Source organism: Pempheris klunzingeri, chromosome 10, assembly GCF_042242105.1.
Source record: "Pempheris klunzingeri isolate RE-2024b chromosome 10, fPemKlu1.hap1, whole genome shotgun sequence".
NCBI lineage: Eukaryota > Metazoa > Chordata > Actinopteri > Acropomatiformes > Pempheridae > Pempheris > Pempheris klunzingeri.
The window spans coordinates 25688355-25955854 of NC_092021.1; the positions used below are offsets into that span (position 1 = coordinate 25688355).

The 267500-nt window shown below is 43.7% G+C and overlaps 5 protein-coding genes across 5 annotated transcripts in view; 1 reads left to right on the top strand and 4 right to left on the bottom strand.

Moving 5' to 3' along the window:
• Positions 1-31032: 31032 nt before the first annotated feature.
• Positions 31033-41493, bottom strand: wdr3 (WD repeat domain 3). The gene is made up of 27 exons (XM_070837800.1): positions 41446-41493; positions 40211-40412; positions 39892-40101; positions 39583-39701; positions 39161-39239; positions 37969-38064; positions 37744-37845; positions 37487-37588; positions 36639-36739; positions 36437-36541; positions 36096-36326; positions 35909-36002; positions 35674-35775; positions 35499-35581; positions 35240-35378; positions 34773-34829; positions 34469-34569; positions 33987-34098; positions 33592-33726; positions 33460-33510; positions 33108-33173; positions 32787-32879; positions 32518-32568; positions 32364-32407; positions 32138-32266; positions 31916-32009; positions 31033-31323 (listed from the first exon to the last, which is right to left on the bottom strand). Exons 2-27 carry the CDS (start codon positions 40382-40384, stop codon positions 31168-31170), a joined length of 2826 nt encoding a protein of 941 aa, XP_070693901.1. The 5' UTR covers positions 40385-40412; positions 41446-41493; the 3' UTR covers positions 31033-31167.
• A 1418-nt stretch (positions 41494-42911) lies between these two features.
• On the top strand, positions 42912-70504 carry gdap2 (ganglioside induced differentiation associated protein 2). Its single transcript, XM_070837755.1, has 14 exons — positions 42912-43142; positions 45391-45604; positions 48625-48764; positions 49650-49803; positions 50240-50328; positions 51174-51250; positions 51806-51965; positions 54723-54873; positions 55383-55459; positions 57785-57861; positions 58391-58530; positions 65059-65113; positions 65860-66003; positions 70391-70504. Exons 2-14 carry the CDS (start codon positions 45423-45425, stop codon positions 70430-70432), a joined length of 1488 nt encoding a protein of 495 aa, XP_070693856.1. The 5' UTR covers positions 42912-43142; positions 45391-45422; the 3' UTR covers positions 70433-70504.
• Positions 70505-97354: 26850 nt separating this feature from the next.
• tent5c (terminal nucleotidyltransferase 5C) lies at positions 97355-99917 on the bottom strand. The gene is made up of 2 exons (XM_070837756.1): positions 99778-99917; positions 97355-98798 (listed from the first exon to the last, which is right to left on the bottom strand). The coding sequence occupies exon 2, from the start codon at positions 98774-98776 to the stop codon at positions 97625-97627; it is 1152 nt and encodes a 383-aa protein (XP_070693857.1). The 5' UTR covers positions 98777-98798; positions 99778-99917; the 3' UTR covers positions 97355-97624.
• A 17770-nt stretch (positions 99918-117687) lies between these two features.
• man1a2 (mannosidase, alpha, class 1A, member 2) lies at positions 117688-240442 on the bottom strand. The gene is made up of 13 exons (XM_070837910.1): positions 240092-240442; positions 216375-216636; positions 192980-193076; positions 172238-172356; positions 159618-159698; positions 141702-141796; positions 139335-139458; positions 139139-139232; positions 128688-128803; positions 127359-127578; positions 125822-125994; positions 120164-120279; positions 117688-117882 (listed from the first exon to the last, which is right to left on the bottom strand). The coding sequence occupies exons 1-13, from the start codon at positions 240403-240405 to the stop codon at positions 117747-117749; spliced, it is 1947 nt and encodes a 648-aa protein (XP_070694011.1). The 5' UTR covers positions 240406-240442; the 3' UTR covers positions 117688-117746.
• A 15879-nt stretch (positions 240443-256321) lies between these two features.
• Positions 256322-267500, bottom strand: part of trim45 (tripartite motif containing 45) — an 11481-nt gene continuing 302 nt past the window's right edge. Inside the window, exons 1-8 of the mRNA XM_070838420.1 lie at positions 267354-267500; positions 265253-265541; positions 264989-265134; positions 263289-263605; positions 259735-259864; positions 258925-259039; positions 258038-258164; positions 256322-257648 (exon numbers count right to left, since the gene is read on the bottom strand). The exon at positions 267354-267500 is cut by the window's right edge and continues 302 nt beyond it. Coding sequence (XP_070694521.1) covers positions 257494-257648; positions 258038-258164; positions 258925-259039; positions 259735-259864; positions 263289-263605; positions 264989-265134; positions 265253-265541; positions 267354-267500 — 1426 coding nt within the window. The 3' untranslated portion in view covers positions 256322-257493. The remainder of the gene's footprint in view (positions 257649-258037; positions 258165-258924; positions 259040-259734; positions 259865-263288; positions 263606-264988; positions 265135-265252; positions 265542-267353) is intronic.

A 267500-nucleotide genomic window follows, 5' to 3' on the forward strand; every position in this document is an offset into this window, starting at 1 on the left:
ATGTTAAAACCATCAGTGTGTGTGTGTGTGTGTGTACATACAGTAGATGGGCTTACGTGCTTGTTCGTATCAGATGCCTGCAGTGGTTGCAGTCCGCAGCTAAACCGTGGAGCTTCTCCATTCCATCATCTCCATCCACCCGTGTGTTAAAATCCCAGGCCAGTGTCACAGAAAGTGCAGGAGATGGAAATGAAATGAAAGATGTGATGAGCCTTTCTGCTCACTGTGGCCTGTCTTTTACAGGGATGTGACGTAAAGCCTGCTCTCTTCCATCCTCACAGACCTGCATATTGGCCACCAGCACCTTTAAATCAGTCTCAGATTTCTGATGCCACCCCAAAATCACCATCAGCACCATCCAGAAACAATGTCGCTGTTCCTCTGATCACTCTGATCCTTCAGTGTGGTCTCTTTGAGCTTTAAATCTGCTAGAATCAATATATTTATATTAACAGCGGTATATGAACTATATGCAGTGTGTGAAAGGTGTGTGAACAGCAGTGTGTACAGTCGAGAGACGTGGTTGTCTGATGGACTGATGCCACCTGTTATATTATAGAATAGAATAGAATAGAACTTTATTGTCATTGTAACAAGTACAATGAAATAAAAACATGCCATCCAGCCAGTGCATCATTCAGAAAAATAGCTAAAATAAATTAAAAAAAAACACTAAAAGGAATTAATTTCACATCTCACACACACAAGTGTACATATTTTGTTGAGAGTGGTTATTGCTGTTGGGTAAAAACTGTTTTTGAGTCTGTTTGTCCTGAAGCGTGTACCTGATGGCAAAGGTTCAAACAGGGACTGGCCGGGGTGAGGAGTGTCTTTTATGATGTTCTGTGCTTTTTGAAGACAGCAGACATGGTGTCTTAAAGCGGATGAGAAAACGTTTGATCCAGTGTTCTGGGAGCTTTGCCCATATTAGGGAGAGACTAAAAATATCAGTTTGATCTTTCTGTCTGTTGACTGGGATGACTGGAATACCTTTATAGTATTTAAATATACACTTATATATATATATAATATGTCATAAAAGCCCCCATATGTGCCACAGAGTAATAAGAACAAAATGTTTTCTACAAAACATCCTGGTCAAACAGATATTATCACTCATACACAAGCTAAAAAACACTGATCCCTCAGGCTCTGCACTCGTGCAGCAGGTCGGGTCTCTTTGTCCTTCAGAGCCGTTGACCCAAGGTCAAAGTCAGACACAGCGTCACGTCGTTCACCTTTGACCCCTCGGGCTCTGAGGTCAGACGGACCACACACTTCTTGCAGCAGGTGAGTATGAACTGTGGAATCTCATAACTTTTACAAGTCTGGAGGCAGGTGGTGCTAAAGAGCCTGACGGTCCATGATTTCCAGCATCTGTCTGCGACACCGTGAGATAATGATAATAATAATAAATACAGGTAGACATCGATATGACAATCAGGCAAAAGTCTCGCCAGCAACCCAACGGACGGAGCTTCTCTGGAACTTTCCGTCCGTTTGGAGGCCAAGTGGAAATGGATTTTAAGGAGCTATGGAGTTAACAGTGTTTCCATGAGAGCACGGTGGTTATGAAGGTGCTGTTTACACACACAGCAAGACGTCGCTGATAGTTGGACATTTATGCTCTTGAGCAAGGCTTCGGTGGACGGCGGGGGTGATTCATACCCGGTGCCCACTGCTCCCAAGGAACAAGCCCTAAATTATTTGAAGGGGAAAGGGGCTGCCAGACTGAAAATTAAGGAGGAAAAAACTTTTCAACGTGAATTATTCACTGGACACGACTCTGGGGCCTCAGACGTCCCTTTACGGCCTGGCTCCCGGCTCCCTCCCTCTTCTTTTTTTTTTTTTTTTTCCTCCTGCATTGCAGAGCGGTCTGCTAGCGCAATGCCGTTCGATCCAGTCGCCTTACTTATTTTATTATCACTCCTGAGATGTCAGCACAGAGCACTCTTTGTCACCTCCCCAAGCTCTCAATTCTCACCGTGGCTGTTTCTGTGGAGGCGTATACAAGCCCCGGATGGTGGAAATGACATTTGCTCCACGCACAAGTCTGGCGGGGACGGCGAGAGCTGCCATTTGGCAAAGCACTTTAGGAGCACTTTACGCGTCTGACCTTCAAGTGTCTACATGCAGTAAATATAACCCCCTGGCTTTTGTGGATGAGCCCTGAGCGCTCCACCTCCAGAGGGAGAACCGGGGAGAGGAGAGCGTGAGAGACAGGGATGGAAAGAGAGAAGTTTAGCTGGGAAACATTTTTGCGTAAAAAAAACAGAGTCCTCTTAGCATGAATCACACAGTGGGGCTGCAACGTCCCATTCATGTTGAGTGAAACTCATAATATTTTCCTGAATTGAATCCTGGTAATGGCTCTCATCACTTCTATGTTCACACATAATGTATGGCTTTCAGCTGACTGCTTGTTGTGCTTCTCTTTGCCCAGTTTTACAAGTTAAATGTGTTCCTGCACGTTGACAAAATGGTTTGTAGGTTCACATTGTTTATAGATCAAACATACTTTATACGGCTCTCATACATTTGGATTTAATCTGGCACTGAACGTCATGACAAGCTGCAATTTAAAGCGGCGGCTCAATTAACAAAAACATATTTTTTACTTGCCTTTAGCAGCATCCACCTGAGTCAGAACTTCTGGTTTCAGTAGCCCAGGCTTTCAGATAATCTACTGACCACAGACTATTTTCTCATGAAGATTTAGTCTGTACTGAAACTATAAACTGAGTTTTTTCCTCTCATCAAACTCAAGGACTGTGCTTTTTTATTTCTACATCATTGGCAGTTTATTGAGCTTATCTCATGTGCTGCAGGAGCGCCGTGTGGATTCAAAAGAAAACGCTTAACGTATATTCATTAAGCTTTAAAAAAAAGGCTGTTTTTGTTGCAGTAGAAATTCGATAATGCTGCAAATAAACAAAGCTAAATACAATGAAAAATGTATGCATGAGTGCGTGTTGCTCCATGAATTCCACATACGTGTGCGGGTCGAGCCAGGTCCCGGTCAGGGTCTGCGTCACTCCTCAGATGGAAGCTCCAGAGCTGAAACTTCCCCTCGGCAGCACATCTGGAGGCCAGCAGTGGAGCTCTTCTCCACAGCTCTCAGTCCGCTCACATCATCATCGTCTGACCTTCAGCTCGCTCAGCTCTGCCCCGGCTCGGTCACAGCGTATCTGTGCAGTGAAGCTGCAGGCGTCTCGGTGCTCTCTGCCTCTGCCTGTATCCTTTAAGGGCTCTTGGACACAGTAAGACTTGTGTTCAGGTGCATGGGTGAAGAGTGAAGGTGTTTGTTTTCAGGGGGAACTTAATTAACTAAAGAGGAACCCTTTAATCCCTTGAGAACGTCCTAAATTAGTAATTGTGTGAAGTCTTTTGAGTTAAGGGACAAAATAAGTAATCTGTGTCAAAGAAGCCATGAAGAAGTTAGAATAAAACTGACTAATGGTACTGTGAGGGATTATTTTTCCACAATAAAAGTACAGTAATGAAGCAGCAAACCAAACAAGATCTTTTCTTTTTCGTGACATCTGGTGTTTCTGTACTTTACCTCCCCAGGGCTGTCACCGCTAGTGCTAATTACACAGCTCTTCCTCTGTTTACGGCAGCTGTGCAAAACACATCACTTCCTATGCGGAGGAAGAGCAACAGGACGCGGTGTGCAGAGAAGCAAAGTGGAAAATGACGACGTCAGAGTTTTTATCTGTGTTGTTCTCCTGATTTATCCCTCTTCATACTTCTGGTGAAGTGGTCAAAGTTTGCATTCAGCTCTGTAGTTTACATCCCTTGTTTTCGTCCTCGTGTTTCTTGTGTGTGACTCGGAGAAAACGAGGCCCAGAGCTTCGGCCTCTAATGGGTTTCAAACTCTTTGACCTTTGCCCCAGGAAGCATGTCTCGCTGTCGCTGGACATTTAAACGCACAGACTGACAGAAAACAAACGTCAGTGTCAATGAAAATGTAAATCATTGAAACTTGGTGAAAGCTCTCGGAGCCCCTGGGAGCAGGAGGGGGGGGATACACCGCCTGCAATAACAGCAGAGAGAAAGCTGCCATTCATGACCATTTTCAACAAAACCCCTCAAACTGCTGATCAGTGATCACTCGTAATTAGACACAGTTCTCTTTAACACACACACACACGTATGATTACACCGACACAGATATCTAATCTAATATCATGTTCTGTCCTGATTATTTTCTGGGCTTGATTACATTTTCTCGTCTTGTATAATTAATCAGCTGCATTCCAGTTGTCGGCTTTATTATATTCATGTTTTGGAGGATTTTCTGACCTTGACGATTCATTTCTGACCTTTTAGGGAAACAACAGCTGTTATAACGTGCTGTGATTCTAACTGAAGCCTTTGTAAAGTGGCTCTGCGGCTGAAAAGTGACGCTTCAGTCTTGACTTGTATTCCTCACTTGTATTATAAGTTACTGTAAGTTTACGGATGCTTAAAAAAACATTACAAAATGCACAATGAGCCATGGATTTGTAATAATAATGTATAATAATAATAATATTAATGTTATTTAAAATGTAACCTGATTTATATTTGTATCTCTGTTATTTTCACTTTCAACATTTGTGGATCGTATGATTTCCTATTTATTTACTGCAAACCATATAAGATTTAGGTTTCAGTTACTTCAAATGTGTCCATCGTGTCAAATAGAGTCCAGTGGCCATTAAATCCTCCACAGGGAGTAAAGTGTATGTGTGTGTGTGTGTGTGTGTGTGTGTGTGTGTCTAGACTGAACAGATAGGGTTACACAGTGAATCTGTGACTGAAGAGCTGGTGGACGGATTGCTATAAATTGACTTGCCATGCTGACATGCTGCTCTCTTTGAGGTCTCCCTTTTACAGCATAAACGCTCCATCAGTCAGCACAGACAGTTCGCCGTAGATGGAGCAGATCCCAGTTTGATGTCTCCCCCGGCGCAGCGCTGCTTACATCACATCCTGCGTCTAAGAAAAAGGCCAAATAGTGAAGCTTGAGAGAGACGTTGTTCATGTGACCAACACTTCTCCGTCTGTACCTGCAGTCGCTGCAGGCCGAGGAAAGATTCTTCTTTTGTTCAAGCTCCCATGTGTGTGAATTAAAAATCATTTGTCTTTGGAGGCTCCTAGTGGTTGAATAAAAAAACAGACTGCTGTCACAGACACAGAAGCTTCGTGTACATTTTATCAAATCAGGAGAATTTTTCTTATTTTTCCTCAAACAAATGCATTTTTCAGAATAATTTGTTAATAAAATCATAAAATCAGACAGAAATTCTACACACTTCGGCTTTATTTAATTATTTTGCTCAGGTTTTGGTCATATTTAATAATCTAATGAGTGTCTTTGCCCGCGAAGAACTACTTTCAAGGACTTCTGAGAAATATTTATGCTGAGGGATATTTAGTGTTTAGTGTTCGTGAGGCTTCATATTCAGAGAACTAGTCCTCACCAGTCCTCTTACTTCTTTGGGTCAGTATCAGTTTAGCTTGGCTCTGTGAGTTTATCTCCTGCAATCTGTGAGAGGAGACACATCACACACTTTTCTTTGTTGGAGCTGCTGGTCTGAGATCAGCTGGAGAGAAAGAGCGGAGAGAGGCAGTGGATCAAACAAAGAGCAAAATAAAAACTGTCCAGTGACCCTCTCACCCCCACCCTTTGTCCCCCAGTGCATCTCCTCTGCACCCTGTGTGTCCCCCTAAATTTAGTTTGGGTATTTGGGGCAACCACTCCCACCCATTCTCCCCCCACAACCTCCCCTCCCTCCCCTCAGACCTCCCTCCGTACTGGCATTTCAGCTCAATTCATCTTTGTCAGGGACGGAGGGATGATCCGTGTGGGCGCAGACATCTCATGGTGAGATGTAAATGTTCTGATAAGCTGTGAACAATGTCGTTACACGTTAATGATCCTGCCTGGAAACATGACGTACAAACCCGGCATATATGCCTCCAACACACACACACACACACACACACACACACACACACACACCTGCACAGGACACGCTGACAGAGCCCCACACCTCATTGGTGGTCGGTCAACTATTAAACATATTCTACTAATATTTTGTATCACAAATAATTACACAAGCATGGAAGGAAGTTTTTGTTATGCTAAACATTAACTCTCTATATATTATATTATATTATATTATATTATATTATATTATATTATATTATATTATATTATATTATATTATATTATATTATATTATATTATATTATATTATATAATATTATGTTATATTATATTTTATTTTATTATATTTTATCATATCAAATCATATCATATCATATTATATTAGATGCATTTTGGACAGGTTTGTATTGGAGGTTGGATTAAAAAGAAGGACATTGATGATCAAATACATGATCATTATCAGAGGTGATAATGAGAAAACACTAAAAAAAAATGTTGTCATGCAAGAATCACTTTAAGATAAATAAAAGAATCAACATTTCTTATGGACTCTAATCAGCAGGAACATTTAAGGTCATTTCAGTACATTGTGATAATAATGCCTCACTTTCTACTATTCACCAAAAAGCTTACGAGGAACTGAACTTTCTGGAATTGATGTGAATTGATGGATGTGATTCAGAGCAGCCATCATTCATTAATCATATTCACACACAGGTTTTCATTTGAGGGTTGGCCTGAAGACGAGTCAGACCGCAGAGGACAAAGACAAACACGGACCGAGTTGAAAGAAGCCGGGAAGGGAAAGTGAATCTGGGAGAGTGTGTGTTTGTCCTGCAGGGAGACTGAGAGACGACGGCATGAGGGAGGGAGCTCAGATCAGTAGACAGACAGACAGACAGACAGACAGACAGACAGACAGACAGACAGGTAAAGGTAAAGGTAAAGGTCTGTGTGTATATTAAAACATGTTCCCTTATTAATTCACTGTTGTCGCTGTGGTCATGTGACAAACGTCTGGTACGCTGCTGTGATTAAACTTTTAGAACCCAAAGCTGAAACATGCACGGTGGTTGTTTTCCTTTCTGCGCCTGAAAAGTTGACATTTTGGAGATGCAGGAGTGATGAACGGCCATTTATCATCTGCTACCCTCCTGGAAACTCTTTCACACAGTGCGCGGTGTCCTAACACGGTGTTCGACTGGTGAGTTGTGTGCATGGCTATGTGCATGTACAGTATGTTCACACCCTTTGTGCACTTTCATGGGGGTACAATGTGTGTGTGTGTGTGTGTGTGTCTGGCCAGGCTGGGTTTGTTTGGCCAGCTGTTTGGAGGGAAAGCCTGATCCCATGTGACCTTGTGTTTCTCCAGCTGCTCTCGGATCAGAACAACCAGCTCTCTCTGCCAGAAGACCTGCAGGACGGCCCAAACCCTGTTTACCCTGCTTTTAGCAGCGGACTAGCACAGAGAATTAACGATTTCAGAGAAAATTCTGGGAATACAGAGGTTGACTTGATAAAGGTTTAATCCTCTGTACTGATTAAGTGCAGCCCGACAGCGACAGCGTAGAAATCCCACTGTTTCAGATCTGTTCCTGATTTATCAACTAACTAACTCTGGTAGAAGTAACATAACTGAGTTGGTCAGTCGGTGATGAGATGATGGAGTATTTTTGCTTTTAGCGTCAAAAATCATACAAGTTTGAGCTCGTCAGTCAGTAACACAAATGACAAAAGGTCAAAGGAGATTATTGAGACATTACGGTAAAATAGAAAGATTATTTCAGCAGTGGTGCTTTGAGCAGGTGGAACACTTTTAATTTATTATTCTTATTACTTACCAACTCTAAGTGATCCCGACAGGAGATGAGCACAAATTACTTCACCGTAAATGTAAAAAACATTTGTTTATTATTTATCTCTTTATATTATTTCACGGTCGAGCCTTTCAGACACATTAAGAGTTGACAGAAGTGCACCAGCAGACAGCAGATGTAGGTTCTCTAATTAAATTATCTTTAAATAAATAAAATAAAATATTGAACATAAAACTATAATTGTTTTTTGGTTTCAATTAAACTTTGGGTCAAAAACAAAGAATTTCACCATCAAAAATGAACCAAACTTTATGGAGCACGAGTTTTATTCTTAATAAAATCCTGAGAGTAGAATTCATGTGTGTGTGGACTGATGGATGAACTTGAAGTAAATGATGAAGGTTAAACTGAGGAGTGTTAGTAATGTAATTTCAGAGCAGCAGGTAAGACTCTCAGCGTGACTAAATGGTAAACAGCATCTTAAATGTTGTTTACCATCGTCCTCGAGGCGACAGAGTCACAGCAACTGAAGACCAGAGACTGGATTCTCCAAAGGAGAGGATCGAGGCGAGGCCGTGGATCAGCGAGGTGGTGAAACCTGACGGCTTCACACTCACACACACACACAGAGAAAGAACTTTACACACACACACACACACACACAGACAAAAAACATACACACCTCATAGAAACACACATATTCTTGTCCACACACAAAGCCTGTTATAATGAGAACATTATCATACATCAGCCAGCGCTCCTCACAGGAGGTATTTATAGTGTTGTTCACCACTACTTTGATCTGTGTGTGTGTGTGTGTGTGTGTGTGTGTGCGTGCACCAATTAAAATGGCATGAGACCCATGACTGTCGACAGCCAGGTGCTGGACGTGAGGTGGAATTTGACGCATGACTGTGACGCTCGTCTTACTAAAGGTAGGAGAGTATAACGAGCTGTTTGTTAAATATGTCTGGTTAAATAAGTTTATTCTCATTATTGTGAATTTATTCAGCATTTATTCAATCTTACATTCAGATTATAATCATGTGAACACTGCACACATTTGTATTTCGGCTGTAATCTGAACCTGTAATCTGCATCACTCGTAGATGTGGAAAAGTTAAAAATGAACTTTCATAGAAACAGAAAAGTTTTGATGTTGTTGTTTATTTGGTTCATGTTCATGAGAAGTTAATGTTTAGTCCCACATTTCTTTTGTTCATCTGTGATTTTACCAGATGGACTGAAAAACTAAACTAAACTAAACATCATCTGCTCTTTGACACAGTTTACTATATATATATTTCAGTTTGATAGATTATTAGTCTATTAATTATAATCAATTAGGAGCCTACAAACAGAATCTATATGTGTTGATATGTTAGTTATTTCACAGACTGTTATATTTTACATGTACTTTCTTATTTGTTAATCTCTTCTCTGATCTAATTCATATTTCATATTTCCACTGAAGTTAATAAACAGGTCATTTGTCAGACAGAGAGACAGATAGACAGATAGACAGATAGACAGGTAGACAGAGAGACAGAGAGACAGATAGACAGATAGACAGATAGACAGAGAGACAGAGAGACAGATAGACAGAGAGACAGAGAGACAGATAGACAGATAGAGAGACAGATAGACAGATAGACAGATAGACAGAGAGACAGAGAGACAGATAGACAGAGAGACAGAGAGACAGATAGACAGACAGAGAGACAGATAGACAGACAGAGAGACAGAGAGACAGATAGACAGATAGACAGCGAGTCCTCGACATTTCCAGTAATCCCTCGTCTGTACCGGCTCTTGTTTACAGATGTCTCTCTCTTTGCTGCTTTAAGTCGCTGATGTTTAAAAGTGTCCGGACGGCCTTTTCAGAGCTTTCAACTGCCGCTGGGGCTTCCAGCTCAGCTGGTCGCACATGTCTGTCAGCACTGCTATTACCATCCTGTGTGTGTGTGTGTGTGTGTGTGTGTGTGTGTGTGGCTGGGTGGGTGGGTGGGTGGGTGGGGGTACAAAAGCCTGTGACCTTGAAACTATCGCTGAACATTATACTCAACACCTTCCCACATGCACATATACACATGCACAGAAGTTAGCTAACTCGTATTCTCAGCCAGAGGCTATTGACCCTTTTACTGGTTTTACATTGCTAACACATGTGCAGGTCGCTCCATTCAGCGAGCACACAGGCCCTTCTTAAATTCATTAGAGTTACGCAAAACTCAAGTGGAGCCCAGTTCAGCTCTGCTTGCAGGTATTTTTTTTTTTTTTTTAGAAAAAGGTACATTTAGAGGATCTTGTTCGCATAAAGAAGTTCCTCCTGTTTTTAAAATGGACGATTAAAGAGGTTTTTCCATGTGCTCTTTTCTTATTTAAACTTATTCCAACTGCACATTGTTGCATATGGAGGAAAGTCATTGCTGCACTGGCCTCTGCTGATCCTGCTCTCTGACCTCTTGGCAGCTCAGGTGTGCTGGGTGGTTCACCTGTACTGGACTAGTTTGGTCCAGTCGGATGAAGCAGTAGAAGGAAAAGTACATTTTGGAGCAACAGGTGATGTAAAATAAAGTATATAAAGGGAAATATATTTAAATATTGTTCACTGAGAATCACTCACTGCTTGTTTTATTTTGAAAAAGACTAATAAAGGAAAGCCCCTATAAAACTAGTGAAATGAACGAGCTGGGAAAAAGACTACAAACTAAAAATGTACTACACTTCCCAGAGATGCCGAGCAAACAGTGCAGGTACAACTATCACCTTGTCGCCCCTGAATGTTCAGTTAATGTCTTTTCCATACGTGTTCTTAATATCCAGGTCATGACAGAGAGCAGGCCTTCGCTTACATGACAAAAATGTTAACTACACACACATTTGAGCAGTTTTCCTTCCCAGAACACATTAGTTTAGTCAGGAAAATATCACACCTTCATGTTTGGACGATGCCAAAGGTATTTTATTTGCAAATGTGCCCCCACCCCCTCTAGGGAAACATATTAGAGCTGAAGTGCCGTGGTGCTAAAGTGAAGAGGCTCAGTGGCCATGACAATGTGCTAATGCTACAATGGGTCTCTAACGAGTGAGAGCCAGCGCTAATTTCCCTGTTTGACAAAAGGACTCTGTGATCCTCGGCTGTTAGCAGTTGTGTGCACTAGCAGGTGTGTGTGTGTGTGTGTGTGTGTGTGTGTGTGTGTGTGTGTGTCCAAGAGAGAGCGAGAGGGAAAGACAGAGAGAAAGTAGTTTTAAATACTTTTAAAGAAACATTATGTGCTCGCTCGAAATTAGCAAAATAAGATTCTGAGACGTGTGTGTGTGTGTGTGTGTGTTCACATGTATTTAAGTAGTGATTGGTGAGGTGATAGGGTCGGCGGCGGCGGCCTGCTGGGGGTTATTGGCTGCAGGTCACAGAGCAGACAGGCTGAGCGACAGATCATTTACATCTCCCAGCATGCTCGGTGTGTTCTTGGCACAGGAAGTGCCACTGCTGCTGACTGCTCGCTGCGAGAGCCCCGATGAAGACGACCTGTCAGCATCGACCTGTCAGGCAGGACACACGCGGCAGAAAAACACCGTCCGGCAGCAGAGAGCTGACGTGAAGGCCGAACGTCCGGCTGCTGCTCCAGAAGAAAGAAATCCAAAATCAAAGTAAGATTCACTGATGTATGATGTGCTACAACATAACCGCACTCATTCAGTTTACCAAGACAAGGATGATGATGGTTTTTATAGCTTGTTATGATATGAGCACCATTTTCTGCAATAATTCAACTCTTTTGTCTTCAGTCTGCGTTTGATTCTTTCCAAGTAGCACTTTATTAATCACAGACTAGTTTTAAAAGCAGAAAAGTGACTAAATACATGGTGTTCTCCACCTCCACCAGCCATTAAAACTGTGAAGAGCACCCATATCGCTCCTGCTCAGTTAAATAAACACTTAGGGGACAGCAGACGACCTCTTGAAGGCCTCTTGTTCAGGGTTAAAGGATGTCCGTGTTCTCCGAGCTGTGAAAGCAGATGGAGACGTTCTGTGTCGTCATGTTGCCCCTTAAACTCTCCAGCAGTTAAACCCAGCGTATCACAGCGGTACACTTTATTACAAATGATAAATTCAGGACTCATCGCTGGAGCAGAGGGTTGGATGGACTCACTTACAGTAACAACAAACATCTCATGTTATTCATCTGTGATGCTTCCAAACTACCTCACATCTCTTCTATCATTTAAATCCAAGAACTACAGAACACAGATCAGTAACTACCGAACTGTAGATGCACGTTTCAGGTGTTATGCACCTTTTAAATCGAATGAACTGCGATCTGCACTCAATCAACAGTCCCTAGGAGATTTTAAAGGCTTATTATCTGATGTTTTCTTCATTTAATGTGTATTTGTGTTGTTTGGTTTTGTGTTTTTGTGAATGTCGCTTGTTCCCAATCTCAATAAGACTGTCTGATTGAATAAAGACTACATTTTAAAGAACAGGTGCTGCAGTAGATGATCAATACTACCAAAGAATGAAAGAAACTCTCACTTAAAAAATCAGATGTTCTAAATGATGTGTGGGTGAATTCATGCAGATTTGATTTTGAAAGAATATAATATTTCTTTTTTATGAACGCTCTATCAAATGACTGCAGCAGAAGCAGGAATAGAAGAGACGTGCTGAGGGTGTAACGACCGCGCTAATGCACATCTCAGCGGGGGAAAGTAGACTGAGATGCCGGCCTCCAATTTAGAGGATGTCTCGGAATTAGGAGGATGTTTGCGTCGCACTCATGTTCCCGACAGCCCATTTCCTCCGGAGGAAAACCACGCTGGAAATGTACGCAGCCATGATACTGCAAGGAACTCGGGATAAAAGTATCCACCAAATGCCACGTGTGAGAAGAAGAGACGTCGCTGCGAGAGGAGATGAAGAGGAGATGGAGGAGGCACTCGGATGTTGATGAAAGCGTGGACGAGTGGGAGGAGTGAGAAGGGGAGCGGAGAGAAGGGCAGGAGGACGGTGACAACTCTGACAGCTTCAGGCCTTCAGCTAGTGGGACAGATTTAAATCTGATGACTGGGCGTGCTGGTCTGGACCTGCCGCTGCTATACCCTGCATTTTTGTCTGTGTGTACATGTGACCATCCTGTCCTTTTTAGGGCGCAGGTTATATCCCTTCACACCAAAACAACTCCACAGGAAGAACCTGCCTTTACCTGAACACACCCCCAAAGAGAACTACACCTTCACACCTAGTTTCTAAACAAGGCTATTTGCTAAACTCCTGCCACACAAGGCAACAGCTCAGTGTCTCAGCAGAGACAGACTGCAGACAGAGGACACCCGTCCATACAGAAGAGAAGATGGCGGCCTCAAGAGAGCGAGAAGAAGAGCTCCTTCGCTGTATTTGGCTAAACAGGACAATGTAGAACAAAGAAAATGTTGTGTTTAACTGCTTAACAACAGTTGGACTTAGGATCTTTTTGTTTTATGTTCGAAGCTGCTTTGCTAAAATACGACAATTATAATATTTAACTCGTAGTGATGTTTGTTTGGACACAGCTGACTACATCTGGATATGACACTGTAGCACGTCCAAGCTGTCTTTTCCCCCCGTTAGTGTTTTAATTTCAACGTGAATTTGACCAAAAACGTGCAGGAAGCCACAGGAAGTGCCAGTCTGATGGACTCCTCCGTCAGACTCTGGATCAGCGGGGATCTTGACTCTGCTGTCCACATGTCAAAGCGCACATAAATCACATGTTGTGTACAGACACACAGACACCCCGGGGTGGCAGTCTGTCTGTCTTGTGCTCCCACTCACATGAACACAAATGCTAAGTGGGTGTTTGAGTGGCTTCATGATTCGGTGTCTCCTGAGGCTACTGGCTGAATCGCACACCTGCCCGTCACTCTTAAAGCTCATTCATGATGACAAAAACAGGGAGAGACTTCAACATTTGCTTAGCTGGTTCTTAACCATGTGTTAGACAGTCCTTAGCATGTGTCCAGTGCTAACGCCATCTGTTCTCGCACGTTATTTCCATCGCAGTCACCTAGTAAGCTTAGACCATGCTGAGATGGTAACAGATGAGATGAGAGAGGGTAAAGATTTAGCTTGGCGCGGGGCTGGACAAGCTGATGAAGCAGGACACTTCGGCTCTCGGGGGAGGGATCGGAGCTTCGTCTGCATCAAGTTCTGCTTCCTCTTGTTTCTCAAATTAGTGCCTTCAGTTGCTTTCAGGCCACACTGTAAATATCTCCTGTGCCGTACGTGACAAAGCAGTGGGCCTCTGCATGGTGTCTGTGAAACAAGCACATGAATGCAGCTTAAATTAGGTGAATAGAAATGTGAGTTTGGCCATAAGATGGTTTGAAAGCTGTAGGAAATAGCAGGTGCATGTAAATTATTACTCATTAATATGATGATTTTGACTCCATATCTAATTAGCAGGTCTTTACAGAGCTTCCAGCTGTATCTGACGGTCGGGTGGATCTGTGGATGCAGTTTTCTCCACGTCTATCTTCAAACAGTATGAGTGCTGAAAGAGTTATCGGTGGATGTAAAGAAGAAGACCTGTTACCTAAAGCAGTTTCAATGCAAGAAATGGAGGACAAAGCCCACAGTCCTTTGAGGTCTGTCACAGTTACAGTTGTTTTAGCGCTAAATTCACAGTCTGACTGCTTCCTTGTTGAGCTTTGTTGAACACAAAGAGGGAAGTTTGTCCTAAAAAAGTAAACTTGTTGATCTGTATACTTCAGGCCTCATAGTAGCTAATATTGGGGATTTTGTGATCCCTCACTTACATAGAAATGGTTGTAGGAAGAGAGTTTGAGCAGCAGCCAGTAACATTCATTATAGGAGTATTGTTTTCAGATAAACTTATCTTGTGATGGGAACAAAGATGCTGCTGTCAGGACCATGAAACGAAAGATAATCTGTTTCTGGTACCAGTAATATTCAGTTGGGAAAACATCCAGTACAACACAGAAGTTCTCTGCATGACGATGAAACGTATTTTTGATTTACACCGACGGAGAATAAAACCTGCTGTTAAGTTTGCAGTTGGTTGATTTCCATCTGCAGGTTCTTTCTATTGTTCAATCAAGCGTGGTGGATGTAATCAGGCACCGCAAACGCAAGCAAATCGATTTGTACGTATCTTAAAACAAATTGTCTCATTTTCACACTGCTATCAGATAACTGACTGTGATCTGCCAGCGCCGCGTAACGGCTGGTGTGGATTTGAAATAAGGCCACAGCTGTCCCGCAGAACCTTATCGTGCCTCCATATTCGTGTTTCTCGCTGAATGGGATAACCTTTCCGTCCCTTGGGAGGCCAAGACAGAACGGCTGGGACCATCTGACACCAGATCACCCGTGTGGAATTTGGGGAATGGCGCTGTCCCTCTGCCGTGCCCACCCCACCCTCCACCCCACGGGGGACGTGTCATCTCTGGATTGTGTTTATTTGTTGGCACCCTGTCGTGAAAACCTTCCCATCAACTGCATGTTAATCTTGTCAGTAAATGACCCAATGCTTTTTTTTTATGCTGTTGTCTTTTTCCAAACCACCACCTCAACCCTTTGACAAATCTACAACCTGCTCCGCTCCTCATCATCCTGAATCTCCTGGAATTTTCCTCTTCTTCTTCTTCTCACCTCCGTCTTCCTCGCTGCTGCCCTGCGCTCAGACCTCCGAGTCCCAAATACATGCACATAAACACGTGGCCCTGCATGGCTTTGGTGACATGTGCTGGTGGCAGTGGACGGCACTAAAAAGCCTCCACTGATGAAAATCTTCCCAGCCGTCCTGGGGAGCCATCTTCTGTTTCACACCAGGCAAAATGTATGGGCTCAGCACTCGGCTGTTCTGCTGAGATGTAGAGATGAGATGATGACGGGGTAGAGGCGTGGAGGAGCAGTAAGTGATGGAGAAGGGTGGAGAATGAGAGCGATAAGAGAAAATACATAAAGAAGAAAACGTAGGTGAGAGTCTGAGAGGCAAAAAAACTGATTGATCTGTAGGAAAAGAAGAGTAGGGTTCATCTGGGTCCGTTTATTTCCTGTAGTGTTCAGAAACAAAGTCAACAGCAGCATCAGATCGCATTGATCATTTGGGTCAATGGAAAGCTTGAGCACAGCTGCAAATTCATTAACTATCTCAATAAAGTTCTATAATATCCTGACAGGGCATGTCAGACAGGAAGCTAAAGTATAAAGTGAAATATGATATAATCAAAAATAAGGAAAAGTCAAATCACACTGATATTGTTTTATTGTTCAATACCAAAAAAACCTTTAGAATTCTTTCCTAAAACATGTTAAGTGTGTGCAATGATTCATAGATAATATCAGTAATCACAGAACAAAAGGAAAGAAAGAAGAAACCCTGCATTAGAAATCACAGCCTCGTTGTTTATTTGTAATGTCAGCGCCACATTTCTGCTGTTTTCCCTGAGACTGTCACCACTTAACATGGCTGCAGGTCTCTGAGGTCGTCTGATCAGAGTTTGCTGGCTGATGCTCGAGCCTTAAAACTAAAAGCGACCTCTCTTCCTGTGACATTTCTGCTCTCATAAGCTGCAATATAAATACAGTTCCTTACTTCCTTTCTTAAGATGACATGACTCTCACTTATGATCTCACTGCAGTTTGTGAGTTATAAGCCCAGTTCAGTGAGGAGCTCATCTTGCATTGACTCATTAAACTCATTGAACGTTGCTGATGCTGCTCATTCAAAGTAAAAGGTTTGGGACTGTGTGGAAGCTGTCTGAAGGTCGGTGAACAGAGTTACCCTCTACTACATCCCTGATTTCAGCCATCTAATGGAAACACCACTTGCCACATGAGCGTAAATCATCTGTTTTTCCTACATTTTCAAAAGGCTTTCAAAAGTCGTGTTCTGCCCAAGTCTGTCAGGCAGACGCCTCGTGATGCCTACAAAGACAGATGGATTCACACAAAGTAGAGGGTCCATGCAACAGAAAAAATGACCTCTGCCATCCATCACCTAGTTTATTTACTTGGTGATGAGATCAATATTTTGTAGGAGAGCCTCCTGGAAAGTTGGACGTCCCGACTGAATGTCGAGCCACACTGACAGCTCATGGAAAAAGTGTTGCTCAAGCGAGTGGCTGAAGCGCAGCCAGGGCGTGCGACTGACAGTATTTTGTGCCGGAGATGGATGAGAGGACTGAAAAAAGAGCTTCACAAGCAACACATGAGCATGTTATCAGTCAAATTAAAAACAACCTAACTCCCCGGTTCACTACGCCAAAGCGAAACCCGTTCCTGCCTGGGAGGGTTCAAGTGTCACGGGGTCACTCTTTTGCTAATTAAAATCCCAAATGTCAGCCAACAGCCGGGGTCACTACGGTTCCCCTCCATCTCCGCCCATCTCCTCTCCTCCTGCCACCTAAACTTCTAAGCCTGACACCAGAGTACGTAAAGGAAAACCCAAGACTATCGAGCTACAGAAATGCACAGTTTGGAGATGAGGTGGGAGGAGGGCGGCGGCGTAATGAGGAGGTCAGGGGGCAAAAATAACAAAGACGATGATCACGGCCGTAAATTGTGCCGCAGACACATCGAGCTGTCCACGCACTCCTTAGGTTGAGTGTCAGCTGGTTTGGGAATGAAAACACTTAACCCCAGCGTGGCTTAAAAGGTCATAACTCACAGCTCTCCGCCCTGACATGAGTTACTGCCTCTCGTTAGGGCTGGACATCCCCGTCTCTCACCTTCTGCCTTTCCCTTTCCTTCCCTCCCTCCTCTCTCCTGTCCCATTTGTGCAACAAGTAGATGTATCCATTGCCGGCATCTCTGGGGTACCGAACCAGATACTCTTACCCAATCCACCAAAAATGTGCCACAAGTGTGCAGTGAGAGGAAGTGAAAGCAGCGGTGGTGTCACACGCACTTTATTTTTACAATTCGGACACACGACGCTCTCATGCGATATGGGTGGTTAATCTCCCCGGGTGTAAATTTATATTCTATTCAAGCAGGGAATAAGGCAGCTTCAGTATGAGGCCTCCCGCCGGTCGATGGCACTTTGCCCGGGAGACCCCCACCACCTCTACCACCGGCGGATAGTGGTCCTTAACCCTCTCAACACCCCATGCCGCCAGAAGTCAGGAGCAGCCTCATCTCAAATCGCTTCATTTCCAAGGCTTTGATTTATCTGAGGCTACACGTTACCCTCAACACAGCAGCTATACTGTGTTCATTCTCAGCAAAGGCCAGCAGTGAAATACAGAGGGCTTGAATCAACATGGACTTTCACTGGACTTTAACAGTAGTGTGATGAATGAACGATTTATACAGCTTCGTAGATTTTTTTTGACATGGTAATTTGGGGGATATGAAATAAAACGTGCTGCCAAGGCGGTGTAATCGAACCGTGGGAGCACGGAGGAAGATTTATCGCCCGTGCAGCGGCATGTTAGCCAGATAAAATGTTACTTGAGAGGAGTTAAAACCCCTGCTGTAGGTATTTAAAAATGAACACAGGATTCAGACGGGGAGCGAGATAGCCAGGCTGAGAGATGTCGACGGATAAAGACAGACAATGAGGTAAAGAGAGAAAGTCCCCGGCCAACCTGTCACACATGCAGCTTATCTTATCTGTGCTGCAGCTGAAAAGCCGTCTCCTCTCTCCTCCCAGGGCTGATAAAATAAGTGTGAAAGGGAGAGGATTTTTCAAAGAGATTTCATCTGTCTTTCCGTCCCTCCCTGACACCCGATCGCAGCCACAGCGGCAGCCTCTGGAGACAAGGCCCGGCCGTGTTTATTCAGCGCTAAAAGAGGTTATCTGCAATTTATGAAGGTGCTAAGCAGAGATCTGTCACTGTGGAGGAGGACGGGGGGGGGGAGTGGCTGATGAGCGGCAGGAAGAGAGGCGTTATGAAGCGCTGTGGTGCAGAAAAAGCAGCAGAGAAGCAGTGAAGAAGATAAAGAGGGGTGGGTGGAGGACAGGAGTGGAGTTCAGCTACGGATTTCAACTTTAAAAAGTTTTGAGATTGAGATTTGAGAAAGTTTTCAGATTGGAAGTGTCGCTGTGACCTCTGAGCAGCAGCTTCAGGGGACCGATGTGCAAAATGATCTGCAAAAACAGGTTATTTCGTCTGATATGGAGCTGATAATCTCCCCTCATACACCACCATGTATCATCACATGACCAGACCAAACAAACTCCATCTGTCACAGAAGACCGTGAGAGATTTTACAAGGTCGAAATGAACTTTTACTCATCTGTGACCTTGATAGGCAACCACCTAAACCACTAAATGCCTTCCAGCATATTTGTCTGCTTATCACAGCAACGCACAAGACAAAGTAAAGCTTGTTATAAACTTCTCTCATTTCTCTCTTCGTTTAGTTTTATGTAGTTTAACGAAGCCTTCCTTCTTCCAGATATTAAACATGCTGTAGCTGTACATATACTGGCTTCACAGGGATGGGCTCAGTCTGTGTGGTGACTAACGTCCAATCACGTCCATGCAGGTGTGCAGCGCTGACACCATAACCCAGCACCCCTCTCCACCCTCCACCACCCCAGCATCCTCCTTGTGTTGTGTTTTACATTGTTGATTCGTCTGAGATCTCTTATTTGTTTATCATCCGTCATGTGCCAGTGAGAGAACAAAGCACAGACCTGCCCGGACAGCCAGTATGGCAACTGCCAGCGTCTGACTTACATTGCTTTGGGCGATGAACACATCAGGAGAGTAAAAAAACTCAGCGTTATCTTGAAATATGTTCATAACAACCCCATTGTGTCATTATATGCTTGATTTTCTCGTCAGCTGCTGGCCAGCTGAGGATGTCTACGGGCTGTAAAAGACTAGCCAGATATTCCACTGTATATTGTTCTGTGCATTACATTTTGGACAGTCAGCCTTTAAAATCTGATTTTCAGATTTTCTGGCTGCCTGCTTCTCCTTCAATATTCAGGAGAGATAAAAGAGTCCTACCTGCTTGTCTTGGCAGCAGAGCGGCTGAACTTTTGGCCGGAGGCTAAGACGTGAGCCTCTGAAAGCAAAGGTGGGACACCGTCGGAGAAGAGCCGGCCGATGGGAGATGGGAGAGAGCAGGTAGTATGAAAAGAAAACAAAAACAGAGGGCACCGAAGACAAAGCGAGAGGAAGGTTTGTGGACAGAGGGAGGCTTGTGTAATAGTTTTATTGAGTTAATCACATGAGCGAGACATCAGCCATGGCCAGAGGCGTCTGTCAGGGCCGCGGCGGTGATGCCACAATCTGCTTTTTATGGCCTGTGATCCCACGCCGCAGGAACGCCAGCTCAGAGCCATGAAAGAATAGACAACTTCAATTGAGTTATTGGACTGCAGAGCGAGAGAGGTTTTAACTTAATTAAACACTAATATGAAGCAGTCAGTGCCTCTCCCCTTTTTTCAAGGGGGGCTTTCATGTGTGTGAATTATGTGTGTCTGGCTGGAGGTGAAGTATTTGACAAAGAAGTTTGTGAGCTTGGACCCCCCCGGAGTCTCAGATACTGGCAAAGTCAGAGGTGTTATTAGATGAGGATAGAAAGATTAGTGTGTGTGTGAGGGTGTGTGTGTGTGTGTGTGTGTGTGTGTGTGTGTGTACTTGCGGCACTTTGGGAGAGTGTGTGTTTTGATAGCATTAGTCTGATAGGATTACTCAGAGGCCACAGGGTTTTGTGTGTGTGTGTGTGTGTGTGTGTGTGTGTGTGCAGCTGCGCCCTTAAGTTAAAAAAAATAGTTTTATGAGAAAAAAAAACATTTAAATGATATTTGACATTTTCACTTCATCACAAAACTGATTTCACTAAACAAGTCGATGCACTGAGACACTTTAGCATCAGAGGGGTTGATGTAAACACTCTCTCACATGAGGACAAACACAATCTGAGTGGTAGAAATCCTCCCATACGTGATATAATCCCAAAGCGAGGTCCTCTGGTGTCCACAGTTTTGACCTCAACCCCATCCTGCACGTTTCTGGGATGAGCAGGACCTCCAGCTGAGAGCCAGGTCCCGTCTCTCAGCATCTGTGTTGGACCTCACTAACGTTCTTGTGCCTGAATGGGATCAAATCCCCGCAGCCAGGTTTCAAAACCTGAAACCAGAGGCTGTTATAGCAGCAGATTAATGCCCCAAGACTCTGGAATGAGATGTTCACCGATCACACAGGCAGGAAACGTTCGTGTGTCGTACATCTCTAGCCAGAAACTCTTAAATACACTGTGAAGGCTGCATTTCAGTGTTACACAGGTCATCTGTTACACCCCACGCAGAGCCCTGTTAGCCCCGCTCTTCCTTTTCTTGTGTGTTTTCAGTATCAAATAGCAGAATTTCATCAGTCTTTCAACATGAATATACAGTTACATCATTCATAACCTCTATACATTCAGAGTTATACGGCCACAAGTAACTGCAAGCGTGATCCTCTGACGTCTCTTTAAAGTGCCACAGGTTGTTGTCTGGTTTCATCCCTTCAGCTACAAACCATGCAGACTGATAAATGCATGTTTTCTCACCTTCTGAGCAGCCACTGGTTTTACTTCATGTCAGTAAGCTGCAGTATGAAAATCAGCCTGTATAGACTTTGATATAGTGTAGATGGATGGGGTTTAGTTAATGTGGCACGGCCCTTTAAATTGGTTAATATTGGATGTGCATCTCTGATTCTACTGTATCTACATGTCCTCTATAATGCTTGTAATGTTTTATGTTGAAGCTCCTTGAAATGTGCTATATGAGAGTGTTTTCTCTGCAGCTCCTGTCACTCAGAGTTACCGTTTACATCTACACAAGAGCATTACTGCCTGTTAATGGATAGTGTTGCTCCGTTCCTTGTTGAATTCGCTTCATGTCGGTGCTCTCAGCATCTGCTGCCGCTTCGACAATAGCTCCTGTTGGGTTCAACATAACTCAATCACGAGCCGTCCTCTGTGTTTTTCAGTGTGTAATCGTATATCACTTTGTCTGTCATTACACCAAAGGAACGCCATTTACATCAACTTCTCTTAAACCTCCCCAGATTAGCCAGATGCCAGAAGGCTGCGCGGTGGTCCGGACTGAGGCGGGAGGTTATGTTTGGACTGATGTTAAAAGACTGGGTTGGTCAGTTGATTGGTTGGTCAGTGGTTGGTGTGTGTGTGTGTGTGTGTGTGTGTGTGTGTGTTACTGGCAGGAGGTCCAGTTATTGACAGAGGGATTACTGTGAGCTCAGAGTTCAAGCCTCTGCGCTGACAGACAACTTGCCCCTGAGAGTCAGCACACACTCTGGAGACACACTCCGCCTGTGCCCTCTCCTCACACTGATGTGTGTGTGTGTGTTGTTGTCACAGAGCACCTCATGGCTGTCTTTATCAACTTCATCAGCCTCCCTCTATTCTCAAAACGTCTCTGTAACTCAAAGACATCACTTGTGAATCTGCAGTGTGATGCAGGCCGTCACAGAGGGGGGGGGTTCAGAATGGATCCTGAAATCCAAAGTGTCCAACTGTAATATTTACACAAGAAAAGCTGCAGAAAAGCCGGTAAGATTCAAGCTGTCTGAACGAATTTGAGCTGATTTAGTTGCAAACTGCATTAGGTGTGCTGTTCCTCTGTGTGCACCAGCAATACGTCAGAGCCCCCAGTATGGGTGAAAGAGGAATATTGCCCTATATTCGAGGAAGAAACAAAATCCTGCAGTGTTTACCCTCTGAATGAAATGACTGACAGCTCACTATTCTGTCTGGGTGGTCTCCTGGTGGCGGTGGCGGTGCTAGCAGTGGGGGTAAGGGGGCTGACAGACCCTGTGTTACCCTCTCAGCTATTTTTCATCCCTCGTTTCTTCCCACAAAACACTTTAAAGGGAAAAAGCCACACTACCGTCATCGTGTGTCTGCTCCTCGGCCCCCCTCAGACGTGCTCGACACCAAACTCATCTTTACGGAAAGTTAAGAGTTCAGCTTGTCTCCCCGTTCGGTTGTGCTGGGGCAGATTTTAACACCTTCACAGATGATCCTGCATGGCTGTCAGTCCATTAGTGAAGGTTGTTTCAAATATTTAATGGCTGAAGGCTTTAACGTGGTTGAATATTACGTTTATTATCTGGCTTTGCAGCAGGTTTTTATGGGATGAATCTGTGTTCGACTTTCGCTCTCAGATTATTCGGGATTCAGGACTGTTGTGGTTTTTGTGAACACGTGGGTGAAGCCCCGAAGGAGTTCACAGTCTGACTTAGTCGTGACTCACAATATGGCAGCAGCAGTAGTGTTTTATTAGCGTAAACTCTATTTCAATATTGTCTTTTAATTTTCCCACAAGTCACCTCGATTGTGCAAAATCAGTCAGTGACAATTAGATTACATCACATGGTTTAGTAGGGATAAACTGAGACACCTAAATAATCTACTGATAGCTTCATTAGTTCCCTTTAGTGCACTATATTCACTTCTTAATTGTAAAATGTTTGCACTGATCCTACTGTGGACTAAATGTAGTGTCGACAGTGTGTGTAGATCACCCTGAAGGACCCTGGAGGCTAAACTGTTCAGTGTTCGTCCATTTTTTTTCTTTCACTGTTTTGAGAATTTGAACAAATACAACAAAAATGCCTCTAACATTAGTTGCATGCTCTGCCTTTAAGCTAAATTAGTAATCCTTGTACTAGTACTGCTTTGAACTGAGCTAAAAACAGAGCTGATAGTCCAGAATATTCAGCTTTTTCAGTGTTTCAGCCTCCGCCCACATCTACACCTGTTCCCACTCCCCTCATCAGCTCCCCAGCACATATATAACACCCCCCCACCAACATTGTCAAGTCCAGCTCTGCCTGCTTGTTTTGCACATCTGCCTTCTCCATTGTTGTTTGCTTGTTAGGACCGACCACCTGCTGATGAATTAAGGGGAAACTTTAGCATGACTGAAGTTGTTTTACGTGTCTGTGACTGTTGCAGGCTGCTGTGGGCTCCTGAAAACATGACTGCTTCAAGAAAAGATCTGATTGAAATGTAAAAAAAAGCTCATTCTTTGCTTGGGCTGGAAGTCTTTCTGGGCCCCAGTGGTCTCAGCGTCACCTCTGTGTTTTGCAGTGCACCCTTTGCCTCCATGTGTTTGTGTGTCTGAGCCTCAGCTGCTGACGGAGGACAAGCGCTGAGCTTTCATCTTCAGTGTTTTCAGCCTTCAGAGGTTTTAGTGGCAGCTGTCACAGTGCAGGCTAATAACCATCCTCTCGCTAAAGGCCTAAAACAGCCATTGACCTTCTCCCCTTTTGAGTGTCACACCTCATCCAGATGTAGGTCTTTGCCACCAACCTGACTTCACAGGCATTCCTCACATGGCTTCTCATTTTGTCTGATTACTCCTCGTTTCCTCTCACTGGGTCCACCGTAGTTTTGACACCTTGATCCAATGCTAGACCAAACACACGGCTGATGTCTGTCTTAATGCCCTGAAGGATGTTTGGGTCAGTAGAGTAAATAGACCCCCCCACCACCACCACCACCACCACCACCACCCAAAGCAGTAACAGGCGTGTGTTTGGGTTTCTGCTCAACTATCAAGGAAGTACAACAAAGAGGGAAGCAGTGTGGGGATCTGATTTTTGTAGACAGGTGGGTTTTCCAAAGCAGGTGTGTTAAATATTCAGACAGTTTCAGCTCAGTTCTTCAGTTCTGATGCGGATCATTTTCAACCATTTGCTATTTAACACAAAACTTCTTAACAAAGGCGGTCAGATGTTTCTCATTAAATTCGCAGCACCTCTTGATATTTTTTTTTTTTTTGAAAAATGAAATACTAATGATCCAAACTAGCGTGCTTCCATCTTGACGCATGCATTTAAACCACAAAAGAAGAATCAAACTGGTATGAAATTTTTAAAAATAACTTGCAGGAAGATTTATGAGCGTCGGTGTTTGGATGAAACATTTGACTTAGACGTTTTCTGGCCGCGTGTCTCGATGTGTGTGCAGAACGTTTACGATGTGTGCCTCCAGATTTGTGGAATTACATAAAGTAAGTAAACTTTGCCGGCCAATTGTGCTGTTGGTGTTTATGGATTTTCACAGGAAATACAGTAAAAGTAAATAGTCGGAGGTTTCATAGGAAAATATGAGCCGCAGCAGTGACAGTCTAACCGTCTCGTCTGGCGCTCTCTGTCAGCGGTTTGACGATTATTCATGAACAAATAGTTTCTGTCCGTGGCTTTCTTTGCTGTATGGATTAAGTTAGTGTTTTCTCACACAGGAAATTGCACGTCTGTCAGGAGGATTGTGGGTCAGCATCCTGCTCATAAATCACAGCTCTAACGGTGACCACGCAGTAACTTTTCTTACACAAAATGCTTCTGCGCCCTTCAGTCTGATGGTACACAAATTGTGAAATAAATATATATTTTTTTTTTAATCAGCAAATGATGCTACAGTTGCTCTAAAAAAGTCCCTGAACTAATTTCCAGCAGCGCTCACATTATCCAAGGCTGACTTCATTTTACCTCTGCGAGTTTACTCCCCTTTTCCTTCTTAATGATCTCCCGTGAACTCCATGTTTTTAGATTCTCATTGGGTTTTGTCTTTAATGCTCAATTTTTATTGCCCTTACTTCCCACTGTTCCAAAAAAAAACAAAAAAACTAATAATTGTAAAGTTGAAGACAAACTACAATTCATCCAAGACTTTCCAATTAAGCAGCAGGCAATCTGTGTTTTACCTCGCTAATTCACATTCATGCCACGGCGCATTAATACCATAATAACACAGATTACAGCCTCAGCAGATATTCAGCTCCATGTCATTTCATCGTTCAGCCAACACCATCCCCCCTCCCCCATAAATCCCCCAGCAGAGCGCCGTTGTTAAAGTGTTTTTGGAGCAAAGTTGGGGCAGAGCAAGTCGGCTCGATTTGGTATTTATTTTCTGTGTTTAATTGGACAAATGAATAGCATTCCAGCCTGGGAGCATAGTGGCATTATTGTTCTCTGAGAATAAACACAGAAGGGTCCTGCATGGACTATAAAACTCCAGAATAAACAGCTCTCTCAAAGCCCAGTATTGAATGTCTGTTTATGACTTGTAATATGAAGTGCAGAGCTCTAAAATCACTAATTACATCAGCTATGTGGATTTCTAGGGAGAACTCCTAAAAGGGGTATTGGTGGCTATAAGTGTGTGTGTGTGTGTGTGTGTGTGTGTGTGTGTATAAGCTAATATGTCTAATGTGTCGGTGCCCTCTTGCCTGTCTCAAGCCTAAGCGAATATTTTATGCTTTTCTTAAAGTATAGGTCCATTTGCTTGGTTTTAACTTTATGCCTGTGCTGCAGTATTATGAGTGTGTGTGTGTGTGTGTGTGTGTGTGTGTGTGTGTGTGTGTGTGTGGCTCCATAACAGCCCGCAGAGGGCTGACCTCAGTGCAGCGCAGGAGGGAAAAAATGGTTTCCTCTGCCCTGATCTCTGCAGACTCTGGTTATTAAAACATGTTTCCCTCTTCCGCTGAGATGAGAGGAGGTGAGCTGCCGACCCCCTCAACACGTGCAGCCCTCGGACCCGTTAAAACCCTGACATGGAAAGAAACAGTTATACAGGAATAGATAAAATGATTTTTAATAGATTTATTGTGGGGTTGACTGCACCTCTGGGGGTTGATTTTAGGGGAATTTTTCACTTCGAGCAGCCAAGACTTTAAGGTTGTAACACTTCATGAATTTTCAGAAAAAGACCTTTCACAGAATCTTTTTATATTTTTTTTTCCACAATGATTTTCAACTTACTAACATTTTTTTTTGTTCTTTGGTTGATTTTCCCCTGAGCAAAATGAGCAATTTAAGCAACTTTAAGTCCTCAAATTTCAAGATATTTCTGTGGATGATGACAATTTTAGTTTAATCTCCTGCCCACACCTTTTTCTGAAAATACCTGTGTATGAAGAAATCAGCTGCAAGAGAAGAGCGAACACATGAACAAACACGAAGGGACGGAGCGTGAAAAGTCTGAGGACAGCTGAGGGGTGGAAAAAAAGCAGAGAGAAGGCAGAGAAAGGAAACATTCATGGCCATATGTGTGCAGCTAAGCAGTTCAGTGAGTGGCCAGTCAGCTCTGTTGGCCGCCTCTGCATGCACCATCACCTCATCACTCACCGGCCTGCCTGGACGCCCAGCAGCCACCGCCCACCCCCACACCCTGCTGCTGCTGCTGAAGCAGCCACATTACGCCTGCGTCTCATCAGAATGACCCGCCACCTCATATCTCAGCGCAGGTATGGACTCATTCATGAGTGCTGGACACAGATTTAACACGAGGCCTGTTGGTGGGATGACTGGCGGCCTGATGGATGGCCTGCCTGTTCTGCTGTCTGACTTGAACACCAGTTTGACGGCGCTGAGGTCATCGCAAAATGTGCTGCTGGGAAATATTCCTGGACATTAGAAGCTGTTTGGATGAGTTGGCCGCTTGGATTAAAGATATTTTTGAGGCCTAGAAGAAGCGTGTCGTTGCTGTCAGACAGGAAGACGTATTACTTGAGAGAAAGTGAAAACAAAGACTAAATCACATCACATTTGGAGCTACGAGGTTCGACGCAGCTACAGCAGAGCGCCAGCTGATTTCAAGGCAGAGCTGGAAAATTAATTTGCATAAGTTACAAGGGTATAATTTCTGGAAATGTAACACTAGTATTTAGAAGCAGTCATCTTGTGCTTCTTTTATTCACTGTGGTTTTGACAGAGTTTCATAAGATCAGAGGTCAGAGTTTTCTTCACTGACCAAAAGTTCAAATATTTACTTGAAGCAACATCTGACGTTTGGTCCTTTTTTTTTAAAGATTATTTTTGGTCTGCATCTTTTCACCAAACTGCCACTGCTCAGAAAGCTGCGAACGCTTCTGGCGTCTTATGGAAGAATTTGTACTGGTTACTTTTGTTTTGTTATAATTGTCCAAAAGGTTCAAATAGTTGCTTTAAATCTTTAGCATGTAGAAAAGAGCAAAACCAACTCTAGTGAGAATAACAAGCTTCTTACACTTCACATGTTTAACAGGAGCTTGCATCAGTTCTGTTGTGTTTCCATATATTTTTTTCTGTAATGTTCATATTCCATATTCAGTTATACACCTACTCTGCTGCAGCCTCTCTCCCAGTTACCTTTTCTCCGCCTCACCTCTTTTCCAGCTCCTCTTCCTTCCTTCTTCCTGATGTTGGTCACATATCTATCAGTGTCAGGTTGGTCAGCCATCACCAGTCCGTCAGTCTGGATCTGGACGTCCTACAGGATCTTAGCTCGGTCTGTGGGAGGTGTCTTCCTCTCTACACTGTGTGAGCCACTTGGTTATGGCCTCCCATGTTCCTGCCTGCATCTTACACGCTGCTGTTATGTGCTGGATTGTTTCAGGAGCATCTTTGCACCGCCTGGATCCTGTCTGGAGTGCTGCCATCATTAGTACCTCTGTGCTGTCTTGTAACCCTTTTCCAGCCACTGGTAGGATGTCTGATATCAGCCACCTATCCATCGTTGGTGAATGCCGTGTGGGAGCTTGACCCTCCTGGAAGGTTCATCCTCCTCCTCTTATGCACTGTCAGGTTTCTGCTGCCTGAGGTATTCACCTCCCAGCTCATGTTCGGGGGCCATCTTCCTGGATCTTGGTTGTCTTGGTTGGTCCTGGACAGTAGCTCTGACTCCACCAGCCCTCGGCCTCCATGCATTGTGAGGAGCCTCGTGGGCTCGATCTCCTCCTTTGGCCTGCTTATTATACCAGCGGGGTATCTGATGACTGGGGGGGGGGGGGGCGTACGTACGTGTTAATGTCTCGGACCTTGTTCTTCCCATTCAGCCAACTTCTCAGGACCTGCCTCACTCCGAGGAGGTATTTGGTTGTGGCTGACTTCCTTGCAGGCTTCTCATGGTCTCCATTTGCCTGCAGGATCCCAAGGTATCTGCAGCTGTCCTGAACATCTGCAATGCTGCCTCCTGGCTGTTCACCCCCAGGTGGGAGGGAGGGAGAAAGAGGGAGACAGACAGACATAAAATTTGATGCCTATTCTACTTAATATGCTCCACATTAGAAGTATAAATAAATAAAGTTCCTCTCACTTGTAGGTTGTTATATCACTCCGCCCCAGTCAGGCTGCTAAAGAGTTGCTGTGCAAACTGTTCAGCAGAGGAATAATGCCGCTGTAACAGGACGCCTGTCATTGCCAACAACATCTATCTCAAGCATGGGTCACACACATTTATAGCTCGTATCACATTCGCTGGCTGCACACTGTGCCACATCAAGTCAGCAGCTATGAGTTGATCATATCCTGCAGTATATAATGTCATGCAGACCATATGATGACAGACTATAGCAGTGTAGACCACAGAAAGTAATACTATCTCCTGTCCATCAAAATGTAATGTAAATAACACTCACTGCCTGGTATTTGTTTGGAATAAACAGCTGAAGAATCAGATGAGTATCATGAGCAGCAGTGGCTGACACGGCTGAACATGGAGCAGAGAGCGCCGCCTACAAAAACACAAACTTCAGTGTCAGTGACAGAAAATCCAAGTAAAAAGACAGACTGTTTGTGGGACTGCTCCTTCGGCCAAGTGGGAAAATGTAGGTGTGATGCCCCGTGTGGGTATCAGGGCAGAGATGAGGCTCAGCATTACAGGCTGAGCGCTGCAGCAGGTGGCAGGAGACACGTCAGCTCTGAACATGGAGCAGGATGTGAGCCCACACACTGAAAGGGACAGTCTGGAGCCCGTCAGAGAGAAAGACAATACTGCCATCTAGTGAGTCAAAGACACACATGGTGATGCCTTCAAACAGACTATTGCTAAATATGCTAAAAAAATAACCTTTTAAATATCCTCAAACCTTTTAAGAGGAACAAAACAAGGAAAATGCTGCACATACATAACCAACCACTGCTTCATGTCCACAACGCGACCGATTCCTGCTCCCACTCATTCCAGTTCAGTGTCACTGGTGGCTAAAACTCATCTCAGCATGCCGAGACAAGACCTGAAGGCCTCATTTAATGTACACGTGTTCACAGGTAAAACTCTTAACAGTCAGCTGAAACCTGACACACACACACACTAACTTTGTGGCTAAAAGTTAGAGAGCTTGAGGCAAAGTGAAGTGAAGCTCGCTCACTGAAAAACAGGCTGTAAAAAAAAACTAAAAAGTGCACAGATGAGTGGACGAAGCACGACACAACCAGGAAACACTGCTGTGGGAGTTTGCATGAGCCAAACACTGAAGTTCAATGACATGCTACACAATTCTTTATATGTTTTGGCACAAATTACGACGCCGCACACTTGTAGATTCAATGATTTGTTAATTTTTTCCCCTTTCAAACACAGATTGTGATTAATCAGAGCCACTGTTGGTAGCTAATATGGTGAAAGTGCTGTTCGAGCACGTGAGAGTGCCGTCTGGGATTTTCCTGAAGAATTTTTAATTTTGGTAGGTGTGACATTTACAGCCTTGAGACCAAATCCAGCCCCATAAAGAGCTGCAGCCCCTCTTTTTTAACAACCCTGTAAATACAGAGTTAATTTGTTTTCTGTCCGCTGTGAGATTAAAACATGAGCAGAGAGCGAGAGGTGTTTTAAAGGGTTCATTTCATTATTTCACAGCACCACACGGTCAGGAAATAAACACACTTGTGGAAAATGAAGTGTGTGATGTGGGTGTGAAACCTTTCGGAGGGTCACAGGATTAGAGGCCTGGGCACTCCAGAACCTACGCTGCTCATATTTAAGTGAAACACAGAACTGAAAACCGAGAAGTAAGATTTCCTCCCCCACCACGAAAATACGTTCACATCTACCAGGCATCGGTGCTATAAATCCAGGCGAGGTTACAAGGGCTGTAAAGTCGAGCTACATCTCCCTGATTTCAGCAGTGGATGGCTGCGGCGAGGCCAACGGGGACAAGGGGAGGGGTTTTTGCAGGACAGTGTGGTCACACCCTGGTGGTCTGCAGCTCAGGTAGAAGACAGGTTTCAAACCCCTGCCATGTCCAAACCATCTCCAGCCTGCTTTGGCTCCAGGCCTGAATCGCTCCCTTTAGGCCTTTTAGCACAGAAAGAAGCTTAAATCAGAGCTGTCCTCCGTGTGGGGGGACCATGGAGGAGTACTTGTTCTGCTTTACACATGACATGTTTCTATTTCAGGCTTAGCTGTAAATGAAGGTGTTTTATAGAGACCTACAGCTGCAGAGGGAACTGCTGTGTATACACACTACATTTCTCTCTGCAGCTGAGGATTTATTTGTTTTGAAAGCCCCCAATAAAACCTGAAGTACTGTGAGAAAAAGTCCGACTCGGTTTATTTGGGAAATGAAGCGCGTCACAGAACAACATGGAACTACATCCTCTCAGGAGTTCATAACAGACAGACGCCGGGAGATGGGGAGGGGATGTTTACAAAAAAAAGTCCATTATGCTTCAAGCAATGGTGAGGATGGCTCGCTCCCTCTTCCTCCTCCTCTTCTTCTTCTCCTTCAGCTGGCCTGTGGCTTCAGCGAAGAACATCACGTCCTCTTTGCTCTCGATCTCCCGCTGGAGGAACTGGAGCGCCGCGCTGTTAAAGCCCATCACGTCCTGAGAGGAGAGGAGAGGAGAGGAGAGGAGGGAGAAGAGGAGAGAGAGGAGAGGAGAGGAGAGGAGAGGAGAGGAGAGGAGAGGAGAGGAGAGGAGGGAGTGAGAGAGAAGAGGAGAGGAGAGGAGAGGAGGGGAGAGGAGGGAGTGAGAGAGAAGAGGAGAGGAGGGAGTGAGAGAGAAGAGGAGAGGAGGGGAGAGGAGAGGAGAGGAGAGGAGAGGAGAGGAGAGGAGAGGAGAGGAGAGGAGAGGAGAGGAGAGAGAGGAGAGAGGAGATAGAGGAGAGGAGAGGAGGAGAGAGAGGAGAGGAGAGGAGAGGAGAGGAGAGAGAGGAGATAGAGGAGAGGAGAGGAGAGGAGAGGAGAGGTGGTGAGGGAGTGAAAGAGGAGAGGAGGAGAGGAGGGAGTGAGAGAGGAGAGGAGAGGAGAGGAGAGGTGGTGAGGGAGTGAAAGAGGAGAGGAGAGGAGAGGTGGTGAGGGAGTGAAAGAGGAGAGGAGAGGAGAGGAGGTGAGGGAGTGAACGAGGAGACAAATGTATGAGTCAGGACAAGCAGCTTCTCTGTGTGAAGGAATTCTCTTTTCCAGGCGTCACTTACTCTGATTTCGCACACTTTTGACAGCGTATTGGTTCGCAGCTCATCGATGACAGACAGCAGCATGTGGTTACTGGAGATCTGACCAAAGTGGATCCTAGAAAGAAAAATACATCATCAGCTCATTAAAGTATTTAATTTCTGCTTCACTTTGCATAAACAATCCAAACCCGACCCTCGACTCAACACTAAAACTGTCCTGTTTAATTCAGGCGCAGCACTCACTTGAGGAGGAAGAAGAGGCAGCGGCAGACCAGCTCCACCTCCAGGCCCTGCTGGATGTAGCTGTTGAACAGCGTCAGCAGCTCGGGGACGTAAGGGAACGGCAGCACCAGCAGAGACACCTCCAGCTCACTGGGGACCACAGCACCAACAACAAGACGCTTTAAGGACAAAGTCAGGGGGAAATGTCACGTGGGTGTGATGTGTTGAGCGTGGCCGCGCTGCTCACCTCGACTTCACCTTCTTTAAGACGTCTAAAACGTAGCGGGACGGCTGAGAGAGAGAAGACGGAGCATAGCAACACATTTAGGCTTGTTTCTTACTGATGTCAGTGTTCAGTCACTGGAGGAAATGTTGGCTACACATTTATTTGTTCTACTTACTGAAACATTTCCAAAGGCCACGAGGATAGGATTGGGCTTCGGAGGAGGAAGCTGCAAAACAACAGCAGCTGTTTATGTGATAAATGAGAATGCTGACAGCAAAGACCGTGAAGACACTGAGGTGAACGACACAGAGTGTTCAAATCTGAACTGTTCACGTGTTTGGGGAGGATTTCTCCTCATTCATTCATCTGTGAGGTTTTATCAGAGCAGTTTAAGCAGCTGAATGACGACAGAGGCTGTAAAAAGCTGTTGGATTAGATCTCTACCTCTTTGCCTGCGTTCTTGCAAGCGTACTTATGCTCCTCCATCTTCCTGGATTCCTCTCTGAAAAGTTCCAGAGCCTCCATGATTCGTTCGGCCTGCAAAGAAATCACACAACAGCAAGAATATCAGCAAAATTAATCTTCAACTAATCCCATTTTCACCTGCTCGTGCCCAGTGGGCTGTAAGGGAATGATAACAATGGATGCCACCAGATTTAATCAATGACAGAAGTATTTTAATGTCATTAAGCATAAAACTAAAAGCTACAACCTTAAAATGATGGAAATATCTGCATCACGCCACAGGAGGTAAAGTCAACTCACAGCTTTCACCGTCTCAACGGTCTTCTTCCCGGCTGGAGCTGCTTCTCCTTCGGTCTCTCCAGGTACCTGCAGATAAAACAAGTTAATGTGCATCCATTTACATCCATCAAACACAGCAGCAGAACAGAATCCACTGCCTGATTTTCTCTGATGAGAATGATGCTGACACACGAGCATAAAAAGGACTTGTTCTCAACATTTGTTGTGCTATTAGCTGGATTGGGGCTCATATTCCAGGGGCTCCCCACCACCACAATCTAAGCCAAGCTTCTCTTGAAAGTGGCCAGCGTGAAGCTATAACATTCAAACACAGGAAGCGTGATGCCTGGAAGTGGAGAAAGCGAGCGCTCACCACAGGTGCGTCTCCTTTGGCCATGCTCTCCTCAAACTCGGCTTCTCGCTCCTGTCCAAATGAAAACCAGGGTTATTTAAAGAAGCACAGAAAACACACGTGTTGTCAGACTGTCCGAGTCCTCCAGCTCACCATCTCCCGCTCCTCCTCCAGGATGATGGGCTCCCTGGTCCGCTCCCACAGACGCAGGGATTTGTCGTGGGACGAGGACACGATGTGGTCACCATTCGGGCTGATGGTGAGACACCAGACCTCCCGGTGATGGCCCTGCGAGGCAGAGAGGGAAGTCAGACGCTGAAGGTGTGTTCAGTCCTTGTTACAGGGGCAAAAAACAACCAGACTACGTTGTGTAATGTTCATTAATTCCCCACTTTTCCTCCTGAAACTACCACCTAGTAACAACCTTCAAACACAAGTGATCAGCCAGAGACTATTTGCTGCTTTGTCAGCACCACATCTAGGTTTGGACAGATCAGTTTCCCAGAGGAGCCCTGTGCTAAACCACTGATCCCACATATCAGCGTCACCTCTAGCGTCTGGATGTGCTCAAACTTGTCGGCGTCCCACTGCTTGATCTTCTTGTCCTTCCCCGCTGTGAAGAACAGATGAGTCTTGGGGACGAACTGGAGGAACATGACGCTGTGGAGTGAGCGAGGGAGGTAAAAGTGAAAATCTAGCCAAAGATAGAAAGAAAAAAGAAAGCCAGACGGAAACGTGAAGCTAAGAAGCAAAGAAAACAGGAAAACATAATCACAAGAAAAAACAAAAAGTGAGATGATCGGTGAGAAAACAGACGAGCGGCGAGATGAGAGAGCAGCTGGTGTGAAGTCACAGGGCAGTCAGAGTTAACAGGACGTGGATCACAGTCCCTGACCACAACACATGAAGTCACAGCTGGACACTCAGCGGCCTACAAAAGCATTTCATCACCTCACATTTGATAAAAAAACTGGTTCTGTTCCAGCGAACACACGACTGTTTGCTTTGGGTCAGCGTTGCCGGGCGTTACCTGTCGTCATGAGCAAACATGGAGCGGTGACAGTCGCCAAAGTCCAAACCCCAGATCTTCACGTTTCTGTCGGCCGAGCCGGTGGCGATGAGCGTGTTGTCCTGGTTAACGGAGACACGGAGTAGTGAGCGTCCGGGAGGCTCAACTGTGGGTCAACGGCTGCTAAAGCAACACTTACACAACGTTTACAATATATAGGATAGGTCCTGTTTGAAAAAGTGCATGAAGTCCTTAACTGTGACCACTGTGCACGTCAAAGCATGTGCTCATTACTGAGGCCTAGAAGCAGCTGGTAGATACTCACATAAGAGATGTCCAGACACAGAACAGGCAGCTTGTGTCCGTACAGAGACAAGAAGAACTGAGGGAGGGACACAAAGCATCAGTTCAGTCATACACTCATTATTTTATTCAATACAGGCAGTCCCATGGGTGGATGGATGGGTGGATGGATGGATGGATGGGTGGATGGGTGGGTGGGTGGATCTACCTTGCCTGCTTGCCCGGGGTAAAGTAAAATGCCACGTTAGAGAAGTAAAACTAGCAACTCACTTGCCAAAAAAGGCCTAAAAATACAATTTAACTCATTTACTTCTGGTTTTAATCATTTTTTCCTTCATTTCTTTGTCTTGTTATGTTATATGGTTATATGGTTAATTTTCAAAGAAAAAAAGTAAAAGGTGACTTTAGGCCGGTAGATTTCAGACCCACTATGAGTGGAAGTAGAAGAAAACAGCTGAACCCTGATGAATGGATGGACGTATGACGTACTTTCAGTGTGTCTGTGTAGAAGACCTTGACAGTGCAGTCTAACAGAGACACAGCCAGCAGTCTGTGATCGGGAGAAAACTTCACGCACAAAACGTCTTCTTCCAGCTGCAGAGTGCGAGTGTGTTTCACCGTCAGCCTCCTGAATCACACACACACACACACACACACACACACTAAATTAGTACTGAGCACTTCACTGAAGGAAGGCGAGCCGATGTGAGACCATCCGAAACGAACCACACTGATACCCGTGACTTACTTCTGGCCACTCTCTTGGTCTTTTATCAGCTCAAACTCCCAAAACTTCACGGTCTTATCTGCTCCTCCTGTGACAATCCCCCTCTGAAGGAACGACACACACAAACACATGAAAAACAAAGAACAGACAGACATTTCTGAATTCTGATGAGTCTACCAGCAGTACTCAGGGTTACCTGGTCTGGGGCCAGGCTCAGGGACCACAGGGCTCCGTTGTGGGCATCCACAGTCTCCAGGAGGGTTCCTGAGGCCAACTCAAAGATCTGCAGCTTCCCACTCTGTTCACAGAAAACATGAGCTGGACAGGATTTCTCTGAAGAGGTCTGAATACCAACTGACTGACACAGACTACCACAGCTGGGCTCCAGAGCCCTGACAGACTTCTACCATAAACCATACTGCTGAGCGTACCTTGGTTCCCAGAATGATCTGTCTGTCTCCGGGCACGAACAGGGAGCAGAGGGCGTATTCACAGGCCATGGTGCGAATCACCTGCAGAGTGGACCTGTTGAGGAGGCGGGACATCCTGTTACACCACTCGGCTCTTTCACACACGAGACAAAGCAAAAAAAACGAACTTCAGAGACGTTTGCAGGACCTGTTCCACACTTTGACCGTGTCCCCGGAGGCGGAGAGGACGGCCAGGTTGTCCGAGCTGAAGGCCAGCGTGCGGGCGTCGGTGCGGTGGCCACCGAGAGTGAGGCGGGCCGTCTTGTTGGCTGCGGGGGCCTTGTCTGAGGTCTTCAGGCTGTAGGTCTCTATGGTGTTGTTCTGCAGCAGGAGCGCCACCTTCAGCTCACCGCCCACACATGACAGGCAGTCCACCCATCTGGGAGGAGTTCAGTTGGGGGGTAAAAGATGCAGTTAGTGGCCTCTGGCCCGGTCCTGAGCTCTCCTCTCGTCCCTTTAAGCTGCTGCTGTGTTTGGCTCCAGTCTCACCTGATCTTGGCAGACGCCTTGACGTTGGCCAGTCTGATGATCTCGTCCTTCAGCGTCCGCTCCACCACCGGCTCTGCTGCCGCCTCACCCGCATCCTCCTGAGCTCTACAGCAGGGGGCAGCACAACGACAGGCTTCAGCATGCTGAGCCTACAGATAAAGTACCTCAGATACTACAGAGACATCAGTGTGTGTTCACTTACTTCACTGCCTTCTTCTTGGCTTTCTTCAGCTTCTTTGTCATTTTTCTTTGCACTTCACCCTCTGACAGCACAGTGAAGAGCTCCAGCACTGAATCATTGCCCTGGTGGAGGAGTAAATAGCATTAATTACCAACATGTAAAATATCAGACCTCCTGACTCACTGGGTTTCTTTCTTTCTAGCATCATTTGAAGTCACAGATTCTGGCAAACTGGGTGCAGCGAGCGCTTATAAAACTAAGAAAACAACAATATAAAAGTGTCTCTGTAATTCCAGCTTCAGAGGGACAACTTCATCTCCGGCAACAACCTCCGGCAGTGACCGACTGCTGCCTCACTTCACCTCATGTTAACACTCTACAGCTGACAGCCAGCTGAGCTGTGTGTGTGTGTGTGTGTGCACGAGAGGAAACAACCGCAGTCAGCGAGCTGTGTTCCTAATCCAGAAGACATTAAGGAAAGACAAACAAAGCAAACTAGGCAACAAACAACTGTCACACCACTGTGAATACCAAACAGTGATATCAAACAGTCACGAAAATAAAAGGACAAAATTCCCAGCTGGGTGTTTGGAGCTCCAGCATCTCCAGGTTTCTGATTACAGACAGAGAAAATGTAGAAAATGATCAAGCAACATCACTCATTCACTGGGCTGAACGTGTTAAATCAGCCACAGACCCCTTATGAGGGCCTGGAGGGGCCAGAGCCTGCCGAACAGACGTCATTTTAAAAAGAAAGGTCTGTACTTTCAGCTCCTACCTGTGAAACGATTGTAAAAAGGAGTGCAGAAAATAAAATGACAAATTGTTGGTGTTAACAGTTTGGGTCGATAAGGTGCTTCAACACTCACGTGGCAGGCGATGACTCGGGCCTTGGCGTCCGTCGTCAGCGAGACGACTCGGTCTCTGGCCTCTCTCAGGATGGAGCCGGCTTTCTTACAGCTCAAGATCCGCTGAGGGGAGGAGAGAGAGGACATTTAGTGGAGGTGATGAGGGCGCACACCTCAGTGGCCTCAAACGATCCAGATACTTTCATTCTAAGGGATTATTTAAGGATTAAATCCCTTCTGTTCTAAGGAATGTATTGTTGTTGAAACGACTCTCACACCTCCTCAAGGCTTTCGTCCACCCCTTCCTCTTCGCCATCGTCATCGTCATCATCCAGCAGAGATTTTCCCTTCTTCACCTTTGGTTCACCCTCAGCTTTCTCCTGAGCGGGCAGACAGACAGGCAGACAGACAGACAGACAGGCAGACAGACAGATCCTTTACTACAAATGAGGCCGAACCAGTGTTTCTTTATTACTGAGACACTTCCTGTGTCTCCCACTGACCTCCTGCAGGTAGCTGATGTCCCAGGCTCTGAGCTCACTGTCTGCTGAGCCTGTTAACAGCCTGTTCTCCTGGTTCAGCAGCGCCATGCCCCACACCTGAGAGAGAGAGAGACACACACACACACACACACAGAGGAACATAAACACTGTCATATAGATTCATCTCATTCATTTCATTCATCCAGGCAGAACTAAATCAAGTTACACACAATATTAACTTGACAACTTGTGTCACGGTATATCCTGGGAGATGAAAACATGAAAACTCATAAATCAGTGAATATGCATGGAAACTTAAACTGTGATGTAGACTGAACACATCTCAGTATTTACAGGCTTGCAGTCCAAGTCTCCTTTGCCTAATGTAAAACACTCAGATCACTTTTTCAGGTGAAACTACTTTGGCTCCTACAGCAGAACTGAAAAGCCACGACAGGAAAACCAGAGAAGTGAAGCCTGCGTGTGAGGACAGCTGAGCTCAGCTGCACAAAACACCTTAAGTTGTCCCCTGAAGTACGACACTTAACTTCTCCTTAGCTGAGATACTTAAGCGTGTTGCACAGACCCACTTAAGGGTTTCATTAGTTAAGGGAAAAAAATTAAGAGATTTACTGCATTGAAATTGTAGTTTCCATGGAGACAGTTGGTTTGCTGCACTGGTTGTGGTACCTGTTGTCTCCTCACAGAGCTCAGAGGAGGAAAAGAGCAGCACACATGCACCTGCAGTACAGGTACAGTACAGCTGCTGACAGTCAAGTGATCAGACTGGACGTGTGGACAGATCATTAACTGATCATCGTTAAGATGATCCATCAGGTTCTCTGGAAGCTTCATTTTCATCATTTATCTCCATAATCTTGGCCGTGTTCGACAGAGTCAGACGTAACTTAGGTTTTTTTCTTCCTTACTTTGGTTACTAAGGTCTTTTGTGCAACACTTTAAGGGATTCCTTAAGTACAACACAAAGATAACTTAAAAGATGTAAGTGAATATTTCAGGAGAACATTTAAGGGTGTTTTGTGCAACCACTTTTATTTTAAGGAGAATCTTAATTTAAGGTGTTATTGCCCCAAGACTTTCTCCTTTAAGTGTCTTAAATAATCCAAACTAATATGAAGTCGGCAGGATTATTTTAAATTCCTGTTAGTTCTCATTCAGTCCTTGTGCTGTGCTGTCGTTCTGTGTGTCTCACCTCGCTGCGGTGGCCCACCATGGTCTTGAAGCAGTGCTGAGTGTCCAGGTCCCACCACTTCACAAAACTGTCCTTGGAGCTGCAGCAGAGCGCACAGACACACCAGACAGGCTGAGTTAGAGACTCTGCAGCTCTTAGTTTGAACAGGTTTTTTTAATGTTATGGCCTTAAAAACATGAACGCAGCTCAAATATCACATTAAACATTATATTACATTTCAGATTCTACCATTGGAAATGTAAACGCACTGATCGTTAATGAGGGGAGATCTTAACAACAAAGAGTCCCTGCAGATCAACTCTGACCTACGAGGCTTCATCGTGAACTAAATCATTAAGGATTCTTATCATAAAAAAAACGAGTTGTTGGTTTTTTAGAATCTACATTTTATCAGTGACTGAGAAAAGGGAAAGGTGTGTTACCTTGTGACCAGGAGGTTCTTGTCCCTGAGGAACAAGGCCTGTGTGACGACGTCTTTGTGGCCCCTCAGCCTGTAGAGGCCGCACTCGTTGATGATGTCCCACACGATCACATCCGTGTCCTGAAGGAGGAGGACAAGGTCATGACACGTTTACCAAACAGGCACTTTGGAGAGCAGACAAAGTCCCTCGACTGCGTGAAGCCCACTTTGTATCCTGCTGATCTCAGTGCCTTTTCTTATACACTGTTGAGCTCAAAGGCTGCTGTCTCCCCAACCGTAACAAAAACCAGGAAAAGCAGGCCCGACTGACCTTTGACCCGGTGACGAGCCGAGCTCCGAGCCCGTCGTAGCGCATGACGCTCACACCAGACTTGTGGCCGTTGAAGGAGACGTTGCTCTCGCCGTTCAGCAGGCTAAAGATTCGCACGGCGCCGTCCTCGTAGCCCACAGCCATGTGGACGCCATCGGGCGAGGGGCAGAGGAAGGTCACCTCGTGTTTCTGGCCCTGCAGGATCAGCACCTGGACGAGGACAGACAGACGCTGGAGATCTGATCTGGAAGGACTTCCTACAAACGCAGACTTAGTCCTGTCCCCCACTGCAGTCAGACCCACGATTATTAAATCTCACCTTCTCTCCTTTGCGGACGTCCCAGATGAAAACCTGCTCACATGCAGCCACGGCGACGTAGCGCCCCTTCTCTCCCCCTCGGAGGGTCACATATGCGATGTTGGCCTTTTGGCTACCGATGACTCCAAACACAGCGCTGGCAGCGTAGCGCAGGTACTGCTTGGTCAGGCCCATGATGGGCAGCCTTCAGTGATGCTGAACCCTGTTTCACAAGAGCAGAGGAGAGTCTTTATTCTCTGATCAAACACTGTAGTATTCAAATTAAACCCCAGAGAGATCAAACATATTCTGAAGTATTTTGGGTCAGTCAGGTTCTGACTTTGTGCTCAGAGACTCAGTCAAGTGGAAACAGGAGAGGATTCTTCTCCAAAATGGGAAACTATTGCAAACGACTGTCTGAAATATCTGTGATACTTTTACTTATAATAAATGTATAATAAAGACAGATCGGATCAGACCAGAAGCACAGGCAGGGATCCACATACTATATAAACCTTTTAGACAATTACAGAAATAAAAGCATGATCTTTTTATTTGAGATTTCTTACACTTTATTAAATAAATGACAGTAACACTATTTTTCAGTGCAGTAATATTATTATTATTATTAATGTATCTATGATGTGTCACCTTAAATATCTGCACTGACATTTCAAATAATTATAATGTAGTCAAACAATAACATTATGTATTAAAACTCATCACAGCATGAGGCCCTCAGAGTTCAACTTAATGTAACGATGCTGCCTCAACATTTTAATAACAGCACACAACAACAGTGCTGTTTCTGTCTTCTGTGGTGTCACTTTAACATTATTACAGGTGAAAACATGTCTTACTGTAGCTAATAACAGTAAATCCTGCTTTTAAATAATCGATCTTTAACCCACAGGCTCACTTTTTTGCACATTTCTAGTTAGAAAGTAGCATGCTAGTCTACTTGAGCGGAGGGGCGAATGTTTTGGTGTTATGAATTTCCCGGGTGGACGGAGCTTAGAGCTTCTCACTCGTTAATTAGCTCAGTACGCGGTAAACCCCGCCCGTCTAGCAGCCTCTGTGAGACGAATCGAGCGCCACAATAGTCGTTCCTGAACCCACGTGGTGACTTTCCTGGCTAAAAGTAGCTCCATCGATCTGTTATTGAGTAGATCTACACCTGCAGGTGTTCTACCTGAAGTTAACAGTTCTTTCTGTAACGCAGCGCCTCTAATGACGGACTATTTTCTCCTTCTTACCTGAGAAGTGCGGCTGCTAGCTTATAGCTTGTGTTGTGCTCCCTCCGCTGCTCTCTCAGACATCACCAGTCGATCTCTGATGCGTAGAGTAAAAGAGAGAATGTGTTGTCACTATTTACCACCAGCCTATCCCTAAAGGTATTATAATAATAATAATAATAAAGTGACAAAAAAGGACTTAGTGGTAATGTTGGACCATAACCGAGTGTGTTTGGAGACAGCTTGTTTGTTTTTCGTCGCTCGATCAGTTTCTTTCTGTTGCTTTTGTCTGACACTCGCTAAAGGTTTTGGCTTGTTGAACTGCGTCTGTTCTTTATAATATAAACCCTGAAATAATCCTCATGTTTGATCGAAAATAACCGTCTTGTTTATTTTATCACCGGGCAGATATTTGGCTCTCGGCCACACTGACAGAAACAGCAACCAAAGCGGAAGTGTTTTTCGCTTATTAGTCAGCTGATTAGAATCTGACGAACACACGCGTCAAACAGGAACAGTACCGGAAGTTCACTTGTATGGCCTATACAAAATAAAAGCACGTTATTTTAACATTATGACAATAAAACATAAAGTTTTACAATGTCTCTCTCTCTCTCTCTCACACACACACAAACACATACACAATGAATAAACACGTAAAAATGAAATAATAACATCAGCGATCATCATTATCTTCATCATGCACATGAGCTACACCATTTACTTAACTACTGCATAACTTTATATGTCTGAGCTTCATCTGCTGAAAAGGGGACTATTTCTCTGTGCTCTCATGTCCATTATGATTTTGTGACATTGCAACTAGTTTGAAGGCCATTTGTAAAGTGAAAACCTGAAACCTCCAACACAAATACACTGAGAGAGACTTTTCACTGATGTTGGAGACGTCCTGTGTCCAGAAGTTTGTTTTTGTTTTTTAATACGCAATATCTGGTGTTATGTAATTAGTGTAGATTCTGGATGTAATTAATTGTCGCGATGTCGATATACTCTGAATATTTTGCATGTGTTTAATGGTTTTTGTTTTGTGGAAGAATATCAAACACACATTACTTTTCAAAGCAGATTTTTTTAATGTATTAAAACGTGCCTGGAGGGGATTTTTAATAACTTAATAACATTGTGAGTCGTTCATATCCATCAGCTTACATCTAGGCTGTGTTTCATGTCATTTAACAATAGATCACCTATTTTTTTATTTACCCCGGATCACATACTGAGACAAATTTGACTGTTTTCCTTTTAAATTGAGTTGCAGTTTATCATCTCTAATTGATGATCAAAATATGAAAATATTACACAATCTGTCACACTAACATAAACGGATGTCTACTGTATTTATATGTCTACTGTATATAAAAATAAAAATAAAATAAATTTGAGGCCTCAATTTAAATGATGCTAATACTGGTTTTATTTTGAAATCTGTAACCGGATATTGCTGTATTTCCTGTAGCTAGCTTAACACGGCTGCACCAAGCACCTAGCTTACAGGCTACATGTGGAAACCAGGACAATTTGCACTTTTAAACTTAATTTTCGTCTGATTTTGCGACTACTTGGCTCGCTAGAATGAGAACTAAGACGAACTTCAATATCCCTTGAGTCTACAAATCGTCGTGTAAAGATTTATTGATCATTTTGTAATCTTTTTGGCGTGGACATCACCTCTGCCTGGAGGAAATACAGCTGGCTAGGTGGGTAACTCCTGAAAATGTGCTTAAAAGGGGCCAAAATACAGTGATAGTTGGTTTATACGGACATTATTCCTCTCAGGAAGATAAAGGAGTTTAGTAATTAGGTGGAAATGCATCTTTTACCAGCAGCACGGCTGTTCCTGGGGTCAAAGGCTGCCTCCCAGTTTGTCAATACCATCCTGTTTTTGGGTGATTTAATGATCTGCCTGCAAACATACCTGGACATAATGCTGAAGACATAATGCTGTCAGTATAAGCCAACTCACATATGTGTCTGTGTGTATCTGCTCCCCATAAAGCCAAACTTAACTTATATCCTCTGGTGATATTGAATTCAGAAGCATCACATGTGAGGAACTGGGTGTTTCAACTGTTTGGCTTTTTAATCAGCTAATCAATCATCAATCAACCAACCAACCAACAGTCCAAAACCCCAAATCTGCTCAGCTTACTGTGAAATTATAAAAAAGCACAGCAGCACAGACTCTCTTTTCAGAAAGAAAAGAAAGAACTGGATGGACATTTGCTTAAAGGAAGTAAAATCACATGTTGGATGATATTAAAGAAATCAGATAACTTTATGAGCACTTATCAGTTTGATAACTTCCTGTTTGGATCATTTACTCAGGTTTATTGGCTCTGTTCTGAGCAGAGAGACCGCCGTCACGCTGGTGTCTAACAGCCTGGAGCTCTTCTCCTCCAATCTGCTGATAATGTCATTACACGCAGGGTTCTCAGTACGTTTTCCACTTCGTTAGTACAGTCAGACTGGTGAAAGGCCCGAGTGTAGTTTGATCGGTTTACTGACGAGTGGCAGCTCTGATGTTTGCAGGTTCATCCCACCGAAGCTGTTGCTGTTTAACCACTATTCTGTGCTGATGTGTGGTAAATCCAGTCGTGTCCAATTTCAAGCTAATAAATGTCTGATTTCTCTGCTTCTGAAGTGAAACAAGTCTCTGACAAAGCACTCGTACTGAAAACAGAACAATCAGAACAGAAACAGAAGATCTAGAGATTAAATCACTGACAGAAAGTTAATCTGCACATACTGTTATAATCATTAAAATATAACATGAAACATACACTTACTGGTTCCATCTTCTTTAGATTAGATTAGATTAGATTAGCCTTTATTCATCCCACGGCGAGGAAATTCACAGTGTCAGCAGCAGTAGTTCACACATACACACACACACTGGATAGAAGTATAAAGATATATAGAAATATAAAAGAATAAAAGATATAAAAAAAAGGAGAATATATATATATATATATATACAGTATATACAAACAACAGTGTAATTTGCATGATGAAAAGGGCTCTTGCACATGGTTTGGTTATAAAAATATTAAAAAATATAGGAAATATTGCACTTTTTGTAAAGTATTGATGCTTTTCGATACTTTCTCTATTTTATATGATTGGAGATTTAATATCTTTGGATTTTGGGGGCTGTTTGTCTGATAACAAGCTGTCTGAAGGCATCGTTTGGAGCTTGTGATTCTCTGGTGCTTTAAATAATAATAACGACTGATGATTATTGACAGTATTCACTTGATGCCACCCTTGAAAAATCCACGCTGATAAACACAAGGTGCTTTGCTATCAGAGAGTGTTTGGAGGGCAGCAGCTTTTTTCTAAGGTGTGTGTTTTGTGCTCCTGTGGACACCTGATCAATTAGGACAATCATATTCAGATATTTCCAGCGATCACAGTGGAGGTCGAAAGCACAACATGTTTCACAAATAGCAGACGCCAAGTTTGGGGGCTCCTGTCCAGAGCTGCTATTTTACACCAGCCTGTAACAATCCAGCCACAGAAGGAGAGAGAAGAACAACAGAAACTGCTCCTCAGCTGGGCCTGAAGCTTTCTCATCACTGGTTTTAACCTGAAGGACTAATAGATCCAACTATATAGAGGTTAAAACTATTAGCTGCTTATTGATTAGTCAGTCAACAGAAAACTAATCTAATCAGCTTTTCTTTGTCGTCTTGTGACAGTAAACTGAACTTCTTTGTTTCAGGCTCATGTGAAAGGATTAAACAGAAACACTTTCTAACATTTTCTAGATGAAATAATTAACTCGACTAACCGAGAAAACAAGAATCAGATAAAGTGATCGTGAAAGTAGGCGCAGCCCTCATCAAGCAGATTAAACTGATTAGTTCTCTGTCGTAGCAGAGGTGAACGGCAGGTTTTATAGATGAAGTTGAGTTGATATGTGATGTTGTAACCCTCTGCCTGCAGCGTGAGGTCGAGCCCGTAGCTCCTGAGGGGGGATGGATCCTCTGGGTGCTCGCTCCCAGTTCGTGGACATCCAGACTCTCTCCACGTGGCAGCAGCAGCTGGGGGAGGATGGCGAGGAGACGCCGCTGGACCAGAGCGACAGCCTGCTCGGCCAGCAGGCCTTTCCCTCGCCCTTCCCCTTCAGACCGGACATCAACCGCAAGATCATCCTCTTGTGAGTCACGTATGCATTTCTTCACAATGATGCACGCACAAAATATCAGACATATTTCCAGAAAAGTCAGTATTCCTGCTGAGCTGGTTACTTGTGGCCGTGCAAACTCACGTTAATGTGTTTTTTATCACGTGAAAATATGGAGAAGTGGAACAGCTGGAGCCGCTTGTGCCCCGTGTCTTGTTTGAACTGTACACTGTTTATAATGACGGCTCCCCAGAGGTGAAGCCCAAACATCTGGATCGCCCCCTGGTGGCAGGCCGAAGTGAAGCTCATGAGGCCATGTTGGGACGTGGCTTCAACAAAAACCAAAAAAATCCCAAAGATAGTATCTGTCGTTTCAGGTCGTTGTTTAAATTCTCATCTGTCTGATCTGTTTGGCTTTAACAAGTGAAACATCACTAGTGGAATATTAGTGTGCGTTAGCGTTGTTGCTGCTGCTGCTGGGTGAAAATCTCTTCTCTATAGATTGTCGGTCGTCTTCTTAGATCCCCACACTTCTGTCCTGCTGCACTTCCCACTCTTCAGATGGTCGGACAGTCGGCCTCTATGATGTACATGTAACGTGTGAGCCAACTAATCACACGTCTCCGTCGCTGTGAAATGTCTTTAGCACCCGTCCCACTGTTGCGAGGATCCTTCCAAACAAAGTCTCTGCTCGTGTTTACAGCGAGGTTGGTGTTTGTTTTCCTGGGATCAGACATCCCATCCAGCTGCTGCTGTGGGCCAGAAGAATGAATTGTTGTTTAGAAGCTTTGTTGAAGCCTGTTGAAGAACTTGTGGCGACTGTAGGTCGATGTTTCTGTGACGTGGAGCCATGAATCCTGTTTTGGTTTTCCACTGTGGCTGTGAGTAGTGTCAGTCGGCCCGTGTGCATAGCCTCAGTAGTTCTGAGTTAAAGGAAACCCGACTCTAGAAATCAAATCCATCAGGTTAGAAAAACCTTTTCTGCCCATTTAGAGTCCTGACTTCTGTCCATGACATGTTGGTTCATGGTTTCTTTGTTGAATAAATCATTGCTTTGTATTTTAGAATTTGAGTCATGTGCTCCCTCTGAATTTTGCCTGATTTTAAACATTAAGGTTTCCCTGATTCGACTGAATTTGTCCACCATTTTGTCATTTTTAGTTGTTTTATGGATAAATTCAGAGCAGGCGTTCAGCCTACACGCAGCTTTCATCGAAGCCTGAGGTAGAATCCAGCAGCTCTGCTCTTAAAAACACTGGTTTGGTGCTTCATAGCAGTTCGAACACTGCCTTTCTCTCCACGTGCTCGCCGGGAACAGTTCAGAGTCTGGATCACCTCATAAATCCTCTTTGTGGAGCAGCACATGACCGTCCGCAGGGAGACTTTGCGGCGGTTTCTCTGTAAGAGCCTTGTTGTTGTAGCGGCCTGCCCCTGCTCACAAACACATTCCTGCTGCACTGAGCGGAGAACTCCCCCCTCAAACAGGGCTACCTTTTTAGCTCAGGACCGCTTTGTCACTGCTGTGGGTCCCAGCTCTCCTCCCCCAGTGGAGGGAGTCTTGACCCCCCCCCAGGTTGGTCCGTTTACCCCCAGGAGGGCTGAGATCCCACAGTTTCCAGAAAAAATGGTCTGTGTTGGAAAAACCTCTAAGGAGACAGGTGATGATGATTGAAACAGAAAATAATGAATCAATCCTGGACAGACCACGACAGGAAGTCCTGCTTCTCTGTTACACAGACAGACACACACACACACACACACACACACACACACACACACACACAGTTAAAGAAATAAAGTGTTGATGTTTTACTGCTGCCTTCAGTCTGGTTTTCACTTTCCTTTAACAAAGTTTTTAATTTGTGCTGTTGCATATAAGATACAGGCCAGATACAGAGATCACCTACTGTTGGAGCTACATCATGTTGATATTGTGTTTATTAGTTTTATCCAAATGACTGATTGCATTATTAATGTGTAGTGTGTTATTCATTATTGGTTACTGGGCTGTGCCAGTGTTTGTCTCTATCAGAGCTCACATCAGCTGTTGAGCTCTCCGTGTGTGCAGCCACGTGTTTCTGTGTTAATTGATATGATGAAAACATCCCTGTGTTTCCTGTTTCGCTCCAACCACCTTGTTAAATCTTCTCACTGCATTTCACAACATTTCGCCATAGTTTGTTGAGCAGATGAACTCTAACAACCAACCTACCGGCTGATACTTTCACATTCAGAGAAGCTTGTTGCTGCTGCTGTCATGTTTTTGTCACATTAGGCGTAATGCCACTGTTATCAATAACTCTTGTGTATCCACACACCCGTAGTTGTGACTCACACGCAGACCTGTGATGAATAGAAGAGGCACCGCAGTGTCTTTGTTGACATTAACCAGCGTTTGTAAAACTGCTTATTTAATCACTGCCTTTTTTCTTCACAGAGAATATCTGTCACGTACCAATTTAGACCGATGAAGAGCGGCTGTGACCGCCGACAAGGGCTGTTTGTCAGCAGGAGCTAGTTTCTGGCAGCCTGGTTGATTTGGATACTGACTCATTTCATATTTAACCTTAAAAGAGAGAGAGATGCCTAAGAAACAGTTCCCTCTCTGTCCTGGAGGCAGAACTTGTCTTGTGACCAAATGCTTTCGACACATGCTGAAGTAGTTCCTCATTGTTCTTTCCAAAGAGAAACCGTGGAGTGAAGAAACGGCTTTACTGAAGCATTTTACTTTGGCCAAATGTCTAAACCTTCAAGGGTGTTTGGACAAATGTGTGCAGGCTAATGGGCACATGTGCGGCCACACCAATCACTGCTCCACTGTTATGCGGTAAAATGAAACTGAATGACTAAATATTTAGTTAGTGAGAAAGAGAAATGTTGAATAAAGCAATTTAAGAGTGCACACTAGCAGGAATGTTGACACTGCTACAACAAAAGCATCCCAACACAATGGTATCTAGTGTCAACAGTAAATTGTAGTCAGATGACCTACATATGTGTTGGTGCCTGTTTTTAAAAGAGCAGTTGTTTTATTTTCCTCCTTTCCACAACAGCACCGGGGACGTCGCCCTGCTGAACTGCACCTCCATCGTGAACACCAGCAACGAGTCACTGAACGACAAGAACCCGGTGTCTGACAGCATCCATCAGCTGGCCGGGCCCGAGCTGCGGGATGAGCTGCTCAAACTCAAAGGTAGATTTTTAGGGGAAAGATGGAGTTTGATCTGAGCGGAGATGCTTCAGTCTGGAGACGTAAATATGAACGTGGCTGCACACGGACGTAACCGGGCCGTCAGTGCTCCACAGCTGCTGTCATGAAGACATGCAAGGAATGAAATATCCGTTTAGTGTCAAATGCACGTTGTGTTTGGAACTCTTCCCAAAGCTTTCAGCCACAGTTCATGGCCTTCCTCAGTGGAGTGGCTCAGTTTTCAAAGGGATGGCATCCAAACACACAGTGGTTATTCTAGATCAGAGGTCAGCAACCCGCGGCTCTTCAGCACCTCTACATTGGCTCCCTTTAGCTTCTATCAAAGGGAACAGCTCTAATTTTGTAGATACTGTTATATTTTCACAAATAAGGCGAAGACTCAAATGGACCAGCATGGTTCTGTGTTTTATTTCAAAGTAGGGCTTTACATGCCAGTGTTTTCTTTCCTCCTCCTCAGAGTTTGGTGTTTTCCTTTGTTATAACAATAAAATGTCAACAGATTTCTTTTTGTAGTTCTATAACTTCATATATGCAACAAACTATAATTCTTTTATATTTAGTATAACTATATATAAAACTTAATACACGGTGTCATCTTCATTTTAAGATTTTAAGAGTCAAATAGGTTTTGCGGCTCCAGGTGAATGTTATTTGGTGGGAGAGGGGGCCAAAATGGCTCTTTTGATAGTAAAGGTTGCAGACCTTCTAGATAATCCATAGAGTCTAACTTTGACTGGAACTACTTTCTATCGATAAAATAGTCCCTGTAACATAACATTACATTACATAACATTTTTCATGGGGAGGTTTTTTTCCGTATCAACTTGCTACCAAAGGGTGAAGTTTTGTCTGCGTGTTCATGTGCAGGATGTCGGACGGGGGAGGCAAAACTGACCAAAGGCTTCAACCTGGCAGCGAGGTTCATCATCCACACCGTGGGACCAAAGTACAAAGCCAAGTACAGGACGGCGGCGGAGAGCTCGCTGTACAGCTGCTACAGGAACATCATGCAGCTGGCTGCGTAAGAACCGTCAGATCATCTCTCAGTGAGCCTGCCGGCGCTAAACCGGCCGGCGTTTGGGATGTGAAGTCTTGTGATGTGAAGTCCGGTCGTTTTCAGCTGTCTGGACTGAATTTGTCAGCTTCCAGCTTTTTCTTGTCTCCTCACAGATATGATTACGTGATATGAAACAATATTTGTGCCTGACGAGTGCAAATAAACAATTAGATTTTATGAAAAGCCTCTCAGAGCTTCACAAGGAATAAACATCTCAGAAACATCTGTCTGCTGAAAACCTAGATTTTATTTTATTAACTCTTTAAATATCTAACAATGTAAAATACAGGATTTGCACATTTAAAACATTCCAGCCTTGTTTTGAAAAGAGAAGCGACAGGGTTGTGTCGCTGCATCGTGCTGCAAACAGTGTGTGAGCTCGTTCTTCTCGCCGCCTCAGGGAGCAGTCGATGGCGTCGGTTGGCTTCTGCGTGGTGAGCACGACCAAAAGAGGTTACCCACTGGAGGATGCTACACACATCGCTTTCAGTAAGACACACACACACACACACACACACACAGCTTTTTATCAGTGAGGCTCTAGACATAAATAACATGTAGTAAAGTTCCCAGTGATCGCTCTTTATCGTGTCATATATCACTTTACTCTCTTGTCTCCAGGCACTTACCTCAGACACACACACACACACACACACACACAACTCCTGGATGTATACACTCTACAGATAATACAGACAGTCACACTAATGTCATTAAAAACACACTCACAAATAACAAGACACAGACAACCCTCTGCCTTTCTGGCTCGCTTCAGCACCCATGATGGCCTGATGATAAACCACTAAAACATCCACGTTTCAGATGCACCTAAACACATTACAGGTCCAGTGACCCACCAGGCTTCACAAACAATATGTTCAGTATACACACAGGAGCTACTCTGCCGAGAAAAGCATCTGTGTATTTGCACACAGACACAAATTGTCAGTGTAACGTAATATAATTTACGAGCACCACAATCTGCAAATGGCCATAAAGTTGATTCACCAGCTCTCCACAACTCTGTAAACTTCATGGAAGCAGCATTTACTGCAGGACTGTTGTGTTAGACTGCATCTAGCAAAAACAAATGCACAAGTCAGTACATATTTCTTTATTGTTTTGCCCGTGCTGCCTCGATCAGTCAACAACCTGATCCATCAGTTTATTGTAAATGTAAACATGCAGCGGCTCCGTTTTAGTTTCTGTGCTGATTTGCTGCTTTATGAGTTTAATCAATGAGTATTCCTTATTCCTTAGGTTGTTCAGTGTGTGTCAGGTCTTCATATGTAAGGTAACATGAAGTGTGTGTGTGTGTGTGTGTGTGTTCATAGGAACAGTGCGCAGGTTCCTGGAGAACCATGGGAACAGCATAGAGGCGGTGGTCTTCGCAGTGACGGACACAGAGGAGGTTTGTACGACTTCAGTCTGTGCCAATACGTTCCACCATAGATTAATCTTGTAGTGATTATGGAAGTTGGACTGTTATTTCTTTTTTTTTTATTTCTCACAAGTGTCCACTATGTTTACTGCTCATATTTACACTTAGTGTTGTTGTTTGGGAGCATCTTGAAGGAAAAAGCATGTAAAACTCTGTATTTCCGGCCGTTTCTTCACATGATTCAGCCTCTTAACTGTCATATGACATGTAATCTAGCCACGTGTACAGCTGCTCTGAACGCAATCAAGACTTGATATTCCCACACACATATATATATGTGACTATAGAGTAAAGTGTTTTATTCACTTCTGCTGATGAAACGTGACAAAAAAAAGGCCTTTTAATCTCCTGGATTAAACTCACATGGAAGCACACTGACACCTTTTTAATGTTTTTCTCGAGGCCAATTCAAAAAATGAGATGCTGTAAAGACCAAACCTACAGGTTCTTATTTAAGATCAGTCTCCCCACTGCCTCCCTGCTTTTTTTTTTTATACCTGTGTGTGTGTGTGTGTGTTCTCTCAGCCGGTGTACAAGAAGCTGCTGCCTTTGTACTACCCTCGCTCTGAGGAAGAGGAGAAGTCCTGCCTGCCTCTCATCCCGGCTGACATTGGCAACTCTGAGGGTGAACCGGTCGTCCCGGAGAGACAGATCCGCATCGCAGAGAAGCCAGGCACCCTGGAAGGTACACACACCTTTTTTAATATATATAAGGTGATTTTTCCAGCATAAGAAAGAACATGTAATATCAGCGGTCAGTTTCTAAGAGAGAGTTCAAGTGGTTCATATTTTATTTTGGAATCAGAGTCTCTGCTTGTGCCAATAAAAACAAATACTCCAAGATCAATTGATTTGCCTTTAGCCGATAATGTAGCTACTTCATCACCACTCATTATCTTTGTCCATCCTGTGCAATAAACACACACTTATATATATTTATATATATATATATATATATATACACACATTTCTTCTCATATTTTTATATTTGCATTTATTTTGTTTATATAACCAGAACATTAAATATAACCAGAACATTAGATATAACCAGAACATTAAATATAACCAGAACATTAGATATAACCAGAACATTAAATATAACCAGAACATTAGATATAACCAGAACATTGAAGGTCTGTAGGAGGATTACATTCTGATGAGCTCGGTGTGTTCGAGTGCAGCCAGAGAGCCACGCTAAGGACGTGGAAGAGCAGGGTAGAGAAATATTCTGTAACCGGGTAAGTGGAACATCTGGTTGCCTGCATCCTTTAGCCCACACTAGTACTAACACACACACACACACACACACACACACACACACACACACACACACTGGCTGAGCGAGCCGTGCCTTTCTGGAGGACTTCATGTTTGTCACGGATCGTCTTCTGCATATTACAAAGTGTTTCAGTTGGCGCCCGGCAGGCCTGACTAACACAGAGCAGGTGGTTTTGTGGCTGTTCTGAGCTCACAGGTTGTTTTAGGATGTGATGTTTTTATTTGTTTCCAAATTAAACTCCAGTTCTTCACCTCTTTTTTTTTTTTGTTAACAGTGGATTTGTGCTATTAGCTACATTGAGTACAGTGTTGGTGCTTCACAGGAGCTACAAACAAACAAAGAAACGGTTCAAAATCCATAAAAAACCCAAAAAATTTTGGGTGTTTTAGTCATAAGAAGAATCTCCATGTATGAGTCATACTTCCATCTACATAACTATACTTAACGCCAGGAATCAATAAAGGGGAGTTCTTCCTGCCACCTAGTATAATATCTGGTGCTGCTCATGTGGGGATTCTTTAATCCTTCATTTTGAATTCCTGAATCATTGGACCTCTTAATTAAAGAGTTTGGTCTGAGCTGCTCTTTATGGAAAGAGTCTTGAGATAACACTGTTATGAATAGACACTATATAGATAAAGATTGATTGATTGAATCAACAAAGAAATTGTAGAAGTAGGACTTCAGGAATGAATTGACTTGATGCTGATTTATTTCTCATGTCCGGCCGTCATGATGAGGTTTTAAGTATGCAGTTAACCTGCTTCCTGCTGCCTGAACACATTTGAATAGTCTTTACCCATGTACTGCTGTGAGGAGGCCAGGTGAGGTGTTACTGCAGCAGGTGAAGCTCACTGATCACCTGCACAAATGCATCTGCTCCTTTTTTTTTCCTTTTTAATCAGTAGTTTATCGGCACCACTGCTTTCCTTTCATTTAATTCTAATCTTCAACCCAGTTTGTCAAAGTGGCAGACATGGTCTGGCCATTAACAGAGTGTGTGTTTGAGTTTGTGTAATGACACAAAGGCTGCACATGCTCAACTTCATCAGCTCAGTCCACACAGAACAAAACCAGCCCACCGTGATTTATCCTGAACCTCCCAATTATCAGTCCGTCACCGTCTGCCACGGTGCTTTTCCTTCATTAGATGGTTTCCAGTAGAGATCTGACAGGAAACGAGGGGAGAGAGATGTGCAGGGATGAACTCATACTGGACACCAGTGAGCTCCTAGCTTATTATTTTATTATGTTTCTTCCGTGACAGAGCTGACACTTGTATAACCGTACAGTATTTGGCCTTATTGCATAGGAAAAACAAAAAGGCAGGCAAAGAAGAAGAAGAAGAAGAAGAAGAAGAAGGGAGAGGAGGACATTTTGACTGCTGGCAGCTTCAGTTCAAACTCCCTTTAAAGCCTCGAATCCTCATCTAAACTGCATTTTGTACTTCTGTAGTTTACCAACCTAAACTTTGGCTCGTGCTTTGTCTGAATGTTAGTTTTAAGTGAAGAGGATTGTGAAGGTTACACCCGTGCATGTGTTAGCAAGTGTTTGTGGTTTCTGCTTCGAGCCTGTTGCCTCCTTTGACCTCCAGTCCGACGTCTCTTGGCGTGACGCTTCAAAGAGGCGAGATGTGGCTTCGTGGTGTTGATCCAAAGCAAGCAGTCCGCCTGTGAGTGAAACCCAACAACAACAGGCTGAAGTACGCACACTGAAGGACATGCACCTCCATTTGGATGTAGATAAAATGCGCAGACACGCGTATGTCGGTGCACGTGGTCGTAGAAAACCAAGCAGAAAGACGGACTTGAACCTGAGCCTGAATTCTGTCTTTTGATTTTATGACCTCACCACCAGCTTTCTCACAAACACACACCAATAAAGTCACGCTTGCAGATAAATCAGAATCAGTGAAATACATTCAAGACAGGCAAGCAAACACAGCAAGCACACAGTCGATGCTTTTAGGGGAGAACGATGATATCAAAGAGAAAAATGAAGCCGCATCCAGGAATGTTTGCTGCTTCACTTACAGTTTCTGTGTGCTGCATGTGGGAACACAGATGTGTTTCACTGAATAAGACCCAAAGCTCTGTGCATCTGTCTTCACCTTCATTCATTTCAAATTAAAGGTGAATAATCAGTCGCCGTCTGTTTGTGTAGATGAGTCTGAAGAGGACAGTCTGGAGTCGGATCTGGGTCAGGTGGGGAATCACGCTTTCGCCCGGATGGAGGGCGATGTGGACAAACAGCGGAAACAGATCCTGCAGGGCCAGATGTCAGAGGCGGCCATGCAGAAACAACACCAGAGGAAGTAAGAGGAAGAGACCCAAATTCTAAAATATCTGGAACATACCGTGAAATTTGCTAAATGCTAAAGTTGTGCTCCGTGGACGTTTGCATCAGCAGCATTAGCACTGACATTTCTGCCTTTAGTGTTACTGTATAACATGAAAAATACAGACCTTTAAAAAAGAGTAGAAAGCAAGAAAAGCTTCACACAAAGTCACAGGTGTAGCACCACAGTTTGCAGAGTGGTTACAGTTGAAACCTGAAAAAGTTCTGATTTGTTTCATGATCATACTTTACAGAAGTATTTACAGCCATTAAACCAACACAGTGGCTTCACTGCATGAAGAACTGGGCCTCCCTACGAGTCACAGCACAGATTATCTACCACTAACCCACGAGGAGCCTTCCTGTCTTAAACTCTTACGTTGTTTCATACCCGTGACGTTTGGATCGCGTGTTGCAGCCGTGTCATTTATGAAGCATAAATTAAAACCATGTCTGTGTGTGTGTGTGTGCGTCTCTCTCCTGCAGTTACAATCGCTGGCTTTGTCGGGCGAGAGCAGAGGACCTGTCAGACATTGCTGCACTGAAAGCCTTATATCAAACTGGTATGTGTTGTTAGTGTGTGTGTGTGTGTGTGTGTGTGTGGGGGAGGCAGGGAGACGCCACGTATTCCATTCTGGCATTTTTCAGTGTGAACCTCAAACCTCTGGAGTGTTCAGGCATGAAACAGGCGTCAGTTTTCCTTTCTGTTTATTTATCTATTATTTTTTCATGGATTTAAAAAAGATAATTAGATAAATGACGTTCCTGAGCTGTTAAAAGGTGTAGTTGGGTGTCATCACCAGTAGGGGGCCTTGTTGTTACACAGTTCAGCTCCATTGTTCCATCTAATTTGTCTTTTGGGGTCACAGGCCAGTTTGCTCATGACCTCAGATATTTAATTGGAATTAAACCCACTGAATAGCATAAAGATAAAGAAGTATAACAATATTTATAATAATAATAATGATAATATACTACTGGTTTGGTGGCTTTGATGGGTTCTTTGAGGGGTTACTTGTCTCCTGATGATGACAACAGGTTTTATTTTGTTTCTACTTTTGTGTCCTCACTTGACAAATACAAATATATAGATATTTATTTCAGGATCCAGCATCACAGGGCAGAAGATTTCTCTCTTTGATGTCAGCAGATATGGGATGATTACCTGTTTTTCTTCAAAGTAGGCTCATTATTTCAAGTGTTCGGGTTTTGCAGGAAAGTTCACGGTCAAATTTCTCTCTGATTTGAGATGTAAGAAATGCAGCTGAAATGAAACGAATCCAATAATGTTTTTCTGTAGAGGCAGAGGATAAAAGAAAAGCAAAAACACAACATCTAAACTGCAGGAAGACCTGAGTGCAGGGAAAGAGACGAGCATGTTCGATTAAAGTGCACGCAGGAGAGGAAAAAGACGAGCACGCTGGTCGTACTGCTGGTTTTTACAAAATGTGTTTCATGGTTGTGCTGCAGGAATGAAAGGATCGTATTGTGTTCACGAAGAGGACAAATACAGGATAGAAAACAGTAACTCGGGTACATTGGACACAGAGAATGTGCACAGAAAAAAAAACTGGTTTAAACAAAACACAGCCCTCAGAAGAATTTCACATGCACCACAGAATACAAACACCAAATCAAGAACATCATCAGATACACATGCGATGGGGCTAAGCTGCGTTAATGCTAACCACCTCTCAGTCTCTTTCAAAGTAATGTTGTCACTTCCTTTGTGGGGGCAGGTTTTGATTTGCAAGGAGAGGCAGCTCACCAAGTGCTGGAGAGGCAGAATGAGCTTTAAGCTGCAGAGCTTTTACAGGCCGCTAATACTGTGGAATACACCAGAGAGATAACGGAGGTAACGAGGAGCTGTGTCCTTATGTCGCTGCAAATACATTAAGACTGCAATCACCAATTAATTTAATTACCTATTTCTTATGTCTGATTAGTTGTTTAATCGTTTAGTACGTCACAAGTCACAGAGCTTACTGTTATGTTTTAGAAATGACTTGTTTTGTCTGATCAAATAGTCCAAAAACTAAAGTTCCTCACTTCAGAATAAAAGCAGAAAATCCTGACACATGAGAAGATGGAACCAGAGAGCTGTACATGTATTTATTTATTTAGTTTCATATCTCCTCCTGTCTGCTGTGACTTTCCCCATCATGGGACTAATAAAGGAATATCTTATCTTAGAACGTCTTGCCTGAGAAATCAATTAAAGGACGATCAGCTGATAAACTAATCAACTACTTGTTGCAGCTCTGAATTATATATGCAGGCAACTTATATAACATCCAGCAGCCTAAATATTGTTTTTATTCATCAGCTAATTTGTCGATTATGTTTATCATCTATAACATCTCAGAACACAAAGACATAAAAACATGATAAACAGCAAATCCACACATTTTAGAAGCTGTAACCAAAGAATGTTTGGGGTTTTTCTTTTTAACCGGTTGTCATCTTCACGTCCAAGTTGTGTAAGAAGCAAACTTTCTTCTTTCTTTTAAAGGGGAATGGGAGATGACACTCACGTTACGCCCAGAACACTCCTATGATTAATTAGGACACTAAATACAAGCCCTTTGAGTCCTGAGCTTTACTTTTTGCCCAGATTGAGCACCGTTGAAGTGGCAACAGTGGAGTCGGACACACATTTAATGCCCTTTCTGTAGACCGTGCAGCACTGATGACTTAAATAGGGTCCTTGGTTTATAAAATAAGACAGAAAATTGTTACCATAAGCAGTGCTGAACAGAACAAGTAATGAGAGACCTCTGAAACACTGCAGTTATCAATCTGATCAGCAGTCATAGTTCATCTGTTTTAGTGTTTAGTGTTGTGTGTGTGTGTGTTTGACCTCTTTAGTGTCGTGTGTGTGTCCTCAGGTGTGGACATGTGTGGTCGGACCGTGATGGTTTTGGTTGGACGAAACATCCCAGTGACTCTTATCGACATTGAAAAGGTAACACAATGTTTTTTTTAAGATAATATGCTTTTGTTTATGTCGCAGTCGGTCAGAATTGACTCCATCTGTGAGCATCCTTCTGTGTGTGTGTGTGTGTGTGTGTGTGTTGTGTCCTTTCATGTGTCCATCTGTGTTTAAATGTGCTTATGGCTGTGTGCAAACTGTGCAAATGGATTTTGTTTGTGTGCACATATGTTTGTGTTTGTATTCCTTTTCCACACAAACACTGTCGTCCTTTCCAAAGCGTATGTTATCGTATCTTAAAAGTTATCTCCACCTACCACAATACTACAGCTGGGACCCAAAGACAATAAAACAACTTTTGTATTTAAAAAAACAAACAAACAGTATTCTGGGTTTGCAGTGATGTGGCTCTACTGGTGATCCATATCTTCTGTCTTTTAACAGCCAGAAACACCAAAAACCAGCTCATAAACCAAGTGATAACGTCCTGAAGCATTAGTATTAGTAACAGAATGCAGGACTGCAAAAGCGAGCGCACTGATTCACTGTGTTTGTGTTGCAGGCCCTGCTGTACTTCATCCATGTGATGGACCACATCACCGTGAAGGAATACGTGATGGTGTACTTCCACACGCTGACCGGCGAGCACAACCACCTGGACTCTGACTTCCTCAAGAACCTCTACGACATCGTCGACGCCAAGTCAGTCCGACATTTCACATTCCTCCTTAAACTGAGCCAGTAATTGCTGAGTAACATCCCGTGAGACGGGTGCATACGTTGGTCAGACGAACACGATCTGAACCAAACACATGCATATGCAGCATTCTGTTCTTTTCGTTTTCTAATTGCTGGACTCGTTTGACACACAAATGGAACTTTGATCTTAAACGAGATAGTCAAACAAAAGGCTAATTAGATTAGACGTTAGCTCAGTTGCCTTTGCTTTAGTCTCTTTCCTCTCAGCTTTGCCCTATTCTGCCACGCACAATGGTGGAATAACAAAACTGGAGCTGTTATTGCTTTAACCTAACCACCCACCCAAGGGCAACTTAAATGTTCTGTGCTGTGTGATCTGGATGTGCAGTCATTTGGCTAACTCCGCTGGCCGCCTACATGCTCAGTTTTTAATAGCCAGCGTATCAAACATGGAGTGTGAGGGTTTTTCTTTGAAGACTTCACACCAAACATCCAGAGGAATTCCTCCAGATGGAACAAAAGGACAGCTTTTGACAGCTCCCTGGCATTTTGTTGTTTTCACTTTTGGCTTTAGCTTAACCTTTTAGTTTTAATTTTGTCATAATTAGCTCTGAAGAGAACTGGGGATTGTTTCTACCGCTGATCCTAAACTTCTAAAAGGCAACATGTTTATCAGAAATGGGCAGGAAAATTGCCTACTCAACATCCAGGGAAAGGCTCTTCAAAGCTTTTAGAATCTCTTTAGATATCACAGAAGAAAGTGCACAACGATAACTACCATCAGTGCAAACCACCAGGATCTGTTGGGTCCAGGTATCAAACAGTCCAGTCCAATAACCCCTAGTAAAAATGCACCATCCAGAGATCCAGACTGGAGGAAAGATGTTATTCTTGGGAAGTAACCTTCATCCAGTTTCATGGACAAAACAGTAAAACTCAGACTGTAGATGCTGACACACAAGTAATGGACTGACTTGGCTGCCGTCTTGGATTCAACATCAAATCTAGCTGGCTGGAAAAACGTAATAAAGTGTAATAAAACTGTAAATTTCCCCAACGGAGGAAGGAATATCTTATCTTAAAGGTGCACTCTCTTGCCTCCTTGGTGTCACATCTCTAGCTGGATGTGATAAAACCCAAAACTAAAAGTGCATCATCTTCTATGAGGCTTTGCTGTCGTTTGACCCTGGTTTGGCCTTCGTTTGGCTCTCGTTCGTCCCTCCTCCTCTGGCCGCGCTGCCTTCTGCAGCTGCATTGAAGTTCAGATGCATTGTTCATGCTACAGAGTGACGCCGCCAAGGTTACAGTGTTTATATTTTTGGAGAAGCACAACGAGCTGTGAAACGCTTTTGTTTCTCTGTGGTTTTTTCGGAAATCTGGCGGCCATATTTGGAAGAGGAAACCCAAACTTGGAGCGTGTTCCCGGGTTGATGTATTGGCTGTGACTCAGCCTAATCAGAGGGTTTTCAAAGAGGGTAGTTGAGCTGAACTAGCTCTGGATAGGCCTTTCATAGGAATCACTTACTAAACTAATCGACAGACGTTATATTGTATTTGTACAATCTGAGAAGGTATCAACTAAAGACTCATTTTAAATGAAATATGGATCACGTACAGTCAAGTTATCTTATTCCCAATGAAAACTTGACAAAGACAAACTTGTAAAATATCCTACTTGTTGTAAGATCATGTGGACTATTGACAAACTTCATACCATCACCTTCCATTGCATCTCTTTTCATTAAGCTAAATCAGAGCCACAAATGAAAGACATTACACTTCCAACAAGCCGTCAGAGTCGACCCACAGTGTTGTATTACCTACTGGATTGTGATCATTTCAACCTGTGCAGAGTCTGTTTTATTGTTTCATGTGTTCTTGCAAACCAATAATTGTAGTCAAGGACCTGAAATGATGGAAGATACTAAATATATCAGGATACATTGCAGAAAAATGTGTCTAAAATTAGATCTTGTTTGATGAAAAGGTGTAGTCATGGAAAAGTGGTGTTTTAGGCTTCAGAGGAGCTCTGACAGGGAAAGAAACATGAGCAGGCAGGTGATCAGACAGGTTTAGGTTCTCTAAAATAAAGTAGTTTAGGCAAACTGGCTGAACTGCTGTCTGTGCCCTGTCTGAAAGTTGGCCAAAACCTCAGAAACTGGGGTAGAAACAGGAATTATGCTTTAGTTAATTATCCTTAAGAGTTTAATTCATTGCCATTTAACACAAAATAGAAAAAAAATGAGAACATAATGTAGTTTTTATAGAAGAAAACATTTAGTATTTTTCTAAACTGGAAACCACTAAAGGAACAACTGAAGAGAGAAACTCCAGGACTCAGTGACTTAGTTAAACCTTTCTAGTTCTTGTCTCTTTCTAGTTTGTAGTAACCACAACCAAGCGAGGGGAAACTCCATGCAGTCATTATGCACCTTTCACCTTGAGTGTTCCTCCGTTCATTACTTCCTGAGACTGGTCGTTCGGTTTCTTAACCTCTTTCTGACTGGGAAAGTTCAGTCGAGCCCTTAAGTCTTACACAACACTTGAATCTAGGAGTGTTTTACCTGCTTAGTTTACATGATACAATCACTCAAAGGCTGTCAAAGTCATGTGCTGGTTACGTGTTACATCTCCACCACACAGTTTCAGAGACAAAAGAAGTGCCAGATAAGATGCCAGTCGATGGTGAATATGATCGAAGATACCTTGGTTCAGCTTCCCCTTTTCACTAGAATGGGGAAACTCCATTCAGTCATAAACAATAACCACGACTGCTTAAGTGCAGCACTTTGCTGATTCATCACAGAGCTTTGCAGCTCAGGGTGAAATGCTAATCACCTTAAAATGTCAAGGTTATTTAAAGTTCCACAAACTCTCTGCAGGCCTTCAGCTTTGGCTCCTGAAACGTCATTATGAGGAGATGGACTGGTTAGACTCCAATTAGGAACAGCCAGTTTGAACGTTTTAAAGCGAAGCCGATGTCTTTGTTTATTTGTACAATCTTGACTCAGATATTTCACTTTGGCTGGCCGCACCTGAACCTCAGGGTTTATCAGGTTTGTACAGTGGTTGTTTCTGTGTGATGCGTGAGAGTGGGAAGCAAATGTTTAGGGCTGATATTTCATACACCTACAACTTTGATCTGTAAAAATGTTCCCACTTCTAATTCTGACGCAACTTTTCTTAGTTTCACTTCTCAAGCAGCTGCTGCTCTTTTGTCTTGGCGGAGGCAGCGTTGCTCTGCACATGCAGTGGAACCGCTAACGCCGGCCTGGCATGTCCAGCATGTTCAACCCGTCGAGCTGTTGTTTGCTTCAGATGCATTTTGGTTCCAGACGACCAAACCAGCAGACTAAAGCCAAACATGAGTTTTCCAAAACTCTCTGGTGGGGAGATGTTGGTTACTTTCTTCAGGAGACAGATGAGTTTTTGAGGTCGGCTATTATTTTTGTCTGTTTAGGGTTTGACAGGGACCACAGCAGAAATCCCCACATCATGATTTAATGCTCCAGATTCTCTTATGAGTTAGTTTGTCAACCAAAGGATCAAGTTCCTCCTCTCTTGGCTGACTGAGTTGTGTTACATGAGCAGATGCAGCTCACCCCAACCAGACCTTTACAGTGTGTGTGTGTGTGTTGTAAATGTGGCAGGTTATTGTCGGTGTACTGCCATGAAACTAACTGCCAAGTGTCCACTACCAGCGCTGAGTGGATTATAGATGACCCGTCAATAAAAGCTCGTCAGTCGCTGAAATTTGAAAGTAACTGCTGGCTTTCGTTTAGTGATCAGATTAGGTGTCGGAGATTTACCCCGAGGATGTCTGCCATGGTGTCACTGTCAGATGGAAATCGGCAACCGTGATTTGCCAGAACAGCCTGGTGGCTCCGATCTTTCAAACAACGAAGCTGAGAGTGTGCTTCCAATTATTAGGGAATCACCAGTTGAACTGGCTTCTTCTTGTTTGCTGACCTCAGGTTTGCATATCTGCTTTTTTGCCAAAGATGTGGTTTTCCTGCTTCACTGGTGTGTGACCTCCAACACGCAATGGGTTGGTTTGCAGCAGAGGGTGAAGTGAAGTGAAAATCAGCACCTCCAGCTTCGAGCTCATGGTACTTTGCCTGGAAATGGTGGATTTGCTCCTTGCTGGTTGGGTCTGAGTGTCCAAGTCCTAGTGTGACCTGGGGTCCTTTTCATGAGTGGTGGTGAGGTGTGTGAGATTCACATTTTCCTGCTCATTACTCGGCTTCATGCTAAAGAAATCAACAATTTCACCCAAAATACGGACTTAAAAACTGTCTAACAGACATAACAAACTGTAGAATCAGAATATTCAAAGACACCATGCAGTAAAGTGGTAATAAATGTTCACAGGAACATAATCAAGTGTGTGGACTATTATTTATTCTGTCCAGCACCTAGGATTGATTGTGCGTGGATGTGCAGGTGGATCGGAGCACCGTTTTTGTTTTGTTTTTGGGTGTCTGGTGGTAAAAAGAGCTTGGTCTGAAAGAGAAGTTCTCAGTTTACCAATCTATTCCAATCCTCACCTCAAGCCATGAGCTCAGGGTATGAGATCATGGAGACAAGTGTCTAAACTGAGTGTTTTTTTTTTTTGGCTGGTTGTTCAGGCTCACCCTCAGGTTTTAAGGTGAGTAGTTTGGTCCACAGTACTCCAGCTGTGGTAGCCGACACTGTGTGTCAGACAGAACAGTGATGACAACTAACAAAACTGGAAATCCAAATCTGAATTTTGAATTTTTAAAGTCGGCAGGATTTTCATGGATTTCCTCCATAACGGATGAGATTGCCGTCACTCCTGCCAAGATTTCATCCAGAGCCAAGTTGTTGGATGGATGTTGGCACTTGTGTCATCATGGTGGCACCAGAGGAAAAGTCGGGGGAACCCAAAACCTCAGTTAATTAGAATAAATCCACTGGAGACCTTGGGTGTCCGTACCAATTTTAATGATGATCCATCTTCTAGTTGGTGAGCTGTTTAACTTTGGATGAACCCCGCTGATGGACATCACCATCCTGAAGCCCTCTGCCAGTGTGGTTAGAAGCACCACATCCAACTGACAAAGTCATTAATCATCACTTGGTTGAAAAATAGCACTGAACTGATTGTTGGATACTCTGACATCATGTGTTACATTAAACCAACCAAAGTGCAGAGTTTGCCCGTGTGATGAATAAACATGCCCAGAAGGAAGGGTCTAATGTTACGTTTACACACTGCGAGCCTTAGCATCTCCTGCTTTTGTTTGGCGGCTCACTTTGTTTTCTAAATGTGAGCCGTCTCGCGGTCCAGAGCACACTGTCGTACAGAGGTAAACATGGAGGCCGCTGAAGTCAGCATGTACGCTGAAAGCCAGTGAATTTATAAGATGAGGAGGAGGAAGAGAGCCAAATCTTTAATTATTGCTTTTTATGGAGGAGTGGCTGCTACTTCTGTACAGAGGAGTGTGTGGATCACATTGTGATCTGAGTCATATTTGAGTAAAGGGAACAGATTTGGGCCACTTTTGTGATCTTTGAAAGGAAATCCTCTTTCCTGTTGATCAGGATTCAGTTGATCACGGCACCTGAATGCTCACCGGCATCAGACTTTTCTCATTAAGGGTGTCGCTCCTTACTTGGAACCTTAACACATGTTTCATTTCCGCTTATAAACTGACTTTATTCACAGGAATAAAGGCCAGTTTTGTTCTTCTCTCACTTAATGATGTGACACAGAAGTGATTCAGCTTTTGATCCATGGATCTTTAAAAAAACAGCTGGGAACTGTTTTTAGGAACTGTATTTGTTGGGGACTATTTTCAGCTGTGGATTAATGCGCATTTGTTGCTCTAGTGAGAGTTTAGTGCCGCAGAAGACAGAGTGCGTAACATAAACCACAGTGCCCATGTTTATGACGGTGAAGGAACAGCCAGTGTGGCTCACTCATGTGTTCTGAATAGTTTCTGGACAGTTATGGAGGTCTATGGTACTATATGAAGGTCTGGCTACAGCATTTGCAAAAGGATCAATTCAGTGCTGGTTTTGGTCTTTTCATCTGATTTGTTGCCAAGAAAAATATTAACTTTACTCCTTTTATCCTTAAAACATTTAATGTCTGGCAGCTCGACTCAAACTGGATAATTAGCATATTTAGCGACATCTTTGTTAATCGTAGATGCTGTGTTTGACTTTTAGTGTCTGTGTGTACTTTTTCCCGTCTCTCTGTCTGTGCAGACCGTCTCCGGGCTTATTAATAATAAACCGCTGTACAAAGATGATCATGTTAATTGACCTACATCGGCCTCAGGCAGCCACAGGTCGGGGTGCTGCGTGAGAAGCCGAAGGACATAAGATGTGCATGTTTGTGTGGTAAACGTTTCCATGCTGACGGATGGCCCGGAGCTCCTCTCTTCATCTTCGTCATCATTATCCTCACTTTCACACAACTCCAGTTTTTCTTCAGTTTCGTATTTAAGAGTTCTTGAGTCATTCCTCATTCCTGTAAAACACTTTCTGTTTTATCTGTTGCAGGTTTAAAAAGAATTTAAAGGCCTTCTACTTTGTACATCCATCATTTCGCTCTAAGGTAAGATGATGTCTTACTGTATGTTCAGACCTACAGGATCAAATCAGTGCATATATTTCCTTTACCAAACATTAGAAATGTAAAGAGCAGCAGTAGCTGTCATTCATCACTGTATGTTTATGCTCATGAAGGCAAACTAATTTCTTACAATCCTTTTTAATTTCTATGCTCCACCATTTAAAGTGATTTCTTTTTAATGTAATACTGTTTTTACTCGGTTTGCGCATTTTTTCCAAATTGTGTCCTTCTTCACGTAACCTGCTGTGATTCTTAAGTGCGTTGTGGAATTGCAACAAAATGTAATTTACCCAAACACACATCAGCCCTGCTACGGCAGCACGATTATTCCAAATGGCTCGGCGTTCATGTGTCTGCCTCGTTAGAAGGTTTGAACAAATCTATTCCCTCCGTTAAAAAGCCTTAACGTTCCCATGGTGAGGTATTTGTCCAAAATCAGCATGGTTGTCCTTCACACTTTGTATTTAGATGCAGATCCAGATGCAAAGTCAGAGCTTGTAAATATTTTTCTAATATCAAAATAACATATCTAGGGAACTGAACTGAGTGCCTCCCCTGGGGGATCATTAAAGGTTCATTAGACTCAATCTAGTTCTGATGTTTGCTTTAAAAACTTGTTTTGTCTTTGTTGGCCTCGGTAAAATTAATATCTTGGTAACATAGAATCAAGATCAGATCCCATCTAGAACCGATGATGTTGTTGTTTATTTTCTTTTATTTCTCACTAGGTCTCAACATGGTTCTTCACCACCTTCAGCGTGTCGGGGATAAAGGACAAGGTTCGCTACCTGGACAACCTGCAACAGCTCTTCACCTGCGTCAAACCTGAGCAGATCGACATCCCTCCGTTTGTCCTGGAGTATGACGCCCGGGTAAGCAAAACACACACAAATACACCGAGGGGATAGATCAATCCATAACGCTCACGGAGATGTGATTGGCACAGACAATACAGCAATCACACGCGTGTTTAGTCATGAAACTCCAGCGAGTAATTCCTGAAAGTTCATGCAAGTTCACACAAGCAACAACAATACATTGGTACCACATTACCTGGAAAAATGCCGTATAAATAGTGCAGTAATATCTTCAGTCATTCAGGGTGAACAGGCCTTAATGGTTCTCAGTGCAGTGTTAGCTCAGTAGCATAGCTGAGTCTGTCGCTGGGCAGCAGCTCTGGCTTGTTCTCCGGCTCGGTTTCGGTTCGCTTACTGAACAATTCATGGACTGAGACGCACAGAGAAGCTCGGATTACAACACACAGAGCGAGTGTGACGTCGTCCCCGGCTCAGGTCGCCATTACTCCACTTTATCTTTACATAGCAAATGGTTATAAAGTGCCATGTTGATGCTCTGAATGTCACACAGAGAACCTTTAACTCCTGACTTTGTGTCTGTAAATGGTGCTGGACGTTTGCATGTGGATGTGGAACAAGGCTCTTTTCAGACTACAACAGGTGGTTTAGCATAAAATGTAGCTTTGGATAATTTGGCTTGTATTCAAGACAAACTATATCTTGTCACTAGATGAAAAACATGTTGAATGTGAGACGGATGATTTGACGTTTTGGCTTGAAAATGAGCTCTGATGTCTGAAACCTATAGTCTTTGTGTCTGCAGATCCCTTTTGGTATTTCCAATCAGTTTTGCATTTTCAGGTGGCAAGACACCCCTGACCGCGTTTTCAGTTACATACATACCTCACATCTGCTCTCCGGCTTATTGTGTTTTAAAGGAAACCTAACCTCGTGCTGATTTCCCTGCGTCACATGCCAAACCTAAACACTGGAACGTGTTTACACCCATGTGTGTTTTATTCACTATTCATCAGCTGTTTTTTGAAGGAGGAACAGCAGAGCAGAGAGGGAATGAGGAAAGAAACACATCTGAAAAAAGTCTCTTCATTTATCCATTTGATGTTTCTCTTTCTGATGTGAACCAGAAAAAAGGGGGGAAGCTGAGTAACAATCAGCTAATGACTTGTTTATTGTGTGTTTGTCCATCTCGAGAAATGACACCTATTAATCAGTAAGCTTACAAACTCAGTTAAAATAAGATTGTCCAGAATGCTCCGTGTTGATTTCCCCTTTGAAATCGGATGTGAGGATAATTGAATGAAGTCATGGATGTCAGTAGCTTTGATGTAACGAGGCTCTGGTGCTGCGAAAAGCAGTAAATGTTCCGCTTACGGCAGCTTTGCTCTGGTGCGCCGACCGGTGAGAAAGTGCTGCAAGAGAAGAAACGTTCAGACCACAAGACGAAGGCCTGAGACTGCTCTGAATTCAAGGCAGCTGTTTAAAAGGAAATGTGTCAAACCAGGACATCAGTCAGGTTTTCATGTCCCGTTTGCAGGAGAAAAAAAAAGATCCAGCAGTCATGTTTGGATTCGTCATGATCCGTCGATTGGCGTGTATCCGACTACGTATTTTCACTTTGAGGTGATTTGTAGTTTGTGTTGGCCGATTAAAAAGCATAAATATGTTAATTTTTGGATCTTGGATTGTGGATGAGGAGTTCGGTCCATGTTGAATGCATGAAACGTGAGATCAGGGCAGGATTTAACATCGGGAGGGTCTCGATTTGTATATTGATGACAGAACCGCACGCACTCGGCTCGTCCAGTGTGATGCAAGTTATTCATATTGGAGGAAAAAGCTTCTCTCTTTGAAATGAATTAATTGTAGTTACTTGCACATTGGCAAATAGAAACAGGTTTTTTTTTACTAACGGATGTGCAGATCCACATCTTGGATCCATCTCACTGCTGGTGGCGTCTGCAGCCTTTTCTCTTTTGATTGGATTGTTGTTTAAACCTCCGTCCAGAGTGAAATAATATACTTGAGATTGGATTCTGAGTGGTACTTTAATGTATGAAAGCATGTTTGACGCGATTAGTCTTCGCTGCCGTATTATTATTATTGATATTTATAGTTCGAGCACTGGTGACATTTAATTTGGAGACCTGCAGTGTCTTTGGTTCTGCCTGCTTTAGGATATACTTTGAGTGTTAGACCCTTCGTCATCTTGGATACATTAGAGATTCAGCTCCTGTGAACTCTGTTTGTTCAGTGTGAGAATGTTAAGTTAGGTATTACATAAGTGGTTGAGATTAGAGCTGTGCAGTGTTTTCTGTGGCTTCGCTCACTCTTGTAAAGATTTGAATTGTCGGTATGTGAACACAATGGACTGGCCTCCTCTCCGGCCGGGCTGTAGCACCTGTGTTTTGTTGTTGTCACCCAGAAACAACCTGCTCTGCTGAATTACAGTGCTGGTAGAGTCCAGGGAATAATGATTCTTTGTGTTCTCCTGTTTGGAGAGACTCCTGTGAGCTCAGATCATCGGTTACCTGAGACACTGTAGGAGGAACTATATCTAATGTCCAAGTGTAATGTTAGAGGTTTTGCTCCTTAATGTGAACCTACAGAGGATTATCACCTAAATCTGCAGCTCCCTTCAGCTTTATAGTGAGTTTCAGCTCATTGTTTGTCTGTCAGGCTGCAGTGTTACTGTTCTGGTTCACTCCCACCTCTCAGTGTTGTTTTCAGAGAGAAACTCAAAAAGCACACTAGCTGCTCAGCAGACACACATTAGTGACTAGCTGGTGAACACAGTTGGACTTACGACCGTCACAGAAACACCACATTAATGATAATGTCGCTCCGTAACTGCTGGATGAGTAAATAAGCAACAGTTTGCTGTGTCAAGTTACAGCTTCTCTGTACGACATTCAGAATATTAATGTAGCAGCAAACATCTCTAGCGGAGGGAGAAGACCTGAGCAGACAGACGGCGTTTCAGTCCAAACTCTTCTGTCCTTTGTTTTGTTTTGGATGAACGAATACGTTGAGTCCATGAATCGTTCAGTAAGCAGACTCACAGCACAAAACTGAGCCAAAGAGTCCGAGCTGCTGCCCAGCAACAGACTCAGCTGAGCTAGTGGAGCTAACGTAGCAGCACTAAAGCCGAGATATGGTGTAGATAACCTTTAATCAATCAATCAATCTTTATTTAAATCGCACCAATTCATTACAAAAGTTTAAAAGAACTCTTTAATTAAGAGACCCAACGATTCGAGAACTCAAAATAGAAAAACTCCTATTTAACAGGAAAAAGGTCCCTTTAATGAGCTGAGGGGGGATACCAGCTAGCAACAACCATAAAATAACAATAATAAATACATAAATAATAGTAATGACTAATAATAAATAAACTGTGATCCACACACACCTGATTCGTCTCCTTTTAACCTTCATCTCTCAGCTGTGTTCAGAACTTTTCCTCCTTCTTCAAAAACTAAACTAAACTGAATGTGAAGGGCTCAAAGCTCAGACCAGTTCTCTCTTAAACCCACCCACCCTCAGTCCTAATGTGTTTCACCATGTTACAGTACATCACCTGTCTCACTGGTTAGCAGCAGGAGAAGGTAGCAGGTAGAACAGCCTGTCTGATTATTTACAGGCGTTCGTCAAACCTGTAGGAACTTTAAACACGGCTGAAGGCATTTGGCAGAGCTCAGCACTTGGTTTAATGGAGGGCCCGTTAGGGAGGAGTGTTTCTTCTGTGTAGAACGAGTCTGCCTGGTATTTATTATTCCTGCTTTCCGAGAATGATGCATTCTGGTCCTGCTGATTCAGGACGCTCACATCCCTCGCCTCCCCTCAGGGTCGACCGCCACAAATAAATCTTGAAGCTCGTTGGAGGCAAATTATGTCTCTGCTGTGACATTTTTGTTAGTGATGGGCTCCGAGGGGACGGTGTCCTTCCTAAAGGGACAGCAGGCCTGTACTCAGTGACACAGGCTGACAGAGAAACCCTTTGTTTTATGATGATATATATGATAAATATCCCTGTCATATATATATGGAAGCCTCCCTGAGTTTAGATTTCTGTTGATTCAAACTCTGAGTTTGAAGCTCTTTTTTTTTTTCCCCCCCAAGTAAAATTACAGTCGACAAATCTCCTCCTGCATCAACCTTTCATGTTAATGTCATGTCTGAGTGGCTGTTATCCCTCCCTCCCTCCCTGCCTCCCTCCCTCCTCCCTCCCTCCTCCCTCCTGGTAGGCTTTTAAAACATTAGACCGTAAACCATCTGCCTGAAATACTCAGTTGTATTGAATTACACTGTAATCTGAGTATGATACTGATCAGTGTTGTAGCTGTGAACTGTGTGTTTAGGATATTTTACTATAAAGTTATAATATATATAAACCCTCTGTGCTCTGTGCTCACCTGGACTGTTTATTCCCCCCCCCCCTCAGGTGAATGGACCGTACCATCGCCCCCAGTCATCCAGTCTGTGACAGGAGACGTCAGCCCGTCAAATGGAAGCTGTTTATGGACGTCATGTTTCCCAAGTGGTCTGAACTCCTTACCTCCTCTCCTAAGGCTCTGAACCACTGTGGGGGGGGGGGGGGGGGGCTCTCCTTTTCTTCTGTTCCTGCCAAAAGGACACAATCAACAGTTAGCAGCATGTGGTGGTTCCTGGTTCCTGCCTTACATCAAGACTTCTTACTCAGTGTCCTCAAACATCCCGAAATATGAAGAATCACAGTCACTGGAAGCCTTCTCCATCGTGTGGTCTCCAAGTACAGAGGGGGGGGGGGGGGTAACTGTGGACAGAAGTTCAGTCATAACGAAAGCAGCTCGATGGGTAACACAGAACTTTATCTCATCACAAAGTCACGTTTAGCAACTTTAAGGAAAAGTTTCACATTTTGGAAAAATACGTTCACTTTCTTGTCAACGAGTCAAATGAGATGATCAATAAAAGTCTCTTATTTATAGGCTAAACATGAAGCTGAAGCCAGGAAGCAGCTTTGGATTACAGAAAACAAGAAATAGCGTGTTAGTTTATGAGCTTTAGAGGTGCTGCTGGGTGTATTTTCTTACTTTGAGTCTTTACAGGAGTGTTAGCCCCAAAATGTGAACCTAGTCCTTTAAAAGTAGATGATTCTTCCTCTCCTGTCGCTGTTTGGTGTAAAACGAGCGCTGTGTTCCTCAGTCACTTTTTTTTTTTTATTATTTGCACAGTTTGGTCTGCTTTACTTTTCACAACGCACAAGAAGTTTGGTTTAAGTTGGACCATCAGACCAGAGGGTTCATCATCATCATCATCATCATCATCATCATCATCAGAGTAACAGCAAACCTGATGCACCGAGCCAAACTCTGAAAACATTCCTGTGACCTTCAGCTCATCATGTAGCAAACCACACGTCTGGCGCCCCCAGAGGTAACACTACCACAATAAATGTTCAGTCTAAAGGGAGACCGACATCCCTGTTTCACCTGCCTGCACATCTTCAGGTCATTTCATCCTCACAGCTCTTCACCAGAAACTCCTACATGTCAACACACAAGCATCAGAGAGCAGAAGCATGTGGGATAAGTCATGTGACGTAGATTCACATCAGTTCCTTTTAAGACATTTCACTGGTTGCTGGACTCTGTTTTAAATCTAACAAACAAACAATCACCTCGGAGAGAAAACGGTCATAATGAAGAAGTTTAAATCAGCCGTTTATCGTCTTCAAATCTTATTTTTCAGAAGAAGGAAAAGCGAGAGGATTCCAGGGAGTGAATTTTCCCACCTGAAGCTTTTAGAAAAGTAAAGATTTAAAGACTGAGTATGACAATGAGCTGCTAAAGGCCATTAATACGACTCTGGAGCGAATCTGGTGTCACCGTTTTCCCTCCAGTCGCCTCGATGGTGAAGAAACGACCAGAAAACTTCAGATCAGTGAAGTGATGAGCAGAAACTTTATTGTCAGAACTGTTATTTTGTCCGAATGTATATAAATAATGAGCCAAATTGTGACTTCCTGGAAATGTATATCTTCTTTTTTTTTATGCTTTCAAAGTGATGAATGGGGGTCGAATGTCACCGACTTCTGAGACTAACAGGAAGTGACTTCATTGGTGTTCGCACTTCCTGTTCTGTTAAGTTTCTTGATTATTTTTTTGTTTTTATACACTGATTAAAGTAATTTTCCTCTGGAAACGTGTTCTTCAGTTTGATATTTGAAGCCTCTGACTGGTTTATTTTTGGGTTTTATTTGTAAAGTTATTGACTAATTGGTCTAATTTAAATGTTAAAATCGCTTTATCTTTAAACAAAGTGGATCCTCAGTGACATTTGAAGCTGCAGCCTGTGAATTCTTAGCAGAGATAACGAGAATATAAAATCATGTTATGATGAATTAAGGTAAAGATCCATCGCTGGCAGCTGAAAGGTAATAAACTGATCCATCTGAAGACGTGTTCTTTAAAACAGAGTTTATGTTTGATGGATACTTTGAATTTCAAAGAACCTCCCTCAGTACAAGTATTTTAATATTTTATGGTGGGAGAAGATGTAAAAGTCTCCTCATCCTGATGACGGCGGCTCGATCTGATTCTAGGAAGAAGTAACGAGGGGGAGGACTGAAGAAGTGGTCATCAGTTTACTTTCTATTAACTTCACTGATCAAAATGGAGAAAAGCATAAAATCCCGACCTCACTAACATGAACTAAGACTAAAGTTAGACTGTCAGACTAATTAAGGGTTTTCTCTTCTTACCTTCCAGATTAATTCACTGACACACGAGTGTTTGATCACAGTGATGAGGGTCAACAGGGGCAGCGTGATGAGCTGGAAAGAGACAGAAAATACAGATTATTATATTATTATCATTATTATTATTATTATTATTATACAAAGATTATTATTTATATTATAATAAAGAGTATTAATTATAATTATACAAAGATTATTAGTCTAATGTGGCTGCTGATTTTTCCAGTGACAGAAGTGCTCAAATCATTTACTGAAGCATTTTGAGTAAAAGTCCAAAAGTTAAAACTAAGTCTTTTTTCTGGGTTTATAACATATTACATTACTTTGTGTTAATGACTGAGAATCATTTTAATGTAACTGGTGAAACTATTTTTATTCTTTTTTAGAAGTGAAACACTGAACTTCTTTAACTGGGCTACAGTTCATGTCCACTGATGATGATAATATTTTTTAAACTATTTTCTTCAAGTGTCATTTTTCTGAAAAGCATCTTATTAAGTCAAACATTTTATAACATATTTAATATTTTAACATTTTGTGTTTATCACTATAGTTGCTGTATGTCCTTCACTGGGATTAAGGCTCTTTGTTTAGTTGATGTGGGAAGGTAATATAATCTAGATTATACGTAGTGAAAAATTTAAAAAAGGTCCATAACTTTTAACGTCTCGTCAACATAAATGTCTCCTTGTCCTTTCTCCTTCGCTCCATCTTTCAGTAAATGTGAGTGAAAATGTGCTGATTAGATTTGACCCCCTTTGTGATGTCACAAGAGGATCTGTTGATCATGTGACCTCCTCCTGAATCCACCTCAGGAACAGCAGCTCACACAGAGAGCACAAAGACGTCGAAGGCAAAAACAAGTAGCAGATTGTCTCGGTTCTCTAAAACGAAGCATTCAGACACGTGTGTGAGAACAATAATGTGTTTTAAACCACGTTAACCTGGGACCTTTACATTAAATAGGGATATAAGGAGTTGGAGAATTTATTACAGCTGCCAGAAACGTCCTTATAGAAAGTGTTCAGCAGTCTCACCTGGACAGGTTGGACAGACGTCCCGTCCAGAGCCTGCTGGTGTGTTTCCCCTTTAAGAGCTCAGGAAAGAGATGGAGACACATGAGTGGATCAATACGAGGGATAAACAGCAGGTGTTGCACTCAGAGGTCCCTCCCTCCCTCCCCCCCCGTCTCACCTCATCATGTTCCAGGAAGTGAAGAAGTGGTCCTGCACTGATTAAAAACCTCCGACCTGCACACCGCCTCCTCCTCCTCCCGTCCTCAACACCTCCCGTCTCTTCACCTGCCCACATCCTGCCGACCAGCGTGACCCCCCCCCCCTCCATCGTGCCTCATCTTCAGCTTTTTAATCTCTCTGTTTGTTCTGGCTGGATTAAAGTGCAGAGCGGGGGGACGGAGGACGGAGGGATGCCGCCATCTGTTCTGTGCATGAGGAGCTGGTGGAGCAAATCCATCTTTTATGGCCCTCCCTCCGTGACAGGCAGGGATTAGCTGGGTCCGAAACAAAGAGGCAGAGTCCGCAGGTAAACACGGGGAATCATCAGTCGTTCAAATGACACTCTGAGGGGTAAAATGTGAGATTTGTATCTGCGCTGGAACACACAGACACAAAAACACCTTCATCACCAGTCCTACATGTCGGTGATGCTCACAGGTTCACTCACCTGCTGCGGTGCTGCAGAGACTCAAGGAGACCAGGGACGAACTTACAGGCCAAAGATGTTCCCCTCTTCTTTGGTTTCCTGATGCTGTACCAGCATCTGTGAGAGAGCTAAAAGTAGAAGAGGCTACAGACTTTTTAAACTCTGGAGCTGCTTCTAGTCGACTCTTCTCTTCACTTGATTTTGTCCTGAAAGTCTCGAGCAGGCCTCGCTGAAGAAAACTGGGCTGTGAAATAAAACTTCCAAGAAGCCATTTGGTTTTGGTTTTGTCTTTCTTTGATGCAGTGTGAGGATGTGTAATGTTCACGTACAATTTACTCCCATGTGGCTCAACTTAGCCCTCATCAGGGGAAATTTAACCCAAGGGACCACTTTTATTTTTATAAAAGTGATTAGTGATTATTTCTGGGGACGCTCCACATCCTGAACGACATGTACACACTTTAAAGGAAAGGAATGACAGTAATGTCTCCAACTAAAGAAGTAAAAACTGGCTCTAGTTGCCCCGCTCTCCCCTACACATCAACATATAGCAGCCTACCGTATGTGCACTGCTGATAATCCTGTGCTCGCTTGGCTCTGGAGCTCGGCCTGCTGTGCAGCTGCTTCACATGATGTTTCCCATAATCCAGTAAAACTTCACTCCGCCACACACACCTGGACAGAAAGAGAGAGAGAAACAGGTCAGGTGACTAAATCTGAGGGTTCCTTTTTTTGCCAAATTAGCTAAAGGGCAACATCAAATGAAACACAGGGTCCAATAGTGCAAAGAAGTTTAACAAAATAAACTTCCGACCACACAGTCAGCCCCCATGTGTGGATGCAGTCGGAGGTTTCGTGGCCTGCATGAGCTCATAGCGTCGGGCCTCAGCGTTTTCCTTTGATGATCAGATTTCTGTATGAGCCTCTGATCAGTGAGAGCAGGTCTGATCTCCAGATGATCGATGATTAAAAACTGTCCGTATTAGTAATTATTAGCAGCACACAGGAGGGGAGCGAGGCCATGTGGAAGCTGTGAGACCTGTTTGTCGGGTTTATAACATATTACATTACTTTGTGTTAATGACTGAGAATCATTTTAATGTAACTGGTGAAACTATTTTTATTCTTTTTTAGAAGTAAAACACTGAACTTCTTTAACTGGGCTACAGTTCATGTCCACTGATGATGATTATGTTCTTTAAACTATTTTGTTCAAGTGTCATTTTTCTGAAAAGCATCTTATTAAGTCAAACATTTTATAACATATTTAATATTTTAACACTGTGTTTATCACTATGGTTGCTGTATGTCCTTCACTGGGATTATGGCTCTTTGTTTAGTTGATGTGGGAAGGTAATATAATCTAGATTATACGTAGTGAAAAATGTAAAATGCACTTTTCAACGTCTTGTCAACATTAATGTGTCCTTGTCCTTTCTGTGTAACCTGTTTGTCGGGTTTATAACATACACTACTCACTAAAGTTAGGGATATTCCACTTTCAGGTGAAATATATGGAAAATGTAAAAAGTGAATGCTACAGTGATATTATATCATGAAAGTAGGACATTTAAGTAGAAGCATGCACTGGTGATTTCTTCATCTTAAACAATGTATTTAAAGAAAATCTACCAACAGTGGTAGGTATACCACAACAAAACATGTTCAGTGTCTCAATAAATTGGGACGTGGCCAAAGGACGTCCACTCCTCTCCTTTCTGTGACTCTTCCAGTCTCTGTATCACTGTTCCAACCTCCTGATGACACTCTGTGACCCTCTAAGCTCAGTGAACACCTCCGTCTGAGGACTTCCTGTTTGAAGCCTCCAGTGTTGAGGTGCTGCTGATCAACTGTTAGGTGTCGTCTTGGTCTCATGATGTCAGAATGTGAACAGCAGGATGAGGAGGACTGTTTAAATACCAATTCTAACTGAAGCAGGAAATGTATTGGTGGATTCATGGATCAAACCTGTTGTGAATGTTGCTGTTAAGCTTCTTGTTAGAGAACAGCAGCTGGTGCAGAAAGTACTGAGACACTGAACAGTTGGACATGTGCATTCAAAGGTTTAGAGAAGGTCACATTAAGTTCACCTGGAAAGGTTAGAATGCATTTTAGGTTCATCCTGAAACTTCACCTGAAAGCTGAATATCCCTAACTTTTAGTGAGGAGTGTATCTTAAATTACTTTGTGTTAATGACTGAGAATCATTTTAAAGTAAAGTTCACAGTCACTCCCATAAAGAGACCCCCCTGGGACGGCTGACTGGTCTCCACAGTCAGTACATCACTGCTCCTCAGTCATTCCCACTGGTGGAGCATCTTATTCCCCCGTCTCCTGTCCGGTGTGGTGGTTTGTCCCCTTTAACCACCCGTCACCACACTCTAAACGTCTGTGACCCAAAGTGAAGTCTGGTCTTTGCTATAATGTCAGCTTGAGTCAGTCAGTCTACGGAGGCAAATAGCACAAAACCAGAGGAAAATCTGATGCATCGAACTCTGAGGGGACCAAACAGTTGAAGAACAAAGAAGCCTGACAGACTGCAGCCAGGCTGTCGGCCCGCTGACATGCTCACAGTGATGTTCAGCAGCTATAATGTCCAACATTTGGACCAATAATGTGAAGTCACTTTCAAGGCGCCCACGAACAAAACAGCAAAACAAAATAATAAACAGGAAAATGAAAGAGAAGTAGATCAGACAGGATCCAGAGAGAAATGAGTCTGTAAATGAATCCAAGACAGTGAGAGCATTAGTGAAACCAGCTGGTTTAAGATTAGAAAACATTTTTAAGGCGTGAAACGATGACGGAGAACACATATTTACAGCTAAACTACTCCAACCGGGAGCCTGAAACATGAGAAGCTTTTTAAAGACACACAGAGGACAGTGAAGGGGATGTGATCGCAGCGTTTTACAGAATAATTTGACTTATGAGGAACAAAACATTGTTCTAGACAATGACGAGAGTTAAAGGTAATTGATGCCAGTGAGAAGTACGTCTTCCACCAGCAGAGAGCCACTTCAGTGTGTCTACGCTGCAATTAAGGAAGAACAATCTGGTATGAATCTGCAGTCTGTTAAATAAAACATTCAGAGGATGAAGGTCGGTTTTAGAGGCATTCTGGGAAATAATGTCAGCATCTAATGGTGGGAGAAGCTGTTAAGGAATTCACTCTAACATTTAATGTTACAAACTGACTTGACACAGCTTTGGTCTGCATCATTCCCATCAGGTTCCTTTGTACAACCCAAAAACACAAATCACATTTCGCTCCGGGGGGGGCGACCATTCAGATTTGGAAAAAACTCAAACAAAAAGGAAGAAATGACAGAAGAGACGCTCAGATGAGGCCAACAAAATCACACAATACACACATCATCAATAATGACTTCGACATGCAGGTTGAGGGAGAAACACATGGATCCAGGATCCACTGAGCCTCCGTCAGGCACGACAACATCTGCTGGTGGGCACCAAACATTTCACCCAGTAGTGGTTCAGATGGTTTTTACCTGGTGGTGGCGCTGTAGGAAAAGTCCGGATCGTCAGCTGATCCACGAGGAGGATGGAGAGACGCTGCAGGTGAAGATAAGGTATATTAAGACATTTCTGTTTTCTGAAGTTTGGTGCATTCATATGCAAATTAAATATCTAATTATCTAATTAAATATGCACACATTTGCATGTCCAGGACAGAAATCAGTTAGTTTTCTTTTGTTCACATATTAGAGCCAAAAGGTTTTCACCAAGAAAATGAAAATAAAAATGTGAATTTACAGAAATTTCCTGAACAGAAATCTGAACTTGGATGAAGCCAGGTTGAAAATAAAGACTTGATAAAGAAACTTTTTCTCTCTCCATGAATCTGAAAATGCTGTCAACAGCCATAAAAAACTATTTGTCACCATATTTTTAGGAATAAAATGTTCTTCATATCAGGCTCTGAATGGTAAATGAACAAACCTCTCTGTGAATAGAGAGGAATAAAACTAAAGATGGTGCTGATGTGAAGATTTATGGCTCAGAGTGAGAAAAAACTCTGAGGATATGAAATCTACACGTCTTATTTTGGACGTTTTCTTTCCACTGGTGTGAAAAACGACACGTTATGGAAGCAAAACAGCCAAAAAATGTCAAACTTGACCGGTGCATTAAAGACAGCACTATGTTTGGCCTGCAGTGCCCCTCCTGGCCTGCTGATGGTGCTACAGGAAACATCAACGGGTCTCCAAACTCATCAGGATTCATCCACTAGAAACCCTGAAGATCTGCAGCAAAAATCATGTGAGAGAACGGTCGAGATATAAAAGTCCAGAGACACCACAGTCAGCAGGATTCATCCTCTGGGCACCATGAACGTGTGCACATGTCTCGACGGCCCGTCCAAGAGTTGTGAAAACATCTAAGTGTGGATCAAAGTGGTGGGTGGATATAAAGTGCAGAGAGGTGATGCAGCCCAGACAGACGGCCACAGTCCACCTCAGCACTCCATAAAACACAGATGACAGATGGGCAGTGAGCAGGAACAGCTGCCTTTACGCTGCGGCTGGAGGCCATATTTTATTTTTATTTTCTTTATATTGACAATTGAGTGGAACACACGAGCTGTTAGCTCAACTGGTCCGGCCTGTTCTGCACCACGGCCAAGACAGAGTGTGTGGCTGGGTTTCAAACTGAGCATGTGCTCGCTTGATTGGAACTGAATTCCTGCTCTGGGCCTGCCCCTGATTCTGTGTAATGCTGAGGGGGCAGGACGGGGTCACCACCTCTGGCCGCTGTGGGGCCGGGCCGGGCTGCAGAGCGGGTCAGACAACACGTGGAAACACTTCAGCGTGTTCATTGTCACCTTTGTTTGGTTCTATTTGATCTAATTCTGCCTTTATTTCACTGTAATCTGCTGCTCATGAGGGGATTCTTGAATCCTTCATGTTGATTCCTGAATCTTTGGTCTCTCTCTTAATTAAAGAGTTTGGTCTGACCTGCTCTTCATGGAAAGAGTCTTGAGATAACGCTGTTGTGAATTGGTGCTACATAAATAAAGATTGATTGATTGATATTCTTGGGCTTCGGTGAGCTCGTTTCTGAAAACACAGTGTTGACACATTAGAAGACGAGTTGTATCAGTGTATGAATGAACACGTCCACATGTAAACAGGCGTTCAGTCAGGATACAGAGGCACGCTCTATCTGACTGCACACACACACACACACACACACACACACACACACACACACACACACACACACACACACACACACACACACACACACAGTATCAACAGAGCTGATAAGCTGTGTGTACCGACACTCCGGTTCATCTGTGCTGTGCTGATAGCAGCTGACACACCGAGGCATGTGCAGGGAAGACAGCAGCACTGGAGCGGGACGCCTCGGTTACATCTGGAGCACTTAAACATGTTAGATTTGTTTACAGGCAGCAGAAGACACACACACACACACACACACACACACACACACACACGGCCTGCTGCAGTCCATGAAGCCAAAGTGACGACAGTAAAAAGGTTATTTGGACGCCACGGTGGAGCTGAGTACATCTGAAGTTTTCCCATTCGATGATACTTCTAGTTCACCACATTTATTCTTTATTCGTCTCGTAAAAACACGTCAGACATTAGACACACGACACGTTTAATCATCATCATTTAATTTATCTAACGTAGTTTTTACAGAGCTGCTGTTACCTAATGTTGGTTTTATTACTTTGTATTATCTCTTTATTGTTTTCCACGAGTGCTTTTATTTGTATTTATTCTTTACTGTTGTAATATTTTGTTGTCTATAAGGTTTTAGAATGGAAAAAAATAACTTAGCACCTCTTTGTATCTATTTATTGTATTTTAACTGTGTGGTGCACTTTTTTAGTACTTATTTATCGTATTTTTAACTTAGTAAGTATGGAAGATAGCTGAGGTGATGTGTGATGTATGTCTGCGTGGAAAGCTGCCGTGTCACTATAATTTCCTGTAAAGGATTATTAAAGTATCTATCTATCTCTTTTTCCTCCTGCCTTCTCTCTGTTTTCTCTTATTGTTTAAATCATCTTAATCCCTGCTTTTGTTTGGTCCAACTATTCGTTTTTCGGCTGTTTTATTGCTCCGCGTTGGGCCTCTCCTGTCAGAGCACTTTGTAAACTGTGATTTTATCTGTGCCATACATAAAGATTAGCATTATTCTTATTGATGACTCATTAAAAAGGTCAAACTGAGTTCTGATGTCGTTGTTCAGGTCCCTTAATGAACCTTGGAGTTACTGTTAATGTGTTTTAGTTTACTGGCTGCTTCACTGATCATACTTGGCTCTATACATCACAGATCTAACTAGATATCACACTTTTTACTCCACTGTATTCATCACAAACTACTTTGCACCATCACAGATTGAGGTTCTTACCCTTTTTCGTCTGTTTGTCATCTTTCAGGCGATTATGTTCCCAAGTTTCCCCTCTGAACGTCTCACATGGTTTTATTTAAAGAACCACTTCAGGAGGTAAGTGTGTCCAATATTACAGACAAGTCCAACAATCAATTCAACTTTGTTTTTCATTCTTTCCTTCCCCATTAATCATCTCATGACCCCCCCGATTCATCCAGTGACCCTTCAGAAGGACTCGACCCGTAGTTTGGGAACCACTGGACTGAAACATGTAACTACAAATAAAGTATTAAAGCCAGCCAACACACTGATGATCAGTCTGAACGGGACAATAATGTGATTTATCAGTCAGAACTTCTCCTTGTGAAGCACATCTGTCTGATAATACTTTTACTGCAGTAATGTTTTGACTTGAAACGCAGTATTTAACATCCCAGTACTTCCTCCAGTACTGCATAAACACTCACATACAGAGTAGAAATAAAAGTACCAGCATCCACATAAAATAAGTTAAAGTAAAAGTTCTCATTATGCAGAACGGCCACTTCACAATCATATATATGATATTATTGGATTTATGTGTTCATGAGTTCACTTTAACTGTTCTGCATGTTTGTTAGATTATTTTAACCCATGAAAACACATCAGAGTTCATTTGTTTGTTTGTATTTTGTATTTTTTTTAGCACTAACTAGGAGCTGAGAGTGTTAGGAGGAGTTAGTGGAGTGAAAAGTTCAAGATTTCCCTCTGATTTGTTGTGTCAAAAGCATAAAGCAGCAGATAAAGGAAACAACAGTGAAGTACAGTAGGACAACATGAGTGAACAAACTTCTCCCACCTGCTTGCACATGTTCTCTCCTGTCACAGAGCTCCAGGCTCCGGGGTGAAGTCCTCCTCAGCGTGCCCCACGTTCAGCCGCCCTCCTCGGCCTCCTTTCTCCGCTCCCTCTTCTTCTCATTTATTTATTTGGGTTGTGAAGGATGGAGGTAAACGGCAGCTCCTGTCTGACTGAAGGAGGACGTTTCCTCTGGATGATCCACCAGCACCTGCTGCCAATTACACATGAGGGTGCGTTTGATTTGTGTCACTTGGCGACACAATAACATGTCAGCATGGTGATCAATTAAAGCTTCACTAAAAAAAACATATCAGAGTTGCTTGTAGCCCAAAGGTGGCAAAAAAAACTGAACTAACTACTTGTGGAAGCAGTTTAAGTGTAAACTTTACACACTTGAATGTTTCCAAGTTCCAAGTTTCTTGATGTACAACTTCTGTTTAATAATTACAGGCCTTATTTAATCATTATTCTGATCAGAAAGTCGCCTGTAGAGACTAAAAGACAAGCACGAGTTGATGCAGCTGTCCAGAAACTATTAAAAACAGAACGAACCCGAGCAGGGAGACTCTTCTCAGCACTCCAAAACTTTACTTGTGAATTATTCATCGCCTCAGACTCTGTTCCAGCTTGTTTCGGGTTTTGTTTTCTATTATGTAAATGTGTGAAGGTTTCAGGGCTCTGGGGGCCACTTGCCGTTCTGCTGAAGGTCTTTTGCAAAGCTGTGCTGCTCCCCATACACGAGCGAGCCTGCAGACTTTACCTTCAGCAGCTGGAAGACAGGGAGCCCCCCCCCCCCTGCGGTGAGCTCATCAGCTGACCGCCACAGTGAATGTCATTGTGCTGATTGTCAGGCCCTCCCCAGGCCTCGATGTGCAAACTGTGTGTGTAAAATATGATTGTTACAACTCACAGAGACACTCAAAGCCAGCAGCACAATAACTAGAACTAACAACAGCAGTTACAGCCACCAGCTCACTGACAGAAGACATGAAGCCACAAACACTCAGAATAAAGAGAAGTTTAAGTTAACAAATACAAACATTCACTGAAAATCTGTTAGGATGTTTGATATCAGTGACTTCATCCTGACCCCAGTGGGCCTGTTTTATAACCCACCCATGTCTTGGGTTTACTCACCGAGCGGAGTACGACTGACTCAGCTGGAGAAAACAGGTGAATTATGTCTGAAGAAATAACCCTGAGTGTCCACCAGGCAGGAGAGGGTTAAAGGATTATGTCAGATTATTGATGCTCCTCATTAAAAGACAAAGATTAAAACATTTTAACGTGAAAATGAGCAGAATACACACACACACCACTGTATCCTGTTCTCTGAGTCTCTCACACGTCGTCTTAGCTAAGAAATCAATCAAATCAATCATTTCTGAAACTGGCAAACTGGCCTTTGAATGTTCTGCTGCACCGGAGGATCAATGTGCAGGAGGCTGATCTCTTTTCTCTTCTGGTCTCTGGTGAACTCACTGGTTTCCTCCTTCTGCTGCTTCATCTTTCTCCTGTTTTTATCACTTGTACTAGAAGCAGGAGAACATGCTCTCAATGGCCGACCCCGTTTGAATAAAGCTTAAATTGGAAAAAAAAAAAAAAAATCCAGTGGCATTGTGGGAAATGTAGGATTGAAGGTTGGTGGAGCTTCACCAATATTAGGGACTAAAAGTCAGTTTGCTGTGTTGAATCTTTTTCTCTCAAGACTCCAAAACTTTATTGTACTGAACTTTTAGACATTTTATCTCCTGCAGAAACACAAACATGTTTCACCAGTGGAAACATGTACATTTCTATCTCAAACTGAGTTTTACACCCCAGTCAGGGACAACAGATGGTTGAATAAAGTGTTTTAATACTTAAAAGTGTGTATTTTAACACCCAGTTGTTAAAGATTTAGTTTGGGCTCACTTCAGAGACGGAGGCAGCTGAACAGTGACTGAAACCCAGCAAGCTCATATTTCCTGTCTGATCTTTATATTGAATGTGAACTGAGCAGATAATCATAACAAGAAGATGCAAATCATTTAGCCGTCCTGGCTGCCTGGAGAAAATATCTGCGTCCATTCACAGAAATGCACTTGTGTTAGGATTCAGCTGATTCATTTCTCATTTCAAACTGAACACTTCAGTAACTGTTTGAGTCTCTAAGAGGTCAAACTATCCAACATTTCAAAAAAAGAACAGGAGAGAAAAGAAGAAATGACAACAGATTTGTGCATTTTACTGCAGAAGAGTGCTGTTAATTCATGAACACCTCCATACTTTCACCTTAGTAGGACTTTAAATGCAGGACTTGCAGTATTTCTATTTGCATTCTGCAGGAAACATCCAGTTGAAGGTGACAGAAATGGTGAAACATCACCTCCTTGTCTGGTTCAGCAGTGATGAGTGTGATGCTTCATTATCTTATCTGACATCTGCTCCTCACACTGCAGTCCAGGCAGGCTGTGTGAAATGTGCTGCTGGACAGAGCGCACAGAAAAAGGCCTGGGAGCAGATCAACCCCCCCCCCCACCGACCGACCGGAGAGGAGAGATCTATAAGAACAGAATATAATGCCAGAGTGCTTAAGAAGCACAAACTCTCAGCCAACAAGCGGCCGCAGAGTTCAGAGGAGGCAGACTGATGCTGAGCACTTCTCTGCTGCAGACCTGCAGGCAGCAGGTCACACGGGCCTCATGTCACATGGGTCATACATACAAAAGAACTCAGCTGTATTTGACTTGATAAGGAAAAAGCAGCTCCCCAGTGTCACTGCAGTGTGTTTTAATGACTTTAATGCCTCTAAAACATGCTGAGCATTAGTCTGATCGTGTTCGTTTGTCTCATAGATTTTCACTTCTTTCTTGCCAATCTTTATTTTGTACTTAAAGAAGAGAGTTTCCTGTAAACATCCAAGAGTTTTATTAAAGCACGTGTCAGCTACAGTGGGCATTTTCAAGGAATAGACACTAACAGTAACAGTAAGACTCATAAATCCTCAGAGAGATATGCAGGCAGGCCCCTCCCATCATGCTTTGCGTGGAAACTGTGTGTGTGTGTGTGTGTGTGTGTGTGCTGAAGGAGTTTATAACTTAAGTCTTTCTGGGAAACAAACCAGCTGTGCGTGGAAAGGTACACGAGAACACACTGACTCTCTCTCTCTCTCTCTCTCTCTCTCTCTCTCTCTGTTTTGTTTCTTTCTCTGTTTCAGCCACAGGTCGCTCGCCCCTCGCTCGCCCTGCACACACCACCCATCACCTGTTTCTCAGGACCGTGGCGTCCTCCTATATATGGTGCTCCTCTGGGGCTCTGCGGGGGTGTTGGTGTTTGCACAGCTTGCCTGGTTCCTCACAGACTCGGACAGTTTACACGAGCTGCTCAACTTCTCACACTTTTCTTTCTTTATGCTCATTTGTTTCCCTCTGGGTCAGAGTCCAGGCTGTGGTGGATCCTTCTTCAGTGGTGTCGAACCTTTCTATACCTCCACAAGGTGTTTTCATACAGTTGTGCTGAAACCGTCCACACACTCCTCAGCTCCAGTTCAGAGACGTCTCAGTGGTAGAGATGTCTGTAGACGACAGAGTGCTTCCAGTGGAGGCCTTCATACATAAATATTATACTGTCCTGTTGAGAGAGTGCAGCTGTGGAGGGAACATCACATCTTATGTGAGACAAAGATGAGTTTTGTTTTATAAATCTAGTGGCAACAGACTGAAGGGTTAAAGGGCTAGTCTGTGGGTTTTATAAGTCTGCTTTGTATTCAGTGTACTTTACATATCTTAACACCACAACCTCACTCGAGCACACGCTCTGGGGATCTACAGTTTCAGTCTGTGGGGGTGTGACGCTCATCTCTTTGCAGCTTTACGTGTAACTTCAAAGAGATGAAACCACACACTGTGAAATATTTACTCTGATCAACCGCTCCTCATCTCCACCACATCTGTTTTCTAGAAATACACCAAATTACAATCTGTGGTTGTAGAGACGTTTGTCTCCAGGTGTGTGTGTGTGTGGGGGGGGTAAATATTCATATAGAAATGAAGCAGCAGCAGGTTTTGTGTCTCACAGTAAGAACGTCCAACAGACAACATGATCAATCACATATCACCATATTCAGTGTTTAAAACATCACAGCTCAGGAAGGTGTAAGAACCAAAATACAAACTGTAACCAAACGGAAAGGAAAACAGGAGCAGGGCGACTCGTCAGGGAGAGAAAGTTAAAGTTAAACCAGGTAACAGCAGACTGCAGGTGAACAACCAACAGATTTCGATCACCCCCATCAGGGCACTGACTCTCTGCATCTCAGGCCCTCTGAGACTCCATGTTTAAACATGCAAATGAGGAAACCATCCAATCAAATGTGTGCCAGTTTGCTCACACCTCCGGAACAGAAAGCTGCACAGCGGACAAAGCCAGGCCCGAAAACTCCAGAGCCAACAGAGAAAAACCTGCACATCTTCGTCCTCTGCATCAGAAAACAACCTTCTGGAAAGACTTAACTGCCTCAGAGCCACAGTGTCCATCACATCACATGTTTATCAGTAAAGTCAAATTCATAATAAGAATTCATAACATCAGTAGAAACAATAATAGAAACGAATGGGTGCTGGGACATAATGCAGAGTAAATACAGTTTGTAGTTAATGGGGCATCACTGCCATTAAAGGATTTCTGCTCGGGGGGGTGGAACAACATGTAAAAGGTGGCCAGGACACAGAGAACTGTTTTAATTAATATCAGACAACTAATCGACAATTAAATGTTTGTCAAGCTGACGCTCGCTGTCATATCACCGATTAAACCTTTAGCTCCGAGGTAAAAAGGATTCTGAATAACAAAATAAAGGAAACACCTGAATAAATAAGCAGAGAAACATAACAAAGTGGGGATCAGGAGGTCTGAATGGTCCCATTTGATTGAAAATGATTAAAATGAAACACTTCTCTGTCGTACTAAGAGGACACGACTCCCCAGTAAAGGTCTGCACACTGTGAGGATCTACGTTAAGGAGCGCCGTAGTTGTTCTGGAGGCCTGAAGCAGCTTCTAGTTTCTCTGCTCCTCACCTGTGGAACAAGCTGAACACCTGTCACTGTTTACTGCGGCTTAACAATTAAGGAGCTCCATAACTTCTTTTAATCTGAAACTATTTATCCACACGCTTTTAGTGTCTGTTAAATACAGTTTTAATGTTTCTGTGTCTTGTTTTTATTGTGTTTTATGTCCCTGTAAAGCACTTTGAACTGCCTTGTGTCTGAAAGCTGCCTTTCCTTTGACAGCCCAACACCAAACTTACATCTTTCTTGTAGTTTGTCACCTAAACCAGGATGCAGTGCACACGCAGGACATGGATCTGTTACAAGAACTGGATACCTTCAGCACTCTGCTCAGCTCTGCTTCCAATGTTTCCCAGTTCCCAAATCTCCTGCGGACCAAAAAGCTTTTTTCCCAGGTGTTCCCAGGCCCGGCTGGCCCAAAGGCATGATGGGATGTGTGCATATTCAATGGGCCACACACACCCGAGGAACCAAACATGGAGCTTTGTTAATGTTAAAACTCCATATCTGATCTGAAGTTACGACATGAATAAACCTGTTTCTGTAATCTTCTCCGCCATCTTGACAGCTTGTAATAAAAAAAAAGACTGAAACAGATAAAAAGATGAACAAATATCTCTGTGATCTCAGCAGTCAGTCGAAGCAGAGATCGTCTGGAGGAGATCTGCACTCCTCTAGTTTTTCTTTTTTTAACATATCATGATAAACATCCTATTGTGGACTTTTTATAATCACTGATATCGTTACCTGGTGGCTCAGTCGGTCAGAAGGACGTCCAGTGCTGCAGCAGTTCATCCTCTGCCAGCAGAGACCAGACACGAGTGGGCAGGTTCACCACCGTGCCCCCCAGTCTGTCACTAACCAACAGAGCACACACACAACACATAATCAGCAGAAACATCAACCCAGAAAACAGATGCTATCAGTTCCACAGCTCATTACTCTTGGATCGTTCGCATGGATGCTGATGAGGTTTCTCAGCGATTTACTGTACATCAGCCTTAATTGAGCCAAGTGCTAATTAATCTGCGGTGGCCCCGAGGACCCCGCGCCGTGGTCCTGAAAGCAGGAAGGAACAGAGGGGATATGAAAGCATTTTTCAACATTAATTACCACACAAATGAGTTCCATTAACATGGTGGCAGCCAACCCCTCAGCTGGGAGGCCGACGCGAATGAGCAGCAGCTGCAGAACATTTAGTGTCTGTTTGAGGGTCTGTGAACACAACACGCAGCTGAAATACTTCTCACAGATTTTAAGAGTACATTGGCTCACAGGCTGATGATTCCTGGAACACAATCAGCTCTGGCAAAGACTAATCACCTCCTCTGTAAATGTTGCTGGTGTACAAACGGACAGCTTTAGCTCAGCCATGGCGGGGAATGACTGTCTGCCTTCACCTGGCTGAGGTGTGTGTGTGTGTGTGTGTGTGTGTGTGTGTGTGTGTGTCCTGGTGTGGTGGTTGATGTGTTACCAGTTATCATTATTAAACCTCAGTGGGAGACAGAAACATCCAGTGAGCATCATAGAGAAGCAGTAAGATGAACTTTCACCAAAGTTTACCCTCACTGAAAAGGACAAAGACACTCGTACACTAGACCTGAAAATCATGTGCCAAACGTGTTTTAAAGGAAAGAAAAAGAAAAACTGCAGGACTTTGACATGTGTGTGTTTTAGTGTTGGTTAAAGTTGGTAAAAGACTAAATCAGAGCTGTGTTTGTGCCTTTAGTGGGTAAAAGTAGCTACAAAAGCATTAAATAAGTTAGAAGCTGATGTTGTATGAGCAGGTACTGAAGGGAATGTTGATTACAAACTGTTTCAAATAACTAATATATATAAAATATTTAAATATAAGTCTTTACAGAAACAACAAGTTTTCTACTTTCAATCAAATATAATGAAAGTCCCAAAATCTCATTCACCTCCATTATATCGGGGTGGTAACAGTAACAGAAACGTCCAAGCTTGGACAAATAAAAGCAGAAGGTTTATCTGAGTGAAGCGATCCTGCAGCAGAAGCTCTGATGTGACATCCCTCCTCGTCTCCAGCAGGATTCTCAACGTAAAATCAGACAGAAAATTCTCCTGATTAAAGATTTCTTTCCCCTAAACAACAACAACAACAACAACAACACGGTGCTCCATCAGAGATCAGCTGCAGTGTGAGAGCTGCTGCTCCCCATCGCTGCTGAACATGACCTGTGGACACTGAAACACATTCAACAGGTGAAAAGAGCAAAATGACAGCAGCCAAACCATAAAATAAGAAAAGCAGAATAAACTGAGCTGCCATCAGAGGCAGGTGTGTGGCTCAGAGAAAGATGGATGGTGACTCTCTCCGCCCCCCACGCGCTCTCTGCTCTCTACTAACCGCCCATTGTTTCTCTCCCCTGCATTTTTGTGTCAGTATTTTTCCAGAAATCATGCATTGTTTGACTCTAAACACTGCTGGAGGGGGTTTTTGTGTGTGTGTGTGTGTGTGTGTGCGTGGCACATGGAGTTGTGTTTGCATGAAGGCCTACAGGGGACGGGGGCTTTGTGTGGTTTTGTTGAAACCCTGAAACTCCCTCATGGAGACCAGTTGTCACTTCACTCTGTGTTTCCGCCTCTGAAACTCAGGAAATGAGACGCTGAACTGTGACTGAGCGAAGACGACGAGTCAATCAATGAGGAAAGGAAACCAGCTGTGAGCACATGTGTGTGTGACTGTTGGTTTTTGTATTTACGGGGATTAGAACATCATATAAAACTGTGAGAAGTTAAGAAATAACATAAAGGACTGGGTTTAAAGGACCAGTCCGTCACTCTGTGTGTTTGATCCTCTCAGTTGGACTTTCTAATGATGATCATCTCGATGAGGAGACGGCGGTCGGGGTATGAAGCCGTTGCTGCCCATGTGAACAGGCACAGATTAGCTGCCGGGCTTTGGACACTCAAAACAAAGGAGGGGAGCATGAGAGCGATGACGGGGCTGATAACACATCCGTGGTGATGACGCTGGCGTCCCAACACCCACAGCTCTGTACAGCTAAGACTGTGGAAAATGTGGTTGTACCAGCGTAGGGTGGGACTGATGTGATGCTCCTGTAACAATATGTTGTTGTTGTTTGTGATGTTGTTCCAACGCCATGATGTACTCGTGGCTTTGGACTGTGGCAACGCTGACCCTGTTTTTGGGGAACGCTGTTCCAGGTCGTCGGTTTCCAGGGCTGCTGGATGGTCCTGGATGATGAAGAACTGATCTGTTAACCAGGATAAAAAGATAAAAATCATCCCACTGGGACAGAATTTATAAGCAGCCTCTGGAAAATGATGTGGAAGAACTGATATAGAAGAAATGTCTCCTGTAGTGTAGTCGAGTATCCAGAGCTACTTTAACACTCAAACAGACAAGAGAGCTTCAATAAGGATTTCTAGACTCTTAGACTGATATGTGTTTGTGATGCAGCTTTAAATAAGGAGGACAGTGACGGGAAAGGAGTTACAGTTCGGCCACATTAGAGGAAAAACGTTCTTTCTTTAACCCGGTGATATTACATAACCTGGATGAATATGATAATACATGAGTAGAACCACTAGAGGTACATCGTTCTGTCAGTTTAGTGAGCCACAAGTTTAAAATCAGCTAAAGAAGTCATCACGTGTCTCAGTAAGTCTACGGATTCCTCAAACACAGATTTACATTCAGGCTAAAAGTGTTTTATATCTGAAACTCATGCTGGTTTTGTCTTAACTTCTGTATGAAGGTGTTCAAAGACGTGTAGTAGCTCCTGACCCCTCACCTGACGGCTCTCACTAAGTTTGCCATCCGTTATCACAGTCGAGACGGACTCGGTCCAGTCCAGTCAGTGAGCTAATTTAGTTTGCGGCAACTGATGGCGGCGTTTAGCAGAGCTGTGGGGAGGAACCTCGGAGAGCCTGCTGGAGTTCAGAGCTCCGGGGACGGGGACAGAGGCCGGCCGGCTGCCCGACCTGTGAGGAGCACAGGCCTGCTGCACCGGGTGACCTGCTCAGATCTGGAGCTCTGGGAAGAACAAAGAAACCTGAGCAGTTTCACATCTCTCTGGAGTTTGTGTTTTATATGCTAGTGGGATTTAACAGTGTTTAAACTTGTTGCTGAAGCTGAATATATCGTACAAAGCTCCTTTAAGTAAACGGCTCAATCAAGAACCAACTCATCCACTTGAGTTTGTGTTCAGCAACGACAGCAAAGACCTCTAAGGATCTTAATAAAGAATGTTTCACACAGTGAATAAACAGACTTTAGCACATTTGAGTCCATATTTCCTAATAACATTTAAAAAGTAGTTTGAGTAGTTATTGACAACCTTAGAGGAACATTTAGAGTTTAGGAGCTGAAAAAACAGCCTTAACCCTTAACTTTAAGTTAACCTCTTACCAGTGGCTCCATCTTTCCAAACTGATTTAAAGGAAGATATATAGTGGTATAGTATAATAGATTCAGAGGGACAACCCACAGTGGTAAAAAGATGCTGCTGAATCTCAAAAGATAAAGACTCTGTAAAAACACACACACACACACACACACACACACACACACACAGATGATGCTGCAGTTCATCGGACAGCTCATCAAAGGTGTTCAGGACGTGAATGTGATGAAAAAAGTTGCTCGCTGAGTTTCACAAAAAACATTCAGATGTCCGCCGCCTGCAGCTCCAGCAGACAGTCAGAGGCACCGAGGGACCAGGTGCTGCTTTGCAAGTTAAAGGAAACACAACTTGTGCTTTGGGATAAGAGCGTTTTCAGGTGACTGGTCCAGCTGCAGCGTTGTTAAAGAGACCGTGACGGCGGCTCAAGGATGCAGGCTTTAAACTGCATTTCACAATCTAAGGGGGAACTCTCTCTAGAAGATGGAAGATAAGAAGTTAACTGTTATTATTCACATGAAACCACAGCAGAGAGAGGAGGAGGAGGAGGAGGAGGAGGAGGAGGAGGAGGATGAAGTGAGGCTTGAGGAAAATTAAAGGTCTGTATAGTAGCATCAGCATGCGGATGGAGGGGAATGGAAAAAGAGGTTGGTGGAGGCTGCGTCACCTTCGCCTGCACGGTGAGTCATTCCCTGCTGATAAGTCAATATGTTTTATGAATGGAGGCCGGTGACTCAGGGCTGGAGGGAGGTGGAGGAGAGAGGAGGAGGAGGAGGACGGCTTCCTGTCTACACAGAACATGACATGGCAGACAACCAGCATCGGCGGCCTGCATCAGTGGATGGATGAGTATGAGCACACGAGCAAGAGGAGACATCAATAATTAACGAGACGTCCACTGGCAGCTGAAGCCTCTTCTTCTGGTTCGGTTCTACACAATGACTCAGTGTGCAGATATAAACGTATGGTGAAGCTGACGGGCTTAAATACTATGAAGAACTCCTAAACACACCATGTTCACAAAAGCGACGACCACACTTTTATTATCCAATAAAAACTCTGGCAGGGGGGGGGACTGTTTTCCACTGTGCTCAGATCAGCAGGAACAGGACTCTGAGCTGACTGACCTCCCCACTAACCGCTTCCCCAAGTGATGGAGACGGAAAACATTTCTGGTTAAAGCCACCGTCGGGATGCCCACAAGACTGAAGTGAAGAAGTGTGCAGGACACGCGTTAAAGGATCACTCCTGTGTTTTTAAACCTGGGATGTCTTTGTTTTGGGGTTTAAAAGTATTGGAACTGGTCCAGTAGATCGCCTCAGCTGGGCAGCAAATGAGCTGTAACATAATCCTTTGAGGCATCATGGAAAGGATCCCTACAGAAAGAGACCTGGAAGATCCTTTTGGTTTAGCCGTTCAATAACTTGGTTCAAAGCCGCCAGACTCCATTCACAAAAACAGTAATTTTACACAAGAGTTACTGCTCTTCCTCTGTCTCATTCAGTTAATTGTAATAGTAGTAGTAATTGTGTTGGTTACAAACTAAGCCTTTATAACACTAAAGTCACACAGCAACACAAACTAACAAACTGATCAAGGCAGCAGTAGACCAGCAACTCCCAGGCTCAGTGAGATAAAAATTTGGTTTTTTTCAATGGAGTCTGGTGTATTTGAATAGCACTCTCTCTTTTCGTGGCAGTGCTTTGACCTGGTGCAATGACCCTGAGGATTACACTACAGCCATAACAGCCTGTTTGCTGCCCATTCTTTAGAGTAGGTGGGGGCGCTCCACTGAAACGAGTCCAAAAACTGTGTTTCACTTTGAACTCAGGATACATTCACATGCACCACAGCACCTTTATAACCCTTCAGAACAGCTTAGTGAGTTGGTGTATTAATGGAAATCAACACCCCACCTCCTCTGGACTGTGCTATGGTCCCATCTCCACAGACTGGGGGGGCTCGCGTGGATACAGAACTTGTCGCACTCTGGTCCTGGAGGGGGGGGGGGGAAGTAAAATACAGTAAAGGAATAAATTTGCAATAAACATCAACTTTTCTAGAGTTTTGTTTAGCCGTTTTTTTTTTTTTTTTTAAATAATCACCAAGATTCACAAGATTTCAGTTCTTTCTACTGATGTGGCTTTTAACAAGATGGTGGACATGAAGTTAAGTTCTGAAAATGTTTACATTCAAACTGCCTGTTTTGGTTCGACAGGTCTGGTGTTGGGAGGCACGTTTGAATTTAAACAGGAAATAGCAGATTAACTCCCAGAAATAAACATTTCACAGATAAATCCCTTAAAAATGTCAGTTTGGGGTGAACCTGTGAGAGCCAGCGAGATCAGAAACAGGTGGAGAAAAACATTGCATTTAATACTCTTTATTCATTATTTCCTCTTCAAACACATTTTCCTGATGTACATGTACATTTCCATCCAAAGGAAAAACTCAAGTGAGGTAAAAGTGCTGAAAAATGAAATAGTATAATGGTTGTAACCATCAAACTCATCGTCACAATCACGAAGCTGACAGAAAAGCTCTTTTTGCATTAACTATTTCCAAAAAAATATATAGTGCGACAAATTTCATGTTTTTTCCCCACTTTTTAAACATCCTTTCATACACACATGCAAACAAGCACTCACACCTCCACGCATCAACGGGAACACAAATCTGCTGCTGCTGCAAAAAAAATAATAATAATAATTCACAACTCTTCATGTGGAAAGCGGAGGAGCTCCGACACATTCCTGTGGTGTAAGACTTGTTCTCCAAGACAAGCGTAACCACTAAATATCTAATCCACAGCTTCCTCTGCACCCTCTCCAGCAAAGAACACATCTACAGGTGTCAGAAATTAAAAAACACGCTGTACTAATACTCAAACGAGTCGGACGACCACAGGCAGGGCGAGTGAGAGGCGACGTGATCAATAACACTGACAAGTTTACAGCAGAGAAGAAAAGTGGGGCCAAAACACAACAAAGGCAAAATACACTTCATTCTTTTTTTTTTTTTTTTCTTTTTCTTTTTCCACATCGTTCTTCTTCACACGTCGACATCCAGACGTCGACCCTGACGAAAGCACGAGCCCTGCCGCCCCCCCCACCCTGATCTGGTGGTGGGGGGTGAAGCTTTCATTAACGGGCACACGTTTTCAGTCAGGAAAAAGGCCACAATAAGACACGTGAAGGAGGGGGCGACTCAAGCTGCGTTCAGGATCGACGGGCTAGAAAATGCTCATTGTGGCATCGTCAACAAGAAGCCCGAGACTCAAAGGGGGGGAGGGGAGGGGGGGCGAGTCCTCGACACACGGCTGCAGACTTCAGCCTGCGACTGAGCAGCAGCCGAACCGGACCGCTGGCTTCCACGCTTTGATGAACCCGTTTACCATCACTGAGAGGAGACGCACCGACAGGCTATCAGTGTTTCGTTCCCTGGCTTTCAAACCAGGCAAAGACCATCTCAGGGCCGGGAGTTTGCCGAAGAATCCGGCTGCTGGCACTAAAACTACGGGGGGGGGGGTGATGATAAGGGTTCAGAGCAAACGGATGCACAGATAAAAGCAGTCAGGCTGCAGCAGGCCGAAGTCTGCAGGCCACCTCCACCTTCAGGCACGATCTACTGACAGGTGCCCGTCGTCTGGGTGAGAAGAGGACAGTCAGTTACATTTAATATAGAGAGGAGCATCAGGAGGGGGGGTCTCAGTGTCGAGGACTGATTACACCAGTTTCCCCTCCCAAAACAAAACGAAAAAGGGGACAAAACAAAGCCCTCAAAAACACATGATGTCCCTGAGAACCAGCTCAACTCCCTCCAGCAACTGACCACATTAGCTTATTTACATTCCTCTCAGGTGGCTGGGTTAAAACAAGGCCTCTTTAAAGTGCTTCTGTTGGTATGGGGTCTCTGCTGGGTGACCTCCAGCTACTGTGCCACAGTATGGCTCCTCAGTGCACTTAAGGTATTGCTTTGGTTTGGATGGGGACAAAACTGTGGGCAGAACTACGTCAGCCAGGTTGCTTTGGAGCAGGTGGCTCCGACTGTGCTGGGCAGCCCGTTAACTTGTGAATACAGAACTCCTGCTCAGAAATTAAAGGACGAATCAAAGGTTGGATGGCAGGAGGCGTTCAGGCGAGACTGAAGTCGGCTCGGCTGCCGGTGACAACGAGGCCAACGCTTGTAGGAAAAGAAAAAAGGGGAATAAAAAGAAAGGGCTGAGACAGGAATGACTAGACAGACGGGTTTGAAGGGAAAATATGGTTTGGGACTGAAACGAAGGAAAAAAAGAAACTAAAAAAGGGGGAAAACATCATAAAAAGAAAAATAAAATACCAAAAACTCAAATTTCAAATTCAAACAAAAATGATTTTGCTCCCCAACCAAACATGTAGGACAGTCCTGTGTCAGCCAAGTTTCACAGGGTGGAGGGGGTGAAAAGAAGAAATGCTAACCCTCACCCTCCTGATCACCATTAAAAAAACCCTTTAAAAAGCTAAATCACTCTCCAAAATGTCAAAAGGCACTTGAGTGCTTCAGTTGCTGGTTGTAAAGCAGACTTTGGTCCGGAGCGAGACGGCGTGTGGCACCTCGCTTGTTAAAAAGACTGTGGCAGTCCAGCAGCTGAGCCAGCAGGACGCGGCCCGACCCCGGGCATGACCTGCAGGGGAGGCCGCGCTGACCTTCCTCTGACAATCCTCTAACCAGCCGCGAGCTGCCGGCGCGCCAGATAAGAGACGCTCCCGGTTATCAGGTGTAAACACGAGCTGCAGTGAGACGAGCAGCGGCAGCAATAAGCGACGTTTCAGAGGGAAACAGACGTACGGCAGCTGCCACTTTATAGGAAGTCAAACCTGGAGAGACAGGAAGTTCAAGTCACAGCTTAGGCCATCCTCCAGTCGTGCCACACGGCATGGTTTCTAAATTATCTGCTAATAATAGGCTCGGCTAGAAATAGAAGTTCATACTTTCGGGGGAGGAGAGGGGGACTCCGTCACAGCTGGCTCAGGGGTTTGGGGGGGGACAGTCAGTTGTAGCTTCCAAGATAAATCAAACCCAAGTCTGAAAAGAGGGGGGGGGGGCAGTGTCGGAGCGGCAGACATGTTGGCGTTTCTCTTCACATACCAGCTCTGGTGCCTGTCCTCCATGACCACAAAAGGGGTTCATACACCGCGTGGTGCCAGCAGGCGCCGGATAGGAGAGGACAGGAAGTGACTCAGCTCCCACACATGTAAGGTGGCAGGGCTGCCGCCGCTGCTGCCGCTGCTGCTCGCTCACACCCATCCCCGGGTCCCTGCTTCCGAGGTACCTCCCCCCCGGGGGAAGAGTAAAAAGGGATAATTATAGCTGGCCTGGAGAACGAGAGCCAGTGGCTGAGCTGCGTCAGGGGAGGATCCCATTTCGGGGCTGCTGGCTGTCGAGCCTGCAATGGCTGTGAGGGACGACCCAGCGGGCCCACCATGTGCTGCTCCTTTTAAGGGAAGGGACGACCAGTCGGCCCGTCACTCCAACGCTCCCAGGCAGCGAGGCCAGCGGCATTCTCTCAACGGGCCCACGTCCACTCTGTCCTGTCCTGTGAGGCGGCAGAGGGCCGTGACATGTGGAGGTCACCGGTGAGGCTTTGGAAGAGACTTCAAAAAAGAAAAAACAAACAAAACAGGGAAGAATAAAGTCCTCAGAGACAAAAGCAGCCCGTCTATCTGAAGCCTGAACTGTCTCTCTGCAGATTTCTACTCCAAGCTGGTCTCCACTTAAAAAGTACAGGGCTGAGTAACCCGGACAGATGGGGGAGGAGGGGAGAGCTCGTCCTACACTGAAATTCACAGTGGAAAAATAAAAATACACACATTTTCTCTTGCATTGTTTACAAATCACAGGCACTGCCGGCATATTAGGGAGAGCACAAATGTCTGAGAGATATTTACATGTCAAGATGAATTAAAACAAATTGACTCCTCTCGCTTCCCCTTCGTTTAAGTTATTGGTGCGCCACCTTTCTTACCTCCCCAGTGAACTTAATTTTAACACTGGTGCTCTTTTTTTTTGTTGGCCATCACCTTTTATATTACCCCTTCCCCAATAATACTATTTTTCAATATTTTCTGTTTTTTTTTTCTGCCTTTTCACATTTTTTTTTTTTTTTTTCCTTTTTAAATCACAGGAGAAAACCAAATTTAAGGCTATGACATTTTCCTCTTCCCTTTCTTCAAAAAATAGCCCATACTTAAATTATTGGGGGGTAAACCTGGAGGATAAGGCACAAAACACAACTTCCTTATGAATAAGGTTGATACACAGGGAGACAACCAAACATGATGAGGAAAAGAAAAAAAAATCTAAACACTTAAAAATATCACTTTCTAATCAATGACCTTGACATCTTTGTAGATAAGGAATGAGAAAGGATTCCAAAAAACAAAGCAAAACACCTGTCCACTTAAATATAATTGTGCCTTGAGAGGAACATAGCATTTATTGCCTCAATATTCATTTTTTGGGGGAGTTTTTTTCTTTTTTCTTCTTCTTTAAATTCCTTCCCTCTTCTCAAAAGCAGCAGCAGCGGTGTCCTCTTGTACATCCGTCCACTTGGTTGTTTTGTCAGTTACATGGCAGCCATGTTGGAATGTTCTGGTTGGCCACATAGTAGTTGCTGAAGTTGTGGTCGCGGACGTAAGGCGCCGGCTGGTAGTAGCAGGTGACGCAGGACGCGTCGGGGATGGCGTTCTGCTCCGCCAGCACCCGGAAGGCCATCAGTGAGATGAGGTGGAGGGTCTGCCGCCGCTCGTGGCCCATGAGGCACACGGTGCTCTCGTTGACCACTCGCCGCAGGATCATGAGGTAGTCGTACTTGCTCTTCTCCTCGCCAATGAAGTGGCTCTGCAGGTAGGCCTCCACCTTGCGCTGCTGCTCGCCAATGTCGGGGAAGTCGATGAAGAAGCGCGAGCACATGTAGCGCTCCAGGCCCTTGAACTCCTCCTCGCTGGCGGGCCGGAAGTCCCGCACCAGCAGATTGCAGTATTTCAGCAGGCCGCCACCTCGGATCTCCTCGGGCCGCTTGGTGGCGATTAGCTTGTTCCTCAGGTGGCTGAGTGCCGCGCTGAAGTCCCCGTACACGCTCTCCCCACTCACCGTGGGGTGAAAGGCCTGCGACATGGGCGTCTTTGCCAGCTCGTAGTAGGAAAGCATGGAGTCCAGCACAATCTGAAAGGAGTCCACGCTGAACTCAAACTGCCGGCGTATTGAATCCACAAACTTGAGCTCCACGTTGCGGCCGTTATTGTTGGAGAGGGAGATGAGGCTCCAGCGGTCCTGCTCCGTGTTGACCTTCACCAGCTTCTGGACGTAAGCCTCTTTGAGAGTCATGGGTGTAATTTTCTCTTTGTTCACACCCTCGGGCAGAAAGTCCAGCAGGGTGCCCAACACCACGTCCTTAATGAGCCTGAACTCTGCCTCGTGCGGCAGGTCCACCCTGAAGATGACATCAAGGTCCTTGTAGCTCCAGCCAATGTCCTGCACCAGCACGTGGCTGGCCGTGGAGCCGTTGAGACGTACGTCCTTCACGCCGATGCCACGCAGCTCCAGGCGGGAGCGCACCCGCGCCACAATGTCTTTCAGCCGCACTTCCAAGGTGGGGAAGTTCCCCCGTCCATGAACGGGTACGACCTCCGTCAGGACCTCATTCAGCCGGTTCACCTGCTCCCAGGTCAGGGCGCTGACGGAACAACTCTTTGATTCCTCCTTGTTATCCATCTTCTCACAAAGCTCAGATCAGCTACAGGCAGGAGAGACAAAACATGTGAGTTATGGCCATTTTTACCCTTTTTTTTTTTTCCCCCATAAGAACACAAAATACTGACACAAAGCAGTGGACATCAAAACAACCATAAAATAGAAAATAAATTTTAAAAAAATGGAAATAAATCAAATCTGCTTTAAATGAAACAGCACCCGCATCATGATCCATTCAGCAGAACATGAGCACGAGACAACCTGCTCGCTCACACACACACCTCTACACACACACACACACACACACACACACACACACACACACACACACACACACACACACACACACACACACACAGTCAAAGGGCTCGTGAGTGAGGCAGCGTTCTAGAACAGCTACCACGCGAGGCTTTTATTCCAGAAGCGCTGAGAGACAAACACCGAGCTAGCTTAAAGAGCACTACAGCCGCGGCTCTGCGACACAAACAGCGGCGCCCACAGCCCAAAACCAGCCGCGGCGACACGAGCTATCGCCGCACACGTTTCGCCCAAACCCCCCCCAGTGAACCACCCGTCAAACTTATCCGGCCACACTTGAGTTTTCAAAGCTAACGGTAATAAGAGCTAACTCCACTCGGTGCTAGCTGCTAACTGTTAACGTTATTAGAGGAGCGGCGGAGCCTGGTGCTAGCTAAAGTTAGATAACGTTAAACTTGGCTCCGTGTCACTTCAGATGACGAGCAAACTCTCTATATTAGAAAACAAACAAATAAATAAATAAATAAAAGTTACGTACTGGGAGTTTAAAACAAAATAAAAGTCCGTTTTAACGCTACGCTGGAACATCAGAGCTGATGTCACGGTTTTTTTTTTTAATCGTAAACTTTAATTTAGCGATAAACTGACACTACTTTACCCCCCAACACACACACACACACACTCACACACACACAACTAGGCTGCTAAACTCCGACACGAACACTTTCACATGAGTTTTACATGACGAAAAACTAAGTACGTACATTTTCCAAAAGCGGGCTCTGGACGCATTCACGGTCGGATAGAGAGGCTGTTAGTTCGGGGACTGGTGCAGCAGACACCTCCACATAATCCACCGCCTTGACACAGAGAGAGACGCACACACGCGACGCAGCCGCAGGAAAGTCAGTGTTTGAACCGCTCCGCTCGGCGGAGACACGCCTGTTTTATAAAGCCGAAGCACGACCCACGGAAACAGATGTACCGCCGTGGCACGACACAGTCCCCCACCCCTTCCCCACTCCTGCCCGTGCGACAGCGTGGATTTTACGGCATAAAAAAAAAAATCACTCACAAAAAACGTGGCGGGATTAAAGCAAAACAAAAAAGTCCAACTTTCATCATAAGCAGATCATGAAGCCGCAAATTCGTCCCGGTTTGATTGTTGTATCAATGCGCCGAGCGGAGCTTCTGATTGGTCGACGAGGTTTTTGCGTTGCCAAGTAACCGGTTGTGAGGCTGTTTAAAAGACTCCACAGGTAAACAGGTGTCACCATGAAGCTGCACCAGTTCATCACCAGTTCATCACCCACTCTGGGGCACTTGGTTTGGTTTTTATTACATGTTTCTGGAATTTAATGTTTAAATATGCAAAATTAGACATTTTTCTAGTTATTTATGCATTAATTTGCATAAATGTCTAGAACAAAACAGACATTTTAGAGCCAAAGGTTTTAACATTTGTTTTTTTATCACTACATAAACCAGAAAACACTGTCAACACTCATTTAAATGAAAGGAAAAACAACTTTCGCAATGTTAGGGTTAGGGTTAGAATATAGAAAAGGAAAAGTGGAGATTTGAGGCTCAGAGTGAGAAAAAAAACAAACTAGTTTTGAGAAAACCGCCTTTAAAGATGTGATTTTAAAAAGAAATCTGCAGACACAGAGAGACAAAGTGAACCTAAATGTGTATTTTGGCTGTTTTCTTCCCACCAGTCAGAATGAAGACATAGAAACAATAAATAACGTTTTAAATAACGATGATTTCCCCTGTAGTGTTGTGTGTTGGTGTGTTATGTTGCTCCAAAATTGTACAAACATCTAAATAAAGATGAGGAGCACACACACAGACATTAAAGTGAATACAAAAGTTTATTAAAAGGCCTAAAAAGCTCATTCTAATATTTCCTCTTCCCTTGAAGGGAAATGAAGACAGGATAAAAAGTATAAAAAGCCCCCACAAACCAGTCTTTAACTTGATCTTAAAGTTCAAGTACAGCACTTTTAATTCAGTTTTAACCCAAACTGAACATTAGCAGTTGTACAGACAGCATTAGGGTTTGCTAGGTGTACCTAATAAACTGGCAACTGATTGTGTGTCCATATAACTTCCACTTGTCTCTAACAACCTTTTTCCACACTAACACATAGACTATATTTCGGTGAAAATATTTGGTAATCTTACAGTGTTGTAGCCTGACATCACCCAGCTTCTATCGAATACTGTTTTATTTAGATTACATCTTGGTAGAAAACCAGAAATATTGCTCAGTTCAAATCAACCAGACTCCATTGAGAAAATCGGTAATTTTACACAGGAGTTGTTTGTCTACCACTGTCTTGATCAGATAGTTTCTTTGTGTTATTATATGACTTTGGTGTTTTAAAGGGTTAGTTCATATACAACACAATTAGTAATGTAACACACAATTAAACAAACAGACTAACAGATTGAAGCAGCAGTGGAGCAGCCACTCCCGTGATCTGCACGGTAAAATTGCCACTTTTGTCAATGGAGTCTGGTGGCTTTAGACCGAGTGATGTTACATGTAATTCTGGTTAAACCAAAAGGATGTTGTGTGATGTGTAAACCAGGACACCAAAGATTACCTGCACCGGAACTACTAAAGCAATAATCACTGCATCCTCCTGTTCAACCCATAAGAACCCTTTTCTCCTTCAAGTAAAACTATGGGGGACATAAAACCTACCCTGACTGTCCAAGATCTGAAACGTTAAATATATGTCACAGCATTATTTCTAGAAGCTGTTTCATATTGTTTTTTTCATAAAATACAGTCCAGACAGGTTCATATAATCTAGGACAGGATTAGAGCTGTTAAATTGTCTGAAACTCACCTTTAAATAACCAAAACAAGCTGTTTATAATCAGCTGGTTGTGTCTCAGGTGTTAATCAGGCAGACTGCCATTTTGGAAAAGGTCACAGGGTCACATGACTGCACCAGGAAGTTCAGTAGCCGTCACTGAGGGACTTCTGGAGTTAAATTCAAGGATAAAGCTGTAAAGGGACATTTCCAGAATATGTAAAAGGCCAGCGTGGGTCCTCATGGGTTAAGTGTGCTCATGCACAGCTGCAGTCTGTGGCTCAGTGTTTAATGCCGAGTCCTGTGCATTGAGCCGCGGCTGTAAAAAGCTTGCGGTATGTTTTGGAAATGGGAGAACAGGCTGTTGTTCAATAGCAGAAGAATGAAGAGCCTCGGCCCCGCTGCTGATGGTCCTGACAGGCCTCTCTGCACACAGGAAACACTGCAGGCAGATCTGCTCTGGGCGAATGCCACCGACCCAGCAGGGGAAACTCTCCCTCCGATTTCTGCAGAACAAACTTTATTTCATTCAGTCAATTCGCTAGAAGACATTAAACATTCCTCTGTAAAGCTCTTCCTGGCGCGCACACACACACACACACTCATACATTGACAAACAGCACAGCTGCGTTGTCGAACCCCCCCGTGACAAACTCTGGAAGTCAGCTCTTCCCTCACTGAGACATGAATGATGTAAGGAAACCACAAAAGGTGCTCGTGTGAGTGTGACGATTCTTTGGAAAGTAAAACAGAGTCACAGAGCAGAGAATCTCCCTGAAACAGAGAGAGAGCGTCGCCTTGTGGAGGAGATTTTACTGTGAAGACAGAAGATTTCTTCAATAGACAACGGTGACGTAGCTTAGCGTTAGCATACGGTGTAACATAAAGCAGGTTATGGAAGAATTAAAGCTCAGCCAGTGGAGAACAACATGACAAACAGATTAACTAGTGTGAATAAGATGTAGATCTAAGTATATATCCAAAAACTACCACATTTGGTGCTGACAGTAGTGGTTATATGTCATTTTACATCGTCATATTTTCATAAAACAAGTAAATTGCTGCATTTAAACAAAAAACTAAAAAATGCTCCTCTTTTTAACAAATGGTAATTATTGCAAAATGAAGTATATTAATTCCAAAGTGTAAAATTTAACAAGCTCGTTAAGAAAATTAATCATTCTGAAAGCTGCCTTTCTTTGTTATTAATGAGGGACGTCCAAATGCTCTCAAACCCTCTCTTCCTGTCTCTCACTTGCTGTATCCTCACTGTTTTAAACAGGTCCAAACTAATAAAAACATGCAAGCAGACAAAGCAAAGTATGAAATAAAAGGATGAGATTGTGGCGCTACAATAAGTGCAGGGGCCAGAGAGGAGGCTCATTTGTTCTGCTCAATAATGAGTGTTAAAACACCCCCAGAAGGCCCCGGATGTACGAATCCCTCCTGCTTTATGTTGGTGAGCACATTAACCAACAACCCCATCCGTTATGCACAGATCTCTGATCTAGTAGATCACTCGGTCCGTTTATTTAAAGCACAATCACACTTTATCCACTGACAGGCTCAGATTGTTACTCTAAGTGTGTGACAGCATTATGGAAAGGATCCCTACAGAGAGAGACCTGGAAGATCCTTTTGGTTTAACCAGATATAACTGTTATGTTGCTCGGTTCAAAGCCACCAGACTCCATTGACAAAATCAGTAATTTTACACAGGAGTTGCTGCTCTACTGCTTTCTGGATCACTTTGTTAGTTTGTGTTATTGTGTGACTTTGGTGTTTTAAAGGGTTAAATTCATATTCAACACAATCACTTGTGTATTACACAATAACACAAACAAGCTAACTGATCGAGGCAGCAGTAGAGCACCAAGTCCCGTGTTCTGCAAAGTAGAATTACTGTTTTTCTCAATGGAGTCTGGTGGTCTGAATAGCGCTGCGCAACAACTTATTCTGGTTAAACCAAAAGGATCTTCCAGGTCTCTCTCTGCAGGGATCCTTTCCATGATGCTGTCAGACAATGTATATAACAATCTGAGCACTTTAAACACTTTAGTGGACGTACTCTGAGTCGGCACAATTTCCCCAAAGGATCACATTACAGCCGTTAAAGCCGGACTGCTGGCAGGGCTGATCTACTGGACCCACTCCAGAAGGTTTTGTACCTGCCAGTCACTCCAAACCAAAAATATGTGAAACTAGGGCCAAGGTTTAAAAATAGAAGGCATCCCCTTTAATTGGCCAATTTTTTATGGTGCAATACAAAAAAAAAAGGGACCTTTGACTCACCTCTGTGTCAAAGGGTTCTTTCTTTTCAGTTTCCAAATACGATTGTTAAAGCTGAGCTCAGTATCTTCTCTAAGCTGATTGACGTGTGTTTTCTGCTTCACTGGAAAAGGGATGAGATGTGTTTAGATACACACACACACACACACACACACACACACACACACACACACACACACACACACACACACACACACACACACACACACACACACACTAAACAGTGAGGCAATGAGAAGGAGGGTTGCAGGTTAAAGGGAACAGATGCAGTTTCTTGCAAAAGAGTTTTCTGCTGTTTTCAGGGGGGAGTGCCCGGGGTGAGGAAACAATGAGGTGAGCTGAAACCACCGATCGACAGTGTGGCGCTGCAGCCATGTGAGCTGTACAGTGTGTGTGTGTGTGTGTGTGTGTTGCAGGGGAGCCCCTGAGGCAGTGGGATATACATCAGTGTGTCAGCAGCAGCACTGATAGGAAATTTGTAGACCAGAAAGGGGGTTTCCTCCCTCTCTCTCCCTCTCTCTCTCTGTGTATCACCCTTTAATATCATTAAAACTGATATTAAAGTGAAACTCGTAGAAGTGACATAAGTAACTCAAACACCTCTGATGTGTTTGAGGTCATTTCGAAACGGCGTCACTTGAGAAGTTTTACTTTTCGTCTGTAAAATGTCTCAGCTCCAGAACTAAATATGTGGTCAGGCAGGTTTAGACAGAATCAAGCTGCATAGTTTCTGGACCTGGTCCTGGACCGGGCCCTTCTGTTAGACTGAACCTCGGGCCTCAGGGTGCCCACTGAGCTGTCTGGGTGCACGTTGACCCGAGTGGGCGGACGGGCGTGGAAAGCAGAAGCAACTCTCACTGAGCTGTTCTGGCTTGCAGAGCGCCACATGTCAGGTGGAGGAGTGACACAGACTCCCCCATCTCTCTGGACACACATCCTGAACATCTGTCCTCTTTTGTTACGCAATTTTCTGAATAAGTTCTCTTAAGAAACACGACTCCAGATGTTAACCAACGCTGGTGAGTGTGTTACTGACCGGGGGAAGCAGCCGAGTGTGTACACACACATGTGCAGGCTGAGCATTAAAGGTCGAGGGTAAGGATGGAGATCTCCATCAGCTGATAAAGGTCATGTGATATGATCCCATATTCTACACTGTGTGCTGTGTTCAGCACCACTTGCTGTTTAAATGGATGAGTTTCCCTCTACGACACAGAGTGTCACTGCATTGCCCCACTTTCTAGGAGTAGCACAACACACACACACACACACACACACACACACACGACACAGACACAGACACACACAGACAGACAGACACACACACAGACAGACACAGACACACACACAGACACACACACACACACACAGACACACACACAGACACACACACAGACAGACAGACAGACACACACACACACACACACAGAGACTTATAAGTGATGGAGATGCTTTCAAACTTCTTGTTCTAGCAGATCTGCAGCAGCTGCCTGTGGAGTGAAAAACGAGAGGCGAGTGAAACCAGGAAGTGTGGTAAACCGTGTAATCACAACAATGGGGTCCATCACATGATGCCAGTGGGTCAAAAAAGACCTTTTGTGAAAGAGACGTCTGTAAAACAGTGGATCATGTTTTTGATTAAATCATTCTATCCTCTCTGAACCCACCTCTCTTTAAACTATCACCTTGAAATCTTGAATTTCACCTAAATGAAAGTATTCCTCAAACTCTGCTGGTATATAATGTGGCCAAAACTATATGGACGCCTACACACTGCACCCACATGTGGCTGCTGGCAGCCTCGTTCTGAATGGACGACGTTAATCTGCTGCTCTAACATCCGTCATTCTTCTGGTTTGAGGTTTTCAGCCACAAAAGCATTAGTGAGGTCGGACACAGTTCACCCCAAAGGATTCGGAAGAGGTTGAGGTCACTGTGCAGGTAAGTCAAGTCCTTCCACACCAAACCGTGTCTTTATGGGTCTGCACTTTGTGATGAATCACAACAGTCTAAAATATCAGTAATATTTAAGATTTCCCTCTGGAGCTGAGGAGCAAAACATCAAATGATCCAGACAGAAACACGACAGAAGTGTGAGGACAGTCGTGTCAGCAGCTGCACTGACGGCATCACGTCCATCTGTGTGTTAGGTTTTAAATATCAGGGCTGTGAGCAGTGAGAAGGTAACACACCCTCTGCAGAAATAAATCTACTGTAACGGTTTAAGAGCCTGAAGGCAGAGTTATTATCTTAATGGCTTTGTTGTGCTTGGACGTGGAAGCAGATCTGACCACTTTAACACTTCTAAAAATAATAACACGCTGGTTTAAAATGGTCATAACTGCACATATACAGAAAATATAGAAGAAAGGTTGTAGAAGAAAGCTGTAGTCAGTGTTACCTCCAACAAGTTGGGCTTGATTTCCAAATCATACCAAGGTTTTTGTTCTGATGAAACTTTATTCTTCAGAGTTTCTACTGCAGTCACAACCAAACCCTCCCTGTTCTTGGCTGCTGACCCTTCAAGCAACAGATTTGTTCTGGTTTTTAAACTTCTGGTCTAAAACTTAAGTCTCTATGAAACAATGGAGGTGAATGAATGTGCTGCTCAGAGCGTGGAAAGCTGCTTTTGAGTGTCCTAAACATGATAAACATGGAAAAACTGGAAAAAGCAAACATCCGTTGACCTAAGCTGCATGACTGGACACCACTGGTCAGGAAATCAGTCTGTTTGTGATTTGGGCGAAGCGATCCTTTAATGATCTGGTGACTGTATAATCAGAGGCAGTGGAGATTTGGTGGTGGTGGGGGGGTGGACACAAAGATGGCTGGAGGATGTGGTGGGTTGGTAGTTAGTCTGTGTTGACAGGAGGCAGCAGAATTACAGTGTGAGGAGTTACAGACGGTTTATTATGTGTTTCTGAAGAGCCGCTCCTGTCCAGGAAACAACCAGGACTCTGTATTGACTTCCACTCATTCCAAGAAAGGTCGAAACTTAATCCTGGAGTCATTTTTTTGGCCATTTTGTGGAGTTGTAAAGACGTCATTGTGGCTGTGTTAGCAAACAGAGGGTTTCCTTACATGTCCAGTCAGCAGACACGTCATCTCAAGTCTGAAACAATGAGCTCACAGATGCCAAAAGCCTCCGAGAGAGTCGATCGATAATTATCTACGAGAGAGATCCCTTTCAACGTCACACACAAGCACTCGATCTACTGTTGATTTAAAACTACTGACTTGTGTAGCCTCAAACTAAACACGGGGTGTCAGGTGTCTCACACACTGACAGCCAGTAGCCAGATGTTAACAGCATACCTGAACTCAGCACATCTGGTTTAGACACCAGCTAACACTTCTAACAGAGAGATGACATCAGTGTTGGTAGCGCTGTCCGATCTAGAGGGTTTACTAATGATGTTACTAACAAGGCAGAGCAGCATTCAAAGGACATTTACTCAGGTTTGGTGCAGCTTTACTTGAGTATTTCCAACTTTATACTTCTACTCTTCAACATCTCAGAGATAAGGGTTGTACTTCCTCTTTTTCTCTGATCAGGTGATTCTCTGATAATATGTATTATGAACTGTTGTTGGAGTGACTGTGGCAGGATGTGCATGCTGAATTTCCTAAATTAGCATGTTGGCTAACTTGTTGAAGTGATAGTCACAGTACAGTGAATGTGGCACCACTGCGATACCAAAAAGTAGCACCTGAACGCCTCCCGTGGGTTTGTTATGATGTTCTGCTGCTCATGTATGATTAGTGAGTGCAGCCCAGTGGAGACCTGGTGGTGGAACAATGTGGATCCACATCCACGTCTTGTCTGTCGACCCTCTGAGCTAATCGGCTAACCCCGCTAACTGCTAACAAACACATGTTGCTAGCTTACTCCACCTACACCAGAGCTGTTACAACTAGTTGCTAACCTTTGCTAAGTTGTTATGGCGAGCAACGAGAAAAGTCACACTAAACAGACAAGTTAACACATTTAAGGTTTTCTTAAGGTGACAGTGAAGAACTACTGTGTGAGTGGGTGTCAGTGCTGCTGCCCAGCGACAGACTCGGCTACGCTGCTGCGCTAACGCAGTAGCATGGAGGCTAAGAGAGGCCGTCAGCTGTGTGGCAAACACAAAGGAGCCACAGTGGGGGGGTTCAGTGGTTTAGCTCCAGGACCTTCACCTGAGAGAGTGCACCTGTGGGAGATCTTCAGTAAATTATGTCACATTTCAGTTTTCCTCGATCATTCTTACCAGTTTGGTCAGGTTTACGCACCACGACGACTTGGTTGGGTTTAGGAAAAGATGATGAAATAATAAATATGAATAAAAAAGGCTTCTACTGACACCTGGGTGCAAATAGCATCTGTTGTAATTCTATCATGTGTCTTACATGAACATCTGTCATGAGCATCTCTGGTGTCCAGACTGGTTCTAGTTCTGTGTTTGCTGGTAGGTTTCTGTAGTAAACGTGTTGGCAGGACAGGACAGAACATCCCTGTGTGCATCTATTGGGTGTTTTTATTAAAGCCGTTTGTCCAGCAGGAGCAGAGCGACTCCCTCTGACAGACCCCTGAATGAATTAATCATCTCCGAGGAGCCCACAGAGCGGTCGTTACGGTGCTGCTGCTGTTTAGGGATGTGAACCTGCACAAACCAACACCTCGCTGTGGCGGAGCACATGGGTCAGGCTACCTGAGCTCTGAGTGTGTGTGTGTGTGTGTTCATCCTCCACCACCTGCCTCTCTTAGGCGCCGTGCCACCTGAGGAGTGACTCAGTGTGTCCAGGCCACGGATGGGTAGGCAGCCCTGACCATTAACGCACTAAACACACACTGAGGCACACAAACACAATTGATATGCATGCACATGTAAACACACACACACACACACACACACACACACACACACACACACACACACACACACACACACACACACACACACACACACACACACACACACACACACACACTAAAGGTTCCACTACGTCTGCTGGTGAAAACGTGCCGTTTTTCAGGATGACTCAGTCGGAGGGTAAAAAGCCCGGCGCTCTCTGACATCACTCAGTTGTTGTTGGTTATCAGAGGGCACACTACTGCCCCCCCCGCCCCCTCCATATGCTCATTATTACATGATCAAACCCCGTCTGAAGGTCAAACTCTGCTCCACGACTGTATTTGTACTCCTGCGATGCTCCTGCCAGCAGTTAAAAAGAGAAAGCTGCACTTCCTCCTCTCCTCAGCTGTGATTTATGTTGCCCTGCAGAGCCACTTCCCCAATAATTCATCATGTGCATCAGTGAATAATAAAAAGGAGTTCTGGGACCGACTGTGACCCAGAGAGGAAAGGCTGCTCCTGAACACTACTTGATGTTCTTCCTCTCAGTGAAAAAGACTGTTCGGTGTCATTTGTGCGACATTAAGGGCGTTTTTTTGATGTCTGGCTCTCACAGGAGGAAGAAATCTCTTTGGAGTCGTAACAACACCGTCCAAAGGCCAAAACCCACAGAGGGAAACCCTGCCTGTCTGCAGGCTCTGTCCCCGACAGAGAGATCATACTGAAACAAAAGGCGTCCAGAGAGGGAGGGAGAGACTCAGTGGCTCTGGATAAAGTAAGAGAGCACGTGAGGGAAGCATCTGACCGACTGAAAGTCTGAGAGAAAGTGACAGGAGAGAGATCACAGAGCCTTTAATGGGCTCAGCTCAGTGCTGCCTGTGTGATTTTACTCCTGCTGCCCCACAAACACAATAACCTCCATCCATCTGTCCCCAGCACAGACGGACTCCATTTTTAAAACTTCAAACATCAGGAGCAGACTGGAAACACGACTGGGACACTTGAGTTGTGTCTTTTTGAGGAGAAGTTAAAACTGAAGTTAAAACTGAAATAGGTGCATGAAAACCTAACCTTATTAAAATATAGATAAATATCTATAGAGTCAACAAATGCTTGTTTTCTTGCCTTCATGGCCAAATAAATAATGTGAATACTTTAGTTTTATCAGACTAAAACAGAAGAAATGAATGATTTACATCAGTGTCTTTTTTTAAAGGTCTCATATTATAGAAGATGTACTTTTTAATGTCTCTTGTTCCTGGTGCGGCGACAGACTGTTGTCTCTCAGTAAACGTGTGAAAACGCTCCCTTTAGATTACTTTCTGATGTCATGGGGGGGGTCTGTTGATCATGTGACCTCCTCCAGCCCTTCAGCCGTTTGACTGAAAACCTCCTGAATCAACCTCACTATCCTCCAAAGACGTTGAAGGCAGGAGCGAAGCACAGAAACTGGTCTGCTCCTCTAAGGAGGCTGAAAGAGCTGCAGCAGCCACGTTTGGTGTTTTCAGATCATTAAATCATGTGAACCTGATCCAGTAGGACCTCCAACTACAAGCATGAACTAGAAAATATGCAGATGTGTGACTTTTCTGTTGGATAACACACATAACTCCTGTCTCCGTTACGTCTCCTCTGTTCAGGCTTTGTCTGAACACACGGAGGCGACTCTGCTTCAGCAGGCGAACACGTCTGGAAATCAGCCTCCCAGCAAACGTGCTGAGACGAACGGAGAGCATCACAGACGCAGGAGGACACGCTGTAAAAATAAAGCAATGAATCACCATAGAAAGAGTTTGGCTTATTGATTCTCCGCACACATCACAGCTCTGACTTAGGGAGACATTAGAAGAAGCTCGTTGTCACAGAGGAAATACGCTGACGTCTAACATATTGTGGTTAGTTGAGGAAAAATCTGGCCTGACGGAAACGGCGAGGAGGTTTTTCTGTGGCAGACTGATTGTTGTGCAGCTCTGTTATTATAGAACCAACAGCACAACGGAGTCAGAACCTGAAACTACAAGTGAAGTGACCAAAGTGAGAAGAAGCTCTGTTCTGTGTAGTAAAGTGTAAAAGTAGATCACACCTGCATGTGACCTCAATTCAAAAGTGACCTCATCAGAAATGAGAAGAGTCTAGTTGGTGACTTTAAAAACTGAAAGCATGACACACGGACGTTACTGACAGATGTTACAAACCAGTTGTCGCTCAGCTCTGGACGAACATGTGTGCGCCATGTAATAACAGCATGAAGCTCATCTGTGGAGCAGGATGAGGAGAAAGTACAAATACTTTACAGAAACGTGCTCAGCAAGCAGTCCAGACTGCCCAAAATATTAAGAACATAACAGATTCTTCATGCTGACAAAAGGCTCACAGTCACAGAGACATAAAAACTAAAAAACAGCTCTGACTTGTGGTCAAACATCAGCAGTTGGTGGCTTCCTACGTGGGTCACAAACGGACGTCACTTTGGTTTCATTTCGGTGGTTGTGGAGGAAAAGAAAAAAACCCCACAGAGCAGCGTCGGGGACACGAAGCTCATGTTCCTATGAATATGAAATAAGACGTTCTGGCAGGAAAAACACTCTCACAGGATGTCGGCTCTCAGCGCTGCGAGACAGGACAACCTGTCGAGCCAAATATTTGCTTTCATTAATGAGGAAATTCAGAGCATCTCCGGGCATCAAACAGGGATTCATTTATGTCCCTCCATCCGCCTGGACTCCGTCACGTTAGAGAACACTTTAAAGTTGTTCTGCTTCACTACTGAGTGCATCCAAACGTCTGAAAGACATAACCTGACATGCACAGTGCAGCGTTTAGTCTAAAGATGAGATTTAGGTTATAAATTAAATGTGTTAGTGATGAAATTTTACTTTCCTGAAAACCCAGAAAGAGCAGCACACCCACAAACTCTTCTTTAAAACTTCGGTTTAAACAGATTATTGTTGATTTCATGGGTAAGTTTGCCGTTATGAAGCCTTAAAACACTGCGTCAGACTTTCCCTGGTGTCCATAAGTTGCCTCATCACCACCTCATCTACATAAAGCTCCAAAAACCAAATGGAAAAAAAGTGAATGCAAAAAAAAAACAAAGAGGAAAAAAAACCTAAATAAAAAAGCAGAACACTTTTCATTTCCACTGAAACTGCTCAGTTCCCATTTTAGATGATTCAGTGTGACGTTTTGTGAAGGAGTGACCTAATGATGTTAATGTTAATTTATGACATCACTTTAAAAGCAGAGAAAAAAACCCTCACCAGTAAGTTTTAAAGTATCATATATCGACTCTAAGCAGGTTCAATGCTTAAAAAACCCCCAGTTCAGATGAATTTCTGGATAAATGAATCTTGCTTTAATGTTAATTCCACAGTTGTAAAAACAGTAAAAAGAGGTAAATACCTTGTGTTTACCAGTGAGATGGTTCAGTGTGGAGGGGGAACCACAGAACTGTCTTTAACAGCATAAAAAAGTCATCTGTGAATAAACAAAACTGGATTAGAGCGAGAATCAGGAAGAAGAAGAAGCTGCTGCTGTGTGTTTGTTCAAACTGTGGAGGGATGTGACGGCATTTATTGATCAGAACAGGGAACGTCTCCCTGTTTAAAATGATGTACAACAGTTCATGTACATCAAACGCAGGTCAGAGTTTAACCAAGCTGTCAAAACTTGTTCTAAAGTGGTTAAAGTTACAGTTCTGGGATCCTCTGATTGGCCCCCGTCACTGAGGAATCAGTGAAGTCTGACCGGATAAAGGCTCCACCAGTCAGGTGTGATGTTCACTGTGTCCACCGTCCCTGCTGCCGCCCATCAGGGAGGATCTACAGCTGTTTAGTCAAACGAGCAAATATCTGACAAATTAAAAATTTGACCTGATGATGGCGGCAGATGAAAAGTCACAGAGTCACAGCTGATGGAGCGAAGTGGAGACACGACCAGCTAGAAACAAGAATAAAACACAACAACAGATAGAAATGAAGAGATACAGATGTTATAACGACACTAAGCAGGCATTAGTTGGACAGGATACATCTTATGATTCATGTCCGCTGCCTTTTCTACTTATATTTGATCATCTCAGTCCAAACTGTGATCTCTTCCTAAACATAACCCAACAGTTTGGGTGCCTAAAGTGACAGGAAATACTTACTTATGATACTCACACAGTTTGGAGCGTCTGTCCCTTAAAGTCTGGACGGATGTAAACAGCTGAACACGTAAAAATAAATGTCTGATCCATTATTTACATTTCTAAGAGTCATTTATATTGTTGATGCACTCTGCTGTGAAAACACACACAGAGTCCGATCACTTTTCATAACATCTTTATTGAATTTGTCTCAGTTTTAAACATATTTACAGATACTTTAATTCTGTTTTTTGTACTTTTTTTTTTTTTTTTTTAAGTTCAGTAAAAATACAAATACAGAACACTCAATTTTCAAAATCAGCGTCGCTCCCAGCGACTCGATGGTCGCCCAGGTGTCGCCTGGACGTTCCTCCCTATCAGATAAAGGTGGTGATGATGTCGGCGTCAGCGGGGCGATATGGTTGAGTTCAGGTGAAAGAGAGGCGGGATGATGATGATGATGATGATGATGATGATGAAGAGAAAGAAATGTATGGAGGGAGTAAAGTCTGATGGATGGGGGGCCGGACAGAGAGATATCCTGTATGTACAGAGTGGATCCATTCAACATAAACTCTACTATCAATAATATTAATATCTAATATTGAGCTGAACGTTGGTCAAAGCCGTTTTAAACATTTTGATATTAAGACTTGTTTTTTTTTTTTTAAGACTGCTGCTACACTGGTCAAATTAAATACTGATGAAGTCATGTGACAACAACTGTGATTATTGTCATTCAATCCCATGAAAAGACCAAAACCCCACTTTGCAATAATAATAAACACAATAATAACAATAAAAAGGCAAATATATATATTTAATACATATTTAAATTGTTTTTGAGCTTCCTACCGCTGCTGGGTAAATTAATTCATTAATACACATCTGCTATGCTAATATTTCACAAGTGATTCAGTCAAAATAAACAACAATTTGTGTGTTTGTGGTAACGTAGAAACACTGACTGTGTTTACGTGCACACAGTATTCCACTTTCTGTCTGTTTCCACGGCTCAGGAAAATTAATATTCCACTAGTTTTCCTGTTTGCATGCAGCCGTGCAGACGCAGATTAACGTGAAGTTTAAACAGTAGGTCTGTTGGTTCAGATTAAGGCCTAATTCTGAACATGTAAACACAGTCAGCGTGGCTCACTGATGACACACTGAACTCCTCAGTGGGATCAAGTCGGTGCTGCTTTTGGTCTTTTCATGGGATTTTATTTTCTGACAATAAGAAAACAAAGAAAGAGAAAATAAAGAATATCTCCAGCCCCGTCCTTTAAATCTGAACTATGCTTTACAATCAGTTTCTCCATTTAATCCTCCTCTAATGTCTCCGTCTCCATCACCTGCAGCTATAAATGGATTTCCGTGCTGAAGCTGAAGTTTTCCCCCCCAGTGTCCTGCAGCGAGCCGTGAGCCAGCATGTCGGTGCGTCTTTAGAGGATATGAAGTCATGTGGCTGCGCAGTAAACAACGTGGTTAAGACTTTCTCTGAGCGGTGACACCTTTTGGCCTCTGCAGCCTGGTGGCAAGTCCGCTCTGAACTCTGAACTCACTCCGTCACAGCAACAACAACAGCGACGAGGAGTTTGTAAGGCTTGAAAGGAATCTGTCAGCAGCAGACAGACAGACAGACGCATTGATCCTCCCATGTTTAGAGCAACCCGACTATTAAACGCCTCCATAACTATCAGGTTTACTAGTGGCACCCTGCTCAGCTCCCTCCCTGTAACTACACAGAGTTTGGTCATAAAACTAGTAGCCAGCGAGCTTATTAATGAGCTGACAGAGAATATCACAAACTTCACAACCCACTCATTTTATTCCTCTCTCTCTCTCTCTCTCTCTCTCACACACACACACACACACACAGTCATTGCACAGGTTTAATGAGCCCACCACTGTGTGTGTTTTTATAAACTGCTTGTGTTCGGACCACAGTTTCAGGGGGAATCTCTCCCAACACGGATGGAGGATGTAGTTCATCATCAGTGTTACAGCAGCAACACAAAGTGGTTTTTCCAGACTGAGAATTCGACTTATTCGACTTCTAAAAGCCAATTTCTGCTGTAATGTTATTTGATTATGAGCCTCGACCGGACGCAGGGAAGATGGTAATAAATGATTTGTCCTCCACTTTGTCTCCCTCCTAGGGGACTTTTCTCGGCTCCCAGAAAAGGTTGCAGTCGCACATTTTATATCCGCACAGCATCTAAAAAAATAAAAATAAAAAAAGGGCCGAAACTTTAACTTCTAACTTCAGTTTTTCCACATGGAACCGAAACAGGAGCAGGTTACAGCATGTAACACATCATGCTCCCATATTCTAGAGGTTCATGTTAAAGATGCTGAAGGTTTAATATGTGGGGTTTGGATGTTTTCTTAGCATTAAAATCTTTAAGAGAAGCTGCTTGATACAGAAGGTCACACTGAAGTCCAGCGGTCAGTAAATCTGTCGCCAGGGAGTCGAGTGGAGTCATTTTGGTTGTTTGCCGACAAAATGTTTTTGCACAGACTGTATTATCTATCAGAGAGCGACCCAGGCAGAGAGTCGTGTGAGGAGCGCTAACTGGAGGCAGAACCACGATGATGGTAACCGAGCAGACAGGCTGCTGTGTGGCTTCCTTCAACCAGGACAAGCTCTCGATGGATCGCACCACACGGAGCGACTCAGAAACTGTTTGAAAAACTAATGACACTGATTTGAGTTTCCCAGACACCAGTTTCTTCACAGATATTAAGATTTTGATGTTTGATTGGTCAAATCAATCTATACAGTAGCTGGTTATGATTGTTCACTAATAGCACAATGGGGGGAGGGGGGGGTTAAACAGCTGGAAAAACAATATTTACACACTTTGTTTCCAAAATAGTTTTGAGTTTCCCACGCAAAGGAGATGTTTAAGAGATTATCCAAAGTTTGGACATTGTGAACATCAGGTTTGACGACCTGCCAGACGTTTACACCTGAGACTGAAGGACTGTGGAGTTACTGTGCTCAGGAGGGGCAGAGGAACAGATAGGAGGCATGAAAGACTGAAGACTGAAGCAGAAAACAAAGAGAGGGATGGTGGAAAAAGAAAAAATAATGGAGAATGTCAGCGTCACAATGAGTTAAGGTGACTTCCTGGTCCCACCGGTGATCCGGGGACGGACACAGAAAATGCGGCATGGGAGCTCAGCAGGGAGACGTCTTCATTTATTCAGCTCTGTCAGTGCTACACCTCCACTGTCCTCCTCTCCAGAGGCTTCCCATACAAAGTGCACAAGTAGATGATTTACAGCAGAGGGTATTTTAACCACCACACACACGTTTGCACAGCTATCCTTATTGGGACGTTGCACTGGCTTCCATTCATTGTGGACAGCCTGAACATAACCCAAAATATAACCATAACCAATTCATGTCTAACTTTAACCTAAACTCAACCCACTCTGCACCGTAACCAGGACCTCAGAAGTGATGTTCAGCCCCTTTAGGACTGGGCCAGTTCCCACAACCACCGCTGGTCCCCATAAGGTTGGTGATTATAACAGAAATGGTCCCAATAAGGATAGAAAAACACGTGTGTGCACACTCATACAGAAGCTCGGCTGGGCTCTAGCCTCACCTCGCACAGTGTGACCTAAAATGATCTGGAGTGATTTATGGAAAGGCAGGAAAATAAGAGATGTGCCGATAAGCTGGGGGAGAAAACGGAGCGAGAGGAGAGAGTTTAGAAAAACAAAAAGAGCAGCATCCAGATGAGTAGCAGCAGAATGTTTGGGGGGTAAAAAGTTGTGGGTCGGTCGCGTCTCTAACCGGGAGAGAAAGTGGTGAAGATGAGGAGGCCTGTGGGATTACTGTTCCACGTACAATGGTCCGCTTTTCTGAAAAACAGGAGGGTTACAGGAGGAGGAGGGGGGGGGACCGTCGCCACAACCTGCCCTCGCTCTGATGATGTGACGAGCTGCTTACAGTTCCAGGTCAAAGTTCATCTGATGAAGACTAGACAGGAGGCGGACTGGGGAAGAGGGGGGCGGGTCAGGAAGAAGCGACGGGCTTTGATTCAACCCTGTGTCCCCATCGATTTGTCCTAAAAGAAAAAAAAACTAAATCTCACCTCATCAACAGACCCTGTAAAGTCTTCAAGTCTGACTCGTCCATCAGTGCAGCTTCAAACCGACTGCAAAATCCTTCACAAACCCCCACAATGCACTCTGAGTGCCTCAGCTCGAGTCTGTACGGGAGGAAAGTTTGGTCAAATTTCAAATAAACACTAAAAATAATAACAAAACAAAAAAAAAAAAACTAATTCAAGCCTCCGGTTTTGGAGACTGTCCTTCAGAGAAAAGAGTCCGTTGAAGCCAGTCGTGAGGCCGAGCAGCAAACCCACCGTCTGTCCGATTAAAGCAGAGAAGACAGAGAGACGGACAGAGAGAGTAAAACGTAGAAGAAGAGAGGGAGACTGGAGCGAGTCCCCTCAGCGTGGGAGGCGCTCTCTCTGCCTCCTCCGGCTCATGTCTGCAGTCCAAAAGCAGTTGAGAGTCTGTGGAGCTGAATGGAAGTTTGTCCAGTGTTGGCGGGTGGGTTTTTTTTTTGGGCAGGCGGGAGGGCGGACGGGTGGCGCCCCCTGGTGCTGCGGCGAAGAACGGGGCCCGTCTGTCTACCGCTGAGCCGGCTCGCTGCCGGGCAGGGTGATGTTGCCCAGGTGGAGGACAGGGAGGGGGTGAGCCTCCGTGTTGAAGACCCAACTCTCCAGCGGCATCAGGTCGTCGCTGGAGAACAACAGGTACAGATACCTGGGGGGGGGGGGAGGGAGGAGGATGGGGTGAGAAGGGTGAAGAAGAAGAAGAAACAAGTGAATAACATCACTGCCTACAGGTTTGTTTGAGTAAAGCAGATAGAGTCCGTTTAAAGGTGCAGCACACTCAAAATCCTGAATGTTAGCAGATGCTGTTCATTGTTTCTGTGATGTTTGTTTATTTCTTAAATCTTTATTTCCTCGCTCAGACTCTGGGAGGTAGAGCAGCCTCTGACTGCTCACAGAGAAACACAGGTCCGAGTACAGGACTCTCCTCCTCTCCCGAGTGGTCGGCAGTCATTAGTCCGAGTAGAGTCGACGGACTTCTGCCACATTTTCCCGCCTGAAAGCTTCAGCAGAGCTTATTCCAAGTGTGAAAGAAAACAGGGACAGCTCTGAGGCTTTATTCTCTGACCACCGCCGTCTCTCATCGCGGTCAGACGCGCGGTTTACGGCCTGTTTGCCCGTTGCCATAGCAACCTTGCATCTCATCACAGCGGCCTCACCTTCCTGCCGTCTGGATCTGCACTTTCATCTTTTCCAGCTGAAGTCGACCTGTGAGGTGGACTCAAAGGTTTAGAGCTGCTTACTTGGTTTGTGATTCTTTATGAAACCTAATTAACATTTGAATAAATCTAAATCAAATGTGTAATGGAGGCGCTGGGTGCTACATCTTTGTGTGTGTGTGTGTGTGTGTGTGACTGGCAGCCAATCAGGAGGCTGTTTGACGCAGAGCTGCTGTGTCGCCTCCATGTGATTGGCTGGCAGCCAGCAGGTACACAGACCGAGAACAAACAAAGACCAGAGGCTGCGTAACAGCGAGGCATTCAAATGTCATCTTCTCAGAAACGCAGCGGCCGGCGTGGCGGTGACCTTTAGCGACTTCGACGCTTCTACACACACACACGTTTTACTGGATGCTGGTTTCAGACACACTTCAGGTAAAAACTGAGGTTGGATAAAGAGCTTCCTGCAAACACAGCTCAGCTTTCTGATGAGCTTTGACTGACATCCGGTCAGCTCAGTGTTGTCAGGGGGAGATAACCATCGCAGAGCCGCCAGCAGGGGGACTCAGAGAGCCGCATCAGGCTGCACCCTTTCCCCCCGGGTCACAGTCTGCCTTCATCCATCAGCTGTGAGGAAGACCATGATGAACCACAGAGGCATTAATCATCTTTAAAGGACTTAGTGGCAAGAAATATACGTGGGAGGAGACAACAACAGGTGCCAGTGTGTGTGGGGGGGGTACTGACAGCTGGATTGTGGAACAACTGTAAGGAAATGAGGGTTTCTGTGATCAGGTGACCGACTTTATGATTACTGAATAATACCAAATGAACCAAGAATGAAGATTAACTTCCCACTCCCCCCTTTATAAGCTTCATTTAATTCTTGGAGGCCTCACATTTAAAGAGAAATGTGAGTTTTCACAGGACCATAATCGTCCTCGTTGGACCATCTGAGCATGAAAAAGGCTTTATGATGTCTCTGAGGAGTTCCTTTAACAGTGTGCCGTCCTGTAGGTAAACACAGCCCTGTGTAGGTAGTCGGCTAAATAAAAATGACCTACATACACAGTGTGATGGGGAGGCATGACGCCGGTCTGGATCTGTATTGTTCTTCCCTAAAATGCTTTTACATCACTACTTTTGGCCTGAGTTTCTCTCAGTAATGGTAATTCAAAGTATCTACATTCTGTAATCACTCTCTCTGTGTGTCTGCTCTTAGTGTCTATTTAACTGGTGAACCGCAGGGTGTCTTAAATTATAAAACAGTCAAAGGAAACGTGATGTATTTGTCAACAGTGACCGATCAACAGCCATTTTTTGGGCCTTTTTTTGACAGCGGATCATTTCTAAACATGAAATAAAGCCAATTATTGACTGAATTCTTTGCTGAAAGAAGATAAAAGTTGGGGCATCTAACAGTGGTTCTTCCATTAGAAGGAAGCCGAAGGTCTTTGGATGAAATGTGTTTCCTTTTAATTCTCATAATGTATTTTAACATCAAGTTATGACCCATCAAACACCCTCACTAACAGGGGCTGAGCTGTGCCTGCAGTAATCAATGGGGCTTCAGTTAAAAATCACCATCTCTTAAACACTAAGTGTGGAAAACTGCTCATTTATTCTAAAAAAATATGAGCAATTAATTGTTGTAATTACGTGCTTGCTTTCAATCAGCCGCCTGCCAAACGATCCCAGATGATTAACTAGTGACCAAACGTGCTCGTGGCTCCTCGGTCAGAACAACTAATCGGACTTTTAGCGTCGGCTTACTTGAGCGTCTCGGCCAGGAAGAAGCTCTGCTGCACGTCGTCGTAGGTCGGGTTGGACGAGTAGACGTCCTTCACCCCAGAGAAACCTCCGCTCACCCTGCAGTACTTGTCGATGGCCTGGGGGAGATGAGGAGAGAGGGAAGGGAGGAACAGGGGAGAGGGAGGGAGGTTAGGAGACAGAAACACAAGACAAAAGGGGACGTTACAAAGAAAAGGGAAAGATAGAGTAAGGAGAGGAGGAAGGGCAAAGAAAGAAGGTGGGTGAGAAGGAGAGCACAATTTTAATAAGCTTTCAAAAGCACTCTATAATTAATTTCTTAGCTTTTGACAGATTAGAGCGAGTCCTGGAGAGACGCACACAAAAAACATCAGCCGCTGAAGACGGGAGGAAAAGAAGATTAGCACAAGAGTCTCATCCTGCATTTACATTTTATCCTCCAACGTCTGCCTTTCGTCTCTCGTCTGCACGAAGCCGCTTCACAGCGAGGAAACACACTCGTTTGATTCACGGTAGTCTGTGTATGATGGAGCGGCGACGGACTCACTAATACAAGTTTTCACCGGCGAGAGGCAGAGCCTGCGGCGATCTCCTCGGGGTCATTTTCAAAATCTAATCTTCACACCGTCTACAGATTTCCAGTGAGTGAGAGCAGCTTGTTCTCATTTCTTCTTACTTGTTGTCTGTGATTGAAGAAACAACCTTAAACATGGATTCTGAGTCTGTGTGAACTGAGGCTGGATGTGACTGGACATCAGATGTGGTCTGGATTCTCTTTAAGCCCCGTCTCTTTCAGGACAACTTTCCTGTGTCTGTCCGTTCACTCTGGTTTATCTCCAGTCCTCCAAACATGACGTGTGACGTCAATGTTTCAACAAAGACGACGAGCACGAGGGACAGTCGGTCAGATAACAGCACAGCCTGGGCCTTTAAAACTGTCCGACGCACAGAAACATCCACAGTAAACAGCAGGAAACTGTACTAACGCTGCAGTGACGGCAAAGGAAGAGTTGGTACAAACACAATTTAACATCTACGTCAACAATAAATAACACCAGACAGTCTATCAGCAAAAATATTGATTCTTTTCTTCATTTCTGTCAGTTTCCACTTAATATCAAACCACCATCAGCACCACAGCATTACAAATAACAGATTTCTACTTTAATGAATCAAACTGTCCTGCTGATGATTCAGAGAAACTGAAAGTATTGATACTTTAAAATTTCTATCATCAAAACCAGTTGATTGAGACTTTAAAACAGACTCTGCACTCCTGCTTATTCATTCCAATAACAACAGCAGCAGATCAGAACGGGAGTCGGGGGCTGTTTTGGTCCAGTTTGTAAGCAGCTGCTGCACAGACACACACACACACACAGATGTTGGCAATACCTCCTTAAAAATGCAGCAATGGTCCAGCTGGTGATAGCGACAGTCCGCCTTTACCTGTGTGCTCTATTGATTTACAATGAGGACTCGTTACAGTGAAATTGGTGACTCCATAAAAAGTCTGGCTGCATTACACTCCTGCTCACACCTTATCGACTTTCACTATTAACCCAAGTAATTGAAAGCATTATCTATGTCCTTGTCTTTCAGTCTCACACACACACACATGCATACACACATGTTGGCTCTCCATCTCGTCCTCGAGAGCCCGTTTTTGATGTCAGCAGATTTCCGTCACAAGAAGTTTGAACTGTAATTCTTCTTATTAATGGGCTGCTTGGCCCGACGTGCGCTTGCCCTTTTGGATCCACACTGCAGTGTCCCACAGCGCACACACACACACACACACACACACACACACACACACACCAAGCAGACTATATCCTTCATTATGTCTGGGTGCTTAACAGATTCATTTAAACACAAGTCACACTGGCACTGGAACAAACACTCGACAGTCTGGGAACTTCAGATCCTCTCACTGGGTTACAGTACAGCCAGTATATTTGTAACTGCAGCCATAAATGTAGAAAACACACACACACACACACAGACACACACACACACACACACACACACAGACACACACACACACACACACACACACACACACACACACACACACACACACACACACACAGACCATCTGTGCTAAATAAATTATCTGATAAAAAGTCTACCTGGCGGAGAAGGAGGAGGAGGAGGACTGTGTCTGCAGCTGCTAAGTGAGGACACATTTCACATTACAGCAGCTGGGCTTCACCTTCACACACACACTGACACACACACACACACACACACACACACACACTGATACACACACACACACACTGATACACACACGCCTCTAGTGTTAATGGCTGCTGTGAGCAGACAAAACTTGACAAACAGTGACAGGTTCGGTGTACCAGATGAATGCAGCAGAGGTACAGAAGGAGTGTGTGTGTGTGTGTGTGTGTGTGTGTGTGTGTGTGTGTGTGTGTGTGTGTGTGAGGGTCTGAGGCTTTGAGGTAACATATAGGGGGAGCTGCAGGTGTGTGTGTGTGCGTGGGAGATAAAGACAGCGACAGAGGAAGAAGAAAACAGGACGCAGAGCATCGAGTGAACATGGAGAGAGCCTGAGGTGCTGCATGAGGAAGTTACTGTACATGAGAGAAAGAAAGAGAGAGAGAAGGAATGAAAGGAGAAAATGTAAGAGATGGAAAAAATGCAAAAGACAGAGAAGAAGAAGCAGCAGCAGAGAGTGGAGCATCTAAGATGGCCCAAATCCATACTAAATACTGATTCCAGGCAGGTCGTGAGTGCGTCGTGTGTTCACACTGGAATAACAAAGACATCTACTGCATCTACTGATTCTGGTGTTGACGGACACTATTTCCCCTGAATGGAAGGGACATGGTGTGGAGGAGCTGGAAAATAATAAATAAATAAAGTGTGGATGGTGGTAAACCAGCTCAGAACCACCTCAGAAAACCAAAAATATTATATATCAAATATTTGAAAACCATTTTTCTTTAATGTGACGATGGAATTCATGTCAGACGTCAAGTGGTGCATGTATCGTCCTGTTAATACAATGTTAAGGATAATATTCAATAAATAAATCTTAATTTAATGTTAATTCTTTACACTAACTGCACAAACAAGAACACAGCCTAAAGGAATAGTAATAAAGTAAAAGTATAAAGAACATACTGTGTACTGTGGTGTGGAGTTGGGACAGTATTCTGGTTCTGAACTGGAAATAATTTCAATTTATAATAAAATTACACGACAACCAGAGATTTTTGGAGGATTCAGGATCGCAATGATGTTACTGTGAACACACACACTGAATAAAAACAAAAAATAAATTAGAAAGAACCTCATCATTTATGACAAAAACATTAATTTGCAGGAAGAAAAAGTGTTTTTTTTCCCGTTCAGTTGTATTTTGATTAAACTGAAACCCCATTTAGTCTTTTTCTTCCATTTAAAATGCTGCTTTAAAAACTTCACTTCTTCAAATCAATGTGAAAAGCGGACACACAATAGAGCTTATAGCATAATTAAATAGATCAGAGTATGAATACACACGCACACACTACATGTTACATTAGTAAATAATGCAAGAGGCAAAGATGAGCCCTGCAGCAGCATCCTTAGTGCCACTCAAACTCCATCACACATCAAACACACTCTTTCCTGTGCATTAGCATGAGCGTGTTCACACTTACTCCCACTCAGAAAAACAAAGGAAAGTAGTTCCACTGCTTAAACATGGAGGGAAGAAAGGCGACAAGAAGATTGGCAGAAGAGAGAAAGGGAGAGAAAAGATGACGAGCAGGCCGGCTGAGATTAAGACGGAGAAGGCACACGGACGTCTGCGCAGAAGACGAGCTCTTTAATCCTCAGTCAGAGGGAGTGTGAGCAGGAGAGCGAGACGGATAGAGACGACTCATTTCTATTCTCCTTACAGACATCCTTTCATATCAATACACAAAGAGGAGGAATAAATAACTAATAACACCTGAAAGACTTCACAAGGTCTCACATCCACCTACGGCTACATCAGCCAATCCGCGAGTGAGATTATGACGGGAAGTATGTTTTATGTGCGTTACTGTGGGGTCGAGTACCTCCACCCCTTTAACACTGACACAGTCGGCGTGATTGAATGGTACATAAATCTGAAGAGGCAAAACAAGAGGCCGAGAGACGCTTTAACTCCCTTTGTATTTATGTCTGGAGCGTCACCACTCTGGTTTCACAAGCTCAAATGAGGCTTAAAACAACTGCTGCCACATGCTGTCACAGCCACGGGGGACGTGGCATGAAAACAGCTGTGGGATGCTTTTAGCAGAGAGACAAATGAAGACGGGTAATTACACACTGACCTTCTCAGGATTTTGCAGGGTTTTTTGGTTTGTTTTTAATAGATAAAGGTGGTAAAGACTGGAGAACGTGCTTGGAGAGCTGCAAAAATAAACCATAAAAGAAGAGCATTCTCTCTAATGTCCAGCAGGGGGCGACGCCACTGGCTCCAAACAGGAGTCTGATTGGATGTTCATTTAGTTTATTAGGGTCCATTTAGAGGAAGATACACCAGGAAGAGGGGTGCTGGTGCTTCGGGTCGGAGCTAGCTTGGGATCATTCAGAGGTAGGTCATGTCTAAAGCATAGTGTGTATATAAGAAGTGGACGTACACATCGGTGTGGGGAAGCCTCACGTTTGGCTTCATGGCCGTCACCATCTTGGTTTTTTGGAGCCACAAAGTACGACTCCCACCCTAAAACCCCTGCTGTGATTGAAGAAGACTGTAAACTAGCGACTGAGACCACAAACTCATCAGGAAAATGTTCACTGAGCTCATAAATGGTTTCCTCATTGACTTCCATCCAATCAGACTTCTGTTTGGAGCTGGTGACGCCCAAACTGCCAAACTGGAAGCTTCAAAGCGGCAGCCCACAACCTCAAAGTCACGGTGACTACAACCATGGTTTATTATTATTATTAATATTATTATTATTATATTATTATTATATTAACAAGCATTATGTGCCTTTTCTGCAGTAGTTTATAGAGGAAACGTCTTCATTTCTTTTGAAGAAAACGAGTTCAGGAGCCAGGTGACTATTCAAGAAACAATAAAACATAATGAAGTGAGGTTCTCAGGAGTTCATTCAAATATTTATTCTGCTGCTGATCAACTTCTGTCACTTCATGATCTTCAGTGATCTTCTTCTTTAACACGGTTAGAGATATAAAAACGACTAATAGAAGACTTTTATTCAAACCGTCACTTGATAAAGCCCCTTTCACCTCGGTGGAATTCATTTCTTTGTTCATCAAAAGGTTTTATTCATTTATTAAAACACATAATTCATTTCTAGCTTAATTTCTGGTTGATTTCTCACCATTATTTGACTACATTTCCAATAAAGCCCTCTGAAGTTTCCTACCTGTGACCCCTCTTTGTTTCTCTGATGATTCCTGGAGTGAATCTCCATCACACTTCCTCGTGTCGTGACCGTCTCTGAAAGCTTTAGCTGAGTTTAGTTTGGGAGAACCGGGTCTCACACTGAGCTTGTTTTGTGCCGTAAATCATTTCCAACAGACGTCTTACCAGATTCAGGTTTAGTACGAAGCAGCGTGGAGGTCTGCAGAAGCTGCTCACAGCCAACATGTTTTATTTACTGCTGTTACAATGATGATTCACACGTCATTTACCTGTGCCGCCTCCCAGCCCCACTGCCGATATTTGGGATCGTGGGTGAACCTCCACATGTACCAGTAGGTCTCGATGACCTCCGGCCGCAGGATGTAGTACTTCTCATTCTGCCGGACCGCCACCGCCTCCAGGCCGCTGTCGAACTTGAAGGCCTCTGGGCCGAGCTTCAACACTTTGAGGAGGAGAAATGAAGAGGGATGGAGGGGAGGAGGGAGAGGAGGGAGAGGAGGTGATGCAGAAAAGAGGGAAATGAAGAAGAAAAGGGAAGCGAGGAGAGGAGGGGATTAAAGATGACGAAAATTAAATAGAAACATGGGGGAAAAGAGAAGAAAGGGGGAGGAAGGATGGAAGGACAGATGGAAAAGGGGGAGTAAATATGAGTGATTGGACAGACAAAGGAGGAGAGTAAGGAGGGTAAAGGAGAGAGAGAGGAGGTAAACATCTTTTATTTGTTTTTATGCTTCAGCTGCTGGAGATTAAAGGTCAGTGTGTGTGTGTGTGTGTGTGTGTGTGTGTGTGTGTGTGTGTGTGTGTGTGTGTGTGTGTGTGTGTGTGTGTGTGTCCAGACCTCATCGATTTTACATGTTTTTATCTTTTTTTTTAAATTAATTCATCTTTCTTAACATGTTTTCATCTTTTTACTGTTTTCTTCCAATTAAACGTGGCATTAAGAGTCCAAATGTGGAAAATTACTGGAAAGCTGAAGAGGCGTTGACAGGTCTGTCTGTGAGAGGACTAAAACACACACACACACACACACTGACACACACACACACAGACACACACACACACACACAGACACACAGACACACACACACACACACACACACACACACACACACACACACACACACAGACACACACAGACACACACACACACACACAGACACACACACACACACACACACACACACACACACACACACACAGACACACACAGACACACACACACACACACAGACACACACACACAGACACACACACACAGACACACAGACACACACACACTCTCGAGGTCGTGAATGACTGCTCATTAAGAACTAACAGGCCGACTTCAGACAGCCTGACCGTTGCTATCAAACTCCCTGCCACCCACCCAGAAAGTCCTCCTTCTCTCTCTCTCTCTCTCGTCTTCATTTGTTGCTATGGCAACCTCTCCTCTTCCTCAGAGCAACCTCCTCACGATTTCTGACGCACACGCACGCACGCACACACACACACACACACACACTTGACTGACAACTATGGATCCTCACCACAAACCTGTGGAGCAGGTGCTCTGAGTCTCCTTGAGAACAGACGCCTTCACGCTTCTAGCAAATGAAAATATAATACCTGCTGATAAAAACGTGACCGATCGATCGGCCAGACTCTAAAGGCTTCGACAGATACAGTGAATTATTTCCTTTAGGTAGTGAACTCCACAGATCTCTCCTGGGTGTTTTTGCTCTCTGCTGTCACACCAGTTTTATTTATCCTATAGCTACGTGTGTGTGTGTGTGTGTGTGTGTTTATTCTCTCTTCTCCCCTCCTCACCTGTCCTGTCGTAGGACTCGTGGCAGGTGTGAGCGATCTCCGCTCCCAGCTGCAGGTAGTGTCCGGCTTTGTCGTCGGGCGAGCCGTCAGCGCCCAGCGCAAACATGCCGCCGGCGAAGCAGGCCAGGTGGCCCATCTTCCTCTCCAGGTGGCCGTTCTTCCACTCACCGATGAACGTCAGGCCGCCGTTGGATTTGCGGATCAGATGGCGTTCGATGGCCTGGAGGACGGGAAGGAGAGCGCGTGTGTGAGGACAGAGGTTACAAATGGACCATTACATGCAGATGTGGGTGAGCGAGTGTATTTGTATGCAGGTGGTGAATGAAAAGGTGCATGAGGAAGTGTGAAATGTGTGTGTTTGGGTGAGAATGTGGACATTTAAAGACATGAAGTCAGAAAAGAGGGAAGATGCAGCATCCATTTTACCACAGTGGAATATTAAGTGTGTGTGCATGTGTGTGTGTGAATGCATTATTGATGTGAAGTTGTGTCGATCGACGTGAAGAGTAAGAGGGTCAAAGAGGAGGAAACAGAGCACAGTGGTGAGGAGTGCAGGATTTAAAGTCCATCCACATCCTTCAGCCTCGGCTCCGCAGCATCTGTTGTGCTCGCTCTGACACCCGTAATGACTGACAGACACCTTCATCAGCCTCGGACCACTAACGTCTGCTTCCTGCCAGATTCACTCTCACTTTATTTGAAAACAACAACAACAAAAGGACGTCTCTCTTTTGTGAAGCTGCACTTTGGGAAGCAGGGAGAGGAGGACGTGAGCTCAGTGCTCTGATCAGGGACTTTTGGGGCCGATCATCGATCACGAGGTCCATTTGAAGCCTTTTATTTAAAGCAGCATCATCTATTTATTATATTTAACTGTGGAAGGACCTCCATCTCTCTTTTTTGGCTGCTTTCAGTGAGTTTTCTCCAGTCAAATCCTCCGACGTTAGCGGACCAGACCTCCATCACTATGCTTAAACCCTCTAGCGTTAACCTCTGAGGCCAAAAACAATCGTCGGCTCACCTCCTCACAGCCGCCTCCCTGTCGTCACTCTGATCAGCCTTTATAGACACGATCGAGTCTATAATGATCAGAGCACCTTCAGTCAAAGAGGCAAAGCTGGAGACAATTACAGGTACTGCTGTTACTTTTCTTGCTCACAGCTGCTGCAGGTCCTTTGTCATGTCACACATCTTAACTCTTCCTGTTGATCTCAGGTGATCAGACCAGAGTGAAATGTCACCAAATTAAGAGTTTGCCTTTACTGTGATGGTTTTATCTCAGTCAATAACCGTACAACACATTCGGGCATATTTCTGATTGCTCTGCACCTCGATGGCATCGTCGTAGGTCTTGCGGGCTTCTGTGTCGGTCTTGTCCGACATCAGCCATGCCTTCAGCAGGTACTCGTAGAAACTGTCCCCAAGTCCTCCGACCGAGGTGTGATCTGCAGAGAGGGAGAGAAAAGACAAAAGTTAGAGAGGTGCGTGGCGGAAGGACACGAGGGGACAGAGCAAGAGAAGAGCAGTGAGAGGCTGTAAAGTGAGAAAGGAATTATTTATTTTTCGACTTTGCCTCCAAAGTCCTCTGCAGAGTGCAACATATGGCATCAGGAGCCTCTATCGGAGCCTGGGGTGCTTTTTCTTCTCTACTCCCACAATATATTGGCAGCGTGTTTCCTCTCATTTCCTGCTTTGTTTACCCTCTCTCCCTGATGTGCTCACATTTCAATGTCCCCAGTCGTCCTCATGAAAGTTTACACAGCTTTCACCACTGTCCTAATTTGCAGGACGCTGCAGAGAGAAGAAGGGACGTTCTGATCAGACTGAGGAAATAACTTCTTTTCTCCACAGGGACTTTTGCGCCTACTTGATCTAACTTTTAATGGCACTTGGGTCTAGTTCAGGGGCAAAGTCTCTAACCTACGAAATATTATTCACAACGTTAGCACAGACTTAGAACTTAGTTCTGCAAATATTTGAACCAGTTAACTTTGTGTTACTGATTATAATCCTATTGCTGTGATAATATTACCTTTTACTGAAGGTTGATAAGTGTGTCACACTGTCCAAAAAACTTCTGCTAGCAGTTTTAAGACGTAACTCAAGACTTTTAATTCATTTGACATTTATTTTATTACTCATCTTATGTCTTTCATCTTTAATCCCCATGTTACTGAATTTCTTTTCTTTTGATTTAATCTATTTTATCTGTTTAGCTGCATTTATATATGGAAGGTGCTGTATAAATAGAGTTATTATTATTAATACTGTTTATATTTCAGTATAAATGGCTCAGACACATTTCTTGCTGCGCTCATCTCATCTCGGTGATTTTTACTGTAAAAAATGGGAAAACACATCTGAGGCAACAGCACAGCACACTCGTTTCAAAGACGGACCCTGGTGTACCGCAGGGAGCACAACACATATGACAAGTAAGGGCGAATTCACAGAAATTGGAAAACACAGACTGGAATAAAGATAACCCAGCACCCAGCGCTCCAGCTGCCCTCTCACACACAACAGTGTTTGAATTTAAAGAGGAAAATAACAAGGCAATGCACATTAAAACACAAATCGGGACAGGAAGCGCTCATTCAAGTTCTGTCTGATCTTTTTTGTAGTTCTCCTTTCTTCTTCTTCTACCTTTCTGTTTCACAGTCACCTCCTGCACTCTTTCAACTTAGCATCCACCCACACACACTCCCCCAACTCCTCTCCTCTGCTCTCCATTATTTTCCTGCCAATCAAAGGATCAGGGTCACGCAGGGAGCGCCTGTCAATCAAAGGCAGGGTCTGCCGAGGAGGCGGCTTCAAATGCGCAGTCAGCGGCAGCCACAAAGACTCACGCACGCCGGGACACGTCTTCACAAAGCTTCAAACACGTCCAGTTTACGACACAGGTCAAGGGCGCGGGCTGCGGAGGTAATGCTAATAACGTCGGTGAACGTGTGATTTATTCCTATGCGGCACCCATCCCACCGAGGATCACAGCAGCAAAGGTCAGCCATGTTTCTGTTCCCACTTTGTGGATCATGTGAAGTTCACCACCGACAACAAGTCAGTGTTTACAAAGGTAATATTTACAGCTCCCAAAACATATTTAGATGGTGCATCAGGGACTTTAAATTAAAGTCAATTAACAGCGAATGTATACAGTGATCTGCTTACTGGAGCACAGAAAAGGTTAGTTTACTCATAGAGTGCAAAAATGCTTTACCGGGACATAAGAACACATTAAAATAAGACAAATTACAGTTTAAAGAGAAAATAGGAAATATTATTCACAACGTTAGCACAGACAATATATCTGTGCATCTGTGCTTTGCCACAGCATACCTGTACGACATCAGACACTAAGGTACCAAGGTACCGTTTAACTTTACTGAACATTTATAAAATTTACTTTAACCTTAACAAATTTAGTGGATTGTTAATTAATTCAGACATAAATTACAGTTTAAAGAGAAGAGCGGATAAAAAGTTACAGATTAAAAAGGAAGTTATGAATCTAATTGGCTGGAAAGCTGCAGTGAACAGTGATGTTTTAAGGCCTGATGTAAATGAACTGACGGGATTAGCAGACGTCAGGTGTTCAGGAAGCTTCCTCCACAGGTGGAGAGCACAGAAACTAAACGCTGCAGCACCTCGCTCGGTTTCTCTCTGTGAACCTGAGCAGACCTGGACCGGATGACCTGAGGGGTCTGGATAGGACTACTTCTTATAGCCACTCTGAAGTCTGAAGACAACAGAGCGAGTCAAAGCTTCGTAAACAGGATTAAGGATGGGGACGTGGTTTTCCTGGGCCACAGCCTGAAAAATGGCAACACAGAATAAAATTAACAAAAAAAAAAACAGGCCACAAATGTGGTTTAGATCAATACAGCTACTGTTTACAAGTTGCTGTAACTCAACTGATTGATTTCCCCTAAAAATTGACTAAATAAGTGCCCCCCAAACAGAAAACAGTCTCACATAATGTCACACTAAACAGTAGTGAAACAGAAATGGAGGCTCGCTGGGGGGTCAAACAAAAGATAAGGGAACATTTAAGGGGCTTTGCAGCAGCGTGTCCACCGAACAGAGCCACAGCGGTCGGTACGGCGTCTGCACCGCTTGCCGAACGCGCTCTTAAAATGGTGGCTACGAGTTCCACAATTAATGTAGAGTGATGAATTCAGAAGTAACCACTCGATTTTAATCAGCAGCAAGTGGCTTCCCCACCTCCACTCGGCAAACAGGCTCCTCATCATCACATCCGTTAAGTGGAAACACTGAAGAAACACTGAAGAACAGCAGTGACCGCGTCACAAAGTCATTTACAGCACAACACTTAAACTGATGCATGCTGGGAAGTGCCCCCAAACGTACAGTTAAGAATTAAAACATTAAATATTTGCAGTTTCAACCACCACCATGAAAAACACACATGTGAGTTCACATTTTAGTGAGCGTGGAAGCATTATATGATATTATACATCCTTATAACACACTCCTGGTTTGGTCTCAGCATTATTACATTATATATATTTTATTATATACATACAGTGCTTAACAAGTGTATCAGACCAGCTGTCATAAAAAGGAGAAAACACAAATATTTTAGAAATCTGTCAGAAACTTGTTTCAAATTAAACAAACTGGAACAACTAAATAGTCCTTATTCACATATTTTAACCAGAAATCTTTGGCCCTGATTGTTTTCATGGACTTTTCCACCGTCTCTTTTGTTATTGAGCTCCAAATAGTTCCCAGCTGTTCCCTCAGACTTGCTTTGGATTAAATTAGTGTGTGGTCTATTTTTTAATCCAATAGATCCCAGATCTGTTCGATAGGATTCAAATCTGGACTCTGACTTGTCCTGTCCATCAGTTCCTCTACTCCAGATTCCTTTTCCATCATTTCAGATTCAGGGTTAACCATCACAGGAACTAAAGAAATATTCTGGTGATCAGTAATACTGTTAATTTAGAGCAGGGGAGGGAAACACCTTCCACTGGGTGGAGGTCTGATACATCTGTTAAACTCTGTATATACGTCACGTCACGCCTCACTTCTCGGAGACTGCGGCCACATTATCTTCACGGTGCATTCAAGAGCACCTCATAAATTCAGAAACCTATTTTTTAAAACCTATTTTCCTCTTATTGATGAACGACATACATCTGCCATTACTTTTTAAAATATCATCATCATTACTATCATGGCAAAGTGTGAAGTCCTCTGTGCTACACAGAACGTTACTCATGATTCAGTAATAGTTAGTTTGGTTTTATGGAAATCCAGTGATGGAGAGAGGAGAGTTTGACAGACCGTCGTGGGTCTGCATGTGTGAGCAGAGAAGAGTGTCGGGAGAGTAGGTTAAAAAGAGGGAGTGGGTGGTGTGTGTGTGTGTGTGTGTGTGTGTGTGTGTGTGTGTGTGTGTGTGTGTGTGTGTGTAGGCAGCAGTGTTTTAGTAAGACAGAGGAATGTGTGGTAATAAGGCTGTCAGTCACAGCAGGATCTCATTAAGACAGAAGCTCAGCCTCATTCCTCATTTGTCTGCTTTAACTACTGTCTACACACCTTGGGACACAACCAGGGACACACACACACACACACACACACACACACACACACACACACACAGATTTAAACACAGCGTTGCTTTTGTGCACACACTCTCCAACATGATTCCTCCAACACTTCACACATAATTCGAGCCCTCTCACGTGCACCCACACACATCATAACCAGGGTGACAGACGTTTCTTTTCAGGGTGAAATTTTTCTAGTTCACAAACCAATTAAGACTTTCTCAGACCTCAGAATGGTGGTTGTTTACTCAGTAGGAAAACACTCCGGCCACAGACAGGTTTTGGCTGGCGGTTTGTTAATTTTGTGCCCAGTTACCAGCACACATAAATCTAATGTGAGACAGCTGCACTGCCTCTCTTCAGGTCTGAAAGCTCGGTCTAAATGGGTCTGTAATGAATTTAAATGGATGTGGCGTGTCCCTGTTTGACTCTGCAGGAGCTACATGTGTTCAAAAATATGTAAATAATAATCAAACAACAAATTTCACACTGTGTTTTTATCTGCAACCAGACTTTTAACGCGCGGTAGGTTTCTGCACTCCTGAATATGAGAATGATAAACGTACCGCGAGCAGCATCACTGCTGCTGCTTTATCGATGTGTGTACTGGTGATTAAAAACTTTAATAAGAGGTAACAGTATAGTTTATACTTATGATTCTGAAGCCCTTCTTATTACCAAATCTCTAATGCTGACTGTGAACATAAATCTACACTGATTCCACATTCTCATTATTAAAGGCAAACTGAAATTGAAGTTGATTTTTGGGAAGAAATCTGGACATAAAGTTTTAGTTTTAACTTGAGTTCTTCTCTTGACCATCTCCTACGTTAGTGTTATGTCACTGGTATATTTGTATGGTCTGGTACCTGCAATAGTTTGTACTACGGCTTTGATTCAAAAGCCTAAACAGTCAGTTAAAGGTCGGGTCTTTGACTTGGCTGAAAATATCCCACCTCTTCCCTTCAGGTCACTCCACCAACACACACACACACACACACGTGAGCGTCCTGACATAACAGCTGGAGGACGAGTCAGCGATGGCAGTGAAGAAGACCTGAACACCGCCGCCACGACTTCAGCACCGGGCCTCATTCGCTCTGCACGCAGAGGCTTTTCAGTGTGACAAATACTAAACTCTGCCAAATGCCACAATCATATAAACACAAGCAAAGCGTAACATTAGCTTTAGCTCATAGTTACAGCTCAATGGGCTCAGAGGCTGTGTGCTAGCTGTGTGCTAGCTGTGTGCTAACAGGTTAGCTCGCATGCACACAGATTTGAGAGACCAAATTTTTCAACAAATCTGATAAAAAAAAGTGCTTCTCGATGAAGTTGCATACCCTGCCTTTAACCAGCTGTGATTTGCGCTAAAGTCCAACTCAGTGCTGAGTTTATCAGGCGCTCACATAAAATAAACAACATAACGTCACCAGCTACTGAGCGCTGTGAGGGGACACACATGTTAAATCAGTGGTATTTAGGTTTATTTAGGGAGAAATGTCTTGTAGCAAAGTTAATTGGCGATACAGGCCGCTCCATCCTCCAGTCGGAGGCAAACACGTCTCCTAGCAACACCGGCTATCAGATGTCAGTCAGCTGCTGCCATGGGAAATGAGGAAAAGGGTATGAACAACAGCTGCAGTATTATTACAGTCCACAAGAAGTGAGGAGAATTCAAATTTCAGTTTGACTTTGTTCATATGTTTAGTGGCTGTTTGGGAAAGAGGCAGAAAGCATGTGTGTGGGGGGGGGGCACATGACTGCTCAGAGATTTGTCTCATTAAATGTCACAATGGTGCCTGAAAGCAGCCCTCAGAGAATCAGGGAGACAAACTGAAGACATGCTGTTAACTGTCCATCAGGTTCATGGTGCTTTACCTCCAAGTGAAGTTATGTTTGCCCCCCTACCAAGAAACCTACCAGCACTATCAGCCACTGTTTCATATCTATTTTCTGTTTGACTCTGCTTGTACTGTAGTACCAACATTTCCTCCCACTGCAGGCTCAGCCTGCTCCAGGCTTCTTTTTCATTAACAAAAACAACAAAACAGCACAATGTTTCTTCCCCAAAGAGTTGTCCACAAATAATTCACAGTGGACAAGGGTACAGCGGCCGCACGACTGGACACAGCTCAATTAATGAACTGGAAATATGGTGAAATTAAGAAGAAACAGGTTGTGTAATCATCTGCAGCACATGTGCCTCATTATTCGTCATTTCATAGCTTTAATTGCTCAACATTCAAGGACATTTCTGCTTTGAGCCCCCCCGTTACAGTCCTCTCACCTCTTTCACTGTCATGCAGAGCTGGCATTAATTAACCCTGTGATGCTCCGACAGTATTTAAGGCGGTATTAAGTATGTTCAGAGACACTGTCCTCATGTGTGCTCAAATATAGAAATGCACTGAAAAGCTCTTGTTGATACAAATACACAAGGACACACTTATTTTTATGACGCAAATATAAAGACAAAGACTCCCTGATTCTCACACACACACACACACAGACAGAAACAAACATAAAACATCCATCATCACCTGCCCAGTCAGAACAGCTCGCCAGCTAACCATCCATCTGTTAATGTACTCATCCATCCATCAATCAGTCCACAAGCCCTCCATCTTCCGTCCATTTATTTTCCCCTGCTTTTGGCCCAAAGTCGACGCACCCACAACTACATTAGTCTGACTGCCAAGACGGCTATCCATCCATTAATGAGTCCCTCCATTTATCCATCCATCCATGAGTGCCCTCCATTTGTTATCTCGATAAGCAAAACAAATAAAACAGATATTTCATCTTGCCGGACCACAGTAGCTGTTTAAAAAACTCTATTTTGTTTTAGAGCGGTGTGAAGGAAAGCTTCCCCAAGTCACGGCCGGGTCGAGGGGTCACCTGAAGGGCCAAATGGTTGGAAAGGGCCTGTCTCTGTCTGCAGAGCACAGTTTAGCTGTCTGATTGGTCGGGTTTGGCGGGCGCCGTCCGGATAAGGAGTGACCAAGATCACAGGAACATGACGGTGACCTGGAGGTTCACACAACCTGATCTGGGGGATCGTGCACGGTCATAGTTCCTTCTTTAGATTCCAGAGAGCCAATGGACTGTATGGAGTCATTTCACCACACCTAAGAGAGACTGATCACAGGAAGAGACCTTCGAGGCTAAAACCCACCGGGTGCGTCTGCATCACGGTGGGGATGCAAAATGCTGCTCTGCTGAAGATGCAGCTTATTTTTTGACAGGAACAGTGGTCACATTAAGCAGCACAGAGGAAATGAGGTGTGCAGGAAGTCAGACAAACAGACGCCAAAGAGAATCCAGCCAATTTTCAAAATAAAACAATATCACCACATGAAAAGCTGTCTGTAGGCTGCAGCACAACAGAGTAGTAAAGATTATATACAAGAAACACATTAAAACCTGACAAAATAAGAAATGTTTGCTGATGTTAGAAGCACTAATATAGTTACCAAATCAACAAGTAAACTACAAACAACGCTCTGCTTGTGAAACGCGTCCCGTTGGATATGCAGCCGCACAGAAGGTGGAGTAAAACCGGACGGCAGCCTGAACGTGACGCAGACGAGCCTGGTGGGATTTCAGGGGCAGAATTGAGGCGTTCAGCCTGTTTCATGTCAGCGTTAACCACTTTCAACCACTTTGATCCCAAAAGGTGCCACCTTCTGCTGTGTTTTCTCCTTGGGAGCTTAATATGACACTCTCTTACCTAGCAACTCATTCCCCTGGACAAATGAAAACAGCATTCAATTTTAAACAGATTTCATCTCTTAATTTCCTGTAACTGAAACAAAAGAGTGAAGCCTAAGCAAAAGGCAAGTGTGCACACAGAAAGGAATATTTTAATAGGCACAATGTTTTAATATTCTGTTGGAGTGTTTAGATGACAAATCACGACCCTCTACGTATCTGCCGCCCTGCATCTTAATCTCTGTTAAACACCTTCTCAGGTTCAAAACATTCCCTCTGAAACACACAAAAAGGAATATTTAATATTCCCTTATGAACGCTCGGGTGACACCTTGAAGTAATGTGATAAAGTGCAAATATTCAGACTGCAGGTATGAAAGAAAATGTAGATTATTCTGAATAAATGTTGGAGATGAATTAAATGATCACCACACTGTACGTTAGGCATTTTAGGATCCTGCTGTATTCTCAGTAAATGCAAAAACAGAAAACATCAATCTACTGCAGCAGTAACCCACCAGAGTTCTTCTGTTGAGCTGAGTTCACCTGTACAGCAGCAGTAAAGGGGCAAGTCTGGTAATAATGATTTACATCGGCTCAGGAACGATTTATATCCACACTGTTGCCCATAAAGTTGGAATAATTGTTCAATACCCCCAATTTAGTTAAAGCCTGAGTCCACAGTCTGCAAAGGTTCATTGTGGTTTAAGTTTTCCTGTGATATGTTTGGAAGAGTTTGATCAATAAAGTTGCGAAGATATAAACTTTATTTATCAAGAATCTCATTTCATGAGAAGAGGGAAAACACAAAAACATTTTATTCCAACTTTATGGGCAGCAGTGTAGATATTATGAGTTTACTTTTTGTCTTTATTATCATGCTATCAAACAATTAGTCAAAAAATAGATTTAAGAATAAAACTATTAACATTACGGTGAAAATTGCTTCATTGCAAGTAAAAATTCTTGATTAAAAATGTTTTTAATGCGAATTTAAAAGTTTTGTTTTCAAATCCAAACATTTAACATCTGAAATCTTTGAACAGAAGAGTTTTGCTTGTTGAGCTGAATCTCGCAGGCCGGACATTCACTGAAATATATAATATAACACACGTCTCTATTGAGGTGTCTTACACCTTCCAGTGAAGGTCCCGTCCTCCAGATTCAGCTCAACGACAAGCAAAACTCTTGGATTCAAAACTTTTTGGATCTGCACTGATACATGTTTAGTCACAAAAGTATTTTACTGGCATATTTTGATCGCAGTGTGAATAGTTCTGCTTTCAAACCTCCTCTGTAGTAGCCTCATATATTCTGAATAAGTGTTTGATTTTCACATTCCCTCACTGTTACCAAAATGAAACCAGTTGTTTGTTGTGAAGGTAAAACACTACTTTACTGTGGGTGTAGCTAATCAACACATGTGGCGTCTCACCTGCTTTAATTATATATTGGTCGAAAATTACTTTAACAAGTCCGACAGGTTTCAGAGCAAGAATAAAGTGTGCCGTGGCAGGTCTAACTTCAGGCAGCGAGCTGTTAATTTCCCTGGGCAGGCGGCCAAGACGTAATCAATATAACGGGAATACTGTGTTCCTTCTCCTCCATCTTCCTCTATACGCTTCAATTTGTTCTCATTAAAGCAGATCCATTCTACGCTTCTCTCCTTCAATTACTGATGAGCTCTCCTGCTTCTCTTCATACCAGCTCAGGTACATGATCACCTGAAGCTCAGGAGAACATTTCAACATAATATAAACTACATGTTGAAACTGAAATCTAATTGATTCTTTGAACTTTACATATTTGAAAAGGTACAATCAGCTTTCCTCATAACCACAAAGGTGCATGACAACACACTTTAATTTTTAGGTATTAATTACTGGAATGTGCTTGTGTGAACACTTTAATGTGAAGCAGTGATTTAATGGCCATGTGACCATAAGAGGGACTCACAGAGGGACTCATGATACGTTGGCCGTGATAACGATGGCATCACGATATAGATTCCCAACATCTGTATAAATGATTCTGCCTTTTTTCTCTGATTTGGAGAAACAAAACTAGAATTATCGCCTTGCAGCTGTACACCTCCGCTAACCAGTTTACATCCTCGTCTCAGCCCCAAAGATCAGCGTCACCAGTTCGGTATCCAACCAAATGTGAAATATGGACTCAATCTGTCCTTCTGGTCCTGAGTTATGACGGTTAATAAGGGCAAGAGGAGTGTTTCTGCAGAACATCTTGACGTTACAGTGAAGTTGACCTTTGGGATGTGAAACGTCATCCTGTTGTACATCTCTGTTGTCATAATTAGTTGTAGCCAAAAACTGGTTTGACCACCAAAATCTAATCTAATTAGATTAGATAATTAGAAAATCTAATGTGTTAGAAACAATGGGAAGGACAGACGGACAACCAGAAAACATAAAAGGCATAAAAACAGGATTCAAAATACAAAATGCTTCCTGAACCAGAAGGTGTACTTACGTTGGCCCCAGCGGCCTGTGCGGGGATTCAGGTAGTTTGGGTAGAGCCCGTTGGGTCTGTCCATTTTGGCCAGCAGCTTCCGGATGTGCATCACCTGCGATCAAAACCACACAGAGGAAGGTTCAGTCCGAGTAAAAAGAATTTATTTTGAAAGAAAAGCTGCACAGACAACAGACACGTCACTTCAGAGCTCTACCTTCTGGTAGTACGCAGGGTTCCCTGTCAGGTAGGTGAGGTGAACAAACTCCATATGGAGAGTCCCAAACTCAGCCAGGATGCTGCTGCCCGCCGACGCCCAGCCCCAGTTACGACCAACACCACTGGAGGAAAGGAAGAGGGGAGGGGGTGAGGAGAGGTGAGGAGATTTATGAGGTGGAGAATAAGACGGGAAGGAGTGAGAGCGAGGGGTTGGACAAAGAAACAAAGATTATAACTCTATACAGCCAATATAAAAGAGTAATAAAGGTTAGAACTGGCACATAGAACTAAATGACTGTAATGTTTCTGTCTGGGCTGAAAAGGTTTTCAACACAGACGTGACTCAACACATATTCTCCGTTTCATCTCCGGCTGTCAGACACATATTTACGGCCTGTCTGTCTTGGTAAAAAACCTCTTTAGCCAGTGGAAACTCAGGGAAAACAAGCTGAAGTACTAAGAAGGAATAACGAGTGGGAAAACAAACACACAAAAAAATATGAAATGAAAATACGAGCTTCTGCCTTCTGAAATGGAAAAAGGAGTGAAATCAAGAAAAAACGATCAAATACAGTCGTCTTAATAACAACTTTAGGTCATCGTGGTTTAATTTTCTACTGTAGAAGTTTGAACAAAGATTTAACAGCTATATTTAACCAATAAAAGCCTAAATACGCCTTAAGTCTTAATAAATGTAAGAAACATTCAAGCAAGAAACTGGTGCCCTCTCGGACTCCTCCGTCTTTGGAAGAAAAAGCTAGAAAGCATGTATTTTTCAGTCTGGTGGAACCCGATGCTGCTGGGGCTGGATCGATGGCTGCCTGTGCGACAGGTTCGCTACCTGTTGGGGAGTTTGTCTCGGTCACAGCGGGTGAAACGACATTTGCACATGACCGTCAGTGACACACAGGAGGCGTCTCCAGCTGCTTCAATTTTACATGAGCCCATGTAACATTAATAGGCTGCAAATACGAGGCATGTGCTGGTGTGTAAGGAGGGGGGGTGTGTGTTTTAGGGATTCAATTCCTGTGTGTATAATTATTCCTGGGGGCTTTATGTGTGTGTGTGTGTGTGTGTGTGTGTAGCTGTATTTTCTCTGGTGTGTGTTGGTCTCATGGGAGATTAGGCCAAAACACAATACATCCCACTCTGACAAATTAGAATTACCTCGAGAAAAGGAAGCCCTCTCTTGTACAACACACATCCTCAACAACCTGCCGACGCATTTAACGGTAACAGGACACGGATCTCACACACACACACACACACTCACACTCACAGACACACACTCACACACTCACACACTCACACACACACACACGCAAAGCCAGGGTGCTTAGCAACAAAGTAGCCCATGGGCTGATAGAGCAATTTTATTAAATTTCACTGTTTCATTCAGTGAATAAGTAAATTGATAGCACAGAGAGCAGTGGGGAATGGAGGGCGACACACACACACACACACACACACACACACACAGTATCTTCACAGGTAAAATGGAATGAAAAAGGGCAGCAGAAACCAATAAGAGGAACATAAAGGGATGAAAATGTTATGTTAATGTTACACCTCAGCAGGGAGGCAGACTGCAGGTTAACAGGGTGACTACGGGTTTCTAAAAGTTAAATTCAACACTTCTTTGATACGTTTTTATCGGCCCGTTCACACGTGGCACCAAAAACTACAATTAAGGCTGGCTACGCTGCTCATACACAGTCAGGTGTTTTTGGTGGGACTCCATTTCAGGTTGAAGTTGAGTGCAGCGCCGGCAAAGAACAAGGTCACTGAATTATGCATTATTACAAGTGATGAAGGTGTAAGTTGTCCTGCCCTCCCAGTGCAGTTTCTACATGCCCACACAGTCCAGTGAGGAGGTCTAATCAGGGAACAAAAGGTGAAAACACCCGAGTGGGTAGACCGTGGATGTGTGGGAGCATTAAAGTGAGATTACTGCACTTTGACGACCTCTAAAAATGAATTCAGGGCTCAAACATAACATTTAACAGCATTAGAAGGAGAGGAATTGGATTTTTGGAAACGCTGGTTAACGCTGTGCATCTCTATCGCTCCACTGTGAGTGTTAAAGTGTAAAACACAGGGTAGTTTTTTATCACTGTAGAGAAACAAATGTGCGAGATACTTTTAGAGTATTTAAAAATCTTTAGGAAGAAAGAATAAAGAGGGAAAAAGCTATAATTGACACGGCAGCAGTGCAAAGACCAATCTGTCGATCAAATGGCACCAGAGCTGCTTCCAGGCTGCTCCGTCAGCTGTTAGTGATTCGGAGTGACACATCTCGCTTTATATTCATCTCAGATTGGCTACTGGATGAAAGGGGGCGGCTTTCAGTGGCAGTGTTGCTGACCTCTTAAGGTTAACCATGGCCCAAGGGATCCCCGTGGGCGTGTTAAAGGCAGGAAGCAGCTTCTCGGCGAGCTGGACGGCCTTCAGCTTGAATACCTGGAGACAGAGAAAGAGGCGGTTAATTTCAAGATTCATCCTGCGAATACTCAGCTAGTTATTCTTCTCCAACAGCTGACGGGTACAAGCATAAAACAACAGCCAACAACCACAACAAGTGAAGGATGAAGGTGGCTAAATGACGGCCTCACAGTGTCAGAGCTGAACAGATTCATGGGGCTCCTCACGCTAATGTATGCAAAACCTCTTTTCAAACTGTGCCGCAGTAAAATGAAATGTTGCAGAATACCACTGAGATGTCTACGAGAAAAGCTCGGAGGTCAGCCTGCATCGGCGGAGGGAGATAGCAAAGTACACAGTCGGAGCTGGATTTCTATTATCATGACTGGTGTCTAATTTACACAGACCGATGGGGAGAAATGGACATGTGTTCGGTTTGAGATTACACAAGTTCTCGCACTCGTCTGACAGATGAAGGCCCAGAAAAAAAAATCCTCTGCAGCCCTTGTTCTTTTCTCAGCGTGCCAATCAAAAAGATAAAGGGAAACTGAGGTTATTCTGCTGCTGAACTCGCTGTGGATGAGCATGAACATGTAACTGTGGACAACTCATGACGAGTAAGTAAGCTTACTAGTGAAGTTTTATTTATTTCAACGCTGCTTCCTAAAAACTCGTGAAGCTCTACAAGAGTTCAGACTTCACGACTAGTCTTTGGTTTATCTTTTACAACACGGGGAACACATTCCCTTTCATTCCCGGTTATCTTATTTTGTCACAACCATCTACGAACGCAGCACATAACTTTTCATATTCAGAGAGCTGCGTTTTTCTGTCCTTGTTACCATTTCTCTGCTGAAACACTCTGAATTTATTTAACAATTTGTGTTATTCAAGCTGAATTTTAATTTGACAGGCACGCCTTCAGAGCGTCCCCATATTTTTACGGTTTTAAAACAAACATAACATGAAAGCGTATAAAAAAAAAAATAAAAAATCCAATTATTCGCAGCATGAATTGCAAACCTTAAAATTAGACAGACACAGCAGGACATGGAGCTGCATTCTGGCTTTTGACAGCTGACAAGCGCACAACAGTCACACAGATGAAAACATGGCATTCATGAGCCACGAGCTGGAGAAAATTTTAATCCAACTAAAACAATTAACACAAGTGGCACACAGAGGGGAAAAAAAGCTACGAGTGTGTGACTGCCAAACGTCTGCTGCATTGGTGCTTTGGAGAAACTAAATCTGGTGGTGCTCTCTTGCAAACAATTCATGGTTTATGTGAGCTGGTTGAGGGACAGTTGGTGGTAAAGATATCATTGTACTATAGGTGTATCAAAGGGCTTCTTCCTCTTCCTCTCCTCAGCCTGTCTGCATGGTTTCCTAAATTGTGATCCAAGTTGTCAAGGAAGATCCAAAAAAAATCACTGAAAAGCAAAATGGCCCAGGACCCTGTATATTCTACTCCTGAAGGACAGTCATGGGAGAAACGCTCAAAGACGGAGTTGTGCAACTCAAAGACAGCAGTCAGGCAAAGTAGCTCCACAGAGAAAAGCACTTCAGCACGGGGCAGACGGAGGCTGATTCATCAACACAATCTGTCAGGGCTGAGCAGTTTTATAGAGAGACCACATCTACGGAAAATTCCTGCTGTCTCACAAAGTAAGAGGGAGCAATAACACATGCTGGTGTTTGCAGAATACTTAAGCTGCCAGTGGGACATCTCACAGAGGACTTGGAGGTCAAACTGTGGGGTCAAACATGGGACAGACAGGTCTGCATATGATGACTCCTGATGGAAAGTTCCCGTTTAACAAAATGCCCTTTCTAATGTCTTTTCAACATAAACAGGTGTGTGTAGAAAACATCAATCAACCATCAACCTCTTCCTCCTGCTGAATCTTTGAATGAATGTGTCTGAAAACACGGCCTTTAGATTTCTCTTCCCTAATGATGTTATCAGGCCATCTGCTGACCATGTGACCTCCTCCAGCCCTTCACAGCAGGCCGACTGTCCCCATTTACTGGAAACCTGAATCCACCTCGCTGTCAACTATTGTTTTTTTCCCCTCTAACACCGGCTCGCGGTAACACGAAGACGTTGAAGGCGAGAGTGAAACAGTAGATTGTTTCTGCAGCGTTCAGACAGAGGCTGGAAACAGCTGCTGCAGCCGCGTCTGATATGAGAGAACGTTTTTTTGAACATTAAACCATGTAAACGTCTGCTGGTAGGATGTTTGAACTTTAAAATGAGCAGAAAGTGTTTATGCACTGATGCAAAATAGACCAGACTCCATGTGTGTGTATGCGTGACGTCTGCCCGGTCATCATAAACCCCTCCACTGATGTCGTGGCCTGCCTGCTGGCCGCACCGAGGCCCTTAACAAACTCCATTGCATTTTATTGGCAATCTTGCCGCTGATGTCATCGAGCAGGGACTGGAGCCAAACGACCCATCAGAGGAGACGGACGGCCGCCTGCACAGATAAAACTGCACAGTTTATGATAATCATCTCCTTCCTCTGCTTTCATCTACAGGCAGGGATAAAAGAAAAGGCCGCTCTGAGGGAGAAGCACTGCGGCCTTCTGCAGAAACAAGGGTGGCATTGTTGGTTGTTAAAGGGAGCAAACCTGCTGAGAGGAGGATAGGTTGGATAGAAAGTCTGAATAATTAGTGTCTGTGCAGCTTCCTGGTCTTGTTTACCGCTACTATTGAGCTTTATTACACTTGAGGCAAGCGGTGCTGGGTCTGTTTTCACTGGTGGAGCCAAACTCAGTGTTCAGCATCTGGTGTGAACAGGCTCTGAGGGTATACAACAATATGCTGCATACATGTTGGGACAGTTTGGCTCACTTGGACTTTCAGAAGGAGAAATGTGTTTAAAATATCATATTCTGGTTGCAGCTGCAGGTTTTCAAGATATATTTTTAAAAAATGTGGAGGGTGGAGGGTTTGGGAAGCTCAGAACTGTGTCTCTGCTCTGTGAGGATGACGTGGTGCTGCTGGCTTCTTCAGATCAGGACCTCCAGCAGGCAGTCATGACGAGAGTCTGAGGCCGTGTTTCTCCTCTCTGCTGAACAGCGGTGGGCTGCTCACTCTGGGTCGGGAGTGAGCTGCTGTCCCAGACGAAGGTGTTGGGCACTGAGGGTAAGATGGAGCGGGAGATGGACAGACCGGAGTGCCGTACCGGACCGTTGTGGTGGAGATTTACTAACCCTCAGCTGGTCATGAGCTCCGGGTAATGACCAAAAGAATGGCATCGCAGATTCAAAGACTCAAACGCTGAAAGGATTTCCCTACGCAGGGTGTCTGGGCTCAGCCTTAAAGACACGGTGACATCCAGAGGGAGTCAGAGTGCAGCCAGTCAGGTCAGGATGCCTTTCCTTTAAGGGCTTCTGAAGGAAATCTGGCCTGGGAACACCTCAGGATTCCCCAGGAGGAGTTGGAAACCGTTGGTCGGAGGAGGACGTCAGCAGTGCCAGTGCTTAGCCTGCTGCCACCGCCACTCCACCCCCGGAGCTCCAACAGCAAACCTTTAAAAGTTTCCAGACATTCTGCCACAGCCTACCAATAATGTTCCCCTGTTACGACACACGTCCAAACCAGTGCAGCAAAATAACTACAAGACCTGCGTACATCTATCCTATCGACGTAATGTTTACTACAGCAAGAGGGCAACATAAGGACACCGAGAGCTTTGAGGTAAAGATCCTCGGGGGGGCAGTCGGTAGTCTGGTGTCTCCTAACTTGTTTCTCTCTTTCCATCTTTCATTCTACCTCCAGGCGCCGTTCAGCCTTTTAAAATGCATCACAGCACACTTCAGGATCGATCACTGAGGGATGCACTGCCTCACAAACACACAAACACACACATGCATGAAGATTTCAAACACAGTTGGGAAACAAAACCAGAAGAGTTCGGCCATAAATTTGGTCTGACACGTATTTTAAGAGCACAAACATTGTGATAATGTTTTAAAAGGCTGGGATGATACTATCAGCCCATTTGGATGTATCAGTATGAACATGTACTGTACACTGGCTGAAAAGCAACAAGACATTACATCAGAGAAGCTCAGAGATAAGTTTGATGTAATCTGGAAACTGTCGCCTGAACATAGTTTTATCATCTCAGAGCGCTGACATGGATCTTTTTCTGTACTTCAACAAGCTAATTCAAGGGATTTTTTAATTGAGGATTCGTTTGTATTTGTTAGCCGAGCATCAGCAAATATTTTGATATCAGCTTATTGTAAAATCTCTTCCTTCCTCTTCTGTTTCTCTGCCTCCATTTTGCTTCTTGCCTGCTTCCTCTCATCTGTCTTTTCTTCATTCACCTCAACCTTCCCTGCGTTATCTCCCTCTCTCAGGATTAGCGGCGGTCCGAAGCCGCTGGGTTGTTTGTTTCGACGGGACAAATTCCCTTCCAGCTGATTTGGAGTACGGCAGGGAGCGGTGAGGAAGTTAGAGGGCGGCAGAGGCTTGTTTTGTAACCCTCGTTGTGGAGAATGACTTTTTCCTGGGTGGGTGAGTGAGAGGTTTGACTCCTGCTGGGACCAGCCATGCTGAAAATGCGTGCAGCGGTCCCATAAGGAGCTTTGGTTAAAATCATCTGCCAAATGGTACATGAATGTTACGTCCCAGGGACAGGGAGAGCCGTAATCCGCCACTCAAACACGTCCTAAACTCAGCCAATGATCCAGTTATTACACATGAGGATATCATTTGTAAGCTGTGAGCAGCTGGGAAAGACTGAAATCGCTGTAAAGCAGTGCGGGCTTAATAGATGTGATAGTCTAGACAGTCACACACACACACACACACAGCCAAACTGTATTACACATTGAAAAGGTAAACGCAACTGATTGCTGCAGACGTCGGAGAGCAAACACCACCTTCAGCACCCTCACGTCCGTCTTCTCTGACATCTGCTCACATTGTGTTCACGCACCGACATCCTGAACTGTTGACTCAGTGGCGTTCAGGTGCTCCTTCACTTCGGTTTTACAAGCGTTCCCTCTTCCAGCTGTCAGTTCTGTGCGGCTGTCTAACATCCAAACTCCACTCTGCCATCCACAGGAATCCTACTAATCCCAGGAAAACCCACACTACCTTCAAAGGGGTCTCTTTACGCATGCTTTAACTCCGTCTGAGAAATTAATATATATCGATGTGATGGATGTGGGAGCAAGTTATCGCTTTTATTTTTGACGTCTATCGAAGTTGAAGAGAGAAAGCAGACAGTGACAGACGGTCTGAGATCTGTGAGGATACAACCAGCACCGAGCTGAGCATTCAGCGCCGCACGCCAACGGGGTCATAACGTGGATAACTCTGTCCCGGCTCATGTTAGCAGGACGGAGCTAACGCCAAAGCGTAGTGCTCACTCTCGTTTCATACCAAAACCCAACTGGAAAAGACGCAACTCTCTCACCGTCTCTCTACAGTCTGTAGACGAGTATGATTCAACATTTCCCCATGATTCAGTGTTAAAAAAGCAAACATTGCTATAAATCGTAATATCGCATCACAATACTTGTAAAATCGCAACACAAAACAGAATCTGCACCCAAGAAATCAAACGACCCTGTGAGGACAAACCCTCATTGGGTTCTTTTGTCCTAAAATCTACGTGTCTATTATTATACTACTATAATAAAATAGTTCATTAATTTCTATTATTCAATAAACACAGTAAATATTAATGATTCTAATCCCTAAATGTGTCTCTCCTGACTGAAAACTCTCCTTAACAGACTTCTTCTAAGTACTTGACTAAATGACTTAATAAGATCAGCATTTTTCACATTGCAATGCACACACACACACACACACACACACACACAGTGTGTGTCTCTGGTGTAAGCAGTGGGCCACTGTTGACATGTAATGGAGCCTCCTAAAGGGATTAAAGGGTAGACTGTGAAATGTGCTGAATGCGCCTGCTTGGTAAGAAGGGCCCAGAGGGCCAGCAGGAGAGACAGGATTAAGTCACCCACTGTGCGTGACTGTGGTTACTGTGTGTCATTTCCATACTTTGTCATGCCAGTTTACCATCAGCTGATCCATTCGCTCATATTGTTTAGCATGCAGTGGCCCTGCCTCAAAGGCAGACGGCACAAAGATGAGCTGCCACGGAGAAAACTCCAAGGCCATCATCAAATTAGCTCTATGATCTCTTCATTTGTTGCCATCACACCGTATCACACTGACTGCTGTCAGCTGTGACGGATATTTTACATTGAGCTTCAATGGAAATTGTGCACTTGCTGTCTTAAAAACGACATGACTGACATTTATTCTGCCTTTAAGCTTCCAATCACCCAGTTCAAATGGGGCTTGTTTTTCTGCTGTGGGATTCCCAGCTGATGTGCTTTTACTGTCTATACTGTATTAGACCAGCAGCAGTTTATTTTCCCTACACTTCCATCCATAAGTAACAACAACAACAACAGAATTAAAGTTGAATTTTGTTGCTGCATTTAAAGGATTTAGACTTGAATTGTAATTCCTGTTATTCAGAGGATTTTTTTTACCAAGTTGTTGGTGCATCTTTTATTATTCTAATAATAAATTAGAAGTCAGTACAGGTAGCGGTATTTGGTTGTTAACAGTTAGTTTGACAAAGTTAGGAAAGCATCATTAAAGTCAGGTCTGATGTTGTCTGATCTCAGTCTCTTCCACACACTGATAATATACAGATCAGTAATCAGACACTGATAAAGATCAGTGCATCACGACTACACAGTGCAGCATTCACACTAAAGACATTTTGGTGGCATCTCTCTGACCTTCCTACCTGATGAGAAAACATCATCTTCATCCATGCACCAGTGCCAGATTGTGACGGGGCAGCGAGCAGGCCTGCAGAGAGCCGGGGCATGTTAGCTCTCGGCACCTGTTTAATCAGCTGGCCACGCTACAACAGCACTGGACTGAACAACACGGCCAACACACACTCTGGATCTTTAGGCAGGACAGTGTGGGAGAGTCTGTTCACTGCATTCTTCTTCTATTCCCACCACTCAGGGCAAAGCTGACATGGGAAAAACCAATCAGGATCCAAGCAGGAACTGAAAGACTGGAGGATATTTATATAATGTTTTGTGTAAAGTAATACTATTAGTACAAAAACAGGTTGAACTTCTACCCCCATATAATAAATAAGCCTTTACTAAAGGAAATGCAGAGCTGGTCAAAGAACAGAGACATAAGTATAAGGATGAGGTAGAGATGTTTCTGTCCCACCTCTCTCCATCTTTTGTTAATGACTTTAATCTATCTTATAGGCAGTTTGATGAGATGAACTTTGATGCTGAGATGGGACATGGTGTGCAGCACTGAAGTCCTACTTGTATTAATAATGTCTAAGATGGTACTCGCCAATTAAACGTTACAAAGAGACACCAGCTCTTATTGGAGACGTGTACAGTACCCACGTCGGTCCCATAACACTGACCTGTCGTCTGTATCAGGCGGCTTAGACCACCTACAGCTTGAGGCGTGTGTGAAGAACATATATGACGAACTCTCAAGGTGTCAAGGTTATTGATGACCCTTCTCACCGTCTGCACGGTGAATCTCAACTCTTCCCCTCAGGGAGGCGAAATGTCTACAAGAAGTCAGCGTAAGAAGACTATGAACATAGTTATTTGCACAGGAAGACTTTTTTATTATCAGAATATTCTTCTAGAATTGGTCCTGCGCTCCAACGTGCTCAGTGTTTCACATAAATAACAAGAAACTCTCTTTGCGGTTTGCGTTTCCTCTTCTGTGGCTCTGATGTCTGTGCTGTCATATTCACGGCATGTTTTATGGCACATGCATGCTTTTATGTGTTCATACATGATACGACTGTACACATCTGCATGTGTTCACTATAAAGATGTCTTCTCCTTCGTTTCCCACTCGACACCATTCTCTTCCTTCCCTAATTAACTTCTTCTTCTCAGCCTCCTTCCCCTCTCTTTTCCTGTATTCAGTGCACGGTCCATTTCCCCACATCTTTCTGCTTGTCATCTCTGTTACAAAGATCTCTCACTCATTTTTTTGTGCCCTCTTCTCTCTCTTCTCCACGACTCTGACTTAATCTTTAATTCAACCTCTTTATCCTTCCACCTCAGCTCCAATTTTGTACTTTTGCAATGTCGTTGAACGGGATTATTACATTATGAGTAAAATACGTAGATACCTCGTGTGGGCACGGTAAGTGATGTGTTTGCAGAGTGCAATTTATAAAACTGTGATGAAGTGACAATTTCTCTGCTATCTGTTACACCATCTTTGTTTTCCCGGTTCTCTCAGAGGGTGCTCGGCTGCCTGCTGGCACAGCGGCAGCTAGTTACCGAGCATGTCATCAGAGAAATATCTGCAAAGGGGAAAATGATTCCCGGGGGGGGGCTAGATGACTGTTGCTAGAAACAACTGGGGTGGCCTCAATATGAGCCGCTCTCTTATTAGCAAGAGTGTCAAAACATTAAGACTTGCCTATTCAGCTGTGACGTCCCATCAACAGAGACTTTGCACACATTGTATTTATATCGTCAGTTCACCTTTTATCTTTTTATTGTTTGTTGAAAATGCCACTGCAGATTAACTGTTTGCATACAAGCACAACACTCATTTCACACACTGTGCATTACTGCTGTCAACTAACACCTCTAATTTGAATATATACTAATTATTATTAAAAAAAAATAAGACCAATAAACACAGATTCTAATTGTTAAAATTAATATTTGATCATGGAAAAGAAAAAGCAGCCCCACAGCGGCTGACAGTTACACGACGTCACTTTTAATGACTGGAAATGAAATGTAGGTCAAGCTGCAACAGTTTGCTTCCACTGTAAATCAATGGCACTGGCTCCAGCAGCAAACAGTGGTGTGGCATTTCTTTCTTTTTTCAACAGCAATGAGTCGTAAAGTCTCTATATTTCTATTGTGAGCTAAACTATCGATACAGCCCACAGGAAATGACTTATTGACCACCAGTGAGCTTGATCCCCCCTGTCAGTGTTTATTATTCAGCCAGCACCAGCTGGAGGTTCCTCAGTAACTTTCTCCTCTCCACAGCCTACTGTAGTCTGCACATATACATATTACACACACACACACTAGAGGGTTGAAGGAACTAAACAACAAAAGCACATCTGCAGTTGTCATGCAGAACAACAGATATTCAAATGGTTCATTTGTGGGCAGCTTTGACAGCCCTACTGTAGACACACTGCACAGCCAAAGGCACGAGCATACGGACTTTTAGTTAAGGGCTGTTTGTTGTGGCTTAAGGGGAATCTTAATGCTAAAAGATCGTGCTTTGAAGTGTGTACCAGCAGTTAAGGAAAGGCTTTCCTGCTTCAACATGGAAGTGTCCCCATGCACAAAGCCAGGTCCGTAAAGAAATGGTTGGCCCTGTTTGATGTGGAGGAGCTTGACGCCCTTGCACGGAGGCCTGACCTCCAGCCCATCCAACGCCTTTGGCGTGGACTGGAACGCCGACTGTGAGCTCGAGCTTATCTTCAAACATCGCTAATGCTCTCAAAGTGAACCCCTGCAGCCAGGTTTGAACATCATGTGGAAAGCCTTTCATGAGGAGTGGATGCTGGTAAAGTAGCAGATTAGTGTCCATGGTAGGAACGAGATGTTCAAGACTTACATGCGGGCGCCTGTACTGTACATTACACCCACGACTTATGGTCCAGACAGTTTGTTTGATTGTCCACATATTTCTGGCACTGCAGTGACTGCTTGTATTACAGCAAATGGAGAAGAAGCTGTGTTATTTTTGCAGCGGCTGCAGACCAAAGCGTGGATGAACCGCTGCCCTGAAGCCAGTTTAAGAAGCGGCTAAATGTTTACAGTTATTACAGACTAATGGAGCTGCTGAGCCTCTCGGCTTAAACCCTCACAAACCTTCCAGATCAGTCAAACGCCTCAAGGTGCTGTTTGGCAGCACAGAGGCTGTTCGGACATGGTGACAGTTCTATATTTGTCTTTGACATGTTCATACTGATCATTGCGCGGTCAAAGTATTGGTGTTGAGTAACATTTAGGATCACTGAGCCAGCTCATTCGTAGCGAGCACAACGCTAGCCAATCCCACGCCTTCCTTTTACCCACGGTCGTCTCTCTGCCTTCCTGCTGGGCCGCGGCGTGCTGGCAGTCAGTCAGAGGGAGTACGGTGCCCTGAGTTTGTTTGACAGGTTTGACAACAAATGGGAGGGAATCAAATGCTCCCCGGCGAGATCAAACAGACCGCCAGTGTACACACTGCAGTCTGCAGTAACCAACCCTGGACAGACAGCTAAGCTGTATATCACAAAGAGACAGAGACCGACAGAGAGGAAAAAGGTAAAGTGTGGGGTAATGAAAGAGATCCGTGGAGACAGCTGAGAGGATGAAGGAGCAAGACTGACAGGAATCTGAGAAACGGAGCAACAGAACATTTCAGGATGTCGTCGGAGAGACGCTTCAAATCAGGATTCATGGTGGCAGAGACAAAAGGCATGTAAACACACTTGTTTTCTTGCCATTTATCACAACACTTTTTGTTTCGCTGTCTTCTGTCACCTTCTTTTCTCTCTCACAGTCCCCAAGCTAACCTTTTCCCTTCATTTCTGCTTCCCACTTCTTTCCTGCTCTCCTCCCTCCTTGACCCCTTCAGCCCTGCCATTTGTTCCACCCTCTCTCCCTCTAATTTCCTCCTTTCCCGTCTGGTTTTTCCTCCATCGCCATCATTATTTCTGTCCTTTTGTCTCTCTACCACCGTTCCCTTTATTGGCTGTTCCATTTCTGTCATTCTCTGTCCCTCCATCCCTCCCTCCATCCGTCCACAGGGTGGTTCTGCTGTAGTGTTTATGCCTGCGGACTCTGCAGCTATTCTTTATCGTGCTCTCATCTCATTATCCTACATTACAGTGCTCAGCTTGCTCCCCTGAACTTCTCTGTGCAATCTGCCGTCACTCGCTCGAATCATCCCCGTCGTTCCAGCGCCTGTCCTCCTTTTGTTTAAAGGAACAAGGAGAGAAAGTCCAGCACAGAAAAGTTTAAACCTGGAGTGTCCTAACATGGATGCACAGAATATAGTCTTCTATGTAATTGATTTACCTTAATGAGGTAGTTTTAGGTTAGTTAATTACATTTATTTGTCAGGACCATATAGAAAAACATCAGAGAAGAAGAAGAAACGTCACTTTCTGCCACAGTGACTTTACTTCAGTAAAAAATAGTAACACCACACTATAGAAATACTGTAATACTGTAAAATACTGTAAGTATTATCATCAAAACATACTTAAAGTACCAGAAGTAGTCATCATGCCCCATTTTATTTAATATCAGAATATTCTATAATTGGATTATAATTACTAATCACTGTAAAGCTGCAGCTGGTAAAGGTGGAGCTCATTTTAATTAACTTGTACATATTTTCTATGTTACTTTACACACTGCTGGGTAGCTCATGTACTTCTACTAAGGGACTCATACTACTGACATCATTTACTTATCAACTATATTCTGTGTTGTAAAATAAATGTATGTAAAACTTCGTAGTGGAGTTAAAGTATAAGACAGGAAATGGAAATACTGAAGAAAAGAATAAGTATCTCAAATGTATACTTGAGTAAATGTTGTTTTCCTTTTTCAAATTAACAGACTGATTGAAATCATTTACAAATATCAAGTCTTGAGTCACCGTCGCTCTTTAACTCGATGCAGAATTAGGGTATAAAATCAGGACAACCGTTCATCAGCATGCATGGTCAGTGACCACGCTGAGCCAAAATAATCATGTGCTTCCAGTGGAAAAGTCAGTCTGGATCCCTGTTCACGAGTAAATATAACTCCTACTGGGGACCAGTGGTGCCTGGTGGCTTTAAGTATCGTGGTGGAAAGTCGAGGTGCATCGAGGGGGCGACTGTCAGTCATCTTCAGCCTCCGTCTGCTCTTGTTTACTGACACATGGGAAACTGTTTGCCCACACACGTATGTGGAGCCACATAAACCCAGCATCCTTTTTATTGACTCTCCCGGGGAGGTGGACTTTTCCAAACCTCTGCAGGACTCCGACAGAGGGATCTGCTGGTGCTGTGTGTCTCCGCACTGCATTTTAATGAGCCGCACCTCCTCCTGTACTCCCTCCACATAAAACAGAACGACGGTTTGAGGACAGGTTAATGTCCTTCTCAACGATGGGAGCACGGTCACACGTCTCCTCACTTTCACAGAAATGTTGGCCGTTTGAGAGACTGGAGATAAATTTCCCTCCAGAGCTGGGGAGCTGCACTACACATGGCTCAGATCAAAACGAGCATATTTCCCAAAATATTGGTGTTACAAAGGTTTCCATGAGGGATGTCTGAATATCTGAACATTACATTATAAAAGAAATCGAATAGTTTATGCTACTATAAAAATATAGTTCCTTTGTTTTACCTGGTCGTATGTCCATCGAGAGCAAAAGCTTGATCCAGGATGTTGAAGTGAAGCCAGGTCTGTTTTAACCAGTCGACCTTCCCACAACTGGACATTAGCATTAGCTTGGAGCAGCCTTAAGCACTAGCTGGGTTAGCTCAGCCCTTATTCCAACTCTCTCTCCTCTCTCCTGGGGTGATCGGTCCGTCCCACTGCGACGCTTCACCCACAGTTCAACTCACAGTTCACTTAATTTAAATGTGTAAATATGTGTTTCTGCAAAAAGAACCTAAAAAACAACAATGCAGCAAAGTTTGGGTGAACAACAAACATTCAAAGTGTTTTTGTTTTAAATTCACATGCCTGCTTGTTATAATAGATCCATTTACCTTTAATTCATTGTTTGTAGCATTAGTGAAACACTGACTGTAGCAGCAAAGAGCAACAAGTGCAGCATTAATGCAGAGAGGCTTCTGTACCACTGCATCCATGTACAGGGCGATATAGTCCACTGGGGGGGGGTCACACCTGCCTGTACACAGCCTACAACCAGAGAACCAGGTGCCAGGCTGGAGGGGTAACACCACCTGACCACAGCTGCCAGGTTTCTGCACTTAGACAAAGGAAGGTTAACACTTATGAGGCGCAGGTACGGGCAGAGGAAGCTTGAGGAGAGGGGGAATAACACCACACACAAAAATAGCTGCAAGAGGAAAAAGCAATAAGGACAAAACACTATTTGATTACAACAGTTTTTCCATCTTGGAGCTGTTTTTTTTTTTTTTTTTTATTCTCCTTGTCAAGTTTCTCCACCTGTCAGCAAAAGAAGCTGATGACTTTGTGGTTTCCTCAGTCGCTGCACACACTGGATGAGTTTTCCTCAAGCTCTGCTCTGCTTCACGCTGCGCTGAGAGGAAACTGACGGCTAACCAGCTCCCCATGACAAGGGAGCGATTAAGGACACACAAAACATTAGAAAATCCCAAAATCCCAAAGTTAGACCTTCGTACTGCTGTCGGTTAAGACCATAGACGGCATGTAGGAGTGAATGTAAAGACTAAATCATTTACTAAAGTAAATTAATAGACCAAAAAGCAGGGTATGCTTTAGGGCGGGACTAACCTGTGACCAACCAATCAGAGGTGGTCTTCATGATAGGATCTTTCCTTTCCTTCCTTCCTTCCTTCTATCATTCCTTCCTTCAATCCTTCCCTCTTTCCTTCCTTCCTTGCTCCATCTTTACCTTCCTTCCTTCCCTCCTTATATTTGGTCTTCCATCTCCCTCCTCCTGTTTGTCCTTTATTCGTCTCCAGTGTTCATTCATCTCCCTATTTGATCTTATTTTTCTCTTTTCTCTGTTTTCATGTGTTGGTGCTCTGCTGACGGTGACTGACAGACACAAAAAAAAGCTTTTGTCCTTTTCCCTCAGAAATAAGAACCTGATCTGAGCGCTTCGACTTTGAAAGCAACGCCTTTTATCACGTCCATTTTTCTTTTCTACTGAGGCGTCCTACATTTACATCGTCCTTTCCCCCAGTTTGCTTCAGTGCTACAGAAGTTTACCGTAGTAATTCTCTTCGGGGGGGGGACAGTCAAAGTGTGGACACCAAACTGTCCAGTCATACAGCCACCAGCGTCTCTGGTCCAGTCTGAGATCACAGCCTTTACATCAGACTCAAACATGTGGACATGAGATCTGGAGGACACTCTATTCTCTGTCCAGGTGAGCACGTTTACAAGCTAAATAAAATCCCTGTTATTATCAAGCTTTGGGACGAAACCCCGTCTGTGTTTGTGCGTGTAAACATCAGCTCTCAGCCTGGTAAACAGCACATAGGATGCACGGTCCAACAGTGAGGCTCGTCCTCACCTTGGGAAAGTAAATCCAGCAACCATCACATGTTCTCACACACACACCTCATTTACAATTTGGATATTTTCTTGAAAACAAACTACATGAAGTGATTCTGCTGAACTCACAGTGACAAACTGGAGGTTTCTATATTCAGAATTGTTCTGGATCAACATGTTCTCTGTCTTTCTTTAGTCTCCTCTGATGAACAACATGTCTGATTCCTGGATTTTCTCCATGTTTCTCCCAGTCTGAAGTCTTTTCTCACTCATTATTACTCTTTATTGACTTCTGGAACCTTCTAGCTGAGGTTGGACACATTTTAGGGACATGAAGAAGAAGAAGATCCTCCAAGAAACGACGTCATCAGAAGAAGAAACACAAAGTCTTTGACGTTATTTCATATCCGTTAACAAAGGGGAAGTAAAAATGGACTTCAAATAGTCAAATAGATTTCATGATAGAGTAATTCCAGATTTAAGAGCTATAAAAGCATGTTGTTAAGTTACGTTGGGATCTCTCCAGGCTCTCTTCTCTTCCTTTTGTCTGTTTTCCAATCTCTCCTGCTAAAGTTCTTTTGTGTTTCCTTCAGGTTCATCAGTGTCTGCTGCACCCCATCTATCCATACATGTGTTCCTGCTCCTCTCAGTCTTTATTTCCTTCACGCTTCAGGCCGTCTGTCTCATCTTCCCTGTTTCCTTTCAGTCTCTTTGGGTGCTGATGTCTTAATTCAGCCTTGTTCTCTCTTCCTAAAACCTCCCTCCCCCCCTCTCACGGTTTCATCCCCAACAACATGGACACATCCAACTGGTTTAGACGCCGACAGGCTCTGACTTCCTCGTCTTCACTCTCCTACGTAAAAGGTCTACTGACGCATGGAGTGGACGCTGCTTCATATTCACATAGCTGCACACAGTTCCCCCCCGGGAGCGGACCAGTAACAGCCATTTATTCTGCTGTTAGGGGTTAAGTGCCTTGCTCAAGGACATGTCCAACGAGAGTGAAGAATGAGTCTCGCTTGCTTTTCTCCCCCCTCGGCCATTCATCATCCTCGTTCTCCACTCCCATCTCTTTATCTGCAACCGCCACCTTCACACACCCTCCACTCATCCTCACTGTCCCGTCGCAGTTGTTCCTCCACCCTCCTCTCCATCACTGTCTCTCCTCGGAGGCCTCCCATGCTCCGTCTCCCCCCCCCCCCTCCCCACCAACACCACCACCACCAACACCAACTGTTTCTATTATCGCTCGAGTGGGCTCTGATGAATGGCGGAGTTTGATTTTTTTTTTGGGGGGGTGGGAGGAGGAGGTGGAGTCGAGCAGGGGAATGGGAGGGGAGGAGTGGATAATAAGTTTTGCTTGTATGGCACTTAAGCTTGTGTTGTTATTCGGGGTGATTTGACAAAATCTCTGTTCATCAGCTTCAAAAAGCCGACAGACGACTGTGGCAGCGCTCACGTTACAGCGCTGGGGCCGTTTATGTAGAACGTGTTAGTGGTCTTTGCTTCTGACTTTCCAATAATAAAATTAAAAAAAAACAGCGCAGACTTTCTGAGAATGTTTAACTACTCCTAAAAAACTATTTTTAATGATTATTTGTTCTCTGGAGATTCATGTAAACCCTCTATCATCAGTTATTCCTCTCTTAATGAATTAATAAAAACCTTTTCCATGTTGTTTGTGAGCATGTTTTTGTTTCCTGGGAAACATTATTCAAGTCTGAAATTTCTAATTATCTTATATTTAATAAATCATGGCTGAAAATAATAAGTGCATTCTAACTAGTGTGAGATGAAGCTCAACGGGATGATGTAGTGAAGTGAGTGAGGGCTGTCCGTTTATCTTTTACTTTATTCAATCTCCAGTTTACCGTGAATATTTCTGTTGAGAGTTTCACATAAAACAACAAACAAAAGCACCTAAAATGAAGCAGAAATGTCATCAGACGATAAACAAACTGCTCAGTATTCTTCATGCCTACAACATCTTCTACAGGAGACCGACATCAAACAGACGAGGATCTTCTGAGTATTGATTTGTCATGAGGTCAATGCTTCTCTCTGATTTAGAGATTTTTTTTTTTAAAACACTCGGTATGATTACTGATGTTTTCTTTTCAACACACCTTAACTGAAAATATGAGAAATAAATATTATTCACTGCTCGGCCCTGCTGGAGTCAGCTTACCTGCAGAGCTGCCAACACTGCAGGACTTCAGTATTTTTAAGGGTGCACTACAGGACGGCTGTGATCCCCACGATGAATAAATAAAAGATGGGAAACAGATCAGGCTACATGAAGCTCCAAATCAATGGATGTTTTTCAGACAGGATTTTTGAGTAAAATGTCTGACAACTGAGAACAGGTTTCCTCAGCGGTCTGTAGGCCGGACCAGTACTGGCAGAAACCACATTAAATTCTAATGGAGAGTCCGGTGGATGTGGGCACTGTGCTGGACACATACTGTATCTTGTGTTTTTGCTCCCATTACAGAGGGAGCACTGCTTGACTGGGCGTGAAAGCCTGAGTGGATCCACAGAGAGAGGGAAACACAAGAGAAAGAGAGGGATTTACGGCTGGATTCAACTTCCACCAGCTCCGTAAACAAGAACCCAAAGCTGCCTGCTGGGATTAAAGCTGCAGCCGGCAGCACTGAACAGCAACTTCAGCTTCCTCTACCAAAGGCCCTCAGCACAGAAGCACACGACCACAGTGACTGGAGAGGACAGGTATAGGATGGTGTACACAGTGATAACCAGGAGGACCTGCCTCAGCCAGCTCCACGTCTCCTGGAGCTTCCCACGAAGGCTGGAGACCTCCCTGCTCTTCAGGTCCCCCCAACCTGAACCTCAACGGTCCATCCACTATTTTTATTAGAAGCCAACTAGTATCACTGCTGTTTGTGACTGTGTTTTCTACAGTCAGTGTCTGAGACTTATTTTAGAAGCACTTTCTGTTTTGATCGATGGTCTGATCTCATAACAGCCCGACAGCAAACAATACTGCAAAATACTGTCCAGAAACAGACAAAGTTTCTCCAACATCGCAGACTCTACCTTTAAATGACAGACTTATTCCACATATTTGCCAGTTGTGTCTAAACAGAGAGCAAAGGAGACCACACTGACACACACACACACTCACATAGACACACACAGACACATAAATCCATGTGATTATTGATAAAGATCAGTGTGATCAGAAGAGAATCACTCTGCTGCTCGCCGACACGTCGCAGCGCTTCGTGCTGCTAAAACAATACATGAACTATATTCCACAGAGCTGAAATAACATGTTTATTCATCCTGCTGGTCGTTTCTTTGCCATTGTGTTTGCAAAGCTCCTCCTGAGGCCACTGCTGAAGATACAGACGTCGACTGGGGGAGAGCATGCGTGGGGGAGGGGGGGAGGCTGTGCACAGGCGACATCGTGCAGATGACATTAGGAGCACCAGGAGGAGCCATAGGAAGCCGATTTTACAAACTGACACTTAAATGGGAACAGAGGAGAGGAGGAAGTGTAGAAAAATGTAAAACACTTCTCACCCACAATCTCACAAACACACTCACACAGGTGAGAACTTACTTCCTGTCCAGAGAGGTAGTAGGCGGCCAGCAGTCCTCCTATAAAACGAATGTTGACCTCAAACACGGACACCTCTGCATTCTGGGAAAACAAGAGAGGACAGAAGGAGAGCAGTTTATTCAATGTGTTATTCCTGCTTATATAAACCTGTCCCAGAGATATCAGCCAATCACACACCTTTACAGCCTGCTAATGATCACAACCACAGACTGCACCCACATTACATCAGAAAAACAGACCCAGTCTTTGATTTAACTTAAAGCCAGACTTTCTATAGACACTTAGATGTACCTGTAGCACAAAACTACTAACGTTAGACTGACTTATCACGCAATGCATTATGGGTGAAATAAGATACTTCACAGAAGAGAAAAATGGGAGAGAGAAAAGCGACACATGGAGAGGGGGGGATTACTCTGCTATTACGTTAAATGAACACATTCGGAGATTTGAAACACCTTCATGAGTTGGGATGGATGGATGGATGGATGGAGTAGTTTCTCTGTAGCAGCACCACTGAGTGCTCCTCAGCGCAAAGGTTGGCAAACAACATCAGCGGCGTCGCCAGAGAACACTGAAGTGCCCGGAAAAACATGGTAGCGACTACAGCTGACTTAAGTTGCTTCATCCGTGTTGGAGCAGTGACGGTCGGTGACAGACCGCAGCACCACAGGTAACATCGTTAATGAGCTTCATGCTACAGACAGGTTTAGATTTAGACTACTCTGATTTGACAATTTAAGACCAAGACTTGAAGTTTATGCAACTGGTCCTGAATGACTTCAAGGAAAGATATTAAGTTTCCTTTGACTTCCAGCAGGAGAACTAATCCTCGTGTCACTTCACCTGCCTACAGGTGGATGCCTTAACAGTTTTTAGAGCCTTTAGAGCTTCTTGGAATTAATTAACTTTAAACCAAAGCCAGACATTTACTACAAATGTCAGCTTTGTGTGGATAAACGCTGCACACAAGGTTTATACATATTAATGGCACAGTTGTGACGCTGGCTGAGAAGCTGTGAGGGAGGGGAGAGGAGGAGGTCGCCACAGTTTTGTTGTTTAACTGGAGCTTAATCTCAGCTAAATCTTCCATATTTTCCACTTCACTGCTCGTCTTTCACAGAACCCACAGCAGTAAACTTTAAAATACATTATCACAGTTATTATCGTGGATTATCACAGTATCACAGTTTCCCGGTGATTGACAGCCTCCTTGACGCCATGGCAACCTCGCTGCAGCGAAACCACTCACTTCGCAGCCAGTACATTCATCCGCTGAGAGCTACTTGTAAATGACGACGTGACCTTGATCTGATATTTTCACTGAAGAAATGAAAACAAGATGAGGCCTTCAGCTTTGCCTCTGTCTAAAGGGCAGCCTGAGTGACCTTGATTTACAGTAAATGTACTCCAGAGGGGGGAGAGAGAGAGAGGAGAGAGGGAGGGAGGGAGGAGGAGAAAGAGAGAGACTAGAGGAGGAGAACAGGAAAAACACTGTCTGAATTTTAAAAATGGGGCTTTAACGTGCTGAAGTGAATGATCATGATTGTGGCTCACATGCTGATTGGTGCTCTCTTCTGCTACCAGATGAGGAAGCTGCAAAGCGGCCAAATCACTGCCCATTTGCCACCAGACTGCCCGCGATCCTCCACCAACCTGCTCCTAGTTCACCCATTGGCTCCGTCAGTGTCTGCACCTGTCACCAACTGTCTTCTTGGCACCCGTCCTCCCAAAGGACTATAATCTCCACTGCAGTGGTTTGTTTTTTTAATCCACTGGCTATCCACACCATTAGGTCTGGGCGTACAGCCGTGTGGATCAGGACAGGATCATTGAACCTCCTTCCAACACTGACTCTTGTATCTCTGAGCCATTTTGTGTTGGTTGGATTTTGTTGTCTCGGTCCGACTCTGCCCTGAAACAAAGGGGAGCGCTGTACCTGCAGCTTAACACACTGTTCAGTCTTTCTGCCTTTCATTCTACTGCCAGCAAAACACAGAGCGAGTGGAGCTGCTCCTACAACTGACCTTGAGTTAAAATGGTTTTGCACACTGACAGAAGCTGTGACAATGTACCAGTGTCACTTGCAGCTGGGTCCTCCCTCAAATCCCATGTGTGCAGTCATGCTGGCAAGAAGCGAATGCTGAACACTGACTGTAAGAGGAGAGAGGTGGGGAACAGCTCCACCTCCATTATTTTCTTCTTTAGTAGGTCCCACTGTGTTCAACACCCCTGAGAGCAAATCTCAAATGCTCCGGCTTTTTTGTTTCCTCCTCAAGGATTTGTCCTTGTTTTTCTTATCTGTCTTTTGTTTGCAGACTGAATGCATTTCCTATAAAAAAGGCCCGTACAGATGAATACATATGGATTCAGCCTGTATCTACATCTAATGCCGCAGAGAGTGCTCTCTTGAGATAGAAGCAGTGCAGCAAAGGTTGTAAATGGAACATAAAACAAATGCCTATTTTTCTAAATAATGAACCCTGTGCAACATCCTCCCATTATGCTAATACCATCATATTAAAGTGATCACACATTTTTGAAATGATCCATGTAGCAGCTACAGACACAGCTCAGACTACTACTACTACTACAAACTACTAGACATCACCATGAACCTTCCCAAGCTGATTGCTTAGATTATGACAGATATTCTTTGCATTACAAGGTTTTTAAACTCTATTTTGACATATGCAAATGAGGCATTGTCCAATTAAATATACACTAATCTGCATATATTTCAGCAGCACAGCATGTTAGATAAAGGCTCTTTTCATTTTGTTGATACATTAAAGCAAAAGGTTTTTACCTGAAGAAATGTTGGATATCTTTTTTTTATCACTACATAAATCATAAAATACTGTCAACCGCTGCAGAAAAACAATTTTCACCATGTTTTTAGGAATAAAATGTTCTATAAATCAGACTCTGAATGATATATGAGCAAACCCTTCAGAGAAAACCTTCAGAATATAGAGAGGAATAAAACTGGAGAGTTTGGTGTCTGTAAGAGATGCTGAAGTGGAGATTTGTGGCTCAGAGTGTGAAAAAGCTCATTTTGAGAAAAGGGCCTTTAGAGACATGAATATAGGAGGAACATCCAGACAAAGTGCAGTAAAATAAACACCACAATGTGTGTTTTGGACACGTTATACGAGCAAAATTGCCCAAAATCTTTAATATTCCATGATCTTTCCTCTTTTTTGACACACACAATCTGCGTGAAGAGTGAGAGAGCACACGGCTCCACAGCAGGGCTGCTCGTTATGGGGTGGATGCAGCAGCGAGTGGTTGTTGTGCTGAACTGAGTGATGAAGGGTTGCAAAGCCTTCATAAAGCTCAAGGCCAGCATCCATCTCTCTAACTCCCCATCTGCCAGCCTGCTTTCTTGTTAGCCATTTAGGACTGTAGTTTAGCAGCTCAGAGCCCAATGAGCACAAGAGCTATAAAAACAGCCCCGATTTAAAAAAAAAAATGCCTGCAGTGAACTCAGACAGGACGGCGAGGAATCACGCCGGCTGTGCAATGACTCGTGAGATCAGCAGCACAAGAATAGAAGTTTTGATTTAAATGAATTGTTTTGTTCTGAAACTACAAAATAGGACAGTAAAGTTATTTCCTCCTCTCATCTTCTATCACTCAATAGCTCTTAATGACACGCTGTACCTGCGCTCCCCTGTGAATACCATCCACTTACCAAACTTTTCTGCCTTCTCTATTAATATCCACCATGCATCAGTACAAACAGAAATCTGTCAGCACATCTTATGAGCCATTTCTTTTTGCACGGTTTCCTGTCGTGCATAATCACTGTTGTTTACTTTAATTGGATCCTGTCACTACAGAAGAAGAGCCTCTTCCTGTGTGCCACAGTGGTAGTTCGGTTAATGTCGAATCAACTGTGGCTCTGACTCTTGCTCTCCTTACTACTAGTGGCTAGTTTCGTATAACCTTGGTAGGAAACGTGCATTTAATGGACAATCCATTTGTCAATTCGTCTGGAATCTTTAAAGAAGACGTTCTTTGCAGGTTCATACTTACATTATGGGATCATACTAGAACATCTTTACATGCTCTGATGTAAAAGAAAAGACATTTTTCTCATACTGCTCTGTTCAGCCTTTAAATGAGCTCCTGTCTCTTTAAGAACCTCCTCCCAATCGGACAGCTCCCACAAGCCCGATCAGGCCCCGCCCCCAAAAACTCTGCCGTCTCCAAAGGGGAGCCTTATTAGCTTAGCAACATGCTAACACCAAGTTCAACAGACCAATTTGACCAAATAAACAGCAAAACATAAAACACGACAAAACTTTGATTCCAACTCTGAAGTTGGTCGCAGACAGACGGTACCGTTAACGTCCCTCGTTAAGAAAGTAGTCCCAAGTAAAATAATGTTTCGTACGCCGACAAAAGTCGTGTTTTGCAGTCGCTGAGAGGACATTTCCTTCACGTCACTTCCCTCCAAAATAAAGTGAACCCTCTGATCTCCACCTCCTCAGATGATGGGAGGATGTGAAGGCTGTTAGCTACACAGCGATGGTGGATTCAGGTTTTCAGTGGGCTGAAGGAGGTCACATGACCAACAGATCCCTGAGCCAAATGTTACCGTGGAGCGTTTTCAAACACATTTACTGCAAGATGGAGCAAGAGGAAAAGGCAGACGATGGTCTTTTCTCTGAGTCTGACGGTCTCTAGACTCATTAGAGACACATTTCTGTTGAAAAGGCAGAAAAAGTGCATTTTACATAATATGTTCCCTTAAAAGAAGACAAGTCTCTGGTTACAACTTCTCAAGTGTTAACATTTGCTTGTTTGCACGAAAACACAATTTCAGCATTGGCCCCCTCTCTCCAATAGTTGTACTTGAATACCATAATGTAGGACAACTGAATTTGAATTATTACTGAATGAGCACATATAATATATATATATATATACATATATAACTTTATATATAATCTTTCTTTTCCCCACTCACAGAGTGTGAGGTGTGTATGCAGCCTGGTGCACAGTTTGGCTCACACCTCTCACTGGAGCATGGAAAAACCTGATGTTAATCTTTGAACTCTGAGGGAAAACAATTGAAAAACATGTCATCCTGGCAACTCTGCTAAAATATTAAATTCTGCAACAACTGTTCCCGTTGACAGGAGAGAGGAGCAGTCAAATGTCTTTCACCTTCAGCAAAAGGCTAAGGGGGAAGGAGGAAGGATGGCAGAGGGGGCGTCTAATCATAACATGACAGCTTTCACTGTGTGGGACAATGACGGATCAGCAAAGTCAGGAGAAATAAGCAACAGCATGTAACTTTTGAGGGCATCTTTCTTGCCTCTCCAGAAGACAGTGAAAGACAACGCTGCGTTTCTTCATGTCTGAACGAACGCGGTGTCACACGTAACATTTAAGCGCGGATGACTTCACCATGTAACCTGCAATTAAAAAATAAATTGAATAAGAAACTGTTGCTTCTTTCTAATTAAATCTGTTAATCAAACTTGGCTGCAGTGTAGTCTCTGACAGCCAGCATTAATTCATCTCTCCATCTCTGCCTCATCGTCTCTGATCAAATCCTCAATTTAAGCTGAGCTATTAGCGCGTCACTTAACGGACTCCATTAATCTGGTGGATCTTTGAGCCCGCCGATGGATGCAGACCTCACGCCGGCACATCCATCATCTGACGGGGTGGCTGCAGTGCGGGAGCCCCACCAGGACACAGGAGACTCCAACAATGACTCACTGCTTGGCTCAACCTGACATGGCAGCTGCTTAATCATTCATTAGTGGTGGTGCTGGGGGGGTGGTGGCGGCGGTGGTGGTGGGTGGCTGAATTGAGAGACGATGGATGGAGGGCGTGAGGCGCACGATAAAAATGTGCATACATTTGTTAAAAGCGTATGCGAGCCATAAAATTATGATTCTAGGCAAGGAGGCAACAGTTAACATGCACATTGAGGCATCTGTATGTCTTTATCTGGCACATTTAATCTAAATGATGCTAATTAGTGTGCATCAGTCCCTTCTTTAAAAAAAAGAGATCTTCTGACTGTGGCTGAGATGTGAAGGTGGATTGCTGTGCAGACTAAGACTGTCACATTTCACTGGGAGTTAAATTGACGTAAAGCCTAATTCCAGCCGATGACAACTCAGATGTTGGTTTTGTTTTGTTATGGTGACTTCTGGGCTGTGGGACGGATGTAAAACTATGACCTGTGTAAACATCCATTACAGTTAACACACTGATGTTCTGATTCAACACACAGTCTTCCTGTGCGATGTAGGATTATTAGATTTCCTGGGCTACTGATGGCTTTACAACATGTCTGACTACTGTACGGAAGACGGTCGTTCCTCAGCCGCCCGTCTTTGTTGGAGCTATGTTGGTCTTAGTGATTGAGGAGAGCACAATGTTAACTTAACCAAAAGGAACGATGGCCAAAACTATGATGAAGAATCATCACTCAAAGGAAGTACAAAGGTGCCAACATGGGACAGATTTCAGAAAAATTATATTTGTTAATCTACATGATTGCAGGTCAAACAATCTGCAGTGTTGGAGTATATGACTTTAAAAATACGTCATTAGAAAGACTTAACACCAGGAAGCTAGCTAGCTAGCAGGTGACGTATATGGTTGGAGACAAGAGGATGTAGCTCACTGAGCAGTTTCACACCAAAATAAATTGTACTTTAATATCTTTGACGACAAACTGTATCTGTCTTGACTTGCAAAATTATCTTTTAAACTGATGAACATTCAGTGCAGCATTCAATTCAAACAGGACCAAAAAATTGTCTTTCGCTGTTGACTGCTGTATGTATTTTTTCTGAAGTGTCTCATGGTGGTCGACCAGAAGAGGTGAGGACTTTGCCTCTCTATGACCCGTGGAATATTTACCATTTTAAGACACACGGGTTTGAACGTAATCCAGTAAATCCTGATTTCAAACTTCAAATCGACGGAGCGAAATGGGACAAAAAGGCCAAACTTGTCCTAACGACACACAGACAGCAGCCGCTAAGCTCGATGTAATGTTGGGGAACTTGGACTCTTACCTGCATGCACAGGTGAGAGATTATACTTGACAAAGAGTGACGTCTTTAATCTCCTAAATGGAAATACAGACTCTGCCCTCGTTCCTGCCTCGGAGCTCCGACTACAGAGGATGGTATGGCTGCACCCTTTGGCTTGAGCAAATCTTTAATTTTCACAACTGGGAAGCTTAATAACACTTCTGCTGCCAATTACGCTGCCAGGCCACTGAAGGCCTGAAAAGTACTGCTTCCTATGAGCGGGGGAATTACCTGGTTTGTAAAAGGCCTGAGCGAAAGCCAGAGTAATGCCAGAACCATATTGCAAAGATTCAGCCTAAGCTAGCTTAACCTTTCATGGATGTAACGGTAGCAGGGAGCTAAAGCCTGAATCATTTGCCTAATGCATGCAGGTATAAGAGCATCAAACCAAGCTGTTAATGAAAACACAGCAACACACCCACCTCCATCCTCCTCCTCCTCCTCCTCCTCCTCCTCCTCCTCCTCTCGCTTGTTAACAGGAGCTTCAAGTCTCATCCTCTCCTCCTCCACCCTCTAATCTCCTCCCTCCACTCCTCTCCTGTGTTACCAGAGGACTTTTCCGCATCTCTCCTGCCTCTGATTCATTACTCAGTTCAACAAATTTGCAATTTTTGCTCATTGTCTCATATTCCTGTCATTGTTATTGCATTTGTTATACATTTTATAATTCTCCACCATTTTCATGAGGCACAAATCTCATTTTGTTTGCTGCTGAGGTAAGTTTTATTACAGCGGCTGCTCCTGCAGCTATTCTGGATATTACTGTGCCAGAAAACACTCTTTCTTTTGCAAAATTTCCCCTTGAACACTTCTATTTAATGAAACCCCACATTGCCATTGTCAGGTGAATGTGTTTATTTTCATTCCTACTGTATCTGCATTATATTCCCGCTGGCTTTGATAACTATGAAATGATCCAAGTTCCCAATAACATCTGATCTACCTTTATCTCTGCCTTCCCCACTTACCTCTGAGTGTCACTCCCTCTTTTTCTGCCTTATTCCATCATCCTAATGCACTTTATCTCATTTACATTACCAGTAAACCATCACAATCTTAGAGGAAGCCTAATCAATTCAAAACCAAACTGATAAAATCTGATATAAAACATATAAAACCACAGAAAACCTCTTTAAACATCTAATTAAAGATGTCACACTAGTCATAACTTAGTCAGACATGAACACACAGACATGATACAAGTATTTTTAGATTCAGCGTGACTTACACTTCCCGGCGTAGACGGTAGCGCACAGGCACTTAATTCAAATCCAATCCATGCACCCCATATAGCAGAATGTATACCACCGCATCAATCAGACAGAGTGTCCCACCCCTCGGTATAGTCTGTATTTTTTTCCATGTGGTGTCACATAAATGCATGACATAAAAATGTGTTGCTACATGGAATTTCATATCAGGGCTCCGGCTCTGTTATTGTCCTGAAAAGCAACGCCAACGGTCCGCGTATCCTTGGATATACATTTGGTATTTTATCGGAGACAGCTTTATTACAAGCCTCTGGAAAAGAGTCCTGAGGACGATTTATTGGCTTAATTTACTGAGCTTACTGTCAACGGGGCACGAAAAAGGTCAAGATGATAGTGAATTTTAAGAGCACCCTCTGCTGGACCACAAAGCAGACTACTGCAGGGAGAAAAACTCTTTCATATCATGCCGGTCGACCGCGGTTTCATCCGGCTCGACCTTTGCCGAGGTGCTGGAGGCATCAAAAAGTGCAAGTTGATAAAAAAAAAAGGTTTCCGCACACTTAGATCTATGCAGTGTATCACTGAATACCAGAGCTTCATCGGTGGTACACTGCATAGATGTAAGTGTGAGGACACCACCTGTCTTTTAACTGAGGCTCAAAGGTCCAACGGACACTTCTTCCTCTCCCTCTATCCTCCTCACATGTCCATATTTCTCTCCTCGTCTTTTCTTCTTCTCTGTTAATGGCCACCTCTTCATCTCCATCTCTTCGCTCCTGATCTTTCTTCCTCCGTCTCTTTCTTGGTCTTTTCATCCAAACCTGTCTGTTATCGATCATCACTAATCTTCCTCTTTTCTTTCTTTCCATCCTCCATGTTTCTTTTTGCCGTTCTCCACCCTCCATTACTCCAGGTTTAATTACTTCTGAGCCTTTCCACCCTTTCTCTCTCCCTCCCTTCCCCCATTTTCTATCCTCCTATTCCTCCACGTATCCCTCTTTCCACTGCTTGACCGCAGTGATCCTGAGGTTAATTAGCCCTCCAAGTGTCAGGCTGTTAGACCCCCACCGCCTACCAGCTAGCAGCCCTGTGCCTGCCTCCGTAGGGGGACTAACAAGCTCCAGTGTCAGACATCGGAGCAGGCAGAAAGTGAGAAAAGACAAAAAGAGAGGAGGGAGAGCCAGGAGGAGGCATGGACAGAATAATGATTTTCAAGGGAAATTTAGGGGAGACAGATGTGAAAAACTGGGGAGAAAAGAGCGATGACAGCTTGGCCATAACGGGAAAGCAGAGAGAAAATGGAGGAAATTACAAGAAGTCATGTAGAACAAAGCATAGAGGGATATGTGAGGATCGTGAAAGGATAAAAGAGGGATCGAGGGCTTTGACAGGTGGATGGATAAATGGCAAAAAAAAGCCCAGTTAGGTGTGAATAAATGTAAAACTACTGAAGGACTGACAGAAAAAAATACATGTCAGGAGATAAAGAACAGGCAAAAAGGGCATAAGATGGTAACAGGATGACAGAAAACAGGCTGGATAACGATGGAGGGGTGAACAAAAGGATACCGAAGGGATAGAAGATAAAGGGCGAGAAATAAATGCAACAGATGGGACTGAGAAAAGCAGAGGATAAAAGGGAAAGGATAAAGAAAAACTGCACTCAGCTAGTGACAGATAAAACCTGTGGTTGTCTAATATAACTAAAGACAGGAGGTGACTATAAACTGGTCCAGTCCTGAGAACACACAGGTTATAAATGACAAACTAACTGATGATGAAAAGACAGGAGAGATGGTTGTAATACGGAGCTTCTCTTGAAGAAGGGATTGATTTCTCTGTCATATATTTGGGGCATAATGCAGCACATTTACTGGTGAGAGGCAAATACCTAGAAGAGGGGACGTATAATGCAAAATGCACTTGTGAGCGTCCCCGCTGTGTCTTCAGACCAGAACTATGAGGAGACCCCGTCCTCTTTCTGTCTCTGCTGCTCCATCTTTCAGTAAAAGTGCCTAAAAACTCTCCATTTAGACCTGGTTCCCTTTATGATGTCATAAGAGGATCTCTCTTGATCATGTGACCTCCTTCAGCCCTTCAGCAGGCCGCCGGTCCCCGCCTCCTGAATCTACATCGCTGTCCGCCATTGTGTTTTCCTCACTAACACCAGCTTCTGGTAACACAAAGAGGTCGAAGGTCGTTTTTACATTACTACATGTAGAAATGTTCTAGTAGGCAAGTATGAACATGTTTCCTTTAAAGATACTATAAACAGTCACAGGCCAAATCTCCACCAATGACTGGATAGATGCTGTAAATAATGTCCAAACTGTGAGGGGAATGACTTTTTGGCTAAATCTGCCATCAATGATTACTGATCTGTTACTGCAGGAACTGACTGTATCTCCCTCAGTGTGACGGATTAATATGCTTTGGCTTGTTGTATTTCTACGCAACAAAAGGTGAAGCTGTAAAATAAAGGTAGGATAAAAGAGGACGGATGAGAAGAGGGGTGGAGGGACATGACTGACAAGTGAGGAAGAGGAGAAGCCAGCTGGTGTTTGCTGGGAGTGCAGAGCTGAAACTGCAGCTCTGAGGGACAAGAGAGGAGGCTGTTAATGGAGGAGTGTGAATCGACAAATGGACAGAAATGATCGCTGTTAGTTATTATTGTTATGTGATTGTTTTACACATTAATTTACATATTTATTCTATTACTGTATTAAGCAACAGCAGGTAATCTAAACTGGGAAACTTGCCAATATTAAAAATATGAAAATATTCTGTGTAGCATTTCATTTTATAAAAAACAACAAACAGACTCCAAAAAAGGGTCTGTGTGTGGATCATTTTCCCAATCAACCAATCAATTAGTTGTTTGGTCTATGAAATGTAAACAAAAGTCAGTGTTTCCCAAAGCCCAAGATGACGTTCTCATGTTTTGTCACGTCTTTTGTCCCCAAACCAGAAATATTCAGTTTACCGTCGCAAAGGAGGAAAGAAACCAGAAAATTACTCAACTAATTAATTGATCATCTGTCTTCTACTATTAGATAAATATCCAACTATTCTGATAATCAATGAGTCGTTACAGCTCTTACAAAAATGCAGGTGACTTCTTTTTTTTTTTTTAAATCTAAACGTTAATTCTGACCTTCATTCATTAGAGAATAATGTACAAACAGTGAATCAGTGAATCATTAACATGTGCTCTTTGTGCTCCGATCAAAGGCTCTAAACACACGTGTGAATGCACCCAGGATGCATTAAGATCCGGTCACTAAACCACATCCAGAGGTGGTTTAGCTTAAATATGACCACATCCTTTTAGCAGCGTACTGGACCACATGAACTGAGGTCGTGTGCCTACGTCAAAAATAAGGTGACTTATTGAAAATGGAGCTTACAATTAGAATGAAACTATTTTATAAAATCATCTGTAACGTCTGCGCCCTGCTGTGCATTCAGAGACGTGTCTGGTGGAGCGGCTGTCCGCCCGCTGAGCGCCGTTAATCGGCGGGCGGAGTGATGAATGAATTTTAAATCCTTAATGTCTCTTTTCCGTGGATCTCTGTTCTCCATCTGCCTGCTCGCCCAAACTTTGCTGTGCTCGTCGTCGGCGTCGCTAACGTTATGGATCTGATTCAGAGTGATATTGAAGATGAGACGATGATGTTGTTGCACCAAGCAAAGACACCAAGACTTTTAAAATGGAGACTTTGTTATTAAACTGATCCAAACGTCGTCAGGAATAAAAACCTTTGGTCCTGTTCACTGCCACCGTCTGCTGCACCTACCTGTGATGTACACATAACCACTTTGCTTCAGTCGACCACCCAGGACACACGGTAATGCTGATTCGATCCGACCGAGCCAGAACAGCACGGTGTTGATGTAACAGTGCCAAAGCCAGAGGTTTGCATATCAACGATGGTCTAATGGTGCCGGAGTTCATGTTAAAAAAACATGTCACGAACTGTATCAACTGAATTTAAACTGCATAATCTCCCAGTTTCTGTTAGGTGATTATTACTCTCTCATTAAGTGTTGAGTGCTAATTTAGCAGCCATCAACAGAGCTCTCATCAGAGAGGGGAGACTATTAAGGTGATGGGCCAAATTAAGAACTTATGATTTTTGACTCCTGAGGTCTTTCTTTAAGTGCTTTTTCACACCAGGAGCAGGTAATCAAACTACAAAGTGCCCACTGAGTGCAACTGATTCAGCCGAGGAGCCTCAGTGCCACTTCAGTGACACTGAGCGTGTTGGTTTTTTTAAAAACTATTTTCCGATATGTTTTCTTGTGAGTAAAAAAAAAAAAGAAGGCAGGTACACACCACACCGAAGTCCAGATTCTGTTCGATCCACTCCTGGCCGTCCTTGAACTCCTCGTGCAGACCCATGATGTAGAGGGTGTCTAAGGCGTCCACAATGGTCGCTCCTAGCTGGGAATTGCCTGCACAAAACACATAGCGAAACAAATGGGAAAATGAGATTCATTTGTTTAGTCGCAACCAATCTGCGACCCTGCACCTCGGGGAATTATAAGTGGGAAAATAATTAGAAAACACGATGGGCCTAATTTATGAGGGAGAAACTCTTGCGGTGCAAAATAAGAAATTCAATTGTAACATATGCGATTAAAACCTAGAATCTGCGGCACGTCCATCAGAGACACATCCATGCAGACGGAAACGTCATGAGGAGACACAGAAAGAGCTGTAAATGTGTGCTCAGTATTTAGCTCAAGTGAATCAACTGATAAGAGTTAGATTAACCATAACATCTTAACAGTAGACCCTTCTTTGTACAGCCCTGGCTCCATCTCAGAGCCCCGAATCAATCTGCTGCTAATCAATCTGCTCCTGACAAGCGTAAAATATTGGAAGCTGGTAAAACTGGAGGAAAATATACTATGATATACTAATATACTATACTGAAAAGAAGATCTATTAGATTTTTATAATTCTAAATCATAATCATGGTCCATCCCTGCTTAATAGGGTAAAAACATTTCTTTTAAGTAACTAAACCCATGGAACCAGGATTAGGTGCTGTGATACGACATGAACACTGAGCACCAACTGTAAATGAGCCCCTTCTGTACCAACATCTATGGTTTTGCGTCTCATTCTCCTACTATTTCCTCTCCTGTACATTTTTTTTTATATTCGTTCTGCCTCTCTGGCTGTACAAAGCAGGACAAAGGCACCCTGGTGTGTTGGGATGCTTCATTAAGTTACTGCTGACCGAAATAATCACTCCTCCCCTCCTCACAGCCCTCCATCCAACTCCGTCTCAGTTTCCCTGAGCTGAGCAAAGAGACCGGGCAACGCCACGGCTCACCTCTCTCTTACCTTAACAATTTTGTTTTCTCAAATCAGTCTAATCAATACCTCCATCCTCCAGAGGCACAAATGTACGGGAGGATATCGAAAACATTTTGACTAAACCATTATCTTAAGATTATTATGCAACATTTCTATTGATGTGTGCAGGAAAGACTTCTCAAAGTCAATTCCTCTTGGTGTGAAAGTAGTCTGGAAGTTTTAAAAGGACGCTATAAGGACTGCAGAGTACAGTAAAAACGGGCTTGCAGCTAAGGACTGTGTCTTTATATAACTATATACGGCTCACATGCTCCGTCAGCTCTTATGGATCAAGGTTAAAATTGATATTTGAACAGCTGTTAGGTGATGAATGACCTGTATCAACACATGTATCATCCCTGAATTACACTGTTAGTCTGCCACTGACACCTTTCCTGCAACACAGCTAATAAATCAAGCTAATTAGCGCCGAGATAAACAATCAGAGTTGTCACATCATTATAAAATGTGTGGCAAAGTACATTAACTGCTGTTTCACCACCACTGATCAACCACCCCATAAACCCCTGCAAGTCTATTACAGTTATTCTGTGCAGCACGGATATAAAATGCCCCTTATTGCCCCTTTAAGGACGTTGCAACTCATCAAGCGTTGCTGGTTCCACTGTTGTATTCTCACTCTGGTCATCGCTGCAATGTTACTGCGGCTCAGGACGATAACTCTCCAACTCCAGCTCTGGGTTGTTACTTCCTAACAAACAAACAACTTTAAGGCCCATCTTGGGTGTCATTTCATAGATGAAGTCTGCAGGCGTGCACCTTCATCACTGATCCGACACATTTAAGGTACAGATGAAGTTACTGCCAGTGCGATACGACTTGTGCTTATTGAGATGCAGTGTGATGATGTGTTCAGTGTAAAGTTATGTGATTTAGCAGGATGTTTGGTTTTATTTCTCTGGTACTTCTTTTTAGAAAACATTCCTTTATATTAAACAATACGGACTTCTAGCTGAGACCTTAATCTTTCATTTGCTGCTGGTCAGAATATTCTAACTTCAATGATACCAGAGAGGGAAAACAACCTCGGCCTCCCCGACAGTCAGCACGGCGATAAAGATAACAGACACAAGGATCTATTCATCTCGTGCGTCGTGTCTGACTGAAGTGGATCAGAAGGTATCAGGTATGGAAGTGATCTGCAGATGATCCTGTTCAAAACGAGACCAAACTTTTCTATGGATGTCAAGTTTTTAAGGAGATAATAACTCCCATTCCACCTCACCCTGTTGTAATTATTGTGTATATAATTGTTTCTTTGTGTATATAGGTTTTTCCTCTGTATATATTATATTATTGCTATTTAATTTTCTATTTCTTTAACTGTGTGCTTTTGTCTGTTTCCCCTTTGAGCTGCTGTAACAGCAAACTTTCCCCACTGAGGGATCAATAAACGATATCTAATCTAATCTAAACTCGTATTCGACCAAAGCAAAGATGTTGGAAATGATGCACCGCAGGTTCATCCTAAATCTGGTCACACTTTTTTTAACTTTCATTGGTTAATCTTACCTTCCCAATAAAGACAGAACACCCATAACATTTGTTATGTAAACATGAAACTGTCTTTTTTATTAAAAAACTAAGTTCACATCAACATATTTGCCTTTATTTTATACGTTTTCTAATATTTTGTTTATATCGTACAGCTTATATTTAAATCTCAGGGAGTTCCATCTCAGTTTGGTTGTATTGCTGTCTGCAGCAGTATAATGACAATAAAGATTCTGATTTTAATTTTTTGCATTTACACAGAACAAAAACCCTGCAGACCATAAAGCTTTAAGGGTTTTAGGCAAATAATCCTTTCATTAATATGTAAAACAATGCAGAGATGTGTTCCAAGATCTCATCAGTTCATCTTGATCCCTCTCTACAACTGCTCCATGTATTGGGTTTAGTTCAGCGCGCACACATTCACAACATATTTCAGCGGTAAAAGTCAGTGGCAATGCCCTTTAAATCCTTCCTCATTTCATATCATCCCCAGCGTGTGCTGCAGGGATTCCTGAGCCTCCCCGCCATCCCTTCTTATCTATGACTCCATTCAAAAGCAGAGCGTCTGGCTTCATGCAGGAGCAGCAGTGTTATTATCACTATAGACAGGAACCTCTAAATCACTCTAAAAATACACTGCAGGCAGGCAGGCAGGCAGCGCTGATAGCACGATGCCCTGGCCGCCTGCCGGATCTTGACAGATTGGCCCGACTGTTGGTAGAGCGCAGCCCCTCTGCTGCATCACACAACCCCCTTTTTCTCCCTCCCTTCTGTCGCTTTCATCACCGGTGGGGACGCTTCAGGCAGCCTTAGCAATGTGACACCATTAAGAAGGCAGAGATAGAGGCCTGTCAAAAGTCTTGAGTCACAGAACATTTAATGATGTCAAGGTTTTGTGTAACAGCTCCCGGATGAAATGCAGTTTTCTGTGTGTTCACAACAATCACACACCGCGGTGAGTAATCCGTCTCATCTGCCACGAATAACATGGAGATGTGACAGTGGCGTTATGTAACGTAGCCATGTTAGAGGTGTAGTCCTACATCCTTCTCCTTGCTTAACGCTTAAAGCTTTGTGGAATACTTGAGTCTGATGGGACAATTATGACGCTCTACTGTATTTCTGTAGCAGACTGACGCTTTTCTGAAAGAGGAATAAATAAAATCATGTTCAAATCAAGGTTTTATGTCAAATTACTGATTTCTTTAGGCCAGAGCCGAGTAATAAGCAGGATAATGTCACGCTGTCGGAGTTTATTTTGTAATAATGGCCGGCTCACTGTACATTATCCCTTCTATGGCCGGTTATTCCTTGTATGGCGGACCGTTGCTTATGGACACCGTTTTGATCACTCAGACTTTACAAAAACAAACTATTTTTACTTTTAATGTATTTGAAGAGCATAAAACTTTTGATCCATGGTTAAAGGCTGAACTGGCACCCATGAAGAAGAAAAAAAAAATGAAACAATGCAGGAAAAGCAAGAGAGTTTAAAAGATGCAGAGAGAAACTGAAGAAGACCGACGTGAAATAAAGACTAAACAGGACGCTGTGTGGACTGAAGCCATAACTAATGATTATTTTCATTCAAGTATCAATTAAGGTTTTGGCTCATAGATTAATTGTTTAGTCCATAAAATATTAGTGCGTTCGCCAAGCTCTTCAAGTCTGATTTTCCATCCATGTATGTTCAGAGAGAGTTAAATTCAGTGACGGACAGGAAATGTGAAACTTGTTTCATCCTGTTAGACATTTGTGTGAAATTAGTTTGAATACTTTAGTTATAGCTAATAAGGTGTTTTAAGACGTCACATTGACCTTTGATCACTTCATTATTGAGTCCAAGTGGACGTTTGTGCCGAATGAGAAGAAATTCTATCAGGATATTGAATCTTCCTGAGACGTCACTCTCATGGACATGAAATACGACGACCCCAATGAATTAAAGTCCATTTGTAGGTATATATGGATATAAGAATTTCCAGGTAATGTTTTAAACACAGTTCTGACACTTCATTAATATTTCTCCAATCTGCCTTTAACAATTTCTCCAATGACACCTGCTTCTCATCTAATTGATCACCCTCCCCAATATCTAAAGTCAAGTTTCTCTGACTTTTATGTGGGGGGGTACGTTTTCCCAGCCTTAAGACTTGTAACCTTGTGCTCACCCTGATTGGTCTCCGTCTCCTTTCTGCTACATCACACCCTCCATCTTTTCATCTGCCCCTCCTTCTCCTTAACCATCTGTTTGTTCTCATTCATCACTGTCTTGCTGCGTTTTTCCTAATCTTTCCGTGATCGCTCCATTCAAACCCTCACGCACTAATACTCCTTTCACCCTTCGGTAGGTACATCCCTCTGTCACTAATTCACTCCCTTTCAGCCTCCTCTCCTTGCTGAGTCTCTTTTTTCCCCCCTGTGAATCTGGCTCGACCCTGCCTTTACGTGTCGTCAGTCGCCATATCTGGGTTTGTATTGTTTCACTGTCATTCAACAACAAAGTCTGAGGCTGTCGGTTTGCACCATCCTCCCTGTTTTGCGAGTGCAGTGCAGCCTTTCATACAGCGCCAGCAGCATCAAATGAAGCTGAATTGGCTCTTCCAAGAGGTAGGTTTAAGGTTGCCAGATACTGCTTATCTGAGACAAATTGGCCAGGATGAGGTTTATTTATTTGGGGAATTATCACCACAGCTTCATGCACACACACACACACACACGGACACCGTCGGCTGAAAGCTCTAACACACTTATCTCCATCCAACTCTCTTCCTCTCTTAACATGGATGCAGGTTTGGCCCTTTTTCTTTGTGCAGAGGAGGTCAAAAGAAGGTGTGTGGTGTGAATTAAATGACTCTTGCACTCTCCAACTTCCTCTCTCCATCTATTATAATCTCCTCTCCCTCTCCTCTCCCTCTCCCTCCCTCCCTCCCTCCCTCCCTGCCTCGGTCCCTGTGCCAGTTTCATTAGACGACAGGTTTCATAGCTCTCCAGTATGAATTCACACGAGGCAGGAAAACGTGATGTCATTATTCAGCCTCCATTCTCTCTGTCATGTAAACTGTCTGCTGCTGGAGGAGAGTGGGAGATGATGGAGAGCTCAGGTGTGTGTGTGTGTGTGTGTGAGAGAGAGAAGAGAGAAGATGGCTGCGTATTTCTGGTCGATCATTACGTGGCTTTATGTGTCTTGTATCTTTTAGTAGTATGTGTGTGCTCCCTGCTTTTGTTCTAGTGTCTGATGTGTGTGTGTGTGTGTGCAACCAGATTCAACAATCAGCCTGCAGGCGAAGGTTTTACTCGGGCTGTGGTCAAGGAAATTCTTGGTCGACCTTGTCTTTGTCAATAATCCCAAACTATGTTGAGATTACACTACCGCTCCGCTAATTCATTCACTGCACTGACACGCACGTCTTCTCCTTCTGCTCTGTATTCTTTCCTTGCGCTGTGCTCTTGTTCTTGCAGGGAATAGACGGAGGATTATTCCAGTGCTCGGCTAATTAATTCACTGAAGAAGTGCACAAAGAACAACACGGAGTAGAAGAAGAGTGCACACTCCCAGAGTGTCTGGGAGGCTAAGAGGAAAATGTGTGTTTGCTGACACTTCCACTGGTCTGTGTTCTTCTTCTCGTGCTCTCTAACATCAGTCACTCCCTCCAATCCAGCGCCTGTCCTCCACTAGTGGTGGATTACAGTACTGCAGGATAACAACAATAATGGATTGGACTGAGCCGACTTCCTCTGTCGTATTCTCATTACGTCTTAGCTGGTAGCCTCTCTGATTATGGGTCCACCCTCCACCTTCATGCCATTCAGTCTCCAGTCGAGCTCCTTCTGATGCCTTCTGCACATCAGCCTACATTCAGTCACTGTACCATCCAACACAATGGTGAATATAAAGACAGAAAGAATTGAACTACTACAATACTTAATTCTCCACTTGGTCTGTCTGAATAACCAGCACATTGTTTCTTGCAATAAGATATTCCTTTTTTTTTTAAGACGTTACTCTCAGTGCTACCAGAATATGAATCCCATTCATCTTCACTGTGTTGGGCAAAAACCTCAGAGGAGGGTTTCTCATAAACTGGGCAAGTAAAACTAAAGCGATCTGCATAGCTAGCAGCCACTTTAGCTAAGAGAGAAAATCCACTTTATGGTAATTTGAGTTGATTGGCCCTTTAAATTCACACACGACAAACCTCTTTTTAGCAGGTCAAATTTGGTTGTCAAACAATGATTAGAAAACATACATTGGATGCAGGGGATTAACGTCCCCTGCATCGGTATCAGCTCAGCTGTCATCTCCAGCTGGTCCAGCTGGTCGCTCCACACACTGTGTGATACTGCCAGCGTTTCCAGATTACCTCACACCTTTATCTGTAAGAAATTAAAATAAGGGACGATACCAGACATTTGGTGCATCGGTTCGGTTGGTGTTTATGAAACAATATTGCTCTCAAAAGGTACAAGGATTAATTACCATTATTAGTAACCATGGAAACAACTTTTAACCCAAAGGATTAAAATACTGTTGGATGCAGCCTGAACCTTTTAGCCTTTGTTCCACCACATTAGACCTTGGCTAAAGAGTCTTTACACTCTCTGTCGCAGCCTGCTACATAAAAGCTGTTCTGCAGGCTTCAAACCCACCTCCTCCCTCCGCTGCTGCACCAGGTTCACTGTGGCATTTCAGCCTGTTCTTTAATGAGCCCAGCGGTGATAAACAACGCCAACACCAGGCCAATTTAGACCAGTCTGGCCGGCTCTGGACAACTGGTTACCAATTTATTTGGCACCAGACTGAAACATCTGCTGTGCTGTTTTCTGCCTCACAGGGTTACTGGTCAGACCGGGCCTTACGCTCAACATGAGCTCCCTGACTTAAACTAAACCTGAACGCCTGTCTCCAGGCCGGGAGCCAGTGGGCTCAGCCTACACTGGCTTTACTATGCAGTCATTTGGTGGCAACCCCCAAAGAAAAGGAAAAGAACAACATCCCAGCAATGTGTGACATGAGTAGCTTGTGTTAAAGCTATGTGTGACAAATGCATGTGCAAATAAAATGCAGAGATGAAGCATCACAGGATTACCTCGACTGAGATCTGAGTTTCAGCGACACATTTTGTAGGCCTACATTATATACAATATGTCCCACTAAATGCCAGCGCTACAGGCCAAGCCAGGATTAGACTGAATCACACAGCACAAATCCACGGGCGGTATGGACTGTGAGTAAATCCCTCCAACACTCAGACAATATTTCTGCAGGGAGCATATAGAGCATCCACTGGTGGTTCACCGTAGAGTCTAGCTTGAATATACAGGTGTAATAAATTATCTATTAGCCAAAACACAACCAGACTAGATCACAGAACAGCTGCTTAAAGAGAACGTTCTTAACAACATGAGAGTCGGTGATTTGACTGCATCATTTCAGATCTTACACAGTTTGGTGAGAACCATCTCACTTTGAAGTGACACTAAAAGCTTAAATTCCCCCAAATCACAAAAAAATACTACAAAGAGCATTACCCAAAAAGTAAATCATACAGAAAAGCTGTGTATTTGTTTGTGGGATTTAAACAGGGCACAGCATCACTGGCATCAACTGAGAGCCACACTGAATATCGCTTCAATCTCTTACAACGATACTTCTTATTATGTACTCCATCTAATTATCTCTTCATGAAAGAGAAACCAAAAACATCCATCTAGACTATCCACCTGCCCAACTATGACACAGACTGTGTGGGTTTTGAGCTGGGGAAGTAATTGCCATCTTATTTCCTTTTGTGCGCTGTGTTACTGCCATCTATTCTTTGAAATGTCCACTTTGTGTTTCCTTACATGTACCAGGTCTGCTTGGATTAAAATATCTAGTGCAACATGTTTTAAGTAGGTCTGTGTAGATGACAGATTAATAGAAAGAGCCACTTGATCAAAGTCACTTGGGAGAAGAGGGAAAGTTGGCCAAGACGTAAAGTGTGGGTGATGGAGTGGTGATGGGGGGGGGTTAATGTACCCACCAGCTTAGCCAGAGAAGGTCCGCAAATCCTTCAAAATCCAACAGTATCTACAAAAGGTCAGCTGGCTGACATATTCAACACTCTGATTACAATTATTAGGAGCCAAATACATATCAAAATGTTAAATCCAAGCTGCAAAATCAATCACTGTTGGAGTCCTAACCTCCCTTCTTCCTCTTGTCTGCGTCACACACGATAATCCTCCCTTTAACTTACCTATTCTCTCCGTCTTCCTCCCTCTATCAAGTTTCTGACTTTGGGCCAAAATTCCTCTCTCCCTCTCTGGTATTTTAATGTTTTGGCCTCCTTTCCCTTCTCAATCTGACTCACTCACAAACTGGCTGGTGTATCTCCAGGAGGAGAAGAAGAAGAAGCAGTGACTCAAACACCCAGAACATACAGCGGATGTCTGTGTTGTAGGGATGCACCAGTACGGATACCTGATGTACTCATATTTGCACTGAGAGACGCCTCCCTGGACTCAACCAGGAGGGAAGTGTGCATAGTTCCTCCTCCTGACAGGTCAGCATCCTTAACTCTGTTTGTCTGTGCTGTCAAAGTTCTGTTCCCAGAAACACTGTGTGCAACAGTCCAGCTTCTCTTCCCCACGCTCTGTCACATCCTCTCAAACACACAGAGCAGAGAGTCGCAGCGCTCAGTCCATGTGCTACCGCTGCCCTTGTGCTTTTATAAAGCAGAAATCTGGTGGTTTGTGGCTCAAGTTCAGGTGGCCGATTAACATATTTTGGCAGATTGGCTCTCGGAAACTGGTCGGGAGGCTGATTGCACATCAGAAATCAACTAGAATCTGCTTTTTCTTTTTCTAAATTCAAGATTCCTTTATAGTCATTGCCTCATAAATACTTTACAGATAAATATATTCATAACGAAATTCAGATGCACTGCCTGAAACGATGCTCAAATACATAAAGAGAGGAGCGACAATAAGACACACATGCAGCTCACACACACAACTGTCATCATATGAATAATGAAATAGAAATGTGAACATAAACACTCCGTGATAACAGCTTCATTAATTTGATGAATTTAGTTTTTAAATCAAAAGGAACAAAAACACTGTTAATAATTTGTTAATAATTGCTTTCATAGTCATTTATAACAATTCCTCCTGTGAGATCTAGTAGCACTCTGAACATCTGACCCCTCGTCTGACAGCAGACAGCTGATGCTGATAAAAGTGTACTGTGGCTGTAATGGAATATTAATGGATACGGTGCACTGTAAAGGTATTATGTAATCGTAGTGGCAGTTGGTATTAGCAAGTACTCAAATGTAAGTAAACTGTGGTGACATCAACGTGACGCAGGTAGGAGGACCAACCAGGTGAACGAGGGAACTCTTTTTAAGATACAGAGCTTAACAGATGTATCAGACCTCCACCCAGTGGAAGGTGTTTCCCTCCCCTGCCCTAAATTAACAGTATTACTGATCACCAGAATATTTCTTTAGTTCCTGTGATGGTTAACCCTCCAGTATGTGCAGCTCTTTAATCACAATGATGGATCTGAAATGATGGAAAAGGAATCTGGAGTAGAGGAACTGATGGACTGGACAAGTCAGAGTCCAGACTTGAATCCTATCGAACAGATCTGGGATTTATTGGATTAAAAAATAGACCACACACAAATTTAATCCAAAGCAAGTCTGAGGGAACAGCTGGGAACTATTTGGAGCTCAATAACAAAAGAGACGGTGGAAAAGTCCATGAAAACAATCAGGGCCAAAGATTTCTGGTTAAAATATGTGAATAAGGACTATTTAGTTGTTCCAGTTTGTTTAATTTGAAACAAGTTTCTGACAGATTTCTAAAATATTTGTGTTTTCTCCTTTTTATGACAGCTGGTCTGAGACATTTGTTAAACTCTGTACATCAATATTATCAGAAACCCTAACAGCTTCAGAGTTACGTACAGCTGCATCGTGGGTAATAATTCCAAAGTGACTCATCGAATTATTCAGCGACACTACTTTGTGAATTCGTCATCATCATCTGGTCTCGTAGACACCAGACCGTAGAAAAACTATGGCCCATCCTTCTGAACTTACAAGGTAATGTTCCTCATAAAACTTCCCCATTTTCTACTCTGTTTGAAGGTCTCATGCACATTCCTGCTGGACTCAGCAGTAGGCAAATCCTCCTGTTTCCTGCTGTCCAATTTGGCACCGGCAGCCCTGCTGAAAGTTTAATCTGAAGGGAAAGAGGGGAGTAAGGGAGAGCAAAGTCGAAGAGCTCTGAAGGAAATTTGACATCTTCTTGGGAGCAGAATTCAATTCTCTCGGCAGTCTCTTTTCACACGGCAAATGTGCCAACCAAAGTCTGCAACGCTAGAAATAATGTAGTGATCTGACAGGTCCAAATTGGAGATGCACCAATTACAGCTGACAGGACAGGCCTGAATTATGTTAACGTGAAAAATACCATAAAAATGGATCAATTGTTTGAATCAATGTGTTTAAGTTTCAGATTATGAAAAACAACACCTGATGAATCCTGTCTAGACTGTCTGATTAACGTGGTACTACACACTGACAAGGGTGTTGTCTTTGCAGTGAATTACCATCAGCTGACTGCTCTTCTTCACCGTACAATAACAACAGACCAAAGTATTAACACAGAAACAATGCTCGGTCTTTCTCAGAGTAAAAACTGAAGTATAAAAGCTTTAAAATGTGCTTCTTCCTGGAATGATGCCCAGAAGGGCCTGAAACGGTTCAACTGTGGGGGAATTTACAGTAATACTCTAAATAATCCCAATGAAACTCATGACTGGTTAAATAAAGGATTTACTTCCACACGTCATCGTCATATTGTCTGGGAAAGTTGTATATGGGACACTGGGAAGTTAACATGTCCCTTTAAGCTAATCACCTGCTTACTCCTGTATGTAAATGGACAGAATAAATAGGTGAAAATGGGATTAATCAACTTGGTCCTGAAAATGAGTGTGTGCTCAACTCAGTGTTGGTGCTGTAGAACCATAAACATCTTTTTAAAGGACCTTACTATCATCACTGCAAAGTCCAAGCATGCAGCACAAGATGGGAAAGCTTGGCAACGTTACCAAGCTGAACCACAGTATTCTCTCTTTGCGTTTCCCCTCCCTTTCTCATATAGAAAAAGCAGCTCTGGGCCCTCAGGCAGTCATTTTAAAGTGATCATCAGAGAAACCTCTCACTCCACCCACCGTCTCAGGCATGAAGACATCCAATTCTAAACATCAGAGACGAAAAACACATAAATAAAAGGGGCTAAATGGTTTCAGGCGTCACTTTTGTGTCTCAATTTTGTGTGGCAATAACCAGCGGAGCACAATTTGGCCAATAGTTGTGAAAATGTGCAGCAGGAGATTTTAATCAGGGGGCTGACGGTGGAGCTGTGACTATGAGCTTATGAATATGAAAGAGATTAGGAAATGATCCTGAGGTGGAGTTCAGCCTCATCAAGGCAACACTGCCGAAGGTTGTGGGAAAAGGAATAAGTTTAGCCTTGATAGATCAGGTGGCAGATTTTGGAAGATAGTCGACCAAAATAACAACAGTAACCAGTAAAACTACTGGAGCCACTAAACTAAACCTGAAACAGAAACTTCTACCAACAGCAGAGTGACTCCGGGTTAAGTCAGGTGATAAAGCCACAGCAGATATGGTCAACAATTCTGGAGACAAATACCTTGAATGCTGATGTTGTAAGATTTATTTTAGCTCCCCAACTGTGATCAAACATGTATGGAGCCATGAAGTGCTTTGCATAAAAGCATCCAGCTGACATCATGCTGTATTCATGGAGTTTAAGATAATCACTGAAGAAGTGCTGAAAGATGACTGTGTGCAGATTATTCAGTGTCTTGCCCTCCTTACAGTGCACACTGTGAGCACTTTGTTCTAATGTGAAGAAATATGCTTGGGGTGGAGACAATCGGCACATCTTAGCTCTTAAACATTTCACTGCACAGCTGATTTACAACTAAACAGATCAACAGCGTCTCTGCAGTTCACACAGTAAATACAAGGTGGTGCAACGCCAAGAAAGCTCTTATTTGATGGCACTTCCGAACTTGACTTCTGGACTGCTTTACTCTACGGCTGCACATAAATATGTCACTTCTGTTTCACCCATGGGTGCATCACCATGGTGCCGCTATGCAACCCTTTTCCAGGATGCACCGCACCGTTTCGCCCTGGGAGCCAGTCAGCGAAGACATGACCTAGATGCCGGGGTAAAAAAGTAAAGCTACATGTCTTTGAGCAAGAGCGGACATCTGACTTCATGGTTATCACAGTATCCACATGAACCCTGCGGAGATATATTCGCAAGAGGGAGCAAATATCCAATAGCTCTACACAAGATTACACTCCTCAGTGTCTATTGATTAGAAAAGCTGGAAATCAAAGCAGGGTTTTATCTGGTATGTGTGGCTGTATGGATCCCTGGGTGAGGCATTATACCAAATAAAATCTATACTGAGCTGCTTCCTTTGATCACTGATGGTGATCGGAAAAGATTTGGCCAAAAAATAATGGATCGTGGCAGTAATGGAGTATTTCTGCTTTGGTGTGTGTTCCAATGAGTAAAAAATATTCAAAAAAGAAAACATGCAGCTCATTTAAAAAGCATAATAGATGCTGCATTTATTAAAAACCTGTAGACAAATAGGAACCGAGACTCAATCGATTACAGGGGCTGTGGCCGGCATTAACAAATAAATTTAATAAATTCAACAATATACGAATGCTATTTTAAACACTCACCAAAAGTGTTATTGTCTGATTTCGGTTGCTGCTGGTGTCTGTGCCGCTTTGCTCCCACTTTAGCGCCTCATATCGACGCCCTTTGTTGTGGTCAACGCTCTGAGACAGTCTTAGTTTGCAGGGCGCCAGCTGACAATACGTGAAAAACAAACACCTGCCTCTAATAAAAGCTATTATCTGAGGTAAATAACAGCTCCGGACAATATTTGATGAAATACGGCGATAGCATTTCTGAAAACTTAGACACAAGGGTGTCACTTTACAAGAGCATGTGTGAGTGTTACCTGAGGCCGAGTATAAAATGACAGATCATCTCTATGGGCAACATGACGCTCAAACCAATCTTATAATGGACAGCGCAGGTGCCAGGACTCCAGCACTGGGCTCACATAGGGGCTCAATGTCCAAAGTCCATCCCAGGTTTGCATCATCTCCACCACCTCCTTCCTAACAGGCCGCTGGCAGCTGCACGCCCGAGGCACTCTGTGATATCATTTACTGTGAGCATGTCGGGCTGCCTGTGGGAGAAAGACATGCGGCTGAGAAGTGAGAGATTCTCCACTTACAAGTTGAGATTAAAATCATCAAGCTTTCGCGGAAACCAATAAAGCGCGAGTAGGTTGAGCAGGCAGGGCACGCCTCAGACTCACCAGTGGGTTCCCTCATGTGCAGACAAGATTAAATCCACTACAGTGACTTCAATAAGGTCGCAAATGAAATCCATAGTGGAGAAAGTCCTGATCCACCACTGATGGCTGAAAGATATTTCTTCTTCCAACCACTGAATTATAAATTAAGACAAATCCCTGATGTCCCTACTACCAGGCACACTTCTCTCTTTTGTCTGGTAACTTTATTAATCAAAAGCTTCTTAAAGCTCAAGTAACTTCAGAATATATCAAACATATGATCGATGCTTTATTTCATCTAAAAACAGGATGAAATGTATGGAAAGCCAAGAGGGTCACAATTCCCCACCATTTCCCCGACATCTGATATAACTATTAACGTCACCGAGCTTTTATAATGATGAAAGACATCCAGCTATAATGACAATGATCACAGGGAAGTCAATAACAATTAAGACACTCTAAAATCTATAAATCTTTTCCTCAATAATGATCTAAATCTGTAAAATTTCAATCAATGTTAATCATAAAAAAAAGTTTGGAACTTTAAGTATTTAGCTGCTCTACAAACTTGACACTTCTAATTTAACTTTTTAGTATTTTAGGAAATACTGAGTTGTGAAATTAGGTTGAAATACATTTGACATTCACTGGCTGCACAACCGCTCCGTGAAGCTTTTATAATTGTTTCAGCTTTTGGTAACACGTGGGTTTGTAAACTGTGCTGACGCTGAGACGGAGTTGTGGACCTACTCTCACACTCCTGATAGTCCTGATAAATGTAAAGTGACCTGCGTCCCCGGAGAGCGTTTTGCAGCAAACAATGAGGAGTGTGTTCAGAGATCAGTTGGTGCTTTCCATCTACAATAAGCAAGGCCACTTCAGCTGCTGGTGGAGCTCGGCCATCGCATCAACTGACCCACAACCCTCCACAAGGGTCAAACGCTTTCAGGCCGAATCAATGGTGGCTGATGTTACTCATACAATTCCCCATGGGTATTATTACCCAGTGTGTATGTGTGTGGGCCACGGAGTAACAACAGAGAGATGAATGGAGCCGTCCATCATCTGAGTGAGCAGGCTAACCGCTGAGGACAGGGTTTCTATGATCAAAGCCACAAGACACAAAAAGCAGGCGAGTCTCTGGCAGTGTGGAGGGGGTCTGTTCAGATGTGTGGGTTAATGGGGCTAGTGATTATTCCATCAGAACGCGTTTAGTCTATTAAAAAAGTAGTGTCATTACAACTTCGCAGAGCCCAAAGTGATGTCTACAAATGTCTTAATTTGTCCAACCAACAGTCCAAAACCTAAAATTAATTCACTAGAATAAATGACAAAGGAAAGCTGGAAGTCTCTGCACTTCACAGGCGGAAAAAATGACTGAAATTATTCACAGATTGTCAAAAATAGTCAAATCAACTGCAGCAGATTTGTGCCGTTTGTTTGACTTCCATGTTTTTTTTTCTTTTTACTTCCATCGATTGCTTTTGTAAATAAGATAAAAGAATGCGATGCAGCCATTTCAAAAAACACTGATGAAATCATGTAGCAGACTGGAGACAAAGGTGACACGATGCAAAACACAAATCAGGGAACGGTCTGGGACCATTCTGTCGTTACACAGATAAAAACAAGCTCAAGTCCTCGTCTGGATTTCATTTAAACATCAGATCAAGGTCAAAGTCTCGCTGCATCCAGGAGCTCGTCAGTCACACAGAAACATACTAATTTCACATGAATTTCTACTGTATTCTAACGAGCAAGTTAATGAGTTAAGAAAATTACCTACTTAGGTTACACATGCTCACACGAGGCCACTGACGCTGCTGCTGTGAGACGAGCAGCAGAGTGGTAAATATTGAAGATTTAGCTCCGATTCAGCCACAGTGAAACTGTGCTCTGAAAACAGGAAAATTGGGGTCTCTCCCTCATAGCATGTCAAGCTATAAAATAGCAGCCAGGGCGACAACTGTGGCATGAATATGTATAAACCTAGTGTGCAGCGTTTATCCACACAGAGCTGAGTCGTAGTAAATGTCTGGCTTTAGTTTAAAGTTCTCTTATTCTGAGGAGCTCTTCCTGCTAACAAGCCTGCAGCGGCTGAAACTATCTGGAGTGGCCGTGACATCTAATGAAGAGCTACCAGAGAGGAGCCGCTCAAACTCAGCACACGTCTCTCTGGAAGAGACGCTCTGTGAGAGGCAGACCGTTGACGGCATCCTAATACCGGTTAGGGAGGCTGGGTTGAGTGCGGTGAGAAAGGCTAAACTGACGGGTTAAGCTACCACAGCTACCCTTAACGCCGAGATCGGTCCCAAATAAACGTAGCAGGTCTAAAGCCATGCGAGCTTTGAGTGAGCACCAAAAGTGTGACAGTTGGACCGATAAAGAGAAATGAACAGATTAAAACAGAACCGCAGCTGTAGAATTTCAGAGCAGAGAATACTGCTAACCTAATTTCATCACTCTTGGTGATTCTTTAATCATGCCAGTCTGGCTGGACTGGGTGGTGAGACGAACTCAGAACCCATATTTATCATATTTAGCATTTAGTTTACACCAGGGGTGTCAAACATACGGCCAGCGGGCCAAAACCGGCCCGCCAGAGGGCCCAATCCGGCCCGTGGGATGACTGTGCAAAGTATAAAAATTACAGAGAAGACAAACTTCAGGTCGTTCATAATGTTTTGTAAAAAGATAGTTAAATTAGTTAAAAGGTTATTTAAAGGTTAATATCTGATGCTTACTCATGTGGGGATTCTTGAATCCTTAATTTGTCTTTACCTGCTCTTGAGAGAACGCTGTTATGAGTTGGTGCTATATAAATAAGGATTGATTGATTGATAGGTTACTATGCTGTGATTTTACTGGTCCGGCTCACTTGAGATCATATTGGACTAAAATGAGTTTGACACCCCTGGTTTACACTGACTTTGAGTCTGTGTGTGTGTGTGTGTGTGTGTGTGTGTGTGTGTGTGAGGTGACTTGCTGGCTGAGTCTGACACTGCTTGAACTGTGCTTGCTCTACAGGGCCATGCATTATCCTTGCTTGAACCGCTCGCTCTAGAGACAAACACTGTGTTTGTATCGGTGCTGAAAATCAGCTCTGCTCATTCTGCAACAGACGAGGAGGAAAAAAAACAAACCAGAGAAAACAGGGCCAGGCAGTGAACTCAAGGTTATCTGAGCCTGGTGCCACAATGAGAGCCCCAGTCCTCTTGTTACCATGCTGGCCTCTCCTCTGCTCTCTGGGCAGATTAAGGCTGAGCTGTGAGGCGTGGAGTGAGCACACACAGCTTCCCCCTTTGTCTCTGCAGCAGCTCCAAAGAAGGCACGTTTAATAGAGGCAAATTAGACGCAGACTGTTGTGGCTGTAACGCTCGAGTCAGGCAGACAGACTGCTCAACTCCAGCCTGACGCAGGACAACACTGGGCCAACTTGGTCAGCAAAGGGAAACCTTTTCAGTTTTAAAACTCCAGTTACATTGAATATAGTGTTAGTCTGAGATTGGCTTCGTCACTGGGCTCTATGCTGCCTTCTCTCCCCAGTACATGTGCTGCTAAATACATGGAGCTGAGCAATATGGCTCATAAATAATATCTCTAATTTGTGATATATGACATAAATCCCCATGTAAACATCTTCTAACCCTGTAGAAGGTCAACAAAACACTAAATAATCATGTTAAATGAAATAAATATACTGATATAGTTATTATATTTCAGCAGCAGTAGTGACTAGACAGTAAGCTAGGTTAGCACCACTTATGTAACCGAGGACATTTACTCAATATGTGTGCTGGAGTATTTCCATTTTATGTTACTTAATACTTCATTATTTAATTTAATATCTTAATTTAATATTATCTTACTTACTTAATACTAATGGGCCTAGTTCCTACACCTCAGCTCAGTGAGTCTCTGTCCAGTGTGTGACAGGAGTACTGTTACCGGCACAGAAAACGTCATGCTAGCAGCGGTAGTTACATCACTCACATCAGCTCTGGTTGCTGTGGAACAGTTACTAAGGCTGTGGTGCGTTTACTGCCCCCGGAAAGAAATAAAAGCGTTACTCTGAGGTCTGTTTGTAATGTTAATCTTCACAGCAGCACTGGTCCGGACAATGTGAAGCTAACATTAGCTAGCAGCTACGATCACGCTAACATCAATTAAAAACCTCATCTGTTTGGATCACAGATATCTCTACTGTGACATATCGCAGCTTGTGGAAAGTGGGTGCTGTAATTCTTAACGATTTTCAAAAGCTTACGGTTGGTTGTAATCTTTACAACCACACGCTGTGCTCCTAACTCATTTCTCCAGTTGGCACAGGTCTATTTTAGGGAGAAATGTAGGTGACATGCACTGTAGATCCTTCCTTCGCCATCAAAGTATACTGCTTTAATGTTCGCTGTACATGACAAAGCATCAAAGTGATCTGAATCTACAGTTCACATTCGACCAGCGGTCCCCGTCTCCGTCCAGCCCCCCCCCCGCTGAGCATGTCCTTTTGGTCAATGCTCCTAATTGTTACAGTAGCACAGTAACGAGAGTCTGCAGCATCTCCAACGAGCTGCCTTTTCTTTTCTGTGCTGCTTCCCTCTCTTTTCAAAGACACATACAAATACACAGAATCAATACAGTGAAGTTCTGTAGGAGGAGAGGACCCGGCGCATCAATAATGGAAGTGTGTTTTGAGAGGAGTGTCTCTGCTTTGTGTTTTACTGGCCTCCCTGTGACTAATAATCGGCACATTCCCAGACCCGACCATCACGCAAGAAGGCAGGAGAAAAAGCGGAGGAACCTTCAGACACACAAGGATGCACACAAACAGCAGCCACACAGCATTTAGCATTTAGAAGTTAACTGATGAGAAGAATATAAAAATGGATGATGAGGATGATGGACTTCATTCGAGCTCATGCATGTGATAAACAAAAGGAGCTCCTGGAGGTCACAGACTGTATGAAGACGTGGACTTGGCCACCGTGACGTCACCTATTGGTTTTGGATCACTGTTCTCAAGCTTTGAGTTGAGTATTTTCAAAATGGCCGTCTTAGTTTGAAGCTGTCGTCGCCTTGATTTTGGAGCCAGAAGTGACGCATGAGACAACATCCCGCCCTAAAGGACTTCCTGTTTTAGGATATTTTTCATGCTAAATGACTTGAAATTAGCAACTGAGGCCATAAACTCATCAGGAAAATGTTTACTGAGATAATAAATCAGGAGAAAAGTCGGCTCATTTTCCTCATTGACTTCCATCCAATCAGACTTCTGCTTGGAGCCAGTGGAGTCGCCCCCCGCTGGACATTAGAAGGAAAACAGGTTTGGTGTTTTCTGGATTTAAGACTCGCTATCTTCCACTTTATATACACACTGTCCAACGTTTCACCCGAGTCAGAAGAGTTGGACAAATATTCAGGTTTAAGGGGAAACGTTTCTAATCTGCCCTGCTGTTTTTCTGTCTCTCTCTGTGTTCAGTGTTTGGAGGACAGCCCTGCTCCACGCTCACTTAAAACTGAGGACACCCACAGTCTATTTTTCTATCTAACGGCTTTGTGTTGATTTAAAAAGACATTTAAAACTCCTGCCACAACAAGTGCGGTTCAATTTGTGTGATCTGTGTTAGCATGGACGGCGGAGCGGCAGAGGTGGAAACCAGAAGGCCTCTGAAAAACAAACCACAGATGATATGAGGACTGACCTGGACTGACCTGTAAGAGGGACAATGATGGAAGCCAGTGGCCCTGACAAAGTGTTTGTAATCCCACAATCCAATTCAACATCAGTACTAACATGGTCTCACGTGTTTGGAGGCGGTGCTACTAAATAAAATAATTAAGAGCGACCAGTTATCTGTCCTGTTATCATTCATTTTTCATGATAAATAAATATATGAATATTAAGAAACATGTGACATTTAAGGTTGAATTAATGTCACATACAGTGCTATTTTTAAAGAGGTGAACATGTATAACTGAATATCAGGATCTCCGTCGTCTCACAAAACCTTTGAGAAAGATGTAAGTTAGCATAATATGTGCAGAATTCAGTGCCATTCACTCTTTAATGCTGTGTGGTTATGGATCAATGCTTTGTGAACTTCCTTCGTCTTAACTAACTAAATAAAAAGTTAAACGACACCAATGTTAAGAGCTGATCTCAGGGAAACATTTAATATTGGAAACCTGTTAAATAACACAGAGTAAAACAGCACATTGTCATTTCAGTACACTCACCAGTGTTCATGAAAAACATGAATGGGTTACGCTGCATGCTGATTTAAGTGAAGCTCCTAATTTTGAGCTTGTGATCCTAAAACTGTCAGTTCGGAGCACCAGCGCTACGAGTGGGGAAAAGTTATCCCTGCTGCGTGAGGACTAATAATGAAATATTAGCCGAGCTTCAAACACATTTTCTGATCCCACTTTAACTGGCATGTCAGTGATGTGTGTTCTCCGCTTGTGGTGTCACTGATCTCGTGCTTCTGTTCCCAAACACTCTTCCCAAAGTGATATGATTCCTGCCGGAGGCGTTATCGCATAACCTTGTCCACCAGAGAACAGACAGGACGTGTGTGTGTGTGTGTGTGTGTGTGTGTGTGTGTGTGTGTGTGTGTGTGTGTGTAGGTGTCTGAGTGTGAGACAGAGTAAGACAGAGTGTGTGTGCAGTCATGCATGCATCCACGTGTGATTTACCACTATGTGAGCAAACTGCCAATGGGCACAGACAGCGGAGGGAGAGCGGCGTTCGTCTGGCTTACCAAAGATATTTGTGGAATGTCCTTTCTTGGCGAGGGGCTTCAGCTCGTTGTGACCCCAGCCGTACTGTCGGTAGCTGTCCCACGCATGCTTCATCATCTGAACACATAAAAAGAAAAAGACAACAAAGCCGCTTGTTAGAAGATGTGAAGCCTCCCCGACTTTGCAAAGCAGGAACGAGATGTCACAGCCATAAATGCTGCAGCTCACATGAGCATTTTTTCCAAGTAATGGCTCCGTAACGACGGCTGCATAATGATGTTTACATCTGCATCATCATTTTACTTCACACTGATGTGAATTTTTGGGCCTAATGTAACAGCTGTTGTGTCTCAAATTGGTCAAGCTGTCATTAAAACTAGTTCCAGGCACCGACAAATAAACAGCACAGATACAACACGACAAAGAGCAACGTCAGGCTTGTATTAGAGACTTTATTTCTAATTCACTCTGATTAGTATCTAGCATTAGTATTATTCTGGTCCAATTTTCTTCGTTTAAGTTTTAGGAACATAAACACACAGACAACCACAGTGACAGAAATGTGAACACTTGACACAACACCACAACACTCTTCAAAGACACCAGCCTCCATTGACAAAAACAATACTTCTACACGGGAGCCGCTGGTCTACCATCGTGTCGATCGGTTCCTCTGGTGGTGTAATTGTGAGACTTTGGAGCTTTAAAGTTACTTTGGATGCTTTGTGCAACAAACAATAACAGAAACAAACAAACCAGTGGAGGCAACAGTAGACCAGCCACTCACGTGTTCTGTATGATAAAATGAGTGTTTTTCTTAATGGAGTCTGGTGAGTTTGGATAATGTGATCCATCTGCTCTTTGTGTTTAAACCAAAAGGATCTTCCAGGTCTCTCTCCGTGGGGATCCTTTCTGTAATGTTGTCAGGCACTTAGAATAACACTCTGAGCCTGTCAGTGGCTGAGTGGGAGAGTGAAATCAACCCAGATAATGGGAGAAAACTAAAAAAAAACAAGACTATATATGAATTCCTAGACAAAAAGATTTCACTCACTCCACCACAAGTATTACTTACATTAAAGAATTGTCTTTGTAACACTGGATTTCCTTGAACTTTAAAGTAGATAACATGGATAATGAATAAGATAAATAAACAGAATAAATAATCAGTTGCAGAGAGGGAGAGAGAGATCACCTTAAGCCATGTATAAAACAGTGGATAGAGAATTCTTCACCTAATTATCACATATTAATACATTTATTTAATAGTAAAAAAAAAGATCCAACAAACTCTTGCAGTATTTACAAGATCAAACAAACTATTTACATATTAAAAAGCTATAGAAAGCCCTGATCCAGACTGTCGGCGTTAACACCCAGCGGCGAGTGGCGTCCTCCTGTCGGCCCGAAACAACACGCCTACGACGCCGGTGCTGCAGCAGCCTGAGATTTCTCTGATCAGCGTGTACGGGAATGAATTACAGTTCACTTGAACATATTTCTCCCCTTTGCCCTGATGGTCAACATCAGTCGCTTTTTCTTTTGTTATATGATGTGATATATTTTTTTCAAATGTATTTTTTGAGTTCGTTTAGAAACAAAACCACTAAGAAGCTTGGGGTTTTTAGTGAGGGGGACAAAACAGAGCGCAGCACAATAATCATTTATCTCCATTATATCACTGGACACCAATGTCGGAACTGGAAATTAAAAGTCTGCCTCGTACACCAAGCAGCAGGTCTACCTTCACACCTTCGACGGTCTGGAGAAGAGCACAACAAACACAAACTGAGGATATATTTTGAAGCTCTCTCTTAGTGTTTGGCTTCAGCACCTTCCTTTCCCTCCCTCCCTCTCTCCTCCTGGTATCTGTGGACATTTGTCTAACAGACGGAACAAAATAAGATTCTGTTTTTCATACGACCTTTCAAAGGAGGCTGCTCTAAGAGGTAGGCTTGAGGAGGAGGGTGGGTGGGGGGGGAGGGGTGGGGAGGATAAAAAGAGCAAGAGATTGTGAGATGAGCCCTGACATGGGGGCTGATGCTGAGAAGAGCTGCTCCGGGGCAAACAGGGAAGATGACACAGCCAAGGAGGGGAGAAAGTGCCAGCTTTTACTGAAGCGCTGCTGCTGCTGCTGCTGCTGCTCTCTTACAATTTCAAACCTTTTTTTTTCCCTCCTCCACAGCTCTCACTCAAGTGGCATCGACAACCTGAGAAAAGAACATTTCCTGTCTACGTGGTCGTGTCAGTCACTGTCCAACTCTACGGACATCTGCTGATTTCTTCCTCTGTATTGTCCGTCTACCTGGCAGCTTTCCTATCGGTCCATCTGTGCACGCCTGTCAGCTTGTCACATCATGTTTGTGACGACCTTGATGATGACGACGATGATGATGATTACATGGTGGCACCGATGCCCTACAGCACAGCATCACACTGTTCTTTTTGTGTTGCTTGTGCTGTATTACAGCTCCAGTGTTGTCAACATTTCATCCATTTTGGCTTCTGTAGGGCCACTTTTCATCCAGTTAATGTTTCAAACTCCACCATAAGTCTCAGGAGTGTTTCAGAAGCGACTCGCTGTGCAGCTTTGCTCTGCTCAAGTTACACACCTGGTCTATTTTCAACAGACTGGCCTCGTCACGCCACACAGAGCAGATGAGCCAGACAGGAAGTCAGACGTAGAAACGGCACGGAAATCCTGTCAGTTCTCAAAATAAAACACCCTGACTTTAAAACTCCACCAGTCTGAGGGGTTTTTTAACCCCATGGATGATGGGAGGTTCATCTTGGAATTGGAGAAACACTTTCACTTTCGCCGGCTGTCAAAAGAATCTATAAAAACGTCAATTACAAACAAGAAACAAATCCTGCTTGCTGACGTTAGAAGATCGAAAATCAAGGGAAAATGACAATAAAATCAACAACATCTGAGCAAGTCAACTAATCAGTCAAGTGAAACGCTCCACTTCTGAAACACTCCAGGTGGGATATTAAGCTGCACAGAGGACGGAACAAAACCGGGCCGCTGCCAGAACGTGACGAAGATGAGCCCATTGGAATTACAGGGTCTGTGATGGTCATGCTGAACTGTTTCTACCGAACTAAACAAGCTATAAGCAACGCAAACATGCCTGGTGCACTGCATCACATAACAGGAAGTACCTCTTTCCTACCAACCCTCGTCTGATTCCCTCCCTCCCTCCCTCCCTGCCAGCCTGACTGCCTGTACCTTTACGCCACCATGTGAGGACGAGCATCCAAACCCTCCTCCAGCTCACTCTCTCCTTGGCGCAGGCAGGCAGCCAAGCTAATAAAGACAAGGGCCAGGAGTTTCATTGTGTTCTTGGCCTCACGGTTTTCCATGACACACTCCATGCACACACCACGGAGTATAAATCAAATTAATACACACTGTGACATGGACACTTAAGCGCCGGCCGGCTCCCTGTGATCTGTGTTGATTGGATGCTTCATCAAATTTTGATTGGCCCATATGCCAAGGACAAGCGCAACAGTGCAGGGTGGCTGAAAATGTTGACAAACTGCTTATTTAAAGGACCTTGGAATACTAATTGGAAATTAAGCTGCAAAATTCTGCGATTGATTCTGACAGCTACCTCTTGGAATGACGGCGCCTTGGGAGCCACAAGGAGAGGAGTGGGAAAAATTGGTTTGCATTAGCCAAAGTGGCTGGTTTATTTCACAATTAGAGCTGAACCACGTCAGCAGCGACTCCAAAACTGGCTGCAGAATAACCAGAGGAGCCAAAGCCAACACTTCTGTGCAAGTTAAACCCGCATCAATCAATGTTTCCAACATTAACGTGGAATCAAAAGGCTCTGTGTGGTGTCAAAAAGTCTCTGGCAGTGCCAAATCCTGGATAGTTATCACCCAGTTCTGTTTAAGCTAATTGCTCCTGTATAGTTTAACAGCCTGCTGTATAGTTAAATCTGAGCCGTTATGAAACTCTGTTAAATGATGCATCTTCTTGTTCAGCACTCTGAGATATAAGTCATGTATTAAAGCACTATCAAAGTGTTACCCTGAGACAAGCTCTCAGAAGAAGCTGTGACACTGTGTGGATGGTTCATGGGCCCCTTTATGAGTGGAGGAAAAACCTTAAATGAGGCCGACACAGGAAGATAAAAAAGACTCATCACTGTGGCTTACAGCTTTCTTTTCAGTATCCCAAAGTTAGCGCACGCACAGCTACTAAAGACTGGAGAAACTAGCAAGAGGAGCTAAAGCATCCAACCGAAAATATCCAAACTTTTCCCCCAAGGAGTAAATGTGCCCCTAAATAAAAGAACTCAGAAGTTCACAGCAATTTAAGGAGCACAGTGCTACTGCAGCAAGATTTTACAAAGGATTTTACATTGCTTAGTGCCAATAAAGGCTTTCTACTCTATTCTATTCTAAATATGTTCAAGTAACGATTTATTAAATAGAGCAGGACAATATGGCTTAGAAATAATACAGATACTTTTAGGCTATGCTGCGATATATCTCTACATCCCTATAAAAGGTCAACAAAACACTACTTATACTAGTTAAAATAGTTATATTAGACAGTAAGCTGGGTGGAATTTAAGCAGCATCCATTCCTATGACAGTTGCTCTGTGGTACCCAGATCACATTATTGGGCCGGTAGAGGACGCACACTAGCGTCTGGGGCCTGTTAGCTCTGTGCTAACTTCACTGGGGATAAAATTATTTAATTGTACAGCTCTTTGAGAATTTCCAAATATCATCAAACTGAATGGATCAAATTCAGTTTCCAGACATCTTTATGGTCCCCATGGCATCACACAATGGATGCTATTGTTGTAATTGGCTTCAAAGCCTGGCACACTATGGTGGGGACTTTATTCTAACCAAGTACATTTACTAAAGTTGAGTATTTCCGTTTTCTGTAAACTTAAACTTCTACCACCCTACATCACACGGGGAATTACCTGGCAACAACAGCAGTTACTTTACAGATTACGGTTCTTCATCTCCAGATGTGGTGATGTTGAATGTGTCTGATAAGCTGAAGAATGAATCCTTTAGTCAAATGGATCTGCTGGAAACTGTGTTGTCAGATGGTAGAAAACAGGTTGTTTTCCCACCACAGCGCTCCGACACACAGAGCTGACAGCAAACAGGCAAGAGGCCAAGAGTGTTTCCCAACTGGTAAAGACCCCACTTGAGACGCATATTCTGAATGCACTGAATCCTCCAAAAACATGAATAATATCGGCATATCCCACTTTTCTTCATCAGAAAACGCTGCTTCTGAATGACCCCTAGATACGAATATCCAACCAGAGGCTGCTGTTTACATGACCTGTATCATATTAGGAATAATAGTGTGCCTGTAAACGTAGTCACTGTCTCCAGTTTCACACTGGAAAAACAGCTTTACATTAAACCCCATTCAAATTCCTTTTCCCCTATTTAACCCAGTGTAGGCAGGCTATTGTATTTAGTAATGAATGTTCCACACACATCGTGCCAACGCCCTCGTCCTGCTCCCTGTATGTTCACTTTACCCCCCCCCCTCCACTGGCTCCTCAGCTGATGCTCGCAGTGAGTCCCGGCTGCTGGTTAGTCCGCCCGTCAGTTAGTGCCCACTGTGAATTACTACATCTGGGACCGCCGAGCGTGACAACGACCAGCAGCTTGCGGTGTAGGATGAAGAGAGCCTCTTCAACCCTGACAACTCTCCAAAGGAACAAAGACAGACAAACACAGTCTGCTCCTTCCCATGATTCATCATCTTTTCTGTGGCAGCTGCTTGGTGACGCTGGCGCTCTGTGATCCTCTCCGCAGATACACACTTTATAAAACACTCTTTACTATTCCCACGATACCTTTATATCAATCAGACGATAAAATATCTTCTCTTACTTTCAAATCAGGACTCAACCATTTGTGATACCATCTGCTCTGATGTATCAGTCGGTTTACAATCACTGTTTTTGCCAAATCAAATTCTGAGATGTTGATTTTTTTCATTTTACCCAAATACCACAGTGTGTGTAGTTTCTCCTGCTGGCTCTTGTTCCTGTGTTTTACTGCAAGAGCTTCGTTAGTAGCAGTTATACCTGGAGACAGAATCGCTGATGTGTCCGTGCCACGACTTGTTGTGCTTCTGTCTCTCATATATTCTAATAGGTCTTTTTGTGCTGTGTCTGTTTTTATCTTTAACTTTGTTTTTGTCTTGTGCCGCTGCCCGTCTTGGCCCGAGAGACGTTAAACCTCACAGGGACATTTTCTGGTTGAATAAAAAATAAAATAAGTTCAGCAAACAGGCCACAGAGTGTCTGCAATCTTCAAATGTGGAACAGTAACATTCATAAAGATTCAATTTTGTTGATGCATTTTAAAATGTTTTAGAAATACAGACAAACCTTTGTTGTATTTGTCAATTAGAAATGGCTAAAAAAAAAATTTCAACAGCATGTCAAACATCTTATTTTGAATAATGGATGATAAACACATACTGTATCTCACTCTGTGTAGTTTCTTCCTCCTGATTCCAACAGAATCTGATTTAGATGTGGCACACACATCAGGAATATGATTTAGTTATTATCGACCTGTTAAAGAATTTCTTTTTTTCCAGCTTCTGAAAAAGCCGAGGCAGCACTCCTCATATTCATGGACAAGCTGTGTTTTGTTTTGAGGCAGTAACAGGTTGCCTGGGTTGTCAGCCTGCAAAGTCTGCAGGTGGTTGTATCTGCATCTACCTGTCTGTCCACTATCTCCTTCTTCTTATTTCCACGCAGCCGAGTCTCTATAGTGCAGCAGTAAATTTATTAATCATGCCACATTATACGCTCGAGCTCGCTTTGGAACAAACTGGCAGCCCAGGAGTGGCCCTGTGTTATTAAGGTCAGAGTCTGAGGGAGATTAAAAAGCGTCCCTCCCCTCCCCTCCCTTTCCCCATCGACTGACGAGCTTGAGAGTGAAAAGTGAGGCGAGCAATATGGTGCTGGGTTTGATGAGAAAGGCAGAAGTAGTTCTCATGTGATGAATTCATTCCCCAAACATTTGTTTGCTTTTCCATTTCATTGGTTAACAAAAAATTCTAAATGCAGTCCAAAGTGCAGGCTGATTTAAAAGTCTGCCAGAACGGTGCAACAATGATCCAGTGTGAGATGAGACACACAGATATCTCTTGATGCTTAATGCAACTCCAGAGTCAACCACAACACAGAAACACTATCTGTGGGAAACTGCAGACAGGCTTCATTAAAGGCAGGCTGTGAAACGTATTTAAAAAACAGCTGTCGACAAATTTGTTCAAATTCTCTCAGCCAGACAGAACTCTATAAATCAAATGGTCAGACACTGATATCTGTGGCTGTCACAGGCCTCTACTATCCCCCCAATCATCTCATTTAGATCGAATAAAATGTCTACCTGTGTACACTGCGCCCATGTTTCCAAGGCTAGGAACACCTGGTGCTGAAGCTAACAAACTACTCACACAGGAAGTAAAGAGGAAGCGCGGCCAGAATTCGAGCCACAGTTACGCAGCATGATGCAGACACACACCGAGCCGAGGACAAGAAGAGAGAGACTTTAAAAACTGTGTGCCACAGCAGACTGTCGTTTAATAAGATAACCACATATATGGCACTAACCTGTCGGCACAGAGCACGGCCTCTGGAAGAGAGAGCATTAAGTCTGAGCTTGTGTTTCTATGACTGTGGCACTTAACAGTTGTGTATTTGTTGGACTGAAACACTAAGAGAGGCTGTCAGTCAGGCTTTATACAAAACGAATGAGAGACCCAGCTGTGGCGGTGACGACAGCCGGTCTTCTCATCACCGTCATGGACTAGTCCTCCAGCAGACACCTAGCTCCTCTTACCCTGCCATCGAGGCTGCTACGCAATTGTTTTGAAGAGTTTTACAACATATTCTAATCTGGACTCCATCTGAATACACACAAGGGCCTGAAATTGGAAACTGAGAGCCTTCTTGTATGCAGAGCACTCAGATCTTTAATATGACTTTAAAAAGAAAAAGATCAGCTGAGGATGTCCAACAAGAGGAGCTGTGACCTTCACAGCGGCGGCCAACTGCCTGCTCGCTACCTGCTCCGGAAAGGAAACGCAGTCTGCCCCAAGCCATTTCTTTCCCAAAGGGCCAACAGCAGTGATTCATGCACCCTTATCCCTGATGCGTCATGGTCACACACACACACACACACACACAATTACAATGTACGGACACAGACGACCACAGGGCAGTGAAATATTCATAAGTCCCCTTCGAGCCGGCAGCTGAGAGCAAGGCCATTACTTTTGCTATTGTTTGGGGGGGGAAGGAAAAAAAAATTCAGCTAAGCTACCACAGAGGAGGAACACAGTGACAAGCTTTTGGAGGTTTGGGGAGCTGGAGAGCCAAGTTGGACTTATGTGCTGCACTGAGTGACCTCCAGAGTCAGTTTGACTGATTTTAAAGCACCCATCCACCCGCCCTCGACTTTCTCATCTCCTTCCAGCTCACCCCATGGAGGCTTTCTATCTGGCTTAACGGAGGGCCCTTCAGAAGATGCACGAGGGTGGTGAGAATGTGACATCTGAATTGATTCCTGCAGTAAATACATTCATGGCACTTAGACAGAGGGTGGCAATAAATTTCCCATGAAATTGAGATAGTAAGAGCGTCCAGATAGGCTGGTTTTAAACAGCTCCCACGCCAAGAGTTCAAACAGATAATGGCCTACGATACAGTGTAATGTATGGAGCCTACATACAAATCTGGTTCTTTCACTTTCTGGATCAAAAAAGTGAGAACATTTAAATAAATCATGAGAGATTTTCCTTGCTATCGTTTTATTACAGCATCTCCGCTATAGTGGATGAAGTTCAAACTTTATGGCAATAGTGGAGTTTCTGGGTTTCAGTGTCACTTATTATTTTTATTCATTTCATTTGGTTATTCAAAATAAATCTTTTTTTTTATCCATACCTGTGCTTTAAGTGCCCAGCATTGGGGCTGGTATGATACCAGGTTTGAAAGAATCTCCACTGTCTTCAAGATTTTCAACAGAACCGACCCCTTGATCCTTGATATAAATGAGTCATCCAATCCCCTTTGTAAGATCACAGTTAACATGCTTAGAGCCTAAAAGATAATATTTTCCCAAAGAGCCAATTTAGAAGGTAGAGGAGAAGTCATCTGAAGAATGAAGTACAGAACAGTGCCAAGGCTGGACACTCATTGTATCCAGGCTTCATGTGCTCACAGGTACCTTTATGTGTGCATCGAGGTGCTCTGAACAGCTTCCTCTGTGTTATAAATGTCCTTAAGAGCTCCTCTAATGAGGTGGAATTGTTGTTTTTGTGACTTTCTGAAACTAACCATTCAGCTACATTAGCTTCGCCTCTCAGCCTATTAAATACAGGTGGGAACAGGATGGAGAAAATGACACAGAGCGACTTCTTAAAACAAGGGTGCTCCAGTCCATTATGTCCAATCAGATGACGCCAAACAGGTCTGGTTTGATTGGCAGGTCGTCCACAATTTAGTGCCAATGCTGGCAACAAGTAAACAGATGTTGCATCACGCTAGTGGGGAGGTATTATGTGTCGTAAGCAAACAGCGTCTAGTGTCGGAGGATTTTACTACCTGAAAACTACCAAACAAAAGCTGACACACCAGAGAGAAGAAGCTCTGTTTGAGGTTTTATCTGGTAAAGTCCTCTGATGTTACCGAGACACCACAGATGTTAGCCCTGCTGCATTAGCCCCTGATGCTAACAACAATGCCTCCTTTGAGTCTAATTCCTGGTTCCATCTAAAGTTCAACATCAAATTATTTATTGTTTTGATGTTAAACTTTAGAAGAATAAAAGTTAAGTGGAACAGTTCTTGTGATAAAAAACAATTCACCGCCCAGTGCTGCCTGACTTCAGTCTTTTTATGTCTCTAAACTTGTAGTAAATTGATGAAGTTCCTGTGTTTGTTCCGTCTATTGGAACTGATTTTGTTGCCTCCGTTTATATAATCTATCGTCCTAAACTGGCTTGTTGTGCACATTTAGCTTTTTTATTTAGCTACAATGCAAAGTCCTTCCTATAAGGTTTGACTGTGATGAATTAACTGACACGTGGAGCTTTTTTTTTTTTAATAAGAAATGTTGTAATATTTCTGTTTTACTGAACTTCGTGTCAGAAATGTAAACACTAAACTCAAATTACCTTCTGAACTTGTGTAAGAATGGCCGGTGAACTCAGGATGTCTTGTGCTAATGTCACTTTAACACATTCTCCAAAACACTCCCACACGTCTGATTTAACGCGTTTCCCATGATGGCTACAAGCATTATATATGCAAATAGCTATGACCATGTAAACAAGATGCCTTTTGCCAGAGACGGGGCCTGTCACACATCACACACTCTCTGGTGAGAGCAACAAGCTGCACAGAACCGAAGACAATTGATTACATTAGTTGAAGGGAAAAAAAAGCCATATAAAGGGACTGATCAGGAAAACTGAATAATGTAAGTTTTCAGCTGCTTATTTGCTTGAGAACAAAATTTCACAGCTAGAAAATGTGCGTGCTGTGTCCTCCCTTGTGTCTGCAGGGTGCAGTGAGGACAATGCATACACCATCATATGCATGCCGTAATACCACAACCATCGCTGATGGCTTCTCCAATCCCTCGTCTATCTGGTCATTCATTCAAACCAGGCACAAAGGCCAGATTGTGTCCTTGGTGCAGCCGAGCACCTCGTGTTCGGTAAAGCCAGAACAAGAACAGCTGGGTATCGGTGACCTTAACGTTACTTCAGGCAAACATAAACACTGTTGAATCCTGAGGGGATGGTTGACGTGGCTATAAAATACAGAACATGGTATGTTAAAAAGAAAAGAGACTGGACAGTCTGCTTCAGCACGGCAGCAAAACTATTTTGTTTTCTTGTTTCTTTAACTTCATGCTGAGTTTTTCCCTGGGCCTTAAAGTGTTAATCAGTTTGGACCTCTTGGTTCATCTGGTACAACCAGGACCTGAATGCAAGTTTTTTTGGTAGCGTGCAAAACTTCGTTATGATTTATTTGAATTATGTTTTTTTTTTTTCATTTAATTTATTTTGTTGTTAAAAGCACTGCGTTCCAAGACTGTTGTCTTATTGTCCGATTCTTTCTAAGACTGACTGAATGACTTATTTACAACAACACAGTACATTATCATGTTTTCAGATCTCCAGTCAGCTTTTAGCACCGACTCAATGCAGGGCCCTCTGAAATCTGTGTCACAGCTTTACAAGTGTTATCACAGAAACTATAAGGCCCTGCGCCTTAATGCTGCCACCAGTCTGTCACTGTCTGGCTCCGGGCCCCCGGCAAAGAGGCTTCAGCTGGTGATGGAGGAGCTAAGTTTGATTATTTAATATACTGCTGGGTAATTAAATCTATCCCAACAAGTCATGATTTGTTAGTTGATTTATAAACTAAATAACTCAAGTTATCAAATAAATGTAGAGGAATAAAAAGCACAATATTTAAATAAGTATAGCATAAAAAGATGAAATGTATTTATCTACTTCCCACCACATAACGCAGGTGTCTCAGCAATGACAAACGACACCTTATTCCCATGAATTAGTTTTAAATCCTACCTTCAGCCTGCGTTACACTAACTGCAGGCTCCCTCCACATAAAAATTAAAGCTTCCCACACATGCTACATTTCTATGGCGTCCCTGAGGAGCTGTAGGAACCCACTCCGGAGTGCAGCCCAATCTGAAATGTCAGACATCACAGTTATTGAAAGCACGAGATGTTTCCCGCTCTGCCTGCTCGCGGTAGGCTGATCTATGCTGCCCTTGCATGCAGGTCGCTTCGTCTTTATCTCGCTCGGCGTTGAAGGCTGTCAGGCAGACCGTCCTATTAATTCATGACATACAGACAAAGACACACAGCGATGCGTACACAGGTAGACATTCTGCAAACAGGAAAGATAAGGAGAAAAGCCGGTGGAAACAGATCTCCCTGTGAGTGCTGTGATGTTACTCGGTGATGCAGGCGGAGGAAGGACGACTCGGGGTTCATTTGGTCTCCTCTGTTGCATTAGTGGTTAAAAAAAAACAGGAGAACAAAAGTGGAGATGGAGCTGTTGTTGTGCAGCAGCAGCAGCAGCCCAGAGGGACAGAGAGCCATTGTAGGGTGATCCTGTCCTCTGCCAGCTTCACTGCTGCTCTCTCTCCATCACCTCAGCTCTAATTGGTGAGGCTCACTATGGCTCTCCTACACTTAAAACGACACCCAATAAAGCAATTTAGCACCAAACACAGTTTAGCTCTTAGGCTCGGCTGATAGGGCTGTCCTACTACCACACATTTCAAACAACTGCTGTTGATCACAATCGACGTGACTGTAAACACATTCTGTGTGTGTGTGTGTGTGTGTGTGTGTAAATTTGTACTGTGCACATATACTATAGACACAGAAGCAAACGAAAAAACAACACCTACATGCTTTGGTTTGCGGGTTGCTTGAAGTTATTTTAACCTGTGGGTTCATGCTGCTGTTGGAGTAAGAAGTTAGCTTGAGCTCACACAGAACTGCTGCCTTCCGACGGGCATTTTTTCCGCAGATCAATGATCAGATCAGATCAGGCGCCACGTTTAACAACATTTCAATGAGACCGCCGGCCACATGGGGATGCATACACCAGCCACACGGTCGAACACACCTGTCCTGTCAATATTTGGCTTCTACAGTATGTAAACATACATTTTTTAACAAAAAGGGCAAGTGTGTTGTGTAGCTAGCTGACGCTATGCTAGCTAAAATTAGCTTCTGTGTATTGCTACTAAATCATGTTTCCTAGCGATTAAAGATAATCATCAGTTAATGTGGCCCACGGTCCCATCACAACACATCGACGAGAGCTTTGTGCCTCATCGTGTGAACATCAGAGAGCATGTAGGTGCACATGGTAAGACTCATCTCACTTGTAGTGGAGAAAAGATGCAATGATGGCTCCGTTCTCTTTAGGTGTTCCAGTGTGCTATATTAATCCTGATTTTTAACACTGTAGGTAAGGTGTTACTTTTTCAGGCGATAGATTGTAGTTTTGTTGCATTGGGTTGCAATACATTCAGTCAGGTGAGTCAAAAGTCAGAGACCTTGACACAAGCTGTAACTAAATATTCCTGTTACCCTAGAATGACCGTGTAATTGAGAAAGACTGGGAAGGAAACACCATGAAACAATTTTGGAAAGGAAGGAGTACTTTTTTCCCCCCTCCAAGGCAAAATTATATCTAAGCAGGGCCTGGATAAAGATGCCGCAGAGGACAAGAAATGAAATGAATCAGGGCTGCCTGTACAAAAAACAACAGCTGATGTACAGTAAAACCTACAGCACATCTGCTGCTGTCACTTTAATCTTGAAAAGAAAAAGATCGAGGCTATTCACTGACATGTTTTCCAAACAGAAAATATCTACGGGGAAGAAAGAACATAAGGAGTGGAACAAGTGTAAATAAATATAAAGAATGTGATGTTATAAGTCTACTTTTGTCTTAATAATAAAGGAGTGTGCTTCTTACTGAACATACTAGAGGTCGACCCTTCGTGGGTTTTTAAAGGCCACTACTGTAACGACAGTTTGGAGCAGGAAAAGGCCAAACGCTGATTAATCATCCTGTTACCAGCCACATTGATGTGTTTGTGTTCTCCAGGTACCGCCCTCCCCGCCTCGGTCCACTCCACAATCAGGGCTGAAGTCAAACGATGGGAGCGATGGCCGTGTGGCAGTGTTCAGGCTGTGTGGTGTCGAGGAATGAAGTCCAGTTGTTGTGTACCGAGGTCAGTAACCTCACCTGATCGGTTCACTGTGTAACGGCCTTTTTATGCTTTTATTACTCTCCAGTTATCAATGAATTCCTGATTTATTTTGAGATCTCAGTTTCTTGAGTTTTCCTTTTCCCTGGTTTGGTTTTAACTGCTGCTCCCTTCATTCGTTGGACCTTCTGAGACACAACCATTGGGTAACGATGGTATGTAAAGAGTCCTGATCAATCAGCCCAACCCGTTCACCGATCGACCTTTTAGTACATCATCATTTAGTAAGACTGCTGAACATGTGTTTAGTCATTAGAATTAGTTTAACTGAAAGTTTGAATAGCTGAGGACAACAGCCCCAATTTTAATTTGCCAAATTGAGTCTTTTCTTAAAATGTTCTCTACTTTCCTGCTTCTTTATTCTTTTAGATTATTTATTCAATTTCTTTTTTCTTTTTTTCTGTTTCTAAATGATCACACAAGCTGTAGCCCTGAGCCTTTCAACAGTTCTTCTGGTTATTTGTGATTGTCTCACATAATGGGGCTGAATGGGAGGAATCGGGACACCTGTTGTTATGCATTATTCCAGGACGGTTACTCCCTCTGTCCACCTGGTAGATCGGTCTCTTAAAGGGCTTTTAATCAGGGTTTACAGAAGACTTTACACATTAAGGTTTCATGATTGGCTGCATGCTGTACATAAATGTGTTGCTGCTATTTATTAAACAAGTATCAATGCTTCAGTGTAGACTTTCTCAATTGTTGTCTCAGAAAAACTAAAGGTGAAAAATCCTAAAATCTAATTTTAAAAAACAATCTATCATCACGTATTGTTAACAATCTGAAAATAAACCACTTATCTCCAAACAAACAGAGCTCACAGCACAAAACAAATGTAATTTCGGTGCTGTAACAAATCAATTTGCAATCGTTACTGTTTTCTAGATGTAAATCTCTTTCTCTACAATCAGAATTTGCTCATTTAAATGGTGGTCGGCAGCTCAAACACACAGTAGCCGTACACTATCCAACATCCATAACGTCACAATGAGTGACGTCATCTGTCACCGAGCACATCTGGCACCTGCAGCTGCACCTTGTGATTACGGCCGTCTGTCAGCAGAGCCGATCGTGTTGTTGATGTTTCAAACTGTGCACCAAGATGGAAAAAGCTGCTGGGGGGCAGGGCCAAACAAGCGAAGCCAGATACAAACAAACAGGGTACAGCTCCCATTCTGTCAAGAGTTGGGTGTCAACATGAATCAGCCAGTTAAATTCAAGGCTTTTTAGGACGTTTTAATACCCGTTTAATCAGATTTAAGGCCAATTTTACAATAAAAGGAATATATGTTCTAATATGTTTTTTTGGTCTGAAAAAAATATATTTGTCCTTATTAATATTAATCAGTCCAACTGTGTTACACTTAGTGCCCTGTGTTGTTACTGTGGATCTGTTTTACAATTTTAAATAAAGAGGTGAATGGCTCCCGTCTCTTCTAGCCTACAGACAGATGAATCCAGTCACCTTCCTCATGCGTTTGGACTTTTTATAGCTCTTTCTTTGTTCCAAATATCAGTGGAGTTGGACGATTATTGACCCGAAATGACTCCTGCACATTCTTTAATGTTCCTTATATTTATATTTTAACAATGTGAGGGAAGCAAATCACCGCATCAACCTGACAGGTGCGATGACGTGGGCGAGACTAGCTTTGAAAAACTGCAGATTAAGGTCTGAGGGGAGGCCCTGGAGAGACAGGGGCTCCTCCACGCCATCCAGACAGACACTACGGTGGTCACAAGGGGACAAAATCTGCAAATAGGACCAGCAAAAACTTCACACGTCCGCTCTGTGAGTGAACAGCACACGTTACTTGTTGAATGTAGCCGAACCATAAAAGGATAATTCCAGACAGGCATCTGAATTCTAGTCTGAACTGATTTCATCAAAGATCAAATGTTCAGACATTTTGTTCTTGGAGTGAATTTTAGATCATGAGCGCAGCATTCAATAAATACATATTTCAGACCTTCCAAAAGAGAATTATAGTTATCAGTTAATGTGAATTTAAAAGGACATTTTAAAAGGACCTCCCTGTCAGGTTTGCTGACGCTGCTGTAGTTCTTTCCTGGTATCTCCAACCTGGATCATAAACGTTTGCTCCCACTGGGCCGCTCATAAATTACAGAACGAACAAATGACGTGAGCACAGCATTAGTGCAATTATACCTACTATGTAAAATGTCTAGCACACTAAAGAACAGCACTTGAAGTACCAATATTGTACCATAATGGCAACAGTGCACAACCACTGGATAGATCAAGTCCTCTCTGTTAAAAGGTTAATGCCAGGAACACATTTAGCAGCTGAGAGCCCTGCTGATGTATAAAACCATACATAATAAAGATGTACAAGACGTCTTGTGCAGGTGGGATTGGCTGTCAAATGTCAACCTCCCTCCCCGACATAAGAAACAAAAGGCTGGCTCACAGGATAGCACCGAGCATTACGCGACCAAACATTGACTCACAAAATATCACTTGCAGCCAAGCCACAAGCCGTGTCCAAGAGAAAGGACAAATTAAACTCCACCAGCACAAAGAAAGGGATGGATGTAACATTTTAAACCTGCCCCCTCTACGTCCTCCATCCCGTTAGATATACTGTGGTGTCTGCAGAGAGAGAGCGGTCATTGTTCAGCACAAATCAATACGGCAATTCTTATGAAAACAGATGATTTTATGGGCCTTGTGCGGGGAGGCTGGATGAGGGAGACTCCTTTGAGGAGTCTGCCAAAAAAACACTGAGCCGAGTTAGAAAAAGGGGGGCAGACAGGAAGAGACTGTTACCGAGAGCATGAGGAGGAAGTGATGGGCAGACATGAGACGATGAGGTAAAAAACCAAGGAGGAGAATTAAAAAGGGAGGAAAAAGGCTGGAATACAAGGACAGCAAAAAAACAAGCAAGAGAGGAGGAAGAATTAGAAAGAGACAGAGTGGAGGAGGATGATAAAAGCTGAGCCCTACCACTGAGGCGACACACACTCACACACACACAGTACAGGCCTGGTGTGCAATCAACATACAAGGCCATCTGCCAGGCACTGTCAAGGCTTTGAAGGGAGCGAATGAGGGAGAGGATGAGGAGGGAGGATGCTAGAGTGAAGAAGAGAGGGTTAACGACAACAGGAGATCTTCACTGCCATCTCTGCAGATATTCCACGTCGCCATCAGACACCTTCGCCGTCTCTTTATGGGCCGATACATCTGGATAGCAGCACCGTTTAGACCGCACTTAAAGAGGGCTGCTTTGGCCATCGATTTATCTGGGCTTTACAACCACAGTGCACAGCTCTGTGGGGAAACACACACTCACGCTCCCTCTCCAAGGCCGGCCTCAAATCTGGAATCGTTTGCTCGTCACTCAGCTGAGTGATTGGTGAGCCCGGCCTGCAGTCTGAGGCCGCGTTCACACACAGATACACGCGAAGCTGTAGCTCTGCACGCGTGTTGCACTGAGCGTGTAATTCACATTTCACTCGAAAGGAGCTCATATTCGAATCATACTGGCGTGTTCAAATTCAAAATGTACAGTCGATGATGACTGTCTGAAGTAGCTTCAAGTTAGATCCAGCAGAGGGCGCTCTAAAAGTTCACCATCAGCTTAACCTATTGGCCGATCAGCGTCGGTAAACTAAACTAGCGAGCAAAGATCAGCTGAGGAGCAGTATGTGGAGGTATTTTGGCAGCGCAGTAACTAACAAAGATGAGGCTGTGTGTCGACTTCGTACAGAGCAGCTGTATCACTCACCTGCTAGCTTGCCGCCCAAGAGGCACCGCAGACAGACAGACAGACAGACAGACGGAACAACAGAGGTGTAAAACCTCGTCTGACTGCAGGCCACTTGCCAGAAGAGAAAGACAGCAAGATTTAGAGAAAAGAGCGAGTGTCTTATCCTTCGGTCGTGTCAGAGTCTTTATGTTTTCCAGATAATTCATGGTAGACGGGACACGGACGGCTAAAAAATAAAACAGTTGACGTAAAACAACATGTTGGCGTTTGAATCATGTCATTTCTAATTAATTCTTACTCTTTTTCGACTGGACAATTCTACACTTCTACATTGGAGACACCTCAGATGAATTAGGGAACTGATAGATATCACCATGAAACTTCACTAGTTGATTACTTAAATTACAGTTTTTAATTCTTTAAGTTTAAGCTTTCTGAAATGTCATGTTTACATATGCAAATGAGGCATTTTCTAATTAAAAATGTGTGAATTTACATACATTTCCTGAGCTGACATCTGAACTTTGGATAAAGTCAGGTTGAACTTTTTAATCACTCCATGACTCAGAAAATACTGTCGACAGCCATAACACCAACACTTTTCACCATCTTTGTTTATGCACAAGATGTTCTATAAATCTGAATGATATATGAACAAGGCCCTCAGTAAAATCCTTCAGAATATAGAGAGGAATAAAACTGGAGAGTCTATTCGTGCTGCTGAGGTGGAGAGAAAAACTCATTTTGAGAAAACGGTCTGTAAAGTCATGAATTGAGGAGAAGTCTAAACCTAAATGTGTGTATTGGCAGTTTTCTTCCCATTAGTGTGCGAGGTGACATGTTCCTGAAGCAAAATCTCAAAATTGAAGTGCATGAAACAAAAAAAAATAAAATGTTTTAGCCTGAAATGTTTCTCCTTAATTTCCTGTTGTCCAGTTTGAGCGCTCTGAGTAGTGAATGACTAGAAAGGCACCATACAAATACTGAGCCTTTACCATTTACTGAGTGGCTTTTTAAAGAGCAAGTGTTTTAACACAGCGATGGTGTTGCGGTCCTGTAATCACCCTCCATCAGTGGAGCGTAGTGATCAACACCACGCTTCCGTTCCTGCGTTTCTAGCTCTCGCCTGATTGTCGCTAGCGTCGCTTTAAAAGGCAGTTTACTTAAAATTCAGCTTTTCTCTACTTTTCCCCGTAGTGCCGGTTGCCGGCTTTTAAATCTCTGCGGCTCAGCAGGCGGCGCCGGGCTGCGACACAGATCCCATCCTCGGTGAATAGCAGCCCATCAGTCTCCCAGCTTTTAAGTCCACACACGTGAACGCTGTCGCTGCTCTTAAACTGCATCTTTAGACGTATTGGTTTCAGAGATACATCTGCTGATTACAAAGCCTGTAGTGTGGAAAGCGGCCTTAAGATGCAGGGTGAGAAAGGTCTGCTTCTATTCACCATCACTGTGATCGTTATACATAGTTAATAACATACATGGCTTCGTCATTGTAGCCATAGGACATTACTGCAGGTCCAATTTACATTCAGTTTGTGTTTTATCTGGACCTACGTCTCTATTGTTATGTGTGGATTATCCTCTTTGTTACAAAACAACAAGCTGCTTTTTAACTACTGCCCAAAAACACATAAGCATAATTATCAAATTGTGGCCTGTGATGTTAGCATGCTCTTTTCATTGTGATGAACCAATAGAACCAATACAAGACAACACGGCGACATCAATTGAGCGTTTTCACTGAGCAATCTAATTTCAAGACATTATGCATTTATCCTGAAGCGGGAACAAAGTTTACTAGATTCCAAATCATTAGAGAGGACACAACGTGAATAACCAAGTTCTATTTAAAAAGTAATGAAAACCTGGGGGGAAACATTAGCTCCTACTATTAGACTTAACATGCTGTTGATTTCTGCATTATGGGCTCCACGCGGTCAACCGTCCGCACTAACTGCTGTTTTTCCAACATTATTGATGAACAAACCTTACTGAAAGTGAACTGTGCCTTCGCACCACGCCCCATTAACTACAACAGGCAGCTTATTTCAACAGGCCCACAATGCCTCGTGATACGACAGCTGAATAGTATTAGAACAGTTAATAGTTGTTCATTTCATTTCATTCCTTTTCTTTTATTGCCCTACAGCTCTCTCTCTCTCCGTCTCCCGACAAAGCCTTAATGGCCACTAATGTCCGGGTCGCATAATTAGCAGAATGGCAAAAGAGCACGGAGTTCTGAGTTAATGGAAGTGGTGGAAAAGGAGGGTTTTGTGTTCTGTACAGTCGATGAAATGTGTATTTGGAAGGCATAAAGCCGGTTCGCTTCTATTTCTGGAGGAACAAAGGGTCTGAGTGGCCTGACGATACGGTGGAGCAGCAAATGTACCCAGCTGGATCTGAGCAATTCTCCTGAATTCCATGGCTGCAGCTGAACTGGAGAAGGTCCCGATTGTTTCCTCGACAGTTAAAATAACCTGCAACCAGCAGGTATTTCACTTAGAAATCCTCGTGCAGAGGTGTGGTGATATAATGTTATCAATTAATAAGACTCATAACTGCTGTCATTCATCATGATCACCAGACCAAGCTGAATAAACTGGATTATGTTAGCAGTAATTGTTTGGGCTGCAGTAATCTGCCAAAGCAAACTAATGAGCTGGTTAAAATGTCTAAGACACCGCTGCATCAAGAATCCAACATAATTAATCCGATATCTTTATGTCTTTTAGCACCAAATGACATTTAGCTCTCGTCTGTTTCCTTATGCTTGTATAACACATTCAGACTACTCTTGACAAAGAGACAAATCATTACTTCCTTTAGTTTCTTTGTCAAGCAAGCACACGACGCAACAACTGTGTGGGCAAATTATGTGTTTTGGTAATAAATATGAATATGAATATGAAGAAGAGGAGCTAATAGCTTGTGTGAAAGGTTTATTTTGAGTTGGCTGATTTTCAATTTTCACTAAATGGTGCTCGGGCAAAAGTACACTTTCATTTATTCATTAAAAGGTGGTGCCAGTGTTTATGGTGCAGTTGCTTAATAGCAGGATCACATAGCTATGAAATTGCCCTCACAGCTAGAAAACAATGAAATCTGATCATTTCACTCCACTCTAAACATTATACGCAGAAGCCAGGATTACAATTATTGATCCTATTTGGTCATGAACTGCACATGGGACCAAAGTCTGAACCAAACCAAGATGAGTCCACTAGATAAACGGGAAACACCTCATGTCAAACAGAAGGTATGATGTAATTAATGTGGTAACAGATCGGCTCAACAGTGAAAACTGTCTGGACTGCTGTTTACGGTCTACATGAAACTTAAAGGACGACAAGATGGACGCTGATACTCCTCCATGAACCAGACTTTACAAAAGCAGGCTTTTATGCAGAGTTTTCCCTACATTTGTCTTTTTGGCCGTTGCCTTTGTTGGAAACCCCGAATAAAAGTCATCTTTACGCTGAAACTGGTGCTCCCGAGTGTCTGGATCGGCAAAATTACCAGTAAACACGGAGGAACCCAGAAAAATGCAGACGAACGACAAACAATGGGGAACGCGAGGGTTGTCTTTAAGTCACTTCCTCCCCAGTGTGGAAACGGAGAGAGAGTAAGCTTCAGTGACTTCAGCACTGCCCCACTACCATGGACGGGGAAAGAGTTATCGACTGATGCCCCCGCTGGCGTGTCACTCGCACTGTGAGCACAGTGAGGGAGGGCGGTGTTCGGCACGGTGCAGTGGACGCTTTTAAATGAAGATGTAACGACGACAGAGGCTCAGTGGTCGCTGACTTATCGGCCATTGGCCCAACCCTACTGGCTGAAACACGTCTGCTGGTTTCTAATTTAATTAAAATGATTTCATTTATCACTGATGTGAACAGGTGCTCCATGCACTTGTAAAGAGATCATCCCTCAAACAAAAGACACAAACTGGACAGAAGAATAAATCATGCCTACATGTGTGTTCCTGTCACCTGACCGTTGTGTTTTCCTTTACATAAAAACATTTCCACCATTAATTTGATGTCAAAAAGGCACAAAAAGCAGGAAATTAAGAGATGATGCCCAGAATGTCTTACTGGTGGACATCCGGACCCCCCACTTTTAGGAGAAGGCCAAAAGTCTCAGTTTGAGACTCTCTGAGACAAAACTTGGCCAATAAAAGAACCACCAAGCGATGCCTCTTTTGAATAAAGAACAAGCTGAGCAAAGCTTCGGGAACAGCAGAGTTACATCCATAATCCGACCGTGTGCCGCTGTCGGCCCCTGGGGATGGACGGCCGGGTGGAGGATTAAGTTGTTGGAGGGCAAAACTACAAACAGCATAGTTTTCGCTTCATTGCAAAGGGTTGGCAAGCTAACGGCTATCGTCCTGTAGAGGACTTTTTCCAGAATCACATCTCACTAGCTCACTAACAACATAGTGTGAAGTGAACAGTCAACAGACTCAAGCGTTACTGACTGTACGGACAAACTACAGCTGGCTAGCTACCTTATTAAAACAGCAAACAGATGTGATAAGCCTGAGTGACAGGACGGTTGTCGGGGACAGAATTATATCGGGGTTATATTAAAAAAGGGAGAATGATGGGATAAATGTTTATTAACTTTCCAGAAACGAAACTTTCCCACACTAGCAGACAACTTAGCAGCAGAAGATACAGGCAGTGCTGAGAGCATTGTTAACTATGGAGTGATTACACCTTTCCTAAATTATCCCAAGCATCTTGTTCTGCATTATGATCTTTAAAAAAAAGTTTTCACAGCAGCACATATCAGACATCACATACGCCGATTCCAATAACATCCAACAGGCCAATATCGGCTGATAAAATTGGCCAGCCAGTAAATTGGGCGGACTCTAGTCTTCTAGTCATAATTGTATGGCGGTGTGTGATTATGATTTGACCTTGGAATCACAAGGCAATCAGGAAAAGGGGAGTGTGCTGTGCTGTGCTGTGCTGTGCTGTGCTGTAGCCCATACAGCTGCTACTTGCTTGCTCATTTGGGAATGTGTGGCATTCTCTCTGAATGGTAATTATGAAGGGAACAAAAGGGGCATTTAGAGACAAAGGCGGGTTTGGAGTGAATGGGCCAGCTCCCATGCGCGGCGAGTGTTCTGACTCCAAGTGCTGTTTCAAGAGAGACGATATGAGGTAATTATGCAGGAGAACTTGCAGAGGGGGGGGAGAAAGGAAGGAGAGGAGGAGATAGGCTGGGTTGGCTTAGTGTCTATAGAGAGCGGGACCAGATAGCACCATCTGCATTCTGCACAGGCACTGTCTGTCTGGCTTGCTGTTGCCTTCAATAAACGCTGGCTCGGAGACAGACATTAGGCAACACACATGTATTCAGACGGAAAGTATCGTCGAGCACAAACTGGCCTTCACACACACACACACACACACACACACACACGCTGCGATTTAAACACACATCCCATGAGTGTGAGTTTTCACCTCGGTCTACTGGAAGATATTCTTCACAGGATTCAATGTGAGCGGGGAGCTGATGGCACTAATTCAGGTATGTCTGCCAAACTATTACAGCTAATGCCCCTATCGCTGTGCCACCCTCGTGTCCCGTGCTGGAATACATGAAATCCACAAAGGCTCAGTGGCCCTTCCTCTCTAATAAAAGCCATTAATTCTCATCAGTTTTCCACATTGGATCTTTTGCTCAACATTCAACGCTACAGCTTTTTCTACAAGCAGTAAGAAGCAGTGAAGTTATTGATATCAGGCCCGTTAATGACACATAGAGGTAAATCCCAGTAAAATCTGAACCCCAATACAAATCTTACCTCTCTGATCTTGTCGCGTTTCTCTTTGGCGTCCGGCTCTGGTGGCTCACCATCACTGACGCCCACCACTTTGGGCATTGGGACAGGAGGCAAAGGTTTAGGCCCCACATCCTTCTTCTTCAGGTCCTCCATTACTTTGTTCTTCTCTGTCTGAATCTCGGCCTGCAGCTCCTCACGTGACTTTCTCAGCTTCTCCTTTGCCTCCTGCAGTGCTCGCTCATGGTCTGCCCGAATCTTGTCCCGCAGGCTCTCCTCATCCTCCCTGCAGGTAGTGGGAAAAAAGGCAGAAGGTACGTTTTATTCTTTTACTCTCTGTTTGGACCCCCGTTAGCTTCCACAAAGTGGTTGCTAGTCTCCCTAGGAGGGGCGGACGTACAAAGAGTTATTTTAACCAAGTCTGACACACAACAAAAGGAGGGGATTAAATTAATTAAAGATAAGATTCACTTTAAGAGCAAACACTGATCCTCTGGGAAACAGATGTGTGATAGACTGTGACGAAAACAAAACAAAAAAGTGTTTTCCCTCTGTGAAGTAGCACCTCTGGTCAGGTTTCATTTATTAAAAGAACATTAAATTATCATCATGCTGTTAGTGGAGGTGGTCACCAAATAAGCAGGTTAGCAAATGCTGCAATAAACAGCTTCAGGAAACCAGACTAAAACTCACCCGCTTCTAATTCAGATCATTATGGGAAAGACAAAACCACCAGTCTCAATGGGAAACCAAACCCCCCCACACCCTACTGCTCTGCAATTTACATCAGCTCCAGGAAATAGGGCAGGTGTGGAGGAGCACAATGAAGAGGCATGCGGTGCCAAAATGAGAAACGGCATCCTTGGTTTCACATGGTGGGAGAAGCCCCAAGGTGTTGACACGACTCTACCCCATGAGGATGTGGGTCAGTAATGAAAAGCAAACACAGTGGGATACTGAAGCAAAGGGGACGGGAGGACGATGACACTGCACTCTTCTTCTGCTGTTACTGAAGGAATGAATCTCACTCAGCTGCACACAGTCACAGCCAAATAACGCTCAGTGTCAGCTGTGCTCCAGGTTCATAAGGGGCAACTTCAGAGAACTAATCAGAAGATCAGCGGTTCGATCCTCGGCCCCTCCAGGAGCTGTATTTAGGCGTGTAAATGTGTGTGAATGGTTACTCTCCAAGTGGCCCCGCCATCAGTGTGTGCATGGGTGAAAGTGAATGTTAAAAACACTTTGGGACAAAGGTGTAATCAGACTATTCACCATTATCGAGGGGGGGGAGGGGGGCTTTTTGTGCAATACTCTACCTTTAACCATCATCATTACTTGCAGCAGTTCACTTCAGTTCACATAGATTAAAATGAACTACTTCACATTCACAGTTCACCATTTTGAAATTTGAGTTCACAGTCCCCCCCCCCAAAAAAATGACCCAGTTAACGTTCATTTCCTCCGTTCGTCTCTGAATGATGTAACTGGTCCTGTAAGTGCTGTGAGTTTGACTTGAGTGGAGGAACTTTGCAGCTGGTCTTACGTGGTCTTACGTGGTCTTACATGGTCTTACATGGTCTTACGTGGTCCTACAGTTGTTAGTTCTGACCTTTTTTTTGTTTTTGATGTGGGAGACAACCATTGATTATTTCCACCAGTGACTGATCTGTTCATTATTTTCCCAACTAATCAATTAGTTGTTTGGTCTTTAAAATGTTAGATATTGTAAAAAATGTCAATCAGTGTTTCCTAAAGCCTAAATATTCAGTTTAACGTCATGGAGGAGTGAAGAAACCAGAAAATATTCACATTTAAGAAGCTGGAATCAAATAATTTTCTTTAAAAAATACTATAAATTAATATTGATAAATACATTATCAAGGTAGCTGGCGATTAATTTAATAGTTCACAACTTATCGATTAATTGTTGCAGTTTAAATACAGTCTAAATGCATTTGAAACCAGTGTGAATGTGTTCGGCTGCTGTGTTTTCCTGTTTGGCGTCTTGAACCAGGCGACGTTCTTAATTGCAGACATGAACATGATATGAACTAAACAGGGAAGAAAGAAACTGAAGATTCATTCCCCCGACACGGAGTCAGTCCCTGATGTTTTCATCAGCCTTGATGTGTATTTAGGTTGTCAGTTCCTTTAGTGTGAAATACCAAGGATCAATACTTCTACGTGTGACAGTCTGTGCCACGGATCACCTCTCAATCTAAAGATGTGTTAGAAGTGAGTTGTCAAGTACAATAAATATGAGGAAATATTGAAAACAGCTCGAGTCATCGGAGCGCAAACATGTGAGTTTGTTTATTAACGACCTTCCGTGTCATAAAAGACAGGAAGTGTGGGAGGAACTGACGACCTGCTGTGATCCGTGTGGACTCAGCTGCAAGCCTCCACAGAGCTACACAGCTCGACATCTCTTAGAAAACAATACTGAGAGAGAGAGAGAGAGTGTGAGTGAGTGAGTGAGTGAGTGAGTGAGTGAGTGAGTGAGTGAGTGAGTGAGTGAGTGAGTGAGTGAGTGAGTGAGTGAGTGAGTGAGTGAGTGAGTGAGTGAGTGAGTGTGTGTGTGTGTGTGTGTGTGTGTGTGTGTGTGTGTGTGTGTGTGTGTGTGTGTGTGTGTGTGTGTGTGTGTGTGTCTCTCTGCGATGGATTTTCTCCTTTACCTCAGTTTATTTGACAACAACATCACTTTAACTCAGACTGAACCCATTAACAGCTTTGAGAGGCCTGAGTTCTGCATGTGAGCCTCTGTCCTCTTCAGGGGGGGGGGGGCAGCAGTGAGGGATGATGGGAGTAAGGATGCGACATAATCGTAGACTGTTTGTAAGAAGGGGGCGTAGCCGCCGTGACGTCACCCTCTGGATCGTGCACTGCCGTTCTGAATCACCATCTTAGTTTAACGGCTGCCGCCATCTTGATTTTGGAGCCAGAAGTGATTCCTAAAGCCACCCCCCCCCTCCCCTCTTCCTGGCCTCGTTTCCTCTAAATGGACCATAATTTACTAAATGAACATCCTGCTGTGCTGAAGAAGACTGTAAACTAGAGACTGAGAGCAGAAACTCATCAGGAAAATGTTCACTGAGCTGATAAATCAGGAGAGAAGTCGCCTCATTTCCTCATTGACTTCCATCCAATCAGACTTCTGTTTGGAGCCAGTGGAGTCGCCCCCTGCTGGACGTTAGAGAGGACGCAGCTTTAAGGCTCTTCAGCATCGGCTTCACTGTTCAGACCCAGAAACTGTGTCCACTTCTTATATGCAGTCTATAGATATGATCCAATAAAAATGGGTGATGGTTGTGTGCTGATTTTTTTTCTAAATATTTCTTAATGTTTCCTGGATTAGCATTCAGACCAGAAAAACAAAAATACATGTAAACTTCGTGGTGCAGGAAGTCCAAAGAAGACGAGCTGTAGGTGCAATCACACCCAAGGTGTTCAGTGTGTGAGACATGTGCAAACTAAGTGTGTGTGAAGAAATGTGTTATTCAAGTGTGGAGCAAAAAGTGATTCTCATTGAGTGTTATATATCAATTAACTCCTCCACGTGATGTTTTATCATCCCGCTCTTGCTTTTATCTCAGCACTGAGGCCAGGATGCACATATTTTTCCCTTTTCCAGGTCTTTGACACGCACACGTGTACATCCATACATAGAATGAGGCTAAAATTACTGCTGATCAGAAAGGTGGAGGGCAGAGGAGGAGTGAGGTGTTGAGCCAGCCACATTAGAGCAGATGTCTTTATTGTATATCTGTTCGATAAGACTATACGGTGCAACCTGAGCCGACTCCAGGGAGAGAAGAAGCATGTGCAGCCCCACCAGGCCTCTGCAGAGAGCTACCGTGGAGGAGAGGGTAACATGGAGCATGTGACCTCACGTAGCTGCCACCTTTAGAGGGCTGCAAAGGGAGTTTATCAGCTGAAAGTACGTGTGGATGAGAGACCATACTAACAATCATCACTAACCACAACTGGAGTTAAAGTTGTCTGTGCAAAAGATGCTGGTTGAAGAATGATTCATTAAAGTAAAACAGACCATAAGAAGAAAAAAGAGTACGGCAATAAAGAGATAAAATCAGACAAAATAATAAAAAAAAACAAAGTTGTTCCCCCAGAGATGTTATTTGTGTTATAACATGTCCCTTGTAGCGGACATCAGGTCAAAGTACATTACAAGGCACAATAACTCCCGGCTCTCTACTTTCCTGACAGATCAACGTCTTATCCTGAACTCTGGAAAATGGTTGAAAATGAAAAGATGATAATGGTTAAAATGTGGGTTTTGAAACTACATATTTTGGTCCATTTTATAACTTTTCTCCTTCGTGTTTTTTAAATTCCCCGGACGTCCTCTTGACGGGACAGTAGAGCTCAGATAGACCACATGAATAGTGTTTGACTTATAGGACTCACACTCGTGTGCCCGACAGGACAAAAATAAATTACCGGGTCTTCGGAGGGTCTAGAGGAGGAAAGATTACCTGGGGGACACAGATTGGGCTACAACAGGCAGAGAGCAGGAAAAAGACTGATCAGCATGCATCAACCATCCATTTTCTTTAACCGCCTCTCTTGTTCATATTCAATAGGGGCTGTGACAACTCCCAGCATGCACTGTGAGAGACAGGGTAAACCCATTTCACCAATCTATCACACGTGAGCCTGAATGGGAAAAAAAAAAATGTGTAAGAGATACGCAGAGGAATAACGGGGGAAGAGGACGTGATAAAGAAAGGACTGAGAGTGAGACACAAAGCCAATGAGACAGAGAAAAGAATGCAGAAGACAAAACAGGAAAGAGACAGACGTTTTATACTAATTATCCTTCACACAACACAATGTGCATCCATTTTATAATTCTATCAAGACGCTGAATGTGGGGCCAACAGAGACCAAAATAAACAGCTTTGGAGTTACGCAACATCGCCCTGGAAACAACTCATAAATATTCATATCGCAACTCAGCCTGTCTGACTTTAATTGATAGAAAACATATTTTGCAACACCAATATGGCAATTACTGTGTACCTGCTAGAGCCAGTGAACGCATGTATTCGTACGAATGTTTCAAATGTGCTGTATTCACTTGGCGGGGGTGTGTGTGTGTGTGTGTGTGTGTGTGTGTGTGTGTGTGTGTGAGATACATCGTTCCACTTTGTATTGAATGCGTGTGCATTCACGCGTATTTGTTTCCTCTATTTTGCGGTCTGTGACAAGGTTTCTGTGCACGAGTGACTGCAATATTACAATTTGTGCAATTTGTGTGTGTGTGTGTGTGTGTGCGTGCGTGTGTGTGTGTGTGTCTCTACAACCCAGAGGGTGTCACGCCTCCTCTGTATGCCGTCCTCTGTGCCTGTGTGAGTGAGTGTGCCCTCAGCAACATGCATTTAAATGTGATATTTAGATGCAGCCGATGTTGGATGACTGGCTAATGTCTGTATAAGTGCTCACATAGTATGTGTGTGTGTTTGTGAGAAGCGAGAGAGCGTGACAAAAGAAAATCAGGAGGCTAAGCTGACACCATCATCTCTAATGGGCGCCGACTCTGCTCCGTGTGTGTGTGTGTGTGTGTGTGTGTGTGTGTGTGTGTGTGTGTGTGTATAGACCGCACGTTGTCACAGAAAAACACATCATACAAATTACAGTAATGTGCACATTTCAAGATACCAAACTCATTCCCACACAAACACGCATTAGCCTTGTGAACCCTCTTCCCGCTCTTCCCCGTGCACGCCCCTCCTCCGTCTTTAATCTCACATCGTTCTTTTCTTTCCCTCCGAGCCATTATCAAACTCATTCTAGCATCGCCAAGGATTCCCTTTGAGTCTCATATAATGTCAAACATGCAATTAACGGCACATCAACAGCTGCCTGACTCAATTACCTCGACAAAGAGGAGAGCGGGCTGCAGCTAGCGAACACCCCGATGACCACGCCTCGCCTACACCTTTAGCTTTCTTACATCCTCTCATGTGCCCTGCCTCGCATCCTAAGAACAGGTTTCGGTCACGTCAGTCACGTCAGGCATCACTTCCTCATTTTATTAGCTCACTGGAATTTCTTCTTCAGTGGTGTCATGAAGTTTGCTGCTCAGCAAAAGTCAGTTTCCACGATGACTGCAGAGAAGCAGAAGTTGTCCGACTGTTCGGGTATCGAAAAGAAAGGTTTTTTTTTTTAATTGAAGCTGTGGAAACACAAGGCTCCAAGGACGGCAGCACAGACTAGATGCCATGTAACCATAGCAACACACACACACAGGTCATAGACAGCAACTCAAGTCAATTATGCAAAGAAGACCACTGGGCTATTAGTGAATATTTGAACGGGGTTGTACTCCGACTGCAGGGGGAGATCTGAGTTACCAGGCAAAGTGTTTTCAAGATAAAAATGGATTTGCTCGGGAGGAATAAAGTAGGAGTACAACAGAAGCATTAATTATTCTACTCATGTGTTCCTTACATGCATTTAATTAATCAAAGCTGAAGAAACATCCCACAGCTGCCACACGTACAAACAACGAGGCAAAGCCCCTCCGCCAGCATCTCGTCGCCTCGCGGTTACTTCGAGCGACACAATGAGACACATGTGACCCGCTCTGTGAACCCCTTTCATACGAGGCTGCTGTTCATGTCTGGTCATCACTGAGCCTCCGGCTGTTGTTCAGGGCTCCACACTTTCCACTTTTGGAAAACAGGGCTACTAAATTTTGTGCTGATGCTCTTGAAATGTTGTGTAGGGCGCACCGGTGAATACTAGTTATTCTGGAGCCCAGTGCTTCCACACACATCACCAGAGGCTAATCAAGTATCTGACCCACCGGCCAAGGGGACCTGTAAGTAAAAAAAAATCCACTAGCTGAGCATATTTTTAACTGGCCAAAATAATAAAACAGCTTTTTGTGTCACACATACATCTGTTTCAGTCCATTTAAGGTATCATGTTGAGTGTTCAGTTAAAGAAGAATTATTTTAATGCTGATAAACACTTGATCAATCCAAGCATGAATAGAACTCAAGAAGTTCTACTCAAGATCAAACATACAAGTACATTTGAAGATTTTGTAAACCAGTGGTATGTGATGGTTAAGCCGAGTAGCTGATGTCCCGTACAGTAAATGTTCCTCAAGTTTATCTGGCGTCCATTTTGGAACAAATATACAGAGATTCACTCTCCAAATAGAAAATATACCTGTGTTTGTTCCTGTCTCTGCAGCTGCTGGAAGTCTGATAGCTCCTCTGCAACTACTGATGGATTTACTTCAAACTAATCTAATATTAGATATGTATATCAGTAACTGGTAAAAAGAACATTTTCAGTAGTTTCAGTAGTAGACAGTCAGTCTTATTTTGATTTCCTCAGGTTCCTGCCTGCACTCAAACATCTCAAGCCAACCCACAAACAAACGATTAGCTGAACTTCCTCTTGCACGAGCCGTACAAATGTCTACTCATCACATGCTTGGAAAAAAAAAAAAAAAAAAGACAAAGCCAAAAGCATTTCAACATCTTTACAGAAGTAACTACAATGTTAAGTGATGATTATATTAAGGAGTGGGGCAAGTGTGTCTTGGAGCTACTGTCTATGAAGAAGCTTATAGAGTCTTATAGAATGAGATGAATCAGCTGAAACCAACAGAGCCACCTGGGTGCAGTCCCAGCCGAGCCCCTCCAGGTTACAGTAATGACTGAATCACTGACTTTGACCGACTAACAGGACAACGTGCATGTTTCATAAACTGGCTCTACAAACAATCGTTAGCTATGATGTGTGTGAGTGGTCACTGCTGCAAGTCCGTTTGTTAGGAAGCATGTTTCTTAACCTTACTACAGAAGAGTCTGCAGTGCCAATGCACAACAGATAAAGTCCTTGAAAGGTGGACAGCAGAAAACCATCACTGTACTACATACAGCCTGCAGGGATAGATGCATGAAAGTGGGCTAGTGGAAACTTGGCCGCTGTGAACATCCTACTCAGGACAAGTGGGTGAAGGTGAGCTTGGACAAAGATCAAGAATCTCTTCCTCTTCCCTGTGAAGTGTCGCCACAGTCCATCTCTGACAACATGAATGTTTGCTTGTTGTCAGGCAAGAGCTCTCACGGCAACAGTCCCACTTGTTGTAAGCGGCCTGGACGAGTCTGCCCTCCTGCCCACCTGCAAGCACCAGAAGCGGAGGCCCGTGCTGGAGGCCGGTGAGGCCGTGGAGGTTTTGCTTCTTGTGCGCTGTAGCTCCCAGGGTTCCCTTCACCATGAACTATAAGAAAGCCTTCATATCCTGCTGTTTCCCCATGACCCAGTTGGCTCAAATGGAAGCTGTATTGCTGTGTGTGTAGCAGCTCTCCCAAGCTTAACTGTGGGTGTGTAATAGCATCCCTTCTTATTCTTTCAATTCCCTCTCCGTCCTAACAACATCCTCTCCCAGCTACACCCTCTCAGTGACACACAAAACAGCCACATCTTCTCTTTCTCCTGTTTTTGCTCCTAGCCGTCTTATCCATCCTAGCGTTTTACTCCTTTCTGTCTCAAATCATTTGTCCAAAAACTCCTTCCTCCCACTTGTCAAGTGTTGTATGTATCAATTAGCGATCAGTTACTCTCCTTTTATGGCTGTCTGAACACTGTCAGAACTGTTCACAAAAATAAAGTCATCAGACGCCAAATGTAAACAATACTAAGCCGTGAAAACATGTACTTTAGCACAGATCATGATCTTTCATCTTTAGCAGGGAAAAATGAGACGTTCTTGTTCTCTTTCCTGTGCACCTCCCTCTCACATATGTGTGCACGCTCATACATAATCCATCCATCTTCCTCGCTGTATGTTTCAGGACAACACCTGAGCCCCGACAGCCCTCGGCCTGTGACCATATTCACATGCAGCCCTTGTGACCTACATCATGGCTGGCTGACTAATGCCTTCATGCCAAACACTGGAGTCCATCTCCTGCAGCTAGCACAGGCTGGCAGTAGAACAAATGCGCACTAAGCCTGGTTGTTTGCTGCCCGGCTAGATAAGCTTTTTTCAAGTGTGGAAAAGGAGTCTGATGACTGAGAGGTTCTATCACCAAGCCTTTATAGAGAAACATCCTTAAAGATGCTCCCATTTCCCCCTGACAAAAACAATGTGCAAGAGCAATTCAGTCAACGGCGAAGTGACAATTTTCTTTGCATTTCTTTAGTTAGGTTTGTTGAGAGTCCACTAAAAAGGTAACAGTGGCTGTAGGGATGCGACAGGACAACCTGAAAGTGGCATTCGAGGGAGAAATGGAGATTAAACTGAATCCTGTATGTGCAGCTTTGGTCTATTCAAGCTGTAGCGAGGAGCAGTTCTTCCTGGTCACTGCTGCCCAGAGACACTTTGTCCACAATGACTATCAGTAGTCTTTCTACATTTATGGTACGACAGTTGTAGGTAATCACAATGCAAATTTCAACTACTATGAGATGTTTTGGCATGTTAAAAAAAAAAAAACATACAAATCTTAGTAGATAAATAGGTGACAATGCAAAAAAGTGCCAAGGAAAGCTTTGCTCCCAAAACTATTGACTAGTAACTGATACAGAAGTGTAGTGTCTACTCGTTTATTCCCATTATTGACCCTGTCCTAGTTTAGTACAATCACCATCATACAGGCATCCCTGCAGATCTTTGTTGCCTCCAAGAGTGATGACACTGAGGAAAAAAAAAACAAAAAAAACTCTTCATAAGACCAGAGATCCCATTTCCAATCCTCAGCCCAATCATAAATCCAACAGCTGGTGTGTTGCAGCTCTGGTACAAAGCACATTTATTATCAGGCCCGTATGGCTCTGATTCAGCGTGTGTGTGGCTGTGCTGGTTATGGAGAAGCAGGACTAAATTCCACTGTGAATTCAAAAAGATTTATTTGAAATTTAAGCCTTGGAAACCTGCGGGCCAATTCTTAATTTGGCGCTGAGCGATCGCACTTTGATCCCATCGCTTTAACTGACAGGGAGCCATTGTGGAGCAGGACTGCTCCTCCAGTGTTTGGCAGGGGTGGGATTTGGTGAGACGCTTTGTACTTAAATGGTCATGTCGTCCTTTAAGGTCTAAGAGCCTCTCTCGCTCTGCCTTTCTCTGCCTCTCTCCGGGTCTCTAGTCCTCTGTCTTGTTCTTGGTTTCGTCCCTAAAAAAAACTACAGTGCTGCACTCATGCAAACCAATTCAAACAAGTGTCTGTTTTTTCTCTGTTTTGAAAGAGGTCCTGTCACCACTGCTGTCCTCCAGGGAGATGACACTCGCTTGTGTTGCTGTTTTATTATTTGTAATATGAAGAATAACAATAAGTACTGATCACTAGTTTCAGCACGACTCCTGGAGACCACAGTCCTTCACTTCCCCGTCTCTCCTCCATTCCTTCATCCTTCATCCCCTCTGTCACATCTTTCCTTGGGGTTATAAACTCATCAGTAGCCAGAAGTCGATGCAACAATTCAATCTTTCTGTGCTTTCTCATCTCTCAGGTTCCTGTGGATCCTGTGGATCCTGTGGATCCTGGTCCTGCTGATGTGGTTCTCTGCTTCATGAATCACTGCTGCGGATCGTCGGACACTTGTCATGTTTTTCAATAATATCATACTGCTAATCTTTTAGTCACACTCCTATTGTTGGTGCTGTAGTCACTGCTAGTTGTCTGTCTGTCTGTCTGTCTGTCTCTCTCTCTGATGCTGCTCATGTGGGGATTCTTGAATCCGTAATGTTGAATTCCTGAATCGTTGGGTCTCTTCATGTAAAGCGTCTTGAGATAACGCTGTTGTGAATTGGCGCTCTATAAATAAAGATTGATTGATTGATTGATTGAATCTGACGTGCTACAGTGATTACTGGGGATGCTGGTTTCAGAATAGACACCAATCTAATCTGTAGTTCCTACATAAGAGAATGTGTGAAAGCCACCGCTGACTGTTTTCCCCATGCCGTTTCCTTCCTCTGTTCTAGCTCAACTCATTTTAAAAGTCATCTTACCATGAGCAGTGGCATCTCTGGCAAAATTTGCAGATTACCAAAACAATTCTGGATGCATCTCCCTCCGCTACATGTCTCTGAGACATACATTTCTATCACAAACATCTCTGAATCAAAGGGACACAGACCTCCACCATTAATTATTTGTTAATGAGTTGGATATGGATCTTTCTTCCTTGGCCGATGCTACACCTTTCCATAAACATAACCCTCCCACAAATGGCTCTCCTGGGCATTATGAAGTGCCACCATGGTCAACCATAACCAGGCTGGAACAATAACACCTACCACTTCACCAGTCTGAGGACAGTTACTCCAAGCGTTCCCATTCAAAGCTCCCATTTCTCAGTGTTGTTTCCACGGCGTCGTTTATCATCCGTGGTGCTGCAGCTGCATGGCCCGCTGACTGAACTGGGTTTTCTATACATAGGTAAATGGTGGGGGGGGGGCGGTGTGAGGGACGTGGATAGAAATCACCACGTAGATCTGGTGATACCATTCATTGGGGGATGTCTAGACATCCCAGCTGTCATGACTGTAGAAGCCCATTTTTAACCATCATCTCATTACGGTGAGTCCATATCCATACTACCAGGACGACGGGATCAGCAGAGAGACGCATTTACACCAACTAAATTTATAAAAGTTTAAGTGTACACTATATTTAGAGTATTTTCACTGCTGCTCTGCATTGCCTTCAGACAGCCCTTGATGCTTCTTCCCTGATTAAAACGACTGTCTGACTGTTAACTATGGTGTTTTTCTGCACTACACTATGACCGCTGGGCACTGTGGGTGTTAAAAGATTATTTCAAAGACAGCTACTCTTTGTCATTCTACAAAATACCAAGTAGCCAATCTAGACAGGTTTTCCACCAACAATTCTCTGTTACAAGCTCGAGCACAGCGGTACCTTTTGTGTTCATGTATCATGAGTCTATTTTTCAGTCCCCCGTGTCCTGTTGTAACATGGCTTTTGAATTAGTGTAAACTGACATCTGATTCGCTCTCTGTGTGTGGAAAATAAAGCACGGCCCTGTGACTAACTTGTGACCCACACAAACGACGCCACAGTTATCAGAAAGGACGACATGATGGAGATACGACGACGCAGTGCTCTCATCTCCCTGCTCGCTATTTTTCAGTACAAGACAAACAAGCTACAAATGCATACATCTTTATTCCTACGTTTGCTATGTATTTATTTGTAGTTAATAAATGGGATTGTACTGGTGTTTTCCATCTAAAATGTCCAATTGGCAAAACATGTACAGAATAACACAATATAATAGCTCCTTGATCTAAAACAATGATAAACACCATGAAAGGCATCATCATCAATGACGTGAGCTGATTTTTCTGATCACCTGGCACCACTGCCTGATAAATAATAAAACGTGCTTCTGTGCTTGCACTCCCCGAGGCACCAATGATCATTCATTTCAAAGCCAACAGGAGCTCTCTTCCGTCTGTTATTTTGATTCTTACCGTGGGATTTGGATATTGCACTTGAACATACTGTGATTTTGATCATATTTAGATTAAATGTTCAGCCCTGGCGTCTTGATTCAAACTGCTCAATAACCCTGTGCTGTGTGTTACTAAAACAAATAAAGCTGTGATTTAAACTGGGGTGATATCGGATTACGAAAATACCAAGACACAATTCAGTCTGGAGTGAATTTCCCGACCCAACGGGGGTGTTAAACTATGTCCCATTCAGAGTTAAATGTATGCAGGCTTTTGTTTGAACTGAACACTCCCAACAGGTGATTTTATTGACTTATTGCTCCTGTTTACTGTTTAATGGAGGCCCATGAAGTGAAAGCAGAAACCGGAGACTACTGTAGCACGGCCTCAGAAAATGAGAGCATTAGCAGAAACCGTGGTTCATGAACCAGACACAAAGACACACACAGCTCTTCAGCCAATCTGAGAGGCTGCAGCTGTGTTCTGCAGAGAGACCGACACTATGATCACATGAAAAAGACGGAAACACAACTGACGGACTGAATGACGGGAAATGAGATACAAAGAGCAGATCTGATAAAAAGCAGCAGTGTTAATGAGGAGATTATACGTGATGGAAGTCCACTCATTCTGCAGGCTGTTCGCTCTAATACCAACGGCACCAGATGAAATCTCCTGACAACAGACAAATTAATTAGGATGAGTCTTAGTGAAATTACTATGAACATGGATCTGAAAGATGAATTTATATTGATATCTCATTCGGCATGTAGTGATATCTATTCTGAACCCATCAGAACACATGGTAATAAGGAATGGGAGAATTAGAAAAAGGCCTTGCGGTAATAGATTTTGTTGCTTTTTATAATTACTCTTTAGAGTCTTGAAGGTGCTCTTACTGCTGTAAGTTTTACACTCAGCATTAGGTTTCACTTCCAATGAACACGTCATAGTCACCAAGATTAACATTCCCTGTATAAATAAACATATGCATAAACATTTGTGCATCAACACACTGGCCGCACATCAGAAACTACTGCAGAGAACTTTTGGAAAATACAGTACAACACCAGACTAGCACACAGCCCCGTGCCAGGTCCTTGTTGTAGCTGGAAATTTATAGTTCCCTGCCAGGCTCTTGGGCAGGCAACCAGACATCATCTGAAGGGCCTATACTCTCCTAAAACTCTGGCAGATAAAACAGCAAAATAGGATTTAACAGCCCAGCAGGTAAACTGTGTAACAGGAGATCTGTTTCTACATCTAGAGGGTCAGAATACGTAATTAGGAAGATCTCTGAGCAAGTTTCTAGAGCAGGATTATGTATTATTTTAACAATTAACAACACTTAATTCATAACTATGTATTTAATTGTTACATCTAGTTTCACAGATAGTTAGGAAAGGAATGTCTAAAGCCTGATATTGTCTTACACACAAAAAAAAAATAATATAAATCAGCTGATACCAAAAGCCCAGGTATCAGAATCGGTACGTCCCTACTGCTCAATTAACTGTGTGGAAATGGTTCTCACATCACGCCTCGCAGTATTTACATATATGCTCTTTAAATATATAGTTCAGCAGAAGTGTGATGCTTTTAAATCTATTTCTTGGGAAGCAGCAGGTTGCCTTTCTTGATTTTCAGAACGGGACACAAACCTCTAGCTGAACTTCTGACTGTGGTAAAAGCGCCGTAATGGCTAGACTTTTTAAAAAGCAATCGCGGTGATGGGACAAAGCTAAAATTGCTGTGATGTTATCGTATAAAAGCCCCAGTTTAGATTCACAAAAATCCAATCCCAAGCTTGAATCATTCAGCCCCCGGTTTAAGATGTAAAAGCGCTCAGTGGTGATGGATGTGTGAAAAGCCTCCTTTATGTTGGCGAGGTGCATTCACTCCTCCGTTTCCCTGAACAACACAGGCCGATATTAAATAGCTATACCCCTGCTGAATCTACAAACCAGCACGGATGGTATCACGGGCTCTCTGCACCGTCTGCAGCGCCTTGGTATTCTTTCCAGGTTAAGCTAGCTTGACAGTGTGTGTGCTTTTGTGTGTGATGGGGCGCGGTGCACATACAAGCTGGTCCTCCTTTATTCCCACAGAGGCTCTCACACACAAGAGAAAATACACACACCCGACACAAACACACCCCAACCTAGATTTACTTTGCAGCTGACAGGCAAACGAAGCGTGAAGACACAGAAATGATATCTAAGATCAAACTAAATATGATAAATAAGCACACTTTGATGTTGGCCCAGGCCTTAAATATGGTCTGTGGGGCTTTGATGCTGATTTATGGCCGTATCAGAGCGCCAAAGCAAAGCTATGTCCCTGCAACACTAACAATAACTGGCAAAGCAATAAGTGGTGAAACCAGGTTACTTGCGGTCACAGCACTGAACTCCATTATGAGAGGGATGCAGTGTGAAAAGGTTGTGTTTGTACATTTTCCTCTACCTTTGGCTGTGTTTGAACATTACGTGATTCACTCTGCAAATGCTTCTCATCACATTAAAGAAAAAAAAACAAAAAAAAAAAACAAGCAAACACCAGGGTATGAATACTAAAGAGGCAGACGTACTGTAACACCTAATGTGCCAGTTGCACAGATGCACAGGAACTGCAAAAGCATATGAATATCATGGCTCCAAACACCATGAGCAGAAATATCCCCCTCAAAAGTATTCACAGTAAAGTGTTCACTGACAGTGAAGTCAAATTGCGTACTGAAGTTAATACCCATTAAAGAAGAAGAAAAACATCTTTAACTTCTTTTCCAGTGTCAAATACCCTGCTGTTAAAAGCTCTTAAATTGGTCATCTGATATCATGAGTTCTGGGCTTCCAGTCTTTCTTGCCAGCAGCCGAGTGTTGGGAACCTATATAGGACTAGAGGTGAACCAGCACGTCTTCATCCTGAGACTTTCAGTACACGATGTTTAATTCAGTACGTGACTCTCCGTTGGTCTGCGAACAGTGCATGACCAAAACAATAACTGTCAAAACAGTTTAATAATCCAATTACTCCGACATGCAGAACAATGATTATGGAGCACAAGTACACCAGGAACATCATGGATATGCTAGCCGTCGGATTAGCCAAGGTAGCCTGGTGACCCCGGTTACATTACATTATATTATATTATATTAAATTATGCCCTGTTGTCTCTGTCAGTCAAACAGCATGTCATCAGAACCAGCTCTGAAGAGAAAAATGTGGTTAAAAAGTATGAAAGTAGAGGTTTTAGCACCATTGGATTACTAATATTGAAGCATCAGTGTTGCGTCTAAATCTACCATCTGCGTCTGCGTCACGCTCTGACTGCTGCAGCAGGTCGCGCCTACTGGAGTTAACACTTTAAATCCCCCCAGAAGCAGCTCAGATCTACGCTCCACTAAGGATATACAGCAGGTCTACGTCAGGCAGCACAGAGCAGATGAAGCGGGCAGGAGAAAGCGGTCAGTTTTCAAAATAAAAGCCCACACACAGACTTTTTAATCGTATATTCGACCACCACATCAATATTATTTGATAATCGGTGGCACCAGGCCAGACGTCGGCCTATCAGAGGGTTTTTAACAACACAGATGACGAGAGGTTCGTCTTGGATGTGTCTGTCGGCTACAGCACAACAAAGTAGTAAAAACCAAACCACAGCCTGAACACAACGCAGAGGTGTCCTGGGGGTTTTCGGGGGTTGCAGCAGCATGTTGCTGCTGTAGCTGCTGGAGGTGGAGCTGGTTTCACTGACTTTATTTACAATCAGACCACAAATCAGCATAAAACAAGTGTCAGCAGGTGTGCTGCCTCTGTGCAACACACACACAAAGGTAGTTTTCCTTTTCCTCTGCAGCAAAGCTAAACTGTTTTACCAACACTTGTGGCCGATGAGCCACTTCTGTATGTTTACATTTTCTAAAATAGCAGACGAAAATGTCCTTTTCTATCACTCTCTTTTTCCTGCTGTAGCCATGAGGAGAACATCGGGAAACAATAACCCAAAACTGGAGGTACACACTGAGCCGTGAATTTTGCATAGCGTTGCATCCCCACATACGACACGTGGGGTTAAAACACGTGGGTAAGGACATGTGGAGTGAGCGCTAAGGTTTAGGATGGGACAACTAAAAGCTGAAGGAGACGAGAACAGTCTTCACAAAACGTACTCTGAAACCTTCAAGACACGGGCGTCTTCATCAGTATCTTATTATTTTTCCGGTGGCATTTTATGACAGAAGACAGGGAGCAGAGAGGCAGCTATTAGGTCATGCATGAGCAATTCATACTCACATGAATGCACAGGCAAGTAACTCAGACTGGAGGAGCCATTGGGAGGTCATCTGATATCTACGGGGCCAAATAATTATTCAGAGAGCACGATATTACAGTATTGATTTGAGGAATTCCTAAACTGTAGGAGCCTGTTTAGTCAAAGTTCTCAGCTGTGAAGGTGATCCAGGCAGCATCCCAAAACCCCTGGTCTAAAATGATGCACTATCCTACCAAAACAAACACATCGCATGCATTTTCCTCAAGATTACACTAAACGATGACTGCATATTCACTGAGAAGCTCGATCGCACTGCCAAATTGTGGTTGATTTTGGTGACAGATGGCAAGGCCGTCAGACCTACTGAGCACTTTGGCGGGCACCCAGCGTGAATGCTCATGTCGTTATTTCCAATCCTGGATAGGAAAAACACAATCTAGAGATCTGCACATCTGAAAGGTGTCAGAGAACACAAGAAACGATACTTTAGATGGGGAGTCGATTGAGTGATGTGGCTGAAAGCGAAAATATTATACTAAATAAAATATTTTCCAACATAGTTATGACAACTAGAGATTATTTTTATTATCAATTAGTCAGACAGAAATTGCTTTTCTGCTCAGTAGCTTATGAAAACACTTTCTCACAGCCCAAGGTGATGTCTGCAGTAGCTTTGTTGTCCATCTTCCAGCCCAAAATCCAAATACATCATGTTTAAAATGATGCAAAACCCAAAGAAGCAGTAAATCCACACAGTGGAGCAGTTGGAACTGGTGTTTCATCAACTAATCCATCAACTAATCACTTCAGCTTATGGTAAATGACATAAAATAATCAATGCAATGATGCTGTTGCTCTCCAGACAAAACTTCAACATCTCTAAAACCTTCATCTGGAGATGTTATAACACTATATGAGCATATTGTAACAATAAAGTTCATCTGAAAGAAGGCAAACAATGATTATATTAAATGATCTGCTTTGGTCACTCATTAGCTGGTCTGGAGGCATAATTATGTGTGTTCTGTTCCTGTCTGCAAGGCAAGCTGCCTCTTTGGAAAACAGTATTCAGTCCACACGGACAGTTACAGTACACACGGATGTCATGCATGATATTCAGTCTGTCAATCTATCTATGCCTGTTCTGCTGCTGAACTGTCACTGCCTCTGTCAACATGTGGTCCCACAGTATGCTGGGCCTGATGTAGCAGCCGTCCAGAGCTGTTCCACTTCAGTTTGTCACTTTCTAGTAAGTATGAGCCTCTAACATCCTGGTTCTTCATCCTTAAAAATCATCATATGGAGCCACGTCCCTCTATGTACACTGATAATACACAGAACCAATCTAATAAGACTAATCTCCAGTGTTTACATCATAGGTTTCCTGTGACATGTGGAGCAGGAACACAGCAGAAGCTTAATGTGCATCAAGTAACGGGCAGATTGGAAGTTTCCTCCTTGAGTGTGACACTTGGCTTGGCTGACTTTACTTAGTTAAGTAAAAATATTAAGAGATGTAATAAAGCAGCAGTAGTCCCATTCTAGTTTCCATGGAGACCGTTGTGGTACCTGTTGTCTCCTCACCTGTTATCGGCCCAATGTTCAGAAATGGAGGAAAACCAGATCGGTCGGAGGAGGAAGAGACTTCTCTTATTTTAAGGAGAGCTTCAGCGAGGGGCTCACCGTAAGTCGGGTTTTAAGGGAAATCCAGCCTGAAGTCTGTCAGCTATACTACATATCTGGAACTTTGATCTTTTGCCAGTACTGAATGAACGGATGAATCACAATACCATGTTAAACAAGTGATGTGTTATTTTCAAAGCTAAAATCCTTCCAGTGGTGATGTACTGCAGCGTTACATACTCGTATTTCCACAATCCTCTTGTGGTGTGTAGCTATGCAGATAGTTTCAGCTTGGTTTAATGAGGCTTGGAGATCTCTGATGCTGTGACTTCCATTGCCACCACCACCCCCCCCCACAAAAAAAAAAAAAACAGAAGGAGACTCAAACAATACAGGATTAGCCACTCTCAATAATCTCTGCACAGATCACTCTCCAGTACTGATCCTAGCGGTACTCCATCCTATCCTCCTTCTGCACACAAATACTCAGTTGGCAGGCAAACTTCTGCAGAAAACTGTTGTCAGTAAGGACGGCTGTACGAAGGTCTGAGGATTACTCCGAGTAAACGGACTTCTTTTCCAAATGCACAGGAAATAACATCAACACTCGTTGTACTGGATTGGCAACTTCAGCTTTTGGAGATCTTAAAATCTCCACAAAGAAACTGAAGCTGCTGTCAGAGTCAGAGGGCACAAAAAACAAGTGTGAGCTTAGATTTTTGTTTAAAGGTTGTAGCCTACTGAACTTCTACTTCTCCTCAGTTTTATCAGCACAGCATGTAGATATTTACCTGCCTCTCTCTTAACGCTCCCATTGCTGTGCACTACGTGAGCTCAGTGAAACGAGGCAGTGATTCTGTACCGAAATTACCAATTTTTTTTTAAAAATGGTCCTCAAGCATAAATTCAAATTAAATGATACAATCAATGTATTGTCCAGCTCTCTATGGAATAACTAAGTCATTTTTATTTTTTATGTGTCACTAAATCAAACTTAAACATGACAATTAACTGTAGTCTTATTATTATTTGATATCCGCTGATAATTAAATCTATTTGTGTGGGGAAAGTAGATCTCTACCCTGACTGGGCTGGTGAGAGACAAAACCTTAACCTTGGATATTTGAGGACTAAACATTTATGGACTCACAAAAGCAGGGTGAAAGCATCACAGTCTGTCAGCCGCAAACGTGTCCAGTAAAACCAGTTCAACCCACAAACCATCTGCTGGCTCATGTTAGCAAACAGCCGCGGAGGAAACGATCTTCAGAGATCTTTACCTCAAATATGAACGGGACAAATCAAGCAGCCAAGAAACGCAATGTCAGAGAAAGAGACAGATTTAAAATGTTTCCTGGCTTACAAATCTGCCTGATCCAAGGAGCTTGAAATTGGGTGAGTATGTGACTGAAAAACAGAACGGCTGCATGCCTATGGGAGCGGTAATACACTGACTTACAATCACTGTCATCTATAACCATTAGGGGTGGGGGAAACATGACCTGCATCTTCACATTTTCATCCAAAGTATGTGGATTTACACACTTAAGTGTTTAGACATAAGTGAAGCTTGCTGCAGAGAGAGGGAGAGAAGGAATATGCAAATTGTACTCTTTCAAATTCTGAAATCCGCTCTCTTCTCAATGGCACTTACTGCAGCTTTAACCAGATTTTCAGGCATTTTGTGTTATTGTCAATCTCTCAGAATTCAATGCAACAGATGGATCGCCCCGTGGCAAGTACAATAATAACTTCTGCCCTCCCAAAAGCTTTTAAAAGACTATTACCAGTGCGAACAGAGAACGGGTTCTTTTGGGTTTTCTGTGGCCAAATAAAGTAAAAGGTGAAATTATTACGAGCCCCCCTGTCCTCCTGAGGGTCTCTTTAAATGCTAGCGCGCCTCATTTTCCAGGGGGCTGTTTGAACCCTGGTCCTTTGGAGCACATAATGATGATTTTAAGAACAGCTGAGGCAGCATACCAAAAAGAAAACTGAGCACATTGCTATAAGCAGTGAAATCCTGAAAACATATCGCACCACATGAACGCTTGTGTGAGGTTAAACTCACAGGCAGCATTTTGGAGGCTTCGCATTTGCATAAAACTAATTTCAAGAGATCTCAAAGGTATTATTACCCCTCTCAAAACCTTAAATTGTCATCACAGGGACATCTTGGGTGGTTTCTTCTTTTATCTCACTTTAACAAGCCAATTTGGCCCACAACTCTTGAGTTCAATCAAGCATGTACGGAGATATTTGCTCATGAATGTACATCATTATGTGAACACATGTGCATGCTTCAGCGGAGAATAATGGCAGCTCGCTTAAAAAAGGTGATGAAGACATTTTCGGGGACTTGCTGACAGCAGACAGCCTGGTCACGCTTTGCTCCAAATGCTCCTGCAGCCCATCACCGAGTCCCTTCTCATTCCTGCTGCTCTAAACTGCCACCTCTAGAGAAGCATGAAAATCTCCAAACCGTCTACTTTTATGTTTAAAAAAAAAAAAAAAAGCCTTTAGGTTCAAATGATGACACACGGCATAACTTGAGCCCAGTAGGGTCTGTTCGTGCTGCGCTGCCGGACAACAATATTTTCGTTATTTCCAGCAGACAGAAATCAAGGCTCTAGAGGGCTTTCAGGAGGAGGTGATGAGGAGGCAACACTCTGTGGTCCCACGCTGTGAAACTGTTTGAGAAATTGCCAAGCACTCAGTAAAACTAATGACCTCCCACACCAGCATGGAGGAGACCTTTCCTATAAAATTTCCACCTGCGGTTTGGCATTGTGTGCATTTCATTTCAGCCATAGGTCTTTTGTTACACATATAGGCGCAGTAAGATCTAGAGTTGGGACTAATTCGGTATCAGGTGCCGATACGGACATTACTCACTCCTCGGATATCAGGCCGCCACCATCAATCCATGTACCATCCCAGGTTCCACCGTGTGATGTTTTTATGAATTAGAAATAGGTAATAAACCACTCTGAAGCCCATAGACAAATCATTGCAGCACAATTAATGGATTAGGTGGTAATTAAACAGGTCATTCATGCTGAGGAATAAAGTGCATGACGCCTCACTCAGATCCCATGAAGTGTAGTAGGCTGGGACCCTGAGGCAGGCTCTCCTGCTCCTGCCCCTCTCCTGCTCCTTCTCCTCTCCTTCTCCTCACCTGCTCCTCTCCTGCCCCTCTCCTGCTCCTTCTCCTCTCCTTCTCCTCACCTGCTCCTCTCCTGCCCCTCTCCTTCTCCTTCTCCTCACCTGCCCCTCTCCTTCTCCTTCTCCTCTCCTGCTCCTTCTCCTCTCCTGCTCCTTCTCCTTCTCCCTCTCCTTCTCCTTCTCCTGCTCCTTCTCCTTCTCCCTCTCCTCTCCTTCTCCTCTCCTGCTCCTTCTCCTGCTCCTCCTCCTCTCCTGCTCCTGCTCCTCCTCTCCTGCTCCTCCTCCTCTCTTTCTCCTCCTCCTTCTCCTGCTCCTCTCCTGCTCCTTCTCCTCTCCTGCTCCTTCTCCTTCTCCTCTCTTGCTCCTTCTCCTTCTCCCTCTCCTTCTCCTGCTCCTTCTCCCTCTCCTCTCCTTCTCCTCTCCTGCTCCTTCTCCTGCTCCTTCTCCTGCTCCTCCTCCTCTCTTTCTCCTCCTCCTTCTCCTGCTCCTCTCCTGCTCCTGCTCCTCCTCCTGCTCCTCCTCCTCCTCCTCTCCTGAGCTCAGCTTCAGGCCAACTTTTCCTTCCCCGTCCGTGACCATCGCTGCAGCTGGCTGATCTCCAGCCTCTGCACCTGCCTGCCTGCCGTCATGCGCCGTGTCTCCCCTCTGAGAGACGCACAAGTATTCTGCACCCAAAGCAGTATTAAATCTCAGAGAGTGTGGAACTGATTGTACCTGATCATTAAGCTTCACTTTCACAAAACCAGTCCCATCAGCAATCCTGGTTCCCCGCCACATCCTGCGCTTAGCAGGAGAGGTGGCTGATACGCCCCCCATTCAGACTGTTTGCCTTGACACTTCAAATTTCCAGTTTCTCTGGCTCATCTTTGAGATGTTTCCGCACCTTGATTTGGAAAGGTAACACACCTGCCTGGAACACAAACAGGTGCCTGTCTTTTGATATCGTGGGCAAAACATTGTGATCATATCGTATGTTGAGTATGTATGATTCCCATCTCTAGACCGTGTAGGGTGTCAACACAATCAATGCAAATCAGAGCTGGGCGACACACGAACGGGGCCATTCATTAATCTGAATAAACTACCCAGCAGCAAAATGTTAGTTAACCTGCCACCTTAAAGCACTAGCTTGATGAGCAGCGACACCTAAATGCAATATGACTCAACTCTTGCCACCGTCCAGTGTTAAAAAAAGCAAACTGAAATCAATAATCTTAATATCGGATCGCACTACTCAAACATCACAAGTATCATTATAGTAACGGAACAGGAGAAAAGACCAGCTGAAAAAACCTGACTGACATTCAAAATGCAATTAAATAGAGAGTGTAAAAACTGCACTTTTAATTTGGTCCCAAATGTTAATGTTCAACAATTCAATTTGACAATTCCAAAACAAATAATCTCATTAAAACCAAACAAACACCTGATTATTCCTAAATATGAGATTACATTCTGTCAGAGCCTCCTGAAAATGAGTGGCTTAATAAGCAGCTTTTACATTACAAAATATCTTCTACTACCAATTCGCTTAAAGTAAGTAATTTTCAAAAAAAATGCACTGAAATTTTAATATAATTTGAATTAGCTGGTTAAACATTTAGTAATGAGGCATGAAACCTGTCCAGCACAGTGGATTCTGAATAGCACAAGACGCTTGGAGAAGCTAAATATGAATGTGATTTAGGAGGAGGGAAAGAGCCTCAAAACCACGGCTGGCTACCAGCCACAGAGGATGGACACACCAAATGACAAATGTAAAAGCTGCAGCCAACATTTACCAGCATTTGGCTCGTGGTGGGCGGTTATTTTCGAGCCCATTTAAGCAGTTACTAAAGCTTTTCAAACAGCCCGTGTGTTCTAGCTCATCAAGTTCAACCACGTCTGCCCGTGGGACAGTACGACAGCACGTAGCCAAGGGGAGAGCGTTTCTGTTGAACAAAAACTTGAACACAAAATGAAGACACAAAAGGTAGTAGAGTATTGAGAGCAGAAAAAACAGAGGAAGAAGGGATCACTTGCGCTGACGTGTATCTGAACATGTCACTCTACACACAGCAGGTCGCCGAGGAGGTGATGAGCATTAGCACACCTGCTTCCACGGCCTTAAGGAAATATCCATGTGTGGTGATAACGTGTCCAGAGGTGACAGGGTTTGTCATCTCTAAACAGTTTGTATCACACACCAGACACACAAGCACGGCCCCTTACCTGTGTCTGTGCTCGTCATGTCCTCCCTGTCCATGTATGACCACCTGTCCAGAAGCATGCTTGCCCTCTTTGGGTGAGTCAATATGCGGGATGAGCACATCCTCCAAGCCCAGGTCAAAGCGCTTGTGCTTGGAATTGTCCGGGAGGAAAAAGAAGGCCCCGAAGCATAAGGTGATGAAGGCACTGAGAATGAGGAGGAGGATGAACTTCTCGGAGAGCCTCAGCGTAGCCCTGTGGTGCGGGAAAGAGGAGGCGCCCGGCGACAGAGTGGGTATCCTGCGGCCGGACAGCGGCAGCAGAGCCGGAGTCGTCATGTTTTGGCTGCTGAAACGAACTTATCTTGGGGAGGAGGCTGAGGGGGGGGCGGGGCGGGACGGGGCAGGGTGGGTTTAAAGGTGCCACAGGTGTTGTTGTAGCAGCATGCGCGAGCTGGTTGACTTTATTATCTCATCCCTGCACTGATAGGTCCAGAAACGAGAAAGGGCCGAGGTCCCTCAGTGAAGGAGTGACTGGGCAGCAGGAAAATGGTCATGACGATTCTGGAAGAGAGCAACAACACAGGCAAAGAGTTAGAGTCTCATAAATGGTTGGCGAATTACTGCACAGAAACACATTTACAGTGCTGATAACAGACGCTTGCCTCCATTTTAGAAACCCCTGATCTTCATTTTACCCACACTACCTCACAGGCAGTATTTTCTGATTTCTACCAGGATATAAAGAAGTGATATTCTTTCCTTAAGTTGCCATTTCTCCTCCTTGACAGCATGTCCCTAGTAACCACTAGTTTCATCTCGCCAAGGACTCTCTGACAGGCCTCTATTGAGCCTAACAGCACTGAATTACTATCAAACACATGGTGACAACTCGAAAAAACCTGGTATGTCGTATATCAAGTGATAACTGAAATATTAAGGGTAATAAACAACCATCCTGCATGCTGTGGTAAATTTATGTCAAGTCAAAAATAAACGTCTGTCTGTCACACACACACACACACTCTTAATCCTTGGACCATGAGAAAAATGACAAACATATTTTCCAGAGGCTTAAGGTATCAAGAGGCTGTGCAGTATCTGAGAGACCATCACCAAACAGCTGCCTCCTCTGTGCGCACCGGCATCTCTGCCAGGACCAACATTGCAGAATGAACACCAGCTTTTTATTTTATTATTATTATTATTTTTTTTTTTTAATTCTGCTGTTTTATGGCATTGCATTGCATTGCAGTGCAGAGCCGTCTAGCTTGGCATCAGCCGTGCAAGCACATCGTGATAAAATGACAAACAAAAGGCAGGGATGGAGAGCAAGACGAGCCCACATACAGATCCGATCCTCTTTGCCATTCGTGTCCATCGACTGGAGTCGACTGGAATGATAATTCAGATGTGTGGCGACCCTTTTTGCAAGAGGGGCTGGACGTGCAAGTATCATGTGCTGGATCACATCTGAACTTAAATCCTCCCAGCACAGCAGCAGGACACGGGCTTTATTCCCATGTGACCGCATAATGTGGGGAGAAGTGCAAATGGTCTTAGTGCTAATGTGGAAGATGGATGGAAATGAAGCGTGCAGCTCCTTTAAACACCAACATCAGCGCTCGTATTAACGCCCGCAGGGTCAAGACAGCTAATAAAGCCCAAGTGTTTATCTGAGCCCGTTTGTTTTAACCGGTAGTTTTCCACCGGGTCTGTGAGGAGCTACGATGTCTCGGCGTCTCCACACAGAATACCAAGTTCATCCCCTGACAGTGCCAGTCTGTGTGCGGCGGTTAGCCGATACAAAATGCTAGCTAACAAGCGAGCGAGCGGCTAACTTATCCAGCTAACGTTGGCTAAAAAAAAAAACCCACAGGAGGAAATAAGCAGCCAGGCAGTGCTGAGGAAGAAACAGGGGTGAAAAATAAAAGTACTCCGACATACGCCTCTAGGCTCGCTGACATTTTATCTATGCCGTGGGTGGCGGAGAGCTCTAAGTTAGCAGCTGAGGTGCTAGCTGCTTGGCTAGTCTGCTAACGCTAGCTAGCTAGCTAGCTAGCTAGCTGGTGATCCAGTGACAGAGGCGGTCTCTTGTGCTGCATCACCACCTTTCTCATTTGCTCGGTGAAAATCGGTGCCAGTCAGGAGTCCCGCTCCGCCTTTTGGATGTGGAAGAAGTCGCCGTGGCAGGTGTCCTCATGTCCGACCAACGAGTGTTACAGCGAAGTGGCGCCGCTCCAGCTGAGCCCGTCCTCGGTCGGCTCACAGCCACATCGCGCCACAGCTCCGCGGACGCAGAGAGGATGTTGATGAGTGGCCGCTCTGTCGGACTGCAGCGACGGTCTGACTGACGGAGGAGCTGCTGCTGCTGCTGCTGCTGCTGCTGCTGCTGCTGATGATCGGAGATCCAGCATCAACTACTCAGCCTGCCCGACTTAGGGACGGTCTGACAGGGCCGCTTTAGGGACCGTCTGACAATTTGTTTTGGCAGAGTCGCTGCATAATTGATGTCTGCATGCTTTATTGTCACATGCACAGATGAAAGCAAGTTACAATGAAAGTCTTTCAGTGCCGTTTACAAGACTAAATGTAGAAAAAGAGATAAATATCAGCGATTTTTATTTTTTATTTTATTTAATCTTTATTTTACATACAGCTTCTCATTTACAATGATGACCTGGGGAGAGGCCCCAGCAGAAAAACATACAAAAACAAAACAAGACGAAACAAAGCAAAGCAAGAGCAGATAAAAGGAAACAGTACAGAAGAATCCAAGACTCTTCCAAAAATTCTGTGCAGCACACACACACACACACACAATAATATGCACACGAATATATAGAAGTAAACTCTGTATAATTTACTAATGAGCAGCAAAATAAGAAGAATAAAAAGGAGGAAAATATTGTTGTTGTTATTGCATTATTGTCTGTGTGGTGGAGGTGGGAGGTTATGGTTAAGGGACATCTGTTGATGAGTCTGATGGCTTATGGATAGAAACTGCCCTTAAACCTGGAGGTCCCGGCCCTCCTCACGCTCCTGCACCACCTGCCAGGGGGTGGGAGCGGTCCCTGATGATGCTGCAGGATCAGTAAATGTCCTCAATCAGAATTACAGTTAAATTTAAGGAATTTGCCTTGATATATTGGTGCATAATCAAAAAAAACATAAATACAAAATATAGGAAATATAAGATATATTTACAATACAGTATATAAGAAAAAACATGCATCATATCTGCTTTCAAGGATGTAAGAGCTAAAATAAGGCAATGCAAGTTTATTTGTGTAGCAAAGTTCAACAACAAGGCAATTTACATAAAACATTAAAAGCAAATGCAAAAGAAACACATTAAAACACGTTTTAGAAGATGTTTTGAATACAACAAGAAGCAGAGACACAAGCTAAAACAGAGTAAGACATGTTTAAAATAAAACAAAGAAATAGTCATTTCACTCATTGATCACTTGTATTGGACCAGAGTCCCCTGCTGATGTAGATTTGTGTGTCGTCTGCATAGTTATGGTCACACATTTTGTTCTTTTCGGTGGGAGAAAACAAGTAATAAGAGGCACCTATAATATTCATTAGTTTGATATAATTAAAACAAGGCAGAGTTAAAAATGTCACATCCCCCAACCTGCTGTGGGACCAACTGTATATGTCTCCTTGAATCAATTAGAGCAATTTGCAATGCTGAGTGCATAAAATTCACCAAAATTTATGCACTCCCCATACTTAACATTTTAAATTATTCATTAATGGCAAGAAGTTGTAACATTTTGCAAATTAAAGTCCTGCAATCACAGTGTAATTTCAGCAAAAGCACAAAAATATTAAAAGTATAAGAATTAATTAAACAGCAGTGACCCAAGCCAGTATAATATTAGTATATTTATTCATTATTGTTGCTGAAATATTGTACTAATGTTGTTTATTAGTAGCTACAGTTCAGTACAGTTACCACAAAATTGTATTTAGTAAATTACTTAGATATATGTACCTCACTAAAACTCTATGTAACTCACTAGGACTCTATTGTTGTGGCACCTAGAGGTGAATAATTAGTTTGATAATCATAAATTTATACATTTTCACACAAAAATACCCCCAAAAACAGCTGATTCGAGCTAGTTTTTATGTTTGGTTTTTGCTATAGTTTGGACCAAAAATTGCAGCACTAGTTCTGCACGTCATTAAGTTTCATTAAAATTCAATGTCAGGCTTCCAAGACTTGATGCTCGATGGAGGGATGGATTAGAGTTCATCCAGTTCCACAGTTTCATCATGGGGAGCTAAACGTGGCCATAGCCGACTCTGTCACTGCCCCGAATGATTTGGAAATGATGTGTGAAAGGGGTCAGAGGTCGTGAGATCAGAGGGGGGATGCAGGGTGACTCAGTAATGCATCAACCCCAAAAATGATCGCCAGCCCCCACAGGTCTTTATCAGTGACATATATTTTCCTCTTGTTTTGAACTGAACTGTCGGCTCCTCAGATGAGACATGGTGAAATAATCCTTACAAGATTTGTCAAAGAATGATCCTCCGATGATTTAGACATTTCATGCTCATCTGAGTAAACAAGCAGAAGACAATGTTCGAAAGCAAGTCTACCAGACAGTGAGGCTCTAATGAGGAGATACAATCAAGTTGCATGATGGGAAATGTAGGATCCAGTGTTTTCGGAGCTTAACCTGCACCACAGAGTAAAAGACAAAGTCCTCAAACTTAATACTTCCACTAATCTTCCACTGTACCTATTTGCTTCTGAATTATATTCTTGCCGTTAATAAACACAGTTTTTAACGAATCATCAATGTCAAATACAAATTTAAGTATGCTGTAAATACTGTGGACATCTATATATCCTGTCATATCCTCATTGCACTATTGTCTTCCTCACTATTTGTCTTAGTTGTTTTTTTACATATAAACATATGTATTTATGTATATACATATATAGTCTGTAGTCTGTTTCTGATTTTGCACACCATGAAGTTCTAATATTTTTGTAAATTATTCCATAAAACCTGATTTTATCAAGCCCAGAATAAGCGTACGTAAGTCAAAGCTGTATCAGAACTGTGATTTGCAAAGTAGCACCTCAGCAAATAGGTTTCGATGTAATTTCCTTTCTAGTTAAAAAGAACGATCCCACCTTAACACCGTGTCTGAAGCTCAATGGGAGACATGCATGCACAGTGTACAATATCACTAGAGTCAAGTGCAGATATAACTGTTGATCTTATGGTGTTGAGACTTGCATAGATTTAACCCTCAAGCAAAAGAGGCTGGACTGACTAAGAAAGAAAATGAGGCTCTCAGCCTTATTTGGCAGCTTCCTGCAGCAGCCCTCTGCTCTATTCTCTACACAGCCTGGATCTATACATCATAAATGGCCCCTGTACAAAATTGAAAAGTCTTATCAAACGCACTCCTCTTTATCAAATGCAGCATGAGCTGTGTTGCCGGGAAGGACGCAGTTTATCATATTAGTCCTCCAGTGTGTGCCGAGAACCTCGGTAGCTGTTTTGGCCCCGACGACGAGTGCTCCGTCTTCCTTTTCAGTGCAGACACACGGCTGAATATGAGACAGGTGTCGCTTTGCTTTCAGGAGCGCTTCCTCCACTCTCAGAGCAGTTTTCCCTTCGCCCTGGCCAAGAGCACACTCCCAGCCAAGAGCTCCCTCGGCTTTCTCCTCAAGTGAAGGGTGTAATTTGTTAGAACCCTCAGCGATGACACTTCTCCTAAATAGCTGGCTTTCCTGTGGTGGGACTTGGGCGAGGGCCACAAACCTGGCAGGACTATAAACTCTCAAAGACACGCCGCAGACAAAGGTGACCATGATTTGATCTGCCGTGTCGACTCTTGGAGCACCGAACTTCAGTCTCCGAGTTCAAGATGACCACATAAACATGCAGCCCACCATTTCAACATAATTACATATCATGCAGAAATGGACGGTTGAAAGCATGAGGAGGCTTACGGGCCTTAAGTGAGTGTGCTATAAACCAAAAGCACTGTTACAACACCAAGGAGATCTTCACCAAACAGCTTTTCAAGGGGACTATTCATTTGGTAGAAAGTAATTCTGGTGAAAATTGTCCAAAAAATGTGGTAGTGAAACGCCTGTGGGACGGTTATTTTAGTTTTTCCACTGCTGTAAAGTACTACTAATTATTATCATTATCGATAGATAGATAGATAGATAGATAGATAGATAGATAGATAGATAGATAGATAGATAGATAGATAGATAGATAGATAGATAGATAGATAGATAGATAGATAGATAGATAGATAGATAGATAGATAGATAGATAGATAGATAGATAGATAGATAGACAGAGCTTAGCAGGCAGTCAGTCTGCTCTGTGACTCTGTCAGCCCACAGACCAAAGTGAGCTTTTCTCTGACAGGTAATCTATCCATATATAAGGTTCCACCATAAAGACAGTCCCAGTGTTTTGCTGAGTGTGGAGGCAGCCGGCCGTTGAGTCCATCAGCTGGTCCTTGAGCTGCCACCGGCTGCAGCCTCAGTCTGAGCAGCAACAACAGGGCCACTGGGACAGCTGATTTACAGGACACCCCTCGGTGAGTGAATTAGCGGCGGGGCTGCGGTGTGCGGTGTCGTAATCACTGTGAAGTCCTCCCTTTGGAGGGGCATCACTGTGAGTCACCCTCTCCGCTCAGTAAGGAGGGCCGCTGGGCTCTGATGCCAGGGCCGGTGTGGGTGCAAGGAGACACGCACAAAAAAAAAAAAAAACCAGAAAGAGCTGAGCAGACGCAAAAAGGCTGACAGTTTCCAAATCACAGCCAAGTTGCAGAGAAGGGAGGGAGGGACGTGTGGAAGTGAGAGAAGGGAGGGCGTCCTTTGCTTCAATGGATCTTTGATTATCATTGTCAGAGGGATGGATGGCTGGACTGGGAAGGATTTATTACACATTTCACACCCACAAAGAACAATGCTGCAAAGACAAAACACACATTCTTTGTGGAAAGGAGGAGGAATATGCATAAAGAGAAACAAAAGGAACACAGATTATTTATAGGAGGCCTTGGCGTGCCACGAATCGCTGTATTCCAACTAGTAAACAGAACCAAAAGCCGCCTGTCCTTCAGCTCCGAGCTTGACAGGATAAAACTGGTGAATTATGACAGGTTCAACCCTGTGAATGACGTGCCGCGCTGGAGCACCTGAGGGAAACCCACCTGTCAGTGCAAGGTCGAGCACAACCTCTGGCTCTGTTGGACAGCAGCATGTGTGTGTGTGTGTGTGTGTGTGTGTGTCCACAGAGGGAGAGTGTGTGTCTGTATCTGAAGTGTCAATCCAACGCTCCAGTGGCGATAACGGCATATATAGTGCTAAGAAGGGGCTCTACGACACACTCCCCATTTTTGACATTCCAGTTAATGGTGCGACGCGGCGCCATCCCTCACCGCCAAGAACAGTGAACACGAGTCCCTGCAGAGAGCGTGGCATGATGGGTAGATAAACAGAGCTCGGTCCACGTGGCCGTGTAAAGCACATCGTCTTCATGCACCAGTGTGTGACACTTATCTACGACACGGTACCACAGGATGGAGATCACTTCTCGGTCAGATTATTCCAAACCTCCAACATGAATTATTCAAATTTAGGTTCAGGTTTGACTGAATAAAGACTTTCAGTATCCTTAAATTCCCATTAAGTGACTGGGATGTTGATTTTTGTTTTCAGTTTCATGGAGGGATTTCGTGGATGTACTGACAGACATTCAAAACTCTAGATATGTTGTCCATCATTTTGTGCACATGCTCTTGTAAATCTTTTTCCTAAAAACTTTTCCAGAGTTCAGTGAGAAGTCGGCGACTTCCACAACATTCATCATAACATCTTCATACCAACCGAGTAGATATTTCCATTTTCAGTTGATTGCAGCCACATTTTATAATAAAACTCAAATGCAATCTGTGCCGATGAGACGAGACTCAGAAGCCTCCAAACTTAAGATGTCACGCAGAGATTCAGGTGGATAAATGAGACCAAAACATGAAACAGTGCAGCATTAATCAGAAGGCATCTTACAAACATACCAAAGAGTAACTGGAGTGATGGAGTGAGACGGAGGCGTCCTCACTTCCTCTGCTGCCACCACTGTTTAAACTCTTTATATAAAGAAGTGGATGGGATGCAATCATCAGTTTATCATCTTTCTATTGTGAGAGAAACGGCGTGATGACTAAGAAGAAGAGAAGAAGAGACATGTCGGTGCTAATATTATTCCTCAGGATGTAAAAGGTGATTCTTGGCCACTCGGCTCAGGTTATTGTGTTGTATCAGGAAAGTAGTGCAACATACAGTTGGCTATGAATCATTTTCTATTGTTCAGTAACATCCTCTTTCTTCCTGTCAGTCTGTTTGCTTTCACCTGTCTTTGATCTACAGCGACTTTGAGTCTAAATCAGTGTTTCACAAACTTTTCTTCTGGGGACCCACTTTTTAAAAAATGGCAAACCATCGTGACCCACAGACCTCAAGTCCACTTCACCTCACATAATCTGGAAAAGGTAAACCAGATGTAAGTTTGATTAATCACAACTGTGTTTAACTACTAAAAATACTTCATAAATGGCAATAAATAAATGCATTTAGGCAAAGAGAACAGGCTTATTGCTCTTATTGTTGTTTTTTCCTCTCCTTGGGAGACTGACCGTTTTGAAAGACTTTAAAGATGCATTCAGGTGCAGTTAACAGTATCAGTAACAATAAAAAAGACTATAAATAAGATAAAATAAGTTAACAGGAAGTCTGAAGAGCAGAAATACAAACTACTTCCAAAACAAACTATTTATCTTAAATAAAAGACTCTGGAAATGTATTTGCTGACCAAAATAAAAATGTCCCTGTCCCTGGAAATGACTGGTCTCTTCATCGCTCTTCATCACCCACAGCTCCTCTTCTCACATCGTCACTATCTATCGTGTTTTTCAGTCCCAGTAAACTAGTTCAGGTCTGCGGTTGTTTTCTGACTCTGCATCCTGCTCTGCTACTCTGAGAGAGAGAGAGAGAGAGAGAGAGAGAGAGAGAGAGAGAGCGATCAATCATTTCTGTTGCACCGGAGCTGTATTGGAAAACGATACATACGCGTTTGAAAACACATCCTCGCCCATAATATCATCATTCAGTACCTTTAAAATATAGAGGCTCCGGTGTGAGATAACGTTATCATGCTGTCAGTGATTTATGGCTTCACCGGCTGGCAAAGGTGGAATGACAAATTACACTTAATCTCATTAGAAAGTGTAGCTTTTCCTTTACTTGCACTTTTTGGAGTCAGTCAGTTTACTTTGCATTCAATAAAACATTTAAACTCACATTATCTTGTCGGCTCTCTGTGATTATTGCTGTAAAGACAGGCCAGCGGGGGAAAAGAAAGGCTCTGCAGGTAAACACATGCAGCATTAGCTAAAGCATCCAGCTACAGGACGACTGCTTTGTGTGTGTTAATCTGGTTCCTGTCTAGCGGGGCAGGTAGGATCCTTCATGTGCAGGGTTTTCTTTTATCACAAACTGAATAATCTTATTAATTTTTACAATTTCAGTATGTCAGCAATGCGCGGTGGGGGCTGATATCCTCTTTGTTACAATGCAAACAGTATCTGTTGTAGATTTCCATTTATGGTTCTTGTGGTTTCTTTCTTAAAGCCTCCCGAGGCTCCTCAGGGCTGGCAATGAAATGCTGTTAAAAGCACCAAATCTTAGGACAAAGGAGGATGGAGGACTGTTAGCTTCAACACTGTGAAACTAGGTCAGTGCCACTTAGACTGAGTCAGCGCCACATTTTATAAAGCGTATTAAAAACCCACCTGAACTCACTGGCATTTTTGCCTCGCTTTTATGCCGTGTGCATTTCATTTTGTCTCAGTTCTTTGTGTTTGCCCATTAACAGTGATTATTTCACTGTATTTCATGCTATTATATTTTTATGTGAACTTCATGAGGCACTTTGTGAATGGATTTGATGGTTGCTAAATAAAAAAAAAAGGTACTTTCTCATAAATTTAATCAATCAATATGGTGTCATTCAAAGTCCACAGAAGAAAAAGACACAAAAGCATGAAAAACACATGAAAAATGATCAAAATCTATTTAAAAACAGCAGCAGCAGCTACTGAAGGAGTGGAGGAGACTGTATGAATGTATATGTCACAATCTGGAGTGCTTATCTGAGGCTCGGTTTATCAGATTGCACTACATTACTCTGCAGCTCTATGTAGCGACGCACTATTTCTACATTTAAAATGTCTTCTTGTGTCCCTTAGAAAGCATCTGGAGCTGTAATCTTCTTAAAAATGGTGGATGTCCAATTTGAAAACCAAGATCCCCCTTTTTGCTCCATCAGTAGCGTCTCCATGAACACACAAACAAGCTTCATTGGCTTTTACAAACTCGACTGCTCCCCATTGGGAGCTGGTTAGGCTCCATTTAGAGCCCAGTAAGTATATTACTGTCATGGCTGTGGCCTAACCTCCTTGTCTGTAATCAGGTTACACAGTGTTCAACCTGAATGACCTGCAGTCTCTCAGCCCCCGTTGGTCACACACACATGCATGTACGCACACGTGCAAGGTTATTGTGGAGGAGGCTGTGGGTTTCTCACATACAAACTGGTATTTTTATGATTTTATGAGCACTTTTGTGTCAGCAGTATTGAGGCCTGTACAAGTAGAACAACAATAGAATGGCCTTTGGCAGAGATTCACTGCTTTCCGTCTCCAAGTCTTAAAGGATAACTCTGGTATTTTTAAACCTAGGCCCTATTCTTATGTATTTTGGGTTTGAAATGACTGGTAAGTACAAAAGCTTTGGGAATTGGTCCAGTGTATCGTCTTCGCCAGCAGCTAAGAACAGGCAGCAAACAAGCCTCACTGGCTGTAATGTAATAATTCAGAGAAATTGCATCAGATCACAGTAGGTCCACTAAAAGTCAGAGTGTTATTCTAAGTGTGTGACAGCATTATGGAAAGGATCCCTGCAGAGAGAGACCTTTTGGTTTAACCACAAACAGCACACACACCAGACTCCATTCACTAAAACAGGGATTTTACATTGGAGTTGCCAGTCCACCACTCTGTTGATCAGTTACGCTGTTTGTGTTATTTTGTGACTTTGGTGTTTTAAAGGATTAATTTGGATCTAACACAATATTAATGTCACACACCAACTAACTTATCTAGGCAGCAGCACACCAGCTTCCTCTGTGGTCTGTGATGTGAAATTACAGCTTTTTGTCAATGGGGTCTGGTGGCTATGAGGAGAGCAATATAACAACTGTTTCTAATTACACCAAAAGGATCTTCCAGGTCGCTCTCTGCAGAGATCCTTTCCGTAATGCTGTCAGACACTTAGAGTAACTGTGCCTGTCAGTGGCTAAAACAAGCACCTTTGCCCCTAAGGATTACTTTACAGCCTGCTTGCTGCCTGTTCTGGGCTGCTGGCCGAGGTGATCTACTACACCAGTTCCAAAGGTTTCTGTACCTACCAGTCATTTTGAACCCAAAATAGTGCCCTGGATTAAAAATACTAGACTTATCCTCTAATTGCTTGCTTAATTTGTGACAAAACTAGAAACTAGATTCCCAATGAATTACTGACACGACACTAATTCTGACAAATCAAGATGAACTTTTCACAGCTCAACACACTGGGATTCTCCAACAGGGAATTCTGTAACAGTGAGTGCATATTATTAGAGCAGCATTTCCCAGAGTGCATTTCAGGTGACCTTCGATGTACAGTGTGTGTGTGTGTGTGTGTGTGTGTGTGTGTGCAGTCTTGACAATGATGGAAGCCAGAGCTGCTTCAGAGATAAAGTGTCCCTCAGAAGGATGTCAGGTGCTGTCAGTGACATGATGTTGTAGGGCGCCTGTGTCATTACCACAGTCTCTTTCTCTTTGTATTCCCGTCTTTAGATGCATTCAGTGAGGAGCGTTAAAGGTGCAGTCTGTAGGATTTAGCAGCATCTATTGGCAGAAATGGAATATAATACTCAGAACTGTGTTTCCGTAGTTAATAATCACCTGGAAGTAAGAATCATGTTTTCATTCATATAAAATGAGCTCTTTATATCTACGTAAGGAGCTGGTCCTCTTCCACAGCCATGTTTCTACAGTAGCCTAGAGTGGACAAACAATCCTTTTGCATTTTTACTTTGAAGTGGCAGCTTGACTTTGGAGGACGAAGAAAGGAGAGGAATAATATTAACATTAACTTTAATCAAATAGAGGATCAGACTTCGTGAATCTACATTTAGAACCAGAGGGGGTGCGCTGATGGGAGCACAGTTGGTTGCAAACTGCAATATAACCACTAGATGCTGCTAAATCCTACAAACTGCACCTTTAAGTAAACCGATACCACCTGGTGTCAGTCTGCAATGATCAGCAGCAGTAATCAGTAAGTTGAAAAAGGCACGTCAGACCCTTCTTTAGACTTTGAACTCAACAAAGTAACACCAGAGACGCCACAGTCACCATCTTCTGACAGGACGGAGGAGAAGCGAAGACGTGTCACATCTCAGGTCCTAAAAACTCCTAAATAATGAGCACCGTGTTCAATCACTTTCTCTAACAAAGAAACATCATCCACGCTAGACTCATCACATCCTAACATCTCGTTCCTCTGCCGGTAAATCCTCCCTATCTGGTTCCAGAGCTCTGCAGACATAAAGCCCACATCACAACAGGTCTCACAGTAACTCCTCTCTTTTTGGCTGCTTGTCACTTTCAGGAGCCATTTTAAAGACAAACATCTACATGATTCTCACACTCAGGCCCTTTTTACTTGGAGTTAGCAGGCGATCACTGCTGTTTACTGTAGGATCGGCAAGTACATCCAAACACCAAGTCTGGTTAACAGTAGTCACAGCTTGACATGAGCAGAGTCAGAGGAGGCAAAGAGCAGAGCGGATCATAAACCAGCAGCATCATTAGCCAGCACATAACACTCCTCCAACCTTTCCTTACCGAACAGAAACACTAAAGTCTATCCAGACAGACCTACAGCTACGTGTGGTTCCACAAAAACAAACTAAAACCTTTCCCCTGGGCCCCAGGAAGCCTCAAAACCAGTGTCTGGAGTTAACGTGCACACGGAGAGAAGCCAACAGACTCCCAGTCATCAGCTAAAGGAGTTATCGTGCACAGAGGGGGGCTGCTCACTTACAGGCACAGCTGCCTCTGGTACCATCACCCAGGGAGCAGGGAAGCTGGTGATTGGAGAGGGGAGGGGACCGGGGGGGGCGCTGGTCCGGAGGCGTTGACCGGAGGGGAGGGGGAGGAATAATGACTAATTACCTGAAGCCTGTAACAATAACTCACTCTGCTCTCTGTTTCCTTTTGCCTGTAAGAAACTCTCTGACTTCTGTTTGGAAAAGTGCTTTAACTCATGTTTACCTGCTTGTCTGCTCACTTTAAAAAAAAAAAAGAATAATTACATGAATAAATAATGTCTCATATGTGGAAGATCAAATTTACAAAATGTCCAAAACACCCATGTGTCCAATGACCTTTGTGACATGATGTGAAACTCTGTTTTGCATGTGATAAACCACATATACTATACATACTTTTATATATATATATATATATATGTATGTAGTTCAGTAGATAAATATGCCGTATCAGCACATGAGTTGATCACATGGTCCCATTTTATGTGTGAAGCTGCTCTTCTGCAGCTCTGCTCTCTCTGGGTAACTGTAACAGGCAAACTATGAAAACATAAAAAGCAGCTAAACTAAATGTAAGAAAAGACGCCTCTCACCTGTGAGACAATATTGTATCGTGATCGTTGGGTTTCTCAATTACAAGGTACGTTAGCTGAGAGCTCAATGAGGGGTGAAGGAGGTTTATGAGATCTGGCACAAGCCCCCCCTCCCTGGGGTTCAAAGCTACGGTGAGCGTCCTGCCATTTGCAGAGCACTGTCATTGTTCACTTTGGTGTGTGTGTGTGTGTGTGTGTGTGTGTGTGTGTGTTAGCAGGCTTAGGTGCTTAGTTCCTACTGGATTCGCTTCACTTTAAAGAGGGGAGAGCGAAGGAAGTGAGAAATCAATAATAAAGGCAGGTTTTGAACCACTCCATCATCTTTAACCCACACCTGCCCTCACCTAATGTCTGTGTGTGTGTGTGTGTGTGTGTGTGTGTGTGTGTGAATGGTTGTCAGTTAATCACTCATTTCCAGTTTGCTGTAACAGAAGAGTCAGAGTGTGACCCTGCTGATGTGACTTCCTCTCTGGTGGGTTTCAGTGCTGATGCCCATCAGAGGCCTCTTTGCTCAGACTGGCTCTGGTTAAAGCTGCTTTTGAACACGCTGTGAATGATTTATAGGAACAAGCACAGGAAACTTAACACCTCAATCAGATGGACGAGGTGATCAGACGTGAGAGAGGAGGTGGCTCTCTGCTGCCACCTTGTGGTTCGGAGGGGATCTCAGTGAACCGTAAGAGCTTCCATGAAGGGTCCATCATGATCAGTCACCATGAATCTGAGTTAATGCTGCAAGGTTCCTCTTCTCTAATCATTCACTGGCTGCAGCAGTTAGATACAGAAGAGGTGGGAAACATTAGCTACAAACAGCAGCCTCCTGGGGGAAAGTGCTGTGTTTGACTCATCGATTCACACCGACCGACCTCCCTTTGTGTCGCTCTTTACACCACAGCATGGACTTCCTCCTTTGCTCCCACCATCATTATCACGGCCACTAGAGGTTGTTTTTAAAAACGACCACTTTATATATTATTATATTGATGACTGGCTTCAACTTAAAAGATTAATATTTGTATAATTTTTCTATAGTAATATAATTTAATTGATCATCTAAGAGTTTTCTAAATTTCTTACTTTATCATTCTCTCTCAGAAACCAGATGTTTTATATTAGATCCTTCCAACAGGACAAATGTTTTTCAGGTGGAAGGAAAGAAAGAGTGAGTTAATATTCAGTGTTTGTTCTGGTGACACTGAGGATGTGATGCACATATTTGGGTTTTGTTGTCGTGGTATATTAGTGTTATTTCACTGGTTATAATGTGCCCACAGCAAATAAGGCCGTAAAAACTGAGAAATAATTGTGTATTTTGACTCTACAGGCTTAAATGTTTCAGTAAAAAGTTGTGAGGGAGAAAAACATAGTGACTAACACGTAGCAGCAACGTGCTCACAGTGTTAGAGAGGTTCCCTGTCATTCTGGAGATGTCGGAGCACAAATCATTAGTCCTAATGTCAAGTGTCTTTACAATCAGCAGATCCCAGGTAAAAAAAAAAAAAAAAAAAAATCTATTTGCACTCGGCTCAAGACCAGTCTCGTCCTGAAAGCAGAAAATACACAGAGGCATTAAGTGGCTCATTATGAGTCCACGTTTGTGGTTTGGAATCAGTGCTGCGACAGCCTCGGGGGAGGAAGGACTTTGTATTCAAAAAGGGAGGCTGAGAGCACCTTCTAGGTCACAGTGCTTCCCAGATAAAGCCCTCATCAGCAGAGGCACAGCGGTGCAGTTGGGCTGCTAATGAGACCGAAGGAAAAGTAGGATTCTCTGCAGACTAGACGGACTTTCTCCTCATTAGAAACAATAACAAGCACCCGAGAAGCCTTAACGTGCGCTGAGCGGGAGCCAAATGTTGTGGTTTACAACAAAGAGGAATGAGTAGAACACCGTCTCAGAATAGTGAGTCTACAGACACAGTGAACTCCAGCTCAGCTCCTGTCTTCTTAGAGTCAGTATGAAGCTTCCTATCGTGAGTGCGACGATGGAAACAACAGTTTTCACAAGCAGAGAGCCTTGAGTTGTGTGTAGCACCACAATATAGGCACCAGCTCATCAATGGAATACAAACCTCGGGTTGTATTTACCAGGCATGTGTTAGTGATATTATTACAATAATAATAATATAATATTAGGTACAGTAAGTATGTGTTGTCATAAGGCCATTTTTGGTGTGTAATTACTTATTATTTAGTAACTATTAAATATGCAAGAAAAGTAAGTACCTGTTCTTAATATTTATATTTATATATATATCCTAATAATTACAAAGTTAGCATTAACAAATAATACAGTAATTACAGTGCAGTGATATCTAATGGAAAATATGCAGATCAGTCCTTACTTTATTCAGTTGTAGCCATGACAACTAGATATGTACGTGCACAAATAACCTGTAATAAGAATCAATAAGTGACACAGTAATAGTATTTATTTCTTGGGACTTTTTACCATGACATTACCATGTTATATGAAAACAAACATTCTGATAATAATAAACTCAAGTTATGAAAAAGCTGTAAACAACAGATGAACTACTTAATGGCGACACCGGAGACGTTTTGTCTGGTCGTAGCAGGAGAAGCACGGGTGGTGCCGACGACACGACCACAAACCGAAGCTACGTGGAATTTGAACATCATTACATCTGATCATCTATGCCTGAGTTTTTCCTGCTGTCACATGCCAAAAAGAACAATTACCTCGAACACATCGGTGGAGTTTCAGTGCTGCTGACACAGCTAAATATTGGCTGATAATATCTGCCAGCTGCTTCATCTGTCAGCGACCACTTCCTTGAAATGACGAACTCGACTGCTGTAATCAGTGTTCTTTACCATCTAAAATGATTCCTCACCAGAATCTAACTACAGATCACACACTCTTCCTCTGAGAGCTCTCCAAGAACAGTGAATAATGATCGTTCACATCTTGATTGTTTTTAAGGCACTATATTCTAAAAAGATATTATCATTGACTGAGGGATATAAAAAATATAGAAAAGTAGTAAAAGTCTAGTGATTCCCAGTGTTTCACTTTATAGATACATGAAGCTGATTCCAGCACCTTGGACACCGACAGCAGCTTCCAAGAGTCTTTAACACATTTCACTGAAGGGCTGAAACATGCTGCTGTGATCAGAGCTCCATCTTATCATCAGTAGGCAGAGCTTTAGCTCACACTTTGGCATCCGTCCTCTACGCCAGTCACTCATGTTAAGCTACTTGCTTGTTTCACTACATGGCCAACAGTTACCAGAGTACCTGCCTCAGTGTTCCTGCGCTCAACTGTGTCCTTATGTGTATGCAGTGTGCCAAAAATACCAGGATGTCAGCACGCTTCTCTGGCCTCACAGTGGAAGATCGACTGAGCCAACGACAGACAGGTGACTGGACGTGACGGCCAAGAGTCTTAAAGTAGTATTTTCACACACACTATATGCACGCTGCAACAGTAGGCACTTTGTGAGCAGCTGCAGAACACACAAGTACAAATAAAGTATTGAATAAAGTCCAGATTTACACCAACAACCTCCAGCTCACTCCCCCTGCTGCTCAAACCGTGTGGTTGCTGCCATCCTTGACTAACTCGCTTCAGGCCTCGTCTCCGCGTCGCCTCAGAGCTCCACGGTCCGCAGGTGGCCGCGGGGGGAGACGGCAGCCAGCACGCTCTGAGGCAGACACTCCGACTGCTCCGTCGTGCTGCCACAGCAAGACCAGTGGGGCTTCCCGGGGTGTCCTTTATGACTGTGGCCACAACCTTTAAATCCTCCTGCAGCCACACACACACACACACACACACGGGAGGAGAGGAAACCTGAAGTACTTCCACACACACGTGTATGTCTGACAAACTACAATTAAAGATATTTGTGCCTCCTTTCTGCAACACGTCTCCTGGCTGCATCTTTTATCTTCAGCATGTCTGATGTTTGGATGAATAAAACTGACTTAAATATGACTGCAGGTGGAGAATAAAGAGATCAGATTAACGAAACCTGTCTCTCTCAAAAAGCACAGATGAAAGTGTCAAGTGATGACACTCCACCTGCTCTCTGCTCATGTCCTATCTAAAAACAGAGTGAGCCCTTGTTGTGTCTCCACTGTGGAGACTGGATGAGCTCATTCTGATCGGACATTTTGAAGATCTCTTGCGTGTACCTGGCATCGTTCCTGTGCAGCCACAGCGAGCCTCTTTGGCTCCTCCACTGGAGCAGAAGGAGCAGCAGTGAAAAGTCCCAGTGTGACGCCTCAGTTTCCTCTTCACAGTCAGAACGAATGGAGAACCCTGCGGGACGAGCCAGGACACAGTCAGTCAGTCAGTCAGTCAGTCAGTCAGTCAGTCAGTCAGTCAGTCAGAGAATGAAATCAAAACTGAAAAATGACCACAGTCTGATGTGTTTCATTCATCAGACGTCCCAGCAGGAACATTTAACATCCGAGCTGTCACAGAGTCTGGTCCCTCTGTGCTTAGATGCACTACAGATTTCAGTTTTTCTACTTGTTCCAAAAAAGACGACACTCCTGCTGAACTGTTTACATGGCTGAAGAAAATGTTTAAATGTTTCCGTGCGGCCTCCAAATAACACGTTGGAACGTGAGAACACGTTGTAACTCTTTCATCTCTCCAACCACCTTCTTGAGAATGTACATCTTTTAAAATCTCATCACGACCAGCAGACTGTTGGCTAGTTGGTTTGTCTACAAGGACTGTAAACAGGCAAATGGTAAAAGCCCAGATAGAGGTGTATATATTCCAAATGTCCTGCATGCATGTTCAAATAATGCTCCTAAAACCCAAATAATATTCACATATTCCACATGAATAAAGCTTTATTATATGACTCATATGTAGTGCAATAGTGGAATATCAGTGTGCATGTAAACTTAGTTTCTGATTCCATTTTTAAGAAGATGTTTTCAGCCCTGACAGCTTCTGGCAAAGCCTCTGTGTTTTAACATGCCGTTCTCAGCTGCTTCATTGTTCAGAGACTAAATTAAAACCAGAATGTTAAAATGTTGACAGACTCTTCTCACTGGTTTCCTACCTTGACATGTTGGGCTTTGACACAAACCCACACAGAGAAGGTTCCCGGCTCTTCAGGCGTGTATGAGACGCTGTAGGATCCATCGCTGTTGTCGACCACGGCCGTCTCCACCGAGCTGAAGGAGGAGAGAAGAACTCCTTGTGTTAACGCTGCAGGATGTCGCTGCTATAATCAAGTCTGTGATGCAGAAATGAACGTGAAGAGGACTGATTTCTGGCATTTTATCTCCTCATATCAAATTTCCTCCTCGGAATTCATCGTACACTCAGCAGAGAAGATAAACAGCGAGCGGTTCTTTGACACGCAGCGCTTGCTTCTTGTTTGTGTTCAAATTATCTCCAATATCTAATTCTGAATCAGATATCGAGCTTGTCCACCGAGCTTTAATCAAATTCTTCCCAGACAGACAACCGGAGATCAAAACACGCATTCCTTTTAATTTCATGCCGTTCTGGATAAGAGACGATGGCAAGAGTCAGATATTAATCACATTTCAGTCTTCCTGGCATCGCTATTAATGGAATTAAACAAGCTTTTCTGGTTGAAGACTGTTTAATCAGTGACAGACAAGTGCAACATGACTAAAAGCTGCCCCCGTCATCTGGGGAGGTCTACAAAGGTGCAGCTCCTCCACCCACAGTGACAGAAATAGCACAGTCCACAGGTGCCGAGCGCCCTGCTGACCCGCTCTGAGCAGCTGGACACCAACAGTTGATCAATCCCACCCTCAGAGCTGCAGCGTGCCACCGGATTATCAATGACACCTTCCACAAACTACTAAGAGGTTGACAGAGCAGGCGGGACTCTCACCAGTTCTTCTTCTCCTTGTGAACAATGCTGACCAGCACGTGTTCTCCGCCTTGTGCCATCTGCTCCCCAGCTGAGTCTCTGCACACCAGGGTGAAGCTGCTCTGCTGACCCTCCATGCTGCACTGGAGCCCTGTGACCGGGGGGGGGGGGGGTTAGAGGTTAGAGGTCATAATGATGAGCTCACAGAGACACATGTGAAAGAACGAAATCAGTGTGTGGGATAGCGTGGACAAACACTGACACACAGACATCATAGAGAGATCATAAGAGAAGCAGAAGGGTCTTTTACACACACACACACACACACACACACACACACACACACACACACACACAGCTGATAGAGACACACACACACCCTGAGACGGTCATACACACATACTTGTACTACTGTTTATACAATGCATTCCCCAGAACTGTAGACTAAACTAATGTAAACTACTAAACTAAACCTAAACTACCAAGTATTAACCTTAAAACAGTCCTCTGAAGTTATGACGGCCCAAAATGTCCTCACTTTGTTAGTTAAAGGTGTAAAGGCACACACACACACACACACACACACCACTAAACGAACACACTTCAACATTTGTCTTGTGCTCGTCCAGACTACAGTAACTCAGACACACACACACTGTCTGAGCCATAGACCAGCCCCCCCCTGCTGACGTGGGCCACTCCTCCCAAGCGTCTGCTGGTTGCAGCCAGTTAAAGTGACTCTGGGCCCTGCTGGGCTTCAGTACGACTCATCAGACTTGTCCAGAAGCGTCACGTCTCCCCCTGTGGTGCTCTGGGGACACGATGGCCGGAGATACTCATCAGCTGCCGTGGCGACGCTGTTGTGTTAAAGCCAACATCGTTTGTGCTCGCGGCCATGATTAATGCTGCTTTGTGTTTTCCTGTCAGACTCTATTAGGTGCTCGATAACTAATGATCCTACGCTGTGTAATCATTCGTTACTATTCAGCACTTTCCAGCAGCTGCAGGGGACCAATGAAACTACTGTGACCTGTTCTCTTACAATTACTACTTCTATTACTACAGACATCACTCTGATGCACCTCTCCTGTATCTAGAAGAGCTCTTGTCTGTGTTATCTCAGCTTAGCATAAAGTTAGTTAACACACCTGATGAACACTCGTAAAGCTCAACGAGTAACACTCTGTTTCTTTACTCTGAACAGAAACATGACTGTTTAATTCTTTATTAAACTTTCACAATAGTCTTGTTTTATGTCTTTCTAGGCACGTGGGACATGTGGCTACATGCTAGCTGTGACACTTTGAAAGAAAACGTCTAGTCTGGGAATCCCCTGTTACTCCCACTTCTCTCCAACATCACGCTAACGCACGTTTTTATAATCCCAAACTTGTCACATAGAGCTTCCTTTAAAGTAGAACAAGATTAAAACTGGAGCTAAAAAGATTTGAGCTTTTTGGAACGAGGGTCAGACCAAAAAATAAAGTAGGTTCATCACTATTTTAACACCATCCTGTTGTCAGTACAGAATATCTTTTACCTTTGCACACTTGTGCACCCATAGAGAGGGTTTGAATTATTTTGGCTAAAGACACCTTTATCATGTTAGTGGCTTGGGGAGCTCTGATAATTCTCCTTCTTCAACCTGAGGTCTCATCAGCCCGACGAGCTGAAAACACCATGTTGGGTGTGGAAGGACTGACTGCAGCACTTATGATCACTACCAACACTAAAACGCTCCTCCTGCTACTTAAATAATTTGGATCACCAGTTCTACTTGTGTCACTGCTGCTACTACAGGGTGTGAACTGTGTGTGTGTGTGTGTGTGTGTGTGTGTGTGTGCTAAGCCTTTGCAGACGCAGCTGTTTTAGACACATTTCACCTGTGCTGCACAGCCTGCTGGTCTAAATCCACTGCTACAAACCCTCTTATCGCGAAGAAAGGGGATAATCGGTCGTAAGCTTCTGTGAATTCTGCTTTCTAATAGTCAACACAGAGATCTGGCCCTCATCTGGCCCCTTAAACGGCAGGATCACACTGTGTGAAGCCCATGTGGCTGATAGATGTTAGCGACAGACAGAGCTGATGCTAATTGGCTGATGTAGTTTTTACTGTGGGTTTAGCTCAAGTGACACAAGTGTTAACAGCAGATTTTAAGAAGTCAACACAAGAAGGGAGGGGAGCATAAATATAGAGGCCACCGCTTGGACGAGTGTTTTCTTTGGCCCCAAACCCAACAAAGAACAAACAGTCTGCAACAAACACAAGCAAGCACCCGAACACATGCTCGACACAACACAGGGACCGACTGCTGGCAGCCGGAGGAAGCCCTTATTTGCTGAATCTCAGACGCAGGTAAACATTACTAAGAGCTCAGCCTTTCACAGACAAGCTGCTACAAACCTCTGTTGGCAGTGTGTGTGTGTGTGTGTGTGTGTGTGTGTGTGTGTGTCTCACCTCAACATTCCTTTAATCCCTCAGGAATTTCGGTGTGTGTAAACCAAAGCACCCTAACAATAGTCTTTAACTGCTGCGGGAGAACTCAGTCTACTCCCGCCCCACCCCCCCATCCTTACCCCCCCCAGCCTGCTACTGTGTGATCTCTACAGTTGTGCTATTACAGCTAAACTATCAATAGAAGTGTTCTGGGTAACTAATCCATCAATGCCTTTTAAACTAGACACTAACCAGATGATGCACCTTCTAAAATGTGGACACTGTGATGCCTCTGCAGGGAGCAGATCAGTCATTTCATTTTCATTTCAGTCATCTTTTCTCTTAGTTTTCTTACAAATCCCACAAAGTCTCCAAAGCCACCACGTGTTAGTCTGTCTAGTCGAAGCTCTGTGACCCCTCTACCTGTCCAGACATTTGTTGGAACTATTCTTAACGACCCCTTTAGCGTCCTGGCTTCACTTCCTGGTTGGCATTTCGCTGATCCCGACCGGAGCGACACCTGGTCCTGCTCTCCAATCTGAAGTTTCCATGTGCTCGGTTGGCCGGTCGGACAAAGTTATTGTTTCAGACGAATTAATGTGAATCCTGGTTCAGCTGCTCGTTAACTACCTGCAGACTGAGCCAGAAATAGTTTTTAATTACTTCTAACACTCAGAAACACGAGGAGCAGGTTGTAGTTAGTTACTTATAGAGTCCTCTTTTGGTTCTATGAATATATTTGATTAGATGTGAACAGCAGCAACAGGCTCTTTCTCCTCTGGAGTTCATTCACCTCTTGTTTTTCTGTACGTGTCAATGATCTAAACTTCCCCAGACAGCTGGGTCGTAAGAATAGCACAGAGCAATAAGCAGTAACAGGTTTGCAGCTTGTTAGCAGCATCGGTTCTCATTTATTGGCAATAAGAAGCCTGTTCTGTAAATTGGCATAAAATTGAGAGGGATAAAAAAACTGTAACACCATGAAGGTGTTATTTATTCCAGGATATTAACCCATGTGTTGACCTTATTAAGAGAAACCTGCTCTGAAAGTACTTACTAACCATCTCTTGAATACACGATTCACATTTTAATCACACACTTTCATCCTAAGAGCAGCATTAGATGGAGCTGTGTTTACCTTCCCCCTCAGCGGTGCACCTGCCGGGGGCCACTGTCTTGGACTTGATCACCCCGACCACCGGATAGCCCTCCACCTCCCCGGCCGGCTCCCTGGGCGTGAAGCTGATGCTGCTGCCGTCGACGGGGGCGACAGTCGCCGGGTGGGGGTTGTAGCCGCTCTCTGCCAGGCCGGTCAGCCTCCTCAGGGTCACCCCTTTGGCGCTGAGGATCCCGGCGTCCGAGCCACAGCTCAGCAGTCTCTCCGCAAACTCCACGCCGCCTCGGACGTCCAGCAGGGCCTGCTGCAGCTGCACCTTCTGCAGGTGGAGCTGGTTCCTGTTGGAGCGAGACAACCAGAATAACAATCAGCATGCACTTGATGAAAGATTTTTCTGCTCTGTAAACCTCATTAAACCTTTTAAAGTGAAATATGCAGCATCTTTTTCTGTGGAAATACAGCACGCCTAATGTTCCTTGAAATAACAAACTGTGAGCAGGTGGTGTGGTTGCAGCAGATTTAACATCCTCCTCACATCCTCTTCCCTCCCAAAATGACATTACTTTTCAAAAACGTTAATAAAATGATCAGTTTTTCACGAACCTGCACTCACAGGATCCAGACAGTGAAGCTTTCAGCAACATCCCACATTATGCAAAATGTCTTTTCAGTGTAAATATGTGCTCCTGGTGCGCCTAAAGACCACCAGACTATGGGAGAAGACAATCTTCTTCATCGGTTAGTGAACGTGTGTGGATCCACCTCGCTGTCTGACGTGGTTCTTTCCTGGTTTTCTCCTGGTAGCACGAAGATGATGAACCGAGAGCGAAGCAGCAGATTGCTTCTGCTCTTCTACGAACACTGAGCTCACACAGACACGTCTGGTAGGAGACAAATACTGTTTTTCTGAACGTTACACCGTGTAAAACTGTTCTTAGCTCCAAATATATGAGTATGAATGAAAAATGAGCTGTATGGGGCCTTTAGTGGGTGATTTAAAATTGTAGGAAAGTATAAAACTTCAGGTTTTTACCCCAGAAGTAACAGTAATAACCACATCTCACATTCTTAATCAGTGGATAGAGTTTGCTCAGCTGTCTTATCCTCAGATGAAGACCCTGAGATGCAGTTGAAAGCTTGGGGAAAAGCTAGTAAGTGGACCGTGAGTTTAGATGATTTTGTCAAACTTCAAACTCTTAGTTGGCAGAAAGTCGACAAGGTGAGATGAACTTCAGTGTCCCATGAGGAGAGTTCTGCTTTGGACTCAGTGTTTCTGCCATTAAAGGACATGTTTTTAAAAAGGTTTGTAGATATGAGACAATATATTAAAGTGCAAGACAGCGAAATAACATCATCAGTATCGAACGTGCTGCCAGCAGAGATCCAGCTTTCGGCCCTCAGGCTTTATACTGTGTGTTTAAGGGCTCAATTCATGCTGCAGTGCTCTTCCCAGCATGTTGGACTGGAGAACATCACGTGACTGCTGGTACAATATGTTAACATGTTGGACTCTGTTGTGACTTTGTTTTTCTCTTTCCTGCCTCCACATGAGCTCAGAGGTCAGAGGAAGAGCTCTGGAAGTGATGCAGAACCAGAACCAGTAGAAACCAGTCAGAGCTGTGACTGTTTAGAGTTTTAAGAACAACTCTGTGGTTCCACTTTGAGATCATAGTTTTTTTTTACTTGGAGCCATTTGAGCAGTTTAGCACTGGTGTCCGTACCTGTGCTGCACATGGAGCTCCTCCAGGCGATGCAGCAGAGACAAGCAGTGAGCTTCCACAGCGCTGGCGTAGCCGCGTGCAAACGCCCTCACCTCGTTCGCGGTTGCGTCCACTCGCGCCTGCAAAGCCTCCTGGGATACCTCCACCTGTAACAGAGAGAGGATTTTGTTGTAGGATGAGAAACTTTTCAAGTATGATAAATCATTTATGTTAGGACAGGTCTAGAGAGAGAACTAGAATCTATCCATCTATCTGTCTACGAACCTTCTGCAGGGAGTCCTTCAGACGCTCCAGACGAGGTCGCAGGCGCACAGAGACCAGCTCTCGGATGCGGTCTCCATGGCGATCGATAACATCTTGGGTGGGGCAGCAGCGGTGGTCGCGGTGCAGCGTGGCGGCGCACTCCAGGCAGACGGGCAGGTCGCAGGGCTGACAGAAGAGCCGGAGCTCCTGGCCGGCGTGGAGGGAGCAGAGGACGGGGCGGCGGAGTCGACCGCGAGACTTCAGCTCCTCCAGACTCTGAACAGAGTGAGACGCTGTTCGCTTCTGCCGCCTGCAGGTACAGAGACACAGGACACGTCTGTAGGTCAGACTTCAGACAGGAGAGGACACACAGCCTCACACATATCTACCTCCATCTGTTCAAACTGAATCAACTACAACGTTTGTCTAGTTTTATGCAGAGAGACGAATAGAAGGGAATATAATTAAGGACAACACTCGCTGCTCTGAGCTTCACACACATGAACATTTCAAGCTTTTCTTTATCATGAGTGTCAAAGATTGATTAAAACAACGATCTGCCGAATGATTTAGTGTTGATGAGAATAATCATCAGCTGAAGCTCCACATTAGAAACAGGAACCAACCGGAGCTGTGAGCTTCACAGGATCTAACACGTGTGAGAGAGTAAGACGATAAAGAGAAGCTGATCTACCTGTGAGGTAGAAACACCTTCTGAGAAAATGATCCGGCATCTTAACAGGAACAATCAAACAGCTCATTAACAAAACACACAAGTTAAGCCCCCTCTGATACGAACAAATACAAAGATAAACAGGCCCTTAAACGCATCGTGATGCTTTCTTTCCTTTGAACGTTTTCCTTCAGTTTGTCACTTTGACTTTTGGACCTCTGCTATTGTACTACATGATAAAAGTTAATCACAGCGACTTCATGCAGAAACTCTGGATTAGAGGCCAACTGGGCCCTTAAACCTCTGAGCCTGGACCAGGTCATAAACAGACCAGACCAGAACAGAGGAGACCCTCATCTGTGTGTGGCTGTAACAGTAGAGAATAAATAAAGAATTAAAGGCAAACTGTGTGCTGACGATGATAAGAAGAACTTTCCGGAAATAGTTTTACCATTATTTAAATCCTCTAACTTTGACGTCCTTATAAAATCAAACTTTTCAGAGAGGAGCTACTAAACTAATGATTGGTACTCTGGTTTACTGTATTTCTATAATAATACATATACTAAAGAAAATGTTTCTGATTCTGATAGAAGCTTGAAATGATCCTCAGGATGGAGTGAAGGATCCATTCTGTTATATATTGACCTGCTGTGGGTATTTTCCAATAAGCTTCCATAAAGACCAGAATAGAGCAGACTAGAGGTCAGCCTGGACCAGTCTGGCACAGACCAGAGCAGCATGGACCCTACCTGGACCCTCCTGGACCCTACCTGGACCCTACCTGGACCCTCCTGAACCCTACCTGGACCCTACTGGACCCTCTTGGACCCTACCTGGACCCTACCTGGACCCTCCTAGACCCTCCTGGACCCTACCTGGACCCTACCTGGACCCTCCTGAACCCTACCTGGACCCTACTGGACCCTCTTGGACCCTACCTGGACCCTACCTGGACCCACCTGGACCCTCCTAGACCCTCCTAGACCCTCCTGGACCCTACCTGGACCCTACTGGACCCTCTTGGACCCTACCTGGACCCTCCTGAACCCTACCTGGACCCTACTGGACCCTCCTGAACCCTACCTGGACCCTACTGGACCCTCCTGAACCCTACCTGGACCCTACTGGACCCTCTTGGACCCTACCTGGACCCTACCTGGACCCACCTGGACCCTCCTAGACCCTCCTAGACCCTCCTGGACCCTACCTGGACCCTACTGGACCCTACCTGGACCCTCCTGAACCCTACCTGGACCCTACCTGGACCCTCCTGAACCCTACCTGGACCCTACCTGGACCCACCTGGACCCTCCTAGACCCTCCTGGACCCTACCAGACCCACCTGGACCCTACCGGACACTCCTAGACCCTCCCTGGACCCTACTGGACCCTCCTGGACCCTACCTGGACCCTCCCTAGACCCTCCTGGACCCTCCCGGACCCTACCTGTGCGCCTGGCAGCAGAACTCGCACAGGTTGACGCAGCAGACGTCGCAGCGGCTCTCTGCGCCCCCCTCCCCGCACAGGTCGCACCCCAGCGGGCCGTCGGTCTCCAGGGTCTCCAGGAACACCTCGTCCAGCGCCAGGTGGTCG

Bases quoted from the DNA above. Each gene is read 5' to 3' on its own strand.
- wdr3 (XM_070837800.1), bottom strand. From the start codon at position 40,384: ATGGGCCTGACCAAGCAGTACCTGCGCTACGCTGCCAGCGCTGTGTTT. The intron at 34,099-34,468 runs GTAACGCCCGGC...CTCACTCCACAG, and splicing joins ATGTTTGCTCATGACGACAG to CGTCATGTTCCTCCAGTTCG. The intron at 33,511-33,591 runs GTGAGCTGGAGG...TCATTTGGACAG, and splicing joins TGGAGGAGGAGCGGGAGATG to GAGCGAGAAGCCGAGTTTGA.
- gdap2 (XM_070837755.1), top strand. From the start codon at position 45,423: ATGGATCCTCTGGGTGCTCGCTCCCAGTTCGTGGACATCCAGACTCTC. The intron at 58,531-65,058 runs GTCAGTCCGACA...TATCTGTTGCAG, and splicing joins TACGACATCGTCGACGCCAA to GTTTAAAAAGAATTTAAAGG. The intron at 66,004-70,390 runs GTAAGCAAAACA...CCCCCCCCTCAG, and splicing joins TCCTGGAGTATGACGCCCGG to GTGAATGGACCGTACCATCG.
- tent5c (XM_070837756.1), bottom strand. From the start codon at position 98,776: ATGGATAACAAGGAGGAATCAAAGAGTTGTTCCGTCAGCGCCCTGACC.
- man1a2 (XM_070837910.1), bottom strand. From the start codon at position 240,405: ATGACGACTCCGGCTCTGCTGCCGCTGTCCGGCCGCAGGATACCCACT. The intron at 216,637-240,091 runs GTAAGGGGCCGT...CACTACCTGCAG, and splicing joins CATGACGAGCACAGACACAG to GGAGGATGAGGAGAGCCTGC. The intron at 117,883-120,163 runs GTAAGCCGACGC...CCCCCCCCCCAG, and splicing joins TTCCTGGCCGAGACGCTCAA to GTATCTGTACCTGTTGTTCT.